Source organism: Erinaceus europaeus, chromosome 4 (assembly GCF_950295315.1).
Source record: "Erinaceus europaeus chromosome 4, mEriEur2.1, whole genome shotgun sequence".
Taxonomy (NCBI): Eukaryota; Metazoa; Chordata; class Mammalia; order Eulipotyphla; family Erinaceidae; genus Erinaceus; species Erinaceus europaeus.
The window spans coordinates 134,307,031-134,595,388 of NC_080165.1; the positions used below are offsets into that span (position 1 = coordinate 134,307,031).

Consider the following 288,358-nt stretch of genomic DNA (forward strand, 5'->3'; position numbering starts at 1 on the left):
CAACAATGACAACATCAATAACAACAACGATAAAAATCAACAGGGCAACAAAAGGGAAAATAAATATTTTAAAAAATGTTTTTAAAAGAAGGACTCTGATAGTTTTGCAACATTTATGCTGTGTAGTCATAATCTGTCCCATAACTGATTCTTTGGGCCTCAGTTTCATTGAGGACTTTACTACCTAAATTCCTTGGCTGTCACGAAGACAAAAGAAAATATGAAATATTCTAGTAAGAGAGAATAAATGGTGGTTAAGTGCACATGGTGCGAAGCGGCGTAAGGATTCGGGTTCGGCTCCCCACCTGCAGCGGGTTCCCTTCACAGGCAGTAAAGCAGGTCTACAAGTGTTTATCTTTCTCTCCCCTTCTCTGTCTTCCTCTCCTCTCTCCATTTCTCTCTGTCCTATCTAAAAAACAAAACAAAACAAAAAAGAGAGATAATAAATGGTAGGTTTGATATGAGTATATTGAGAGTACATTCTCACCCATGTAAATGGTGATCCATGCACACAAGACATAAGAAGATACTTTGATACATAGAATCACCTCCTAAATCTAACTTTGACTGTTTCTCCTTTCTGAGAAGGTGAGTTTGAGCAGCTACTGCTGGCCTCTAATAGGTTTTGTGAAGAAAGACAATGGGAGCATTGTTCATCAGTGAGGAATTCATAGGGTGAGGCAGGTGGGTTCCCAGGGGTGACCTTTTCCATTTTAGGTAATACCTTGGTAGGAATGGAGTAGTCTGCTCCACTACTCTGTGGACCCAGAGGTAGATCAGTCCAGAGAGTTAGGTTCGAGTAATGATCCTCTTTTTAGGCCACCCATTTTTTTCTTTTCATAGAAAAATATCTCTAGTTAAAGAAGCAATAGAGAAAAAGGTGGGAAAAAAATCTATAGATTAGCAATTACAGTTTTTCAGATACCTAAATAAATAACCCTAACTGAAGTGCAATGCTTTAATCACATAGACTTTCATTTTAAGCCCATGTTATCTGTTCTATTCTTGAGCAGATTCCATTTTGATTTTTAAAAACTATTTATTTATTTATTCCCTTTGCTGCCCTTTTGTTTTTTATTGTTGTTGTTATTGATGTCATTGTTGTTGGATAGGACAGAGAGAAATGGAGAGAGGAATGGAAGACAGAGAGGGGGAGAACAAGATAGACACCTGCAGACCTGCTTCACTGCCTGGGAAGTGACTCCCCTGCGTGTGGGGAGCTGGTGGCTCCAACCAGGATCCTTACTCTGGTCCTTGTGCTTTGCGCTACCTGCCATTTTGATTTTTTAACAAAGAATTTATATGCAAACTTATGTAAAGTTCTGCAGTCCCATTAAGAAAAATTATAAATTACTCCATCCATAACATCTCACATACTAAGATTAAAGAACTGCTTGCCATGTGGAAAATCTTTAGGGACAGTTATGTCACAAGACAATTTCATATTTAACCCCTTCCCCACTTACCATCTAGTCTCTCATTATTTTGCATATCTTACTGCAATTTATTGACTAGCTTTCCTGTAAAGATAGAGAATAGCTGGTGAGCATTTCTTGCTATATATATATTATGTGCTCATCTGGCTTAGATAAGAGAATCCAAACAGAACTGCAAGCCAAGTATGAGTGTTGGGCTATCAAGCATGAAGTGCTCAATTTAATCCCTGGCATGTGTCAGAGTGATACACTGGTTCTTGCTTCACCCACTCATCCCTTCCACTTTCTCATTAACAAATAATTCTTTACAGAAAAATAAAATAGGGTGATGATGAGAAACTTGATCAAATTTAAAGGCTAAGAAATTTCCTCTAGACTGACTTGGCAGGATTTTTTTTTTCTTACCAATGTTTTTTTTTTAATATTTATTTATTTATTCCCTTTTTTGCCCTTGTTGTAGTACCAATGTTTTTTTAATTATTATTATTTATATTACAGAATTACATGTCAACAGGGGTTTAAGTCCACACCATTCCCACCACCAGAGTTCTGAATCTTCAGTCTCTCCGCTGCAATCCACCACAGTTCCATGAAGGTTGTGGTCATGGGCCAATCATCATCTCTACAACTATCTGTCCACATTTATACATACTTGCTCTTTTTTTCCCTGATTCAATCCTCTCTTCCCCTCCAAGCCTTTCATGGCAACATAACTACCTCCATATGTCCCTCTCCTTTTCCTTCTCTCTCTCTGGGTGCTGATGGAGCTGGATTCAGAGCCTCTTATCTTCATTCTGTCATTTCTCCCTCACTGGGAGTATGGATCAAAGTTTTTTGGGGGGAGCAAAAGGTAGGAGTTCTGGCTTCTGTAGCTGCTTCTCCCCTGAGCATGGGCATTTACAGGTTGATCCATACCCCCAGCCTGTTCCTATCTTTCCCTAGTGGACCAGAGCTCTGGATTATGAGAGTCCAGGACACATTGGTAAGGTTGTCATTTGGCAGGATTTTTGCTAAAAAAAAAAAAAAATTACAGAGGATGAAGATAAGTTCCTTGAATAAGACCTAGTTAAAAAGAAGCTCAGAGAAGTCTGACTTCAATATAGTCAAGAAGTGATTTTTTGGGAGTCAGGCGATAGCGCAGCGGGTTAAGCACATGTGGCACAAAGTGTAGGGACCTGCTTAAGGATCCGGGATGGAGCCCCCAGGGCTCCCCACCTGCAGGGGAGTCACTTCACAGGTGGTGAAGCAGGTCTGAGGTGTCTTTCTCTGTTGTTAAAATTCGGAGTCTCTAGCTGGCCGGGCTAGCTTCACGGGCAGGTAACAGAGATGCAGAGACAACGGCGGGGCAGGGAAGCTGTATTTCTTTATTCAGGAACAACGATTCATAAACTAAACCAAACTAATCACCAAACAGAACTCTGCTGTCTCTTTGCGGCGGCGCAAGCACTCTATCTTACTCTGCAACTCTCCAACTCTGGAACTCTGGAGGGGTTCCTTGGGGGCGGGGCCAAGCAAGCCCGCGAAACTAACTGGACTGATCCAATTCTCTTGGTGGGGGAGAACTACCCAATGTAAAGCATACAACAATTCAAGAATTGAAAGCATACAAGAATTGTTGTATGCTTTACATTGGGTAGTTCTCCCCCACCAAGAGAATTGGATCAGTCCTGTTAATTTCGCGGGCCTGCTTGGCCCCGCCCCGAGGAACCCCGCCTGAGTTAGAGAGTTCCACAGTTGGAGAGTTCCAGAGTTCCAGAGTTCGAGAGTTCAGGAGTTAGAGGGTTCCTGAGTTCCAGAGTTCGGGAAAGTGCTTGCGCCGCCGCAAAGAGACAGCAAAGTTCTGTTTGGTGATTAGTTTGTCTTAGTTTATGAATCGTTGTTCCTGAATAAAGAATTACAGCTGCCCTGCACAGCCGTTGTCTCCGCGTCTCGCCGAATTTTAACAACAAATGGTGCCCACGTGGACCTGACCTGCGCATCTCTCAGATAAGTAAAGACAATTTGGCTACCTATGCACTATGGCCTTCTCTTCTGCTTGTGAAGAGATCTCCAAAGGCCTCTGCTCTTTCTTCATGAGACTGTTTTGCTGTTTCTGGAACATTTATCTCTGGACCACTCTGTGGTTTCCACCCGCTCGGGCGAACTCAGAACAGCCAGCGGGAATAGCCAGCGGGCGGGAGGCGAGGTGCGGAGCTGCTGTTTCCACCTGGTTAAACAGCCAGCCAGCCGGCTGCGCCCAGACAACCCCGCGCACTGCGCCCGCAGCCCCGCAGCCCCGCAGCCCGCAGGAGGCTGACGCCAGCACACAAGAGCCCAATGCCAGGACGCAGGAACCCGATGCCAGCACGCAGGAGCCCGATGCTAACACGCTGGAGCCTGATGCCAACATGCAAGAGCCCGAGGCCAGCCCACAGGAGCCGGCTCTCCACTGCATGGCGCAGGGCACTCTGTCATTTCACGAACATCTCATAAAAACTGCAGCAAAGATGGGCGCGAGGAATCACATCATTGCAAGACTGGCCAGCTCCTCATGGGGCGTGAGCGCTTCCACACTACGATCATCCTCTCTGGCATTATGCTATTCCACTGCAGAATACTGTGTCCCAGTATGGTTCCGTAGCCCCCATGTCCACTTGGTCGATTCCAAATTATACTCCTCCATGAGGATAATTTCTGGAACCATCCGTTCCACCCCGGTTCCATGGCTGCCAGTTCTTAGCAACATCGCCCCGCCAGATATTCGTCGGGATGTGGCATCATCTAAGTTCATCTCCCACGTCTGCGCTCCACTGGACCTGCCAATATACGCGGATATCTTTGCCCACCCTGTCCAACGCTTGACGTCTCGTCATCCAATCTGGTCCCCTACGCCTACACTGAACTTCTCTGTTCCAGTCTCTTGGAAACAGAGCTGGCAGTCAGCTGAGGTCAAGAACAAACACCTCATCACAGACCCCTGCAAGCGTCAACCAGGCTTTGACCTAGCACGTTATGATTGGGCCCTCCTCAATCGCTATCGAACAGGCCATGGCCGGTGCGCAGCTATGTTCCATCGCTGGGGAGCCAGAGACGACCCGAATTGCCCCTGCAGCTACAGACAGACTATGACCCACATAGTCAACGACTGCCACCTCTCCAGATTCAAAGGAGGTCTCGAAACTTTACATCAGGCTCAACCTGATGCTGTTGACTGGCTACGGAAGAAGGGCAAACAATAGAAGAAGAAGAAGAAGAAGAAGAAGAAGAAGAAGAAGAAGAAGAAGAAGAAGAAGAAGAAGAAAAGTAACTGTTTAGATAATGTACCATCTGAAATGGAACTGGGTAGTCCCATGTGTTAGGAAAGCTCTCACTAGTTTAGAGGAGTTGGGAGGTTGACATCTTAGGCTTGTCATCTCTGCCAACAATCCACAGTAACAAGTCAGTAGCAACATAGTGTGGCATGACAGCACTGGTAGCATTGATTTAGTTGAGGTTGACAGATATAGGATGAAGGTAAGGGATCAGAGAGGAGAAACATCAGGTAATATGGACAAAGTCCTAGAGGTTCCAGGATTAGGAGAAATAAAGATCTTTTTTTTTTTTCTTTTCTCCTCCAGGGTTATTGCTGGGCTCGGTGCCTGCACCATGAATCCACCGCTCCTGGAGGCCATTTTTTCCCCTTTTTGTTGCCCTAGTTGTTGTAGCCTCGTTGCGGTTATTATTTCCATTGTTGACGTTGCTTTGTTGTTGGATAGAACAGAGAGAAATGGAGAGAGGAGGGGAAGACAGAGAGGGGGAGAGAAAGATAGACACCTGCAGACCTGCTTCACCGCCTGTGAAGCGACTCCCCTGCAGGTGGGGAGCCGGGGGCTCGAACCGGGATTCTTACACCGGTCCCTACGCTTTGCGCCACATGAGGTTAACCCACTGCGCCACCGCCCAACCCCAGAAATAAAGATCTTAAAGAAAATGGGAAGAGTTCCTTGTAGTCTTAGAAAGACTTTAAAATAGCAATAGCTAATTATTATTATAACCAAGCTAGTTGGGGGGTTGTTTTTGTCGGGTTGCGTGTCGCGGGGGAGAGAGAAGAGACCAGGAACTCGTGGCAGAGCAGGAACACAAATCTTTATTTACGTGGACGCCCCAGAATTGGGTGTGAGCACAGCAGTTTAGGCCATGTTGAGCTGGCAAAATGGCTGCCTCCCACTGTGCCCACCAGCCCTTCTCCGGGTCGGCATGGAAGAGAAAAGAGAGAAAAGAGCAAAAGCAGAAACGGGAGAGGCTTTTATGGGAGAATTCCAGAAGTGGCAAGTTGGGACAGGATTGGCTAGGAAAGGGGGTGGAGAGAGGCAAAAGGCATGTTGGGAAGGTGGAAGCATCCTTAGCAACTGTTGCAATGGTTTTAACTGAATTAGCAGTACCCTAAGGGGATAACATGGTGGAGATCTGTAAATAATACTTGCATGGAAATATAGTGGTTTGTGGGCCCTGCCAGTGTTTAACCACATCTGCACAATTTCCCAACAGTTTTTCTCTGAAAATCCAATAGTTAGGGATTACCATAATATATTTGACACTACTATCCTTTGTGCCCTTTAGGGGTATCTACTAATCATTGTATCTTAAGCACTGATAGGGCCAAAATGGTTTTGATCTAGCTGGCCTAATGTTGTAGGTAACTTAGATATTTAATTTAAAAAACATATATACAAATATATTTTTAGAGCTCCTTGAACAATTTGAGCCCAGTGACAGATCTGGTTATCTAATAAATTTGAAGCATTAAGTACTTAGGCTAAATAAAATATGTACACTGGTTGAACGCCCAAGTTACAATGCATAAGAACCCGGTTTGAGTCCCCAGTCCCAGCCTGCAGAGGGAAAGCTTTGCGAGTGGTGAAGCAGAACAGCAGGTGTCTGTCTCTCTCCCCCCTCTCTATCTTCCCCTCCCCTCCCCTCTCTATTTATGGATATGTCTAGCCAATGAATAAAGATAATAATAAATAAAAGTTTTAAAAAAGAAAATATGTCTACTCATAGCTATGGTCTAGTCAGAGGACTTGAAATACTAATAGTGATTTATGAAATTATAAATCAATAGGATTATAATTTTATACTTTTCCTGCCATCAGAGATCTGTGTACCCCCTCACTCCACCCTCCTAGATAATCACTGTAGTTTTTTTTAAATGGGTTGACTTTTTGTTTATTTGTTTATTTTCAGGTTCCTGTGTTCAGTTCTCTAAATTCCACACAAGTGAAACCATCCTGTAGTTGTCCTTTACCTCCTTACTTCATTAAGCAGAATCCCCCAATTCCATCCATTTTTATCCCAAATGATACAATGTAATCTTTTTTTATTGCTGAGTAATATTACATTGAGTCTATGTCCCATAACTTTTTAATCTAGTCATCTGCTGAAGGGCATTTTGGTTGCTTCCCTATTTTTTGGCTATTGTGAATAATGCAGTTATGAACGTGAGGGTACATATATCCCTCTTAGATCCAGAAACTTTGGGCATTTTTATAGGGGATGACAGAGAAAGGGAAGGGCACTTGGAATCTCACTGATGTAGAGACTGAGTAGTTTAAGCCAGGCTCCTCATTTCTGGAAAATCCTTCCTGGAATTACTTGAACAAATCACTGAAAACTCCCAGATAAAAGAAAGAAAACCCTCTGAAGTAGAATGTGGGTCCCTTGCCTGCTACCATGGAAAGTCAAACTCAGTCACACCAGTTTTAGGAAGAAGGGCAATGTTCAATTGCAGTTGGAATGTAATGGAGGCTAGAACCTCTGCTCCAATCTACCTCTCTCCCATTCCTTTTGCTTTGGGGAATACTTATGCAGGTATAAGGGTAAAGACTGTAAAAACCAGGGGTGGATACCAGGGCAAGTAGAATGGTAACATGAAGCTATCGGGCCATCTGTATCCTGAAGCACAGTTCCTGTATCATGATGACTTTTCCATGAATTTCCCTCCTTAAAACCTGTAACAGATTGGAAGCTCTGCTGTTAACACTTAGGCTTCAGCAAGCAGGAAAGGGGTGTGGGCTGTGAGGTTTGGATCTTGTTCTTTTGTTTTCCAAGTTCAGTTTTAACATTAACCATTCCTTAAAACAAACAAACAAAAAACAGTTTTTACCAAGGCTGATAAGCTTACCTAGTAGAGCACACAAATGTACCTGTACCCAATGGGCTCAAGCCCTGAACCACCACATGAGAGGAGAGAGGGATACTTCATGAACAGTGGAAGTGTGTCTTCCTCCTCTACTTCCTTCTCCTGCTCTAGCTCTCTCTACCTCTTACCCTCTTTGTAGAAAGAAAGAAAAGAAGAGGAAGAAAGAGAGAGAGAGAGAGAGGGAAAATATGGTCAGTGAGAGCAGTGGAGTCGTGCAGGCACTAAGCCCCAACAGTAATTCTTTTTTTTTTCATTTTTGATTTAATAATGATCAACAAGATTGTAGGATAAGAGGGGGGTACAGTTCCACCAGAGTTCCATATACCATCACCTCCCTTGAAAGCTTTCCTATTTTTTATCTCTCTGGGAGCATGGACCCAGGATCATTATGGGGGTGCAGAAAGTGGAAAGTCTGCCTTCTGTAACTGCTTCTCCATTGGACATGGGCTTTGGCAGGTCAATCCATACTCCCAGTCTGTTTCTGTCTTTCCCTAATTGGCAGGGCTCTGGAGAGGTGGGCTTCCAGGACATCTGCCCAGGGAAGTCAGGTTGGCGTCATGATAGCATCTGGAACTTGGTGGCTGAAAAAGAGTTAAGATATAAAGTAGAACAAACTGTTTAATAATCAGGATCCTAAAGGCAAAAATAAAGCAGATGAGATTTGGGGTCTCCATTTTGGAAAAAGCTGGTAGGTCTATTTTTGGGTATATTCCAATGGGCCTGTGACTTTGCCAGTTTTTGCTTGAGCCAACAGCTAACATGCAGGTGGACCAAAGGTACTGTCTGGAGAGATGGTGTCCGAGTTGGAAAAAGGACTAGAAAGCTGGATCAGTGCCAGCTGGCTCCACGTGGTCTGAACCAAACCCCCCCCCATCCTATAATAAAGATTTGTGTACCCCTTTGCTCTGGACGTCCGCTCTCTTCTCCGCGGTGCAGCCCGACACCAGACCACCACAACAACATCTGGTGCCCATCATGTTCCGTACCCACACCACACCCGGCCTGAGTTCTCTGAAACTGCCCAGACACAGGTAAGTGGCATCCGCCCACTTCTGTGGCCCCGCGTTTCCCTCCACCATGGGAAATTTCTCGTTTTATGAGGAGGTGTCCCAGTCATTATCTCTTGACCTGGGACAGATTCGCGCTGTCATAAACGGTTTAATTTTCGCTACCCCTTGGATTTTTTTTAACTGTGGTCGCCACTTTCAAGATATGTAAATCGTGGTATGCCATAAGGATAAGTGACCTTGAGGCTGAGGTACCAGAGTTAAATCACATGTGCTTAAGACTTAGACGTCCTAAGCGATCAGCGGCTAAACCCAAGAATTCCGTTCCCACAGACATGCACACGTGTTCGGATGCTCCTCCTCTGACCCCTCCCCCTTCTGCCCCGGTTTCAGCTCCACCTGAGGTTTCTGCATCCCTGAACCCGCCCCCGGCCCCTGCCTCCCCGGTTTCAGCTCCGCCTGCAGCTTCCGTTTTCCTGACCCTGCCCCCGGCCCCTGCCGCCCTGATTTCAGCTCCGCCTGCAGCTTCTGCGTTCCGGACCCTGCCCCCTGTCCCTGCCGCCCTGGTTTCAGCTCCGCCTGCAGCTTCCGTTTTCCTGACCCTGCCCCCGGCCCCTGCCACCCTGATTTCAGCTCCGCCTGAGGCTTCCTTGTCCCTGACCCTGCCCCCTGCTGATACATCACCAGTAAGGGACCTAGTGGCTGAGATACGACAGCTAAAGGATATTTTTTCAGCATTTAAGGATTTTAAACCATGTGCAGTCCACCCCGGGAGCTCCGTCCCCGTAGATATGCGTTTAGTCTCCCCTGCAGCCACTACAGCAGTTTCTACGGCACTTTCCACTTCTGTAGCTCCCTCTCCCGCACCATCGGACCAAATCCACACATTCCCGGTAAACTTGGCCCCTTCTAAACAAAACCCTCAGCCGTGGCAGCCATATTCCTCTAAAGATTTTGGAACACTCAGACAAGCGGTCAGGGAGGACGGAATGCATTCTCCATGGACCAAGTCCATCTTGAGGAGTTTTTACCAGCATTTAAATACACCACAAGACTGGAAAGATCTGGCTCATGCTGCACTCCCAGACCCACTCTATCTTCAGTGGCAGGCATGCTTCCGTGATGAGTGCTCTAGGCAATCGCAGGAAAATAGTAACAAACAGGTAGAATGGAATTCTGATGCTTTGTTTGGAGCAGGAGCTTATGAATCTGGAGCTCAGCAGGCAGAAGCCAGGTTTCCAACTGGTTATTTTGAACAGGTACGCATCTGTTCAACACAAGCATGGGAAAGGGTGACCACACCCGATGTAGATCCGTCAGCTCCCATTAACTCTTTTCACCAAGGCTCTGATGATTCATTGGCGAGCTTCATCTCAAGGGTGAAGAGAAGCTTAGAGAGAAAGGTTTATAATCCTGACGTCCGCACACTACTCCTGCGCTCTATTGTCTGGGAAGGCATGACACCACAATTCCGTCAGGTATGCCTTAATCTTAAACACCTACACCCAGATAATTGGATTCTAGCAACACAGGAACTTACATCAGGCAACTATGGGGCACCCACTACGACGCAGGTCTATGCAGTTGCCCCACGTAAGCAAAACGGGGCCTGCTTTCAGTGCGGTCGCCAAGGACATTGGCATAACCAATGTCCTGATAAGTTGCGACCACGCCTCCAGTCAGGGAAACCACGCCTCCAGCCAGAGCAACCCCGCTTTCAGTCAGGGAGCCAGAGACCACGTACTGTTTGTCCAAAATGTCGTAAGGGGTTTCATTGGAAGAGAGATTGTTGGTCCCAATTTCATAAAGATGGTTCGCCCCTGAATGGTACAAATTTGGGGCCTGAGATTTTGTGGACCACTCCTGTTTTAGAATGGGGCCACCCTTCTATGACAGTAAAGATTGGCAATATTCCTTTTAAATTTTTGATTGACACGGGGGCAGTAAAGATGATTTTAAGGCAAGAAGAGGTTCCCCAAGATTGGGAACTTATCCCTGGACCCAGTTTACATGGAATAGGAGGGATGACCAGAGCATTTTGCACACGAGACTCGCTCATGTGGGAAGACCCAGAAGGTTCTACTGGACACTTCCGCCCTTTGGTAGCTAATATTAGCACCAACTTACTGGGCAGGGATCTTCTGGAATGTCTTGATGTTAGGATATCCACAGACGCCTCTGCAGAGCGTAAAACTCATTCCTGTGATACCAGGTCTATTCAGCACCCCCAATACTAAATGCCACTGTTCGTAGCCAAACACCCCGCTTAAGCTGGCTTTCTAATGAGCCTGTCTGGGTGGAACAGTGGCCTTTACCTAGGGATAAGCTAAAAATTTTAAAAGAGCTCGTCCGAGAGCAGTTGTCCTTGGGACACATTCGTCATTCTTGAAGCCCATGGAATACTCCTGTCTTTGTGATTAAAAAGCGCTTGGGAAAATGGCGCCTCCTTCAAGATCTCCGTGCAGTAAATAAAACCATGCAGGTCTGGGGCTCCCCCCAAAGGGGTTTGCCTCTTGCTTCTGCAATTCCCACAGGAATTCCAATTATAGCTATTGATATACAAGATTGTTTTTTCTCTATCCCCTTGCGAGATTGTAAACGTTTTGCCTTCTCTGTTCCATCTATTAATAATGCCAGCCCTGCTGATAGATTTGAATGGGTGGTGCTGCCCCAGGGTATGGCCAATAGTCCTACAATTTGTCAGGAGGCTGTTAAATCTGCCCTTGCCCCATATATTCATAAGGGCCTTAATATTTTTCATTATACAGATGATATTTTAATATGGGGAAAATCAGATACAGATCTCTATGCCTTACGTGGTTTTCTCATTCCGGCATTAAAGAAAAGCGGCCTTAATGTAACCCCTGAGAAGATACAGCTAATCCCTCCAATATCCTTCCTAGGTTCAGAGATTTCTCTTAACGCAAATTCATCCCTTAAAACCTAATGTTACCTTCCCTTCTAACCTTACTCTTGCTTCTTTACAAAGTTTTCTAGGAAATTTAAATTGGCTTAGGCAGTATCTCTATCTGCCCACAAGCTGCCTCCAACCACTGTTTGACCTGTTGAAAGGAAACAAACAGCCCTCTTCAAAACGTAAGTTAACTCCTGAGGCCTCCTTGGCACTGGAAAGGGTTAACCAGGCCCTCCAGGACATGCACCTTGTTCGATTCTCCCCCTCCTCTCTGGTAAACCTTCTAATCTTCAACTCCACCCCCACAGTAGTAGGGGCACTGTGGCAAGACCATGGGGTTCTCGAATGGCTTCACACGCCAGTAGGAGGAACTCCAAGACTCCTCACTGAGATAGACGCGTTAGCATTCATGGTTCGCCAAGGGAGAAATAGGTCTGTGCAGGTCTTAGGGAAGGAGCCGGATTTAATCATTCTGCCCTTTCCTCTCACAGATACAGAGTGGCTTATACGCCATCATTCCCGCTTTGCCATAAGCTTCGTGGGGTTTCCAGGACAAATAGATAACCATTTTCCTTCTAATAAATTGATAGCTTCTTTACCTCTTCTGCCTCTACTAGCACCTAAACTTTTCTCTCGGGATCCCAGTCCCTCTGCTCCTACAATCTTTACTGATGGTGGAAAAAGGGGAGCTGCTGCCCTTATATATTACCCAGACAAACAATCTCCTAAACCTCTCTTTGCTGAGCTTCCTGATAATTACCCTCAGTACAAAGAACTTTATGCTGTTTTTCTTGCACTAAAAGCTGTACCAGAATCCTTCAACCTTTTTTCTGACAGTCTGTATATTGTTAACTTACTTCCATGGCTTGCTCGTTCTTATGTGAAAATTGATGACAACCCACTTTCCCCTCTCTTGATTCAAATCGCCTCTATGCTCTGTTCTTGAACCCAACCACTGTATATTCAACACCTTCGTTCCCACAGCCCTCTTCCTGGTTCCCTGTCCGAAAGGAATGCCGCAGCTGACCACCTTGCCTCCACAGGAACTTTCCCAGTCTCTGTCTCTGATCCTGCTAATTTTCATTCTCTAACCCATGTTAATCTTAAAGGCCTTCGAGCTCGATTCCCTGATGTTCCTGTACCACAGTTAAAACATATCCTCGCTACATGCTCTTCTTGTGCAAGTCTCATAAAGACACCTGCTATCCAGACCCTTGGGGTTAACCCCCGAGGTTTAAAAGCTAATGTTATTTGGCAAATTGATGTCACCCACATACCAAACTTTGGCAAACAAAAATATGTGTTTGTCTCAATTGATACCTTTTCTAAATTTATGTGGGCTACAGCTCAGACAGGAGAAAGTGCTAAAAAGCTTGTAAGCCATATGCTCTCTTGTTTTGCCGTTATGGGGGTCCCATTATTTTTGAAAACAGACAATGCACCTATGTTTACAAGCAAACAATTTAAAGATTTTTGTTCCCTCTGGAATATTACTCATACCACGGGCATTCCCACAGGGACAAGGCATTGTCGAGAGGGCCCATCAAACTCTAAAGGCTCAACTAAATAAAGATAAAGGAGGAACATATCCCCCCAATATCCAGCTAGCAAAAGCCTTAACTACGTTAAATCTCTTTAATATTTACAATAACTCGGACTTACCCGCTATTATTCTTCACTGGCAAACACCATCTACCCTCCCATCTATTAAGGTCAAATGGAGAGACCCACTCGATAAAATTTGGAAAGGGCCTGACCCATTATTGACCATGGGAAGGGGTTTCGCATGCATTTTTCCTCAAAATTTCTCTAAACCTGTCTGGGTTCCTGCCCGCCATGTCCGACAATACCCGCAGGATGGCACTGTTATTCCTGAAGAACAAGAAATACTACAAGAGGACCAGATGCAGGATACATCCCAGGACCCATAATACGACATGGCAGAACCTACAAAATCTGGCTCACAGAGACCTCTCTCCTACCCTTTCCCTGTATGTCTTATGTTATAACTGGCCAGTTGTTTTTGTGAGTGAGTGTGTTGAATGACAAAAAAAAATTTTTTTTTTGCATGACTCATCTGCTTGGAGTACTCTAAAAGGTAATTGGCTTTATATAAAAATGCTGGATGCAGCCAAAGTTTCTGGAGACGTCCAGAAACATTCCAAAAAATTTTTTTTCTTTCTCCCTCTTTTGAATTTTATATATAGTTTTGGTATATATGTAAGTGTTTAGTCTTAAACTGTGTGACTAATGACAGATTTAAATTTGTTTTTAAATAATGTGTTTTTATAACAAAAGTTCTTTTTCCTCCAGTTTGTTATAACTAAATGTTTATGGGTATGTCTCAAGTTTGGTAACACTAACTTAACGGTCAAAAGTGTAACCCTACAGCTACACTTTTACCAGACAAGGTAAAAATTAATTTGTTAAGGTAACTTACTATTTAGGTAAAAGTCTAAATGTTCAACGTGACTATTCATTCCCAAAACTAAACTATATAAGTTTTATATACAGGACACCTTTGAAGGGCCCCCAAAGGTGCCCTGTAAACTATCTTGTGGAAATTAATCCACAACAGATCTGGCATCAATCTGGCACTGTAAACGTTAAAATCATTGTCACGAATATGCGTTAACTCTCTAAGCAATTTGAGTCTGTTTAAAATACATATTTTAGCTAAAATTGGTCTCAAGATCCTGTGGTAGAGGCTGCTACAGGAGGTCACATTAGATGACCTTTAAATAAAATCATAAAGAGATTCTAAACCAATTATAATCATCGAGGTATCAACTATAACAAACCTGTAACTTGTTACAAGTTCAAATTAACCACGAGAAGCAGATTGTTTGTGTTTCTTTCACAGGAATCCCGGAAAAACCATCTGAACCCCTGCACACCAAGACGTCACCCACTAGATGGCACGACTACCGTAGCACACCCCCCGAAACCCTAGATGTCACTCAACGCGATCTGAAGAACCTAATACACAGACTCCAAGGACAGAACTTACTTCATGCCTGGTTACCATTCCTGCTTCTGACTTGCTTGTCACGTGTTGGCAGTTCCAGCTGGCTATCTACAGAAAAGCAACATTCCAGCGGCTGACCTCCCTCATGCAGCATTGCATCCCCTGCCAATTCTTCCCCTAGCCATCTACTTCAGACTGAGACTTGTATCGGACTTTCTGACATACCCTATATACATTTTACACAATTTTGAAGCAGCTTATTTCCCTTCACGCTGCTGGTTTTTTATAGACTGATCCTGAGTAATTCATAGACTTTACAGACTGTTGCCTTGAGGACTATACAATGCCAAATAGCCCCTCTGTTTGGTGGGTCATGCCTCCCGCCTCCCCCTCATTATGTACCCTTGCCCCTTTCCCCACCCAAGCAGGGAATGTTCCTTTACACACCAATCCTTCCCTTCACACCACACTGGCTTTTACTACTCCCCTAATTGTCCCTTCCTATTTTGTTATATCATTTAGGCTTATGCCCAAAAGGTTTATGCCCCATGATAGTCTTTTACAGACTTTGTACATCTTATGCAATTACTAGATAGAAAGATAGAAAAGATGTAGAGATATTGTGAAGAGATGGTTGAGCAGGCTGCGCTTAAACCTATGAGATGAGTCTCTCCAGGTAAGTCTCTCTCTCTAAAGAGGGGTTGAGCACAGGAGGACGCATAAATCTCACAAGGTTTGCAGCCATTTAAGCCTTCCCTCCTCCACAGAAAGTCCTACATCTTCCCACCTGAGCATGGCATTCCTCTAAAACATTTAAGCCTGCTCCATTCCATTTTTCTTTACTGTGTCCATTTAGATATAAAGGGATAGGAGGAGATGTTGCTGAGGAGTTATTCTGATGCAGTCTCCGCCCCCAGGTTTTGCTACGCCCCGCAAAATCCTAGAGTGCCCCTTCAACCAATCCTGGCCCTACACGTCACCCCTGGTTGTCGCCCAATAAAAAGCCCCCTCACCCCCCCCTCTGGGCTCTCAGCTCTTCCTCTCTGAGGTCTCACTCCCTGCTCTCCCCCCGTGGTCAGGTAGTGGGGACGGCCATTGCCAGCTGGCTCCACGTGGTCTGAACCAACCCCCCCATCCTATAATAAAGATTTGTGTACCCCTTTGCTCTGGACGTCTGCTCTCTTCTCTGCGGTGCAGCCCGACACCAGACCACCACAACAACAGATCAGGGAAGAGAGTATCTCCCAAATATGGGGAAAATATATAAATACTCTTAACTGTAAACCCCATCATTTTGATCTGGAGCCCATATTCAGCACAGGAGCCTGTGTAACCTCTGCATCCCTGTAGGTCTGAGCTCGCATTCTGTGGACATAGCTAGGAACATTCTAGGCTGCACTCATTGCAGGACCCATTCTCCTTGAGTGGTAGAGTATGTTGACTCAACCTCCCTTTGGAGAATGGGGCAGTCCCTACCAATGTTTACCCATATTGAGGGCAAGGTCCTGTAGAGGCCCACAAGAGGGTCCACTATATTGTTCTTGATGGAGATGACCATCTGTGTTTGTGTTATGTGTGTGTTAGAGTTATGCATCTTGAGTATTCTGGATTTAATATTTCCTGAATCTGGTTATGTAAAAAAATAAATAAATAAAAAAGCTCAGGGCCAGGTGGTGACACATCTGATTGAGTGCACATGTTACAATGTGCAAGGACTCAGGTTCAAGCCTCCGGTCCCCACCTGCAGGGGAGAAAGCTTCACAAGTGGTGAAGCAGTGCTGCATGTGTCTCTGTCTCTATCCCTATTTCTATGCCCGCTTCCTCTTGATTTCTGGCTGGCACTATCAAATAAATAAAGATAATAAAATTTAAAAAAATAACTCTGCAAATAACTCAAACCCAGTCCAGCAATTAATGATTGAATCTTTTCTCTGGAATGTCATCCTGAGGGACACCTTCAGTTTAGCAGAAATGAATATTTGAAAGGTCTCAGATGCTGAGGTGGCATTTGCTATTATACAGGTGTGTCCTATGGTTCCCTTTAACATCTTTCTGGTATTTTTCTTTTCTTAAAATTCTTATTTATTTATTCATTTATTTATTTTTCCTTTTGTTGTCCTTGTTTTTCTATTGCTGTTGTTATTGATGTTGTTGATATTGGATAGGACAGAGAGAAATGGAAAGAGATGGGGAAGACAGAGAGGGGGAGAGAAAGATAGACACATGCAGACCTGCTTCACTGCCCGACTCCCGATTTTCTATTTTTTTCTTTTCTTTCTTTTATTTTTTTTGAGAGGTGTTAACCTCCAATTTCTTTTCTTTTTTTTAATATAATTTTTATTTATAAAAGGAAACACTGGGTGGGGATGTAGCATAATGGTATGCAAAGAGACTTTCATGCCTGAGGCTCTTAAGTCCCCCACATTGCCATAAGCCAGAGCTGAGCAGTGCTCTGGTAAAAAAAAAAGTGTATGTATATGAAACACTGACAAAAAAAAAAAAATAGGATAAGAGGGGTATAACTCCACACAATCCCAACCACCAGAACTCTGTATCCCATCCCCTCCCCTGATAGCTTTCCTATTCTTTATCCCTCTGGGAGCATGGACCAAGGGACATTATGGGGTGCAGAAGGTGGAAGGTCTGGCTTCTGTAATTGCTTCCTTGCTGAACATGGGTGTTGATAGGTGGATCCATACTCCCAGTCTGTCTCTCTCTTTCCCTGGTGGGGCGGGGTTTTGGGGAAGCGGGGCTCCAGGACACATTGGTGGGGTTGTCTGCCCAGGGAAGTTTGGTTGGCATCATGCTAGCATCTGGAACCTGGTGGCTGAAAGAAGAGTTAACATACAGCCAAACAAATTGTTGACTAATCATGAACCTAAAGGTTGGAATAGTGCAGATGAAGATTTGGGGGTCTCTGTTTTGTAGATAGTTAGTAGCCCTATTTTAGTTATATTCCAAAGGGCCCATAGTTATATTAGTGTTTTTTTTTTCTCTCTGAGCCTGACATCTGATATGCATGTGGGGAGATGATGTCATGGCTGGAAAAAGGACCAGAAAGCTGGAAAAAGGACCAGAAAGGGAAGAGAGTAGCTCCCAAATATGGGAAAGGTGTATAAATGTTGTTGACTGTAAACCTCATTGATTTGATGTGATCTGGGGCCCATATTCAGCTTAGGAGCCTATGTGACCTCTGCATCCCTATAGGTCTGATTTTCTATTTCTTAACAATGATGTAATCTTTCCCCTTTGTTCCCTCATCTATTCATCTCCAAAGGCCTCATTTTCTTTTAATTTTTCTAGTTTATCAGTTTCAGGCCATTTTGTCCCTTTAAGGTAATGTCATGTAGCCCTGCTTTTTTTGGGATTATGGTTTTAGTCTTCTTTTATTTATTTATAATTATGATAGGTGTTAGAGAGGTTCTGGAGAAACAGGGAGTCTGCTCCACTGTTGGTAGAAATCCAAACTGGTGCAGACCCTTTGGAAGACTGTATAGATTATTTGTAGATGCCAGGCTAATGTTGGGGTGCCTCTTCCCGGGTGCGTACTCTCTGGGTTGGAGACAATGCGACTGGAGCCAGCCTGGGCTGCTACTCACTCAGCGACTTGAGAGAGATGACTCAGGAACAGACTTGTGGTGTTGAGGCAATTCGATTCTTTATTGATCAGAGATCCAATGCTTTTAAAGGACAGACTCGGAAGTGGCAATTCAGAAATGGAAATGGCTAGGAAAGGGGTGGAGAAAGGAAAATGGGGGCTGGAAACGTAGGAACTTCCTTAGCAACTGTTGTGAGGGTTTTAACAGGTAGGATTAATAATACCCTGAAGGCAGGGAGGGTTTTGAGGGTAAAAAGAAGATAGATCAAAGGAATGGAATGGGTGGGTATCTTTTAGGCAAGACAATGATTATGTAGATAATAAGTCTGATAAGACGAGAGAATGGATGTCCCCTCAAGTCAAGCCCTGCCAAGCTCAACCACATCCTTACAATTTCCCAACATCTCCCCCTTTCTTTTTATTTAATGGCCATAGTATCAGGAATGTAGGGTGCTTTGTGAGGCTGGGAGTCTGATAAGATGGGGCAAACCTTTGGGGTTACTTGTCCCTTCTTGCTCAACCTCTCGGTAGAGAGAGAGACTGACAGGATAGACGCACTCCTCAGGTCAAGCCCTGTCAGGCTCTACCATATCCTCATAATTTCCCGACATGTAGACAAATAAAAACGGGGCCAAGTGGTGGAACACTTGGTTGAGAATAGATGTTACCATGTGCAAAGACCCAGGTTTAAGCCCACGGTTCCCACCTGCAAGGGAGGAAGCTTCACAAGTCTGTAGGTGTCTCTTTGTTTTTTTCTCCCTCTCTATTTTACCTTCTTCTTTCAATTCATGTATGTTCTGTCAAAGATAAGAAAAATAAAATAAAAATAAAGCAAAAAAAAATCACAAACAAGTAAACAACAACAAATAGAATGACCTTATAACCCACTAATGTCACTCTTACATATTTACCCAAGGAACATGCAAACATTAATTTGAAGGGACATATGCACCCCCATGTTCACAGCTGCATTATTCACAATAGCCAAAGAGTGAAAGCAGCCTAAATGCCCATCAACAGATAAATAGCTAAAGAAGTTATGGAATATAAATTCCATGGAATATTACTCTGTAATCAAAAAAGATAATATTGTATCCTCTGGGACAAAATGGATGGAACCAGAGGTGATTATATTTAGCAAAGTAAGAGTTAAAAGACAACTTGTGGATAGTTTCACTCATGTAGAATCTAGAGAACTGATCTGTATGACTTACAAAAAGGGAAAAAAACCAGAAGCAAGCAAACTGTTTCAAAGACTTGTGAGAACTGTGGTGGTTATCTTTGGGAGATGGAAGGGTGAGGACACACAGTTTTGGTGGTAGGTGTGATGTAGAACTATATACCCTGTAGTCTTACGATCTTGTAACCCACTATTAATCACATAGAAAATGGGGTTGTTAGTCTTCAATAAAGAAATAAAAAAGAAAGAGAGAAAGAAAGAAGGAAAGAAAAAAAGAGAAAGAAAGAAAGAAAGAAAGAGAGGGAAAGGAAATAGGGTGGGAAAATAGAAGTAATAGAAGGCTGGCTACACACAAAATGGAAAGTTAACCTGATGTAATTTAAGCATCAGCCTAGTGAACTTGGTAAAATATGAAACACTCATTAGACATGCAATCTCTGTTCTTCCCTTTTGTCCTGGGAGAATTCTGCATCTCAGAGGTTGCTCAGATCTAAGGCTGTCTAGAATTATCTGGGCAGACCTAGAATTATCTCTTGTTTAATCAGTAGATCTAACTGGTTCTCACATTTCCCGTTGAGGTTTATTGAGAATGGCTTCCATTTTTTATTTTATTTCCCAAATTACTCACAACTGGTTGGAGAAGAGGGATACTACTATGTTTAGAACATTCTCAGAAACTACAGGTGCCAGTGGCATGCAAAGAACCTTAACTGTGTTCTTATCATTTGGCAGTTTTCCTACTATCCTACCTACCTGGGTCAAGGTACAGCTTAGACATGGCAAAAAGCTATGACTCCAGTTGAGGCTTAAAGGTAATGTTACCATCTCCAGAAAGGAGTGAAATCGTCACTGGAGTTTCCTATCAGAATTTGTTGACTCAGGTTTGTGTGTAAAATCAAGTTTATGGATTAAATCAGCTTGCTTATCAGGCTTTTGTTGGCTACTTTCAATTATTACTGTGTTCTTAGGGTGTGGTGCTTTAGAAGAAAAAATGAAAAGGGGACTGCAGACATGCTGGGAACACTGGACGACAAAGAAAGTGGCAAGGAGATTAAATAGCATATGGAAAGCCTTGGTCACTCTGGAGCTCCTGGAGCAAGGAAGCTAAATAGCATATGGAAAGCCTTGGTCGCTCTGGAGCTCCTGGAGCAATCTCATAGCTGGTGTTGCTGAACCTCAGGAATAAGATAGTTTCTTCAGTTAGGTCAGAAAAGATCTAAGAAGTTATAGGCTGTCTTTAAAAAGAGACATTTGAAATAGTTAATCTCAAAAATCACTGATGTGCCTTACTTAATTCCCCAATCTTGTTTGACAAAATCTTGTTTTGAGTTGATATTGCTATTTAAAAACAGTGTTTTTACAGAGTCAACTCCAGTCTTCTAAAAACATCCAACTACTGTCTTTACATTTAAAACATACAACTTCCCCTCTTTTTAAAAAAATTTCCCCCTTTTTTTTTTGCCCTGTTGTTTATCATCATTGTTGTTGTTATTATTATTGCTGTCTTTGTTGTTGGGAAGAGCTTCCCCTCATCCCCCACAGTGAATCACCAGCTTCTGGGAAGGATAGGTTTTGAACACAACTTCCCCTCTTATCCTATGGTTTAGTCAATGTTTCCTTTTTATAAATAAAAATTAAAAATATATATAAAATAAAAAACCTACAACTTCTCTGCAGTTATCTAAATAAATCCAAAATTAGTATTATGGGCTCCAAGACCTTCTAAAGCCATTTAAATATATAAATGGCTGAAACAAAAGAATTTCTTGAATTTAAACTATTGCGTGCTAGTGGAATACACTCCGGGAAATCTAATTATACTAGATAGCGAGGGAGGAGACTGCGGGGAAGGAATAAACCTGGAAAGGTTACATTTAAAAAGTGTCTGAGACTCTGGGAGTGCAATTTGGAGTGGCGATGGGAGTTGGGGTGGGAAATAGAACAGAAACTATATGCAAAGTTGCCAAGAGAGAAAGAGTGACCTCAGTATGGTGAATAGGTGGATGCTTGACCACAAGTGGGAGCCAGGGTCCAGAACAGGGACTGGAGTGTGGCCGGTAAGGGAGACTCCAGAAAGGTTGTTCATCTTGATCCTTAGGGCAAGAGGAGTGACATGATCTTATTGTCTGGAATATGGAGAAAGGATTGAAAGAGGCCAGGTTGAAAGCCTGGAGAACTCATTACTATGTGGGAAGCTGGGGGCTTGAACCGCGATCCTTAAGCAGGCCCTCGCACTTCATGCCATCTCTCTCTCTCTTTACTAGAGCACTGCTCAACCCTGGCTTATGGTGGTTTGGGGGATTGAACCTGGAATCTTGCAGCCTCAGGCAGGAGAGTCTGTTTGCATAACCATTATGCTATCTACTGGAGAGAGGAGGGGAAGACAGAGAGGGGGAGAGAAAGACACACACCTGCAGACCTGCTTCACCGCTTATGAAGCGACCTGCAGGTGGGGAGCCAGGGGCTCCAATCCGGGATGGTTGCGTGGGTCCTTGCGCTTCTCATTATGTGCAGTTAACCCTGTGTGCTACTGCCTGGCCCTGACTTCATTTTTAAAGGTGGAGTAGTTTTCTATTCATTGTGTGTACATACTACAATTTCTTTTTTTACCACTCATCTGTTATTGGGCATCTGAGTTGCCTTCAAATTTAGACTATTACAAACAGAACAAAGGTATACATAGATTTCCTTGGATAAGTGTGTGTTTTTTTAAAAAATAGTTTATTGTTTTATTTATTTGATAGAGACAGCCAGAAATCAAAAGGAAAGTGGGTACAGAGAGGGAGAGAGAGAGAGACACCTGCCGCATTGCCTCACTGCTTTCCCCCTGCTGGTGGGAACTGAAGGCTTGAACCTGGGTCCTTGTGCATTGAAACATGTGAGCTTAAGCAGGTTGGCCACTGCCCAGCTCCCTGGATAAGTGTTTTTATTTCTTTGGATAATTTCCCAAAAGAGGAATCACTAAGCCATAGATTAGATCCATATCTAGTGTTCTAGACTGTTGTCTATAGATAGTCTTTGGACTAATTTGAATTTTCACCAGCAGTATAGGAGGGCTCCTGTCCCTCTTATCTTCAACATTTATTGTTTCTGTCTTTCCTTTTTTTATTTTAATAAAATACATCTTTATTTAAAACATAGCAAAGAACCTTAAATTTGATGCATTCACAGACCTGAGAGCTTGTTTGGAGTCTCTTTCTAGTAGTCATTCACAGACCTGAGAGCTTGTTTGGAGGTTCTTTCTAGTAGGGGAGCACAGCTACTCATATACCCTCTACTGAAGACCAGTCGTCTCTATTCGGGGAAGGGGGTCCTCTCTGACCAAGTACACAGCTTCCGGAGGGACGCACATGGAGCAGTGAGGGAGGAAGGAGACACCCACTCAGTCAGCCAGACCAGCCGAGTCAACCCTGGCGACCAATGGGGTGACGGATGTCACAGCCAGATCGACCTCACATCCTGCATTCACTGACTTGAACCCATTTCTGTCCTTCCTCATGCATGTCCTTCTCACAGGTGTTTTCTTGTCTTCATTTGCATTTCTCCAATAAACTGATTTTGACCAATTTTTTTTTCTTTCTCATTTCTGGTGGCTTTCTGGATCTGTTAGGTGAAGACTATTCTAGGGGCTGGGTGGTGGCACACCTGGTTGAGCGCAATGTTATAGTGCACAAGGACCTGGGTTTGAGCTCCCAGTCCCCACATTCAGGGGAAAAGCTTCACAAGTGGGGAAGCAGTGCTGCAGGTGTCTCTCTGTCTTCTTCTCTCTCTGTCTTCTTCTTCCTCTCAATTTCTGGCTGTCCCTATCAAATAAATAAAGATTAAAATTTTTTTTAAAGATTCTATTCTGTCTTCCCCTCATATTCTTATTTATTTTTAATTGCCATCAGGGTTATCTCTGGGTTCAGTGCCTGCATGATGAATTCACCACACCTGCAGCCATTTTTTCCCATGTTTTTTTATTTGATAGGACAGAGGAATTGAGAAGGGAAAGGGAGGTAGAGAGGAAGAGAGAGAGAGAGAGAGAGAGAGAGAGAGAGAGCTACAGCCCCACTTCACTGCTTGTGAAGCTCCCCTCAGACCCATAAGCTGAGGCCTGGGTAATATGTGCTACCACCCTGCCTTCTCATTGTTACTTTTTAAATGAACATTCTGAACTTTCATAAAGAACCTTGATTTTTAAATTTTTAAAAATATTTATTTATTTATTCCCTTTTGTTGCCCTTGTTGTTTTATTGTTGTTGTCATTGATGTCATTGTTGGATAGGACAGAGAGAAATGGAGAGAAATGGAGAGAGGAGGGGAAGACAGAGAGGGGGAGAGACAGATTCCTGCAGACCTGCTTCACCGATTGTGAAAAGACTTCCCTACAGGTGGGGAGCCGGTGGCTCGAACCAATATCCTTACTCTGGTCCTTGCTCTTTATGTCACCTGCTCTTAACCCACTGTGCTACTGCCGACTCCCCCACCATTTATTTATTTATTTATTTATTTATTTATTTATTTATTTATTTATTTATTTTACTAGAGCACTGCTCAACTCTGGCTTATGGTGGTGCAGGGGATTGAACCTGGGACTTCAGAGCCTCAGGCATGAGAGCCTGTTTGCATAAACCATTATGCTTTCTATCCCTGCCCAAGAACCTTGATTTTTGAACATTGTTATTGAAGCATAATTATTGTGGAGTGAGGAGAAAGCATAATGGATATGCAAAGAAGACTTTTACGTCTCAAGCACCAAAGACCCTGGGTTCTATCACCAGCACCACCATTAGCCACAGCTGAGCAATGCTCTAGTTAAAGGAAGAATGGGGTGAGGGGATTGCATAATGACTATGCCAAGAGCCTCTCAGGCTTGAGGCTCCAAAGTTTTATATTCAGTCCCCTGAGCAACTACAAGCCAAAGCTAAGCAGTACTTGGGGTGGGGGTGGGGGAGTGTAAATAAATAAAAAATAAAACAGAATATTCTTTGTATGCTGGTTATATTAATAGATAACATTTTAAAATGCAAGTGAAATTTGATTTACTATATGTAAAGTTATGACAGGGACTCTGAAGAATCATTTACAGTGTGAGTCCTATCTCATTTTAGATTACATTCCTCAGTAAAGCCATAGCTGGTTAGACCTGTTTCGAGTGCCACAATCTTTCACTGGCTCATTCCTGTTTTATCCCACATTGTAAGTAAGACACCCAGTAAAAATCTTGTCTCTTTATCTATTACTTTTAATCATTCTAGGGTGAATTTTCCCACTTCTTTGGCGGAGGGGGATATCAGCTTGTGTTGACTTTACCCATATGGCACCTGTTCTCTACCAATGATCCACCTCTCTGGCCACCCCAAACAAGATCATAAATTGACAACGAACACCCTAGACCAAAAGTTAGAAGCAACCTAAATTTTATACTGTGTGATTTTTCCTTCTTTCTTCCTTCCTTCCTTCCTTCCTTTCTTTCTTTTAACACTATAAAAGGTAAGGAACTAAATTCCATGTAATTTATTTTATTTTTTTTTAAATATCTTTTTATTTATTGGATAGAGACCGTCAAAAATCAAGAGGGAAGGGAGTGATTGAGAAGAAGAGAGAAAAAGAAACACCCACAACACTGCTTTCCCAGTGCAGGTGGGGACTGGGGGGCTCGAACCCAGGTCTTGCACATTGTAACATGTGTGCTCAACTAGGTGCGCCAACCAGCCAGTACCACCCCTCCAACCCCATGTAGTTTATAATAAACAAACACATTCCCAATGGCGGGGGCTAAGGCGAAGGCTCTCCACCTTTTCTTCAGGTAGACCCTATCATTCTGCCATGATGCCCCCTTAGGGCAGGGACAAATATGTTTTTCCCAGATAAGCACCTGGCCTTCTTTGTGAGAGGAGATTCCAGGCAGCTGTGCCATGTGGTAAAATTAACCCTGTTTGCAGGAACCACAGTGGGAACTGTTATGATCCCCATCTTCTGGAAGTTCTAGTTTGCCGTCAAGGTCTCTCTGAGAGCAACTTAAGATTCTGTAGCTATTCCAGGGGAAGTTGCTGGGGACAAACCTTAATGAACTTGATAGGCTGCTACTGCATTCCAGAGTAACCAACAAAGGGCAAGTTATCTGACTTGACCTTTGAAATAGAAGGTGAGTAACCATCTCTGAAGGAAACATCAAAGACTTAGCTTTCAAAAACATCATTCATTCCTATCAGAAGAGTGGTTTCCTGTCTATTCTGTAAAAGAAGAATTATTATGGAAGCTTCAGGGTACATTGTAAATGAGAAGTTCCTGACTTCTTATAGAAGGGAATTAGTAACTTAATAGTGAACTTAGTATATAGTAGGCAATATGATTTGGGAAGTATATTATTTACCCATAAAGTACACTAATTGTGTGTGTGAGTGCGCTTGCTTGTAGCTTCCAGAGTCCAGATTTTGTGCCTCAAAGAACCTCTTCATCTAGTAGATTCAGTCCTGGAGGAAACTTGTTAATATTTACAAATGTATTAAACACAAATAGTACTTTACTCAATAATAATTATTCAGTGGTTATGTTTAGAAGAATCTTAGAAGTGGACCTTTTGAATCTTAAAACAAAAAGTTCCAGGACAGAATATGGTAAAAATTTAAGCACAAGGTGGGGGGAGATAGCATAATGGTGATGCAAAAAAAACCACTTTCATGCCTGAGGTCCCGAAGTCCAAGATTTAGTCTCCCCCTCCCAACCACCCCCGCAGCCCCCAGCTTCCTGTCTGACCTGAGCAGTGCTTTGGTAAAAAAATAAAAGAAAATAAATAAATAAATAAATAAATAAATAAAAGGAAAGATAAGATACAAATTTAAGTCTATACTTTTATTCTCTCTTAAATTAGGTTTTTAAATTCATGTCTGAATTTCAGCAAAGCTATCACAAATGTCTGGGTCAGCATGGACAAACAGCTAGCAAGAGTTAAGATTAAGACCAAAGACTCCTAGAATAAAATAAGCTAAAATACAAAAAAACCCTTGGGGGAAGCATTGCTTTTTATTCCATAGTTATTGTGAGCTGACATAAAAACAAGGAAAACAATCTGAATATATGTCACTAAGTTCTTATGAAGCCTAGGGTTTATTTTTTCCTTGCTTAATTATTTTAGTTCTGAAGTCTATACTGACAGCCTATAATACTCCTTACCACTAACTCAATGATATAAACCCACAATAAGACATTTTCAAATTTCAAGCCTGTTTAATTTGCAGGAGATGTACACATTTTCTTTTTAGACTTTTTTTCTTTATTGTGGTGAGGTTGGTTTACAATATTGTATAGGCTTTGGGTACAGTTTCATCTCTTTTCAAACTGTGTTACTACATATCTTATTTTCTCTGTGAATAAAGAAATATTTATCATTTGTGAATATCAGGTCTGCAAACACTAGGTTTATACTAAGAAGTTCATGCTAATTGAAGGTTATTATATATGAAGAAGTTTCTAGGGCTAGGGAGATAGCATAATTATTATGCTAAAGACTTTCAGGTGCGGGTGGACAGGGGATGTAGCATAATGGATAATGGTTATGCAGAGACTTTCATGCCTGAGGATATCAAGTCGCAGGTTAAATCCCCTACATTGCCATAAACCAGAGATGAGTCAGTGCTCTGGTTAAAAAAAAAAAATAAAAAGATAAAATCTTATTTATTTTTTTTAAAGACTTTCAGACCTGAGGTTTTGAAGTCCCAGGTTCAATCCCCACCATCACTATAATCCAGAGCTGAGCAGTACTCTGGACTCTCTCTCTCTCTTTCTCCCTCTCTCACCCCAACCCTGCTGTCTGTATTAATCTCATTAAAATAAAACATTTAAAAAAGAATATTCTAGATGAAAATTCAGTATTCATTGAGAAATTCTATTGAAGTTGTTTTCTTAGCTTAAGAATTTAAATATCCGGGCATTAGCCGGTAGTGCAGCGGGTTAAGTGCACGTGGCACAAAGCGCAAGGACTGGTGTAAGGATCCTGGTGCGAGCCCCGGGCTCCTCACCTAAAGGGGAGTTGCTTCACAAGAGATGAAGCAGGTCTGCAGGTGTCTTATCTTTCTCTCCCCACCTCTCTGTCTTCCCCTCCTCTCTCCATTTCTCTCTGCTCTATCCAACAACAACATCAGTAACAACCACAATAATAACTACAGCAATAAAAACCAACAAGGGCAACAAAAGTGAATAAATAAATATAAATAAATATTAAAAAAAGAATTTTAATATCCATGTATACAGATTGGTTATAAAGCATTTAAAAATAACTTCTAAGATTGACTAAATGAGTAATTTAAAAACACAAAAGACTCTAGATTATGGTTATAATACCCCTGTCCGTCACCTGAATTGCAATAGCCTTTCTTACATGAAGGAAAGGAATCAAATTTCTTTCTATGAAAAATTTTTTTCTTTCTTTTTTTTTTAAATTTTTTTATTTATAAAAAGAAAACATTGACTAAACCATAGGATAAGAGGGGTACAACTCCATACAATTCCCACCACCAGAACTCCGTATCCTATCCCTTCCCCTGATAGCTTGCCTATACTTTTTTTTTTTTAATTTAAGAAAGGAGACATTAACAAAATCATAGGATGGGGCCAGGGTACAACTCCACAAAATTCCCACCACCCAATCTCCATATCCCCTCCCCTCCCCAATAGCTTTCCCATTCTCTATCCCTCTGGGAGCATGGACCCAGGGTCATTGTGGGTTGTAGAAGGTGGAAGGTCTGGCTTCTGTAATTGCTTCCCCGCTGAACATGGGCGTTGACTGGTCAGTCCATACTCCCAGTTTGCCTCTCTTTCCCTAGTAGGGTGGGGCTATGGGGAAGCAGAGCTCCAGGACACATTGGTGGAGTCTTCAGTCCAGGGAAGCCTGGCCGGCATCCTGATGGCATCAGGAACCTGGTGGCTGAAAAGAGGGTTAACATACAAAGCCAAACAAATTGTTGAACAATCATGGACCCAAAGGTTGGAATAGTGCAGATGAAGTGTTGGGGGGTACTCACTGCAAACTCTAGTGTACTACTGCTTTCAGGTATATATTTGTCCTAGTTTATGGATACATGTGAACATATGCTCTATCTCATGGGACCTGGTCTATATCTAGGTTTTGGGACTTTGTTAGGAAGTGAACCACCTGGAATGGCATTAGAGTGTACTATGAAAGGAAAGGTCTCACCCGAGTGATGAAGCTGAAGGGTTGTTGTTCCACACCTGAAGTCTCTGGACACAGTCTGAAGTGAAGCATGCTGGGGGTGGCACTCGTTGTGTTGATTAGGTTGCGATCAGCGGATGCAATATTATTTGATAAGAATTGGGAGAAGCATACGGGAAAGTGGGCCCTGCCCTAGTGTCCCAGGACTGGGGGAAATCTAGGCTCTATAGTAGAAATGTGAGGTTCCTGCTGTCTTAGGGTTCAAGAAGACAATGGATAGTTATTGTTATCATCACATTATTTGATAATTGGGTTAAATTTGAAAATTTAAGGCTATGTGGCTGGGTAGTGACTGAATGCACATGTTACAATGCACAAGGACCCAGGTTCGAGCCCTTGGTCCCCACCTGGGAAAGCTTTATAAGTGGTGAAGCAGGGCTGCAGGTGTCTCTCTGTCTTCCTCCCTTTCTGTCGCCCCTTCCCTTTCAATTTCGGGCGGTCTCTATCCAATAAATAAATAAAGACAGTAAAAAGTTTATTTAAAAAATTTAAGTTAACGTGCAGTGTCAGATAATATATTCTGTTTCCTTTTTGGTGAGAAAAATGATCAAAAACATTAGATTTTTTTTTTTTACTTCTAGGGTTCCTGAGATTTGATAAGTTTATCAGGAGGAAGAATTAAGTCTCAAAGGGCTTAAATCAATAAACTTTGAACTGTTTAATCAAGTTATCGTAAATGTATGGTTCAGCGACATCAATAATTAACTATATGTTGATATTCACTATATAACACAAAATAACTCATCTCACACGTTTTATAGGAAAAAGGTTTTGGCTCCTTTTTCCTATAAAACTACGTAGTTCGAATAAAAGTTAAGGTTTTGTTAATTTACTTTTTACCTCAATTGTTTGGGTTTGTGATGTGCTACACTGCCACCTGGTGGACACGAGACTTTTTAGCATCTAGGAGTTTTTTTTAATTTATTCTTTTAATTAAGAACTCCATCTTATGGAACTGCAGGTGATTATTCTTAGCGAGATAAGTAAAAAGACAAATTACAATTAACAGATAGTTTCATTCATATGTGGAATCTAGAGATCTGGTATACATGAACTTGGGGAAAAAAAAAACAGAAGCAAGGGAACTTTCTAGACTTGTGGGACCTGTGGTGGTTCTCTTTGGGAAGTGGGAGGATGGGGATACAGAATCTTGGTGATAGGTGTAGTGTGGAATTAAACGCTGTAATTTTACAATCTTGTAACCTACTATTAGTCACAAATAAAAGATGAAAAAAAAAACTTGATCCTAAAAAATGGTCAGACTATTAGTGTTTAAAAACACCTCTCTGGTGGAGGATTCTGATAATAGCGAGGCCATCTGGAAAACTTGTGTCATCTTCACATCTTTACTGTGTACCTAAAACCTCTCAGTAATAATAACCTTTAAATAACCACAGACAAATGAGGCAGAGAAAGTAGCTTTGGATCTACATGCCTGTATATATACATACACGCAAACAATAAATATGCATACGACAACTAAATATGTGTAAAATAAATTTAAAATGAGTACATATAAAAATTCAGGTATTGATGACTGTAGAAATTGAAAGTACAGTTGTTCAGCACTAAAACAAGTCTATATAAGATGACAATTTCTTTTTTTTAATAATAAGTTTTAAAAAATATTTATTTATTCCCTGGGGGTTGTATTGTTAAATGGGAAACTGGGGAATGTTATGCATGTACAAACTATTGTATTTACTGTTGAATGTAAAACATTAATTCCCCAATAAAGAAATAAATTATAAAAAAAGGAAAAAATTAGAAAAGAAAAAATATATATTTATTTATTCCCTTTTGCTTGTTGCCTTATTGTTGTAGTTATTATTGTTGTTGTTACTGATGTCATTGTTGTTGGACAGGACAGAGAGAAATGGAGAGAGGAGGGGAAGACAGAGGGGGAGAGATAGACCCTGCAGACCTGCTTCACTGCTTGTGAAATGACTCCTCTGAAGGTGGGGAGCCGGGGTCTGGAACCGGGATCCTTATGCCAGCCCTTGCGCTTAACCTGCTGCACTACCGTCTGACTCCCAAGGTGACAATTTCTTTTTCTTTCTTTCTTTCTTTCTTTCTTTCTTTCTTTCTTTCTTTCTTTCTTTCTTTCTTTTTTCCTTCCTTCCTTCCTTCCTTCCTACCTTCCTTTCTTCTTTCTTTCTTATTTTTTTTTTTCTCACCAGAGCACTGCTCAGCTCTAGTTTATAGTGGTGCTGGGGATTGAAACTGAGACTTTGGAGCCTCAGGTATGAGAGTCTCTTTGCATAACCATTATGCTATCTACCCCTGTCCAAGATGACAAATTAGCACAAAACAATTTTTGAAAATAGACGTTTACCTTCCCCAGAAATCACAAGATATAAACTGTTGGGGATGGACCTGTAAAATTGCTTAGGAATTAAGTCCTTATTTATATAACAGATTATTTTATACTTTTGAGTCAAATTCTTAATTGATCTTAATTCAAACTCTTTCATTTAAAGTCCTTAAGACAAACTACTTTGAGTTTTAATTTCTTCATTTATTAAAACAAAGATAGTATTTCTACCTTTGCAAAGTTTACATAGTTTATCTTTTATGTATAATATGCTAAGACTCTCCCGAGCATTTGTATTTTCATCTCTGAGAAAGATATCATTTCTGCATATAATTTTTATTCTCTCTCATGTATAAAGAGGCTAGAAGTAATCAGAGAGAATTGGCTGGGGGAACAACCAGTTCTCCCAGTTTGCATCAGACTAATGGCTTTCTCAAGGTACTAAGCTTTCAGTGCGGAAACTGTATACTTTTCAGGTAAACTGGGAATTATTGATCACCTATTTCTGTCTGGCACAAGACATTTAGGCTTCTTCATTTCTAGTCATTTGACTTGTCAGACCTCAAAGTAACTTATTTTTTAAAATACTTATTTAATTTATTTATTCCCTTTCATTGCCTTTGTTGCTTTATTGTTGTAGTTATTATTGTTGTCATCATTGTTGGATAGGACAGAGAGAAATGGAGAGAGGAGGGGGAAGACAGAGAGGAGGAGACAAAGATAGACACCTATAGACCTGCTTCCCACCTGTGAAGCGACTCCCCTGTAGGTGGGGAGCCAGGGCTCGAACCAGTATCCTTATGCTGGTCCTTGTGCTTTGCGCCACCTGCGCTTTTAACCCACTGCACTACAGCCCAACTCCTTCAAAGTAACTTCTTTAATGGAAGCAAAGAAACTGATGTAAATGAAGTCAATTTTATGAGCTGCATTACTTATGAAAGGTCCCAAGTAGGGTCAGCGAGTTAGCTCACCTGAGCAGTATGCAAGTTCTAACCTGACCCCCACTGCACTGGAGCAAGCATCTGTGCTGTGCTGCCTTTTGCTTTCTGTCTGCCTCTGTCTCTCTTTCTATCTGAAAAAGTAAGTCCAGAATGATGAAGCTCTGGCACCAACAATGAAATAAAATAAAACAAAGTTTCCAAAGTGGAAGCAGTTCAAAAAGTCCAGTAACTGGATAGTGAATAAATAAAACGGGATATATTCATTTAGTGGAATATTATTCAGCAACAAAATGAACCAAAATACTGATATATGCTATAATATATACACTGGAGACTTTCTTTCTTTCTTTTTAAAATATATTTTTAATTATTATAAAAGTAGGAGGGGAGAGAGAAAGAACCAGACATCATTCTGATACATGTACTGCTGGGGATCGAACCCAGGACCTCATGCTTGATAGTCCAATGCTTTAGCCACTGCACCACCCCCCAGACCACTACACTGAAGGTTTTCTTCCTTTCTTTCTTTCTTTCTTTCTTTCTTTCTTTCTTTCTTTCATTCTTTCTTTCTTTCACCCTTTCTTCCTTTCTTTTTTTATTTTATGATTTTATTTATTAATGAGAAAGATAGGAGAAGAGAGAGAATGAACCAGATAGCAATCTGGTACATGTGCTGAAGGGATTGAACTCGGGACCTCATGCTTGAGAATCCAATGCTTTATCCATTGTACCACCTCCCAGACCACAGGCTTTCTTTTTTAAAAAAGTTTTTTTTTAAGATTATCTTTATGTATTTATTGGATAGAGACAGGTCGAGAAGGGAGTGATAGAGAGGGAGAGAGACAGAGACACCTGCAGCCCTGCTTCACCACTTGGGAAGCTTTCCCCCTGCAGGTGGGGACTGGGGGCTCGAACCCAGGTCCTTGCGCATTGTAACATGTGTGCTCAACCAGGTGTTCCACCACCCGGCCCCCAGAACTTTTTATTTTATTTTATTTTTTTAACCAGAGCTCTGCTTTATAATGATGCTGGGAATTGAACCTGGAACTTCTGGTGCTTCAGGTATGAAAGTCCTTTGGCATAACCATCATGCTATCTCCTTAGCCCAGGACTTTGTTTTTGTTGGGGTGGTGACACATTATTGGATTGAATAGTGGTGATGATTATAAAATTCTGTAAATATTATTCAATCCTTTGAAAAGATCTTTATTATTTAAAAAATTATTTTTGCTCTTAACTATATTTTAAAAGAAGGCCCTGGGAGCCCACAGGTTCAAATATGCCCTTTGGCTTAGTCCACTTCCTGTGTCTGGGCTTGGGTATTCATTCGTTCACCAATATCAAGCCCCAAGACAGAAGATGTTACAAAGTAGGAACCCTGTCTTACTTCATAGTCTGAATTCTTTGCTCATTTTAGAGGCAGCAGTAGCAGTGTGGAAAACATACAGGACTTCTTTGAGGAAGTAGACTTTGATGAGATATGTTTGCATATCTTCTTTTCCTGACCCTTCACCTCCAGTTTCTGAAGAAAGTAGTTTTCTTTGAAGATATAAGTGGTCCAGGAGGTGGCACAGTGGATAAAGCACTGGACTCTCAAGCATGAGGGTCCTGAGTTCAATCCTCAGCGGCACGTGTACCAGAGTGATGTCTGGTTCTTTCTCTCTCTCCTCCTATCTTTCTCATGAATAAATAAATAAATTTTAAAAAAGATACAAGATAAGAGTTCTCAACTCCCCCAAACACATGCTTTCAGTGCATAGTGTTTTCAGATATTCTAGACTTAGCTCAGCTTATATCTTTTATATATCATACTTATATCTTTTATATATATGTTATATTTTTATATATAATATATTTTCCCTGTACATAGTACTTTATGTGGAAAACACTCTTTAAACTGGTGAGTTATATGGAATGTGAATTAGATCTCAATAAAGATGCTATAAAGAAAAGTAAATAGGTTCTTGGTGTCATGCTCCTCTGAAAGCAAAAATGATAAAGGGTATACGACTAGGAAGGTCATTCAGCTATAGAAAACAAGTCTTTTTTAAAAATTCTCTTATTACCTTTATTTATTTATTGGATAGACTGCCAAAAATCGAGAAGAATGGGGAAGACAGAGAGGGAGGATGGCAGAGAGATACCTGCAGCTCTGCTCCACCACTTGTGAGGATTTCTCCCCTGCAGGTGGGGGCAGGGGCTTGAACTTGGACTCCTGTGCATTGTAATGTGTATGCTCAACCAGGTGCGACACCACTTGGCCTCTAGAAAGCAAGTTTTAACATACATGAGGTCCTGGGTTTGATTTCTGACACTACAATACCATATCAAGGACCTTGACACACACACACACACACACACACACACACACACACACACACTCTCTCTCTCTCTCTCTCCCTCTCTCTCTCTCTCTCTCTCCTTCTCTTTCATTCTCTCTCTCTATGTCTCAGTAAATATTAAAAAGACAGATGACAATGAACCGGAAAAATATGTGAAAAACTAATTTATGTTTGAAAGGTTTAATAGTTAACTCTTCTAGGACTATCAACTGTAGGATCAATTAACTTAAAAATGATTTCAGACAGTTTGGAGGCCATCAATTTCAGATGCATCCTCTCCTGTATGGAGTCTTGGAGAGTGACACATATATTTGCCCAGGCTTTGGCATGCTATAAAAACAGTTGCATTAAGTGTAAGGCAAATGATAGTGTTATGAAGCATAAAGAAAACTAATATGTAGTGACTGGGCAGGAAAAAATGATGAAGAAAGTGCAAATGGTATAAGAATAAAGGAAGAGAAGCTTCAGAAATGAAGTAAAATGACTCAATCACTTTACTGTTCAAGATTCCGTTTTCTCCCCTATAAAGCTGGCTCAGTAATGCTATTCACTAGTTTGAATTGTTGTAAGGAATCAAAGAGTGAGGTCTGACATTGTCTGGTTGATTTCTTGAGGCAGGATTATCATGGTTGTCACTCATCCTATTTTTTCTAGCTTGTTGTCACCATGGGTACTGGGCATGTACTGAATGAGGAAAGAGGGAAAGTCCTTCTGGGATCACATGAGGCTTTTGTCCTTTGGAAGGTAGTTGCCCTTTGAATATGTTGACAAGTTCCTCAAAGCTGCCACTCACCAGAAATTCAAATGAGCAGACTGTCACTGGGAGAATGTTCCTTCGCTCTGTGGGAGATTCTGGGTTTCAGGATGTCTTGGACCTCCAGCAGCTTCTGAGGCTGGCTGGATGATGCTGAGGGTGTGATGTTCTCAAGGACCTTCTTCCTGAAGCTTCTTCCCCTTTATTTATTTTTTAAAGATTTTTTATTTATTTATGAGAAAAGTAAGAGGAGAAAGAACCAGACATCACTCTGGCACATGTTTTGTTGCCCATGTGTTTTATTGTTGTAGTTATTATTATTGTTGTTATTGATGTCGTCATTGTTGGATAGGACAGAGAGAGATGGAGAGAGGAGGGGAAGATAGAGAGGGGGAGAGAGGGACCCTTGCAGACCTGCTTCCTGGCTTGTGAAGCGACTCCCCTGTAGGTGGGGAGCCGGTGGCTCCAACCAGGATCTTAATGCTGGTCCTTGCGCTTTGCGCCACGTGAGCTTAACCCGCAGTTCTACTGGTAGCCACTCTCCTCTTTTCGTTTTTTTTTTTTTTTTGCCTCCAGGGTTATTGCTGGACTTGGTGCTTGCACCACGAATCCACTACTCCTGGAGACTCTTTTTTCTCTTTTTGTTGCCCTTGTTTAATCGTTATTGTTATTATTATTATTATTGATGTTGTTGTTGCTGGATAGGACAGAGTAAAATGAAGAGAGGAGGGGAAGACAGAGAGGGGGAGAGAAAGATAGACACCTGCAGACCTGCTTCACCATCTGTGAAGTGATGCCCCTTATAGGTGGGGAGCCGGGGGCTCAAACTGGGATCTTTATGTAGGCCCTTGTGCTTCCCGCCATGTGCGCTTAACCCGCTGCGCTACTGCCCGGTCCGCCCCCCCCCTTTTTCTTTTTTCAAACTAGAGCATTGCTCAGCTCTGGCTTATGGTGGTGCAGGGGACTGAACCTGGGGCTTGGAGCCTCAGTCATGAAAGTCTTTTTGCATAACCATTATGCTATCTACCCTCATTCCCTTCCTCCCTCCCTCCCTCCTTGTCTCCCTTCCTTCCTTCCCTCCTTCCTTCCTTCTTTCCTTCCTTCCTTCCTTCCCTCCTTCCTTCCTTCCTTCCTTCCTTCCCTCCTTCCTTCCTTTCTCTCTCTCTCTCTCTCTCTTCCCCCTCCCCCTTGCTCTATTAGACTTGGGCTTCCTGAGGAGGTAAACTAGTGTATTTAAGGCATTTACTCCAGGGTAGGCATATGGGATGTGCCTATTGAATGCTTGCTTGAAGCCAGTAAGCTATTTAATTTATAATTAGCCATATAATTTATAACTTCCCATTTGAGTGTGGAGAGAATTCTGAGTAGAATCTGTCATGTTCCCTTGTCCTGACTTTCTCCATTTATCATGAATGTTTTCTCTCTACAATATTTCCTTTGTTCAAAGTATCTGAGGGCTCTGTTCTGGCTCCTACACTATTTAATATTTACATCAGTGACCTCCCAGAAACTTCTTCAAGGAAGTTCATCTACGCCGATGACATCTGCTGTGCAACTCAGGCATCCAAGTTCGACATCCTCGAGGAAACACTCACGAAAGACATGTCTCTGATATCTGATTACTGTAAAAAATGGCGACTAATCCCTAGCACTGCAAAAACGGTATCATCTGTTTTCCATCTACACCATGCCTCGGCCTGGCGTGAGCTTAATGTGCAGCTTGGCGATACGAGAATCCGGCATGAAGCCCAGCCAGTCTATCTTGGCGTTACTCTCGATCGCACCCTGTCATTTCACGAACATCTCATAAAAACTGCAGCAAAGGTGGGCGCGAGGAATAACATCATTGCAAGACTGGCCAGCTCCTCATGGGGCGCGAGCGCTTCCACACTACGATCATCCTCTCTGGCATTATGCTATTCCACTGCAGAATACTGTGCCCCAGTATGGTTCCGTAGCCCCCATGTCCACTTGGTCGATTCCAAATTATATTCCTCCATGAGGATCATTTCTGGAACCATCCGTTCCACCCCGGTTCCATGGCTGCCAGTTCTTAGCAACATCGCCCCGCCAGATATTCGTCGGGATGCGGCATCATCTAAGTTCATTTCCCACGTCTACGCTCTACCGGACCTGCCAATATACGCGGATATCTTCGCCCACCCTGTCCAACGCTTGACGTCTCGTCACCCAATCTGGTCTCCTACGCCTACACTGAACTTCTCTGTTCCAGTCTCTTGGAAACAGAGTTGGCAGTCAGCTGAGGTAAAGAACAAACACCTCATCTCAGACCCTTGCAAGCGTCAACCCGGCTTTGACCTAGCACGTTATGATTGGGCCCTCCTCAATCGCTATCGAACAGGCCATGGCTGGTGCGCTGCTCTGTTCCATCGCTGGGGAGCCAGAGACGACCCGAACTGCCCCTGCGGCTACAGACAATGACCCACATAGTCAACGACTGCCGCCTCTCCAGATTCAAAGGAGGTCTCGAAACTTTACATCAGGCTCAACCTGACGCTGTTGACTGGCTACGGAAGAAGGACAAACGCTAGAAGAAGTATCTGAGGTGATGAATCTATAAGAGGAATGAAAGAGTATTTTAAAAATGCCTTAGGATAAAACAAGATCAGAAGAGAAAACACACGTAGAACCTGAACTGGAATTGGTGTATTGCACCAAAGTAAAAGACTATGGGGTGGGTGGGGATGGGGTGGAGAATACAGGTCCAAGAAGGATGACATAGGATCTAAAAGGGGTTGTATATGGAAAGCTGAGAAATGTTATGTATGTATAAACTATTGTATTTAATGTCGAATGTAAAATATTAATTCCCCAATAAGGAAATAAAAATAATGCCTTAGGATGAATTTAACTCAGACTTCACATCGTCGTACCACTATTTTTTTTTTTATGTGCTTGATCAGAGGTTTATGAACTATATATGTTAGGGTAGTTAGATGAAAGCAATGTAGGCAGGAACTCTTTTTTTCTTTTTCGCCTGCAGGATTATTGCTGGGGCTCGGTGCCTGCACTATGAATCCACTGCTCCAGAGAGAAATCGAGAGAGGAAGAGAGAAAGAGACACCTGCAGACCTGCTTCACCGCTTATGAAGCGGCCCCCCTGCAGGTGGGGAGCCGGGGGCTGGAATCGGAACTCTTCTTTTTTTTTTTTTAATATTTATTTTCTTTTTGTTGCCCTTTTTTAAATTGTTGTTGTCGTCGTTATTGGATAGGATAGAGAGAAATGGAGAGAGGAGGGGAAGACAGAGGGGGAGAGAAAGACACCTGTAGACCTGCTTCACTGCCTGCGAAGCGACTCTCCTACAGGTGGGGAGCCGAGGGCTCGAACCCCGATTCTTACGCTGGTCTTTGCGCTTTGTGCTACCTGCGCTTAACCCGCTGCGCTTAACCCGCTGTGCTACCGACCTCGGGGAATCGGAACTCTTAAGTTAAGACCCTGTAAGCTTAACCCACTGGCGCTACCGCCTGACCCCCGGCAGGAACTCTTGAGTGAGAGAATCAGTCATAGTCTGAAACAGTTTAGTCAATATTAATCAGGAAGAGCAGATGAGGAAGGACTTCTGATGACAACTGTCTGGCCTGATGCTCAGTGTGAATGTTTGAAATCTAGGTTTGGTCCTGTGTCTAGCTCCTGATGGTCAGAAGGAAATCATGCAGAAATCAGCTCCAGGGAATTGGAGAGATGATTTAAAAAAAATTATTATTTGTTGGTATGCATGAGACCCCTTCTGTTTCATTTGGTTTAAATCCCCCCTGCTTAACACTATTCTATTTACATAACCACTTCATTCTATTTATATAACCGCTGTTAACAAGCACCTCCCTCCAGGGCATTGGTTCAATCCCCACTGTTTCATGATATGTTTTTGCTCCACCCCCCCTCCTTGTCACACCCTGATCCTCTCCTTGTCACACTCTGATTGTCACCAGTCACTTTTCTCTCCACCCTCTCTATGTCACACCCTCTTTCCACCCTACTTGGGAAGTATATATAAAGACAGCATTGTGAGTTTTAGAGTACTGTACCTTGAATTTAGCTTAGCTCGTCTTAGATTGTGCTGCGTCCTGCATGAATAAAGAGATACTGCGTACAACCCAGACATGAGTCCCTGGTCATCTGTTACCCGCCCGTGAAGCCAGCCCGGTGAAAACAACCTAACCCATTGAAAACAACAATTATTTACATTTTTTTTTAATTTAAGAAAGGATTAATTAACAAAACCATAGGGTAGGAGGGGTACAACTCCACACAATTCCCACCACCCAATCTCCATAACCCACCCCCTCCCCTGATAGCTTTCCCATTCTCTATCCCTCTGGGAGCATGGACCCAGGGTCATTGAGGGTTGCAGAAGGTGGAAGGTCTGGCTTCTGTAATTGCTTCCCCGCTGAACATGGGCGTTGACTGGTCGGTCCATACTCCCAGTCTGCCGAGAGATGATTTTTTTTTGAGCTAAATTTCACAGTAGAATGAAGAAAAGTTAGGTGAATAAAAAATTAACCTAAGATCAAAGCTGCTGAGAGAACCTGCTGGACCTGTATTTCAAATAGGATCCTTTTTTTTTTTGCAATTTGTTATTGCCTTTAACTGAAAACCCTCTGTGAAACTCAATGAAAGAAAAAAACCAAACCAAACCAAACCAAACCAAACCAAACCAAACCAAACTAAACCATGGTGGGAGTTGGGCGGTAGCGCATAGCGCAGCAGGTTAATAGGACAAGGATCCTGGTTCCAGCCCCTGGCTCCCCACCTGCAGGGGAGTCGCTTCACAGGCAGTGAAGCAGGTCTGCAGGTATCTTTCTTTCTCCCCCTCTCTGTCTTCCCCTCCTCTCTCTATTTCTCTCTGTCGTATCCAACAATGACATCAATAACAACTACAACAACAATAAAAACAAAGGCAACTAAAAGGAAATAAATATTTTTAAAAAACATGGTGTGAGATTCTTTTAATAACAGCCCTCACTAATAACTGACAGTACACTCAGCCTAAAAGCACACCAATGGCTTTGTAGTACTTTAGTTTAATATCTATTTAATGAAAAGTTAATGGATTAAGTCATGAAATTAACATTTTTAAGGTTAAGACGTTTAAATTGCAGTTACTTCACATGGTGGAACTTGTTGGCTAAAGGTGTTAGTGGTGAAACTCTCAAGGGGTTTATAATCTGTTTGGATTACAAAAATCGTTATACATATTTATATAATATACATATATAATTTTATACTCTATAAATAATACATAAAAATAATTAACTTCCTATCACACAGATGATGAACTTGCCTATTTTCTTCATATTGTGACTCTTCACTGAGCTTTACTCCCTATGCTGTCTGCTATTAAGAGTCTGATTTCTGTGTTTTAGATTAATCTGCTTCTCAAAGCCTGGCTTTGATATAGTGATATGAAGATGACACTGTCTTATTTTAGAGGAATTTTCCATTGTAATTTTTTTAGTGAGGGCTACAATTGGGATCTTTGTGTGGATTATGTGTTGCAATATTTGTCAATGTAGGTCCGATAATTTAATAATGCAATGCAGATCTTTTGCTTAATTAGAAGTCATAGTTTCCTAGCTTTTCATACTTCAAGTTTAAACAGTATTTCTAGCATTATAATAACAACAAGAAGAAAACACCTTGTTCTTGCTAGTGATCTTTCTTTGGAAATAGCCAAAGTGTTCTCACTGCAAATATGTCAGAGATTGAGAAACTTTTAAGTTAAATACAGTAGCCAAAGCAACTATACAAATGTTTTAAACTTGTGAGTAGATAATCCTGTTATATTAGCGGAAAATATTGAGTAGTCCACTCGATTAAAGAAACTATTATATATATATATATTTCTTCATAAATAAAATTACATAGAGCCTACACAATGCTGTCAAAAACCTAACGGGCCAAAAATGGAGCCATATATTCAATATTAAGCAATATAAATCATGACTAACACAATTTCTGTTTCAAAATCTTTCAGAAATGTAACCTCTAACTTGACCAGCTAGAGTTTCCTGGTCAGCACCAGGGAGATGATCAGCCTAAAAGACCCATTTTGTTCCCCCACAGAAAAAGGACCCTGCCAGAAAGAGCCTACCCTTAGCAGGGTATCTTTCTGTTTTGGTAACAGTTCCTTTTGCTGTGCAGAAGTTTTTTAATTAGATGTAGTATCTTAGTTATTATTATTATTTTAAAGTTTTCCCCTTGATATTGTTATGCCCAGAAGTTCGAGTCCCAGTCTCACGCAAAGACCAGAATCACATGCAATAGCAAGAGCCTTTATTAGCAAGCTTAAGCTTGGGCTGCTGACACCCTTCCAAGCAAGGGGAAAGTCTGCGACCCCAATCATTTTTCATTACACCATTTTATAGTTATCACAGGGTGGGTACAGGTAGAAATATTTATGCAGAACAAGGAACAGTTGGTTTTGGGTTAACGGCTGTTCTCAGTATTTGGAACTTTTTTCTAACCTCACCATATTGGACTCAATGGAGTCTTTGAAGACTTTTACCAAGCAGACATCATGGAGTGGTATGCCAATGTTTTCTTCTATGAATCTGATGTTTTCTGGTCTAATATCCATGTCTTTGATTCATCTGGAGTCTACTCTTTCTATTCTCTCTCCGCTCTGTTGTTTTCTGTAGCTCAGCTATTTTGTTACCCTGTTCCAATACTGTATTAGCTTGTTCAACTAGTTGTGCTCTTAGCTCAGCTATTTCAGCTTTCAGCTCTCCAGTTACCTCCAGATAATGTTTTCTTTCTGAGTTTCATTTTCTGTTTCCCCATTTATGATGATATTACTTTCAAACTTTTTCCACACTCCTGTGACTAAGGCCTCAATTAGTGTTTGGATGTTGTCCTCAAACCCTTTGGGGAGGGGGTTTATCTGGACTTTTGTCCTGGTCTATTTCTCCAGTGTTTCTTCTTAGTTTCACCATCGTATATGGTGTGTTATGAGGTCCCTCTCACAATACCATTCAATCCACTAATCACATTTGCCTGGATTGACTTGTGTATGACTTGAGTAGAAAGATGCAGCTGCTGCTACTCTGTGCTGGTTATTGATGGCCAGGAGGTGGTGCTATTGTGATCTCTAGGTTTCTCTTCTTTGTATGATCTGCAGGTGGAATGGGATTTGGGGGGGGGGGTATTTGCTTTGGGCTGTTCTTGTGGTCACAAACGCTCTGTTTTATGTTGTGTCCTTGAATTAAATTCAGAAGGATAAATACTCCCTGATTCCAAGATTGAGATATTTTTCTTTTTTTAATTTTTTTATTTATAAAAAGGAAACATTGACTAAACCATAGGAAAAGAGGGATACAACTCCACACAATTCCCACCACCAGAACTCTGTATCCCATCCCTCCCCTGATAGCTTTCCTATTCTTTATCCCCCTGGGAGTATGGACCCAAGGTCACTGTGGGATGCAGAAGGTTTTAAGCCCCTATCTCTTTTCTTCCAGCACTAGGAACAAGCTTCATTGCTTGCTGCACTTAAAATGAAACAGCTCACTGCCAACCCACCTGATCTCGATGCTCCTCACCACACCCCCTTTTTCCCCAACCACACACAAGTGAACACCTTTCTGAGACTGTAGAACACTCAGCTGTAGATTATGACTTTAGTTGGGTCTCTTACTGTATTTATTTGATGTTTTGGAAGAGAGGTGATTCTATTCCTGTTATTGCATGGCCATGCCTCCTGGAATTCTATATTGTACGTCTTAAATACAACCCATAAAATAGAGAAAGCTATCTAGAAGTAGGACTTAAAGGTTTTATTTATTTACTAATGAGAAACACAGGAGGAGAGAAAAAGAGCCAGGCATCACTCTGGTACATGTGTTGCTGGAGATTGAACTCAGGATCTCATGCTTGAGAGTCTGAGACTTTATCCACTGCGCCACCTCCCAGACCACTAGAAGCAGGGCTTAAAAACAATACTCAGGGGTTAAGCATATGTGGCGTGATGCGCCAGGATCGGTGTAAGGATTCCTGTTCAAGCCCCCGGCTCCCCACCTGCAGGGGAATCACTTCACAAGTGGTGAAGCAGGTCTGCAGGTGTCTACCTTTCTCTCTCCCTCTCTGTCTCCCCATCTCTGTCCATTTCTCTCTGTTCTATCCAACAACAATGAAACCAATAACAATAATAATAACCACAATAAGGATTTAAAAAACCAAAAAACAAAAACAATAAGGGCAACGAAAGGAGAAAATAGCCTCAAGGAACAGTGAATTCGTGGTGCAGGCACTGAACCCCAGAGATAATCCTGGAGGCAAAAAACAAAAAAACAAACAAAAAACCAGTACTCAGGTGCTCCGGGAGATGGTGCAGTGGATAAAGCACTGGACACTAAAGCATGAGGTCCGGAGTTCAATCCCCTGCAGCACATGTACCAGAGGGATATCTGGTCCTTTCTCTCTGTCTATCATTCTTCCTGAATAAATAAAAATATTTTTAAAAAGAGAGAGAGAGAGAAAAGGTGTGAAGTACAAGGATCAGGCATAAGTATCCTGGTTAGATCCCCTAGCTCCCCATCTGCAGGGGAGTCACTTCAAAGGTGCTGAAGCAGGTCTGCAGGTGTCTTCTCTCCCCCTCTCTGTCTTCCCCTCCTCTCTCCATTTCTCTCTGTCCTAGCTAACAATGATGACAACAATAATAACTACAACAATAAAAAACAAGGGCAACAAAAGGGAAAATAAATAAATAAATATAAAAACATCTAAAAAAAGAAAAAGCAGTCATAAAAGTACTTTGTTTTATTTTCTGTAACTTTCTGCCTAGTTTTATTTTTATTATTTTTTTTAAAGATTTTATTTATTTATGAGAAAGATAGGAGGAGAAAGAAAGAATCAGACATCACTCTGGCACATGTGCTGCCAGGGATTGAACTCGGAACCTCATGCTTGAGAGTCCAAAGTCTTACCACTGCGCCACTTCCCGGATCACCGTTTTATCTTTATTATGTTAAAAAATTTTAATTTTTTATTTCCAGAGCACTGCTCAGCTCTGGTTATGATGGTGTGGGGGATTGAACCTGGGACCTTGGAGCCCTGGGTCTTTTTGCATAGTCGTTATGCTATTTCCCTACCTATTATTTTACAAAGTTGAGACCAATCTCAGAATAAATATACCATTCCATATATTTCTCTTTTCTTTCTTTCTTTCTTTCTTTCTTTCTTTCTCTCTTTCTTTCTTTCTTTCTTTTTTCTTTTTCTTTTTCTTTTTGAAACACCAGAGCACTGTTCAGCTCTGGCTTATGGTGGTGCAGGGGATTGAACCTGGGACTTAGGAGAGTCTGTTTGTATAACCATTATGCTATCTCCCCACCCCCATATATCTCTATTTGATAACATAGGATTAGTTCCTCAAGCATTTAAAAATACTCAATTAGACTGACTTCTAAGTACTGTTCAATAAACAGCTCATATAAAAAAAAGAATGGTCCTAACTCATTTTTAACAAGGGGACCTAAAACATTAAATGGAGAAAGGAGAATTTCTTCAGCAAGTGGTGTTGGAAAAACTGGGTTGAAATATGAGAATGAATAAAGTTGAACTACCACTTATCACTGTATATACAAAAGTCAACTCCAAGTGATCAAAGACATGGAGACTAGATCAGAAACTGTCAATACATAGAAGAAAATATTGGCAGAACAATACATGATCTGTGCTACAGAAATATCTTCAAAGACTCAAGTTGAACAGCAAAAAAAACCAAAACTACAAATAAAACAATGGGGCTACAGCAAATTGAAAAGTTTTTGGACAGCTACCATCACCTAAGCAGAAAGATACCCTACAGAATAGTGTCTATATACAACACACTTCAGATAAAGGACTGTTAACCAAAAATAAAGAAAGATCTCAGTAAACTCAGCAACAAGAAAGCAAACAACCCCACTATAAAATGTGGTAGGGAAACAGACAAGATACTTCACTGATGTGGAAGTGCAGAGGGCCAACAGACACATAAGAACATGCTCCAAGTCAGTGGTTACCAGAAAAAGGAAAATAAAGACAACAATGACTTGCCATTTTATATTTGTGAGAATGTCATACATCAGAAAGGACAGAAACAACAAATGCTGGAGAAAGGGGCACTTTTGTGCTGCTTATGGGAATGCAAGTTGGTCCAACCCTTGTAGAAAGTAATCTGGAGATTTTTCAGAATACCAGAAATGGACTTACCTTATGATACAGAAATTTCTCTACAGGGAATTTACTCAAAGAAAACAAAAGCACCTATTAGAAGAGACCTATGTACAGATATGTTCATAGTAGGACAACTTGTAGTAGCCAAAAGTTGTAAGCAACTATATATGTCACAACATATATAATGGAATACTGCTCCACTGTTAAAAATGATGAAGTTGTCTTTTTTTTTTTTTTATTGTTGTCATCATTGTTGGATAGGACAGAGAGAAATGGAGGGGGGGAAACAGAGGGGGGAGAGAAAGATAGACACCTGCAGACCTGCTTCACCGTTTGTAAAACGATCCCCCTGCAGGTGGGGACCTGGGGGCTAGAACCGGGTTCCTTATGCCAGTCCTTGTGCTTTGCGCCACGTGCGCTTAACCCGCTGCGCTACTGCTGGACTCCCGAAGTATCTCTTTAGCCTCATCTTAGATTAACCTTGAAGACATCATGTTAAGTGAAATAAAAAAGAGAGGGAGAGAAGGAGTGGGAGAGGGAGAAGGAGAGAGAAAAGGAGAAGGAGAGAGAGAGAGGACACAAATACTGAACGATCTCACTTAGGGGTGGAACTTCAGAAATAACAGAGAGGGAAAATACAAAATGAAACTTGGACTGGGTGTGGTGTATTGCACCAAAGCAAATACTCTGGGAAAGGAGAAAAAGGAAGTGGGTGGAGGGAACCTTGAGGTCCTGTTGCGTGATGAATGAGGAGATGACTAATTGTACCTATGATTCTACAACTACACTGTAAACCGGCAGCCTCCTAATTAAAAACATAAAGCTAAAAAAAAAAAGGGGGAGTCAGGCTGTAGCTCAGCGGGTTAAGTGCAGGTGGCACAAAGCAAAAGGACTGGCATAAGGATCCTGGTTCGAGCCCTGGCTCCCCACCTGCAGGGGAGTCGCTTCACAGGCAGTGAAGCAGGTCTGCAGGTGTCTATCTTTCTCTTCCCCTCTCTGTCTTCTCCTCCTCTCTCCATTTCTCTCTGTCCTATCCAACAACGATGACATCAATAACTACAACAATAAAACAACAAGGGCAACAAAAGGGAATAAATAAATAAAAATAAAATAAAATTAAAAAAAAAAAGAAAGAAAGAAAAGAAGAGAAAACAGGATAAAAAACAAGTATAGTCCCTTAAAAACCAGCCTCGTAGACCTTAAGACTTTTGAAAAAGCTCCACACTGTTGTCTGGGAGCTGGTGCAGTGGATAAAGCATTAAGTGTGAGGTACTGAGTTCAGTCCCTGGCAGCACATGTGCCTGAGTGATGTCTGGTTCTTTCTCTCTCCTATCTTTCTCATAAATAAATAAATTCTTTTTCTTCTTGTTGTTGTTATTAATGTCATCATTGTTAGATAGGACAGAGAAAAATGGAGAGAGGAGGAGATGACTGGGAAGGGGAGAGACACCTGCAGACCTGCTTCACTGCCTGTGAAGCGACTCCCCTGCAGGTAGGGAGCCGGGGGCTCGAACTGGGATCCTTATGCTGGTCCTTGTGCTTTGTGCCATGTACCCTTAACCCGTTGCGCTACTGCCCAACTCCCTAAATACATTCTTTTTTTTTTTTATTTAAGAAAGGATTAATTAACAAAACCATAAGGTAGGAGTAGGAGGGGTACAACTCCACACAATTCCCACCACCCAATCTCCATAACCCACCCCCTCCCCTGATAGCTTTCCCATTCTCTATCCCTCTGGGAGTATGGACCCAGGGTCATTGAGGGTTGCAGAAGGTAGAAGGTCTGGCTTCTGTAATTGCTTCCCAGCTGAACATGGGTGTTGACTGGTCGGTCCATACTCCCAGTCTGCCTCTCTCTTTCCCTAGTAGGGTGTGTCTCTGGGGAAGCTGAGCTCCACGACATTGGTGGGGTCTTCAGTCCAGGGAAGCCTGGCCAGCATCCTGGTGGCATCCGGAACCTGGTGATTGAAAAGAGAGTTAACATACAAGCCAAACAAATTGTTGAGCAATCATGGACCCAAAGCCTGGAATAGTGGAGAGGAAGTGTTAGGGGGGTACTCACTGCAAACTCTAGTGTACTTCTGCTTTCAGGTATAAATTTTGCAGTAGTTTATGGATATGTGTGAACATAAGCTCTCTCTCACAGAAACTGGTGTATATCTAGGTTATGGGACTTTGTTAGAAAGTGAACCACCTGAGATGAAATTAGAGTGTACTATGAAAGGAAAGGTCTCACCCGAGTAATGAAGCTGAAGGGTTGTCATTCCACACACGAAGTCTCTGGACACAGTCTGAGCTGAAGTATGTTGAGGTGGCAATCGTTGCGTTGGTTAGGTTGTGATCGGCAGATGCAATATTATTTGGTATGGATTGGGAGAGGCATACGGGAAAGTGGGCCCTATCCAAGGGTTCCAGGCATGGGGGAAGTAGGGGCTCTATAGTGGAGATGTGAGGTTCCTGCTGTCTTAGGGTTCAAAAAGACAATCGATAGTTAATGTTATCATCACATTATTTGGTAAATGGGTTAACTTTGAAAAGTCCTTTTGTTAGGGTTTGCTGTACAGTATCCAGTATCTTGTATATAGCTGTGCTATTGGAAGCTTCTAATCTACTTGGTCTAGGCTTTTGAGAGAGCCCGCATATCAAATACACAGCCTAAATATTAAAAAGATTCAGTTTGTGTTTTGAAAAACCTTGAGACATACAATTGATTTTCCCCCTCTCATATTAATCAACTACTGATTTATATGTCTACATTTTGCTAGGAGTGTACATAAACACCATCCCCCCTAAATACATTCTTAAAAAGAAAAGAAAAGAAAAGAAAAAGCTCCACACTTAAAAATTGCTAGAAAAATGTCTTTGAACAATAATTATAATAGTAACAGCAACAAAAACCCTAAGTAGGATTCCGTATTTTCTCTTTTATATTTTCAATTTCTTGATGTATATATTTCTAAGATCTTTTCATGTGAAGATTTTTTTAAAAGAACCGCCTCCTCTTCTTACAACATCTTCCTTCTAATTTAGTCTTCCTTCATTTATGTTGATGAATTTGCCTTCACATCTTCCTTCTCACTTACTCTTCCTTCATTTACGTTGATGAATTTGCCTTCATTTGGACTCCCCTGTGGTCACTGAGCTCCACCTAGTCATCTCTTCTACAAGGCTATTCACATTTGATTCAAATTTAGTTCTAATTTGATCACTTTGTTTCTTTACTACATTTCTATTTTAGGTGGCCAATTCCTCTCTGAGTTATCCATTCTTTCTCAATGTTGTTTTTTGTACAATCATGTAGATTTACCAACAGTAGAAATTAAAAATACAATGCGGCTGGATGGTGGCACACCTGGTTGAGTGCACATGTTATATAATGCTAAAGGACCCAGGTTCAACCCCCCCAGTCCCCACTTGCAGGGGGAAAGCTTTGTGAGTGGTGAAGCAGTGCTGCAGGTGTCTTTCTGTCTCTCTTCCTCGGTATCATCCCCTTTCCTCTTGATTTTTGGCTGTCTCTGTTCAATAAATTCATTTAAAAATGCAGAAAAGTTAAAAAATTCAGAATACAACTACACAATTTGCTACCTGTGTGAGACTTGAAAAACAAGTGTGCTATGGGAAAGCTAGTATCGCTAACAGACTGAGTCAAGCGGCATGCTTGAGGTCTGGGCACAGTATGTCGCTCTTACTGTATACCAGGGCGTGAAACGTAGCAGAGAAGTTTGCATTAACCACAGTTACTTTCTTTCCCTTTAAAAAATATTTATTTATTCCCTTTTGTTGGCCTTATTGTTTTATTGTTGTAGTTATTATTGTTGTTATTGATGTCATTGTTGTTGGATAGGACAGAGAGAAATGGAGAGAGGAGGGGAAGACACAGGGGGGAAGAGAAAGATAGACACCTGCAGACCTGCTTCACTGCTTGTGAAGCAACTCCCCTGCAGGTGGGGAGCTGGGGGATAGAACCGGGATCCTTAATGCCAGTCCTTGTGCTTTGCTCCACTTGCGCTTAGCCCTTTGCACTACTGCCCTACTCCCTACAACTACTTTCTCTTCTGATCTCTCTCTCTCCCTCCCTCCCTCCCTCTCTCTCTCTCTCTCTCTCTCTAAACCAGAGCACTGCTCAGCTCTGGCTTATGGTGGTGTAGGGGACTGAACCTGGGACTTTGAAGCCTCAGGCATGAGAGTCTCTATGCATAACCATTATGCTACCTACCCCTGCCTGGTAATATTAACTCTCATTAAATGCTTCTGATTTTATAAATATTTCTCTTAATTGCTGGAGTCATTCCAAGCAAATTTACATTTGGATTGCTACCATGTTAATTTAAATATTTCCTTTTGCTGCTGTACAGTGGTTATTGATTTATGGTTAATAATAAAATTGCTAAAAAACACACTGAAAAAAAAAGGAGGCCTATTTCCCTCCCCTTGGACCTGGATAGTTTTAGGACTCTTGTCACTGACAAAATGAAGCCAGATTAACTACAATTTTTTTATAACTTTTTACTATTATATTTATTTATTGGATAAAGACAGCCAGAAACCAAGAGGGTAGGGGGAGATAGAAAGGGAGACAGACAGACACCTGCAGCACTGTTTCACCACTTGCAAAGCTTTCCCCCTGAAGGTTTTAAACCCGGTTCATTGCGCATTATAACATGTAAGCTCAACCAGGTGTACCAACACCCAGCCACACTACATGATTTAAAAAAATTCCATTTTATTTTATTATTTTATTTTATTTTATTTGCCTCTAGGGTTATCACTAGGGTTCTGTGCCTGCACTATGAATCCAATACTCCTGGAGGCCATTTTTTCCATTTTGTTGTTATTATTGTATTTTGTTCTTATTGCTGTTGTTATTGATGGATAGGACAGAGAGAAATGGAGAGAGGAGGGGAAGACAGAGAGGGGGAGAGAAAGATAGACTCCTGCAGACCTTCTTCACTGCCTGTGAAGCCATCCCCCTGCAGGTGGAAAGCCAGGGCCTTCAACCAGGATTCTTTTACTGTCCTTGTGCTTCACACCGTGTGCACTACCACCCTGTAACCCACTACATGATTTTTTAAAAATTTTATTTATTGGGGGATTAATGTTTTACATTCAACAGTAAATGCAATAGTCTGCACATTCATAACATTTCTCAGTTTCCCATGTAACAATACAACCTCCACTAGGTCTTCTGTCATCCTTTTTGGACCTGTATTCTCCTCCCCCACCTCCCCCACCCCACCCAGAGTTTTTTACTTTGGTGCAATACACATGATTTTTTTAAAGTTTAATCATAAAAGATGAGGATGAGGCTTTTACTTTGAGAGTGAGAGCCAGATTTCTAAGTCTCTATGTGAGTAATCTAATTGTCCAAAGACCATCCTGCTGTAAAGAAGTCTAAACTGCCACACATGATGAGATCACGTGGAGATTTTGAGGTGCAGTGACATTTGATCTCACGGTGCACAAATGCACATCTGTTTGTTGCTGACATCCCCCCAAACCAAATCATCACAAAACCCCACCAATGAAGTTTGATCAAATTATGTAAAAGAATGTTCTTATGTCTCAAAGAAAGTATTTGTGGGTTTGTTATGGAAGCAAAGGTTACACATATTCTTTTATTTGGCAAAATGCACCTTTACAGCAAGAGACATTTTGTGCACAGACAAAACTCTGTTAAGCAAAGTAGATCATTCTCTGCTTTAAACATTTATTCTATAGAATGATGTTCTCTGATCAAGAGATCAGATAGCTGTACATTTTAAAATCTATAGTTGTATATTTTAAAATATTCTTTAAAATGCAGGAGAGCAGGGGGATACCACACACTTTTTTTAAAAAAAGAAAACAAACTTTAGGGGGGTCAGTCACAGAGTCAGTACCAATCATTTTTCTGTTGTACATGAGTTTTGTCAACATTCACTGAAAGATATTTAACTAAAAACAAAACTTCATGCTTGGAAACCTTACGCCACTCAAAGAACATTTAAATTACCTTGGCCATAATTTATTTCAGAAGATAAGATAATCTGCTTAACACTTTATATTGTGAAAAAGAACAGGGACCTCAAAAGATCTGGTTTGAAAGAACTAACCCATCAGCAATGTAAAAAGTAATTATCCACAATGACTTATTTCTGTACTTTGCAGAATTCAAATTCTCTGTTTTGGCTTAACTTTTATCTTGATGCTTGGCTAACTGAAATTTTGTACATTGTTTCCTTTCCAAGACACTTGTACATACCTTAGGTTTTCTATGGTGGTTGATTTCAGCTTTCTGTCTCAATAGACCTGATAAGGCAGCAATTTAGTTAATATGTCGTGGAGTTCTGAAAGCGTGCTAACGAACTTCCTTGTCTGGAACTCACCCTCAGAGTATTTGTCTTTTAATGTTGGTTTTGTTTGCTTTTTAATTTTTAAAATATGTATTTGGTTTCAAATGATTCTGTTTTTTCCCCCCTATCGGTGGTATCATTTGATGGAAACACTTCTATTCTCTCAATAATTCTTAAATATAATAGTGTTACTGTTTACAGATGCATCGATGATCAAAACCTGTTTTTATTCTTGTACAACTGAACCAAACTCAAAAAAAGTGAGGTGGTGGATGACCCACCACTTTCAGACTGCACATGTCACATGCCTGGCGAAACACACTTTGCTTTTTCTACCTTGTTTACTTTCCATGTGAAGCGCTCTCCTAAGACCTAACCTTTCGTCAATGGATGACTTCTCTTATGGGAGTATAAGGAAGCTAAGTTATGAAATAGCTATTGTATGACTGTTACAAGCTCTTCAAGTTTCAAAGGTCTAACCTAAAAGGTCTAAATATCGTCTTTAAGAGCAAAGATATTCTAATGTGTCAAAACAAAAGCAAAACATTGACCAGCCACTCTTTCAACTGAAGCAATGAAGCCCAAAGAATTCATATAGCAAGATGGAGAAAATTAAAACAATCATTTAATAATCCGCCATTGGAGAAGTGATGAAGAACATTTATCGGCTCTTTCTGAAACTTGTCATTTTTGTGACTCTTGGCTGTCTATGGATTTCTGTGCTACAGTGTACAGTTTTAAACAGCTGTCTAAAGTCATGTGTAACTAATCTGGTAAGTTGTATTGGTCTAATGTTTGTCTTTGCAGGAAATAGAACAGTAAGAGTCATCTTTTTTTAACTAGGTTATTATTATTTCATAAAATATATCTTCTCATGTAAAGTGATAGCAAGGCAAGAAAAGTTGTTTTTCCATGATGAGCTAGGGATATTTATTGTCGTAGAAGTTAGGGTAGTGCTATTTTTTAAAATTACCTGTTCACAATTTTTTTTTTGGGGGGGAAGGAGGGGGGCCAGGATTTGGATAAAAGAGGCTTTAATGAAATCAATTTTGCATGCTTTAAAAAACTTATTTAATCTCATTGGTTGCAAAATCATTGACATTAGTTTTAAAACTTGAAATAGATCTCATTACAGGGCAATGCTTTCTAGATGTAGACAGCAGTAGTCTTCATACTGTGCATGAGTGGCCGTGTAGGAAGGTGTAGAAGGCAAGTGCAGATGCCATACAGAATTCTTTTTGAATTGTTCGTAAGTCCTGTAATTTTTGTCTGGACTTTTGTAACTTTTTTCAGTAGTGAGTGTTTTTTTGTTTAAATATGAAAATCTATGTTTTCATTTTATTTCAGGTACCATCTTTTCTATTAACACAGTACCAAATATTTTCAGTTATTTTGCTTCAAGAGTCACTGAATTATCTTTAAAAAAAAGTAACATACTCTAGTCAGGGAAAGAAAGACTGACTTTTTTTTTTTTCTCAAGCGACAGGAAGCAACCAGATGATTTATGCTTGACATTACATATAATTGTACCTTTCAAAATAATGAAAATACCAATTATAATACTCATCATGCTAATGAATTAGAGATAGAAGTTTGTGATAGATTCAAAAGGAAATTGATCTCTGTGTAAATACTCCTTTAGTTCAATTCAAATTATAGTTTAAAACACTAGTCTTACTTAGGATGATAGTACTTCTAAAAATTTTTATTTTATAGCAATGTTTGCTTGAGACATTTTTGAGAGAATTGTATGTTTTAGGTTTCTACACTTGTAGTCCAAACTGAAAAATAAAAGAATGTGACTATTAAATGTTTTATTTATTAAACTTTCCCTTCTAGCTATATAAATAATATATATATATATATATATATATATATTCCTAGCAAAACATTTGTAAGAGATAAAATAGAGCCAAACAATGTGATAAAGCCTCTATATTTCTGTAACCATTCATTGCTGACTATATTTTTCCCCAAGTACCTTTTCTTAAAATTCTGTCTATACAACTTCACACACATTTGTGCACTCTACTTTTAATTTAACATTTTTCTGTGAGTTTTGTTCTGTACCTGGAGGGTTTTGGGAAACAGAATCAATAATATATTTAGAACATTCTAGTAGATTGTTAATTTCTCTACTATCAAAATGGGTATTCATTTCCATTCTTTCAGCCTCCATTTTACTGTGTTTTATTTTAGTTTTATCTTATCTTTTTTGTGTGTGGGATCCTTGATTCAGGTTTTGGCAGCTGGAGAAGACAGTTTGTTCCTTTGTTGCATTACCTTCCGTTTACCACCTACAGAGAAAGGCACAGCTGATGCGGTGGTGATGGCAAGATACTTGGTCTGCCAATCTGACTAGTGACTATAATAAATGTTCTCCAGCTGGGCCTCCCACACAGGGGCTGGCAGGACAAAAGCTAGGTGAACGAACAATGAATGTAGCAGTGGATAGGACAAAGAATATGTAAAATGCTTGAGTACATTCTACTTTTTTTTTTTTTGGAAATTTTTTTTTTTCTGTGCCAACATTTCTAGCTTAAGCATTCACTATGAAGGTCAAGCTTTGATTTTACTGGATAGTTCTTGATACTGAATCATCTTTTATTTTTAAAAAGAAGTATACACACACACACACACACACACACACACACACACACACACACACATACACACACCTTTGTATAAAGGGATGTTAGGATTGTTGTCCAGAGGTATACAAATCATTATTCTGTGCTTGATCCTGGGTATTTTACATTCGTTGAGAAATCGGTATTAGTTGGGTGAATTAACTGACATAATATTTTTAAGTTATATGTGTCAAGTGCTTCAGAAAACAAAAATAATAGTACATAATGTTTTTTTCAGAGCATTCGTATGAAATCTTTCATGAAAAAGAAAAGAGATTTATAATCAAATGCTTTCTGGAAAATACTTTTTGCTGTACTATTTGTCTAGATCTACATGAATTAATCATTTTTTCCTGTTACATAGGTGAAGATAACAAAGTAACATAATTGTCAAAGTTGAGATTAACTTTCTTTTTTTATTTTTCAATAGATATTTCTTTCGTTCTTTTTTTTTTTTTTTTATGAGAGCACTGTTCAACTTTGGCTTATGATGGTGCGGAGGGAATTGAACCTGGGACTCTGGAGCCTCAGGCATGAGAATCTCTTTGCATAATGATTATTCTATCTACCCCTGCCCAATTAACTGAAACTTTCATACAGTTTAGGACAGGATGTTACTTGGTAAATTTCTGGAAACAATGGGTTAATAAATTTCAAAATTGCAAGGAAACTCTACCTTTAACCCTGCATGTTAAGAAATTCATCTGAAACTGTTGGCTAACTAGCAAACGATATACATGATAAAGACTTTCTGGCAAGTTTGCACATAATATTAATAATGGATTTCAAATTCCTGATAGCACTGTAATAATTAACATGTTATTTGAGTCCTTACAGAAACTTATAAGCAAAAATTTTATTTTTACTTATGTCTCAGATGAGAATAATGACTTTAGACTGCACTGACAACTTAAAAAAAAGACATTTATTTATATTTATGAAAGAGAGTGAAAATAGTGTTGCTCAGCTCTGGCTTGTTGTAGTGCTGGGAATTAGACTGAACCTAGGCCCTCAAGCATAACAATTCTGTGCTCTGAAGCTCATGTAGGCTTAGAAAAAAAAAAAGCAGAAAATTCTGCTCTGTTTAATTTACCAGGATAGGAAGGAAAGAATAAAATTAATTCTGGCTGATGTGGGCAGGATACAAAAGCTTATGTCAGGAAGTTAGTGTTACATAAGAGGGTTTAAAATCTGGGATTGGGATTGAGAGTTCTAAGCAGATAGTTGAAACAGGTGTAGCTAAAGTAAACTAGTGTTGACCCTAACTCCAAAGGGACAAATGTGAATTCGGTGCAGGCGAAGATGAGGATGGAGGGAGACACCATGCTTTGCTTATGAGCACAGGATCTGATGGCCATTTAGGTGACCACTTTCCACCCTTCCCCCTTTAGATCCTAACTCTTGGGGGAAATTACCACCCCTCCCTGTATGTCTCTGCTGTGAAATAGTGTTAAAATTCCTGCTTCTAGACCATTGAAACGCTGAATGAGATTTCCAGTAAAGTATTGGCAGTAGTTCCTGGAACACAGGAATTACTCACTAAAATGCTAACTATGATGATGAGGAGGAAGAGGGTGGTAACTAGAGGTTAAGGAAGGATGTTGACAAAGTCTGCTTCTCTAGAACCTGGTAGATTTCTGAGACTGCCTTGCCCAAGACCATTTGTGGAAGAAACACTTCAATTTATAGCCTGTAAATTTAACTTTGACTCTCCCCAATAGAAGCTCTTAATATTGATACGTTATGGTAAGCAAGACACAACCCTGTTCTACTGTTTAAAAAGGAGTACTGAAACTATTCAGCAACTACTCTTTTGCCTTATGAGTTAGCATACATTTTTTTTTACGATTTAAAAAAATATTTATTTATTTATTCCCTTTTGTTGCCCTTGTTGTTTTATTGTTGTAGCTACTGTTGTTGTTGTTGTTACTGATGTCGTTGTTGTTGGATAGGACAGAGAGAAATGGAAAGAGGAGGGGAAGACAGAGGGGGGAGAGAAAGATAGACATCTGCAGACCTGCTTCACTGCCTGTGAAGCGACTCCCCTGCAGGTGGGGAGCTGGTGGCTGGAACTGGGATCCTTATGCCGGTCCTTGTGCTTTGTGCCACCTGCGCTTAACCCGCTGCACTACCATCAGACTCCCAGCACACATTTTAAAAGCATATGAAACGTTCAGTGGCAAATTTGTAGTCTTACACCTGATTTTATGTGATTGTGATCCCATGCTATTGGGTTGTTGGAAAAGTCATGACAAATTTTTTCTGTTTTCCAAAGCAAAAATGTGTCATGACTTTTCTGACAACCCAATATAAAGGAGAGTCAAAGGCACTTATTTTCTATGAACAAAGCCATATCAGGAACTTCTTCTTCCCTTAATAATACTAGTGGCTAGGAGATTGAGCCTGAAGTAATTTTGATTTACATATCAGATGAAAATAATACAAAAGTCAATATGTGTTATTTTACTCCTGTGCCTGATTATTTCTTAAATTTACCATCCATAGTGCCAGATCACTGGCTCATGTTCTCTAGGGACTGAACTTCTGGAATATTCCTAAACAGTAGATCCTTCTGTATTCATAGACTTATTCCTTTTTTTTTAAAAAAAAATTTATTAGTGATATAAAAGTGACTTACAAAATTATAAGATAATAGGGGTGTAATTCCACACCATTCCCACCACTAGAATTCAGTATCCCCATACCACTCTAGCAGAAACTGCAATAGTTCTCCCAAGGTCACAGATATGAGTTGACTATATATCTATTTTTTTCTTATTTTGATTTTATTAGTGACTTAATATTGATTCACAAAATTATAAGACAACAGGGGTAGAATTCTGCACCATTTCTACCACCAGATTTCTGTGTCCCCATTCTCCCCATTGGAAGCTATAGCAGTTCTCCCAAGGTTACAGAAATGGGTTAACTATTATTTCTACAACTATCTGTCTATATTTGTATACATTTGCCCATTTTTTCCATGGTCCCGTCTTCTCTTCCTTTCCAAGTTACAACTACACCTACTACTACTTCCAAATGTTCTTCCTTTTTTTCCTCTTCTCTCTCTGGTTCCTGATGGAGTTGGAATTCAGAGCCCTCTGGTCATCTTCCTCCTATAATTTCTCCCTAGCTAGAAGTATGGACCAAAATTCTTTTTTCTTTTTTAATATTTATTTATTTATTCCCTTTTGTTGTCCTTGTTGTTTCATTGTTGTAGTTGTTATTGATGTTGTTGTTGTTGGATAGGACAGGGGAATGGAAAGAGGAGGGGAAGACAGAGAGGGGGAGAGAAAGATAGACACCTGCAGACCTGCTTCACCACTGTGAAGCGACTCCCCTGCAGGTGGGGAGCCGGGGGCTTGAACTGGGAACCTTAAGCTGATCCTTGTGCTTTGCACCATGTGTGCTTAACCCTCTGTGTTACCACCTGACTCCTGATCAAAATTCTTTGTGTGGTGCAGAAAGTGAGAGATCTGGTTTCTGTAATTGCTTCTCTGCTGGACATGGATGTTGGCTGGTTGATCCATAGCCTCAGCCTGTCCATAGACTTAGTTCTTAAACATTCATTTGTTGGAGCCAGATGGTGGTGCACCTGGTTAAGTGCACACATTACAATGTGTAAGGTCCTAGGATCAAGCCTGAAGGGAGAAAACATCACTAGTGGTAAAGCAGATTGGTAGGTGTCTCTCTCCCTCTCTGTCTCCTCTTCCCGTCTCAATTTCTCTCTGTCTCTATCCAATACTAAATAAATAAATAAATAAATTTAAAAAACATTCAATTCTTGAACACTTATTATTCCTGAGACACTGTTCTAGGTGCTGGGAATTAAGTGAAGAAAAAAAAAATGGACAGTGCTTACCTGAAGGAAGAAGAAAAATGTTGGAAGAACTTAGTGAAAAGTATGGGCTATTCTAAAGGCCAAAATGGATGCATAAATCACCTCCCAAACTCTTTTTGTTTTTTTCTGTGTTCTTCTGAACATATCTTTTTTTTCAGTTATTGGGCCAGTTAAGTATAGACATCAGATGCTCCTTACTGGGTTACTTTGTGGTTAATTAATCCATCTCCAAATCAATGGTCTGATTTTAGCAACTTTTAGGGAAAGCTTTTGGTTAGCACTAATTAGGATAGAAACATTCATGTAGTTTTCTTCTTCCTGTAATTCTAAGTCAGTGGTGAAGATAGTTAACCATTAGATGATATTCAGAATACACTATTCCAGTACATAGCTCATTATCCTTGAACCATTTGCTCGCTCTTTCTTTTCCTTTGAAGGGAATATCATTTTTTATTTTTTAAAATTTAAAAAAAAATATTTATTTATTTTCCCTTTTTTGTTGCCCTTGTTTTATTGTTGTAGTTATTATTGTTGTTGTTGTTGTTGATATTGTCATTGTTGGAAAGGACAGAGAGAAATGGAGAGAGGAGGGGAAGACAGAGAGGAGGAGAGAAAGCGACTCCCCTGCAGGTGGGGACCCCGGGGGCTCGAACTGGAATCCTTATGCCGGCCCTTGAGCTTTGTGCCACCTGCGCTTAATTTGCTGCCCTACTGCCCGACACCCCAGGAACATCTTTTTTTTTTTTTCTTTTTTTGACAGAGAAATTGAGAGGGGCAGGAAGATAGGGAGGGAGAGAGACAGAGAGACACCTGCAGTATTTGCTTCACCATTTGTGAAACTTCCTCCTTGGAGGTGGCGAGTAGGGGCTCAAACCTGGGTCTTTGAACATAGTAACGTGTGCGCTCAACAAGATGCAATACAGCCCAGGCCCTAGTATTACTATTCTTTACATATATGTATATACTACTCAAATAGTTATTAGTGAAGGGTTGACTAATTTATATTTTGCCTTAGTACCTACTACTTTCCATTCCCAGCACAAAAAAAAAAACTTGTAAATTTTTGTGAGAAATAAATAGTAATTTACAGTTTTACTGTGTATAAATTTATACTTTATCTCTGCTTTTAATAAATTTGCTTTAAAAAGATTAAATATAGTCTCTGATTTCAAGATTCATTTGACTTGATTAGTTTACTCATATTACAAGTTTATTTTAATAAGTGAGTCATATTTCCACAGCCATTTTTAATTTAAAAATTAAAAAAAAATTTATTTATATTTATTTTTCCCTTTTTGTTGCCCTTGTTGTTTTCTGTTGTTGTCGTAGGTATTATTGTTGTTGATGTCGTTGTTAGATAGGACAGAGAGAAATGGAGAAAGGAGGGGAAGCTAGAGAGGAAGAGAGAAAGACAGACACCTGCAGACCTGCTTCACCACCTGTGAAGTGACTCCCCTGCAGGTGGGGAGCCGGGGCTGGAACCGGGATCCTTCCGCCTTACGCTTTTCTCCACTTGCGATAAAGCTGCTGCGCTACCACCGACTCCCTCCACAGCCATTTTTATATTTCTGCAGAATTCTCCCTCCCCCTTCCCCGCAAGGAACCTTGTGCTTGCACAGTGCCACTGTTTCTGGCCACATTTGTTATTCATTCAGGTAGAGAGGTGAGAGATAGAGAAAGAGACAGCTGGGTGAGGTGGTGGCACACCTGGCTAAATGCACATATTACAGTGCACAAGAACCCACGTTTGAGCCTGGGTCCCCATGTGCAGGGGGGAAATCTTCACAAGTGGTGAAGCAATGCCTCTCTCCCCCCCTCCGTATCCCCCTCCCCATTTAATTTCTCTCTGTCCTGTCAAAATAAATAAAAAACATTTTTTTAAAAGGTTTTAAAAAGAAAGCGATAGAGAAAGTGAGGGAGAGGGATGGGGTGGTGGCATACTTGGTTGAGTGCACATGGTATAATGGACCTAGGTTTGAGCCCTCAGTCCCCGTCTCTAAGGAGAAAGCTTTTCGAGTGGTGAAGCAGGGCTACGGGTGTCTCTCTGTCTCATTCCCTCTCTACTACCCACTTCCCTCCTGATTCTGGCTGTCTTTATCCAACAAATAAATAAATAAATAAATATAATAAAAGAGTTTTAACAGAGAGAGAGAGAGAGAGAGAGAGAGAGGAAAAGACATCACCCAGAACACCAAAACTTCCTCCACTGTTATGTAGTACCTCACATGTGGTCCTTGGGTGCAAAACTCAGGTGCCTTTCCAGTGAGCTATTAAAAGCATTACACATTATGGTTCTTGCTGTGTTTTGTCTTATTTCATGATATGAAAATATATTGTTACTTTGTAGTTAAAAAGATATCAGGGAGGTGGGCCTGGGTCATGGTGTACATGACTGAGTGCACATGTTACAATGTGCAAGGGCCTGGGTTTGAGCCCCCAGTCCTCACCTGCAGGGGGAAAGTTTTGCCAGTGGTGAAGCAGTGCTGCAGTTGTCTCTCCCTCTTTATCTTCCCCACCCTCTCAATTTATTGCTGTCTCTATCCAGTAAATACAGATAATAAAGAAATTTTAAAAAGAGAGAGAGAGGAAAAAAAAAAAGAAAAGAAAACATCAGGGAGGCAATATCCAAGAAGCTTGTTTTAAAAAGCTATGGTTGGAAAAAAAAAAAAGCCATGGTAGGGTGGTCTAGGAGGTGGCGCAGTGGATAAAGCATTGGACTCTCAAGCATGAGGTCCTGAGTTCAATTCCTAGCAGCACATGTACCAGAGTGATGTCTGGTTCTTTCTCTCTCTTCTATCTTTCTCATAAATAAATAAATAAATAAATAAATAAATAAATAAATAAAATCTTTAAAAAGAAAGCCATGGTAGAGACGTTAAACACTTATATTGCTGATGTTTATTGCCTCTTCTTTACAGGGCAGGCAACTAGACACAGGCACGCCCTATAATCTGAGCGAACTGGTGAGTAATTACTTCCACTGTAAGGAAATTTATTGGATTTACATTGATATAAAAGCAAACAACAGTCATATTTTATTTCAATAGGAGTTATTATTATTATTATTATTGCCTCCAGGGTTATCGCTGGGGCTTGGTGCCTGCACTATAAATCCACTACTCCCCTGGAGGCTATTCTTTCCCTTCTGTTGCCCTTGTTGTTTATTGTTATTATTATCATTGCCATTGTTGGATAAGACAGAGAGAAATCAAGAGAGGACGGGATGACAGAGAGAGGGAGAGAAAGATAAACACCTGCAGACCTGGCCTCACTGACCCCCCTGCAGGTGGGGAGCCAGGGCTTGAACAGGATCCTTATGCCGGTCCTTGCACTTTGCACCATGAGTGCTTAACCTGCTGTGCCATCTGGCCCCCTATAGTAGTAATTCTTCTTTTTTAAAATATTCTATTATCTTTATTTATTGGATAGAGACAGCCAGAAATCAAGAGAGAAGGGAGTAATAGAGAGAGACAGACACCTGCAGCGCTGCTTCACCACTTGTAAAGCTTTCCCCCTGCATGTGGGGACCAGGGGCTTGAACCCAGGTCCTTGTGCACTTAATACATGCACTTAACCAGATGCGCCACCATCCGGCCACCTGGAGTAATTCTTAAGTACAGTCTCATGCATTAGTCTCTGATGGAAGAAGGTAAAGAGAAAAGGGTGAGAAATGAAGACTGAAGAATATTTAAAAATGAAGGCAGGGACAGTATATTGAAGCAAAAAGAGCAAAGCTCATGATTTTAATCCTAGATGACTTTGGGTTTTGCGCATATCGGTTAAGATTTACATAGTCTCTAATGTTTCTTTTAACAGTTGCATTTATGATTTTGTTGTTTTTCTACACCTGTATCCACATATTCAAGTGTCGAGTTATGTGAAGTGTTAAGTGTAAGCCCTGCACTGTGCTAGGTACTAGAAACTTAAGAGTGGATCTAATAGGAACTCTGTTTTAGAGAGTTCTCAGTCTAGCAGGATAGACATAACACTGGGAAAGTCAGCCCAAGTTGTGGGTGAGAGTGTTCTGCTGAGACTTTTCAGGGCAAGATGAGTAATTGTACTCATGTGTCATAACCGCACTGCGGGATGTGAGGTCGATCTGACTGCAACATCTGTCACCCCATTGGTCACCAGGGTTGATTCGGCTGATCTGGCTGGCTAGGTGGGTGTCCCCTTCCTCCCTCACTGCCCCATGGGTGTCCCTCCCGAAGCTGTGTGCTTGGTTGGGGAGGATGGCCTTCCCCAAATAACTGCACTGTAAACCATTAACTTCCCAATAAAATGATATATATGTAAAAAAAGATACAAAAAGGGTATCCTGGCAGCATTGTGAGTGCCACAATAGTAGTGACTGTAAGGGACATAAAGAACACACTAGAGGGAAATCTCCTGAGCTTGACCGATGGTCTTTTCTTCTTCTTCTTTTTTTAATATTTCTTTTAATATATATTTTTATTTTTTATTATTGGATAGAGACAGTGAGGAATTGAGAGGAGAGGGAGAAAGACCAGGAGAGAGATACCTGCAGCCCTGCTCCACCACTTGTGAAGTTTCTCCCTCCTGCAGATGGGAACCACGGGTTTGAACCTGCAACCTTGCACACTGTAATATGTGTGCTTAACCAGGTGTGCCACTGCCTGGCTCCATGGTCTTTTCACTAAAACAAACAAGAGGATTTTTGTAGGAGGACTGGAGAAGAAAAGCTATAGCAGCTAGAAAGTTTCTTTTGTTGAGGAAAGCAAAAGTATTGCAGTTTGTTTGGTAAACAAACCGTGTATCTATCATACTTAGTAATCCAGTTTCAATTTCACAGTTTTAGGTTCAAAAAGATCTTGTTAGGTTTTATAATAAAAAAAGTTCAGTATAAATGTTGAAGGGAAAGAGACCTTTCGTGAGACTATTAGCAAGTGTTAGTGCACACAAGAAAAAGCAAGGGCAGTGAATGAGGACTCAGGTGGAATTCAGTTAAGGAAGAGATGATGCAATAGGACTTGGTGATGGTTGTTCAGGGTGGGTTGAGTGGGATAAGAGGAAGAGAAGACACCTGGGGGTCAGGTGGTGGTGCACCTGGTTATATACACATATGACAATGCACTTAGACCCAGGTTCAAGCCCCTGGTCCCCACCTGCAGGGGAAAAAACTTTCAGAAATGGTGAAGCAGGGCTGCAGGTGTCTCTCTGTCTCTTTCCTTCTATCTCCTCCTCCCTTCTCAATTTCTCTTTGTCTTTGTACAATAATAAATAAATATAAGGAGAGGGAGAGAGGGGGAGAAAGGGGGGGAGTGGGAGGGGGATGGAGAGGGAGAGAGAGAGAAGATACCTGGTCTCCCTGGATTGGGAGGCTCAGATGGTTTTCAGGTCATTATTGGAAAACACAGAAGAAAGAAAATCAAGGTAGAAATTGGAAAGTTTAATGCATCACATGCTGAATTAGATAGAGGCACTGGTGGGGACTTAAGTGGACAAGTCTAATGAGAAATTGCTATCAGGATCTGGAGTTCAGGAAAAAACCTCCACTAACGTTACACATTTGGGAGCTGTGAGATGGTTGAAACTAAATTAGTGGATGAGCTCTCTCATGAAGAACTTGAAGAATGAAAAAAAAAAAAGGAAAAAGCTGAGATTAGGACATAAACACAAAAGGAGTAGGAAGGAGAAGAAAAAGATGGCAGAAGAGAAGGGACTGAGGGAAAGGAGAAAGACATCCAGGTGTCCATCATGACCTATGAAAACAGTGGTCAACACCTGACAATCATCATCAGCACAGACAAATCAAGTAAGGCGAGGGAATGTCCTAGGGTTGGTCAGGGAAGACTGAAAGAAAGCTTTCAGTACAGCTGGGGTTTCCTGAAAGCTGGCTAGGTAACCAGAGAACTTCCAGTGTCACCTCACACTTTCATATGCCCCTGGCTTGGGTTGAGCTTGTCACATGAGACACAGCACAGATCCATTCTACACACAATGCATGCTATTCTAGTTTTCACCTCCTGCCAACTACCCTGTGAACCATATAACCTTGAAGGACAGGGTCCCTAGATTTTGGATCTGCCCACCTCGGACTGAATTCCACTCAACCCTGTTGTCCTATAGTGTGAATCATGCCAAGCCCTGCTCTATCTGTAGATATGTTTGTTTGTTTTACCAGAGCACTGCTCAGGTCTGGTTTATGGTGGTTCAAGGGACTGACCCTGGGACTTTTGAGCCTCAGTATGAGAGTCTCTTTATATAACCATTATGCTATCTATCCCTGCCATCTGTAGATATGATATCTCTTCTTGGAATCATTAAAGAGCCTCCTCCTCCTCCTGTAAATTAAGGTTTATTTGTAATTTACAAATATATTGGAGTTTCTTACAGCTTAATTTTTCTTTCTATTATTAATGCATATTTTGATAGCTTTAAAAATTTTCATTTATTTATTAATGAAAGAAAGAGTGGGGGAGAGACAGAGAACCAGAACACCACTCTGGTATATGCTATGCCAAGGATACATTTAGGACCTCATGCTTTAAAAAAATTATTTTTTGTAGGTTTGTGATTAGTTATTTTCAAAATTATAAGATAATAGGGATGTAATTCCACACTCTTGCTATCACCAGAGATCTGTCTGTCTGTCTATCTATCTATTTTTTTCCAGAGTACTGCTCAGCTTTGGTTTATGGTAGTGCAAGGGATTAAACCAGGGAACTGAAAGCCTCAGGCATGAGAGAGACTCTTTGCATAGTCATTATGTTCTCTAACTCTGTCCCCACCAGAGTTCTTTGTCCCATCCCCCTCCAGTGGAAACTGAAATAGTTCTCCCAAGGTCAATGATATGGGTTGACTTTCTATCTATGTCTATGTCTATGTCTATGTCTATGTCTATGTCTATGTCTATGTCTATGTCTATGTCTATGTCTATGTCTATGTCTATGTCTATGTCTATGTCTATGTCTATGTCTATGTCTATGTCTATATCTAATCTATATCTATATCTCTCTCTATATATATATATTTGCCATTTTTTTCTATGGCCCTGTTTTCACTTTTCTGAGTCACACTTAACACCTATTACTACTTCGGAGTGTCCTTCCTTTTTCCTTTTCTGTCTCATATTAGTGAAGCAGTGCCTGACTTCCTCTGGTGTTTTCCAGATTTGCATCCCTTTCAATGATGGTATAAAAACAAGATTCTTGGTGACAAATGTTTCAGGTCCCAGTGGGATTAGGGCTCAAAGTCCTCTTGTCAGCTTCCTCTATCTCTTCACTTCTCTGGGATTATAGACTAAAATTCTTTTGGGGATGCAGAAAGTGGCAGTTCTGGCTTCTCTGCTAGACATAGAGGTTGGTATGCTGATTCATACCCCCAGTCTGTTTCTGTCTTTCCCTAGTGGGGTAGAGTTCTGGAGAGGGAAGGTTTCAGGACACATTGTTGAGATCAACTTCCAGGGAAGTCAGGTTGTAACCACAGTAACATCTGCATCTCGGTGCCTGAAAAGCAGTAAGATACTAAGCAGGACAAAATGTTTAATACACAGAAACCAAAGAGCAGGAATAGAGCAATGAGAATAGGGACATAAAGCTGAAAAAATTTAGGATGTCTAATTTAGGTATGCTACTAGGGGTCCGTTACTTTGTTAATTTTTGGTTGAGCTTGATAGCTAACATGAAGCTGGACTAGAAATATTGTCTGGGAAAATCACATCAGAGTTAAGAATAGCGCTTGAAAGTCAGATTAGGGCAGAGAGTAGCTCCCAGACTTGGAAACAAATAACATATACATATACATATACATATACATATACATATACATCCTATTAACCACACTGATTTGACCCAAAGGCTCATGTCTGCTGATATTTAGCACAGGAGTCTGTGTAACCTCCAATTCCCTGTCACTCTGAGCTTGCAGTCTGTGGTCACAGCTGAGAGCATTCTAGCCTGCACTCATTACGAGTCTGTCAAGTGGCATAGTAGCATGATTCAGCCTCCCCTTCAGAGAGTTGGGCAGGCAAGGAGCAAATTTATGACCTCATGTTTTAGAGTCCACTGTTTTATCCACTGTGCTCCCTCCTAAACGACCTACTCTTTTTGAAGCCACAGATCTTGGAGGATCCCTATTTCAAGCACCTCTCCCATTTGTAACTATGTTGCAATTTCAGGTGACTGGAAAAAGTCACAGTTCTTCGGTTGCTGACGTCTCTTACTGTTTCTTGTAGTGCATTCAAGGATGCCATTTTTGGAGCTCTATAGATCAGGAAAACTGTGCTCTAAAGTGTGTAAGTACTAATTATGTTTCAGATTTCACATTCACGTTTCTCTCAAGAGTTAAATTGTGTAAGAAGATTCCACTTAAATTTTTGATGATTTAAGGGTGAGGGTAGATAGCATAATGGTTATGCAAAGCAACTCTCATGCCTGAGGCTCCGAAGTCCTAGGTTCAGTCCCCCGCACCACCAAAAGCCAGAGCTGAGCAGTGCTCTGGTAAAACAAACAAACAAACAAAAAAAAAACCCTGATGATTTTCAGTTAATTTCTTGGACTCTAAAGGAGAAATGTGAGTCTTACATAGGTAAGGGAAAAATGAGTCTTACATAGGTAAGGGAAAAATGTTGACACCAATGCTATTAATAAATGCAATTGGAGATCCAGGCAAGTTAATGCAAACTATGGGGCAGGGGATACTGAATTACTCCAAACTGTAAAGACCTTCAAGCAGAATGATAGGTAGTTGCTAAATTTCCTGCTCTTGTGTTTCTTAGATGTTAACATGTAATTGTTTGGGGGATCTTGTGAAGCTGCAGATTTTGATTTGTTGGGTCATGGACGGTGCGTCCTGAGGTCCTGCTCTGGTAACAAGCTCCCATATGCGATGCAGTGGGCGTTTAGATTGCTCCCATTTTCTGGCTACTGCGAATACAGCAGTCTGAACATGGGGGAGTTTACGTTCCTTCTAATTTGTGTTTTCATGTCTTTTGGATAAATGCCTAAGAGTGTGGTAACTGAGAGTTAAGCAGGAACACAAACCTCTCCTTACATACAATCTTATTTTTCATAGGCAGCCTAGGCAATGCCTAGACAACATGCTTGTAGATCTCCATTACTGAAGCTACTCATCATCTTTTTCACTTTTGTGAGTGGGCACCTCACAGAATTAATGTTACCAGAAGCTGCGGTCTGGATTTCAGAACACTTATACTCCCTATAAACAGTTTTGCTTTGTATTGCTTTTTAGAAATTGGCATTAGCATCATTATTTGTCTAGTTCGGTGTTTAATATGTTTTGCCCCTACTTATAAGACCACCAGGGTAGGATGTTTTCTTTTCTTTTTTTTTTTTTTTTAACTTTATGTTACCAGAGAACTAACTACTCAGCTCTGGTTTAGGGTGGTGCAGGGGATTGAACCTGAGACTTTGGAGTCTCAGGTGTGAAAGTCTCTGTCTAACTATTATGCTATCTCCCCTGCCCTCTGATGTTTTCTGTTTTGTTCTCACTGTGTCCCCTGCACTAAGTAGGGTGAGGAGCACACAGCAGAGCTCTGAGTGAAATGAGTGGGAAATGGTGTTTGCTGCCAGCAACAGTTCAGTTTTCTTTTACCCCCACTTTATTGGGAGGTCAATGGTTTATAGGACAGTTGTTGACACATAGGTACAACCTCTCATCTCCACATAATTGGTGGAAGACACTCTTTTCGCTAATCTAAGTTCTTTTCGACCATCATGCACCAGGACCCCAAAGCACCTCCACTCCATTCCTTTCCCTGCTTCCCCCAGAGTCCTTGGCTTTGATGCAATACACAATCCTCAGTCCAACTTCCACCTGGTTCTTCCTTATTAACCTTGCTTCCTAGGTTTCCCCTGGGAGTGAGATCATACAGTATTTGTCCTCTTCCCGGCTTTTCTGACTCAACACAATACCTGCAAGTTCTTCCCAGGATAGGATAAAGGAATGACTTCAACATTTTTAACAGCTGCATAGCATTGAATGTGTATATATGCCACAACTTTCTCAGCCATTCATTTCATCTGCTGTTGGGCATCTGAGTTGCTTCCAAGATTGGACTATTACAAATTGTGCTGCTATGAACATAGATGCACATAGGTCTCACTGGATAGGTGTCTTTGCATGTTTTAGATAAATCTCCAGGAGAGGAATGCCAGATCATAGGATAAACCCATTTTTAGTTTTCTCATGAATCTCCAGGCTGTTTTCCATGGAGGTTAGATCAGTTTACATTCCCACTAACAATGTGCAAAAGTTCCTTTTCTTCCAAGTCTCAACAGTTGGTGTGTCGCTTCTAATTCTCACAGGTGTAAAGTGCTATCTTATTATTGTTATTATTTGCAGTTCCCTGATCATCAGTATTCTGTTAGATACACACTCCTCCATTATTCCTGCGATGCATACATAAGGTTTACAGTTTTTCATGTAGTGAGTGGTCTGGACAGATGGAACAGCTCTGGACAACTCTGTTTTTGGTTGTTTATTGGTTGATAAAAACAACAGCAGCAACAACTAGATGTTTGGAGCAAGGAATTAATTTGAAAGAAACACATCAGTAAACGTCATTAAGTTATCATTGTAAGAATTTTAAGAAGTTTCACTTTCCTTTTTCTTTTTATGCAGAATGATACCTATACCACTGTTTGTGAGGTAAGTTGATGATCATTTACAAAAAAGATGCCATCAAAACCTCAGGTCTCTCTTTTTTTTACCTTGTTTTTATTAGTGATTTAATATAGATTTACAAAATTATAAGATAATAGTATAATTCCATACTATTCCTACCACCAGATCTCTGTGTCTCTGTGTACCATCTCTTCCACTGGTAGCAGTAGTTCTCCCAAGGTCACTGATACAGGCTGATTCCATAACTCTGTCTCTAGACACACACACACACACACACACACACACACACACACACACACACACACACACACGGGGAGATATATCAAGACAAGACAATAACTAAGAATGGGAAACTGGCCGAGAGAGGCTGCTTAGTGGCATTCCACATGTGTGAATACACATGGGTGATACCCTGAATTCACTTTCCAGTGCCACATGAGACAGCAAAAAAAAAAAAAAAAAAAAAGAAGAAAAGTTAGATGACATCACAGGCAGGTTATTTCTTTTTGGAATAATGAAAATGTTCCAAAATTAGATTCTTTTTTTTAAAATTTTTTTTATTATGATTTATTTTTTCCCTTTTGTTGCCCTTGTTGTTTTGTTGCTGTAGTTATTGTTGTTGATGTCGTCATTGTTGGATAGGACAGAGAGAAATAGAGAGAGGAGGGGAAGACAGAGAGGGGGAGAGAAAGACAGACACCTGCAGACTTGCTTCACCGCCTGTGAAGCCACTTCCTCTGAAGGTGGGGAGCCGGGGGCTTGAACCGGGATCCTTACGCTGGTCCCTGGGCTTTGCACCACGTGCGCTTAACCCGCTGAGCTACCACCGGACTCCAATTAGATTCTGTTGATGGTTTCACAATACTAAAAATCAATGACTAGTGTCTTTTATTGGGGTTTTTTTTTGCTTATTCATTTATAAATTTATTTTGCCACCAGGGCTGTTGTTGGGCTCAGTGCCTGCACAATGAATCCAGTATTCTTTGAGGCTGTCTCTTCTCAACCCCCCCATTAATTTTCTTTGATAGGATTAAGAGAAATTGAGAGGAGAGCAGGAGATAAAGAGGGAGAGAGATAAACACTTGCAGCACAGCTACACTGCTTGTGGACAGGGGGCTTGAACTCAGGTTCTTATACATGGTGATGTATGTGCTCAACTGGGTGTGCAACTGCTTAGCCCCTAAATAATGTGTTTAAATGGGCAGATTTTATGCCACATGAAATACAGTTCAATCAAATCATTGGGGAAAAAATAGGAATTGTTACAAGCATCTCTTTTTTAAACCAAACATGTTTGTGTAATGTAAGTCATTCTGTTTAATGTATTTCTTGCTATACAAAAACATATAAATGGTGCTATTCTAATTCCATTAACAAATGAGAACTTTAAGAATTACAGTTGGGGGCTGGGTGGTGGTGCAACTGGTTGAGCACACATATTACAGTGCACAAGGACCCAGGTTCGAGCCCCTAGTCCCCACCTGCAGGGTCAAGCTTCACAAGTGGTGAAGCAGTGCTGCAGGTGTCTCTCTGGCTCTCTCTCTCTCTCTCTCCCTTTTCTCTCTCCATTTCTGCTGTCTATCCAATAAATAAATAAAGGTAATAAAATATTAAAAAAAAAAGAAAAAATAGAATTACAGTTGGAGCTTGGTGATGGTGCACCTGGTTGGGCGCATGTGACATAATGTGTAAGGACCCAAATTCAAGCCTCCAGTCCCCACCTGCAGGGGGAAAGCTTTGTGAGTGGTGAAGCAGTACTGCAGGTGTCTCTCTGTATCTCTTCTTCTCTACTATCCCCTCCCCTCTTGATTTCTGGCTGTCTCTATCCAATAAATAAATAAAGATTAAAAAAAGAATTAAAGTTGATTCTTCATCATAAAGAATCATGGTCTAGGGAGTCAGGCAGTAGTGCAGTGGGTTAAGCACACGTGGCACAAAGTGCAAGGACTGACTTAAGGATCCCGGTTCCAGCCTCTGGTTCTCCACCTGCAGGGGAGTTGCTTCACAGGCTGTGAAGCAGGTGTGCAGGTGTCTATTTTTCTCTCCCCCTCTCTGTCTTCCTTTCCTCTCTCCATTTCTCTCTTCCTATCCAACAACAATAACATCAATAACAATAATAATAACCACAACAATAAAACACAACAAGAGCAACAAAAGGAAATAATAGAAATAATAGTCAACCCATATCTCTGACCTTGGAGGAACTGTTATGGCTTCCAGTGGAGGGAATTGGGACACAGAACTCTGGTGGTGAGAACGGTGTGGAACTATACCTCTGTCAGGCTAGTGTCACTGGAGAGAGAAGAGACCAGGAACTCGTGCTGGAGCGGGAACGCAAATCTTTATTCATGTGGACACCCCAGAGTTGGCTGTGAGCATAGCGGGTTTAGGCCATGTGGAACTAGCAAAATGGCCACCTCCCGCTATGCACACCAGCCCTTATCCAGGTCAGGACGTGGAAGAGAAAGAGAGAGAGTGAAACCAGGAACAGAAGTGGGTTTTATGGGATAAAAACCGGAAATGGCAAGTCGGGAATGGAAATGGCTAGGAAAGGGGGTAGAGAGAGGCAAAAGGCATGCTGGGAAGGTGGAAGCGTCCTTAGCAACTGTTGCTGGTGAGAATTAGCAATACCCTGAGGGGATAACATAGTGGGGATCTTTCAGGCAAAACAATGATTATGTAAATAGACCATAGTGTCAGCAATGGAGCATGGAGCAGAGTGGGGTGGGGCTGGTTTTAAGGCCCAACATACCTCTGTTATCTTATAATTTTTTAAATCACTAATAAAAAAAGAATTATAGTTGAGGGCTGGGGAGGCAGTGTAGTGGTTGTGCATGAGACTTGCATGAAAGAGGGTCCAGGTGTGATCCTGGCACCACCTGTAGCCAGAGCTGAGCTACGGAAATGATTAATACTCAGGCATCCTCACATACAAGGAATTTTGATTTCAAAGCTTAGTTGAAAACCAGCAAAAGCAATACTAAGACTGCTCTAACTAGAATGCTCTTTATCTCTCACAGAGAGAATCATGCGAGATTGGGTGCAGTAGTGCGGAAGGTGCATATGAAGAGGAGGTGCTGGGTAAGGAGGCTTTCTCTAGATACTCCACAAAGAACTTGTGCTCATGTAAAGATTACAAACTCTTTCACTGGGGCTGGTTGGTGGTGCAACTGGTTAAGTGCACACATTACAGTGGACAAGGACCTGGGTTCAAGCCCCAGTCCCCACTTGTACATGTGTGGGGCAAGCTCTGGATGGCCTGTCTTGACCACCCCATGTCCACCAGTCTATTGGCCACTAGAGAGGTGTTGTAGGGGAGGAGGAGAACAGGCCAATGTGGGGGTGAGCATGCAGTGACCACTCTGGACACTACAGCATGGGCTAGAGTGTTTATTACATTACACAGAGGTATTCTTTTTAAATATTTATTTATTTATTCCCTTTTGTTGCCCTTGTTGTTTTTTATTATTGTAGCTATTATTATTGTCATTTTTGTTGAATAGGACAGAGAGAAATGGAGAGAGGTGGGAAAGACAGGGAGGGGGAGAGAAAGAGAGACACCTGCAGACCTGCTTCACCACCTGTGAAGCGACCCCCCTGCAGATGGGGAGCTGGGGGCTTGAACTGGGATCCTTAAGCCGGTCCTTGCACTTCATGCCACCTGTGCTTAACCCACTGTGCTACTGCCCGACTCCTGCACAGAGGTATTCTTATACTCAAACAAGCAGGCAAAAAAAAAAAGAAGTATGGTCGGACCAATCATTGTGAAGGTCAATATCATGAAGTGGGAACAAGCTGAGAACAGGGAACTTGTGGTCTTATTAGGAACAGGCTGGGGCAAAGGCTGATGCATTCTCAAAGGTTAATCTATTGAGGAATTTCACATCCTTTTGTCTGCGGGAAATGGAAACTTAACTATAATCTGTGCAACAGTTTTTGGTAAACAGCTCCTGCCACTGGGCCAGGTGCAGAATCAAGGCCGGCTGAGGAGAAGGAGAAGGGGCAGGGAGACATTTTTGGGTGAGCTCCTACTGGTCTCAGAGAGATTATGAGGGTGTCAACCCTGCTCGACCTGCCATATCCCCATACAGGGGGAAAGCTTCACAAGTGGTGAAGCAGACCTGCAGGTGTCTCTCTTTCTCTCTCTTCCCCCTTCTCAATTTCTCTCTGTCCTATCCAATAAAATAAGTAAATAAAATGAAATAAAACTCCTTCATATAATGTCCAACCTACCAATCTGATAAAATACAAATACATGAAACAGTGAATAATTTTAAACATGGAGGCCATTCTGAAAGACAGAGGGCTGGCATTGGCATACCCAGTAGAGCACACAAATTGCCATGTGCAAGGATCCGGTTTAAGTTGCAGGCATCTACCTGTAGCGGGAAAGAGTAACCAGCAGTGAAGCAGGGCTGCAGGTGTCTTGATCTTTCTCTTTCTATATCCCCCTCCGTCTCAATTTCTCAGACTCTATCAACAAAAGAAAAAAGAGATAGATAGATAGTTAGATAGATAGATAGATAGATAGATAGATAGATAGATAGATAGAGAAATGACCACCAGGAGCAGTGGATTTGTTATGCAGGCACTGAGCTCTGGAGATAACCTTGGCGACAATTATGAAAAGAAAAAAAACGCCAGCTCAATTTTAACCCAGTTATCTAATGCCAAAATTAAGTGTAGTATATAATTCAGGTTAATTTTTTTTTTTATTTTCACGGAGTACAACTTTATTTAATTATGCAGTTAAATGTAAGAAATAATGAACAAAAGAGGGAGGAAAACAATATTGAAATTGAAGCAGGAATGAATCCAGGCAGTGGGTGGCACACCTAATTAAGTGTACACACTACAGTGCGCAAGGACCTGGGCTCAAATTCAGGTTAATTTTTAATTTGTTCCACTTATGCCTCAATATGTTAGAAGAAATGTCCTTTACATCTTTTTCTTTCATATACATCACCAAGGTTTTAAAATACACGCATGCTTTTCTGTGTCCTGAACGCCATTTCCTTCTACCTCTCCATCACTTCGTTTCTGTTGCCTCTTGGTTCTTCTTCTGTATGCTGTTGGCGCCCCTCATATTTGGACTCTTACTCCATGTATTCCATAGTTTATTTTTCTGCTATGAATCCTGTTACACTATGAAAGAAAGGAAAAGTAAAATTGTTCTATAGATGCGGTTATAGTAGCCAAAAGTGAATTACAAATGAAAAACACATAAAGGGCTGGCAAAATAGTTCACTTGGATAGAATACTTTTTTTTTTTTTCCACAGAGCACTGTTCAACTCTGGTTTATGATGGTGCAAAGGACTGAATCTGGGACTTTAAAGCCTCAAGCTTTAGAGTCTTTTTGCATAACCATTATGCTATCTACCCTTGCCTGGTAGAATACTTCTTTACCATGTGTGTGACCTAGCTTTCAAGCCCAGCTTTCAGTACATTGAAGAAGCTTCAGTGCTATGGTCTCTTTCATTCCTTGCCTCTCTGTCTCTATCTAAAAATCAAGAAACCAACCAACCAAACAAACAGAGTAGAGTTTCCCTATACTTATCTGTGAGTTAAACTCTCAGATAACATGCCTTTATTTTTTCTCTTGATCACAAATCATTTTAGTAATGAGGAATTTAATTAGTCCAAATTCAGTTTCTAGTGTGATTAGAATTATGTATCCTTTCACCAGAAGGAAGGAGGTCAGGGGAATTTTCAAGTAACCATTTTAAGTTTATTACATAATTTCACCATGTTTCATCAAGCAGAGTACTTTACATAGTGAAGCTTATTCTTTTATTTATTTATTTATTTATTTATTTATTTATCTCCAGGTCTATCACTGTGCTTGCTGCTGGCACTACAAATCTGCTGCTCCTGGTGGCCATTTTTTCCATTTTACTGGCTAGGACAGAGAGAAATTGAGAGGGGAGGGAGAGATGAAAATGGGGATTGAGAGAGAGAGAGAGAAAGAGAGAGAGAGAGACACCTGCAGACCTGCTTCACCATTTATGAAGTGTCCCCTCCTGCAGGTGAGGAGCCGGGGCTTGAACCTGGATCCTTGTGTGGGTCTTTGTGTCACTTCCCAGCTCCCATAAAGCTTATTCTCTAATATCATGAACACTTGTTATTGCCACTTTCATTCAACACAATAATGTTTAGAACAGTAAGGCAAGAAAAAAATATCCAAATTTGATGTTTCCAATAAAATATATCTAATTGATAAAATATCTTTATTTTTCTGGGTGGTGGCACACCTGGCTGAGTGCACATATTACAATGCACAAGGATCCAGGTTCAAGCTCTTGGTCCCCACCTGTGGGGGGAAAGCTTCACAGATGATGAAGCAGTGCTACAGGTGTCTCTCTATCTCTCCCTCTCTCTATCTCCCCCTTCCTGTCAACTTCTGGCTGTTTCTATCAAGTAAATAAATATATCTTTATTTTTGCAGATAGGATCGTACATGTGGTATCATAAAGATGCCACAAAATCTTCTAGAACTAAAACAAATTCAGCAAACTACCAGTAGCAAAATATAAACCCAGCAGTCAAAAAATCAATTTCATTTATATGTACTAATAACAAACCATCTGAAAAGGAGATCAATGATTTCATTTATCATAGCACCAAAAAGAAGAAAGTGCTCAGGAATTAACCAAAAAGATGGAAGAGTTGTAAAACTGGTTGAAAAATTTCTGAAACAAAATGAGAAGCATGTAGATAAGTGGAGAGATAACCAACACTCATGGATTTAAAGACTTAATATGGTTAAGATATCAATAGTGTAGTAGGGGAAATAACTAGAGGAGTAGAGTACAGAACTTGCAAGTGTGAGGGCCTGAGTTTGATCCTTGGCACCACATATGCCTGATTAGTTTAGTGCTCTCTCTTTCTCTCTCTCTCTTAGAAAAGGAATGGGGGATGGGGGACAGGCAGGCGGTAGCACAAGGGCTTAAGCTCAAATGGTGCAAAGCACAAGGACCCAAGTAAGGATCCCAGTTGGAGCCCCCGGCTCCCCACATGCAGGGGGGTCACTTCACAAGTGGTGAAGCAGGTCTGCAGGTGTTTATCTTTCTCTCCCCCTCTCTGTCTTCCCCTTCTCTCTCCATTTCTCTCTGTCCAACAATGACAGCAATAACAATAAAAATAATAACAAAACCAATAAGGGCAACAAAATGGAAAAAATAGCCTCCAGGAGCAGTGGATTCATAGTGTAGGCACTAAGCCCCAGTGATAACCCTGGAGGCAAAAGAAAAAAAAAAAGAAAAGAAAAGGAACGAATAAATCTTAAAAAAGGAGATGCCAATACTATCTTATGTGCTCTACAGATTTAAAACTGTCCCTATCAAAATCTCAGTGGTGTTTTTTTTTTTCCCCAAAGACAAAAATATCCACCCTAAGACTTCAGTATGATCTAAGATTAACAGGACCCTATATCCTGAGTAGTTAAGCATCTATTCTACCTATTGTCCTATCTTCTGGTCTCCCTCCCTCCACTGCCCCAATTAACCAGTTGAATATATACATGAGCTATCCATCAGGTGAATTATTGTGTGAATGTGTACTTGTCTCTTCACAGTGCTGAGGACACTAGATGAAGTAGGGACATGCTCTCTTGCTTTGGCAGATGGTGTCACAGTGAATGAATCTTGTCTTGTCCTTAGAAAATGAAGACCTCCCTACGGCACCCTTTGCTTCTTCCATTGGAAATCATAGTGTGACGTTAAGATGGAAACCCGCCAATATCTCTGGAGTGAAATATGTCATTCAGTGGAAGTACACACAACTTTCTGGAAGCTGGAATTACAGTGAGGTATTAAAAGCTACCTATGGGAGACAGGCGGTAGCGCTGCGGGTTAAGCGCACGAGGCACGAAGTGAAAAGCAAAGACTGGTGTAAGGATTCCGGTTCAACCCCCCGGCTCTGCACCTGCAGGGGAGTCGCTTCACAGGTGGTGAAGCAGGTCTGCAAGTGCCTGTCTTTCTCTCCCCCTCTCTGTCTTCCCCTCCTCTATTTCTCTCTGTCCAATCTAACAAAGCTGATATCAATAACAAAAAATAACTACAACAATAAAACAAGGGCAACAAAAGGGAAAATAAATAAATATAAAAAATTTTAAAAGCTACCTATATGCCTGAAGACAATTCCATCCATATTATTAAAAATGTCTGATGACTTCGTATCCTTTAAGCATTAAGACATTTTAGAGAAGGTCCAAGTATATGATGAATGGTTAGATTAGAAAAACTTTAATATCTGCTACTCTGTAACCTTTTAATATTAAACCCTTTACTTTATGAGAAAAATTATATTATTTTTTGTAGATACTATTCCCTTAGCACAGTATCACTAACCAACTAGTCATGTCTTAGGTCATTAGTTTCCCGTCTCTCTCAAAGGATTCCTACTCAGATGAACCAGAGAAGGCTATCACAGAGGGTCATTCTAAGTTAAAAGTGTTGTTTAGAGTGGTCATCCAGGACTCTTCCTCTTAGGGAAGCATGAGTTAAGTTTAGAGAGCAATTGTCTAACAATTGTTAGAGATATCAAGTGTAGGTCTGGGGAAATAGTACACAAAAGACTTCCAGGGGCCACGCCGTAGTGCACTGGGTTAAGTACACAGAGTGTGAAATGCAAGGACCTGCACAAGGATCTCGGTTCAAGATCCCCAGATGAGGGGGATCGCTTCGAAAGTGGTGGATCAGGTCTGCAGGTGTCTTTCTCTCCCCCTCTCTGTCTTCTCCTCATCTCTCAATCTCTCTCTGTCCTATCCAACAACAGTAACAACAGCAGCAGCAACAACAACAAAAATGGAAAAAAGATGGCTGCTTGGAGCAGTGGATTCATAGTACAGGCAATCAGTCCTGGTGATAATCCTGGAGGCAAAAAAAAAGAGAAAAATTTCACACCTGAGGCTCCAAGATCTCAGGTTCAAACCCCAGCACCAACATAAACCAGAGCTGAGCAGTGCTCTGGTCTTTCTCTCTGTGCCTATCTCTTTCATTAAAATAAAACAGAATATTTTTTAAAAAGAAGTATTGAGTACATCAACATAAAAATGTTGATCATTGAAGTAGACATGAAAGAACTGAATCATTCATTTTGTACTTTTGAAGAATTGCTATGGGATGTCTGCAGGCTGATGTCTGGATGACCCAGTTCTAAGCTCCAGTCCTGCCTTTCATCTCATATGATGGGACGTGGGCCATTCAGTTTATAAAAGGCCTTCTGCTTTCTGCAGAGTAGTCTGTGTTCTCCAGTCATGGTGTACAGTGGTGGTTATTTAAATGCTGATTGTGATCTTTTATTGATCTAGGCTGTGTCTGATCTCTCATATGTGGTGAAGTCTCTGCATCCCTTTACTGAATATGTTTTTCGAGTGGTTTGGATTTACACAGCCCAGCTGCAGCTGTATTCTCCTCCAAGTCCCAGCTACAGGACTCATCCTTATGGAGGTAAACCTTGCACATATTGCTTATGAAATAAGGTCATTATTTCAAAGACTTTTTTAGTTTAATTTTAGACACTAAAGTAAAATACTTTTTTTTTCATTAATTGGTCCCTTCAACAGCTTGCCACAGAACGATGTATCAAATAGTATACTACCTCTATGATCAAGAAGTTCATATTCTTAGGAGAAAAACCTTAAGTAGTACACATTCTAAGTAAGAGAAAAACATGTCATAAGTGGGTAGGTGCCATGCACGATGGTAAACGGAATATATTGCACTAATTTTGTTCTTTAGGGGGATAAGTGGGCCATCTGAGGGATGGAAAATCAGATTGTAGCAGTAAATAGGTGAACAGAATGAACCTCAAAGAACAATTAGGAGTTAAGGAAGGTTTTAAAGTAGATGACCAGCTTCTCCACATTCACTTTCAAAAGATAATTTTAACAACTGGATTGAGTTAATGAGAGATACTAGAAAAAAAAAGGGTAGAAATATCCTTTGGGAGGTTGCTGTAGTACTTAACATTTTATCAGACATGATTAAAAATTGTAGAGATATAGGAATATTTTCAGAGTTCTTCTTTTGAGCTCAGAATTTACACTCCAGGAAAAGGATTTAAGTTGAAAACATTTAAGGCAGTGGATGCCTGGGGGCAGACATGGGGGAAGGGAGATGTTTAGTGCCCTCATGTCGGGAAACTGTGAGAAGCCTCACAAAGCACCCTGCATTTTTTTTTACCTCTAGAAGCCTGGTATTCCTTAAAACATTAAGCCAGCTCCCCCTGCTCCACCCTGCATTCCTGATACTATGGCCTATCTACATAATCATTGTTTTGCCTGAAAGATCCCCACCCATTCCATTCGTTTGATCTATCTTCTTTCTACCCTCAAGACCCCCCCTGCCTACAGGGTATTATTAATCCTACCATTTAAAACCCTCACAACAGTTGCTAAGGAACTTCCTCGCTTTCCAGCCCCTTTTGCCTTTCTCCACCCCTTTCCTAGCCATTTCCGTTTCTGACTTGCCACTTCTGGGTCTGCCCTTTAAAAGCCTTGGCTCTCTGATCAATAAAAAATTGAATTGCCTCACAGCCACGTGTTTGGTTCCTGAGTCATCTCCCTTGTGTCACTGAGGTCGAGTTCTCTCCAACCCAGAGAATACGTGCCTGGGAAAAGGCACCCCCACACTAGTCTGGCACCCTCATGCTGAGTTAGTGAAGAGGCTCAGAAAGAATTTTTCTCAGGCCACATGTTATATTCCCTATCCCACAATTCTGGAGAGTCAGCTGTTTGTAGAGAACTTCAGATTGCTCTAGATTGTGGATCCAGGCAAACCTGAACAGCTGATTAATAGTGGATGAGGCATTTCCCTTTTCTTTGATTAATGCCCTCCCCTCACTGCTTCAACATTCAGGTATGTGTGACTACTTCTCCAGATAAGTCTCTGATCATCCTTAGAAATGCAGACAAGATACTGGCTAAACTTCATGTTTGAAGTTTTTCAGGCCAGAATAGAATAAACAGACCCTATTTTTGCTAAAAGTGATCACTCTGTACTCCAACATTAGTGGAATATTTCTCAGGAAAGGAAAAAATACAATATTTGAAGGTCAATCATTGATTAGTCAAGTTAAAATTATGAAGAAGGCCAACTTTGCTTTTTGTTTCTGGGCTTTTCTTCTGGAGGTAAGTCCATATGCCTTCTAGGTAACTCTAGTTGGTGTACTTTTTTTTTTTTTTTTTTTAAACCAGAGCACTGCTGAACTCTGGTTTATGGTGATATGGGATATTAAACCTGGGAACTTGGAGCCTCAGGCATGAGAGTCTCTTTGCATAACCAATATGCTATCTACCCCTTCCCTCTTCAACTATCTCTTAACTTTTAATTTCATCTAAATTTACAAAGTGATCTGTTTTTGTGTTCCACTGCCACATGACCATATCTTCATTTTAGTTATAAGCAATATTAGATTTTAATTTTGGCATTATTAATTTTTTAAAGTAATATGGAGATAATTACTTAACTGAGTGGGATGGTGATTAAGTAAGGAATAACTTTCCTAAGCTTACCAGACTTTCAGTGTATGTGTGTGAGGGGAGGGGGCAATAATCATAGCTTGCTATGTGGGTGGCATCCTGCTAGCTGGAAGTGGAGTAGATCATGTCTGGGCATTGATCACAATAAATTTAGGTGTTTTTTTTTTCTGTAAACATTCTTATTCTAATTAGTGGGAGATAATTTCTACATTGATGTTCACTAAGGTGATTGAGTGCAAATAGAAGAATTATGCAATGATGTTTATATTTGCCAAAGATGAGTGTGAGAAATAGGAAACAACTATAACAGAGAAATACTGAGAGATCAGTTAAGAGATCCTTTTCAGGCCCAGGCTATTCTTATTTCTCCCAACTCTAACAGGTTAGGGGTGATGTAGAACACTTGCCAGGAGTGTTCAGAGGGAGAAAAGTCTAATAAAAAGTTGGGTAATATCAAGTGTGTCTTACTTTAAATTTTTTAAATATTTTATTTATTTATTTTCCTTTTTGTTGCCCTTGTTGTTTTTTTATTGTTGTTGTAGTCATTATTGTTGTTGTTATTGATGTCATCGTTGTTAGATAGGACAGAGAGAAATGGAGAGAGGAGGGGAAGAAAGAGAGGGGGAGAGAAAGATAGACACCTGCAGACCTGCTTCACCACTTGTGAAGCGACTCCCCTGCAGGTGAGGAGCCAGGAGCTCGAACCAGGATGCCAGTCCTTATGCCAGTCCTTGCGCTTGGTGCCACGTGTGCTTCATCTGCTGTGCTACCACCCTACTCCTGAGTATGTCTTCCAATGAAAAGAGAAAATGAAAGGATATGATTTCAGAGGGTGAGAGATATGATAAGTAGGTGGAAACATGGATGAAAGACAGGCTGTTAGACCATTTATTTTCCTTTTTATTCTTTGTTACATAGGTAGTTTCTAAAGTCTGTAAGTGGATGCCTAGTTAATTAATTAACCCAACTGCAAGGAAAAGAATGCTGCTAACTCAAGAGTCAACCTGCATCCCAAAGGATCTTGGGAGCTGGGATAATGAAGGTATAGTCTGGGTCAGAGTGCTGATGCTGGCAAAAGTGAAGCAGATGGTTTTAATTCAGGCTTATCTGAACCCCTATCTTGAGCTGAAATTTGTCAGGTTACAGCACCTGAGTGAACAAAAAGGTCTTAGGACTCACTTCTTTCAACTCATGTTAATCATTGACTCCAGTTTTGTTACAGAATCTTTTCTCTAAACCTGGCTCAATCCTGTATTTCAACTAATTTAGCTCTTTGGAGATTATTGACAACTTTTATTTTCTTCCCTAGAATGTTTACCCATTGTATACTTTCACAGCTGTGAGGGGAACAACATTTGAAAGAGTTCCTTGGAAATGTAGTGTACTGTTACAGTGTGGGGATAAAGACTCAAACCTCATAGATGTCTTATCATCTCCTTTCTATCACTTATTCTGAATACTAATACAGTTATTTATGTTTCTTCCTCAAACAAACAAGGTGCAGTTTCTGTCTTATTTATAAACATAAGCCCCATATATATTTCTGCTCATTATGTCACCATTATCTTTTCCAGTTCCTGAAACAGCTCCTTTTATTAAAAATATCGAGAGCGCAAGTCCAGACACTGTGGAAGTCAGCTGGGCTCCACCCCAATTCCCAGGAGGACCTGTTTTGGGTTATAACTTAAGATTGGTCAGCAGAAATCAAAAATTAGATTCAGGGACACAGAGAACCAGTTTTCAGTTTTACTCTACTCTACCAAACACCACCTACAGGTAATAAACTGTTCCAAGGAAAATATTGCTAGCATAACTATAATAAAATTACTTAAGGAGGAAGGCTAAAAGTCAGGTTAAAATGCACTTTGAAAATTTCTATTGTCTGTGTGCTTTTGGGTTGAAGTTAGTGTGGTTTTCAAGTTTGTACACTTATTATATTACCTCATCTTTAGCAAAAACATTCCTTTTTTTTTTTTTTTTTATATTGCCACCAAGGTTATTGCTGGTGCTGCAGTATGAATCCACTGCTCCTGTGGCCATCTTTTCTTTCCTTTTCTTTTCTTTCCTTCCTTCCTTACTCCTTTCTGTCGTCCTCCCTCCCTCCCTTCCTTTTTTTTTCTTTTTCTTTTTCTTTTTTCTTTTTTACCAGAGCACTGCTCAGCTCTGGCTTATGGTGGTGCAGGGGATTGACCTGGGACTTTTGGAGCCTCAGGCATGGGAGTCTTTGCATAAACATTATGCTATCTATCCCTGCTTTTTTTTTTTTTTTCATTTGATAGGACAGAGAGAAATTGAAAAGGGAGGGGGAGATAGAGAGTAGACATGTATACAGACACCTGTAGACTTATTTCATAGCTTATGAAGCATCTCCCTGGGGAGTGGAGGTTCAAATCTGGTCCTTGTGCAGCTGCACTCTACCTGGGGTCCTACTGCCTTGTCTCCTGAAAAAAAACATTCTTAAGTATTTTTTTTTTTATGTTCGAAGGACCCTGATAACTATAGGTTAATAACTACCATAAACATAACTATTTAATTTCATCCAGCATTTAACACAGTGAGAACATGAAATTCTGTTAATGATATTTTAAATTAACAAATTAACCATTGGGGGAAGATTTTGTTATTGTTAGCTTTTCTAGCATTTACTATGATCGTTTTTAAAAATTAGGGTAGGAGAAAGGGCCATGTAGATAATAGAGTTCAGATTTTGACCTCTGTGCCCCCTGAACTGTTCAATGGGGAATGCAAACAAGGATGTGATTGATGACCATTTTAGTGCTGAGCCATGGCACCAAGTAATTAGATACATGTATTGCTACATTGTTTTTTAAATAGAAACATTATTGCTATTTCTATTTTCATATCATGTTCACACCATGCCATATGAAACATATCTCTCCAAATTATTTTTGGAATAGGTTTTCTATTGCAGCAGTAAATGAAGTTGGCGAAGGACCAGAGGCAGAATCTAGCATCACTACTTCATCCCCAGCAGGTATGGCCAAGTGGTTATTCATTCCGTTACATGGAAACTGAGGGGGTGGTAAGGATAGGCTCAGAGTTCAGAGGTCCTGGGTCAGCCAGTGGACTTCAAAATTCTGTTTCTTTTGTCCAAATAGACACTGCTTTTTTGCGACATTAGTAAGTTTTCAACTTTTTTTTTCCCCTCCAGGGTTATCACTGGGGCTCGGTGCCTGCACTATGAATCCACTGCTCCTGGAGGCCATTTTTTCCCTTGTGTTGCCCTTGTTGTTTTATAATTGTTGTTATTGCTGTTATTGTTGTTGGATAGCACAGAGAAATTGAGAGAGGAGGGGAAGGCAGAGAGAGGGACAGAAAACAGACACCTGTAGACCTGCTTCACTACCTGTGAAGCGACCCCCTTGCAGGTGGGGAGCCAGAGGCTTGAACCTGGATCCTTACTCTGGTCCTTGAGTTTTGCACCATGTGTGCTTAACCCGCTGCGCTACTGCTTGGCCCCCGTAAGTTTTCAACTTTAAGTGAAGACACTTAGAGTTGACAAATTTCTCTATTGACAGAGGGATATTGTTAGATCAAAACTTTCACAGAAGAATTTAAAATTTTGAACAAAAAATTAGGTATTTTTAAAAAACGTGCTGAGAAAACCCTTACTTTAAGTATAAAACACTATGATACACTTTTTTTCTACCAGAGAACAGCTCAGTTATGGCTTATGGTGGTGCAGGGTATTGAATCTGGGACTTTGGAACCTCGGGCATAAGAGTCCGTTTGCATAACCATTATTCCACCCCTATGATACATTTTTAAAAAACATTTTTATTTTTATTTATTTGATAGAGACAGCCATAAATCGAAAGGGATATATATATGGAGAGAGAGAGAGAGAGGCAGAGAGAGATACAGAGAGAAACCTGAAGCACAGCTTCATCACTTGTGAAGTTTTCCTCGTTGCAGGTAGGAACTGGGAGCTTGAACCCCAGTCCTTTCACATTGTAACATGTTTGTTGAATCAGGTGTGCCACCACCTGGCCCCCACTATGATACATATATATTTAAATTTTTAATCATATTTATTTATTTATTGAATAGAGGCAGTCAGAAATTTAGAGGGAATGGAGTGATAGAGAGGGAGAGAGACAGAGAGACACTTGCAGCCCTGCTTCACCACTCGTGAAGGTTTCCCCCTGCAGGTGGGGACCGGGGGCTTGAACCCGAGTCCTTGTGCACTGTAACATGTGCACCCAACCAGGTGCGCCACTGCCTGCCCCTGAGACACACACACACACACACACACACACACACATATATTTTAAAGATTTTATTTATTTATGTATTAATGAGAATGATAGGAGGAAGAGAGAGAAAGAACCAGACATCATACTAGTATATATGCTACCACGGACCGAACTTTGGACCTCATGCTTGAAAGGTCAATGCTTTATCTACTGCACCACTTACAGGACCACTATGATACATTTTTGCACTTAGAGCATACATGCAAAACTTTCAGCTTTGTTGTTGGTGGTGTTGTTGTCACTGGGGCTTCACCACTTTAGACTGACTTTTTCAGATAGAGACAGAAATACAAAGACAGAAAGACACCAGAGTTTTCTTCAGTTTGAAGGAGGCTGTACCTGAAGTTAATCATGAGCATGGCAAAGCAAGAGCAAGAATCAGTGAGCTCTCTTGCTAATTTCAAACCTTCAGCTTTAATTCCTGTCTTGTAGTATGTATCATCTTTTGCTATCTTCTTCTCCCAGCCTCCCTAGAATTTTATGTCTCTGTAATTCATAATTTGCCTGTTATTATTTGATTAGTCAGTCTATGAAATTAGCTTTTGCTAATATGTTATGAATTACCTTTTTTTTTGGATAGGGGGAGGCTTTGGTTTCTTAACAACTGCCTTGAAAGATTGAATACATGATATTCGTATGAACAAAATGATTAATACCTATGATTTCTAGGAAGTACCAGATATATTTTGAGGAGGGAGTAAAAATAGTTTTGAGTGACATCCAAAGATCAGAATTCTGGAACTCAATTTTCTATTTTCACTAGAATTCCTTTTACTGACTTTACTGCTCCTTATTTTAATATGCACGTGCCTATGCCAGTGGGTATCAGATATCACTATCATTATTCTAGGGTTTTTTTTTTTTTTGGTTATTACTAGATTCTCGGAAAGGAAAGGTATTTTTGTTATCAAGAATGATATCCAAAGGCTGAGTTAAATATAGAGCAGGCTTAAGTTTGTTATCAATGTGACTATTGTGTAACGTTTATTAATTGCCTTAAAAGTATTCAGTCATGGGGGCTGGGCGGTAGCTCAGCGGGTTAAGTGCACATGGCATGAAGCGCAACAGCCGGCATGAGGATCCTGACTCAAGCTCCTGGCTCCCCACCTGCAGGGGAGTCACTTCACAAGCGGTGAAGCAGGTCTGCAGGTGTCTTTCTCCCCCTCTCTGTCTTCCCCTCCTCTCTTGATTTCTCTCTGTCCTATCCAACAACAGCGACATCAATGACAACAATAATAATAGCAACAACAGTAGACAACAAGGGCAACAAAGGGAAAAAAATGGCCTCCAGGAGCAGTGGATTCATAGTGCAGGCACCGATCCCCAGTGATAACCCTGGAGGCAAAAAAAAATTAGTCACATATATTGCATTGATATCTTCTTGAATAGAACACCCAGCTAAATTCTGCAGTGTTTCAGATTTCATTCCTTGATAAGCCTTTCTCCTTACTCAAAAGGAGAGCTATGGCAGACAACGTGAAAAAAATCTCGTGCCTGTATGTGTGTGTGTGTGTGTTATGCTACAGTCTACTCTGACCTGAGTTAGACCACCTCTATTAAGCAGTCATATTCTCAGGGATGAAGATTATGAACTGAGATCCCATAGTGGCAAGACAGTTGAAAATGGTGGTGTGACATTTAATATTGTGGGCACATCATAAATCTTATTCGATTGCCATTGTACTCCCTGCCCCCAACTATAGATTGATGTGATTTGTATCATAGATAAAACAATGTCTTCGGAATAAACAATTGATTCATTTCTTTTAAGTGCTAATCCTCTTGCTTTGAAAGGTAGTATTGATCTTTATGCCAATATGGATATGATCTTTCTGTCTTAAATTATGTTGATATATATATTTTTTAAGTTCAAGAAGAGGAACAGTGGCTTTTTTTATCCAGAAAAACTTCTCTAAGAAAGAGATCACTAAAACATGTGGTAGATGAAGCACATTGCCTTCAGTCAGATGCTGTGCACAGTAATATTACAGGTTAGTATAACAGAAATGTTTTTTAATGTGTGTGTGAATTTAAAAAAATGCAAGTAGCCTTCTATTTTATCTCATTATTAAATATTGAAGGGAATTTCTTGTCTATGTAGACGTCTATTATATAATGCTGTTATATAATGACAAACGTGTAAATATATGTTTTTTTAAAGGGATATCAGTTAATATCCACCAGCACACAGTATATTTCTCGGAAGGAACTTTCATATGGATGAAGAAAGCTGTCAACATGTCTGATGTGTCTGATCTCAGTGCTTTTTACAGAGGTCCAGGATTAATTTCTTCCATCTCCATAGATTGGCTTTATCAGAAAATGTACTTCATCATGGATGAACTGGTTAGTCTGAGAATTTCAAGTGAATGAGTGTTACTGACATTCATATTCATGTTTGGTTATATTTACAAGTAAATATACTTGCAGAGAAAAAAGATACTCTCTTAGACTTGAAACTTTTAACATTAGCTTAGCAATCAATCACAGATTAGTCTATACGAGAGTTTAGACTTTACCTAGTTAGAGCTATGAGCTTATATTACTACTAATTTAGTTTCTTTTAAAAATTTTATTTATTTATTTATTATTGGGCAGAGACAGAGCAATTGAGAGGGGCAGATATATACTGAGAGAGAGAGAGAGAGAGAGAGAGGGAGAGAAGGAGAGAGAAAGGGAGAGAGGAAGAGATCCATAGCACTGCTTCACTACTCATGAAGCTTTCCCCCTGCAAGTGAGGATCAAGGACTTGAACCTGGGTCCGTGTGGATTATAATGTGTGTGCTTAACCAGGTGCACCACCACCTGGCCCCCTAATTTAGTTTCCATAAGATGGTGGTGGTACTTGTGCTATCACTAGATAAAACTGCCAATCATGATAAAAAAATCAGCTTCAAGCATTTTTAATTGGATAATAACCAGAGACAATGCTAATAATCCTCTGAAAACATAATATTACTTAAATATAATTAATTACATAATTATAAACATAATATGAAATGTTTGAGAAGACATAGTCTTGATGTATATCAAGTTCGAAAGGGACAGATTTACCACAACGACCAGTCTGTTTTTATGATGAAAAGCCCTTAAGCTTGACTATAGTGTAAATATTAAAAATAGTTTATTGCTTTTATTTTTTTATTTTATTTATTCCCTTTTGTTGCCCTTGTTTTATTGTTGTAGTTACTATTGTTGTTATTGATGTCGTCATTGTTGGATGGGACAGAGAGAAATGGTGAGAGGAGGGGAAGACAGAGAAGGGGAGAGAAAGCTAGACACCTGCAGACCTGCTTCACCTCCTGTGAAGCGACTCCCCTGCAGGTGGGGAGCAGGGGTCTCGAACCGGAATCCTTATGCGGCTCCTTGAGCTTTGCACCACGTGCGTTTAACCCGTTGCATTACCGCCGGACTCCCGTTGATTGCTTTTATAAGCCAGTAAAATAAGCACTTGCATTACTTTCATACCAAACAGGATACAGACTTATTAAGTACTGGCTATAAAACCAACTTAATTTTTTTATTAGGAGTTCCTGGTTTATAGTATAGTCTTTAATACATAGGCACCTCCTCTCATCTTTTCTTGCCTGAAGTCTAGGGGACACAGCAGGACCCCAGTGAGCCTTCATCCTGCTCCTTTCTCTCCTACCTCAGAGTCCTGTGCTTTGGTACAATTTGCCTCACTCAGGCACAGTTTCATCTTATGTTTTACCTTTCTGTTCTTTATTCCTTTTCTTATTACCTTTATTTATTTATTGGATAGAGACAATCAGAAATCAAGAGGGAAGGCGTATTAAAGAAGGAGAGAGAGAGAAGCCTGCAGCCCTGCTTCACCACTTGCAAAGCTTTCCCCCTGCAGGTGGACACCTGGGGCTAGAACCCAGGTCCTTTACATGGTAACATATACGCTCAATCAGGTGTACCACCACCTGCCTTCCTGCTCTTTATTCTTAATGTCCACATATAAGTGTAATCATTCATTATCGCTTTCTCTTTCTGGCTTGTCTCATTCAACATGAAGCCTTCAAATTCTTACCTTCTTCTCCTTGCAAAGGAGAGGACCTCATCATTTTTAGCAGTCACGTAGAACCCCATTGTGCAAATGTGCCACAGCTTCCTTAGCCATTTGTCTGTCGCTGGACATCTGGGGTGTTTCCAAGTTTTGGCTCTTCCAAACTGTGCTGCTATCAATGTTAGTGTGCAGGTGTTTTTTTTTTTTTTCCTGGATAAATGTAAGGAAGTCCCTTTTGCCCCACTGTTTGTTCGGCAACTGGTGTTTCTATCTTTTCTTTTCTTTTCTTTTCTTTTCTTTTCTTTTCTTTTCTTTTCTTTTCTTTTCTTTTCTTTTCTTTTCTTTTCTTTTCTTTTCTTTCTTTCTTTCTTTCTTTCTTTCTTTCTTTCTTTCTTTCTTTCTTTCTTTCTTTTTGATGCCTCCAGGGTTATTGCTGGGGCTCAGTGCCTGCACCATGAATCCACTGCTCCTGGAGGCCATTTTCCCCCCCTTTTGTTGCCATTGTTGTTGTAGCCTTGTTGTGGTTATTATTGTTGTTGTTGATGTCGTTCGTTGTTGGATAAGAAACAGAGAAATGGAGAGAGGAGGGGAAGACAGAGAGGGGGAAAGAAAGATAGATACCTGCAGACCTGCTTCACCGCCTGTGAAGTGACTCCCTTGCAGGTTGGGAGCCGCGGACTGGAACGGGTATTCTTATGCTGGTCCTTGCGCTTTGTGCCACGTGTACTTAACCTGCCCGACACCTTGTTTCTATCTTTTTTTTCATTCTGCTCATAACCTTCCCCCACTCACTTATTTACTATAGTATTATTAATTTAATATTATTTACTATTATTATTATTATTATTTATTTTACCAGAGCACTACTCAGCTGTAGCTTATGGTGGTGCAGGGGGAATTGAACCTGGGACACGTTAGAGCCTCAAACATGAGAGTCCCTTTGCATAACCATTATGCCTGTCACCTCCAATTTTTATTTTTTAAGTATTTATTTATTTATTATTGGATAGAGACAAAGGGAAATTGAAAGGGGAGGAGGAGGTAGAGAGGGAGAGAGACAGAGAGACACCTACAGCCCTGCTTTAGTAACACTTGTGAAGCTTTTCCCCTGCAGGTGGGAACCAGGGGCTTGAACCTGGGTCCTTGTTCACTGTAATATGTGCCAGGTGAGTCACCACCTGGCCACCCTCCACTTTTCAAAGGGGTTGTAAAACCAACTTTTAAGGCTTTTAAAAATGTTTGATAATCAGTGACCAGCATAATTCTAAGTACAGCATAAACGCTCAAGAAATACTCATTGACCTAATAGATTTACAGATAGTGAATCTACTGACACATTTTCAATCTCTAGGTTTATGTCTGTGATTTAGAGAGCTGCTCAAACGTTAAGGAAATTACTCCCTCCTCCATTATCGCACCTAAAAAAATTGTGGTCGACTCATATAATGGGTAAGTGTTAACCTTATAAATAAGAATTCTCTGACATTTACAAGAATTTTTGGGGAAAGTGCTTTTTTTTTTTTAAATGAAATATCATAGTACTGAATAAATTGACCTATGTATCCTATTTCAAATTTAATTAAATCCAGGCAATGGTTTCATTCTATAGAGCCAGCAAGATGTTTCTTTTAAGCTTTATCTATAACCTCTATAGTTAAGTAGTTTTTCCTCTTTCCTTCACAGTTAAATATTAATATATGGGTGGGTGGATGGAAAGGCCAGAGAGGACAGTGGGGACTCATGCATGATGCTGGAGGAACACTTCAGCTGGTGGTGGGAATGGTGTGCAGACAACATCTGTCTTGTAAATCATTCCTTAATAAAACAACAAAATATCCATAGAAAGGGGAGACCTCATGTCTGTGTAGCAGAAACCTGGGTTCCCATTTTTTGTATGTTTTGATCATGAAAGGATGTTGGATCTTATCAAGACTTTATCTGCATCTGTGGTGATTCTTTTTTAATTGATGGGGTGAATCACATTTATTGAGTTATGTATATTGAACCAGACTTGCATCCTTGTGATAAACCCCACTTGGTTGTGATGTACATTAAAAAAATATATACTGCTGTATCCAGTTGGCTAGAATTTTATTCAATGTATTAGCATCTATGTTCATCGCAGACATATTGGTCTGTAGTTTTCTTTTTTTGTTGTGTCTCTGCCTGCTTTTTGGCTTCATAGAATGAGGAAGGGAATATAAGATAATAGGGGTATAATTCCACACCATTCCCACCACCAGAGTTCCGTATCCCCACTCCTTCCATTGGAAACTACAGTAGTTCTCCCAAGGTTGCAGATATGGGTTAACTATTGTTTTTAATTTCTTTATTGGGGGATTAATGTTTTACATTCAGCAGTAAATACAATAGTTTGTACAGGCATAACATTTCTCAGTTTTCCATATAAAAATACAACCCCCACTAGGTCCTCTGTCATCCTTCTTGGACCTGTATTCTCCCCAACCCACCCACCCCAGTCTTTTACTCTGGTGCAATACACCAGTTCCAGTTCAGGTTCTACTTGTGTTTTCTCTTCTGATCTTGTTTTTCAACTTCTGCCTGAGAGTGAGATCATCCCATATTCATCCTTCTGTTTCTGACTTATTTCACATAACATGATTTCTTCAAGCTCCATCTAAGATCAGCTGAAAATGATGAAGTCACCATTTTTAATAGCTTGAGTAGTATTCCATTGTGTTATATATACCACAACTTGCTCAGCCACTCATCTGTTGTTGGACACCTGGGTTGTTTCCAGGTTTTGGCTATTACAAATTGTGCTGCCAAGAACATATGTGTACACAGATCTTTTTGGGTTCCTTAGGATATATCCCCAGGAGAGGAATTGCAGGATCATAGCCTTCTGAGATTTCTCCAGACTGCTCTCCACAGAGGTTGGATCAATTTACATTCCCACCAGCAGTGCAGGAGGGTTCCTTTGACCCCACAACCTCTCCAGCGTTTGCTGCTGTTACCTTTTCTGATGTTTGACATTCCCACAGGAGTGAAGTGGTATCTCATTGTTGTCTTTATTTGCACTTTTTCTGACAAAGACTTGGAGCATTTTTTCATGTGTTTCTCGGCCTTTTGGATCTCTTCTGTGGTGAATATTCTGTCCATATCCTCTCCCCATTTTTGGATGGAGTTATTTGTTTTTTTGTTGTTGAGTTTGGCACGTTCTTTATATATTTTGGTTATTAAACCAGATGTATAGCATGTAAAGATCTCCTATTCTGTGAGGGGTCTCTTTGTTTGGGTAGTGGTTTCTTATGTTGTGCAGAAGCTTTTTAATTTGATATAGTTCCATAGGTTTATACTTGCCTTAGTCTTCTTTGTAATTGGATTTGTTTCATTGAAGGTGTCTTTAAAGTTTATATGGAAAAGAGTTCTGACAGCATTTTCCTCTAAGTATCTGATAGTTTGTGGTCTAACATCCAAGTCCTTGATCCACTTGGAATTTACGTTTGTGTTTGGTTAAATATTGTGAGTGGATCAGTTTCATTCTTATGCATTTTTCAACCCATTTTTTTCCATATCATTTGTTGAAGAGACTCTGCTTTCCCCATTTAATAGTCCGGGCACTTTTGTCAAAGATTAGATGTCCATAGGTGTGGGGGCTTACTTCTGGGCTCTCAATTCTATTCACACTGGTGTGTCTATTCATGTTCCAGTACCAAGCAGTTTTGATGACAATGGCCCTATAATACAATTTGAGATCTGGAGTGTGATGCCTCCGGTTCTGTTCTTTCTTCTCAAGATTGTTTTGGCAATTCTAGGTCTTTTCTGGGTCCAGATAAACATTTGTAGCATTTGTTCTATTCTCCTAAAAAATGTGGTTGGGATCTTGATGAGAATAGCATTAAATTTGTTTATGGCTCTGGGTAGTATATTCATTTTAATGATGTTAATTCTACCAACCCATGAGCATGGAATATCTTTCCACTTCTTTGTGTCTTTTTCTATTTCATTGAGTAGTGACTCATAATTTTTAGTATACAAGTCTTTCACTTCTTTGCTTAGGTTTATTCCTAGATATTTTATTGTTGCTATAGTAAAAGGAATTGATTTCTGGATTTCATTTTCTTCTAACTTAGTGTTTGCGTAGAGGAATGCCACTGACTTTTGAATGTTAATTTTGTAGCCTGACACCTTACTGTCTTGCCTGATGATTTCCAAAAGCTTCTTACTGGATTTTTAGGTTTTTCTGTGTATACTATCATGTCATCTGCAAATAGGGAGAGTTTGACTTCTCCTCTTCCAATCTGTATCCCTTTAATTCTTTTATTTTTAATTTTTTTCTTTATTGGGGAATTAATGTTTTACATTCAACAGTAAATACAATAGTTTGTACATGCATAACATTCCCCAGTTTCCCATATAACAATACAACCCCCACTAGGTCCTCTGTCATCCTTCTTGGATGTATCCCTTTAATTCTTTGCTCCTGCCTGAGTGCTATGGCAAGAACTTCTAACACTATGTTGAATGATAATAGTGATAGTGGGCTGCACTGTCTAGTACCTGATCTGAGGGGAAATGCTTCCAGTTTTTCACTATTGAGTATGATGTTGGCTGTAGGTTTTCTATATATAGACTCCACTATCTTGAGGAATTTTCCATCTATTCCCATTTTTTTGTAGTGTTTGACCATGAGGAGATGTTGTATTTTGTCAAAGGCTTTCTCTGCATCTATTGATATGCTCATGTGGTTTTTGGTCTTGCTTTTATTGATGTGGTGGATCACGTTGATTGATTTACATATATTAAACCAACCTTGCATCCCTAGGATAAACCCCACCTGGTCATGATGAACAATCTTTTGAATATACTGCTGTATCTGGTTAGCTAGAATTTTGTTTAATATTTTAGAATCTATGTTTATCAGAGATACTGGTATGTAGTTTTCTTTTTTGGTTGTGTCCCTGTCTGCTTTTGGTATCAGAGTGATGATGGCTTCATAGAAGCTGGAAGGGTGTATTCCTGTGTCTTCAATCTTCTGAAAGACTTTTAAAAGTAGAATTAGTAGTTCTTCTTTGAAGGTTTTGTAGAATTCATTTGTAAAACCATCTGGTCCAGGACTTTTATTCTTGAGATGGTTTTTGATAACTGTTTCAATTTCATTAACTGTGATGGGCCTGTTCATATTATCTAGTTTTTCTTTATTTAATTTTGGAAGTTCATAGGTATCTAGGAACTTGTTCATTTCTTCCAGGTTCTCTAGCTTGGTGGCATACTGTTGTTCATAGAAGCCTTACATGATATGTTGAATTTCTGCAGTGTCTGTTGTGATTATCTCCTATTTCATTTACAATCTGATTTATTTGGGTCTTCTCCCTTTTTTGTTTTGTGAGTCTGGCTAAAGGTTTGTCGATTTTGTTCACTCTTTCGAAGAACATTTACTTTCCTTGATCTTTTGTATGGTTTTCTTATTTTCACTGTTATTGATTTCTGCCCTAACTTTAATCATTTCTGTCCTTCTGGTTGCTTTAGGGTTCCTTTGTTCTTCTTCTTCTAGGTCTTTAAGGTGTGCAATCAGGTTGTTTATTTGTGTTTTTTTCTTTTTTCCTAATGTGTGCTTGTATGGCTATGAACTTCCCTCTCAGTACTGCCTTAGCTGTGTCCCAAATATTTTGATAGCTTGTGTCTTCATTTTCATTGAACTTTCGAAACATTTTGATTTCTTCCTTTATTTCCTCTTTGACCCAGTGGTTGTTAAGTAGTGTACTGTTGAACTTCCATATTTTGAGACTATTACTAATCTTTTGTTTATTGTTGTGTTGGTTTAATTCTGCTGTGGTCTGAGAAGATGCTTTCAGTGCTCTTGAATTTGCTGATGCTGTCTTTGTGGCCTAACATATAGACTGTCCTTGAGAATGGCCCATGTGGACTTGAGTAAAATGTGTGTTCCTGTTTCTTGGGGTGAATTACTCTGAAAATGTCCAATAATTCTAGTTTATCTATTTCCTTTAGCTCCCTCATTTCTTTATTGATTTTCTGCCTGGATGATCCGTCAAGTTGAGAGAGTGGGGTGTTGAGGTCCCCTACTATGATTGTGTTGCTGTTAATATATTGCGGTAGCTCTTTCAGTAGATGCTCGATGTATTTAAATGTCTTCTCATTGGGTGCATAGATGTTAATAATTAAGTCCTTTTGATTGACTGATCCTCTGAGCATTAAGTAATGTCCTTCCCTATCTTTTTAACTTTTATTTATTTTAAAGTCTATCGTGACAGATATGAGCATAGTTGTTCCTGCCCTTTTTTGTGGACCATTGGCTTGTATGATTGTTTTCCATTCTTTCACTTTGAGTCTTTGTCTTGTTGAGTTAGGTGGGTTTCCTGTAGACAGCATATTGTTGGGTGGTGTTTTCTGATCCATCTTCCTACTCTGTGCCTTTTAATAGGTGAATTTACATCACTGACATTTATTGATATCATAGATTGAAGATATTTTCACGCCATTCTTGTAGATTTTTAGAGTGTTCTGATATATGTCATATTCATGGTGGTTTGACTGTTTATAGGAGACCTTTCAGAACTTCTTTCAGCGCAGGCTTGGCGATAGTTGATTTTTTTTCAACTGTTGCCTGTCTGAGAAGGTTTTTATGCCTCCATCTAGTCTGAATGACAGTCTAGCAAGATACAGTATTCTTGATTGAAAGCCTTTCTCATTGAGCACTTGATAGATATCTTGCTATTCTCTTCTGGCTATTATGTCCTGAAAAATGCTTTTTTCCCCGTCCTCTCTTCCTCTTGTAAGCCAATAATGTGTATATTATTTCTTTTGAAGTCATCCCAGAGGTCTCTGTTGTTGTTTTCAGTATATTTTGATCTCTTTTTGAGATCTCTTACTTCTCTTTAGTTGTCTCTAATTCATCCTCAATCTTGCTAATTCTGTCTTCAGCCTCATTTATTCTATTCTCTCTCCTCTCTACTGTTTTCTGAAGTTCATCTATTTTGTTACCCTGTTCTGATACTTCTTTAGCTTGTTCAGCTAGTTTTGTTCTTAGCTTAGCTATTTCAGCTTTCAGTTCTCTAATAACCTTGAGATAATTAGTGTTTTTTTCCAGAGTCTCATTTGTTGTTTCTGCATTTCTGATGACAATTCTTTCAAACTCTTTACTCACTCCTGGGACTATTTCCTTAACAAGCATTTGTATGTTGACCTCACTATTTTGTGGTTCAACTTTTGGGGGGCTTTTAGCTGGACTCTTGTCCTGGCTCATTTCTCTAATATTTCTTCTTGCTGGTTTAACCATTCTATATAGTATGTTATGAGGTCCCTCTCTCAGTACTTTTCAAATTACTGATCACTCTTGTCTAGATTGACTTGTGTCTAAGTATGGTACTTAAAGAGTTCACAGTTGTGGAAATTAACAGTTGTTTCAATATTATTTCAATCCCTGAGTTGAAATACAGAGGCTATTTTGTTCTTTTTCTTCCCAGTATGCTATGGGAGCTTCAGGGCTTTTAAATTATAAATCGGCTTCTTAGCTTAATCATTGACTCCTGACTAAGACATAAAGCAGAGTGGGAGAGAGATAGCATAGTGGTTATGCAAAGAGACTTTCACACCCATGGATCCAAAGCTCCGTGCTCAATTCAGCTGCTCTGCCAAGCAGAGCAGCATTGCTGGGTTCTGTGAGTTTCTAAACAAGTCTTGTTTATAGTCTTTAGGTTCTGAGGCAATTATTTACCATGTTCTCATCACGAGAACAATGTGGAAATGCTCCCACTATATAGCCCCACTGCTAGGCCACTGAGCTGTAGCTCTTCTTGTGAGTTTCCTGGTCAGTTCTCTGTTCCCCAATGTCAGCACAGGGCCTCCCCCCTGCTTCTCCAGATCTCTGAGGGTAGTAGCAATGGAGATTTACTGTTGCATTTGGTGAGTCTTTGGAGAGTCCTCTCCTCCCTTCAGCAGTCTTTTTGTTGGTAAAACAGACTGGAGGTGATGCCTCAACTGGTAAACTGCTGGACTGTTACCAGCCGCTCAATCTCTCCTTAGGCTCCCCCTTGTCCACAAGCTACACATGTTTGCACTCACTGGTGGTTTGGTGGGTTCTTGAAGTCATTCTAGTTCTGCCTTGTTGTGGTCCCAGGTGGTCTCATTTGGTATTCCTAGTTGACCCGGGAGAGGAGAGGAGAGAAACACAGCTGCTGCTGCTCCATAGCCCCGCCTCTGGAAGTCCTCTATTATTTTTATGACTATCTGTCTATATTGAATTATATCTGCCCATTTTTTTATGGCTTTGCCTTCTCTTCCTTTCTAAGTCACACCTATACTTACTACTACTTCTGAATGTCCTTCCTCTTTTCCTTTTCTTTCTCTGGATCTTGATGGAATTAGAGTTCAGAGCCATCTGGTCATCTTGCCTTATCATTTCTCCCTTGCTGGGAGTATGGATCAAAATTATTTTGGGGGCACAGAAGGTGGGATTTCTGGCTTCTGTAATTGCTTCTTTGATGGACAGGAGCATTGGCAGGTCTATCCATATCTCCAGCCTGTTTCTATCTTTCCCTGGTGGGATAGGGCTCTGGAGAGGTGAGGTTCTGAGACATGTAGGTGAGGTTGTATTCCCAGGGAAGTCAGTATGGAATCATAATAGCACCTGAAACTTGGTGGCTGAAAGTTGGCAAGATATAAAGCAGGACAAAATGATTAATGAGCAGGAACCAAAAACTAGAAATAAAATAAGATGAAAATAGGGATCTTTGGGAGCCAAGTGGTGGCACACCTGGTTGAGTGCTCTTGTTGCAGTGTGCAAGGGCCCAGGTTTAAGCCCCCAGACCCCACTTGAAGGAGGAAAGCTTCACAAGTGGTGAAGCAGGGTTGCAGGTATCTCTCTGTCTCTCTCCCTTGCTGCCTTCCTCTACCCTCTCAATTTCTGGCTGTCTCCATCCAATAAATAAAGATAATTAAAAAAAACTTAAATAAAGAAAATAGGGATCTTTGCATGGAATCTAGGAAGTCTATTTTATGTATATTTGTAAGGTCCTATGACTTTCATAGTTTTTGCTTGAGTTTGATAACTAACATGGAGTTGGACAAAAATATTGTCTGGGAAGATCATGTCAGAATTGAGAATAGGGCTGGAAAGTTGGATTAGGGCAGAGAGTAACTCCTAAATTTGAAGAAAATCTATGAATAAAAGTAACTGTCTCCCCCATCCACCTGACCCAGGGCCCAAATGTATGTTCATATTTAGCACAGCTGCCTGTTTAACCTCAGAGTCCCTGTTGGTCTGAACTCGCAGTTCATGTTCACAACTGGGAATATTCTAGGCTGCATGGATTTCAGGACTAGTCTTCCTCAAGTGGCAGGTAGGAAGAACCAGCCTCCCTTCAGAGAGCAGGAGCAGTTTGGGTGACTTCTAATCCTTGAACTTTCAGTTCTTTGATCTTTAAAGGCATCTACTTTCTTGCAGGTGTTCTCTGCTTTTTCTTTTTCTTTTCTTTTCTTGTCTTTGTTGTTTTCACTCATTTTCTCTGAGTGCTATTATGAATTTATTAATAAATTTCTTCTTTATTTCTCTGAGATTGTTGAGGGTCTGTACACTTCCCCTTCCCAGAGTCCTTTACTTTGGTGCAATACACCACAGTCATATAATTAATTAATTAGATAGAGACAGAGAAATTGAGATGGGAGGGGGAGACAGGGAGGAAAAGAGACAGAGAAACACCTTCAGCCCTACTTCATCATTTCTGAAGCTTTTCCCCTGCAGGTGGTGACCAGGTACTTGAACTCAGGTCTTTGCACACTGTAATATGTGTACTTAACCAGGTACACCACCGCCTGGCCCCCACAGTCATATAATTTTTATGCAAAGTATTACAAGAATAATTTATATAAAAATCCTTTCTATTATCAAATTATTTTTTTAAGTTTTTAAAAAAATTTAAATTATTTTTATTTTTATTTATTGGATAGAGACAGCCAGAAATCTAGAGGGAAGGGGGTGATAAAGAGGGACAGACAGAGGACACCTGCAACTTTGCTTCATCACTTCCAAAGCTTTCCTCCTACAGGTGGAGACTGGGGGCTCGAACCCAGGTCCTTAAGCATTGTCATATGTGCGTTCAACCAGGTGCACCACCACCTGGTCCCTCAAATTCTTGAATTAAAAAAGGTCACATGTAGTTAATTACGAGGCAAACATTATCACTGAGGCTGAAACTTTACAGTTTTTCAACTTCTAACTTAAGTAACTTAAATGGAATGTATCTTCAGTAGAATCCCTTCCTCTCCCGCTCACTGGGAAATCCTGTCCTTAGTGAAGCCAGAACTATATGGTTCTGTTTATGCAATGGGAGAAAGCAGTGAGCCAAGGCAGATACTCAGCCACCCTTGCGCTCCTATCTGACCTCTTTTGTTCCCATGCAGGTATGTCTTTTATCTCCTGAGAGATGGCATTTATAGAGTAGACCTCCCCGTGTCACCGGGTCAGGACTCTGAAGCTGTGCGTGTTGTGGAAAGTTGCACACTAAAGGACTTTGCAGTAAAACCACAGGCCAAGAGAATCATTTTCTTCAACAACACTGCCCAAGGCTTCATGTCCACATTTCTGGATGGTTCTGCTTCCTATTTTGTCCTACCTCAAGTCCTCTTTGCTGATGTGAAGAGCTTTGCTTGTGAAAACAATGACTTCCTTGTCACCGATGGAAAGGCTGTTTTCCACCAGGACTCCCTGTCTTTTTATCAGTTCATTGTGGGGTGTGATCTGAGCCACATCGAAGAATTTGGGTTTGGTAACTTGGTCATCTTTGGTTCGTCCACCCAGCCGCATCCCTTGCCTGGCCGCCCACAGCAACTCTCAGTGCTTTTTGGCTCACACCAGGCCCTGGTTCAGTGGAAGTCACCTGACCTCGCCATAGGAGCTAGTGAGTATCCTGTCCACAGCATGGCTGTTGTCTTTGCTTGAAGGAGAAAACTTCAGCTGCTTGACATTTTGATTCAGTTTTGAGTTTCTACATGTAATTTTCCAGTCATCATCCATAAATGATAACTTAGCTAGAAAATGATCTCTACACTTGTGACGCATCTATAAGATTCGCATAAAGAACATCTCTATATTTTCCTTGTTGACCTCAAGAGAATGGTTTTAGCATTTATAGAGTACTTCTAAGTACTGGCATTAGTATTCTGCATGAATGAATAAATTAGCTAGGGGACTCAGGTGATCAGGTTGATATTTGGTGTTTACAGAGATCCTGTATGAATTTGAGCAAATTCATAAAAATCTCTTCACAGTTGGACTCTGGAGCCAACTTGTACGGATTCAAATACTGATATTGCCACTAATTAACAGAATGGATAAGTTACTTAATTTTACCATGCATCCATTTCCACCACCAGAGAATTGTGGTGTTATATTTTTCTAGGTTGTTCTCACACAGGTTGAATTAAGATATGTAAATAAAGCATTTAGGACAACATCTAGAACAAAAGTTGGCAAACATTGAGGACAATGAAAGGAACAGACAGTGTCTTCAGCTCTGTGGATCATTTGATTTCTGTCATAGTTACTCACCTCAGCCATTGTAGTGTGTAAACAGCCATAAATAACATGTTAATGAATAACATTAACTGTGTTCAGTACTACTTATTTACAAAAACAGGCGGTGGTCCAGATGTGTCCTAGGTACTGATGTTTGTCCACCACTGGTCCCCTAGAGTATTTGGTAAATATTGGCTGTTTTCTACTTGAAGACAAAGCTAACTATGCCTTGTTTGCTGAACATTTGTTGACTGAAAATTTATAGGCAATTTTATTTGGTATTGTTTGTGCTTCTAGTTGTTACACAAACACTGAGGGTTATATTAGAAATTGATCAGTAAGCATTTCCTTCTTACCTAGTGGTGTAGATAATTTTACCTAGTGGTGTAGATAATTTCTTTGGCGTTCCATGCTGTCAGGCATACAATTTGTACTCATCAACAGTGTCCTTGATTTGCTGAGAGTGATGTCTCAGAGGGGCAGAGTAAATAGCATAGGAAGAATAAGTTGTTTTTTTTTTGAGAGGAAAAAATTTAGTTTTATTTAATTTTTAAAATTTCTTTATTAGGGGATTAATGTTTTACAGTTGATAGTAAGTACATGTATAACATTTCTAAGTTTTCCACACGTCAATACGGCTCCCACTAGGTCCCTGCCATCCTGTTCCAGGACCTGAACTCTCTCTCCCTCACCCACCTCAGAGTCTTTTACTTTGGTGCAATAGGAAGAATGAATTTTGTGCCAATCAAGTTAACCCTGATAATTTTTGGGTGTAACATGGACTACAGCCCAATTACCTTTCAGTTGAAGATGAGATTGTGGATGAATATGCTAAGAATCTTTTTTGTTTTATTTTTCTGATGTCATCCTGGTTAGTAATGTTGTTTAACTCTTCTGATTAGGCCCTGCTGCCTGGCAGAACTGGACATATGAAGTGAAAGTATCAAATCAAGACTTTCCTGAAATCACTCACGTTTTCTCTAACATTAGTGGGTCCATGCTTAATGTCCCAGAGCTGCAGAGTGCTACAAAATACAGTGTTTCTGTAAGAGCAAGTTCTCCCAAAGGGCCAGGCCCTTGGTCAGAACCCTCAGTGGGTACTACCCTGATGCCAGGTGAGAAAATTATCTTGATTCAGGAAGTGGTTCTGAGAAAAAAATACTTACTCCCTATGTCCTCAGAAATTTCTCATTTGAGGGCTGGGCAGTGGTGCACCTGGTTAAGTGCACGTGTTACCATTAAGGACCGGTGTTCAAGCCCTGTTCACAACCCGTGGAGGGTGTGTTTGGGGGCCTAGGGTGGGGAGGGGGAACTTTCATGAACAGTGAAGCAAATGTTACAGGTGTCTCTTTGCTCTATTCCTGTCTCCTCACCCTCAATTTCTCTCTGTCCTATCAAATAAAAGGCGGGAGTGGGGGGGGGGACAAAATGCCTGCCAGGAGTGATGGACTTATATTGTGCAGGCAGTCCCAGAAATAACCTTAGTAGCAAAAAAAGAAATCTCATTCCAATGTCGTAAAGAAATTAGAATGAAAGTGAATTGACTTCTTGGTTATGTAAGTAAGCATTATGATATACTTAATTTACATTTATAAAGGCAGGACCATAGAATAAATGGGCAAGATTGTAAATATAGATAGTTACAGAAATAATAGTCGGGGTCAGGTGGTGGTACACCTGGTTGAGTGCACATGTTACAATTTGCAAGGACCTGGGTTCAAGCCCCCAGTCTCCACTTGCAGGGGGGAAAGCTTTGCAAGTGTTGAAGCAGGGCTGCAGGTGTGACTCTGTCTCTATCCCTGTTTATATCCCCTTTCCTCTCAGTTTTTGGCTGTTTCTAGCCAATAAATGAAATAAAAATAATTAATTTTTTTTTCAAATCGCTTAAAAATAAATAATAGTCAACCCATATCTGTGACCTTGGGAGAAATACTGTGGTTTCCAATGCAGGGAATGGGGACACCGAGCTCTGGTGGTGGCAGTGCTGTGGAATTATATCCCTGTTGTCTCATAATTTTGTAAAGCAATGTTGAGTTACTAGTAAAAATAAAATAAAACAATAGTTGACATGGGAATGACATCAGCCACAACAGTTTTGTTCATTTCAAATTCTGAGAAGCTTGTCTATTAGCCTCTGATAAAAATATTATGAAGTAGTATGCATTGGTAGTATTTCATTACAGAGAGAAAAGAGGGCATTCTAGTATAGGCTACAATTTATGTTCTCCATTGCTGTAACTTGCTAATATTATCTTTTTGGAATAAGGCAGTCTTGTTATTAAAAAAAACTTTTCAAAATATTTTTCTAGGGGACAATATAATTTTCCTTTGTGGTTTTACCTTTGGACATGATTGATTGAGTAATAGCATTCTTTGAACTCTAAAGGCCATGGTGAAAGGAGTTGCAGGGCCATAAATTATGCTGGATTCTATCCTTTTAGTTTAAGAAAAATGGAAAGATAACTATTATTTACACTACTGTTATCAGTGTTATTTCTAGGTGCATTGATTGGCACTATGGCAACCAATTTTCAAAGCAGAGAATTAAAAAAAAAAAGAATTCCACCATGCCATGCCATTGCTATAGAAGCAAGATAACTGCACATTTATTTTCATATTAAATTTCAAATATATATATGAACAAAGTCAGAAAATATTTAATGTGATAGCTAATTCTCTCTCTCTCTCTTTTTTTAACCAGAGCACTGCTCAGCTCTGGTTTATAGTGGTGCAGGGGATTGAACCTGGGACTTCGGAACCTCAGGCATGAAAGTGTGTTTGCATAACCATTAGGCTATCTACCCTTGCCCAGATAGCTAATTCTATTAAGTATATATAATGCTTCTCCTTCTATAGTGTATTTCAAAATGTTGATATTTGTTTGCTTTTTAAATATATGTATATATTAATTACCATAAAAGTATACTTTCTGTAATATTTTATTCTTTCTTTCTCTCACCAAACAGCCACAGAGCCACCATTTATAATGGCTGTGAAAGAAGATGGGCTCTGGAGTAAACAGTTGAATAGTTTTGGCCCTGGAGAATTCTTATCCTCTGATATAGGAAATGTGTCAGGTAAACACTGAACCCCCTTGTTTACTTGGATGACAGATTTCCATTTATAAGGCATTCTAAGCCGATCAGTAAGTCAAAGTAACTCAGCGTTCTGGTCTGAGGTCATAATTATAGGAAAATATTGACTGAAATATACTTACAGTGGTACTATTAATGAAATATCCTGGATGGAGCTTGAAGGTATATTAAATCAGATAAGACAGAAAGAGAAGAATGAATATGAGATGATCTCACTCATGGGTAGAAGTTGAGAAATAGGAAGAGAAAGGGGAAAATACAAAGTAGAACTTGGACTAGGCTTGGTGGATTGCATCAAAGTAAAGGTCTTTGGAGGGCTGGGGGACTTTCGTGTCCTGGTGCAAGATGGTGGAGGAGGACCTAGACTGGAGATGAGTGTTTTGCAGAAAACAGATATCTTACACATGTATCAATAACTGTATTTACTGTAAAGCATTAATTATCCCAATAAGGGGATAGATAGCATAATGGTTATGCAAAGGGTTTTTCTTTCCTAAGCCTCCAAAGTCCCAGGTTCAATCCCCCACCACCATAAGCCAGAGCTGAGTAGTGCTCTAGTAAAAAAAAAAAATCCCCTAATAAAAATCTTAAAAAAAATAGAGAAAGAAAATTTCAGATTATAGGTAGAAATACTGCTAGCTATTTCAAAGTACAGTGTTATTTATACTTATGTTTATTTTGACATACTTTACATGTATTTTAATCTAACAGTACTGCTGAATAATAAAAACTTATCTTGCCCCATTAAGACACATAATGAAGTAACTTGTTATGAATTTTCTGTAAGATTGGAGCAAGGAATGACTTCATGAAGTTATAAGTAAAAGAAAAAAATTCCATGATGAAGTGGATTATTAAATAATAATCAGGTAGCTTTTCCTAGAAAACATTATAGTCTTCATTCTGAGAATGCACAATAGTGTTCTTGCTTTGTTTTTTTTAACACATTTAAAAAATATTTGTTTTCCCTTTTGTTGCCCTTGTTGTTTTATTGTTGTAGTTATTATTGTTGTTATTGATGTCGTTATAGTTGGATAGGACAGAGGGAAATGGAGAGAGGAGGGAAAGACAGAGAGGGGAAGAGAAAGATAGACACCTGCAGACCTGCTTCACCGCTTGTGAAGCAACTCCCCTGCAGGTGAGGAATTGGGGGCTCGAACCAGGATCCTTACGCCCCTTGCACTTTGTGCCATGTGTGCTTAACCCTCTGCGCTACTGCCGGACTCCTGCTTTGTTTTTAAAATCATTATTGATGAATGTGTATGATTTGTTGACTCATTTGCTTGTGTTAGCATACATGAAAAATAATTGTTGCCAATTCACTTTGTTTTGAGACATGGATTGGTATAACAACAGCCTCTACTACAGTGATGCAAAAGGTGATGTTTATGTATGGCTACTGAATGGCACGGAGATCTCAGAGAACCACCACATACCCAATATTGCAGGAGCAGGGGCATTAGCTTTTGAATGGCTGGGTCACTTTCTCTACTGGGCTGGAAAGACATATGTGGTAAGTTAAAATCCAGCATTTTGGATGCTTGAGGACAATGCCCATCCATCTCATTGATTTGGATATCATTTTCATGACTTTTTTTTTCCATACTTGTGTATGATCTATGCTATTACTTACTATCTACAAACCTTCCTACTTTTAAAAATTAGAATGCATTTACATGTGACGAAAAATGATCACCACTTAATATAGTACATATATATATATATATATATATATATATATATATATATATATATATATTCAGTAGTATCTTAAAACATCAGAACGTTGACTTGTGGGTCAGTTCCCTGGAGAAAGATAACGACTTCCACAGTCATGATTAAGAGAAATTAAGTACAGTGACTGTTTTCAAGGTTCACAAAGGATGGTGAAGTATGCCCTGAGCTAACAAGCATGGGAAGATATTACTACCATCAGGAACAAAAGGGTAAGAGGAGGCTAGAAGTGGACTTACCCTATGATCCTGCAATTCCTCTCCTGGGGATGTATCCTAAGGAACCCAACACACCCATCCAAAAAGATCTGTGTATACTTATGTTTATAGCAGCACAATTTATAATAGCCAAAGCCTGGAAGCAGTCCAGGTGTCCAACAACAGATGGGTGGCTGAGCAAGTTGTGGTCTATATACACAGTGGAATACTACTCAGCTATTAAATATGGTAAATTCACCTTCTTACCCTATCTTGGATGGAACTTGCAGAAATCGTGTTAAGTGACATAAGTCAGATACAGAAGGATGAATATGGGCTGATAATACTCATAGACAGAAGTTGAAAAACAAGATCAGAAGGGAAAATATTAAGCAGACCTTGGACTGGAGTTGGTGTATTGCACCAAAGTAAAAGACTCTGGGGTGGGGGGAGAGGTTCAGGCCCTGGAACATGATGGCAGAGGAGAAGCAAATAGGGGTTGTATTGCTGTGTGGAAATCTTAAAAAAATATTTATTTATTCCCTTTTGTTGCCCTGGTTGTTTTACTGTAGTTATTATTCTTGTTGTTATTATGTCTTTGTTGTTGAATTTGACAGAGAGAAATGGATAGAGGGGGAGAGAAAGATAGACACCTGCAGACCTGCTCCACCACCTGTGAAGGGAGCCCCCCCCACGGGTGGGGAGCCTGGGGCTTGAACAGGAATACTTATGCAGGTTCTTGCGCTTTGTGCCACGTGTGCTTAACCCACTGCGCTATAGCCCGATTCCCCACTTTGTGGAAATATTACATATGTACAAACTATTGTATTTCACTGTCAACTGTAAACCATTAATCCTGCAATAAAGACAATTTTTTAAAAAGTGTAGAAGGAAGAAAGACAAAAACAAAGTGAAGGGGTAAGAGAGCATAATGGTTATGCAAGGAGACTTTCATACCTGAGACTCCAAAGACCCAGGTTCAATCCCCTGCACCACCATAAACCAGAGCTGAGCAATGTTATGGAAGAAAAAAAAAAGAAAAAAAAGAATTAGGTGAACATTGCAATTGTAAGAGTAGCTGGTGGCATGGTCATCTATGAAAAAACAAACAAACAAACAACAACAACAACAAAAGAGTTGCTGGCATAAAACCCAACCACAGCTGACATGTATAGTCTGGTAGGAGTGATCTAGGAAAATCAGCAGCCCATGTTCTTTTTCCTTCTGTTTTGCTGGTTCTGCCAATGGTAAAAGTTCACCAGAAGTCAGACGACAAAGATGTTCAGTTGGTACAGTTCATGAATGTCAGCTTCTTAGGGGACATAGCATAGGATGAAGAAGGGATCTGAAGGCAAAATAAAGTTTCTTGCACATCTGTGGAATGCAAATGGTACACTTTTTGTTTTAAAAAATATTTATTCTCTTGTTACTCTTATAGTTATTATTGTTGTTATTGATGTCATCGTTGTTAGGACAGAGAGCAATGGAAAGAGGAGGGGAAGACAGAGAGGGGGAGAGAAAGACACCTGCAGGCCTGCTTCACCGCCTGTGAAGCGACTCCCCTATGGATGGAGAGCCGGGACTCTGTTACGTTAGTCCTTGCACTTTGCGCCATGTGCACTTAACCCGCTGCGCTACCACCCAACTCCTGCGAATGGTACACTTTTAAGGGAAGAATGGTTAATGATGAAAACTGGTCTGAGAGTCAAGAAATATGGTACTGAGATCTTTTTCTAGCTAGGGAAGAGCTTGCTGTCCTTTAAAAAAAAAACCTTACTTACTTATTTATGATTAGATAGAGACATAGAGACAGAGAGAAATTGAGAGGGAAGAGGGAGATAGAGAGGAAGAGAGACAGAGAGACTCCTGCAGCACTGCTGAAGTTTTCTCCCTGCCAGTGGGGATCAGGTGCTTGAATCTGGGTCCTTCTGCACTGTGATGTGTGCGCTCAACCAGTTGTGCCACCTCCTGGCCCCTTTTTGTCCTTTTAATAATTAATGATCATCTGTTTATTATCAACATTTTGAAAGCCTTGTAACAGCTATAGTTGAGTACATAGTATAAATAGTAGGTTATTTATTTATTTATTTATTATGCCTCCAAGGTCGTTGGTGGGGCTCGGTGCCTGCACTACAAATCCACTGCTCCTGGAGGCCATCCCCCCTTTTGTTGTCCTTGTTGTTTATCATTGCTGTTGGACAGGACAGAGAGAAATCGAGAGAGGAGGGGAGGAAAGAGAGGGGAAGAGAAAGACAGACACCTGCAGACCTTCTTCACCACTTTTGAAGCAACCCCCCTTATGCAGTGACTTTTTGTTTGTTCAGTATTAAACAACCATTACCACTTGTCTCTGCTTTTTTGGACAAATACATATAAAATCATACAAGGGGTTGGGGAAATAGCACAGTTGTTTACATACAAACTTTCAAGCCTGATGTATCAGAGGGCCCAGCTTTAATCTCTAGCACCACTGTAAACCAGAACTGAGCAATGGTCTGCTTAAAAAAAATAACAGAAATATGTAAAGCAATATAAACATAAAGGGAAAGCAATGTTGTGTAAATATGTTTCAGTGATATGCAGTTAGAATGGAGTTGAGTGGGATTAATTAGAGAACACTTCCTGAAACAGGTTAGTATAAAAATATTTATTGGGATGTTGGAAAAGTCATGATGTATTTGTCTGTTTTCTTTTTTAAAGCCTTTATTTATTTATTTATTAGATAAACAGAGAGAACTTGAGAGGGGAGGGGGAGATAGTAAAGGAAATTGACAAAGTGACACCTTCAGGCCTCCTCCACCACTTGTGAAGCTTTCCCTCTGTAGGTGGGGACTAGAGGCTTGAACCTGGGTCCTTGTGCACTGTAATATGTGTGATTGACCAGGTGTACTGCCGCCTGGCCTCGTCTAAGTTTTTCTATGCAAAAGTATATCATGACTTTTCTGATAAACCAATAGTTCTGAAGGAGAAAGTAGAAAAGTGTATATAAATACTGGTTTCAGATATTTTTGTTTAGTAGATATCTTTTATCTCTATCCATCTGTCTGTCTCTGTCTGTCTATACTGTAACTATCATCCTACCTGAGTGAGACACCAAACCTTGAATTTGTGTGCTTTACTGTTGTGCAAGCTCCCTGACACTTATTTTTAATTTATGCAAAAGAGGGAGTGAGAGAGAGAGAGAGAGAGAGAGAGAGAGACAAAGAAAGTAATCGAAGTACTACTCTGCCATTCATGGAATTCCACTTGTCATTTTGTCTTTGTCACTGCCATGTGGTACTAGAGATTGAACCCAGAACCTCAGCTCTGGAAGGCATACACTCTGCTGCTGAGTCACCTTTTTAAAAAAAACATAGTTATTTATTTATTTTCCCTTTTATTGCCCTTGTTTTTCATTGTTGTTGTAGTTATTGTTGTTCTTGATGTCGTCGTCGTTGGATAGGACAGAGAGAAATGGAGAGAGGAGGGGAAGACAGAGAGGGGGAGAGAAAGATAGACACCTGCATACCTGCTTCACTGTTTGTGAAGCGACTCCCCCTGCAGGTGGGGAGCTGGGGGCTGGAACTGGGATTCTTATGCTGGTCCTTGTGCTTAGCGCCACGTGCGCTTAACCCGCTGTGCTACCCCCCCACTCCCCTGAGTCACCTTCTTATAGAAGAGCTAATTTTTTAATAGAGCTAATATTTTAAAGATTAAAGAGTATAGTGTGTGGCATATAATACAAACTTGGCAATACCAGTAATTAAATTTAGAGAAATATATGGATTGAACCAAGGAGAGGCATCAGTCACTGCCAGTATGTACATATCTTTGGGAATCCAATGTATATATATATATGGAAGGGTTATTTATTGATTTTCTTTATTGGAGGGGTGAATGGCTTACAGTTGAGAGTAAAATACAGTAGTTTATACATGTGTAACATTTCTCAGTTTTCCACACAACAGTTTAACTCCACCCCCAGGTCCTCCTCTGCTGTCATATTCCAGGACCTAAATCCCCCCAACCTCAGAGCAATCGAGCATATTCTTATCAAGTAATGTTTCAGTTGTTTGAGTGTATTAAGGAGAACATGTATTTTAATGCCAAATAAAACTAGGCCCCTTGAAAGATTAGTTTCCAAGGATTAGGACACTACCCAGAATATCAAAGGCCAATAAATATTTGCAGTTGAGTGAGAGAATGAACGTGGTGAATTACTAAAGATCACAACAAACTCTTTAGAAATCATAATGTTATTAAACAATTGACAGACGCTGCTATACATCTTATGTTTTATAGATACAAAGGCAATCTTTGCTGACAGGGCATGCAGACATTGTGACTCATGTGAAGTTACTGGTGAATGACATGGTTGTGGATTCAGTTGGAGGATATCTCTATTGGACTACACTGTACTCAGTTGAAAGCACCCGACTAAATGGGGAAAGTCCTCTGGTACTACAATCACAGCCGTGGTTTTCTGGGAAAAAGGTGACAAATTGAAAATGTGATCTGATCAGCTAGTGAGGTATACCGCTGGGTCTAGAATAAAAACAAACAAGTAAACAATGAGAACCATCAGTGCTAAGTATATAGAAGTGAGTAACAGGTCCCTTTAGGAATTTTGGGAGACGAGTATGTAACACACAAGTTGCATGACAATGGGCAGTCTTAAATATAATTATTCTTATATTCAGTGAAAGATAAAAAAAATCATTGAGTTTCTAAGCCAAAATGAGTAGCAAAGGGACATCTAGAATTTAAGTATAATATGCTCACAAAGGTATGTTTCAGACATGTATCTGACTCATTTTCCTGTCTTAATTTCTATTTAGGTAATTGCTCTAACTTTAGACCTCAGTGATGAGCTTCTGTATTGGTTGGTTCAAGACAGTCAATGCATTCATCTATACACTGCTGTTCTGCGGGGCCAAAGGTAAGTAACAGCTTTAGAAGACGATTGGCTGAGAACAGGAGGATGATTTGCCACTCAGCTATAAATGATTATGTATGAAACTCCATTTATTCTTTCAGTACATATTACTTAACTAATGTGTTACAGACATCATACTGATGGGAAAGATAGTTTTTTTAAACAATTAATTGCAGGAGAATATATTAAATGCTGTGATGGAGAATAAAGAAATTTCAGTGGACATCTAGGAGCGTGCCCCATCGTGCCAGTTCTCCTCTCTCTCTCTCTCTGTCTGTCTCTCTCTCTCTCTCTCTCTGTCTGTCTCTCTCTCTCTCTCACTTACCAGAGTACTGCTCAGCTCTGACTTATGGTGGTACAGGGGATTGAACCTGGGTCTTTGGAGTCTCAGACATGAGAGTCTCTTTGCTATCTACCCTCACCCTCCACATCTTCTATTTTAGCATTGCTAAGTACTTTTACTGTTTTTAAAATTAATATTATTTAATTTTGAGGTATTTTGGAATTATTTGATTTCTTTCTTTGTAGAGGCAGAAAGGCAAGGAGGGAGGGAGGGGGAGAGAGAGAGAGAGAGAGAGAGAGAGAGAGAGAGAGAAAGAGGAAAACACCAAATCTTCTTTTAGTGCAGTGAGTGTTGGGATTGAAACCTGGTCACATACATGACAAAGTAGCACAGTATACAAATGAGGTATTTCACGAGTCTTAATATCTACTATAATACCACTGTGACCAAAGGATGTACTCAGTATAATTTCAGTGTTTTGCCACTTATTTTTTTATTATTGCTGTAGTTATTATTATTGTTGCTATTGATGTCATTGTTGTTAGGACAGAGAGAAATGGAGAGAGGAGCGGAAGACAGAGATGGGGAGAGAAAGACACCTACAGACCTGCTTCAATGCCTGTGAAGCGACTCCCCTACAGGTGGGGAGCTGGGGACTTTAACTAGGATCCTTAAGCTGATCTTTGTGCTTTGCATCACATGCTCTTATGGGGGCACTACCGCCCGGCTCCCATAAGCTCCACTTCTAAGTAAGATTATTAGTATTCAACGTCCCCTTTTTGCCTTATCTCACTATATATAAAAAAGAATTTTTCGAGTCATACTTTTATTTTTCTTAAAGATCTATTTATTTATTGAGAGAGGTAGAGAGAACAGAGCACTGCTCCAGCAAACTGGGACCTCAGGCAGGTAAGTCCAGTGACCCACTGCTGAGATACCTCCTAACTATTCATATCTTGAGAAAACTGTGATGAAATTAGCTAAGTTGTTGGTATTGTTATAGTGACATCATAGAGAACTAAAGAAGGGGTTAAATTATTTACCTAATGGATCGACCTGCCAATGTCCATGTCCAGCGGAGAAGCAATTATAGAAGCCAGACCTTTTACCATCTGCACCCCAAAAAGAATTTTGGTCCATACTTCCAGAGAGATAAAGAATAGGGAAGTTTTCACACGAAGTGCTAGGACCCCCATAAGGATCCTGGTTTGAGCCTCCCAACCACTCCTGGCAGGGGGGGGGGGGAGGGTTTGGGGGGGGGTGGTGTTGCTTCACAGGAAGTGAGGCAGATCTACAGGTGAGTATCTTTCTTCTCTTTCTGTCCTCTCTCGATTTCTCTCTGTCCTATCCAACAGCAACAATAATAACAACAACAATGATAAACAACAAGGGCAACAAAAGGGGAAAAAATAGCCTCCAGGAGCAGTGGATTTATAACTCAGGCACCACTAAGCACTAGTAATAACCCTGGAGGCAAAAAAAAAAAAGAGAAAGTTTCCAATGGAGGAGATAGACATGGAACTAGTGGCGGGAACTTTGTGAGATGGTACCCCTGTTATCTTACAATCTTGTTAATCATTATTAAACTACTATTAAAATTTAAAAAATATTTACCTAAAGTCACATATTTAAAAATTGATTAAGTTGGGATTTTTATTTAGTCTGCTTTGTTTTCTTTAGGTAGAGAAACAAAGAGAGGGAAAGCACTGGAATTTCATCCAGTGAGCTGAAGGCTGGGCTCTGACCTAGGTCACATGCACGGCAAAGCAGGCACACTTCCGAGTGAGCTGAAGGCTGGGCTCGGACCTAGGTCACATACACGGCAAAGCAGGCACACTTCCGAGTGAGCTATTTTGCCTGCCTAGGCATATTCTCTTTTCTTTCTTTCTTTCCTCTTTTTAAAGAACAAGAATAATTCTATAGCTATGCCTTCTCAGTATCAGCTGAATTAAGTCAGGTGGATGTTTGGTGAAGAGGGAGCTATGTGAAGGTTGTCAGAATGAAATGGGACTCTTCCAGACCAGTGTCTATTTATAACAACTGAAGATAACAGATATTATTCAGTCTTTAGGGGCTGGAATTTTTTTTATTATTATTCACTTTCTCTTTTGTTGCCCTTGGTGTTTTTTTTATTATTGTTGTAGTTATTATTGTAGTTGATGATGTCTTCATTGTTGGATAGGACAGAGAAAAATGGAGAGAGGAGGGGAAGACAGAGAAGGGGAGAGATAGACACCTGTAGACCTGTTTCAACACCTGTGAAGTGACTCCCCTGCAGGTGGGGAGCCGTGGGCTGGAACCAGGATCCTTACGCCGGTCCTTGCGCTTTGGACCATGTGCATTTAACCCGTTGCGCTACCACCCGACTCCCAGGGGCTGGAATTTTCTTTACTGCTACATTCAGTAATCATTGTCACTTATTAGTTGTGGATAAATGCTTGCAAATGTTTGTTCTTTGGGTGTCTCTTAGAAATAATGGACTTGCTCCCTGACCCACCTTTTTTCCCCCAGTTATAATTATACTTGAATCCTAGTGCTTGCTCTCTCTAGTATGGTTTTGTTTGGTCTCAAAGACCTTGTGCTTTATACTTATTCGACTACTTTTAAAATATGTGCACAGATGACAAGCTTATACTTTATTCATTAGCTTTTACTATTTTCATTTCTGGATGATAACATTATTAACAGATCTGGGGAATACCTAACATTCTATCTTTGTTATGCTAATGCAGTTATTGTAGGAGTTTACAGTACATGTCAAAAATTTAATCTCTGTACTAATGAAGTAATAAGAATTCAGGTTGTGTCTTTGATGTAATATACCAGCAAAAATCAGGTGTTTAAAAGCCTGTGAAACACGTTTGCAAATGTAACATCATATCAATAAGAAAAGTCCCTATAAAATAGCTGTTTTAGGCAGATTCTAAGAAGAATGTAAAAAAACCCCCAAACAAACACATCCCTTAATATGGAGCTAAAAATAGTAATTATAGTTAAACATGTACACAATTTCTCTGTAGGATTTTTTAATGTATTCTTTCTTTCTTTCTTTTAAACTTCTTTTTAAAATATTTATTTTAGTTATTTATTCCCTTTTGTTGCCCTTGTTTTATTGTTGTAGTTGTTGTTGTTGTTGTTATTGATGTCGTCGTTGTTGGATAGGACAGAGAGAAATGGAGAGAGGAGGGGAAGACAGAGGGGGGAGAAAGAAGACACCTGCAGACCTGTTTCACTGCTTGTGAAGCAACTCCCCTGCAGGTGGGGGTCCGGGGGCTAGATTCGGGATCCTTACACAGGTCCATTAACGCTTTGCTCCACGTGCGCTTAACCCGCTGCGCTACCGCCCGACTCCCTATTTATTTATTATTAATATTAACTAGTTAATGTAGTTCTTGCCCTACTCCAAATACACACACCAATTGGTATAATGTTTTTTTAGCAGCATTGGTGACACCGCCATCACAGAATTTGCAGCTTGGAGTACTTCAGAAATTTCCCAGAACACACTGATGTATTACAGTGGCCGACTATTCTGGATCAATGGCTTTAGGATTATCACAGCTCAAGAAATAAGTCAGAGAACTAGTGTCTCTGTTTTGGAACCAGCCAAATTTAATCAGTTCACAATTATCCAGACATCCCTCAAACCTCTACCAGGTATAATATATGTATATATATATATTAATTTTTATTATGTGCTCCACACCATTTTCTGCTCAATAAGTGTTTGAGTTTGGTTCTCCCTTAATTATGTTTTGAGACAAGAAGGATTTAGTCACTCCTGTTGAATTACATGTGGTCAGTTTAATGTTAGTTCAAATTTAGAGCCTGGAACAATTAGAAAAAAGTGATTTTAAGTATATATTATAGAAAAAGAAAATTTCCTGTTTAGGTACTTACAATTAGCAATTATATTGATTTCCCATGCTATGATTAATCATCCCAAATTCTTTTCCCCTCTGTTATCTACAGGGAACTTTTCCTTTACCCCTAAGGTTATTCCAGATTCTGTTCAGAAGTCTTCCTTTAGGATTCAAGGCGATGCTCCAAGTTTTCAAATCCTGTGGGATGCTCCCCCACCAGTAGATTGGGGTGTAATTTTCTACAGTGTGGAATTTAGTGCTTGTTCTAAGGTATGATATTGGCTCTCATAAATTCTATTTCTCAGACTGTACCATCAATACTAGCCATATTGATGTGTATTTTTAATTCACTTAATCAAGGCTTTGTTGTTCCAGTAGCATTTGGTGATTACTTTTTTTTTCCTGAGAGCTTTTCTGCCTGTCTCTGACTGTGGTCACCGCTAACAGTTGTTAATTAGATAGACTTTAACTGGTCTTTGTGATTTAATATGAAATTTACCAAAACTAGTATTTGCAAAATGTCCAATTTGAACTTTTGATATGAGTCAAAATTTGGAGATTTTTAATTAAGCATAAAAGATTTTATGATTCTGTTCCTAAGAAAATGTTTTTTTTGTGTGTGCTTCTATTTTAGTTTCTGGCTAGTGGACAACACCCTTTGCCTGCATTTACTGTGGAAGGGTTGGAACCCTACACCTTGTTTAATCTTTCTGTCACTCCCTATACCTACTGGGGGAAGGGTCCCAAAACATCTTTATCACTTCGGACACCTGAAACAGGTACAGGGATTACATCTATCTTTTAAAAAGTAGAATTTTTAAAAAGTAAATCTCCATAATTAGATGGGATAGTTAATACTATTCCACAGTAACTTTCAGTTTTGTAGATGTGCGTCAATGTCCTTTCAAGGACTTTCTGAAATAAGACTAGCGTCATTCGAATACATTTGCATAATTTATTGCAAAAGAATAATTTGAAGATTTCTTTAAGACTATTTCACTTGATTGTAATGAAATACACGATGCCAAATGTTTCAGCTATTTTGTGAAAAGCTTTATGAGGAAAATGAGCAACTAAGAGCAGATGTAGTTTCTTGGAAGAGACTTAGACTTATAGGGAGATATTTCACAGACAGAATCTTTGAATCCTCTGTAAATTCTGTAACTGATTACCTTATGTCTACTTTCAATACTTTCCTTTGGAATATATCTTAAAAGGATGCTAGTTATATCTTTACATATGTTTATCACTTTAAAGTACAAAGTACAAAGTACATTTATATGTACCTCTCCTTTATTAAACATCGATTACAATCTGTCATGTGTCAGAAATATCATTTCATTTGATTCTTAGTTCTGGGGTCAGTAGGACAGATGCTAGTGTTCCACTTATGCTAATGAGAACAACAACAATAACAAAAATCCCAATAGTTGCCTGCTGTAAAATAGTAAGTGGCAGGGCTAGAGCTTAATCCAGACCTTTTGCTACAGTTTCATTTTATTTATATTGTTTTTTTCCCCAATGGTGGCAGATGATAGCATCATTTTGACTTACATAAACTTGTTAAGATAGGACCTGGCAGGTGGTAAGAGCTCAATAAACATAGACACCCATTCACCATTGCATCTTTTTAACTGTTAAGATTTTTCAACAATATGTATCCATGAGTTTCACAACAGGAACATAGTGGAGCCTGGGCAGGTTCTGGAGCAGTTAGCATTTGGATCCAGGTATGCTATCTTTGAGATTGTCTTGGGATGTCAGCTTTCATTGAATTCTCCGATTCATCCATCAGTGAAGGCAGTAGAATCATCACCACCATGCTGGATGTTGTGGGTGTTAAAAAAAAAAAAAGTGATAGTACTTGGTCTTCGCCCTCTGGGAATTGGCAATACAGTTAGAAACAAATCATTCAAGTTTCTAAGTACTTACTAAGAGTAAGGAAACTTGATACTTCCTCTATGTCAGTCCTATACTAAGTTGAGTGGCGGGGCATATCAAGGAAAAATAAAAGCTACTTTCTCCCATGGAGTTCATAAAACAGTAAAAGCATAAACATGCACGATGCCAAAATGAAATAGAAGTGAGAGAGTGAGAACTGAGTAGCAAAGGTATAGAGTGAATAGACAAGACTATGAAAGCTTAGCACTATTACGAGAGGACAAGGCACACAGACTGGGGTAGCCATAGCCAGGGAGGGCCTTTGGGAAGCAAAAACTTTAGCTGGGCCCTCAAGGGATAAGCAAGAAGAATTTACCTTTGTGAGAGCAATGTAAGGTGTTTTGGAGACTTGATAATTATGTGATTTTTGAACATTTACACATAGTTTGATTAGAGTGAAGGGAGAAGGAAGAGGCCTTTTGGAAGAGTCTTGAGAATGAAGAGGGACATCTAAGATGGAGTGACATGGAAATAAATTCTAGGGGGCCAGGTAGTGGTGCACCTTATTAAGTGTACACACTACAGTGCTCAAGGATTGGGGTTCAAGCCCTGGGCCCCCACCTGTGCAGGGGGGAAGTTTCACAAGTGGTGAAGCAGTGCTGCAGGTGTCTCTTTGTCTATCTCTATCTCCCTCTCCCCTCTCAATTTCTTTCTATTTATGTCAAATAATAAATACAATTAAAAAAGAGAAATAAATTCTATAATTTCTTTTTAAAGAGTGAGATAAATGTGATTAAAAGCCTAGGAAAGACTAAATAGTTACCACAAATGGGTTCTAAAATAAATAAGTACTCTGAAACCATATTCTTCAAGGTACTTCCTTCCTCCTGGGGAATTCAAGGTAAAAGGATCAGGATTACTGACACACTATATTTTATACCCGGACCTGGCTAAAGCCTGGATAGAGTTACTGTCTTCCTCTCTTGTGATTGTCATTTCTACCTTCAGCTAAATAACTGTCACAATCAGAACAAATTGTAGACTTAAGGAAACTAGCCATCTTCCAACCATTGAAAGCATAAAGGAGAAACACATGCCTTAGGCAAGAAGAAGGATTTAGGACTGGGATAAGAAAAATTTGCTGAGATATCAGAATACACACCTAAAAAAGTCGATGGATCTTCTCTCCAGAATGTCTTTAAGAACAAAATAGAGCTCACATGGACAGTGTGCTGCTTTGACCAGGCGCCTCACCCAAGTTTGAGTTTGGCCCCACCAAAGTAAAGAAAGCTCTGGTGCTGTGATCTCCTTTACTTTCTTTTTCACTCTGCCTCTCCATCTCTATGTAAAGGGAGAGAGAGAGAGAGAGAGAGAGAAAGAGAAAGAAGGGGAGTTGGGCGGTAGTACAGTGGGTTAAGCACATGTGGCGCAAAGTGCAAGAACCGGCATAAAAATCCCGGTTCAAGCCCCCTGCTCCCCACCTTCAGGAAGCTCGCTTTACAGGCAGTGAAGCAGGTCTACAGGTGTCTAGCTTTCCTCCTCTCTGTCTTCCCCTCCTCTCTCCATTTCTCTCTGTCCTATCCAATGATGACATCAATAACAATAGCTACAACAATAAAAACAAGAGCAACAAAAAGGAAATAAATATTTTTAAAAAGAGAGAGAAAGAAGATAAAATAACTGAAAAGAAAAAGATTGATGTAATTCAAATATCTGGAATGAAAATATTTATTATTAAGTTGTTCCACACTCATATCCTGAGTGGTAAATATCAACGTTATATTCTTTTCTGCCTTATTTGTACCTCTGCTTTTCAGTTCCGTCAGCACCAGAGAATCCTAGAATATTTATATTGCCAAGTGGAAAATACAGCCATAAGAGTGAAACTGTCAAGGTGGAATTTAGATGGAATAAACCTAAGCATGAAAATGGTCTGCTAACAAGATTTGAAATTTTCTATCAAATATCCAATCAAAGCAACATAAACAAGACATATGAAGACTGGATTGCTGTCACTGTCACTCCTTCAGAGTTTTCTTTTCGACTTGAGGACTTAAATCCTAGGCACACTGTTGCCTTCAAGGTAGGAGAATGAAGACAGGAACACAAGGTTTCACTAGTCTAAACAGAAGTACTGCCCAGCGGGTTAAACACATGTGGAGCAAAGCGCACGGACCAGTGTAAGGATCCCAGTTCGAGACCCCAGCTCCCCACCTACAGGGTAGCCACTTCACAAGCAAGGAAGCAGGTCTGCAGGTGTCTATCTTTCTCTCCCCCTCTCTGTCTTCCCCTCCTCTCTCTATCCTTTCCAACAACAACAACATCATAATAACTACAACAATAAAACAACCAGGGCAACAAAAGAGAATAAATATTTTTTAAAAATTAAAAAAAAGCTAAACAGAAGATTTATACAGGACTAGGTTAAGACTGTTGTACTTTTATATTCAATATCTCATTTGATTTTGTTTGCCACAAAAAAATCCATATGAGGGCAGGGGTAGATAGCATAATGGTTATGGAAAGAGACTCTGCTGTCTGAGGCTCTGAAATCCCAGATTCAATCCCTGACACCACCAAAAGCCAGAGCTGATCAGTGCTCTGGTAAGGAAAAAAAAAAGCCATCTGAGTGGTTTTGTCAGTCAAATACTAAAGCTGAATGTTTGGAAGTGGCCTGTGATAGTTCATCTCTTCCTTCCTACAATATCACATGAGTGCTTTGAATCATCTGGAAGCTCTGACTTATAGCTACTATGGAAATAAAATTAATGTCTAGATACCTGATAACTTACAGTTATCACCTGGCTAATGACAGGAGAAAGTCAGAGAATAGCCATTAAGTAAAATAAAGCAGGAACCTAAGTGTACATCAGTACAGGAATGGATAAAGAGAAATGTACACATTGTATCAAAGCAAAAGAATCTGGGAAAGGACAGGATATGGGGGGGGATGAGGTTCTTTTTTAAAAATTTTATTATCTTTATCTATGTATTGATAGAGACAACCAGAAATTGAGAGGGAAGGGGGTGGTAGAGAAGGAGAGACAGAGAGACACCTGTAGCCATGCTTCACCAAACTTTCCCCCTGCAGGTAGGGACCAGGGGCTTGATTGAACCTGAGTCCTTGCACATTGTAACATGTGCACTCAATCAGGTGTGCCACCATCCAGCCCCCAGAGGGGTTGAAGTTCTAATGATGATAGTGAGGAAAGACCTAAGCTCAGGGTAAGAGTGTTTTGCCCACCTATCATAGGGAGGTGAGAAATTGTAACCATGTGTCAACAACTGTATTATAAATCATAACACCCCAATAAGGTGACATAAAAATAATTATTTTTTACTACATTAGGTCTGAACATCTTATGGAGACAGTTATACATAAAAGTTAACAGTTACATTTTTTTTTTTTTTTGCCAGAGCACTACACGATAACTTCTGAATCTCAGAATGTAATTTACTGTGATGAGGCCACTGTTATGAACCATTCTGGTATCATTTTTGTTCTTTAGGTTCGAGTCTTCACATCCAAAGGACCTGGACCATTTTCTGACATAGCAAAATCCCAAACATCAGGTATTTGCTATTTAAAATTTTTTTGCCACTAACAACTAGTATTTTTAAAAACCTTTGACCCTTAGTAGCTCACCATGCTAGACTTAGGGGCTGGGGTCCTGTCTTTGAGCTGAGTTAAAGTCAAATAAAATAACCAATCTTTATTATTATTCAACTTTCTTAAATAGACCTAATTTTTGAGTGCCTAGACAATTTTGATTGAGAATTGTATAAGGAATGAATCAGAAAGAGCCAGATGGTGGCACATCTGGTCAAGCACACATGTTATAGTGTGCAAGGACCCGGGTTGGGTTCAAGCCTCTGGTCCTCACCTGCAGGGGGAAAGCTTCATGAGTTGTGAGGCAGGTCTGCAGGTGTCTCTCTGTCTCTTTTCCTCTCTACCTTTTCCCCTCTCAATTTTTCACTGCCTCAGTACAATAGTAAATAAATAAAAGTATTTTTAAATGAATGAATCAGATGGAGACCTATTTATTTCAAAATATTCTAATAATGCATCTAGGAATTTTCCTGAAGTAATTTTTCTCATACACATGACCTACTTTGCATTTTCAGAAATCAACCCATTTCCATACCTCATGACTCTTTTTAGCAACAAGATCGTTTTGTTAGATATGGATCAGAATCAAGCCGTATGGACATTTTTGGCAGAAAGGGAAATCAGTGCTATGGGGTACACAGCTGATAATGCCATGGGATATTACACTCAAGGAGACTCACTCTTCATTCTGAACATGCGTGATAAGTCCAGCTCTGAGGTATTTCACTCTCTATTCTCTTTGAAGGGAAAGAAGGAGAATATTTGCATCTCACACCATCATGTACTTAGAAGGACTGACCTGTAGAAGTTGAGCTGGTAAGCCCAGGGAGATAGCTTAGTGTTAGAGCACAGGGTTTTTGCATGCCTGAGGTCTTCGGTTCAATCTCTAGTACGTCTGTAAGCCAGGTGTTTCGTGCAGTGTTATATCTTTCTCTTTCGCTCATAAAATAACTAAACAAATATTAGGGAGATTAGAATGGCTGAAAAAGAACAGATGCATAAAGATTTAGTCTCAACTGAATTCAGATTAAGTTTCAGGCAAATATTACTAGGATTAATTTAGCAGAAATTCACTGAGTTTAAGACAGTGGGTTAACTTTATGGGTAGAGATAAAGTCTGATATTAATATAACACTAGAAAAACACTATTGCAAAAAAAAGAAAAAAGAAAAGAAAAAGAAAAACACTATTGCATAGTGATTAGAAGAATGAGGTTTGAAATCCGACAACCCCAAGATTTAATCCTAACTCAGCTACTGGATATATGACTATTGGGAAACTAATGCACTGCCATGGTTGTTCAGTAACTCATTATAGCATTCCTGTAAAGATTGCCTCCTTTTTAACTTTAATTTTTAAAGTTTACTTATTTATTTATTTTTAATTGTTTATTTATAATAAGGAAGCACTGACAAAACCATAGGATAAGAGGGGTACAACTCCACACAATTCCCACCACCAGAACTCCATCTCCCATCCCCTCCCCTGATAGCTTTCCTATTCTTTAACCCTCTGGGAGTATGGACCCAAGGTCATTGTGGGATGCAGAAGGTGCAGAACATTGCTTAGCTCTGGCTTAAGTTGGTGTGGAAGATTGAATCGAGGATGCCAAAGCATCAGACATGGAAGTCTCTGGTTTTTATTAAACTTATGTTTTTCAAGTCATTTTTAAATTTGTGATTGATTAATAGTAGTTGATAAGATTATAAGATCACAGCATTTCATTCCACCTTACCCACCTCCAAAGTTTTGTGCCCTGACACTTCCAATGATAATAGCCATACTTTTCATAAAGTTTTAGAGATTGTTTGTTGGCGTTTCAGTCTTTCTCTCTATTCCTTTCTTCTCTCTCTCTCTCTCTCTTTCTTCTTCTTGCAAGTTCATGTGATTCATTTCTCTTTTTTAAGTTTTATTTGTTATTAGTAGTTTGTTAAAAGATTGTAACATTACAGTGTATAGTCCACACCACACCCACCACGGAAGTTCTGTATCCTCCCCTCCCCCTCCCAAAGATAACCACCCAAGTTCTTAGAAGTCTTACAGTTTGCTTGCTTTTATTTTGCTTGGATTTTTTTCTGGTTTTGGTAAGTTCATGTATCAGGTCTCTAGATTCCACATATGAGTGAAACTATCTGGTGGTTATCTTTCTTCTCTTTATTTATTTCTCTAAGCATAACCACCTCCACTTTCATCCATTTTGTCCCCAAAGGACACAATATCAACTCTTTCGACTGCAAAGTATTATTCCATGGAATATATATCCCATAACTTCTTTAGCCAGTCATATAATAATGGGCATGTAGGCTGCTTCCACTCTTTGGTTATTGTGAATAATTCAGCTATGGACATAGGAGTGCTTGTATCCCTTTAAATTAATGTTTTCATGTTCTTTGGCTTTTTTTTTTTTTTTTTAATGGTGGTGCTGGGGATTGAACCTGGGACTTTTAGTGCCTTGGGCATGAAAGACATTTTACAGAATCATGAAGCTATCTATCTTCGTAATCTGGCATAAAAGTCTTTTGAATAACCATTATGCTATTGCCCCTACCCACCTGCCAAGATTAAATGAGAAAATCTATGTAAGGAATTTAGCAAAACATCTGGCACGTGATATTTGTTGAATGTTGTAACTTTTGTTGAGTGTTTACTAGGAGAGAAGACAGACAGAAGAGAGAATATGTGGAGTCACAGAGAATAGATACTTGAAGTAGTGATGGTGGTAGAATGGAAATACAATCTGGGTACAATGAAGATGAGTCAGGTAAAGGTGGAGAAAAAAGTTAAGGGCCAGAAGCAAGAAAAACAGAAAGCCAGAGTATGAGCAGGGAACTATAAATAAAGAGAGATTGGAATGGATAGAGCAGCGAGGGCAGAGAGAAAAACAAAGCTGGAGATGCAAACAGCAGGGTGAGTATATGAAACTACTTTGTTGTGCTGCAAATATCAATCTAGAAGCTAACAGCAAGCCGCTAGATAAATGTAGTGGGTCATAATTTGATCATGTTGTCTTTTAGAAACACCTCGCTGTTCCCACTTTGAAGGTTAAGTTGAGACATATCATAAAAACCCAGACAGAAAATGTTAAGACAGTCTATGAGAGGCAGTGAGGAGACAAAGAGGAAAATCAGGGAGATATTTTCAATGAGGCTTATTCACATTGGGTGGTAAGGGGAAAAAGAAATCACGAATGAACCACAGAGCTGGCAAGGCAATTCACCCGGGAGGAAGGTTCTTGCTTTGTCATATGCATGACGCAGGCTTGAGCCTGGCCCCTACTGAATTGGGAGAAATTTTGGTGCTATAGTGTCTTTTTCTGTCCCTACTCTGTCTGAAAAAGTTATTTTGGAGTGAGGAAACGTTGGTGGTTGGAAAATAAATTAAAAAGAAACTATGAAAAAGAAGGAGCCAGATTTATCAGGACTGTTCCTTAGGCAACTGCTGGAAATCTATGTTAGTAAAATTAAGAAGGTTTTGGTAGTTAGGTGATAAATTCAGTTTTCTGCAATTATTCGCTTAGAGATAATTCAGAAGTCATTTTGCCATGTGAATCAATAACTCAGTGAGGTGTCTTATGTGTAGATGTGCATCTTAGCACTGGCCTATGGATTGTAGTTTAAGCCACATTAGCCAAAATTAACCAGGGAAATATACAATGTGAGAAAGGAATCAATGTTATAGTATATATAAGCCAGAGGGGTGTGTGTGTGTGTGTGTGTGTGTGTGTGTGTTTTGTCAGAGCACAGATCATCTCTGGTTTATAGTGGTGGTTGGGGATGGGGGTGGGGAGTGAATTTGGAGCCTCAGGCATGAATGTCTCTTTGCATAACCATTATCTACCCCCACCCAAGCCATAGGGCTTTTTTTTTTTTTTGCCTCCAGGGTTATTGCTGGGGCTTGGTGCCTGCACTATGAATCTGCTGCTCCTGGAGGCCTTTTTTTCCCCCCATTTTGTTGCCCTTGTTGTTATCTTTCTGGTTGTTGTCATTATTATTATTGTTGTTATTGCTGCTGTTGGATAGGACAACGAAATCGAGAGAGGAGAGGAGACAGAGGGGGGAGAGAAAGTGCAGTAAGTAAATAATATGACTAATTATGTAAATGTCCTAAATTTTTATAATAATAATAACCAGATTATGTTCTTCTTGTACGTGCTTTCTGTATGTTATTAAGATTTTCCGAAATGCGCTAATTCATGATAGTGTCAGTATTGCAATTGACTGGATTTCAAGGCACTTATACTTTATGCTGAAAGAATCACAGAATGGGATGCAAGTACTTGACGTTGATCTTGAACTCAAGGTGAAATACCCCAGGATGCTGAAACTTTGTAGCAGAAATTCAACAATAATTTCCTTTTCTGTATATCCCTTTTTAAGGTAAGTTGAAGTGTTTTAGCTTAATTAATTTCTTATACTAGAAGAACTTATTCTCAGATTGCTAAGATAATTTTATTTTTGCTACAAACCTGATTCTAACCTATTTTGAAAACTAGATGGTTACGTAGTATTCAGAATCAGAAACAAACTAGAGAAAGTGAATAGAGATAGATATAGATGCAGATAGAAAGTTTATTGCTAAATTTCATATTTAATCTCATTAATGAATTGAATTCAGGCTATGAGGTCTTTTGACCCAAGCCTTTGGTAGTAAATGCATTTATTGAGAATTTAATGGACAATGCTACCAACTTGACATTTTAACTGCCTTCATGTTAGAAGGTCTTTACATATTTGGACATGTTCTTATCCATGACTGCATTTGCCCATCTGATCAGAAAGTAATACTTAATCATGATATATTTAACTCATTAAACTGAGTGAGTCTTTCCCTCTATGTAGTCGCCTGTATTGGACAGAAGTTTCCAATTTTGGCTGCCAGATGTCTTACTACAGTATCAGCAATCAGACTCTGCATCACATTCTGCCACCCGTCACCCCACACCATGCAACTGGAGAGAACCTACGTTCATGTAATGTGAGTGAGTTTGAGTTAAGCGGAGAAATGACTCTTGATACTTCTGATATAAAGAAACCACGGATTTACTTTGTGAAAGGGAAAGAAATCTGGATCACGGACCTGGAAGGATATCAGTGTTGGCAGGTTGTCGTGGAGCCTACTTTGCTTGGTAAGTTAACCATGTGTGTAAAGAGATCGTCCTTTTTTTATTTTTAGTGGGGGCCACTCCTTTTCTGTGTAAAAAGGCTTACAGTTCACATCAACTGCAATGATCTTATACTTGGTGCTGTCTCTGGATTATGTCTTTTAATCTGATGAAATTCAAATCAAGTTGTTGCTTGACAAATTGTATGTAGCATTCATATAGTTGACTAAATCTATGATATATATATATATATATATATTTAAAATTTTTTATTATCTTTATTTTTGGGGTAGACACAGCCAGAAACTGAGAGAGTAGGGGGAGATAGAGAGGGAGAGAAAATGGAGAACAACTGCATCTGTGCTTCACCACTTGCAAAGCTTTCCCCCTGCAGGTGGAGAACAGGGGCTTGAACCTGGGTCCTTGATAACTTTGTGGAACCAGTTCCAACATATTCTCTGTAGTTTAGAGTAGAGATAAGAAAATTATTTGTCTCTGTGGATTCTAGGGCAAAGACTTTTCCTTGATCAAATTTAAGGTAGGCTTCTCTGAGCTTCCTCCTCAACTAGATTTCACCTTAGATTTTAGTGTCCATCTTTTTATTTTTCCTAGAGACAGAGAAATTGAAAGGGGCAGTAGAGAAAGGGAGAAAGGGAAAGGGAGAAAGAGAGATACCTGGTGCAGCACCGCTATATTTCATTACTTGTGAAGACCCGTCTCCCCCAGAGGTGGGGACCAAGGGCTTGAACTCAGGTTCCTGCATGTAGTAATGCGTGTGCTTTATTCACTGTGCCACCACCCAACCCCTTCAGTATCCATTTTTACTGAATCCAGTTTTAGCAGGAATTCTGCTGAATCAATTTGGAGACAAATCTATATCCTAGATAGAGGAGAAAATTCTTTACCCCTTCTTCCTCTACTGTTTTTGGTTTGCTTTTAGCAAGAATCTGATTAGGCCTGTTTAATAGGAGTACTTCTTTTATTAATTTATTTTTATTTATTTAAAAAAGGAGACATTAACAAAACCATAGGATAAGAGGTGTACAACTCCACACAATTCCCACCACCAGATCTCCATATCCCATCCCCTCCCCTGATAGCTTTCCTATTCTTTATCCCTCTGGGAGTATGGACCCAAGGTCATTGTGGGATGTAGAAGGTGGAAGGTCTGGCTTCTGTAATTGCTTCCCTGATGAACATGGGCGTTGACTGGTTGATCCATACTCCCAGCCTGCCTCTCTCTTTCCCTAGTAGGGTGGGGCTCTGGGGAAGCGGAGTTCCAGGACACATTGGTGGGGTTGTCTGTCCAGGGAAGTCTGGTCAGCATCATGTTAGCATCAGGAACCTGGTGGCTGAAAAGATAGTTAACACACAAAACCAAACAAATTGTTGAGCAATCATGCACCTAAAGCTTGGTATAGTGCAGATGAAGTGTTGGGGGGTACGCACTGCAGACTATTGTGTACTTTTGCTTTCAGGTATATATTTTGCCCTAGTTTATGGTTACATGTGAACATATGCTGTATCTCATGGGACCTGGTCTATATCTAGTTTTGGGACTTTGTTAGGAAGTGAACCACCTGGAATGGAATTAGAGAATCCTCTGAAAGGAAAGGTCTCACCTGAGTAATGAGACTGAAGGTTTGTCATTTCACACCTGAAGTCTCTGGACACAGTCTGAAGTGAAGCATGCTGGGGTAGCACTAGTTGCGTTGATTAGGTTGGGAATAGGAGTACTTCTACCCTTCATGCTGTTGATTAGTGACTTCCTCTCTTGCCCTAGTTCCAGTGGTTTCAAGTCAGTAGCTTTCAATTCTCCTTTCTCTCTTTCTTTTTCTTTAGTTTTTATTATATAGGACAGAGAGAAACTGAGGGGAGGGGAAGACAGAAAGGTGAGAGAAAGATAGACACCTGCAGCCCTGCTTCACTGCTCATGAAGTGTCCCCCCTGCAAGTGGGGTGTGGGGGCTCTAACCTGGGTCTTTGCACATGGTAACAAGAGCATTAATCAGGTGAGTCTCTACCTGGGCCCTCCTCTCTTTTTCTTTCTTTTTTTTTCTACTTTTTTCCCCTTTTGTTGCCTTGTTTTATCATTGTTGTGGTTGTTATTATTATTATTGTTATTGATGTCATTGTCGTTGGACAGGACAGAGAGGAATGGAGAAAGGAGGGGAAGACAGAGAAGGGGAGAGAAAGACAGATACCTGCAAACCTGCTTCACCACCCGTGAAGCGACCCCTCCCCCTGCAGGTGGGGAGACGGGGACTCGAACCGGGATCCTTAGGCCAGTCCTTGCGCTTCATGCCATGCGCACTTAACCCGCTGCACTACCGCCCTACCCCCTTCTTCTTTTTCTTCTTTTTAAACAGTACCATTTTCTTTAAAAAAATACTGATTTATATTTATTTGATAGAACAGAGAGAAATAGAGTGGGGAAGGGGAAATAGAGGGAGAGAGAAAGAGAGACATGTATAGCAGCACTGCTCCACCGCATATGAAGCGCCCCCACTGCACATGGGGACTATGAGTTTGAACCCGGCTCCTTTCACATGGTAACCTGTTCACTCACTGGGTGTGTCACCACCCAGTCTCCCACTTCATAGTTTCTTTAATGTTCCAACCCTTCTCTTAATGAATTACTGTACTCTTTTTGTTGTCTGGTTGGTGCAACAGGTCAGAGCGACACAGATCTTTGGACTGTACTTGAAAATCTATTGTCTTTTTTTGTTAACTCTTAAAATTTTTGTTGTTTATTATCTATTTAATTTGTCATAGACAACCAGAAATCGAGAGGAAGTGGGATATGGGGGAGCAGGGTACAGAGAGGCACCTGCAGCCCTGCTTCACCACTCGTGAAGCTTTCCCCCTGTAGGTGGGGACTGGGGACTTGAACCCTTTTTGTTAACTCTTATTAAGACAAATTTACTTCTTAATTTGTAGATCTGATCTTTAACTTGAATTTAGCATGTCACATTTGTTTTGGTAAAGATTCAATCCATTTCCTGATTCTGTTGTGTTATTTTTAAGTTTTATATCTGTAACTGCATGTGCCAATGACAGTGAGAATCATACATCATTTGCAAATTTGATAAATATATTTACTTACTATGTATCACTCCAATTTATTGACACATATATTGAACAAGACACTCATTCCTTACCTTCAAATACCTCATTTCAAATCTGCATTAATTGACTTGGAGTTACCCAGGTAAGCTATAAATTCTGGCCTTGTCCTTTGCTAAATCTGTCACCATTAGGACACATTTTAAGTCCTCTAACATCTCAATTTTCACTTCACAGATAAGACTGATAGTAAAAGTATTGACTGGTTTGACATGGTGATAAAATGAGAAAATTTTTGTAAAATTCTTTGCTTAATGATATAAAATGTTTTATATTGAAATGATAGAAATATAAAAAATGTAGCAGTTATGATATCAAAAGAGGATTTCATTTATTATTTAGAGACAAAACAATAAGATATATATTTTTTCTTTGTATTTTTCATCATCAGGAAGAACACTTACGAGCTTAACTGTAGATGGGGTATTTTTATACTGGATTGCCACAGCACAGGACAGCGCACAGATTTATCAAGCAAGGAAAAGCAGTGGAACCATCCTCTCCCAAGTGAAAGCCTTACAGAGTAAGCAGATCTTGGCTTACAGTTCAGTTCTGCAGTCTTTTCCAGGTAATGTAAGATTTGTTGTTCCATGGTGTGATTGCTGCAGTGGTATATATATACATATCATAGGGACAGAGGGAAATTGAAAGGGGAGGGGAGATAAAGAGAGAGCAAGAAACACCTGCAACACTGTGTCACCACTCACTAAGCTTCAAGGCTGCAGGAAGAGCCCAGGGGCTTGAACCTGGTTCCTTGTGCACTGTAATGTGTGCCAGCTACCAAATGTGCCACCACCTTGCCCCCTGGGTTACAGTTTATCACAACATAAACTGTGAGGGTTTGGTAGGCGACTATGGGCATGTGAAACCCTTGTCCTGGCATTTTCTTTGTCCCATTTCTTTCCTTGGTCCCACAGTTCACCCCACCCCTTTATGTCTCTTTGATCATATTTTAGACTTCCTCATGGCTTCAAAAGCACTGGAAAAATCCATTTTTCTTTTTCTAAATGTTTATTAGAGATTTAATAATGATTAACAAGATTGTAAGGTAACAAGGATACAATTCCATACAGTTCCCCCACTACAGCTCTGTGTCGTGTCCTGATTCCCTCCACTGGAAACTTCAGTAGTTCTTCCAAGGTTACTTTTATAGGTTAACTATTATTTATATGTTATTAATTATTAACTATTATTTATATGTTATTATATGTTGTTTTTTTCTTTTTTTTCCCCTCTATGGTCCTGTCTTCTCTTCCTTTCTAGGTCATACCTAACAACTTGTTACTATTTCTGAATGTTGTTGGTATATTATTATTATTATTTTTAAAAAATAATTTATTTCTTTATTGGGGAATTAATGTTTTACATTCAATAGTAAATACAATAGTTTGTACATGCATAACATTCCCCAGATTCCCATTTAACAATACAACCCCCACTATGTCATTCATCATCTTTCATGGACCTGTATTCTCCCCATCCACCCACCCACCCCAGAGTCTTTTACTTTGGTGTAATACTCCAATTCCATTTCAGGTTCGACTTGTGTTTTCTTTTCTAATCTTGTTTTTCAACTTCCGGCCTGAGAGTGAGATCATCCCATATTCATCCTTCAGTTTCTGACTGGTATATTATTAAGAATACTTTAGCTCCATCTGTTGGAAATTTTAAGCAACTACTAGTTATTTTGCTCCTTTATTTAGAGACATTTAGATAGGGCCTGGAAAATAAATGATCCTATAGAATGCACACTTTTATCATGTACAAGGTCCCCGGTTTGAGCTTGGAAACCACATAGGGTCTAGTGACGCCTCCTCTCTGCTCATCTTTCTTATTCCTTCTCTCTTAGTCTGTTGTTCTCTGGTTCTCTCTCTCTCTCTCTCTCTCTCTCCCCTTTACTCTATCTCTCCTCTCTAGGCTTTCTGTTTGAAGTAACAGGAAAAGCCAGTCCAACTGCAGTAGAACCATGCATACATGAAGCTCTGTCTCCGTAAGAAACAAAAAGATGAATTCCTAAAATATGCCACTCTGTCCTGAATAACATTTTCAACATATCAGTGTTAGAACATATGAGTGAAATGAAAGGTGATACTGTCTCTGATGTTAAAGAAAGCTGCTGTTGATCTCCTGTACATATATGTGTATATGTTTAATTCTTTTCTGATTTTAGAGAAAGCATTTTTGTCGGTAGCTCTGGACATTGCAGAGCCAGCTATACTCAACAGCACAAACACCAGTCTAACAATAAAATTACCACCTGCTAGGACAAACCTTACATGGCATGGCATCACCAGTCCTACACCAACGTATCTGGTCTATTACAAAGAAATTAATGATGGGAAAAACAGCTCTGGTCTGAAATACAGAATGCTGGTAAGATTGCAGCTCAAGTTTTTTGTTTGTTTTTTGTCTTTTCACTTTTCTTTTTAAAAATATTTTATTTATTAGTGAGAAAGATAGAAGAGAGAGGAAGAAGCAGAGGGGCCAGGTTAAGTGCACACACATTATAGTGCATAAGGACCCAGGTTCAAGCTCCTGGTCCCCACCTGCACGGGGAAACCTTCATGAACAGTGAAGCAGGGCTGCAGGTGTCTCTCTGTCCCTCTCGTTCTCTGTCTCCTCTCCCCTCTCAATTTCTCTCTGTGTCTATCCAATAATAAACAAAATAATTAAATTTTAAATCTCTCTCTCTCTCTCTTTGCCTCCAGGGATATCCAGGGGCTCGGTGCCTGTGCTATGAATCCACTCCTGGAGGCCATTTTTCCCATTTGGTTGCCCTTGTTGTGGTTGTTGTTGTTGCTATAGCTGTTGGATAGGACAGAAATTGAGAGAGGAGGGGAAGAAATTGAGAAATTGAGAGAGGAGGGGAAGACAGAGAGGAGGAGAGAAAGACATTGCAGACCTGCTTCACTGATTGTGAAGCGACCTCCCTGCAGGTGGGGAGCTGGGGGCTCGAACCCAGATCCTTACGCTGGTTCTTGCACTTTGTGCAATGTGTGCTTAATTCGCTGTGCTACCACCCAGCCCCCATTTCACTGCTTCTTAAGCTTCTATGCTGCAGGTGGGGACTGGAGGCTTAAACCCAGGTCTTTTCAAACTGTAATATGTGCGCTCTGCCATGTGCACTACTGACTGGTCCCTTTACTGAAAGTTTTTATTATTATTGTTATTTTTATTTATAAAAAGGAAACACTGACAAAACCATAGGATAAGAGGGGTACAACTCCACACAATTCCCACCACCAGAACTCCATATCCCATCCCCTCCCCTGATAGCTTTCCCATTCTTTATCCCTCTGGAAGTATGGACCCAGGGTCGTTATGGGATGCAGAAGGTGGAAGGTCTGGCTTCTGTAATTGCTTCCCTGCTGAACATGGGTGTTGACAGGTGGATCAATACTCCCAGCCTGTCTCTCTCTTTCCCTAGTGGGGCAGGGGTCTGGCAAAACGAGGCTCCAGGACATATTGGTGGGGTTGTCTGCCCAGGGGAATCAGGCTGGCATCATGCTAGCATCTGGAACCTGGAGGCTGAAAAAAGAGTTAACATATAAAGCCAAACAAATTGTTGAGCAATCATGAACCTAAAGGCTGGAACAGTGCAGATGAAGATTTGAGGGGTCTCTGTATTGTAGATAGTTAGTAGGCCTATTTTAGTTGTATTTCCAAAAGGCCTAGTTCTTTTACTAGTTTTTTTTTTTTTTAAATTCATTAGTGAAGCCATTTGAACTTGGGCTTTTGATCTAGGGTGACTTTTTTTTTTTTTTTTTTTATTACTGATTTAGTTCTGCTCTTGGGATTAGCTTCTCCAGGTTATTTCTTCCTGGTCCAGTCTCAGAAAGCTGTGTTACTTTAAGTAGTCCATTCCTTTTTGAAGTTTGTTTGTGTATAAATGGTTGTGATGGTCTTAAGATTTTTAAAAAAATTTCCTCAGTTCTAATTTTGTCTTCTTCTTTCCTTTCTTTTTCACCAGCATACTGCTCAGCTCTGGTTTATGGTGGTAGAGGGATTGAACCTGGGACCCTGGAGTCTCAGGCATCAGTCTTTAGCATAAATGTTACGATGTCTATCTGGCTGCCTTTTTTTTTTTTTTTTTTTTTTAAATCACGGGTTTCTCACCTTTTTTTCCCCTAGTAAGTCTAGTGAGGCGTTCATCTGTTTTATGCATTTACTCAAAGAACTAGCTCTGGGTTTCATGAATCTTTTTATACTGATATTTTGGTTTCTATTTACACTTTGTGTTTTATTATTTCACTCCACCGGCTGCCCTTTGGATCTGTTCACTGTTCTTTTTTCTAATTCTTTCACATGTAATGTTAACTTGTTTACTTGAGATTTTTCTTTTTAAATGTGTTAGTGTGGACTCTGTTTCTATGGTCTTTCCTGTTAATACCACATTTGCTGTATGTACCCAGTAGGATCTAATTGCTTATCTCTCTGTTTTCATAGTTCTCCAGGTAATTTTTTTTCTTTCTTTTGTTTTCTTCATTTACCCATGTAGTGGTGTTCAGAAGCTTGTTGTTTAGTCAACATGTTTGAAAACTCTCTCAGTTTGGTTGTTGATTTCTTGTTCAAATCTTCTTTTGATTTCAATCTTGGCATATTCATTAAGACTTTTTTGTGTTCTGGAATATATCCAAAACTTAGGGGAATGTTCCAGGTACATTTGAGAGAAATATGTGTTAGGTTATTTTTGATGGTTTCTCTTTCTTTCTTTCTTTCTTTCTTTCTTTCTTTCTTTCTTTCTTTCTTTTTTTCTTTCTTTCCTTCTTTTAAACCAAAGCACTGTTCATTTCTAGCTTATGGTACTGCAGGGGACTGAACTTTGACGCTTCAGGCATGAGAGTTTCTTTGCATAACCATAATGCTATTTACCCCCTTCCTCATCTTTTATTTTAAAACGACCATTCTTTGTTTTATTCCAGTAGATCTTTATTAGTGATTACAAAACAAGGGTACAGTTACACACCTTTCCCAGCACCAGAGCTCTGTGTCCCCATGTTCTCCACTGGCAATTGGAGTGGTTTTCCAAGGTCACAGATATGGTTGACTGTTATTTCTCTAACTATCTGTCTGTCTACCTCTGGATATTTTTGCCCATTTAAAATTTTTTTTTATATTTATTCCCTTTTGTTGCCCTCGTTGTTTTGTTGTTGTAGTTATTATTGTTGTTATTGATGTTGTTGTTGGATTGGACAGAGAGAAATCAAGAGAGGAAGGGAAGACAGAGAGGGAGAGAGAAAGATAGACATCAGCAGACCTGCTTCACCTCTTGTGAAGCGACCCCCCTGTGGGTGGGGAGCCAGGGGCTCGAACTGGGATCCTTATGATGGTCCTTAAGCTTTGCGCCATGTGCGCTTAACCTACTGCGCTACTGCCCGACTCTCTGTTTTTGCCCATTTTTTATATGGTCCTGCTTTCTTTTCCTATTTAAATCACACTTACATTATATACCTCCCTTCTATAGTATTTGTCTAATCTAAAGTTGAACAATGTGCATTTTCTGTTATTTTCTATATGTTGTAAAATGTGCTAAAATGCAGGGACTATCCTATTTCTAGTCATCTTTGTAATTCTTTTATTTATTTATTTTCACTTTTGTTGCCCCTTTTTCTTTTTATTGTTGTTGTAGTTATAATTGTTGTTGATGTCGCTGTTGGATAGGACAGAGAGAAATGGAGAGAGAAGGGGGAAGACAGAGAGGGGAAGAGAAAGACAGACACTTGCAGACCTGCTTCACCACCTGTGAAGTGACTCTACAGGTGGGCAGCCAGGGGCTTGAACCAGGATCCTTACACCGGTCCTTGTGCTTTGTGCCATGTGCACTTAACCCTCTGTGCTGCCGCCCGACCCCCTCATCTTCGTAATTCTATCACCATCACATGACTTGGGATTCACTAGAGATTTCTGAATGACTGAATGAATTACAACAACTCATTCGATCATTGGTATTAGTGTTACAGTTGTCCTTGTGATGGAATACCTGTGTCCAGTAGTTTGCTTTGTGCTTATTATTTAACCAAGTCAAATGTAAAATCAACTACTATTTATTGAGAATTAAGCTTGATATATTGATACTACACCAGAAAATCCATTCAGTTCTTGCTGTTTCTTTTTAAAAATTATTATTATTTATTTATATTTTTGCCCCCAGGGTTATCACTGGGGCTTGGTCCCTGTGCTACTGAGCCACTGCTCCTGGTGGCCATTTCTCCTATTTTATTTTTTATTTTATTGGATAGGACAGAGAGAAATTGAGAAAGGAGGGGGAGACAGAGAAGGGTAGAGAAAGATGGTCGCTGGCAGACCTGCTTCACCGCTTGTGAAGCGACCTCCCAGCAGGTGGGGGCTCGAACCTGGTTCCTTGCACTGGACCTTGTGCTTCACACTACGTGGCTTATTAACCTGGTGTGCTACCGCCTGCCCCCCACCTCCTTTATTTGATATATTTACACCTTTCTTTACATATTTTAAAAAGAAGTTGTTTCAGAGACCCAATCAGATCATTTGACTAACCAAAAGGTGTCTTGCTGTGTATAATGTTTCTCTTCTTAAAGCTAAGCTACCTCTTGCCTTTGCGTTGATTAATAGGAACAAAAGGCAGTGTGGTTCTCAGTTTTGTTTCACTGGTGCATTTAAAATGTCTGGGTCCAGCCAAGGGAGGTGGAATAGTGGTTAGAATGTTATACTTAAAACCTTTGCTTTCTCATTTCACGTCTGGCCAATTTTATTAGAATATTTGGAAGCCAGGCATCAGTATTGTCTTTAAATTTTTCCATGTGATTTCTGATATGGTAGTGCAAATAATAATTTATTTTTTCTCTATCTAGTAGAATATCATGATAAGATCATGTAAATATCTATGAGCCATGAACGAAAAACTAGTAAACGGATTTTTCTTGTTTTTTTTTTAATTCTCCCACTTGATTCCAAAGTACAGAGTTGAGAACTATTTGTCTAAAGAAAATCTTTTAATTTTCTTTTTTTAATATTTAATGAATTTATTTATTCCCTTTTGTTGCCTTTGTTGCCCTTATTGTTTTATTGTTGTAGTTATTATTGATGTCGTTGTTGTTGGATAGGACAGAGAGAAATGGAGAGAGGAGGGGAAGACAGAGGGGGAGAGAAAGATAGACACTTGCAGACCTGCTTCACCGATTGTGAAGTGACTCCTCTGCAGGTGGGGAGGCAGGAGCTCGAACCAGGATGCTTACACTGGTCTTTGAGCTTTGTGCCACCTGCGTTTAACCCACTGTGCTACCACCAGACTCCCTTAATTTTCTTAAACTTTATTTATAAGAATGTTTAGGCAATACAGCTTAATCTTTTATTGTATTCACAGTCTTTACTATCCTTAAAATACCATCTTGCTGAATTTCTAATATGTACACCTTAGTATTCACATCTGGAGATTTAGTTTCCTATGTGAAATGAATATGTCACAGAGTTGACTGAAGGATGCCAATATTTTATCATTTTTTTCTTGGAGATATTAGACCACTCAGGTCCAGAAGATTAGAGTATGATGTATCTCATAATTCAAAATTAAAAATAAGTAGAAATTTTGGAATATTTTTTCTTTGAATAATTTCTTCTCATTTATGCAAGAAATAAGAACTAGATATCAATTTTTAAAATTACAGGAATTTCAGGAGAGTATAGCCCTTGTGGAAGGCTTACAACCATTTTCAACATATATAATACAGATAGCTGTAAAGAATTATTATTCAGATCCTATGGAACAATTGCCTCTGGGAAAAGAGATCTGGGGAAAAACTAAAAACGGAGGTAAGTCATTATTTGATGTGAGTATCTACAATAGAATTTTGTGGCGTGTGTGACGTATGTCTGTAGTTGTTTTTATCTGAGTGTCAAATACTTGTGTGAATTTTTTAAAGTTTAATAGGTAAAGATAGGGTTAAAAAGATGAGCTGCTTTTTATTTTTATCTATTCGCTGGGTCACAGAGAAATCAAGAAGGGAGGGGGAGGTTGTGTGGAAGAGAGACACTTATAGCACTGCTTCACCATTTATGAACCTTATCCCCTGCAAGTGGGGACCAAGGGTTTGAACCTGGGCCCTTGTGCATCATAACATGTGTTGCACCACTGCCCAGCCCCACAGAAAAAAAAAATTTTTTTTTTTAGAAAATATTCTGATAGCTTGATCCTTACACCAGGAGCTGAACACTATTCCATCAAATGAATTGCAACCATAAGGCAAGATATCAAAATCAATATTATTCAGTCAAGAAACACCATCTTTGGTCTACCACACAGTGTCACCCTCTTCCCACATATTTTTAGTTCTCCCTACATGTGGTTAGACAAAGGGAAGTCAGTCATATAATGTCATTACCTTGAGAAATCAGATCAAGGATCTAAACATGTGTTAAGTGTTGCTATCTATGAGGGGACGCTATTTCTTTCAGGTGTTTCTGTTTACATCCACAAGTCTAACCCAAATTGGGTTGCTCTGTGCCCTGAGCTAGAGTCAGAGTGATTTAGTCATTACGCAAAAGTTATTAAGAACCTTTCAGGCAGCCTGTTAATTTACAGTTACATAAGTATTTAGTTTTACTTCAGAATATCAATCATTCCAGTCACATGATAGGATCACTTTTTTAAATCTTCATTTATTTATTGGGTAGAGACAGCCAGAAATTGAGAGGAATAGGGGAGATAGAGAGGGAGAGAGACAGAGAGACACCTGTTGATCTGCTTCACCACTCGCAAAGCTTTCCCTTTGTAGGTGGGGACCGGGGGCTTGAACCCGGGTCCTTGTGCACTGTAACGTGCGCTCAACCAGGTGTGCCACCAACCAGGCCCAATAGGATCAGTTCTTAACTAGGACCCCATTACTTCTTTCTATCATCTTCTGAGGTTGAATCTTTTTTTAAATCTCTCTTTTTAAAATTTCTTTATTGGGGGATTAATGTTTTACAGTCAATAGAAAATATAATAGCTTGTACATGCATAACATTTCTCTGTTTTCCACATAACAATACAACCCCCCCCTTTTTAATCTCTTGTTATTTATTTCAGTACCAGAGGCTGTTTGTCTCATTAACACAACTGTGCAGTCAGATACCAGCCTCGTTATATCCTGGAGAGAATCTCCTAAGCCAAATGGACCTAAAGAATCAATCCGCTATCAGGTAGCAGTCTCACATCTGACTCTAATTCCTGAGACTCCTCTGAGACAAAGTGAATATCCAAATGGAAGACTCACTCTTCTTATTAAAGGACTGTCTGGTGGAAAATTATATATGTTAAAGGTACAGCAAACACAGCAAACAGTTTTATTGTTCTCAAGAGCAAGACTCTTAAAAGATTAATCACATGCTTTTTATAAACAGGTTCTGGCTTGTCACTCTGAAGAACTGTGGTGTGCTGAGAGTCAGCCTGTCACTGTCGAAACATTTGACACACCAGAGAAACCTTATGCCTTGGTTCCAGAGAACACTAGTTTGCAACTAGGTTGGAAGGCTCCATCTAATGTCAACCTCATCAGATACTGGTTTGAACTCCAGAAGGTAGATAACACTGTATACTTTCAATACCAAACTTTCTTTCATGAAGTAGAATAAATGAGAACTTCTTTTGTTTTTAAATTTTTTATTATCTTTGTTGGATAGAGACAGCCAGAAATCAAGAGGAAAGGGGAGATAGAGAAAGAGACAGAGAAACACCTGCAGCCCTACTTCACTTCTTACAAAGCTTTTCCCCTGCAGGTGGGGACTTGAACCCAGATCCATGTGGACTGTAATGTGAGCACTTAACCAGGTGTGCCACCACCTGGCCTCCATCTTTTTTTTTCTTTTTTAAATATATGCAGTCCAGTGTTTTGTATAAATCAGCAATATATTTGAAAACATTATTAAACCAGGTTGAGGCAAAAACAATTTCTGGTGGGAAGAATTTCCAGATAGATGAACTGGTTCTTTAAAAAAAAATTTTTTTTCAGTGTTTATTTCATTTGACAGGACAAAAGGAATTTGGGAGAGGGAGGGGAGATAAAGAGGGAGTGAGAGGTGTGGTGCCTGCAGCATTGCTTTACCACTTGTGAAGCTTTTCCCTCACCCCAAAAGGTAGCACTGGGGGCTTGAACCAGGGTCCCTGTGCATGGTAACGTATGTTTTTTTAAATATTTATTTTATTTATTTATTCCCTTTTGTTGCCCTTGTTGTTTTATTGTTGTAGCTATTGTTGTTGTTGTCGTTGTTGGATAGGACAGAGAGAAATGGAGAGAGGAGGGGAAGACAGAGACGGGGAGAGAAAGATAGACACCTGCAGACCTGCTTCACTGCCTGTGAAGCGACTCCCCTGCAGGTGGGGAGCCGGGGTTCAAACCGGGATCCTTATGCCAGTCCTTGTGCTTTGCGCCACCTGCACTTAACCCGCTGCGCTACAGCCCGACTCCTGCAACATGTGTTTTTAAAGATGCACAGCTCTGTGAGTAAATTTGCTCTTAAGATGCTCTTTATAAAAGAATGTAAATTATAGTTCGCTAACTTACTTTAGGTGTGATTAATGGTTCTCTGTCCATAACAATTCAGTGGTTTCTCAGAAAAAAAAAAAAGAACAGAAAGTAGGAAAAAAAAAAACCCAAACTATAGTGGTCCAGGAGGTGGCACAATGGATAAAGCATCAGACTCTTGAGCACGAGGTCCTGAATTTAATCCCCGGCAGCACATGTACCAGAGTGATGTCTGGTTCTTTCTCTCTCTCCTCCTGTCTTTTTCATAAATAAATAAATTCTTTAAAAAAAAAAACTCAAACTATGTTGAGAATGTTCTTTCAATTATTTGAGGGCTGTTTAATAGGAGATGAGTAAATGTAAACATTTAAAAAAATTTCTTTATTGGGGAATTAATGTTTTACATTCAACAGTAAATACAATAGTTTGTACATGCATAACATTTCCCAGTTTTCAATACAACCCCCACTAGGTCCTCTGTCATCCTTCTTGGAACTATATTCCCCACTGCAGAGTCTTTTACTTTGGTGCAATATGCCAATTCCAGTTCAGGTTCTACTTGTATTTTCTCTTCTGATCTTGTTTTTCAACTTCTGCCTGAGAGTGAGATCATCCCATATTCATCCTTCTGTTTCTGACTTATTTCACTTAACATGATTTTTTTCAAGGTCCATCCAAGATTGGCTGAAAACACTGAAGTCACCATTTTTTATAGTTGACTAGTATTCCATTGTGTATGTATGTATACCACAACTTGCTCAGCCACTCATCTGTTGTTGGACACCTGGGTTGCTTCCAGGTTTTGGCTATTACAAATTGTGCTTCTATGAACATAGGTATACACAAATAGTTTTGGATGGGTGTGTCTGATTCCTTAGGATATATCCCCAGGAGAGGAATTGCAGGATCATAGGGTAGGTCCATTTCTAGCCTTCTGAGAATTCTCCAGACTGCTCTCCACAGGGGTTTGACCAATTGACATTCCCACCAGCAGTGCAGGAGGGTTCCTTTGACCCCACAACCTCTCCAGAATTTGCTGCTGTTACCTTTTCTGATGTTTGACATTCCCACAGGAGTGAAGAGGTATCTCATTGTTGTCTTTATTTGCATCTCTCTGACAGTCAAAGACTTGGAGCATTTAGAAACATTTTAATTCAAACTGCTATCATTTTGGCCTTAAACTTTATATGCTTCCTCATCCAAAAACTTCATGCTTTGACCAATTATTAGAAAACAGTGAATTTTATTTATTTTGTTATTTACTTATTATTAGTGATTTAGAAGATGATGGGGTATACACTACTTCTACCACCAGTTTTGTGCTTTCTCCCCTGCTCCAAGGAGAGCCGCCATAGTTCTCCCAACTGCCTTTGCGACAGTTGGTTCCTACTTCCCCCTTTCATGTTTATATGTTTTCGTTCTCTGTGTTCCACGTAATAGTGAAACCACCTGGCAGTTGTCTTTCCTTGCTTACTTCACTAAACATAGTCACCTGCAGTTCTATCCAGTTTGACCTGAAGAATACAGTATCACTTTTTTAATTGCTGAGTAGTACTCCATTGAGTATGTGTGTCATAACTACTACTACTTCTCCTTTTTTTTCTACCACCCCCTTCTTCTTCTCCTCCTCCTTCTCCTTCCTCTGCTGCACCACCACCTCCTCCTCTTTTCCCTTCTTCCTCCTTCTTCTTATATGAGCATAGGGGCTCACATGCCCCTTTGAAGTAGCGTTTTCATATAAGTATTATTGGATCCTAAGTTATTTCCTTTTTTATTTGTTTAATGATTCTCCATAATGGTGCACTAGTTTGCATTTCCACCAACAGTATAAAGGAGTTCCTCTCCTCCACATCCTACCAGCATTTATTACTTTCTGTTCCGTTGATGCAGGCTATATCCAGTGACGTGAGGTAAAATATCAGTGTCATCCAGCGAATGTTAAATCCTTAACTGATCTGATTAATTTATTGCAAAGAAAAGTCTGCATTCATTTTTATATTGATACAATTAGAATAGATCCTTATCTTTTAATAATTAATATATTTCATTTCAACTATTATATATGATTGTACACATTTGTCAAGATTGGTTAGGGATGTTTTGTTCAGTGATGATGTAAAAACAAATCCATGTAGTCATGGGTTCACCTATTTCTCCTTTCCTTCTCTCTCTCTTTCTTTCTTTCTTTCTTTCTTTCTTTTCTTTTCTTTCTCTTTTTCTCTCTCCCTTCCTTTGTTTCCCTTTCTTTCTTTCTTTCTTTCTTTCTTTCTTTCTTTCTTTCTTTCTTTCTTTCTTTCTTTCTTTTCAACTGTTATCATCATTGAGGCATTACCACTCTGGGCAACTTTTTTTCACATGGAAAGAGAGACAGGGCAGGAGGAGAGACACACCTCACTGAGCTTTCTCCAGCATGGTGGGGGCCAGGCTCCATTTAAGTCACAGGTGTGGCAAAGCAGGTTCCCTCCCAGGTAAACTCTCTTGCTGGCCCCTCACTTTTCTTTAAAAAATGAAATTGTTCCCCATATGTGTAAAAATTTTCTTTCTTTATTTAGTGTTTTCTTATTTGCTTTTATTTATAAAAAGGAAACACTGACAAAACCATAGGATAAGAGGGGTACAACTCCACACAATTCTCACCATCAGAACTCCGTATCCCATCCCCTCCCCTGATAGCTTTCCTATTCTTTATCCCTCTGGAAGTATGGACCCAAGGTCAATATGGGGTGCAGAAAGTGGAATGTCTGGCTTCTGTAACTGTTTCCCCACTGAACATGGGCATTGACAGGTGGATCCATACTCCCAGCCTGTCTCTCTCTTTCCCTAGTGGGGCGGGGTTCTGGGGAAGCAGAGCTCCAGGACACATTGGTGGGGTTGTCTGTCCAGGAAAGTCTGGTTGGCATCATGCTAGCATGTGTAAACATTTGAACATATAAGATATCTTTTTATTATTTTCTACTTTTTAGAAAAAAATCTATACAAATTTGAAACATGGAAGTTTGAGTTGGTAAAACCAAAAGCTATAGTTTAACTGGACTTTTTTTGTATCAAACAGGTTTATTGTAATTTGAAATCTGTTTTAATAATGGTCATCTTATTCAAATGGATTTAAATTGGAGCATCCTCTTTTTTCAACATCTTTATTTAAGATTTAATTAATTAAGTAATTAATTAATTGGGTAGAAACAGAAGTTGAAAAGAAAGGGGGAGAGAGACAGAGAGAGACACCTGTAGTCATGCTTTACCACTCGTGAAGTTTTCTCTTTGCAGGTGGGGATCTGGGGCTTGAACCCAGGTACTTGTGCATTGTCATGTGTGTGCTTAACTAGTTGCATCACTGCCTGGTCCCCTCTAGATGTCTTTAAGTAAGCTTGCTATAAGTCAGGTTGGAATCAAGGATAGGCAAATGCAATGCTTATTTCTTAGACTAAAGTAATAGAGTGAAAAACAATCTCTGGGGGTCGGGTGGTAGTGCAGCGGGTTAAGCACACACGACACAAAGTGAAAGGACCAGCGTAAGGACCCTGGTTCGAGGCCTCGGCTCCCCACCTGGAGGGGAGTCGCTTTATAGGCAGTGAAGCATGTCTGCAGATGTCCGTCTTTCTTTCCCCCTCTCTGTCTTCCCCTCCTCTCTCCATTTCTCTCAGTCCTATCCAACAACGACGACATCAACAACAACATTAATAAGGGCAACAAAAGGGAAAATAAATAAATAAAAATAAAAAAAGAAAAGAAAACAGTCTCCATGATGATGACCCTTGTCTCATTAACTGAAGAAAATTCAGAGGCCCAGACAGACATCCCAGTGAGTCAGCTTCACTGGACAGACTGAGTAACACCCAGGGGACTGACTCATCTCTATAGTGATTCCACTGAGGTGCTATCCATAGAAGAAATATGAGTCATTAAGTCAGTCACCCCACTTCTCAAAGCTTAGGAGAAAGGGAGCAGGTTAGGACTTCTGATTGAATTTATAACTTTCCTACAATAACTTTTCTCTTAATACTCCTATTTTCACACTGACCACAAGTTCCAGATAGACTATTAAAAAGAGAAAATTATGAAGGTGAGAATGTGAGGTACAGTAATGTGTACCTGGGTGATTATCTTGAAATACCAGTACCGTCTGTGATACCCAACAGAAGGCTGTGTTCTGAAAGAATTGGTGGGTGGTGACATCAAGCCAGGTAGTTCTCTCTTTTGAGATCTTACTCATAATGTATCACAGTGTTATACATCCATGGCTCATGAGAGTGAGTACATGCTTTCTAACTGAAAAATTTCCTTTAAATTATCTCCATTTGCCTAATTGGGGGAATATAATGATTTATAATACAGTTGTCACATGTGTACAGTTCCTTCTCTTCCTGTGAGAGGTGTCTGTACTTCGCACTCACCACTCAACTTCCTCACCCTTAGTGCTCGGAATCTCCAACACCTGTTTTGAATTTCACAGATTCTTCCTCACAACCAAGTATAGAAGAACATTCAATTTAAGACCAAAGAGAAATAAGTCGTTAAGCTCTGGTAGTTTTTTCATGGAAGGCCACTAAAATTTCAGGTTTCTACAATCACTGATGACTAAGAAACCATGTAACAAAGCATTTCTGGGGGGATACACTGAGCTTTTTCTCAGTCACACAGGGACATCTCTATCAAAATAAATATTTCTGAAGTCCCAGTCTCTGAGGCACCATAGCCTGCACCTTTCCTCCATCCAGCCTACTCCAGTCCTGACCGGATACACAATGGTCATGACATGTCTCCAAGCTGAACATTCATTACTGTGGTGAAGCCAGCGCTTAATAAGCTGTCCTCTTGGCTAAACATTTCTTTGACAGTTCTTTTTTTTTTCTTTTATATTTTGTCTAACTGGTTTAGTAAGGGTTTATGAGACTAGAGGGGGACAGTTCCTTGCACATGGTAATATGTGCGCTCAACTAGGTGCAGCACTACCACCCCCCAAAGGGTATAGTTCCACTTCACACACACCACCAAAATTCTGTATCCCTCTCCAATATAACTCTACAAAGAGAGACTTTGACTTTGTCTATTCCATTTTTCAAATTCATACATTTCAATGATCCATGTTCCACAAATGAGTGAAACTCTCTGATAATTGTCTTTTATCTTCTTACTTCACTAAGCATAATATTTGGATGGTGTGGGGGTGTTATAGAACATTCTAGACTGTTCTTTAAAAAAAATTTTATGTATTTCCTTTTGTTGCCCTTGCTGTTTTATTGTTGTTGTTATTGGTATCATCGTTGTCATATAGGACAGAGAGAAATGGAAAGAGGAGGGGAAGACAGAGGGGGAGAGAAAGATAGACACCTGCAGACCTGCTTCACCACTTGTGAAGTGATTGCCCTGCAGGCGGGGAGTCGGGGGCTCGAACCGGTATCCTTACATAGGTCCTTGCACTTTGCACCACGCACGTGCGCTTAACCCGCTGCACTACCACCCGACTCCCTAGACTGTTCTTTTAAAGTACTGTCTATACTAGATCATTTAGGGAGACAGGAACAAAAACAGAACAAACAAACACACACAAAAAACCTCTCCTTTCTTTCTCTGTCTTTTCCCCCCAAGATTCTAAGCAAAGGTTGTGGATCCAATGTATCTATGTTATTTTATATATCTCATTGGGATTACTATGTAATATATACCTCTAATAGGCAATGCCCTTGACATCAGTATTTCTATATGATTTTTTGTTAATGAGTTTTAGATCTCTTTATTGGGGGGAAGCGTTAGGGTTCAAGGCTATTATCACAGGTATCATAGGTGTCTATATGTAACACTCCCCATCAACTTTCTGTTTTTCCTCCAGTATAAGTCATAGAGTTCTCATCCTACTTTAAACCTCGTCCTGCCACCATTCCCCTTTAGATTCCTTATATTACTGCAATAGATCATGACTAGTTAAGAGTTTTACTGTATTTTCTCTTTGTATTTTGAACCTGTGAGTGAAGTCATCATCATTCCTATATTTAAAAAATTATTTTGCGTCCTCCCCCCTGCCTCTTTTATTTAACAAGGTGGCCCATTTTCTGAAGGTGCTGTAGAGAACCCTTTTAACTCAATGGGAAACTAAGATTAAACATTCATTCATTTAAGTGTCATGACCTCGTGAGTGCTAAATGAAAAGGGAGATGTAAAGTAAGGTTTATTTTTGGAAACTGACCTTCTTAGGAAACTCCACTGGGGAAAATACACAAAGAATTCTTGACAAAATGCCACACCCTCTACATTTTACTATTTACACAATAAAAGTCATTTTGAGATAGTGATATTAAGCTTTGAGATACATAGATATTTTTTGAGGAAAGTAGAAAGTAGTTTAAGAGCTATAATAAGAGATCTAGTTCTTAAAAGTGGGATGCAAATATGATTTCTTAGATTCAACTTCTAACCTTTCTAGTTAGTGATTGAATAATGGTGGGCAACATTTTCCTTTGTGTAAAAATAAGGAATTATGATTCAATGACTAAAGAAAGTTTTGGGACTAAAACTGAAATGTTTTACTTTACAAGTCACTGTGGACTTCTTAAAAGAAATATATAAATATATTAATATTTTGAAATTGACAAATCATTGGAATTGAAAGAATCATTGCTATGAGCTATCACGACCCCTCAACTGTGAATTTGTTTTCTCTGCCATAATGATTTAATGTAGGTGCCTACTAGGAGGAATGATGAGAAGTCAAGTTTTGACTTTTGCCTGATGGTATAGAGTCAGAGCCTTACGTTCTGTCTTGAACTATCCTAAGAACCATCATTTAAATAAAATATAGCTTATAAAAATAAAAGATGAAATGACTGTTACAGTTAGGGATGATGTTTGACTTCAAACATTCACAAAAAAGTTCTTGATTTTAAGTAGAGTGTTATATTTACTAAAGGTTTAATTCTTACCATAAGCTTATGAATTTCTCCTTAAAGATTTTAAATTTTATTTTTCTTGTATTTGGTAGGACAGAGAGAAATTGAGAGGAGAGGGGCAGATAGAGAGGGAAAGAGACAGATACCTGCGACAGGCTTCAACTCTTGTGAAGCCCCATCCCCAACCCCTGCAGGTAGGGACCAGGGGCTTGAACTTAGGTCTTTGTGCATAATAATCTGTGCACTCAACCAAATGCACCACTGCCTGGCCTCAAGCTTATGACTTTCTATGGAAATATTTATTTAAAAAAATTTTATTTATAAAAAGGAAACATTGACAAAACCATAGGATAAGAGGGGTACAACTTCACACAATTTCCACCACCAGAACTCTGTATCCCCTCCCCTCCCCTGATAGCTTTCCTATTCTTTAACTGTCTGGGAGTATGGACCCATGGAAATATTTATTTTTTAAAGAGACAAGAATATTAATTGAGACTTATTTTTTTCCAGGGGAGGTACAACGAGTTTTGCCATGTTAAAGCTTCATGCAGCCAAGGCCCTATTTCTGTCTGTACTATCACAGAACTACAGCCTTCTACTTCCTATGGTGTTCGAGTGGTGGTGGTTTATAGGACAGGAGAGAATAGCACCTCACTTCCAGAAAGTTTTAAGACGAAAGGTGAGTATGAGTATACTAAAAATTTAGATTCTTAAATTAAAATTCTTAATTATTTCCCATCACTTGTCCTCCTCCTCCTCCTTCTTCATCTTCTTCCACTCTTCCTCTTCCTCCTCCTCCTCTTCATCTTCCTCCTCCATTTTCTTCTTTTTCTTCTTCTTCTTAAACCAATCTTATAGGTTGAAATTCTCCTTGAAAGAGTAAATTGCTTTTTCTAGAACTTAGGTAAAGAAAATTAAAAGACTCAGGAATCCACATAGAGAGTAATGAAATAATATTGAAATAATGAAATAATATTGAAACTGGTCTTGCAAAATTCTTTACACTTTTAAGTATCCTGATTTCTTGTCTAGCCATATTTCATAGTGAGAACCAAATTAATATAACATAAATAAGCATCAAAATACATTCTTAATGGCGACTATGTGGTTGTGCACCCGATTAAGTGCACATTGTATTATGAACAAGGAGCCGGTTCAAGCCCCAGATCTCCAACTGCACCTTGGACACTTCATGAGCAGTGAAGCAGGTCTGCAGGTGTCTCTCTTTCTCTCTTCCCCTCTATTGCTCCCTTTTCTCTCAGTTTCTCTCTATCCTATCCAATAAAATAGGGGAAAAAAATAACCACGGGAGTGGTGGATTCGTAGTACCAGCACTGAGCCCCAGCAATAACCCTGGAGGCAATAAAATAAATAAATATTTACTTACTATTATTACCCCAAATGACAAAACAACTCTGCTGAACTATACAAGCAACTGTACTAAATTAACATATATTCTTAAAACTTTTCCATTAAAAAAGTCTTCCATAATTCCAAATTTATTTTCTAAGAATCAAAAGAAAGTGAAGTATTTGTAGCTTTCTTTATTTGCATTAATGTTTTTGCATAAAGCTAAGACATTGTTAATGCCACAAACAATCTTCTAAATATGCCACTAATAAAGCTTCAGATGTTCTTTTAAAAATTAATGCTAGGAGCCCAGGAGGTGGCATACCTGACTAAGTCACACATTATAGTCCGGAAGGACCCTGGTTCAAGCCTGTGGTTCCTACCTTTAGGGGGGAAGCTTTACAAGCAGTGAATCAGGGCTGCAGGTGTCTCTTTGTCTCTTTCTTTATCTTCCCCTCCCATCTCAATTTCTCTCTTGTCTCTATCCAATAATAAATAAATAAATAAATAATTTTAAAAATACATGCTTATAGGAATATGAGTATCTTTAATGAATCTGACTTCTGTCTTAGTGAATATGTTCTATAGTCCTATATACTCTTGAGTTATCAGTTAATATTTACCTTTTGCTTCTAAAGCTGGAGTCCCAAGTAAACCAGGCATTCCAAAATTATTAGTAGGGAATAAGAATTCAATACAGTGGGAAAGAGCTGAAGATAATGGAAGCCCACTTCTGTACTACATCCTTGAGTTCAGGTAGGTATATTTGCAAAAGGACTTTGTAAACTACAGAGTGCTGGGCAGTGAACTGCATTATGAAATTAATATTAGGAAGATTTATGGAAGTGTATTTATAAGTAAACATCACTGGTTTAAGGAGTGTGTGTGTGTGTGTGTGTGTGTGTGTGTGTGTGTGTGTAATTCCTAGAGGTTAACGCTGGCACTGTTAAGTCTGAGTCAGATCATTCTTCTCAGAAACTGCAAATACTTATGAAAATTTTATGGAAAGCACTCCTTCACTGGCACATGCAACTAATATTTATTTAATATCTGCTCTGTTCAAGAAACAGAGCTGACATTTAATATTAGATGTTGGTATGTATATAGCTTTCTTTCTTTCTTTCTTTTTTTTGTATATAGCTTTCTGATCATCAGCCAGATGAATCATGTTAGAGAAAACTGACCATTAGTTAGGTATTTTTCATAATGTTAAAATCAGGTATGGTCTGAAAAGGTCTGAAAGGTCTAGGTCACCCAAGATTCCGTATGTGTTAGGAAGGTTATACTTTGTGGTATGTTTCCAGGGGAATGGAAATATGTCTTCAATGAAAACATGCAGCTCGTAAACACAAGCAACCTCAGACCCAGCCAGGATGGAGAGATCTGTGAATAATTGGCTCACATGAGCTGATTTCATGCCAGCTTGATGGGAGAAGTCCAAATTCCAAAGACACTCCCCTCAAATAGATGGCTATGAAGCCATCTTTTAAGAAGCTCCAATGACCAAAGTCACTTCCATAATTATACTCCTGGAAATTTGAGCTTTAGAGCTATTTTTGCTTCATCTCACTCTGGCATTCCTACAACCTTAAAAATGTTTTCGCCTAACATTTGAGAATAATACCAGCTACATTTCAAACTAAGGCCTTGAAATTCCTGTTATTGTTTTTGATGAAAAGTGATTGACTGACTTGCAGAACTGTTTTGGTGGTCTATTAACTATGTTCACCAGCTGGGCCACACCACAATTCTTATTTATTTATTTATTTATTTATTCATTTATTCCCTTTTGTTGCCCTTGTTTTATTGTTGTAGTTAATATTGTTGTCGTCAGTGTTGGATAGGACAGAGAGGACAGTGTTGGATAGATGGAGAGGAGGGGAAGACAGAGAGGGGGAGAGAAAGACACCTGCAGACCTGCTTCACTGCCTATGAGGTGACTCCCCAGCAAGGGGCTCAAACCGGGATCCTTACATCAGTCCTTGCACTTCATGCCACGTGCACTTAACCCGCTGCACTACCGCCCAACTCTCCACACCACAATTCTTATGAGGATTAGTATGGACAGTGGGAATATAGAATAAGTGAGACACCTCAGTATCTCAAAGTAACTTCTTTAGTCAGAACAATCTAGTTTATAGTTGTGGTTGTAGTGCAAAGTGGCATGAACTTTAGAGTTGACTGACTGTTTGCTAATCTGGTGTAACAAAATGCGACCACTTGGAAAATTTAAAATATTAGACATTTATCTTCTCACATTTATGGAAACTAGAAGTTTGAGATCAATGTTTTAGCAGAACTGTGCTTCTTCTGGAAGTTCTAGGGAAGAACCTTTTATTGTGTCTTCTGTTGACTGTTAATCCTTGATAGTAATTGACTTGTGGATGCAACACTCTAGTCCCCAGTTCATGTCATTATTATATACTGTTTTCCTGAGTTAGACTGTATTCTCTCTGTGCACATGTGTCAACATTTCTCTCTTCTTACAAGGATATTGACAATTGGACTTCACCATACCCTAGTTTAGTAAAATATCACTTTAACATAATTTCATCTACAAAGAATTTATTTCCTACCAAGACTAAATTCATGTGATCTAGTGGATATGGCTTAGTGGACACTACTCAGTCCATGTATAAATCCTTGCTTTATTATTATTTTTTTGAAATTAAATTTTCTCATCTACAAGATGAAATGATATCTTCCTCTTCAGGTTATATTGTGTCAATCAAGTGAAACAGTGTATGAAAAACAGCAGCACAGTGTGTTGTAAATAGAAGATACTCAACCATTGTTAGGAATTTTTCTTCTCTTCGTCAATGATTCCAAACTGTGAAGAGTCATATACATTTTTGTAAAGATGTATTTGTTTCATATGGGAGAGAGAGGGGGAGAGGGAGAGAGGGAGAGAGGGAGAGAGGGAGAGGGAGAGGGAGAGGGAGAGGGAGAGAGAGAGAGAGAGAGAGAGAGAGAGAGAGAGAGAACTGAGTATAGAGAGAGAACTGACATAGACCTGGGTTCTCAGGTAGTTCCTGAACCCCCATTTAGACATATTGGTGGTCTATTTTCAATCAGAGATGTTTGTACAAAATTAAAATTGCCAAAGCCTAACATAAGATATCAGAAATGTACAAAAGAACATGCCACAAAATTGTACTCAAGACAGTCATTCCGACATTTAGCTTCCTTCCGGTAACATTTGTGACCAAGTCTGCTGTCCCTTTCATCAGCTATTCTTACTCATCTCTTGTTTGTCAGAGACTTAGCCCTCCCTATCATGTTTGCTCTTTCAGGACTGTCACTCCACTGGAGCAGAACTAGATTCCATTACATATCCCTACAATTAATATGACTTGGTAACATGCTAAAACTGTTGCAGTTTGGAGAACTACAGACTTGTGAAATTTTTCATTTTCAGAAGAGAGAAAACTGCAAGGCGTTGAGCTTGCCACTAGTCTATGAGACTAGTAAAAGCCTTTCTGGTTATAATTTTAGAACCTAATTCTTGTGGGTTTTTTTTTTTATGTCTCATATGAAGGATAACTAAAATTAACTTTGAAGTAGAAGAAAGTTGCAGAAAACAGAAATTTTACACATGTATTAAGAACTATATTTACTTATAAACCATTAATCCTCCCAACTAAAAAAAATGTGAAAGAAACCATGACTTAAAACCCAGAAACATTTCATTAAAAAAAAGCTAGTAATACCTAATTTTTGAATTAATTTCTAACATTTACTTGTTTTGAAAAAAATTATGGAATCCATAATTATATGTTTGGGATTCCGAAGAAAATTTACTTATATTTTCTTAATTTATTTTTATTTGTGATTTACAGAATTTTAATAGGGATTCCATATGGTTCCCACCCCCAGAGTTCTATGTCCCTATCACTTCCATTGGGAATTGCGGTAGTTCTTCCAAGGTCACAGATACGGGACGATTCTATAACTGTCTATCTGTATCTATGTCTATATTTCCCCCCCATTTTTAAATGGTTCTGCCTTCACTTCCTTTCTAAATCACCTTTACATCTACTAGTACTTCTGGTGTCTTTCCTTTTTTCCTCTTCTCTCTCAGATAAGAGAAATAGTACCTGGCTTTCTCTGGTGTTTTCCAGGTTTACTTCCATTTACAGTGATGGTATAAAAACAAGATTCTTGGGGGTGGGGTGGTAGTGCAGTGGGTTAAGCGCACATGGCACAAAACGCAAGGACCAGAGGAAGGATCATGGTTAGAGCCCCCGGCTTCCCACCTATAGGGGAGTCTCTTCACAGGCGGTGAAGCAGGTCTACAGGTGTCTATCTTTCTCTCCCCCTCTCTGTCTTCCCCTCCTCTCTCCACTTCTCTCTGTCCTATCCAACAACAGTGACATCAATAACAACAAAAATAATAACCACAACAATGATAGAACAACCAGGGTAACAAAAGGGAAAAAAATGGCCTCCAAGAGTAGTGGACTCATGGTGCAGGCACTGAGCCCCTGCAATAACCCTGGAGGCAAAAAAAAAAAAAAAAACAACCCAAAAAACAAACAAAAAAAAGATTCCTGGTGGCAAACTGACAAATGCTTCTGGTCCTGGTGGAACTGGGTAAAGAGCTCTCTGGTGTATTTCCCCTATCATTTATCCCTCTGGGAGTATGGACCAAAATTCTTTTTGGGGTACAGAGGTGGGAGTTCTGGCTTCTGTAATGCTTCTCTGGTGGAAATGGGCATTGGAAGGTTGATCCATATCCCCAGAAGAAAGTTTATCTATCTTAATAGTAGGAAAAAGTTCTCCAGTATTCTCTTGACCATTGACCACTGATGATTTTCCTGTGGTCTGCATTGATTTTCTCCATGCATTTTTATATGATTTTGTAAGATTTTGCTATGTCTTATAACCAAGTTATATACAAGGGGAGTGAGATCAAGGGCAAAGTGTGCAACTGGAAACATTACAGAGTACAGTTATTCAAATGGTATATTTGCATCTAGAAGTAAAAATCTATTATCTCATATATGCTTTGTATTGACAATTCCACGTTTTTCTTTTACAGAAAGGCTACTTCAAATGAATCACAGAACCACAATGTAATATGGAAGATAGCATTTAATGGGAGCTGCAGTAGCATTTGCACATGGAAGTCAACCAGCATGAAAGGAACATTTCAGTTTAGAGTGGTTGCTACTAATAGTCTGGGATTTGGTGAATATAGTGAAATCAGTGAGAATATTACACTAGATGGAGGTATATTGTTATCTGTTTGCAAACTAGTTTATTACACTGAGGTTCAGAGAAGAATTTAGGAATTTCTTAGCATTACAGAATATAATTCCAACTGTCTTTTTAAAAAATATTTATTTAGGGGGTCGGGCGGTAGCGCCTCGGGTTAAGTGCGCGTGGCACAAACTGCAAGGACCAGTGTAAGGATCCCGGTTCCAGCCCCTGGCTCCCCACCTGCAGGGGAGTTAATTCATAGGCAGTGCAGCAAGTCTGCAGGTGTCTATCTTTCTCTTCCCCTCTCTGTCTTTCCCTCCTATCTCTATTTCTGTCTGTCCTATCCAACAACAAATGTCAACAACAACAATAACAAGGCTACAAAAACAAGGGCAACAAAAGGGGGAAAAAAAAGGCCTTCAGGAGCAGTGGATTCATAGTGTAGGCACTGAGCCCCAGCAATAACCCTGTAGGCACAAAAATATATATATATATTCCCCTTTGTTGCCCTTGTTTTTTGTTGTTGTTGTAGTTGTTGATGTTGTCCTTGTTGGATAGGGCAGATAGAAATGGAGAGGGGAGGGGAAGACAGAGATGGAGAGAGAAAGATTGACACATGCACACCTGCTTCACCGCCTGTGAAGTGATCCCCCTGCAGGTGGGGAGCTGGGGATCCTTAGCAGTTCCTTGTGCTTTGCACCACGTGCGCTTAACCCACTGTGCTACTGTCCCACTCACTCCAACTATTTCTTTAACCTGATGTGATCTTCTTAACACTTGAATTTCGTCACATTATTCTTCTCCTCTGTAATATTAGCTATTTCTAGTGCCCACCACATGAAGATCATGCTTCTGGGTAGACTAGTTATTATCTGGGGAAATGATGTCATGACTGGAAAAAGGACCAGAAAGCTAGATCTGGGAAGAGAGTAGCTCCCTAGTATGGGAAAGGTGTATAAATATTGTTGACTGTAAACCCCATCAATTTGATGTGATCTGGGACCCATATTCAGCTTAGGAGCCTATGTGACCTCTGCTTCCCTGTAGATCCGACCTCAATAATTCTTAGCCCATGAATGATCCAAAATCAGATTTCAGTCAGATCTGGCCCAGATGCTGTACTTTGACAGTCTTTTGTTTAAATGTTTATCTTCTCTATTTAACTGAGCATACTAGGAGAATATCATATATATATTTCTTTATTCCAGAGCACTGCTTAGCTCTGGTTTATGGTGGTCTGGGGGATTGAACCTGGGATGTTGGAGCCTCAGGCATGAGAGTCTCTTGCATAGACATTATGCTATCTACTCTTGCCTGAAGATGCTATATTTTTACACCCATAAGTCTAAACCTATATGAAGATGGTGTTGAAAAATCATAAACCTGAATATTTGGTATTTGAAGAATGAATGAGACTTCTTTGTTCCAGTTAACTGAAAGAGTTATAATGTTTTCTCAGTCAATTGAAAGTAGAAGTTTTGGTGTAGATATTTCAGTGGTGTGTTAGCAAATCAGGCCTTGAAGAAAAAAGAGAAAAACTGTTTTGATTTCGCTTTGTGTGAATACATTCACTGTAGATGATATTGAGCTATGTGATTTAACAGCTGACTTGCAAGTATCAAGTCAGGGTCTGGCATAGCATAGGAACTAACTTTATTCTCTAAATAAATTCCTTTTTCTCACTTATTTCATTAGATGGATTTTGGATACCACAAACAAGCTTTATGCTTACTATTTTAATTGGAGTATCTTTGGTTGTTATGATCCCATTGATTGTTGGTAAGTATAATATGGTTTACAATAGATAGATCATATACTGTTTCCTTGATCATTCTAATTGACTTATATCTTAGTGTATCTAATTTCTGAATGAAATAAATTTTAAAAATTCAAAGATAATTTTTGGCAATACTATCATGACAGCTAAGTTCTGTGAATTGTTTTCTCATCTAAGGGTAATTACTTTATGGAAAATATATCTGTATATTTCATTGTATACTCTTGCTAGAACTACCTGAAAGGGCAACCACTTTCATTCCTTTTGAAGTACTATTTGCTTCTGAGTGACTAATGTAATAAGGGTTTTGTGGCTTATATTTTGAAATGAATACAGGAAAAATAACTTTGGGGATTAAAAAAATGAAGGTCTGGGGCTGGGTAGTGGCGCACTTGGTTAAGCACATGTAGCAACATGTTCACGGACCTTTTTTTAAAATTTATTTCCTTTTATTGTCCTTGTTGTTTTATTGTTGTAGTTATTGTTGTCGTCATTGTTGGATAGGACAGAGAGAAATGGAGAGAGAAGGGGAAGACAGAAGGGGAGAGAAAGACACCTGCAGACCTGCGACTCCCCTGCAGGTGGGGAGCCAGGGGCTCGAACTCGGATCCTTCTGCTGGTCCTTGTGCTTTGCGCCACGTGCGCTTAACCTGCTGCCCTACTGTCCGACTCCCTCATTTGTTTTTTTAAACAAAGAGTGAAAGAAACCATAGCAGCAGAGCTTCCTTCAGCGGTGGCAGTTGTGCACGTGCACTGTCCAAGTGACTTTAGTGTCACCAAGGTCAGACATCACGTGGAACTTTCCCTACGATATTTGGAAGAAACACAAGCACCCCCTGAACTCCTCTGCAGGGTGAGAAAATGGGGGTCAAGGTTGGGCAAGGAGAGGAGGGGTGCAGCCTGCGCAAGTGGATGGAAACCGCACCCCCAAACCCAAGAGCCCAGGACCTGGGTTTGAACCCTTTCTCCCCACCTGCAGTGGAGACCCTTCAGTAGTGGTAAAACAGGTCTGCAGGTGTCTGTCTGTCTGTCTGTCTATCTATCTATCTATCTATCTATCTATCTATCTATCTCCTACCTCAATTTCTCTGTCATTTCAAATTAAAATAGAAAGAAAAAAACCAAAAAAAGGGAAAGAATGGATGCCAGGAGCAATGGATTCATAGTGCAGGCACTGAGCCCCAACAATAACTCTTGTGGCAAAAATAAAAACGAAAGCAACCAACCAAACAAACAAAAAGAAGGTTTAATGAGGCACCAGTGGCAATCCTTGCTTAGTCAGAATAGTTTGAATCTGTAGGCAGACAGTCTGGTTTGGATTGAGCAGGACCTCTTTTGGACAAGATCCACTTAGACTTGTAGAATCCACTCTTGTTTTCAGAGATCTGTTCTGTGTATTTCAAGTCCCTGCTCATTTGCAAATGACTAAGGAAATAGAAAAATTAGGTTAGGCAGAGAGAATGCCAATTATTTCCCACGTCTCATTTTATACTAATGTGGTAAATTTTAAAATCTTTAAAAAAATTTTTAGTTTTATGATGACAAAGTACACAGATGATACCAGAAAGGATGATCAAATATTGGACTTAAGATATCAAGATGAACACGTAGTTATGTTCATTCCTGTTGCTTCCATATAAATATTATTAGTGTATAGTTTAGATCTCAACAGATATAAGGTCACATTTTCATTTGCTGCTACTGAGTCATAACATGGCAAAGTAATACAATAAGGGAATGATACTTATAAAAAAGAACACTCGGGAGTTGGGCGGTAGCGCAGCGGGTTAAGCGCATGTGGTGACAAGCACAAGAACCGGCGTAAGGATTCTGGTTTGAGCCCCCAGCTCCCCACCTGCAGGGGAGTCACTTCACAAGCGGTGAAACAGGGTTGTAGGTGTATATCTTTCTCTCCCCCTCTCTGTGTTCCCCTCCTCTCTCCATTTCTCTCTGTCCTATCCAACAATGACAACATCAACAACAACAACAATAATAACCACAACAATAAAACAAGGGCAACAAAAAAGGGAATAAATAAATATATATTAAAAAGAAAAAGAACACTCAGGGTCCGGGAGGTGGCACAGTGGATAAAGCATTGGACTCTCAAATATGAGGTCCTGAGTTCAACCACTGGTAGCACATGTACCAGAGTGATGTCTGTTTTCTCTCTCTCTCTCTCTCTCTCTCTCTCTCTCTCCTATCTTTTTCATTATAAATAAATCAGTTCTTTAAAAAGAAAAGAAAAAAGAACACTTAACTGTGGGGAGAGATGCCTTGCAGACAGCTACTATGGAGAGATGGGAGGTTGTACCTATATGTCAGCACTATACTGTAACTACAACCTGTAAAGTAGAAAAGAGAGAGAGAGAGAGAGAGACAGAGAGAGAGAGAGAGAGGAAGAGAAAAGAACACTCAAAGAAATGTTAAAGAATTAAAGACTTTCTCTTATAAACAAGAGGTTATTTAAGGGAAAGTTATAAAGCTGAACTCTCTCCAGAAAACAAAAGTGAGTATTTTACTATGTCTTCTAAATCTGTGTCGTATCCCCAAACTGGTGGAAATCGCAGGCAGTTCATGAACACATTAAAGCATGAGCTGAGATTTCTTTTCATAGATTTCACCTTGGTCATATAGGAGACTCCTTTGTCTAGCTTGGAAAAATAAAAATTTCAGCTGCCCCTGACAGGATTTTAACCTGAGGTTCCAGGGAGTCTCAGTATCGCACAGCTGATGTTTGTGCCGCTAAGCCAGCCTCTCCAGAATTACACATAGGACTGTAGTATATTTGGCAGTTGGCATATAGGCTTGACTGCTTGTCTGCTGTCGTATTGGGAATAAATATTACATGAAGAAACCTTCATCTACCTTTTGCTTTCTCTTATATCTACGTCATCATTGTCTAAACTCATAACTACTGGATGAATATTAGGTAACCTACTAAGCTTTCAAGACATCCCATGGATATCTGACTTGCTCTGGACTTAAAGGTCTTAATTTTATTTAGAACTCTATTTTTTATTATCGCTAAGCAAAGTTTTTTTTTTTTTTTTGCATGCTGTTTTACTAACTGTGACTATGGAGAGGTGTGAGTGCTTGAGAAAAGACTGAATTATGAAAATGGCAGTTATTTTTAAATGTGTATTGTATGGAGGACTCAATCATATGTAGAAATATAAAATCGAAATAAGGGTTTAAAGATAAGTGCCAGTAGCCTTTGCTTTGGTGAGTGGTCATATCTCATGGGCAACAATTACTAGTCATATTCTGAGAGAAGAGGACAATTTAAAGCCAGAAAAATACAGTTGCTGACTTCAGGAACTTGCCAGTGAATGAGAGGGGTAAGATAAACCTGTGTGCAAAGAGAAGTAGCAAGAATTGTGTTCAACAACAATAAAAGGCAGCAGTATGTGAAGTCTATAAGACAGCAACATGGAAGTTCCAAATAAGCGTCAAAATCAGTCTTTTAAGTTCTTAAAATAAGGGGAGAGCTGAGGGTGCAAGGGTCACAGAAGGCATCACTAGGGCCTTAAGTGAGTCTTAAACTGGGCCATGAAAGCTGAAGAGAGTCAGGGAGAGTGTTTTATTACTGAAGGTATTTAAAACCCTTTTCCTCTATGGTTCTTTGGATGGAACTTATCTTAACTAAAACTCTAACCTGTGGGGACAGAAGCTACCATTGGGGTTTGCAATAAAATCCAAACTTCAATAATCATCTTACAAAGTATACTGTTCTTTTCAATGGCTAAACAAAAATTATAAAGAGTGATGTTATTGACATATGTGTATTTTTGTATTGAACATATCAATATTTGGGGATTATAAAAACAATTTTTCTCAGTGTGTGAAAAAGATTACAGAAATCATTCATAATTCTATACCTACAGAGGGACATTGCTAACACTTGGTGGAATTCATTTCTTTAATTTTCTGTGTGTGTGTGTACTTTTAAGCATGTGTATATGAAAAGCAATGTATATATATATTTTTTCCAGTTTGCGGGAAGCATTTTAATACTTTCAAAAGTATCTCTGTGGGAGTCAGGCAGTAGCGCAGCAGGCTAAGAGCATGTGGCTCAAAGCGCAAGGACTGGCATGAGGATCACCGAGTCTCAGGCTCCCCGCCTGCAGGGGTGTCACTTCACAAGCAGTGAAGCAGGTCTGCAGGTGTCTATCTTTCTCTCCCCCTTTCTGTCTTCCCCTCCTTTCTCCATTTCTCTCTGTCCTATCTAACAATGACAACAGTAATAACTACAACAATAAAACAACAAGGGCAACAAAAGGGAATAAATAAATAAATTTTTTTTAAAGTGTTCCTGTTACAGCAGTGGGAAAGTCCTTTTGGCAGTACAGCACTTAGTGTTTTTGTATGAATAATGGGACAGAAAAAGTGTGTCCATGCTCACAGGGAGCCTGGACATTTTGAAAACATTTGGCTCTGCTGCATTTCATTTCACGCAAGGAGAATTTTCTGGGAACCTACTTGCCAAAGCCAGTCTCATTGTGTATGACATAATGGAAAAGAAATGTGAATAATAACATCTTTTAAAAAATCATCATTATTATTTTTTATTTATTGCATAGAAACAGAAATCGAGAGGGAAGGGGGTGATAGAGAGGGAGAGAGACAGAGAGACACCTGCAGTCCTGCTTCAACACTTGCAAAGCTTTCCCACTGCAGGTGGCGACCGGGGACTTGAACTCTGGTCCTTGTGCATTGTAACATGTGCTCAACCAGGTGTGCCACCACCTGGCCCTGAATAATAACATGTTATTATACATGTCTAGGGATTTATATTGTACAGAGAATTTTCACCTCAACAGAATCCTTTCAGGTAGACAAGTTAATGTTATGACTACTTCAGCATTACAAAAATTCTTCAATGACCATTTAAGAATGAGAATAGCAAACATATTATTTGTGTCGGCACTTCTCTGCTTCTGTGTGTACTGTGAATATACTAATCAATTCAGGCGATCTTCACTGATGAGCTGACTGTGATCTCAGAATCCTGCTCTTTTAAAATGTTTTAAAGATCAAGGCATAATTTATACATAACATGCACAGAACTTAAATGTCCAGCTTAGTGAAATTTGACAGTTATATACACCTTTTTAACCACTGCACAGGACAAGATGGAGAACATTTTATTATTAGTCCACAAAGTTGCCCTATGCCATTTTCTTTTAAAATTTTCTTGCATTATTTCAAGTGTATCTTTTACTTATGTTTTTAAATTTTTTCTTTATTTTCTTTATTTGGGGGGTTAATGGTTTACAGTAGACAGTGAAATACAGTAGTTTGTACATGTGTAACATTTCTCAGTTTTCCACATAACAATATAACCCTCTCTAGGTCCTCCTCTGCCATCATGCTCTAGGATTTGAATGCCCTCCCCAACCCAGAATCTTTTACTTTGGTGCAGTACACCAACTCCAGTCCAACTTCTGCTTTGTGTTTTCCCTTCTGTTCTGACTTTTCAGCTTCTGTTTATGAGTGGGATCATCTCATTTTCATCTTTATCTTTCTGACAGGTATACCTTCTTATGTCTGGCAGATTTTAAAAAATATTTATTTATTAATTCCCTTTTGTTGTCCTTGTTATTTTATTGTTATAGTTATTATTGTTGTTCTTGATGTCATCATTGTTGGATAGGACAGAGAGAAATGGAGAGAGGAGGGGAAGACAGAGAGGAGGAGAGAAAGACAGACACTTGCAGACCTGCTTCACCATTTGTGAAGCGGCTCCCCAGTAGGTGGTGAGGCAGGGGGCTCGAACCAGGATCCTTACTCCGGTTCTTGCGCCATGTGCGCTTAACCTGCTGCGCTACCACCCGACTCCCGTCCTGCAGATTTTTAAAAGCATACCACTAAATTGAAAACATTCTTAAGTCTACTGCAGAGTGTAACATGAACATATTTAAACTAAGAATGAGTTTGTTTCACTTATAATTATAATCATTATTATTTGCCACCAGGCTTATTGTTGGAGCTCAGTACTGGGGCTGCAAATCCACTGCTCCCAGAAGTCATTTTTTCATTTTTTTCTTTTTGTTTTATTTGATAGGATAGAGAGAAATTTAGAGGGGACAGGAAAAAGAGAGAGAGAGGGAGCGAGAGACCTGCAGACCTGCTACACAACTCGTAAAGCGTCCCTCCCTGTAGGGGGTGCTCATCCTGGCTGCTTGTGCACGGTGATAGGTGTGCTTATACACCACCACTCGAACCTTCTTCATAATTACTATAAAATTTTGGATTTGGTTTATTTTGACTATAGTTTCTGAATGGATTTTGATAAATAAAGTCTGACATTCAGATACTTCAACTTATTTAAAAATAATAATATATTCAAATTCACTCTGTACAGTGAGTTGAAAAGGAATGTCATATAAATCATATATATTTCTTCTATGCCCTTATGCCTGGATTTAAAAGGATTTTCTATGATGGGCACACTTTTCAATAAAACTCTGTTATTCTGCCAACGGTGTTCTTACATAGAGTTAACACTTCCTAAATGAAAAGGGGCAGCAGTGTCTAATATATAAATTACATCCCCCTTTTCTCATAGTCTGGCACAGAAGAATAAAGAAAAAAACAGCTCCAAAAGAAGGACTGACAGTTTTCATAAACGAAGACAAGGAGTTGAATGAACTACGAGGCCGGGCAGCTGGAGTAGGACTGGCTAATGCCTGCTATGCAGTACAGTACGTTATCTGGGCTGTCAGTTATGGGCATCTGCATGAGGGCTGGGTGATGACAGAGAGGGTACCCATGAACTCTGTTTCCCGGATTATTTTGATGTACTTTTTTAATATATACATTTATCTATTTTCCTTTTTGTTGCCCTTGTTTTATTTTTCTTTTTTGTTGTTGTGGTTATTATTGTTGTTACTGATGTCACTGTTGTTGGATAGAACAGAGAGAAATGGAGAGAGGAGGGGAAGACAGAGATGGGGAGAGAAAGACAGATACCTGCAGACCTGCTTCACTGCTTGAGAAGTGACTCTCCTGCAGGTGGGGAGCCCGGGGCTCAAACCCAGATCCTTAGGGGGTCCTTGCATTTCGCATCACATGCGCTTAACCCACTGTGCGACCACTCGACCCCCCTCATGTACTCTTCTTAAAAATTTTTATTTATTTATTTATTATTCCCTTTTGTAGCCCTTACTGTAGTTATTATTGTTGTTGTTATTGATGTCGACATTGTTGGATAGGACAGAGAGAAATGGAGAGAGGAGGGGAAGACAGAGAGGGGGAGAGAAAGACACCTGCAGACCTGCTTCACCTTTGTGAAGCGACTCCCCTGTAGGTGGGGAGCAGGGGGCTCGGACAGAATCCTTACGCTGGCCCTTGGGCTTTGTGCCACGTGAGCTTAGCCCGCTGAGCTACTGCCTGACTCCCCCCACCATGTACTCTTATTACTTTGGTATAATTTTTTTAACACTCCCTTTCACTGTCAAATGTGATGGGGGGAGGCAGATTTTCCTAAAATAACAATAATAATAATCAAAGATTAGTTGTTATATCACATAGTTCAAAGATAAAATGGGATATATATCATGAATAAATGCTACGTTGAAGTGTATAGCTAATAGCAAGGTTGATTCAACTGGAAATAAGTATGGGAAAGGAATGGCAAGAGCCATTTGCTTATGCTATTAAGACAATCTTTTCCATGTCATAAATTGTATGGTGATTGACTATAGAAATCTCATAGAGTTATCTGAGTTTGGAATTTATGTTATCATCATATTTAAAGGAAATATTTAACTATACCTTTTCCAAGATTTTATATTATGATCCATGACCAAAAAAAGTATAGCCATAAGCCATGTTTCTTGAAATTTATAATTTAAGACATAAAATCAAGAGATGAGAGTTAGGGCTGGGTAATGGTGCATCTGGTAGACAGCACATGTTACCATGCTCAAGGACAAAGGTTCAAGTCCCCAACCTCTTGCCTGTAGATGGGGAGCTTCATGAATGGTCTGTCTTCTCTATCCTCCGTCCCTTTCCATTTCTGTCTCTTTAAAAATAAATGAATAAAAGTAAAGAGATTTGAAATAACTAAAGAAGTGACCTAAATCAACTATTCAGAGGTGATTTCCTTTGAAGAGTACTTAACATATCTGCTATGCAGAATTCTGTCTTTCAAAACTCAAAGCACTATAAATGCTAACGCATTTTTCTCGTTAATACTCCAAGCAAAAAGCTTGGCTTTCTTAAAGTTAACTGGATGGAAGTGAGGTTGACTGTTGTGATCAGAAACATTTTGCTTACATGAAAGATTAGGTATTGAAACATTTAAGATGAAAACTTTCAGCTCATAATCCAGGTATATTTTTCTTACTAATTTGAAACAATTTTTTAAATAACTTTAATAACCTGAAGAAATGAACAACTAGTGGTCTGGGAGATGGTGTAGTGGATGGATAAAACATTCGATTCTCAAGCAAGAGATTCTGAGTTCAATCCCCGGCAGCACATGTATCAGAGTGATGTCTGGTTCTTTCTCTCTCTTTAAAAATCTTTTTTAAAAATGAACAACTAAAACAAGATTCACTATGGGAGAAATCTCAAGGTACTGTACTCGCACACATGTTTCCATAAAAATTATGTGTAGAAGTGACATATTCTGTGACTAGAGTTGAGAAGGAATATTCTGGAGACCGAATCCATGTCACTGTAGTGTGCAGTGCATTACAGTATTGTAAAGTCAATGAACATCTCTTTCTCATTCTATTATCTGGCTCTCTCAAACAGTAACACTAAATACCAGCCCACCATGTAAATCATATGTGCGTTAGGGGACCAAAATATTGTTATATTGCAGTACTCTTCCAACCCAAGAGGAGATTGAAAGCCTTCCTGTCTTCCCTCGTGAAAAACTGACTCTACGTCTGTTGTTGGGAAGTGGAGCCTTTGGAGAAGTGTATGAAGGAACAGCAATAGACATCTTAGGAGTGGGGAGTGGAGAAACCAAAGTAGCAGTGAAGGTAATGTCAGTCGTTTAACTCCTGGGCATGCAATAACATGTAACATGGATACAACTATCACTAAAGAAGAATGACCTTAACTGAAAAGAATTGGAAGAAGTTAAAAGCCTCTATAGTTACAGAAATGAGTGTATTCACCCCCCTCCTTTTTTATATGATTCTGTAGTTAGTAGTTACCTCTACTATTGACTACTAGTCAAGATGTGACAGGAAGTTTTCCCTTTCAGATTTAATTTAATATAAAAGCATTGTGATACGGCATATTCTCAGGGTATTAGGCACTATGACAGATAACAAGTATTTTAAGATTGCTGGGGAGACAGCATAAGGGTTTCACAAAGAGACTTTCACGCTTGAGGCTCTGAGGTCACAGATTAAATATCCAGCACCATGATAAGCCGGAAATAAATAGTACTGTGCTTAAAAAAAAAAAAAAAAGTTTGCTGGCTATTGTTAGTTGTAAAATTTCTGCCATTAAAAATGAAAACAGTCATAGCCAATATGTAAATGAATGTAGTTGTGTCCCAACCAAACTTCATTTATGAAGACTGAAATATGAATCCCATGTTATTTCCATGCTATCCAATATCTTTGTGCTTTTTTCAAACATTAAAAGTGTAACATGTCCATTTTTCAAACATTAAAAATGTAAAATAATAACGCTGGAAAAAGATAACATCTATTTCAGATCACAAATTGTACAAAAGAAAATAACAAACTGGATTTGATCTACCCCTCTTCTGCACAATTATTCATTCTAATATACTTAATACAGTTTTGCACTCTCATATTTGCACTCTCATATTTTTGTAAAACTTTTGTTTTATTATGAGATATGGAATCTCATATAATTGAAGAATATCCTGATGACTTCTCTGAGGGCGGAGTACATAACCCTGAAAAATTGATAAAAATTCTCTGTTTCCCTAAATATGGTGTAAAAGTTCTTTAGTATACTCCACCCTCAGTTAGTTTAAACATAGTTTTATTCTGCTCACATAATATGATGACTTTGGGCTTTCATGGGGTGCTGAATCAGGTTATTTTCTTGACTTTGTGTATATTGCTTCCTGGTCCCAAGATGGTCACCATGAGTCAGGCATCATATCTCCATTAAGTACAAGAAGTGGGGAAAGGATGATGACCAATGTCAATGTGCGAGAGTGTTAAAAATAAAAATTCCCGGGAGTCAGGTGGCAGCGCAGCGAGTTAAGTGCATGTGGCACGAAGCGCAAGAACCAGCATAAGGATCCCGGTTTGAGTCCCTGGCTCCCCACCTGCAGGGGCGTCACTTCACAGGCGGTGAAGCAGGTCTGCAGGTGTCTGTCTTTCTCTCCCCCTCTCTGTCTCCCCTCCTCTCTCCATTTCTCTCTGTCCTATCCAACAATGATGACATCAATAACAACAACAACTACAACAACAGTAAAAAATAATAATAACAAGAGCAACAAAAGGGAAAATAAATATATAAAAAATTAAAATAAACGAATAAAAATTTCCCATGGAGGCTAAGCATACGTCACCATGTACAAGAACCTGGGTTTGAGCTCCTGCTTCACACTTGCAGAGGGAAAGATTCAGAAGCAGTGAAGCAAGTATGCAGGTATCTCACTTTTTCTCTCCCTCTCTATCTTCTCCAGTTATCTTTTGAATAGGGCTATAGAATACACATACTGGCATTATCCTTTACCTATTTCCAAATTTCAGGGTGGATATTTCAAAATAAAACAAAAATTATCTCCATTACCCCCACTGAATTCACAGAAATGTCTGCTACATTGATTCCTGGTTTGTCTTTATATTGCACAGACTCTGAAGAAGGGCTCCACGGACCAGGAGAAAATTGAATTCTTGAAGGAGGCACATTTGATGAGGTATTCGAGATGCTTAGGCGAAATATTCTGGAGGCTGGGAAGTTGTGCATCAGGCAGAGCTTACCCAGCACCATGTGCAAGGACCTGAGCTCAGGCCCTCAACCTCAAACAGCAGGGCAGAAGCTTTAAGTGCAGCAGCACAATGCTGCAGGTGTTTCTGTCTCTCTGTCTCCTCTCTACTGCATTTCCCTCTAATTTTCACTCTGTATCTATTAAAAAAAAGTTTTAAAAAAAGAAGAAAAATGGGGAGTCGGGCGGTAGCGCAGCGGGTTAAGCACACGTGGCGCAAAGCGCAAGGATGGGTTAGATCCCGGTTTAAGCCTCCAGTTCCCCCACCTACAGGGGAGTTGCTTCACAAGCGGTGAAGCAGGTCTGCAGGTGTCTCTCTGTCTCTCTTCCTCTCTATCTCCCCCTTCTCTCTCTCAATTTCTCTCTGTCTCCATCCAATAACAAATAAATTTAAAAAAAAAAGAAAAATTATTCTCTTAGCAGGGGTCGGAACCTTTGAGATTTAATAATGGATTTTAAACATATAAAGTAAAAGATAAGGCCCCATTGTCATTTAGATGGAAACACACCTGTAGTAACAAGTCAGTCTGCTGGTCATGAAAACTGCTGGAGGACATATTAAAGGAAAACCTGGGACAGTGGGAACCTGAGGGGGCCCCCGAGCTGTTGATTCTTATTAGCTTATTTGCTTTGATATCTTGACAAGCAGTGTATCCAGTGGGTGTGAATGAGCTGTGTCTCTAAAAGAGAAATAATACTATTTCAGGCTTGTGACCATAATATTAATGTTTCCACTTGTTTTCTGGAGAAGGATACTGGTCAGAACTAATTTCTTTTCCCAAACATAAACTGCTTAGTATACATGTTATTTCTTTTCAAAGTCATCCTTTCCTACAATAGTGCAGTGGCCACTAGAGGTTGCAATATTACCTCTTTAAGAACAGCACACAGACCAGTACCTGAAAAAGACTGTGTTCTTATATATGAAGAACAAAGCAAAAAAGCAAAGCAAAACAAAACATCCTAGAGGTTTTTTTTTTTTTTAGCTGAACTTTGGATAAAGTTCTGCCCTGTTCCATAAAGTCTTCTGCTTATATGTTTTACCACCCTCCTGTCATCTCATCTGTATTTTTCCACTTCTTAGCAAGTTTAATCATCCTAACATTCTGAAGCAGCTTGGAGTTTGTCTGCTGAATGAACCCCAGTACATTATCTTGGAACTGATGGAAGGAGGAGATCTTCTTACCTACTTGCGAAAAGCCCGGATGACAAAGGTAGGAAATGGGCCTGCAGTTTAATTGTAATTCAAGTACTCTGCTATTTCCTGCTAACACTCTTTAAATCCAATAGGCTATATTTTGGGAACAGAACAGAAAATGATCAAGCAATTCAAGTAATGCAAATGCATAGCCAGTTATATAATTTATCGTTTCTTTTGCTGAGTGCTTGTTATATGACAGTGAAAGGTGTAGTTCTAGCTTACTAGGATTCTTGTCACATGGAATACAGGTAAATCACTTATAATCAACCACTTAGGCTAACCTATTCGAGTGGAGTAGAGAAATCCAGTTGAGGCATAAAGAAGAGACAGATGTCATTTCCAGTTGAGAAGACTTGGCATGCCTTCATAGAAGTGACCTTCCATGTGGGATATAACCAAGGAGAGGTAGAACAGTCTCTGAACTTGTACCTTCCCATATGAGTCCTGAAAGGCATTGGCCACAGATAGACTCTGGGTTTCTTCCCTTTTTCATTAGTTAATTAGTTAACTTTCTAGAGGCAGAGAGGAATCGAGAGGAAAGGGAGACATAGAGAGGAAGAGAAGCAGAGAGATACCTGCAGCACTGTTTCACTGCTCTTGAAGCCTCCCCCGCCCAGAGCCCTGCTGGTGGGCACTGAGGGCTTTAACCTGAGTCCTTGCACATGGTGACATGTGCACTCATCTGGAATGAGCCTCTAGTCTTGATTAACCAGGTGTGCCACCACCTGGCCCCAAGTGCCTGTTCTATGCCAGCCAGATTACCTATTTTATCTTCAATTCTACAGTTAGTTTTACTATTCTCATTGTATGAACAGAAGACTGCTTAATAAACCGAGTTACCTGAGTAAGTTCACACATCTAGCAAGTAATTGAACTAGATTTCAAGCCTTCGTCTGTCTGATTTGACGTCTGAAATCTTTTCATTAAAAATCCCATATTGTTTCTGCTCACGTATTAGTCTTATTCAGGTGCATTTTGATAGAAAGCATATAAGTTTAGTCCTTTTTCTCTTTCATTAGAAATTTGTAACTGTAGCTGGAAGGTTTTTTTTTACCTTCAATTTTTTAAATATTCATTTTATTTATTTATTTTGGATAGAGGGAAAGAAATCGAAAGGGAAGGGGGAGATAGATAGATGGATGGATAGAGAGAGGGGGGGAGAGAGATCTTCAGCTTCACTGCTTGTGGAGCTTTCCCTATGCAAGTTGATACTAGGGGCTTGGACTGGGTCCTTGAGAAGTGAATTGTGTGTCTTCAAGCAGTTGCACCATCACCTGACCACTAGAAGTTTCTTTCTAAGACATGGTTTTGTGCATATGTGTATGTATATAGTATATTTGATTTATGTACTAGTAAACTTACTTGTATATATATATATTTTTTTTTTTGCAAACTTGAACCATATCTGTAATTTTTCTTTTATTTCTTATAGTTTCATGGTCCTTTACTTACCTTGACTGACCTTGTAGACCTGTGTGTAGACATTTCAAAAGGCTGTGTCTACTTGGAGCAGTTGCACTTCATTCACAGGTACAGTGATATTCTAGACATAAAGATCTTACAGATACTGTACAGTAAACAACTCTGATTTGGATAAAACATGAAGGATAGCTAAACATTTTTCACTCCTTCAAAATGACAATAATTTATGTAAGATGTCCCCTCACCCCAATCTCTTTCCCTTTCTCCCTTCCTTCCTTCTCTCCTTCCTTTCTCTCTCTTTCTCTTCCTTTCCTTCTCCCTCTCTCCCTCTCTTTCTCTCCCTTTCCTTTTTTTTTTTCTTTCCTTCTCTCTCCCTCTTTCCTTCTCTTTCTTACTGACTTACTGGTGTTCCTTGTCTGATTTCTGGAACTCTTCTTCTTATTCCTAAATATAACTTCTGTTATAGGGATCTGGCAGCTCGGAATTGTCTTGTCTCTGTGAAAGATTATAGCAGTCCATCACGGATAGTGAAGATTGGAGATTTTGGACTTGCAAGGGACGTCTACAAAAATGATTATTATAGGAAGAGAGGGGAGGGCCTACTCCCTGTCCGGTGGATGGCTCCAGAAAGTTTGGTGGATGGGATCTTCACTACTCAGTCTGATGTTTGGTGAGTTCAGCAGGGTACAGAGGTATACATGAAGGACCAGTCAATAGCAAAACAGTCTGAGGTCTCATAAGTGCATTCTCCTCCTCCTCCTTTCTCTCCCTCCTTCTTCTCCTCTCCCTGCTCCTCCTCCACTTCCTCCTCCTCCTCCTCCTCCTTTTCTGTGAAAAGCTTAAGATTAGAAAGGACAAGCCAAAGCTGGTAGCCAAAATGGTACTATACCTGGGTCTCACCAGCTTGTACCACTCCCTTCTTTATATTGTTAGTAAATATTAAAAAGGCCCATTTACTTCAAGTATAGTGGTATTCTCCCAAATTGTTGAAGCTATAATTAATAGGAATTGACTTGTGAGTTAATGTACAAGTATATGTCCAAATGCTTATTAAATGGATATGCTTAGTCACTAGTTTATAGGTAAATCTTACATCAGAAATCTCAAGGGGTTGGACTTCTTGTAACTGTGTAAATGGGAATTTTCATTTTTTGTTTGTTTATCCTGATTTTTTTATTATAGCTGCTCAAATTGTACAGATTTGCTCAATAACTTTTTAGCTGGGCTGACCTAGGTCAAAATTGGAGCATGAGATAAGATGGATCCTCAGCGATTCTAGGTTTTATACATGCCATACCTTCCCTTTACATTGACTAGTATTCAAAGTGAAAGAGAGAAGTGTGCAATGCTTTCTTGTCTATTTCTAAATGTATGTACATGTTGATGCTATGCTGTGGATTAGATAATAGAGCTCTGCAAAGCAGTTCCAGTCAGGGAGGAGGAGGAGAGGGGTGTGTGTGTGCGTGTGTTTGTGTGTGCTCTTGCCTCCATGATCTCTTCCTTTCACCTCTGAAGTTAACAGGTAGGTTCTAGTCCTACTTTTATCATGAGATAAATTTGCTTTTAAGTTGCCTATTTCCCTTTTATGGAACCAGTGATACCAATCATAAACTAAACTTTATAACTCCCAGGGATAATTATGTTAAAGAACCACTGTAAACATCATATTTGTAATAAGTATAATTAAAGCAAAGTTTTTAATATCCCTAGGTCTTTTGGAATTCTGACTTGGGAGATTTTAACGCTTGGGCATCAGCCTTATCCAGCTCATTCCAACCTTGATGTATTAAATTATGTGCAAACAGGAGGGAGATTAGAGCCACCAAGAAATTGTCCTGATGACCTGTAAGTTAATTTGTTCACATAAGCACCCCCAAACAAAAACATGTGCACATGCAGTCTTATACTTCACTGGTATAATATTTTAAAACTAACACAGCAGAGGGCTGAGTGATGACACGCTGTTGAACACACGTTACCCTGGTACAAACCCAGGTTTCCACCTGCAGTGGGAAATTTTCATGTGTGGTGAAGCAGTACTGCAGGTCTCTCTCTCTCTCCCTCTCTCTTTCCCCCTCCCTTCTCCATTTCTCCCTGTCTCTATCCAATAAATGAATGATAAATATAAACATTAACACAGGTACTTATGTATTTGTGTAGTTTACATAAAATGTGAATTGATTATGGCACTTATTTTACTAAATGCACAATCATTTCCTTTTATAATTAAGATACTTTGTTTGAAAAACATAATTAGAAGAGCACAATATACTTAAATCTTGGTTATGTGGATTCTAAGAAACAAATAGAAGTCATAAGTGTATTCATACTTACTAATTTATTTTGGAAAATTTGATTTGGCTAATATCCTAATGTATATTAAAGAATTCTGGTATTTGGGTGGTAGCTCAGTGGATTAAGAGCACGTGGCACAAAGCGCAAGGACCGGCGTAAGGATCCTAGTTCGAGCCCCCAACTCCCCACCTGCAGGGGAGTCCCTTCACAGGCTGTAAAGCAAATCTGCAGGTGTCTTTCTCTCTCCCTCTCTGTCTTCCTCTCCTCTCTCCATTTCTCTCTGTCCTATCTAAGAAAAACAACAATAATAACTACAACAATAAAACAACAAGGGCAGCAAAAGGGGAAGTAAATAAAAATTTTAAAAAAGAATTCTACCAAATAGGAATGTATTTAAAAAAATTACTAGTCACTTAATATATATATATATAAATTTTTAAAGGATTTTATTTATTTATGAGAAAGATGGGAGGAGAGAGAAAGCACCAGACATCACTCTGGCACATGTGCTGCTGCCAGGGATCAAACTCGGGACCTCATGCTTGAGAGTCCAAAGGTTTATCACTGCACCACCTCCCAGACTACTTTTAAAAAATTTTTATTACCTTTATTTATTGGATAGAGACAGTCAGAAATTTAGAGGGTAGGGGAGATAGAGAGGGAGAGAGAGAGACACCTGCAGCCCTGCTTCACCACTTGCAAAGCTTTCCTTCTGCAGGTGGGGACCGGGGGGCTTAAACCCGGGTCCTTATGCACTATAACATGTGCACTCAACCAGGTGCATCACCACCCGGTCCCTTTTTTTTTTTTTTTTTTTTTTTTTACCAGCATAATGATCAGCTCTGGTTTATAGTGGTGCAGAGGATTGAACTTGGGACATTGGAGCCTCAGGCATAAGAGTCACTTTGCATAACCATTATGCTGTCTACCCCCACACTAGTGATTGAATATTGATTTACAAATTATAACAGGGGTATAATTCCACATTGTTCCCACTACCAGAGTTTTTTATCCCCATTCCTTCTTCCAAGGTGGCAGATATAGGGTTGACTATTATTTCTGTCTATATTTATATATTTTTTCCTATTTTTCCCCCTATACTCTTGCCTTCTCATCCTTTCTAAGTCACACCTATGACTAGTTCCAAATGTCCTTCCTTTATTCCTCTTCTCTCTCTGGGTCCTGATGGAGTACAGAGCTCTCTGGTCATATTCCCCTATCATTTTTCCCTCTGTGGGAGTATGGACAAAAATTATTTTTAGGGTGCATAGGGTAGGAGTTCTGGCTTCTGTAACTGCTTCTATGCTGGAAATGGGCATTGGCAGGTTCTTCTATACCCCCAAGCCTATTTATATTTTACCCTATTCAGGTAGGGCTCTGGAGAAGTAAGGCTCTAGGACATTTTGGTGAGGTTGTCTGCCCAAGGAAGCCAGGATGAATCATTATAGCATCTGCAACACAGTGGCTGAAAGTCTGTTAGATTTAAGCAGGACAAAATGATTAATGAACTGGAACCAAAAAGTAGGAATAGAGCAGATGAGAATGAGCATATTAGGGTAGAAATAAACTGGGAAGTATGTCTGAAGTATGTTCCATGAGGCCCATGACTTTTATAGTTTTTGCTTGAGTTTGATAGCTAATATGGTGTTGGACAAAAATATTGTCTGGGAAGATGGTGTCAGAGTTGTGAATAGGGCTAGAAAGTTGGATTAGGGCAGAGAGTAGTTCCCAAACTTGAAGAAAATCTATAAATAACTGTTTACCCCATCAATCTGACTCAGGGCCCATATGTATATTCATATTTAGCATAGGAGCCTTAGTAACCTGAGTTCCTGTTGGTCTGAGCAAGCAATTCATGTTCACACCTAGGAACATTCTAGGCTTCACTGATTTCAGGACAAGTCTTCCTCAAGTGACAGTATAGGATGACCCAGCCTCCCTTTAGAGAGTGGGGTAGTTTGTACCATTGCTACTTATAAGGGGGGACAAGTTCCTAGAGTGGCACACAAGAGGGCTTATGATGACATTCCTATGGAAGTAACCAGTGATGGTGGAGAGAGGGATCTATTAGATGTCTAGGCCCATCATATCTATGTGGGAATTTAAGGAATCCTAACTAGGGCCTCAGATGATGGGGTGGTATGGTATTGACCAAAAAGGCCATCATGAAGTGAACCATTCTCTTGCCCTTATCCAGTTTTTGTTGTCCTTGCATTATCTGCCAAGCTTAGATTTCTCCCAGTGTTAAAATATTGAGTGTCATTTGTTATATCTAAACTGGTACTAGATTTATGGGGTCTGTCTTCTTTGGGTCTTTCTACTAGGACCCTAAGCTTATTAGGTCTAAGTCTAATAACAGAGGGCTATTAAGAACTTTTACTATGAGTTATATAATTGTCCCTTGCTTATGAATACATGCACACCTATATCCAGTGCCCTAGGCCCTATCCTGTATCTAGTACCTGTAACTGTTTTGGATAACATGCCATCTAAAATGAAACTACAGATCTCACCAGATCAGAGGAGTTGGGAGGTTGACATCTCAGGCTTGGCATCTCTGGAGACAATCCACAGTAACAAGTCAGTAACAGCATAGTGTGGCCTGACAGCACTGGCAGCGTTGATTTAGTTGAGGTTGACAGAGGCAGTATGACTGTAAGGAACCAGAGAGAAGAAAAATCAAGTGATAGTGGGCATATGCCTAGAGGTTCCAGGACTAGGAGAAATAAAAATCTTAAAGATATTGGGAGCAGTTCTTTGTAGTCTTAGAAAGAACTGCCCCTGCGGCTACAGACAGACTATGACCCACATAGTCAATGACTGCCATCTCTCCAGATTCAAAGGAGGTCTCGAAACTTTACATCAGGCTCAACCTGACGTTGTTGACTGGCTACGGAAGAAGGGCAAATGCTAGAAGAAGAAGAAGAATTTAAAATATCAATAGTTAATGAGTATTACATCCAAGTTAGGTGGGAGTTTGTTTTTTCTTTTCTTTTTAATTTATTTATAAAATGGAAATATTAGCAAGACCATAGGATAAGAGGGGTACAATTACACACAATTCCCACCACCAAAACTCCATATCCTATCCTCTCCCCTGAAAGCTTTCCTATTATTTATCCCTCTGGGAGTATGGATCCAGGGTCACTATGGGATGCAGAAGGTGGAAGGTCTGGCTTCTGTAATTGCTTCTCCACTGAACATAGATGTTGGCAGGTTGATCCATACTCCCAGCCTATCTCTCTCTTTCCCTAGTAAGGCAGGGCTCTGGGGAGGTGGGGCTCTAAGACACACTGGTGAGGTCATCTGCCCAGGAAAGTCAGGTTGGCATCATGGTAGTATTTGGAATCTGGTGGCTGAAAAAGCATTAAGATATAAAGCAGGAGCTTGTTTTTCTTTGAAAATTCAATGGTTAGGTATTACTGTAATATACTTGACCTCACTATACTTTGTTCGCTTTAGGGGTATCTACTAATTATTATATCTTAGATACCAAGAGGGTTTGATCTGTCTGGTCTAAGGTTGTAGGTAATTTAGATATTTAAAAAACTATATATGCAAATTTTTAGGGAATGTATTGTTTACAATTGGATTTACAGTTGAATTGCCTTTGTTGATAAAGCTGATACTGGTATGTAGTTCTACTAAAAATTATGCAGATGATTTATTTATGAATAACACAAGGTGACTAAGCGTTAACAATTCTATTAAATTGATAATAACTTTATAAACCTTAGAAAAACAGGTGATTTTTATCTGAATGTAAAAAACAAGCCAAAATATTTCACTTAGTACTAGCCTACCATTTTGTGAATAACTGTAGCAGACGTTTCAAGTTTGAAACTTAGAGGAGTTTTATCCAAGAAGTTTCTAAATAACTAACAAGTATAAATTCTGTTATGTGCATAGTACTGTGACAAGGACTGTGTGGAATACAGGTGTGTTTAAACCAGGGTGGTGACTTTTTAGCATCTTGTAATGCATTTTTGAAAGAAAGGACATGCACATGAAGCAGCTGGATACCAAGCCAGCCTGTAATAAAGTGCTAAACTGTGTGGTAGAATCAAGTGCAGAAGGAATTAACAGTATGCGGATACACACCATGGTTGTACTGCTTCAACTATGGGGTTATTTAAAGATTTATTCAGACCGGAGCCAAAGCATGATTAAGAACTGGGCACCTTAGTTGGATGTTCTACTGATGAATGTTTTTGTATTATTTAAAACTTCCAGCTAGAAGAAGGAGATTCAAACCACTGCTTGTCTCAGATTGTGCTTTGGTAGCTGTTGGGATACTCATAGAAAAATTAGATACATAGCTACACAAACAGATTTGATGATAGTGTCTAAAAACTGATTCATTCTCTTTATAGGGCAGTTGGAAATATTATATAAACAAATGGTAAGAAATTCTGTAACCTTTGATCTAAAATTTGAGGAACAACTCTAGTACACTTAACAATAAAATTCATTTCACCTTAGTAATTGTCAAATGTCACTGTGTCATATCTGCTATAATTCTACCAGAATATCCAACCAGAAATTTCCCACAGAATTGTCGTTTTGTTGCTAGAGTTTTATTTGCCTTATTTTTCTTCCTAGGACGTAAGATACTTCATCACAATTGTGCAAATGGTTGTTTGTTTGTTTTTTTGTTTGTTTAATAGGCATTGTAAGAATCAATCACTGAGTTATACATTTTAATTGCTGTGTTTATTTTACTTTGGGCAATTAGTTGACAATTAGTCATCCTATTGTCGAACCAAAAAATATAGGAATGTTGAGCTTCACTCTATCCAAAGATGTGAAAAAAATACAATTAGAAAGTACATGGGAGGAGGCTAGGAGGTGGTGTACCTTGTTGAATGCACATGTTACAATGTGCAAAGACCTGGGTTAGAGTCCCTGGTTCTTACCTGCAGGGGGAAAGCTTTGCGAGTATGGTGTTTTAGCTCTGTCTCTCTTCCTCTCTGTCTCTCCCTTCCCTCTCAATTTCTGGCTGTCCTTATCCAATTAATAAATAAAGATAATTTTTTAAAAGTTTAAACAGAAAGGAGATGGGAGAAGAGTGCTAAAAAGTGCATTAAAAATATTCCTGATTATATGCAAAAAAGGGACAATATCCCATACAATTTATTTTGAATAATCCCTTAGTTCTGTAGATGTTGCCCTAAATTTATAAAAGTATGGTTTACTTGAAACATAAATTTCTTGTTTGTGGTTTTGATGTTCATCTGAGCTTCAGCAATTAGAATGTAAACAGTGCTCCTAGCATACTCTCTGAACACTAGGAAGGGTTAAGGATCCTTGGCCAACCAGGAAAACAAGTTTGCTAGGCGATGGAGTGCTCAGTGATGCCATTCAATCTGGCCATGGCCTTAAGTTGTCATGATAAAGATTAACTACTCTTCTTAGAGTACAGAGGGAGCTGATTTTTATTTCAAGCAGGTTTCTGAGATCACAGGCGCAGCTTAGAGGGTTGAAAGTCTGCATGAGCCATGTTGCACGTTCTATTCACTGCCTAAATGCCCAGCACCTGGATGCACTCTGGGTCAGGTGAGCCGTAGATGGCTATCCTGCACTCAGCTATTAATGGAATGTGGGAGTTCAGAGCATTCCTGCCTTTCTTTCCATAGCCTGAGATGTATGCCGAAAGCCCAGTCCTTATTTTTCTCAGCAGCTTTTAGTTTGCACAACAGCCACACCACGCCTGAGAAGAAGTGGGATCAAAGGGCAATTTACTTCCAGTGAGAGCTCTTTGGGGTTCTCTGACAGATGTATCACAATGGCAACTAGAATTACTTGAGAGTCTCAAAAGCAAGAGGCAACAATGTTAGAACTTGGGAGGTTCCATCTTCATTTTACCACCAAAAACGATGGACACTTAGATGTTAATTGAATCTCCCCAGCTTTGGGTAAAATGAACGAGGGTGAGCTTATAACTCTGCGTTTTTGGTGCTTTGTTTGACTACCTATAGAAATTCATTCCCTTAATACTAAGTGATTCCAGGGAGTTTTCATCTGCTGAATTTCAATTGTTTCATTCATCCAAGGACTTTAAAACATTGATGGTGACTAAACATTGACATGGTTACTGAATCTTACCCTGTTTTGAAGAAATGTGAGGCAAAGAGGAGTAAAAGTTTGGCAGAAATCAATGGAGAATTTTTTTTTTCATTTTCTTGGGGGATTATGGTTTATAGTACAGTTGTTGACACCTGGGTCATCAGTACTCCAAGGCCTGTTCTCTCTCTCTCTCTCTCTCTCTATATATATATATATATATATAATATATATATATATATTATATATATATATATATATTGCATAGAAACAGAGAGAAATTGAGAGTGGAAGGAGAGGTAGAGAGGGAGAAAGTCAGAAAGATATCTGCAGCTCTACTTCACCACTCGTGAAGCTTTCCCCTGCAGGTGGGGACCAGGGTCTTGAACCTGGGTCCTTGTGCACTGTAATGTGAGCACTTAACCAGATGTGCCACCGCCTGCCCTGCTCCAAGGCCTTTTTCTCACTCCCAGTTCTTTCCTCCTATTATGCCTTGCCCAGTCCAGGTTTTGCTGTTTTCCTTTTCTGGTCTTGTGTCTTAGTTTTTTTTTTTTTTTTTTTTTTAATTGAGGAAATATAGTTTTACAAGACTATTAAGGGGCTGGGTGGTGGTGCACCTGACTGAATGCACGTTACAATGTGCAAGGACCCAGGTTCGATCCCCCAGACCCCCACTGCAGGGGGAAAACTTTGCAAGTGGTGAAGCAGGGCTATAGGTATCTCTCTTTCTCTCTCTCCACCCTCTCAATTTCTGGCTTTCTCTATCCAATAAAGATAATAATAATATACATGTATTCTATCAATGTTTTAAGGGTATGATCTCACACTATCTCAGATGCCAATCAAAATGCCAACTCCCTCCACCATAGGACATTGAGTCCCCTCTCCACTTTCAGTCCCTGCCAGTCCTCCCTTAGTAACCACCACAGATCTATAAAGGTGGACAGAGGTTTACTTAAATATCATGGCAGTGTCTTTGTCTTCTTTCTTATATCCCACATTTAAATGAGCTAATATTTATTGTTAGCATTTATTTTTCTCCTGACGTATTTCACTTGGCCTGATCCCCTCTAGTTCCACCCACATTTCAGTGAAAGACAAAATTTGATGTTTTCTTATAGCTGAGTCATATTCCACAGTGGATATAAACCACAATTTATTTATCCACTTGTCTGTTGAACAGTTGAGTAGTTTTAAAATCTTGGCTGTTTTAAGTAGTTCTGCAGTGAGTGAAAGTGTGCACATATCTTTCTGAACAAGTCTTTAGTGATTTGTGGGTGGATACCTAGGAGTGAAATTGCTGGTTCATACAGAAAATCTATTTTAATTTTTTTTTTTAGAAATCTCCATTCCATTTTCTATAGATGATGGATCAGTTCTTATTTTTCCACAAGTAGAAGGTTTCCCTTTTCTCTACATTCTCACCAGCATTTGTTGTTTATGGTCTCTTAAAAATTAAAAAAAAAAAAAAAGATTATCTGACTGGAGAGATAGCATAGCATAATACAAACAAAACAAAATTAAATTAAAAAGAAAAACTTTTTTGCCTGAAATCCCAAGTTCAATCCCCAGCACCACCATAAATCAGAGGTGAACAGTGTTTTGGTAGAAAACAAGACAAGGGACCAGGTGGTAGCACACCTAGTTAAGTACATGTATTACCAAGCACAAGTACCCAAGTTCAAGGCCCTGGTCCTCACCTGCAGGGGGAAAGCTTCCCGAGTGGTGAAGCAGGGCTGCAGGTGTCCCTCTGTTTCTTTCCCTTTCTACCTACCTTCCCTCTCAAGTCCTCACTGTTCTGTCAAATAAATTAAAGACAAAACAAATAAAAACTATTTATTTGGTTAGTTTATGAAGATGAATAGGATGATAAGAACACAGCACTGTTCATCTTTACATACATAGTGCTATGGATAGAAGCTGGGGCTTCAGGTGTGCTGGTCTTGTTCTGACTGACCACTGGGTGACTTTTATGGTTCGTTGTTGTTAAAATTTCGGATGGCTCCGGCTGGGCGGGTCTAGCTTCACGGTGGTGAACAGAGACGCGGAGACAACGGCTGGGCAGGGAAGCTGTATTTCTTTATTCAGGAACAACGATTCATAAACTAAGACAAACTAATCACCAAACAGAACTCTGCTGTCTCTTTGCGGCGGCGCAAGCACTCTCTCTCTTACTCTGGAACTCAGGAACCCAGGAACTCTGTCTCTCTGGCACTCTCTCTTACTCTGTAACCCTGAAACTCTCGAACTCAGGAACTCTCGAACTCTCTCACTCTAGAACTCTCGGACTCAGGAACCCTCTGAAACTCTGGCACACTGGAACTCTCTCTTACCCTGTAACCCTGAAACTCTCGAACTCAGGAACTCAGGAACTCTGGCACTCTCGAACTCAGGAACACTCTCCCGGGGTTCCTTGGGGCGGGGCCAAGCAGGCACGCAAAATTAATAGGACTGATCCAATTCTCTTGGCGGGGGAGGGCTAGAAAAAACCAATGTAAAGCATACGACGACAGTTCGTGTCTGGCCTTTTTGCTATAAACTATTCTCATAGGTCTGAGATGATATCTTCATACTATCTTGATTTGCATTTCTCTGCTAAAAAGTGATGACAAATATTTTTTTCACGTGACTATTAACCATCTGTGTGTCCTCTTTGGGTATATATCTATTCTGCTCTTCTCAGTTTTTTGATGAGGTTATGAATTTTGTTTGTGATTGAGATTTGTAACTTTTCGTGTCTTTAAAAGGCCTCTATCAGATGTATCTTGTATAAATGGTTTCTCATTTCTAGGTTTTCCTTTTTTTCCTTTTTCTGCCTTCTGGTTATTGCTGGGGCTGGTGCCTGCACCATGAATCCACTGCTCCTAGAGGCCATTTTTTTTCCGTTTTTGTTGCCCTTGTCTTTATTGACCTTGTTGTTGTTATTGTTGTTATTGCTGTTGTTGGATAGGACAGAGAGAAATTGAGAGAGAAGGGGAAGACAGAGAAGAGAGAGAAAGACAGACACTTGCAGACTTGCTTCACAACTTGTGAGGTGACCCCCCTGCAGGTGGGGAGCGCGGGGCTTGAACCAGGATCCTTACGCCAGTCTGTGTGCTTTGCCATGTGTGCTTAACCCGGCCCCCTTTAGGTTTTTTTTTTTTTAATATTTATTTTATTTATTTATTCCCTTTTGTTGCCCTTATTGTTTTATTGTTGTAGTTATTATTGTTGTTGTCGTTGTTGGATAGGACAGAGAGAAATGGAGGGAGGAGGGGAAGACAGAGAGGAGGAGAGAAAGATAGACACCTGCAGACCTGCTTCACCACCTGTGAAGCGACTCCCCTGCAGGTGGGGAGCTGGGGTTCGAACCAGGATCCTTATGCCAGTCCTTGTGCTTTGTGCCACCTGCGCTTAACCCGCTGCGCTACAGCCCGACTCCCTAGGTTTTCTTTTTATCTTGAGATAGTTTCTTTCACTGTGCCAAAGCTTTTTGTTTGATTTAATTTACTTATTTTTCATTAGAGTTACCTTTGGATTTGAGGTTCTGAATATTTCTTTCAAACCACCAGATGCTACTATGATGCCAACTGGACTTCCCTGGACAGATGACCCCACCAATGTGTCCTGGAGCTCCATTCCCTCAGAGCCCTACCCCACTAGGGAAAGAGAGAGACAGGCTGGGAGTATGGATCGACCTGTCAACGCCCATGTTCAGCAGGGAAGCAACTACAGAAGCCAGACCTTCCACCTTCTGTACCCCATAATGACCCTGGGTCCATACTCTCTGATGGTTAAAGAATAGGAAAGCTATCAGGGGAGGGGATAAGATATCTTTCCCATAAATGAATAAATAAATTACTAAATAAATAAATAAAAAGAAATTTAAAAATATATTGTTTATTTTTTTCATTGCTTTACTTTCTAGTTTCAGCTCTAGTAGCCCAGTCGTTGGTCCATTTTTAAGTTAATTTTAGGCCATGCATGGTGTGAGACAGTGATCCAGGGACATACTTTTGCATGTGGCTGTCCAGTTTTCTCAGTTCCAGTTACTGAAGAGAATTTCTTTTATTCATTTTATGCTCTTAACTCATTTGTCATAGATTAACTGCCCAGCTATATGAGCTTTTATTTCTGAACTCTCATTTCCATTTCAGTGATCTATGTGTCTACTCTTTTTACAATAGCATACTGTTTTGATTAGTATAATTTGATAGTACAGCTTGAAGTTAGTAAATATTATTTCATTCATAATTCATTTTTTTCTCATGATTTCCCTGGATATTTGAGGTATGGTGTGGTTCCAAACAAATTTCAGTAATGTTTTATTCTATTTCCTTAAACAATGTCATTGAAATTGTTGTACTGATTGCATTGAATATGTATAATGCTTTGGGTAGGACAGTCATTTTAATTATGTTAGCCCTACCAAACCACAAACATGGGATACCTTTCCATTTCTTTGTGTCTTCTACTTCTCTGTTACAGTGATTTATGTTTGGTGCACAGGTCTTTCACTTCCTTTCTTAAATGTATTTCTAGTTGTGTAATTCTTTTAGCTACAATTGCAAATGGGATTGTCTTCCTGATTTTCTTCTCTTTTAGTTGCCTATAGGAATGCCTCAGATTTTTTTATGTTGAATTTTTTATTTAGTCTTTCACTCTACTGCAACAATTTATCATTTATAAAAAGAATTGAGTGAAATCCTTTGGATAAGCCATGCATACTATTATGTTAGCTGAAGGAACAGAAGTGGAGGCCTTTGATCTTTTTTTCTTCACTAATTGCTATGACTAGGATTTCTAATACTATGCTAATAATAATAGTGAAATTGGACATCCTTGTCTTGTTCTTGATCTTAGAGGAAAAGTTGTTAGTTTTCCACCATTGTGTTTGAATGGAGGGATTGGAACTTGAACACTTATCTCAATGAGATAATGATACTGAGTGAGTATACCCATCTCACTCTAATAATAATTTCTGTTTTTAGAAGACTGTATTTTTTGTGGGCATGTGTTTGCTTGTGAAATGGTTGGTCGGATTTCTTCTCCTTAGGTTCTTGGGTTAATGGGAAAAACTACAAGATTCTTCACAGTCAAATTTTTTTTTACAAACATAAATTTTATAGGGTCATCATAGCTGACCTCTTAATCTTTTCTTTTATGCCTCAAATTTGTTAATTTTCTTCCAGGGAAGTTAATCTTATATATATATTTTTAAGATAGAGTGAGATAATTTCTTTCTTTCTTTATTTTCCTTTTTGTTGCCCTTGTCATTTTTTTTATTGTTGTTGTAGCTATTATTGTTATTGATGTCATCATTGTTAGATAGGACAGAGAGAAATGGAGAGAAGAGGGGAAGACAGAGAGGGGGAGAGAAAGACAGACACCTGCAGACCTGCTTCACTGCTTGTGAAGCGACTCCCCTGCAGGTGGGGAGCCAGGGGCTCGAACCAGGATCCTAACACCTGTCCTTGAGCTTTGCGCCACGTGTGCTTAACTCCCTGCACTACCACTGACTCCCTATCTTATATTTTCTTATACATATAAATATAAAATATTTTTAATTTCAACTTCTTCAATACATTTTTTTTTTAATCAGAGCACTCCAACTCTGGCATATGGTGGTGTCGGGGATTGAACGTGGGATTTTAGAGCCTCAGGCATGACAGACTCTTAGCATAGCCATTATGCTATCTCCCCCATCCTTCAGTACATTTTATATCTATTAGTTCTATATATTAAATGTTTATAGTTATCTTTATACACTTAATAGGATTAATGACTTAAAACAATGTCAACTTTACTAAAGAATGTTGCTATCTAATAAAAATAGTAGTATTGTAAGCTATTGTTAAAGGAAAAAACAAAACTTGAGTTCTGGTTTACTTATATTAATTAGCGAACACTAGGAATACTCGAAATTTTCCTCCTAAAATGACCTGGCTTGAGTTATCTGCAACATTTACTGAAAGATATCTAATAACCATTTACTTTCATGTCTTTACTGGCAAACTTAGGTGGAATTTAATGACCCATTGCTGGGCTCAAGAACCTGACCAAAGGCCGACTTTCCATAGAATTCAAGACCAGCTTCAGCTATTCAGAAATGTTTCCTTAAATAGCCTGTCTCAAAGCAGACAAGAAGAAAGTATCACTGGAGTGATAAATGAAGGCTTTGAAGGTAAGTTTGATTCTTCTTCAGAATTTTCTGTTTTTCTATCCACTATGAACTGAAAAAATTTAAATGAGAAAGACACAGAGATATTTTATATTCACTTTTTTAAAATTCTGTTAGTGACTTAATATTGATTTACAAAATTATAAAATAACAGCTATAATTTCCCACCATTTCCACCATCAGAGTGACACAGAAGATAGTTTATAGTGAATTAGAAGAAGTATCTGGCACCACAGAATCATGATGAGTATTCATAGTACTGTTGAAATTAGCTTGTATTACACACTAAATATTGAAAAAATAATGATATGACTCCATTTATGACTCTACTTATATTTAAAAACTGTTTTATTGGTGATTTAGCAGTAACTTACAAGTTTATACAATAACAGGGGTATAATTCCACACTACTTCCGCTGCCAAAGGTCTGTGTCTCCCCCTTCAAAATGGTAACCACCATAGCTTTCCCAAGACCAAAGTTATGAGTTGACTTTATATATTTTTCATTTTTTTCTAGTTCTTGTGTTTCATTTCTCTATATTCCACTTATGAGTGAAATTGTCCCGTAATTATCCTTCCCTTCCTCCTTTAGCCCCTCCCTCTTTTCTTTCCTCCCTTCCTTCCCTCCCTCCCTAATCATAATCACTGTCACTCCCATCCGCTTAGTCACAAAGGACACATTACACTTGCACATACCACCTACATTCATAGTCTAAGGTAATAGGGAAAGAATGAACATGTTATAGTATATTTTAAGGAAGTCTGTTCTCTTCCATCCTACACACCAGCTTGGACCTCAAATGTAGAGCTGAGTTATAGACTCTCGGTTTAGGGAACACTATTAACATTGGTTTGTATAGAACTTCTTTTCCATTTTTCTCGAGTTTTGTCTAATTACCTTGATATTTGTATTTTTCTCATGATATACTTCCTCTCTCTTCTGCCAGGCAACCATATTTTCTTTCATATTCTTTCTTCTTATTGTTATTTTTTAAAAAAAATTACTTGTTATTAATAATATGTTACAAGATTGTAAGGTTTCAGTGTACAGCTCTATACCACACCTACCACCAAAGTTTTGTATTCTCACCTTCTCAGCTCCCAAAGATCATCACCATAGTTCTCACAAGCCTTAGAAAGAAGGTTGCTTCTTTTTTTTTCAAGTTCATGTGTATCTGATCTCAAGATTCCACCTATGAGTGGAATCATCCAGTAGTTGTCTTTCATCTCTTTCCTCATTTCACTAACTAAAATAATCTCCAGTTCCAACCACTTTGTCCCAAAGGACACAATATCACCTGTTTTGATTGTAGAGTAGTATTCCATGAAAAATATATTCTATAACTTCTTTTTTTTATATTTTATTTTATTTATTTATTCCCTTCTGTTGCCCTTGTTGTTTTATTGTTGTAGTTATTATTGTTGTTGTTGTCGTTGTTGGATAGGACAGAGAGAAATGGAGAGAGGAGGGGAAGACAGAGAGGAGGAGAGAAAGATAGACACCTGCAGACCTGCTTCACCGCCTGTGAAGCGACTCCCCTGCAGGTAGGGAGCCGGGGTTCGAACCGGGATCCTTATGCCGGTCCTTGTGCTTTGCGCCACCTGCGCTTAACCTGCTGTGCTACAGCCCGACTCCCTTCTATAACTTCTTTATCCTGTCATCTGTCGATGAGCATTTAAGCTGCTTCCACTCCTTGGCTATTGTGAATAATGGAGCTATGAACATAGAGGTGCATATAATCCCTTCAAATTAGTGTTTGAGTATCTGTTAGATAAGTGCCTAAGAGTGGTATTGCTGCGTTATAAGGTAATTGCATTTTTATTTGTTTTAAGATTGTCCATACAGTTTCCCAAAGGAACTGTGACAGCTTGCATTTCCACAGTATAGCAGAGTTCCTTTTTCTCCACAACCTCTCCAACATCTGTCATTTCCTGGTTTGTTGATGTAAGCCATTTTCTTGGGTGTGAGATTGTATCTCAGTGTAGTGGTTTTTTGTTTGTTTGGCATTTAAAAATTTTTTATTTATAACATGGAAATATTGGCAAGACTATAAGATAGGATGGGTACAATTCCACCACGAGAACTCTGTATCCAATCCCCTCCCTTGATAGCTTCTCTATTTATCCCTCTGGGAGTATGGACCCAGAATCATTATGGGGTGCAGAAGGTGGAAGGTCTGACTTCTGTAATTGCTTTTCTGCTGGACATGGGCGTTGACTAGGAACATTCTAGGCTACACTAATTTCAGGATCTATCTTCCTCAGGTGGTAGGTAAAGTATGTTATCCAACCTCCCTTTGGAGAATGGAACATTTCCTACCACTGTGGATTCACACTGAGGGCAAGGTCCTATAGAGGCCCACAGAGGGGTCCATCATGTTGTTCCTGATGGAGATGACCAGTCAGAGTGGTGAGAGGGATCTGTTAGAGGTGTAGGCCTATGTCTGTGTGGGAATCCCAGGACTCCCTGAGTAGGACCCCAGGTGATGGGGTGGCCTGGTAGTAACTAGAGTCATAATTAAAGTATGCCGATTTCTTGCCCTTATTCAGCTTTTGTAGTCCTTACTTTGTCTGACAAGGTTAGTTTTGGAGTGAATGAGGGACTTGTAATAGGAGGTAGGTGAGGAGGGTCTAAGTAGAAACTGTTTCATTAGGTACTTTAAGATGTCTTTTTAGGTCTTTCTACTTGCTTGCTTCATTTATTGACTCACTGCAAACTATCGTGCCCTTTTGCATTAAGGTATATATGTTTTCCCCTAACTTATGGGTACATGTGTACATATGCCCTATCTCATGAACCCTGGTCTATATTTAGGTTTTGAGGTTTTGTTAAGAAGTGTGCCACCCGAAATGGAATTAAGGAGTCCTATGATCTAGGAATGGCCTCACCAGACTAATGAAGCTGAAGGGTTGACATTCCACGCCTGATGTCTCTGGACACAGTCCAAAGTGTAACATGCTGAATTGGTACTGGTTGCATTGCTTAGGTTGGGATCAGCAGATGCAATATCAATTGATATGAATTGAAAGAAGCATGCAGGAAAGTGTGTCCTTTTTCCAACTATGACACCATCTCCCCAGACTATAGACTATATATCTGGGTCCACCTACCTATTAGCTGTCAGTCTCAGGAAAACACTAGTAAAGTCACGGGCCCCTTGGAATATACCTAAAATAGACCTACTAGCCTTTTCCAAAATGGAGACCCCAATTTTTCATCTGTAATATTCTTGCCTTTAGGTTCATGATTAGTCAACAATTTGTTCTGCTTTATATCTTAACTCTTTTTCAGCCACCAGGTTCCAGATGCTACCATGATAACAACCTGATTTCCCTGGGCAGACAACCCCACCAATGTGTCCTGGAGCCCCACCTCCTCAGATCTTACCCCACTAGGGAAAGAGAGAGACAGGCTGGGAGTATGGATTGACCTGCCATTGCCCATGTCCAGCAGAGAAGCAATTACAGAAGTTAGACCTTCCACCTTCTGCACCCCATAATGACCCTGGGTCCACACTCCCAGAGGGGTAAAGAATAGGAAAGCTATCCAGGGAGTGGATAGGATACGGAATTGTGTGGAATTGTGTGGAGTTGTACCTCTCCTATCTTATAGTTTTGTCAATATTTCTGTTTTATAAATAAAAAAAAAGAAATGAAAAGAGACATTGACATCTTTAAAATTTTTGATAATTGATGTGATGGAAGAAAAAGGGCAAAGAAGAAAAGAAAAATAGAATGAAGGGCAGAGTTTGAATATTTCCAAAGGTCAGAAATCGTGGAATAGTCGGGGGTTGCGCAAAAAATCATGGAATAATCCCCTTCAAGGAAAACTTAAACTTTACATTTCAAATAAAAGTGAATGTGTTTAATAATAATTTGTTCATTTGCAGACTGGTGGGCACATTTAATAAAGCTGTAAAATATCTGTTTTCTTTACTATTGCTAGAGATATGTAATAAGATTTAAAAAAAATCATTGTATGGATTTTTGGGGAGGAAAAATATAAAGAGCATCAGGATTTAGGAAGCAGTGATACCATGCATATTTTATGGTCCTACTAACCTAATGAAGTAGAGACAGGATAGAAAGATTAGTAACGTATCTGGGCACCTAGTAAAAATAGCCCAGTGACTTCATCAAACATTTGTGTAAACAATCACCTCATCAGTCCCAGAGAGTTCTACAGGAAACAAATCTAAATGTTCCTCTGCTGTTCTAAACATAGTCAGTCAACCAGTCTGCGTCTCATCTGCAAATACTCTGTGTTACTTGAAGTCTTTACTTATTAAAAAAAAAAAAATTCTTCTTTTAAAGGGAGGATTGCTGAGTTCATGCTGGCTGTGTTCAGAATCTCTGTTTTATAGTTTCACTTATAGTCCTTTTATTCAGTTTTCAAGCATAAATAAACTAGACACTTCCTCTGTTATCTCTCATATGTTCTTCATCCAATAATATGTGCTAATTAATGAGAGCTTGTCAGGATCAAGTTACAAAATATTGCTTCAAGTATTATGAACTGATGAAGGAGTTGAGTTAATTTTTCCTTGATATATCAAAGCACCAGAATTGGTTAAAAAAAAGATCTATAGGTACAAAGTTTTTTTTTTTTCAACATTTGAATCTCAAATAATTGAACAACTAGAAAAGATAAAACCACATTTTGTTGGAAATGTAATTGATAAAAGGCGTAAAAGTCAGCTAGGCTTATATTATAGCTTTACATATTTGTTAAAACTTTATTTATTTATTTATTTATTTCAGAGCACTGCTCAGTTCTGGCTATTGGTGATGATGTGGGTTGAACATGGGATTTTTGGAGTCTCAGGCATGAAAGTCTTTTGGTATAACTACTACACTATATCCCCAGCCCAGTTTAGTTTTTTGTTTTTTTTTTTAAGCCCTTCAGGGATAGTTTTAATTATATGGATCACAGGACTGTATAAACTTAAAAATATTATTTCTTCCTAGCACTTTATGATCCTTTCACTACTTTTGTTATGACTAGTGAACTATTCTTATGAGTTTCTTTTTTATATATATTTACTTATTTTCCCTTTTATTGCTTTTGTTTTTTAATTGTGGTTGTAGTTATTATTGTTGTTGTTATTGATGTTGTCGTTGTTGGATAGGAGAGAGAGAAATGGAGAGAGGAGGGGAAAACAGAGAGGGGCAGAGGAAAATAGACACCTGCAGACCTGCTTCACCTCCTGTGAAGTGGCTCCCCTGCAGATGGGGAACTGGGGCTCAAACTAGGATTATTATGTTGGTCCTTGGGCTTCATGCCATGTGTGCTTAACCCACTGCACTACCACCTGACTCCCTCTTACGAGTGTCTTATGGCCACTAAGTATGTATATATTAACAATGATTTTAAGAGTAGGACCCTTCCTAGGAATTCAGAAATTAGGCGCCGATCTACCTTGGTATTTAATACAATTATTTCTGTGGAGGGAGGTAATTTATAACACTGTCTATTTGTGTGGTTTATAATTTACTGTGATGATATCTGACCAATGGTGGTGAAGAAGAGATGGAGTCAAAGGGCCTTGTAACCCCAAGCTCTGCCATTTTTCTCTTCAGCAGTTGGAAAGGGTCTCAAATATAAATGTTACTTTAGTAAGAGAGACAGAAGAGTGATTTGTAATGAACTCTATGTAAATCAACTAAATTCCATCAGGAAAAAAAGTTCAGTACTTCCTTCATATTTAAATTTAAATTCATTCCAAATAATCCCAACCTGGGGATTAGGTACAGAGGGTTGATAGCCCAATCAGTAGCAGCTCTTGTTTGGATGTTCTAATGCTGGAAGGATGATGTGGAGAAAAGAATCCTCATCTATCATTTGAAATCTCTCTCTCTCTCTATCTCTCTCTGTCATCTAGGTTTTTACTAGGGCTTTGTATGTATTATAGATGGTTCTACTACTCTCAGCAAACTATTTTTTTAAATTTATTTTTATTTTTTATATTTATTTTCCCTTTTGTTGCCCTTGTTGTTTTTCATTGTTGTTGTAGTTATTATTGTTGTTGTTGATGTCGTCGTTGTTAGATAGGACAGAGAGAAATGGAGAGGGGAGGGGAAGACAGAGAGGAGGAGAGAGAGATAGACACCTGCAGACCTGGTTCACCGCCTGTGAAGCGACGCCCCTGCAGGTGGGGAGCTGGGGGCTAGAACCGGGATATTTACCCCAGTCCTTGCGCTTTGCACCACGTGCACTTAACCCGGTGCACTACCACCCGACTCCCTAAACTATTTTTTTTTAAGAGTAAGAGACAGAAAGGTAGAAACAGAGAGAGATGGAGAGATACCGTAGTACCACTCCACTGTTTGTGAAGCTCACCCTTTGCGTGGGAAGCCCATGTGGAGGCTGGGGATTTGAACCTGGTTCCTTACCCATGGTGAAGTTTGCGCTCTGTCTGATGAACTATCTTCTGCCCCTGAAATGTTTCTGGTTTGGAAAATACGATGCTTTGTGATAAGACAGTATTATTTTTTGATCGTAAGTTTTTTCTTCCAGGAAATACTCAGAAATCAGAAAATATTTATGAAAAGCACTTCCCACAATATGCATCTATATCTGTATCTTTATGTTGTTCATTTACCTTTTGCTAGAACTTTGCAGAATGTTCTAGAAACTCTGTTCTTAAGTTTCAACAAGATTTTTTTCCCCGTTTCTTTTCCTTTTTTTTTTTTTTTAATCAGAGCACTGCTCAGCTTTGGTTTATGGTGGTGCAGGGGGATTGAACTTGGGACTCTGGAGCCTCAGGCATGAGAGTCTCTTTGCATAACCATTCTGCTATCTACTCCTGCCCTTTCTCTGTAATTATTAACAACAATAGTGTTACATTTTTTAAAAGTTATTTCTTTTTATGAGGGAGTGAGAGACCAGAGCACTCCTCAACTCTGGCTTATAGTGGTACCAATATTCAGCCAGGTATGCAAATCCTATTCTTTCACCAGTTATCTTCCAAATCTTGTGGTTATTTTTTGTTAATTCTTCTCCTATCTCATTTTTTTCTAGGTCTGTGTCCATTCCTTACCAGTCTTTTGAGATAAGCCATTCTCTCCCTCTCTCTCTCTCTCTATCTTTCCCTAGTGATTTAATATTGATTTACAAGTTACTAGGTAACAAGGGTACAATGCTGCACTGTTCCCACCACCAGAGTTCTGTACCTCCATTCCCTCTGTTGGAAGCTACAGTAGTTCTTCTAAGGTTGCGGACATCAGATAACCATCATCTCTACAATTGTCTATATTTGTATATATTTACCCTTCCCCCCCCCCATGGTCCCAGCTTCTCTTCCTTTATAAGTCACATCTACACTTATTACTACTTCCTAATATTCTTCCTTTTTCACTTTTCTCTCTCTGGGACCTTATGGAGTCCAGAGCTCTCTGGTTATCTCTCATCTCTCCCCTATCATTTCTTCCTTCACTGGGAATATGGGTCAAAATTCTTTTTGGGGGTGCAGAAGGTGGGAGATCTGGCTTCTGTAATTACTTCCCCGCTGGACATGGGCATTGGCAAGTCGACCCATACCCCCAGCCTGTTTCAGATAATCCATTCTCCATCAGTCTTCAGAGGTCATAAGCATGCCAGTTTTAATTATTTACTCATTACAGTTAGTGGTTTCAAATTCTACTTTTGCCAGGGCATCAGCTGAGGAAGGACAGTCACGCTGACTACCGCTTTCTCAACCCATACCTAAAATGCTCCTGCATTGGGACCCTCAGTTCTGCTGTTTCCCCCCCTTGAATTTTTTTCTCTTTTATTTTTATTATTTATTTTTTTCCTCCAGGGTTATTGCTGGGGCTCAGTGCCTGCACTATAAATCCACTGCTCCTGAAGGCCACTTTTTTTCCCTTTTTGTTGCCCTTGTTGTCCATCATTGCTGTTGCTATTATTATTGTTGTTGCTATTGCTGTCATTGTTGTTGGATAAGACAGAGAGAAATGGAAAGAGGAGGGAAAGGCAGAGGGGGAGAGAAAGATAGACACCTGCAGACCTGCTTCACTGCTTGTGAATCGACCCCCCCCCCTTGCAAGTTGGGAGCCAGAGGCTCGAACCGGGATCCTTAAGCAGGTCTTTGCGCTTGGCGCCATGTATGCTTAACCCGATGCACTACCATCTGGCCTCTGAATTTTTTTTTTTATCCTCTGCTCTTGGCTACTATTTTATCCATTTTTTTGGATAGGACAGAGAGAAATTGAGAGGGGAGGGGGAGATTGAGAGGGGGAAGAAAGATACCTACAGACCTGCTTCTCTGTTTGTGAGGCATTTCCTGCCAGGGGCTCGAGCCTGGATCCTTATGCAGGTCCTTACACTCAGTACTATGTGTACTTAAATGGGTGCACCATCGCCTGCCCTCCACCCCCTTGAATATTCTTCCTGTGATACCCACATGATGAATTCTCTCTGGTCCTTACTGAAATTGATTGACACAGTCTCTTTTCATTACTACTATTATTCTCTCGCCCCACCCCCCTTTATGTCAAAAATCTCTTCATAGTGCTTATCACCATCTGTCACAGATTTACTTGTCTACTAGTTTATTGTCTGCCAATACCCCCCCCCAATTCCCACCCAGCTATTGGAATATAAAACTACAGAGAGCAACAGTTTTGTTTCATATATATATATATCACACTCTAGCATATAATGAACATGCAATAAATATTACTTTAAGAAGTGACAAGATTACTTGAAGGAACAGTTTTACTAAAAGGTATTTAACTGGTGTGTCAGGACGAAAGAGTGTGTTAGACCAAAAGGCTCAGCCTGTGGTGGCTTAATTCCTACCGTGAAGGTCAACACCTGATCTAGCAGTCATGGTAGAGTTCATCACATCTGTGCTCTCGTCACTTTCTCCTCCCTTCCCCCTGCATACCTCAACATCTTCTTCTTCTTCTCCTTCTCCTTCTCCTTCTCCTTCTCCTTCTCCTTCTTCTTCTTCTTCTTCTTCTTCTTCTTCTTTCTCCTCCTCCTTTTCTTCCTCTTCCTCCTCCTCTTCCTCCTTCTTTTTCCCCTTTATTGGGGGATTAATGTTTTACATTTGACAGTGAATGTACATGCATAACATTTCTCAGTTTTCCACATAACAATACAACCCCCACTAGGTCCTCTGTCATCCTTTTCCAGGACCTGTACTGTCCACTCCCCACCCACCCACCCACCCACCCACCCCAGAGTCTTTTACTTTGGTGCAATACACTGATTCCAGTTCAGGTTCTACTTGTGTTTTCTCTTCTGATCTTGCTTTTCAACTTCTGCCTGTGGGTGAGATCATCCCATATTCATTCTTCTGTTTCTGATTTTTTTCACTTAACATGATTTCTTCAAGCTCCATCCAAGATGGGCTGAAAATGACCTCATCTTCTTAGTAATAGTAATAGTAATAGTTTCCTAACTAGACTGAAGTACCTTATAGATAGGGAGAAAATGTTGTTTATCAACCTGCCAATGTCCATGCTGAGTAGAGAAGCAAATACAGATGCCAGACCTTCCATCTTCTGTACCCAATAGAGAATTTTGGTCCATACTCCCAGAGGGATTAAAAAAAAAGGGGGGCATGGGGGAGTTTCCAGTGGAGGGGATGTGTCACAGAACTCTGGTAGTGGGAACTGTATAAAATTGTACCTGTTATATTATAATCTTGTTAATCATTATTAAATCACTAATAAAAAATTTTAAATGTCATTTATCCTGCATTCCCTTGATGTTCCTCATAAATATATTTGAATTAATATATAATAGCTGGTGCTATTAAAATCTTCATGCAGTCTGTATATTATAAATAAAGATTATGAAATGGATGATAGAATAATCTATATGTATATATATTTTTCTACAGATGAAGATGGCAACATGACCTGCTTGAATTCAGATGGTGTTACATCAGTTGCTTTAATGGAAACAAAGAACCAAGAAGGGCTAAACTATATGGTACTTGTACCAGAATCCACTCACAGTGAAGAAAATCCCAGGGGTCCTAAAGATATTAAGGATTCTGAATCTTATGGCCTGGGGAAAGAAGGGAAAGAACTGCAGGCAGGCAAAGATTCCTTCCGCTCAAAAAAAATGGCTCACCGACCGCCTGGTGATTCTGAAGGCCTGAACTACGCCTGTCTCACTCACAGTGAATATGGAGATGGGTCTGATTAGTAACTCTGTTGGGAAATAGAGTTGAGGTAAACACTCCCTTGAAGTAGTTACGGAAAGAAAATTTTGTCAGAATGACATGCGATGGTCTATGATTATGATTTAACACTGAAAAGTGACTAAACCCCTGCTTCCAAAAGCTGTTCAGTTACAGTTGTGACAGTCCACACAACGACTCAGAGTAAAACCTTCATCAGAATTCTAAGGTGAACTTAAAAGAATTTGAAATCGCTAGGAAGATTCTCATCTAGAAGGGAAACTGCTTTTCTCCCACAGGGCCCCTCGGGCTATTGTCTGCCTTTCAGTCTGTTTGGCATAGAAACTTCTGGATTGGCTTATTAATGATAAAATAGCTAGGCTCAGAGACCTGATGGAAGGTTCTGGTGACTAAGCTATATAGGTTATCTGGAAAGAAGCATATAGACATGAATTGGAATGTATATGAAGGTATATGTATATGGAAATGACTAAATAGCTCTATATAAATAGAAGCCAGCTTCTATTTCACATGAGAAGTATCTAGAAGATTATTTCTCTATAAATATTGTCTTTAATGACTACTCTAAAATATTTTATATTTTGAGTCTTACAACAGTAGCATTAGTCACAATGAAAATGGGATCCTGTCTAGTGAAATAAGCCAGAAGGAGAAATATGCATCTTGGATAGTCTCACTTATAAATGATACTGAAGAAACAAAGAAGGAAATACAGGGTGAAACTCTAAGTAGTTATGATCTTTGCAGCAGGCCCAAGAACTCTAACAGGAGAAGGCAGGATGGGGGTTGAAAAGATGCGGGTTCATAGTGTCCTGTGATGGAGAAAGATGACAAGTTGGTGAAGGGTGAGGTGTGCAGACAGCTATGATGGGGAGATAAGAAACAGTATATATGTGATAATAAAATCTTGTAAATCAACATTCCCTCAATAAAGTGATCTAATAAAAAAAAAGGACCATATGAAAATCTCTAAGTCCAAAAGTTTAGCATTCTATATTTAGGTGGTATAAAAATTACTCTGTAACTTGTACACTGGTAGAAGTCAGCTAGTATAAACATTATTTTGATTTGCTATGTTTATTTTATATATCATTAAGATTTTTTAGTATCAAATTATTTTGAATTAAATCTAAATAGCCATGCAATGTTAATCAAACATTGTCTTTTTTATCAGCAGCATGAAATAATACTTTTGTGAGCACTATTAAAAAGAAACCTATAGAGAAACATTTTAATTTAAAATTTTGATTTAAAGCCAATCATTTTCTTTGCAGTTACCCACTGAAATCTGAGAATCTCGAGTTATTTAGCAGTAGTACTAACGAAGACATTGGTATTCAGTTTCAGTAAGATGTGTGCTAGAAATAGAGAATATTCAATTATACTGTATGCTATGGGACGCGTGGTGGTGCACCTGGTTGAGTGTACATATTATCATGGGCAAGGAGTGGGCTTCAAGTCCCAGATCCCTGTCTGCAGGGGGGAAGCTTCACTAGCTGTGAAGGAGTTGTGCAAGTGTCTATCTTTTCTCTTCCTCTGTCCCTCCCTCTCTCCTCTCAATTTCTCTCTGTCCTAGCAAATGAAACAGAAAGAACAAAAAAAGGGTGTGTGGGCGTGGGGGGGTGGGTGGCCAGGAGTGGTGGATTTGTAGTGCTAATACCAAGCCCTAGCTATTACCCTGGTGGTAAAACAGGGGTCTGGCAGTAGTGCAGTGGGCTAAGCACACATGGTGCCAAGTGCAAGGACCGCGCAAGGATCTGGGTTCTAGCCTACAGCTCCCCATCTGCAGGGGGTTCGCTTCAGAAGTGGAAGCAGGTCTGCAAGTGTCTTTCTCTCCCCCTCTGTCTTCCCCCTCCTCTCTCGATTTCTCTCTGTCTTGCCCAACAGCAATAACAACAAGGGCAACAAAATGGGAAAAATGGCCTGCAGGAGCAGTGGATTCGTAATGCAGGCACCGACCGAGCCCCAGCGATAATCCTGGAGGCAAGAAAACAAAACAAAACAAACAGAAACACCAAACAAACAATGACTGTGGATAGATCACTTATACACTTCCATTTTGGGTAGATTAAGTGATATGTCCAGCTTTTCTGTTAATTGTCTGAGAATCTGCACAGATGATTGATGGTATAATTATCATGCTGAATTAACATGCTAGCTTTGTGGTGAGCGGCCCAGGTTTTATGGCCAGCATTTGCTAGACTATTGAGCAGGGTAGGATACTTTCGTCCTGACCTTATGATTTCATAATGGGCATTTGTCTTTTTTTTTTTTTTTGATAGCCCACCTAGCAAATGATTCTCCTTTCTGTGTTAGAAAACTCCTCTTACCTTTATCTTCTGGGGAGATCTACATTCTATTTGTTCCAGTAGGTTCTATAGCAGCCAGACAGGCATGTGATCTGATCTCCAACATTTAGATGTACCCTGGCAAGGCTTCTAATTAGAAGCAAAGGAAGTGAAGAAATGAGGTTCCTGTGAGTCTTTCCTGATGACAATTGCAACTGCTATGGATTCTGGCATGCAGTGTCCAAGCCATGAACATCAGCAGACAGACCTGAAGCCTAATGCCTCTACTGGTCACGGTATCCAGAGAGGACTAATTCTGCCATCAGCTCTTGCCTGTGGAGCTCCAGGTCTTATTTTCAAACCCTCTCGGGGATTCTGTGAGTTGTTCCCATATCCTTTTAATAAATGTCTTTCTTTGATTCCAGCTAGAGTGGGTTTCTCTTGCTTGTAACCAGGATTTCTACTCTACTAGTACTGTGGACCTTTATTACAGAATACACAAATGGATCAGAATTGTATGGAAGTGTTCACTATTTATTACAATATTGCACATTAAAGATTTAACAACAGAGAAATTTACAGAATATCTGAAGAGGATTTCCCCTAAAACATGATGGTTCAGGCCAGCAAAGTAGCTCACCCGGGTGGTATGTTGCTTTGTGTTGTTGATTGAAGGAAACTTCAGTGACAATGTCTCTTCCATGCTCTGTTTGCCTCTCATTCTATATCTAAGAGAAAGAGCAGAAAGTTTCAGGTAAGATATATGTGAAAATTATAGTCTTTTATCACTAATGATAGACAATATTGGTAGAAACAGTTCATGCAAATCAAATTGTAATGCTAAAATTTCATAGATAAAACTTATTATCAGTAAGTGTAAATGAGTGGTAATAATGACAGCTAAGTGAATTTTGGAAAAAATTATGTTTGCTATCAACAACAACAAAAAAATGGCACCTGCTAAAAATCACACTTATTCAGGGAGTCGGGAGGTAGCATAGCGGGTTAAGTGCACATGACGCAAAGCGCAAGGACCGGCTTAAGGATCCCGGCTCCCCACATGCAGGGGAGTCACTTCACAGGCGGTGAAGCAGGTCTGTAGTCCTCCCTGCCTCTCTCCATTTCTTTCCGTCCTGTCCAACAACGACGACAATAACAACAATAAAACAACAAGAACAGCAAAAAGGAATAAATAAATATTAAAAAATCACACATTCAAATACAGGATGACAAGCAGTGGCATACGTGGTAGAGCACACATTATAATATGCAAGATTCAGGTTCAAGCGCCGCCCCTACTACAGGGGAGAAGATATACAAGCAGTGAAGCAGTGCTGCAGCTATCTTTTTTTTCTTTCACGCACTATTACCCCTTTTCCCTCTCAGTTTCTTTTTGTGTCTATCTAATAAATAAATAAAGATTTGTTTAAAAAATAAAATGTATTTTTATAAAAAATACAGAAAGATAACATCTTATTGTTAGATCTCCCTCTGCAAAATATGATGACCAGGAAATATTAGATAAATAATGACTTTCCAATGATATATATATCATTGATATATATATATATATATATATATATTCATCAAATAGTCTTCATTTTGATTTACTGAAGAAAAAATTCACAAATTTAAGTTGAAAGTAAAAAATATTATTTAATGTTGCCAATTGAATACATATACACTGACATAAAATTAATATGTTGATTTAATTCTGATGTAAACGACCTTGCCAAAGTCTATTCCATGCTAGGTCATCTCTTTATTTTTTCCTGCTATGTTGTCTTTTTATACTGATTCGCTCTGATCGGTTAGAACCTCCTCCTTCACTCTTTTCTGCTTTTCCTGTCCAACTCATCCTTTGGGATCAGCTCATATCACAACATTTGCAATATCATGGGCCTAACTTCTTCTTCTCTCTTGTATCAGAATTACTGTTGTCTTTGCCTTTCACTTCGTAGTAGCCATATGCTTTTCCATTCTATTTATATATATATATATTTACCTACAATAAATTTCAACCTTTCTGAAGATAGGCTGGTATCTTTCATCCTTTTGTATCTTCTCTGAGTCAAAGTAGTTCAATGGATTAATTGACTGAATTTCTCTTCATTCTTTCCCAAAACATTTCACAAGTCTCCACCTTTAGCTTATAGAAGAGTTGCCAGAAAATTGGTTCAATGCCAAAGAAGTTTTAATAGGATTCTTTTGATGCCGAGTTATCTCTTGAGACCTAGACAAACATAGTACACGGGAGGAGGACCACTTTGAGCTTCATATCACATTTCATTATGATAGAGTAAAATTCTGAAAGTCACTGAAATGATGGGGAATGTATACTGTGTGGTGCAGAAATTGGTCATATTCAATTTGCCTCTGTTCCAAAACCACTTAAAATTTCTTATTATTATCTTTATTGTACAGAGACAGCCAGAAATCAAGAGGGTAGGGGAGATAGAGAGGGGAAGAGAAAGAGAGACACCTGCAGCCCTGCTTCATCACTTGCAAAGCTTTCCCTCTGCAGGTGGGGACCAGGGGCTCGAACCCGGGTCCTTGAGCACTGTAACATGTACGCTCAACCAGCTGTGCCACCACCCCATCCCCACTTTTTTTTTTAGCCCTCAGAATGATCTTTATGGATGTGAGATAAGTGTTAAGGTGCTCTTCACTTCTCCTTGACCTTTTCTCCTGTATAAAAGGAAGCTGGCTCATTGGTTTTCATATTAAGTTCACGGGATAGGTGAGTGAATCAGATGACTTAGTTCACTCAGGCTCCTTTATAATGTGAATAATCAAAGGGTCAAATCATATCATTCACACATTATTGTAAATATTGTAGGATATTTCCGTCTGCTTTTTGTTTCTTTCTGAATGTGAATGTATTTTTTTATGACCAGAGTAGTTGTACCTTTTCTGTTTTTTTTTTGAAAGTATTTCTTTATTCCCTTTTGTTGCCCTTGTTGTAGTTATTGTTGTTATTGCTGTTGTTGTTGTTGGATAGGATAGAGAAATGGAGAGAGGAGGGAAAGACAGAGAGAGGGAGACAAAGACACCTGCAGACCTGCTTCACTGCCTGTGAAGCAACTCCCCTGCAAGTGAGGAGCCGGGGGCTCGAACCTGGATCCTTATGTGGTACTAGAGCTTTGCGCCACGTGTGCTTAACCTGTTGTGCTAACGCCCGGCTCCCTCTGTGTTTTTTTTATCAACAATATTTTCATGTGTTTCCACACTTACATAAAAAGCTTATTCTATGGTTTTGTCAGTTTTTCATTTTTATATATAAAAAAAAAAAGCTTCCTTGTTAATGTTTCTAATAGTTGCATTATATTTCTTTGGGGTAAACTGTAATTTTACTTCCCCTTTGCATATTGATTGACTGTTTCATTCATTTCCATGCATCTGTAGGTACAGACCTTATCCTCAGACTTTGTAGGCTGTGTTGTGAGATTCCATGTATTTTTTGTTTGTTTGTTTGTTTGTTTTGTTTTTGTCTTTTTTTTCAGGCATGATCTTTTGGTTGGTTGCTTTTATTTACTCTTTGGACACACCTGAGGAAGAATGATGATTTCTTTTCTAGCATATGTGCGGCTAAAGCAAGCACAAGAAGATTTTCTCGTTGTTGCCTCCAGGGTTATCGCTGGGGCTCTGTGCCTGCACTACGAATCTACTGCTCCTGCAGCCATATATATATTTTTTTTTTCTGATTTTTTTGATAGGACAGTGAGCAATTGAGAGGGGAGGGGAAGATAGAGAGGGAAAGAGAAAGAACTGCAGACCTGCTTCACTGCTTGTGAAGTGACACCCCCTGCAGGTGGGGAGTGGGGACTGGAACCTGGATCCTTGGCTGGTCCTTGTGCTTGGTACTATGTGCCCTTAACCCAACCTGGTGCACCCATGCTGGCCCCCAACATTTCTTTCCTAAAGCACGATTCCATATAGATTTCCTTTGTTTAAACTTATACTCCAAACCTTAGATCAACCTATATATCTAATTGGGTTTTACATAATAAATTTTCCTGGTGTTTAAAATTTGTTTTATGGGGCTGGGTGGTGACACACCTGGTTGAGTGTACATGTTATAATGCACAAAGATCCAGGTTCGAGTCCCTGGTCCCCACCTGCAGGGGAAAGCTTCACGAGTGGTGAAATAGTGCTGCAGGTGTCCCTCTGTTTCTCTCCCTCTCTATCCCCTTCCTTCCCTCTTGATTTCTGGCTATCTCTAGCCAATAAATAAATAAAGATAATAAATAATTTCTTTTATTATTATTTTATTGCATGTTCATTCCTCTCTTCCTGACTCAACACTTTAAGATCCAACCAAGGTAGAGCAAAGACTGAGATTTTAGAGTTTCTAGTCTAGTAACTAGGTTTTAGTTGATCTTCACTCATCAACATTGGTCATACTGCTCTGTCCATTTTGCCTTTCCTTTTCCTGTGTATTTGCTTCTTTTGCTGCTGTTGCTTTTGTTCTAAATTCTATTCTACTACTGATCACCTCACTTAGAGTTGGAGTTCTTCTGCCTCGTTTCACATAGGACTCCTGTCAGTAATTCTTGCAGCACAAGATTGTTGGTGGTGAATTCCTTCAGTTTCTGTGTGTTTGGGAATATTTTGATTTTCCTTTCATAGCTGAAGGATAATTTGTCAGGATTGGGCATTCACTGCTGACAATTCTTTCCTTTTAAATTCTTTCCTTCATTCTATTTCCATCTTGCCTCTAGGAGTTGTTATGAGAAATATGATAGCATGATAGTTTTACCCCTGTATGTCAGATTCTTCCTTTCTCTAACCCTGCAATATTTTTTCCTTTGTCCATGATTTTGGAAAGTTTTACTATGATGTGCTGTGGTTGGGCCATTTTGGAATCAGGAACTAGGTAGGTCCACTCAGCTTTCTGCATGTCTATGTGTTGAATGTTTCCCAGATGTGGAAAATTTTCTGCTATGATTTCTTTGAATATATTCTCTGTTCCTCTCTCCTTCTCTTCATCCTTAGATATCCTAATAACTTTCACATTATTTATTTTGTTTTGTTTTTCTTTTTTTTTAAAGAAACTCTTTTTTTTTCTACCAGATCACTGCTATACTCTAATTAATGGTGATGTAGGGACTGAACCTGGGATCTCAGAGCCTCAGGAATCTGCTTTTTGCAATCTCTCTGGTCTGGTAATTTAGAATTCTTACATACAGTAATTTTCTTTTTCCGCATTCCAATTGTATACATTTTCAATGTTAATTTCCCCTAAGGGAGAGATCTGATAAGCCTATACACTTTTAAAGATTATTTTATTTATAAAAAGGAAACACTGACAAAACCATAGGATAAGGGCCGGGGGGGGGGGGGTACAACTCCACACAATTCCCACTAACAGAACTCTGTATCCCATCCCCTCCCTTGATAGCTTTCCTATTCTTTATCCCTCTGGAAGTATGGACCTAAGGTCATTGTGGGATGCAGAAAGTGGAAGGTCTGGCTTCTGTCATTGCTTCCCCATGAACATGGGCATTGACAGGTCGATCTATACTCCCAGCCTGCCTCTCTCTTTCCCTAGTGGGCCAGGGTTCTGGGGAATTGGAGCTCCAGGACACATTGGTGGGGTTGTCTGGCCAGGGAAGTCTGGTTGGCATCACGCTAGCATCTGGAACCTGGCAGCTGAAAAGAAAGTTAACATATAGAGCCAAACAAGTTGTTGACTAATCATGAATCTAAAGGCTGGAGTAGTGCAGACGAAGGGTTGGGGGGGGTGGTCCTCCATTTTGTAGATAGCTAGTAGGCATATTTTAGTTATATTCCAAAGGGCCTGCAGCTATACTAACTTATTTTCTTTTTTTTTCTCCTGAGCCTGAAATCTGATATGCAGGTGGATCCAAGTTTTTTCCTTCTTAAAAAGGTATTTTTTAAGAAGTCTTTAAACAATGAAGAAATAACGACATAAGTTCTGTTCTTTGTACTTCTTTTCCAAATATCTGTCAGATTTCTGTCTTCTGTCAATTTCTGAATGTGGAGGAGAAATTACCTGAGGCAAAAATGGTATTTCAAATTCTCTTTTTAATATTTATTTATTCCCTTTTGTTGTCCTTATTGTTGTAGTTATTGTTGTTATTGATGTCATTGTTGTTAGAACAGAAATGGAGAGAGGAGAGGAAGACAGAGGGGGAGAGAAAGATAAGACACCTGCAGACCTGCTTCATCGTTTGTGAAGCGACTCCCCTGCAGGTGTAGAGTCAGGGGCTTGAACTGGGATCCTTATGCCAGTCCTTGCACTTTGCGCCACCTGCGCTTAACCTGCTGTGCTACCGCCGGATTCCCAGGATTTCAAATTCTACAAAGTGAGTGGACTAATACTAAGAATACCAAACCTTTAGGTGGTGCTTCTAGAGATATCAGAAAATGCCACAAAAAAAGGCAACACAGTGAAAAAAAAAGCTGTATGATATTGAAGAAAAATATGCCCACTTGTTTTCTTGGATGCATTACACATTAGATAAAGTGCTGTATAGAAAATGGCAATAAGAACATTTTTTCATCTTTTTTTTATGATACCAGTATTGGTACATAACGTAGTTGTTAAAAATAAGGGTAACAGGTACAGATCGACCTGCCAATGCCCATGTTCAGCGAGGAACAGAAGCCAGAACTTCCACCTTCTGCACCCCATAATGACCCCGGGCCCATACTCCCAGGAAGATAAAGAATAGGGAAGCTATCAGGGGAAGGGATGAGATACGGAGTTCTGGTGGAGGGAACTGTGTGGAGTTGTACCTCTCTTATCCTATGGATTTGTGTTTCCTTTTTATAAATAATCAAAAATATATATAAGGAGAAGGTTGTAGTGATGAGAATAAACCAGAAAAGAGAGTGAGCTCATGGCATACCTAACAATTGTCAGCAGTGTTTGGTGCTAGGCAGATTGGTGCTAAGAACTTTTACAAATTTGCTATATGCATCCTGAGTGAAAACTATTTTCATTAAAAGTGTTTTTATTTGAAACATTCTAAAGAAGTTCCTCCAAGGTAACTGGAATGTTCTACCATATGACACATAGTTTATAAAGTAGACATGATTTTCTAATTGGCAGCTAAATATTTAGTTGTGCAATTATTGATTAGGAATAGATTTTTTTAACTTTATTTTCCTAAGTTTAGCTTACCACTAACCTAAATTTTTAATTCATAATTATAATTACATAGTTATTTATTTGTGTACTACTGATAGGAAATGGGAATGAAAACAAAAGATAGTTTAAGCAAAAGCACTTGAGCCATTCTGAAACACTTGGAAGATAAGTAGAATTTTAATAGACAACAAGATTCCAAGGATAATAACAAAAATAATAGAAAGTATACTACTGTGTTCCGGGAGGTGGTGCAGTGGATAAAGCGTTGGATTCTCAACCATGAGGTCCTGAGTTCAGTCCCTGGCAGCACGTGTACCAGAGTGGTGTCTGGTTCTTTCTCTCTTTCCTCCTATCTTTCTCATGAATAAGTGACGGGCATTAAGCCAGACCCTCCTCACCCACCCACGCTGCTCTGCTACTTGCTCCATTGCTGACACTATGGCCTATTTACATAATCATTGTTTTGCCTGCATGACTCCCCACCCATTCCTTTGATCTATCTTCTTTCTAACTCGAGACCCACCCTGCCTGCAGGGTAAAATTAATCTCCCCAGTTAAAACCATTGCAACAGTTGCTAAGGAAGATCCCAACGTGCCTTTTTCTGTTCTCCACCCCCTTTTCCTAGCCATTTCTGTTTCTGATTTGCCACTTCCGGTTTTATCCTATAAAATCACTTCTGTTTCTGGTTTCTTCCCTTTTCCGTGTCCCGACCTGGAGGAGGGCAGGTATGCAGACAGGGAGGTGGACGCTGGCCATTGTGGTTTGGCGCCATGTGGCTTAACCCGCTGTGCTCACACCCGACTCTGGGGATCCTGCATGAATAAAGAATTGTATTACCACGCCGCCACGAGTTCCTGGTCTCTCTCCTACGATGCAAGCCCGGCAAATAAGTAAGTTCTTCAAAAAAGAAAGAAAGTATACTACTACTGTTTCTCTAGAGGAAATAGATGAATTAAGACAGAGGACATTCTGATATCTTACTTTGTTCTTGCCATGCTTTGTTCCATAAAAGGACATTAGATAACTCATAGGAATACTATAATTTGAAGTACGTATGACACCACAGATTTTTCTCTCATTGATTTTTTTTCTTCCCACTTACCTTTAAAAGTGAATATTTTCAAATTAAGGGTAGCATTATATCAAAGAAATAATTATTCCAGTAAGTTCATTATGTATTTCTTTAAATGTAAACTGTGAAGTCTGTAATAAAATATCTTCCTCCATCCCCTTAAAAAAAGGATTGTCTTCTTAAAGTGGGCTTGGATTAGCAGAACCACCTTCCCTTAGCTCTGCCAGTGGTCACTCTGCCTGAACATGATATTTTTGCTGGAGGGCAGGTCAATGCTGAACATAACTGGGAAGACTGTTCCTGAAGACTGCCTTGCCTTATTAAGTTATGAGGGTCTCTCTGTGTTTAGGATAACATAATTCATAGCTCCATTCCAACTCCAATTATCATCCTATAATTTATTAGCTTCTGCTTTCAGATTATGCGCTAACTTCACAAATATTTCCACTATGGAAACTGAAGCTATCAAGTGTCTCATTTCTGATCCAGCCCTTTGGGGCAGGAGTGAAATACAAGGAAAGAGCCATACAGTTGGTCTGTCAAGTGAAAACTAATCATTTGTGTCTGTGCCTGTCTGAAGGCATGGTATCTCTTATTTCACTTTAGTCCTGCAACAGTGTAGGGGCGTGTTATTTGCAGACAGATTTTTATTGTGCAGATACTATACTTATTATTAGTGTTTTGTTTATTTAAAAGAGGAGGAGAGTCCGTCAGAAGTGGGTTTATGTTTCTTTAAATCTGTTGTGTGTGTATAAATGTAAAATTCTCAATTTTTCATAAATAACAATTATAATAGTGATACTATAGTTAGGGTATTTATTCTTTTCCTCCAAATTTTAGTATATAGTGACTAAAAAAACAATAAATCTTAAAAATCTTGCAAGGAAAAATGGAATGTATAGGGCATAGATTTTGAAAGGTATAATCAAGATGTGGATTATATGCAGGCACACAAATATCAGTAAAATTTTATAAAGCAATCTTTTGTTTTTTATTTCATTTGTTTGTTCATGTTTTTCAAATCTTCCTATTTGCTTCTATGCTTTGACAGCTAGTGAATTACAAAGAAATGAAACTTATGAAAATAGCATTTTATGGAAATCAGGTGGTCTAAATTTTTTTTTCTAATTTTAACTAAACAATAAGTGATTAAAAAAGCTATGATTTTTGTCAATGTTTCCTTTTTATAAATAAAAATTAAAAAAAGAGACCTTCGTTTATTTTTGACAGATATATGGGTGTATTCACACAAATGCAGGGTTGTAAACTGGAGGTTAAAGTTTTCTTAAGAGTTGCTTTCCACTGAAACAAAGACAAAACAACAAACAAAAAAACGAAAAAAATGTCATATTTACCCAGAAAAAGTAGCAAGAGAAGCTTGTAGTTAAAGAATTGTGAGTCCCAGCCACTTCTACTTTTCTTTCTGATCAGGCCTAAATCAATCTTGAGTTATTGCTAGGATTTGTCACACATTGAAATAGAACTTCAAAGGGGGAAATGAGATAGGTTGGCAAGGCCTCCTAAACTAAAGGAATAGAACAGATAGAGTTCCCTGTCATTGGCTGACTGAGTTCTCAGCCAGAGGGCAATCGGCAGAAGGATTACTTGGTGGCGGAGTGCTGTCTCTCCCCTTTTCATCGCCTCTTCCTCAGCCTAGGCCAAGTGTAGAGGGAAAACTGTGGGTGAAGAGGACACTAGAGTCAATAAGGATGATTGGAGGAAAATACAATCATTTTTGTAGAGCCCCCTGGCCCATATCTAGTATATGACACATACATTATGGATATATTATTGATAAAATATGGCATTACTGTATGGTACAGTATATGCTCTATGCCATATACTTTATAAAATAGGACATAAAAATGTCACACTTATCTTTTCTCATGTCATACCTTGTTTCTTTGAATAGTTTACTTTTTACATTATTTATATTTTATTTTATTGGATATAGACATAGAGAAAGTGAGTGGGGGAGATAGGAGAGACAGAGAGACACCTGCAGCACCGCTTCACCATTCGTGAAGCTTTCCCTTGCAGGTGGGGACCAGGGGCTTGAACCTGGGTCCTTGTGCATGGTAACATGTGCACTCAACCAGGTACACCAACACCTGGCCCCACAATCAGTTTTCAATTACTCTAATCTGCACGGTTTCATTTCTTTGAATTGTCTTTATTGTTTTTTAACTACCCTAATCTGCATAAGCTCACTAATTTAGTAAGGTAGACATGGAAATTAGTATTTTCCATAATTTGGTGGGCCTAAACAATGTCAGTTAGCATTAATCCACCAAAGTCTCTTAGTGATGTTATACTTCCCTAAAATGAATATTTTAGTTCTAGGTCATCTTAGTATGATAAGAACTTACAACACGGGTGTCGGGCGGCAACGCAGTGGGTTAAGTGCACGTATTGCAAAGCACAAGGACCAAGCAGAAGGATCCAGGTACTAGTCCGGCGCTTCCCATCTGCTGGGGAGTCCCTTCATAGGCAGCGGTGAAGCAGGTCTGTAGGGGCTCTATCTTTCTCTCCCCCTCTCTGTCTTCCTCCTCTCTTCATTTCTCTCTGTCATATCTAACAACAACGACATCAATAACAACAATAAAAAAACAAGGGCAACAAAAGGGAAAATAAATAAATATAAAAAAATTAAAAAAAAAAAAAGAACTTATAACACTTAGGGAAATTTTCTCCTCTGTAGAGCCTATGTGCCAGATTGTCAGGGCTCATCCCAGAAGTCTGGATGGTCTGTTCAGGATTGCCTCAAAGGCCAGTTCCAGTGAATGAGTCTCCTTAATAGCAATTTGATATTCAGGTCAGATGCAACTCAGGAGAGATTGCAATTAATTAGAACCTTGTGGCTGGGAAAATGCTCCCATGGATCTTGTGAGTGTTAACACAGGTGGGACACAGGTATTGAGTCTCTTCCAGTGGGGAATACTCAGAGAAGCTACCTAGCAGAGAATGTGCTGTTCTGCTTTCTTCTTCAACTGCATTCTCAGTGGCAAATTCTGAAAAGGACCCTGGAAATGCTGTGCATTTTGTTTATGCATATATATGCCAGTGGACCATGCCAGTGGAACATGGATTAAAACAATCCACAGAGATGTCCAAAAGTAAATTTTAGTCATTGCTTCAATGTCTAAACCTTGGATTCTTACATGACTTTGTCAGGTTGGGTGTGAAGACCTTCAGCGCAATGAAAGCTGTTAAATACTGAACGAAATGACAAAAGCAGCAGAATCATTCTCTCCTGGAGACAAATGTAAATCAGCATCTAACCAAACGTCGTCCTGCTGGCTGTACATCTGATAAAGGAGTACCAACAATGCACTCTCTTAGTTCTTGAGACCGGGCATCCTGTAAGTACGATAAAACATCAAGTATTTTCTGCCTTGCTTCTTACCTCCCTTATTCATGTTCATCTATTTGATCGGAGAAAATAAGCCCCAAATTAAGCAAGGACAAATCAGAAGCGGACAGGTGGTTACTGCAGCAGATAAAAGTGCAGTCTACAGCTGGGCAGCTTGGATTTGCATTTGGCTTTGCAACTCATAAGCCATGTCACTAGTAATTTATTTTTTCACCGTGAACCTCAGTTTTCAACTAGGTGAAAAGAAAAACATTATCATAATAAGTATCACATAGAACTGTTATGAGTTTTAAGTGAAATAACCTATATGATACAGAAAGACTTTCGACCAGTAACTGATGCATGATAAACACATAACACTACTCTTATCATGATCACTTTAGGTGCCGCATAACCATAGAACATCTTTCATCTGAGCAAAAACAGTATGATGTTCTTGTCATCATCATAATCTATGTTAACAGCTACTAAAATTATAGAAAGAGAAGATGGGTAATTCTGCTAAACCATACTCTGAGTGAGGTCCCTTAACTGTTTCCTAGTGAGACTAGTATCCAAGATAAATCATACTTGCCTCTCATACTATAGTGAACATCATGATTTAAGTTAGTGGTTTTGTGCTTCAACATTCTACAGGGGTAATTTCAGCAAAATAAAACAATCTTTCTCATACAATAGGGGAAGAACACCAATGACTTTGATTTCCAGAAAATAAGGAGAAAGAAAGCAACTAATTTAAAGGGTTTTCTTTTTCCTTGTCTAGCTTTTGAATTGCCATCAGGGATATTACTGGGACTCAGTGCACAATGAATCCACCATTTCCTATGACCATGTCTCCCACCTTTTTTATTCTTTATTGTATAAGATGGAGAGAATTGAAGAGGGGAGGGAATATAGAGTGGAAGAGAAACAGAAATACCTGTGACATTTGCTTCACCACTTGTGAAGCTTCTCCTATACAAGTGGGGGGCAGGGGTTGGAACTAGGCTCCTTGTACATGGTAACATGTATGCTTAAATAGGTGCACCACCACTAGCCCCTTTCCCCACTCAGCTTTTTAAAATATAAAATAATTGGTATGGCAAAGTAGCCCACCTGGATAGTGTACCTGCTTTGTCATGTACACAACCCAGGTTCAAGCCCAGCTGTCACTGGACATAGTCTCTTTCATTCTCTCTCTGCCTCTGACTAAAACACACACTTTCTCTCTCCCCCCATATATATTTAATATTTCAAAAACACTTGATAACTGTCAGAACAGTTTAAAAAGTAACAATGGATCTTTTCTGGAAAAAATTATCTGTACATATACTGAATGTTGCACTGATTATCTCCTGGTGTTCTACTTTTTGTACCATCTCTGCTTCTAACTAGGTAAATGACATCAGGAACACCCTAGGATTCTGTTGATTACCTAACTTCCCATCTCCAGGGTTGATATGAGGTAGAAAAGGATTAATGGGTTTCATAACATAGCAAACACTTTGGGAAGCAATACATACAAATATTTATATGTTTTTATATATGTAATATTCCATACTGACATAAGCTCATACTATGAATTTTTTTCCTATGATATAGAAACTAAGACACTTTACGTCATCTTAATGAAACAACACAGTGACCTTGTAGTAAGCAGATATTTTTAATGTTCATTTCTTCTTCCTCATCACCCTCAGCTTTGCCCACATACAGAGCCCCTACCCTGTCCCAACATTAACATGACCAATTATAACCACAGAGACAGAGAAAAATATTAGAGGTATTGGTGTTTTCCATGGAGATTTCTTCCTGGTGTAGGGATTCCTAGCTCTTCATGGAAACAGTTGGGTTACATCCAGCCGAGAAAAGAGGGAGGGACAAATTGCAGAAGAGACAGACGGGTTTCTTCTTTCATTATAAAACGTTCCTTGTAAAAAATATGATATACACACATACATATCTAGTGCAATTGCTACTGTGCCAAACAGCGGGAAGTGCCACCTTGGTCAAAGTATTTCTGGAGTTTTAAACAGTTGTCCTGCAACAGCTGCATTTCAGTAAGATTTGGGCAGGTGGCTCCAGCTAAGCCATTTGCCACTCACTTTCAGGCTGAGACTTCCATGTTCATAGTCCAGAGGGAAAAAAGTGTGTCTTTGCATCTGCTGCAACAAGCAATCAAGTAGGAAGGGGGCTAGGAAAAAAAAAGGAGCTAGCTTCTTTTTATGCTTCACTACCACAGTCTTTGATGCAAGTACAAATACACGTTAAATCTGAGGATACTGAATTAGTAGTGCTATAAACACACCACTAACTGAAAAAATTCACATAAAGTCAGCATTAAAATATCCACAAAACTTTTTTTCCCCTCTTCCCAAGAAAAATGTACAATATACCACCCAACAGATCTCACCACAGCCATTTCCAGTGATTTGGTCAAAGGCCACAGGACCTTCTAGAGTCTCTGAGTCTACTCTTTCGTAGAACCAACTGCTTTTAGATGAGATTCCTGCAGATGTTTGATTTGGTTTTCCCAACACTGAGAAGTCTGAAGTGTCTGTCTCCCCCATGTCCTCATCCATGAAATGTTAGGCACAGATGTTGACCCTCCATGACTGGTCAGAAGGCAAAGGAAGGGAAAAACCTTGGGTCAGCACATCAGCTCAGGAAGGACGCGCCACAGAGGGAATAATGATGATGAGCTGCAAACCAAGATCAGAGGCTGTTACAAACTCACTTGATTTCAGCTCCCAGTGTCACCAATGTGCTATGCAGAGACCTGCAGGGAAGAAGATGCATGGCCTAAAACCAGAACAGGCCCTTGCTTTTGTCCTGAAGTTGCAAACCTAGATCAGAGTGAAGATAAGAGAGAAAAAAAGAGGGTGGGATGGGGAGGAAAGAAGAAAAGGGTTGGGGAGGAAAAATACAAGATGTTTGAGGAAAGAGAGAGAGAGAGAAAAAAAAACACACCACTGTTTTATCGTGAAAGTCATATTATAGAATTCATCTAAAGAGTATGAATGAAAGTCAATACAAACCCCACAGAAAGTCAAATCTTCACCAGAGGGAAGAGAGGAGTGGCCACAACTACAAGCCATTTATTGTATTTATTACATAACTATTTTTTCATTTGTTTTAAAAATAAAACAAGCAGATTATTGACATACCTTCCCAACTCAACTCTTAAAGCCAGAAACTTAATGCTATCATTGCAACCACATTCTTACTAAGTCCTAACCTAGGTCCTATTTAGTTTGGCAATTAAGTTGATATCAGGGACATATTTTTCATTCTTTATAACTATCACTAGATAGCAAGCCAACTCAAAACGTACAGGATTTTAAATTACACTCTTAGCAGGTACATTAGATCAGCGCTGTCCTATAGAAACACAATGGGAGGAGCAGGTATAGCTCTAAATTGTCTAGCAGCCACATGGAGAGGGGTAAAAAAAAGAAAAAACAAACAGATAAGGATAAACTTTAGTAATACATTTTATTTAACCCAATAGTCAGTTAAGCAATGTGCTGAAATCTTTCAACATGCAGTGATGTAAAAAATATTAATAAGATGAATTGTCTAGCTTTGTACAAAGTTTTGAAATCCATTGTGCATTGTACAGTTAACAGCACACCACAGTTGGCCGAGCTACATTTCAAGTGCTCAACAAGACACATGTGGCTAGTGGCTACAGAATTCAAGCTAGAACTTTCCCAACAAAGTTTACTTCAAAGATAGCCTCAGTCAAGTTAAGAGAAAGTCCTACTTCTCATTCCACCCACACCAGGGTTTTCTGTCTGTACTTCCCAGCCAAGCAGGCGTTCTGGCTACCTGGCCGCGAGGGTCTCCGAGAACTACCGGCGCCCAGGGCTCAGTCCAGGGTCGGCCACTCGGTAGGAAAGGTGCGGGGAAGTCAAACTCCCGCTCCTGCTTACCTGAGTCCACGCTGATGCCCAAACCTTGGGCTACATCCCCCGGGGGGCTGGAGAAGGGCCCCCCGGCCGCAGCCCACGCGGCGCCGGTGGCTTCGCCCTTGGCCGAGAGCTCGCAGGGCGGGCTGCTGGGCGCGGGCGCGGGCGCGGGAGCGAGGCGGGCGGGGCGCCCCGAGGCGGCGGGCATCAGGAGCGGCCCGTAGCGCGGGTCGAAGTGCGGCGCGTAGACCTCGTGCACCGACGCCGGTCGCGGGTAGGGGGCGGCTTGGGGACCCAGGGCGCCGCCCAGCGCATAGGGGTGGTGCGGGTGCGCGTGGTGCGGGTGCGGGTGAGCGTGGTGCCAGGCTTCGGCTGGGCCCTGGTGCAGGTGGCTGTGCAGCGCCGGAGAGTAGGGGTCGGCGGCGGCGAAGGGCAGCTCCGAGTGCGCGGCGGCCAGGGAGCTGCCCAGCGGAGTGGCCACCGGTGCCTGGTACGCGCTGTTCCAGAAGGAAGCGGGGAAGCTGCGCTGGCTCATGGGGAAGGAAGTGTCTGCAGGTCGGAGAGGCGGAGGGGGGAGAAAGGAAGAGGGGGAGCGGGTCACTACGCGGAGAAAGGGGGAGCCAGCCGGCCAGGCAGGGGCAGTAGAACCGCGAGAGCTCGCGGAAAGGGTCGGCGGTGGGGCGAGCAGAGCGCACCTGTAGGCCAGGCTAGGGCGCCGCCTTTCTAAGGGGCTGCGACCTGTGCACCTGAGCTCTGAGCCTTTGAAGAGCGCGCTCTTCCTCGAATTGGCAGGCGAGGAAGAGCCCAGAGACACACCCCACCTAGTACAGGGCTGTGGTAGCCTCTCCAGAATAGGGACCTGGGAGTCGCCTAGGCAGCCTCGGGCCGATTCAACCAGCTTTTAGCAGCCCGCAACCTTTCCTCTCTAGCTAAAGACACCATTCCCCACTTTTGGTCCGCTGCCTAGCAATCTCAATACTCGCTCTCGCGTTTCAGCCTCCCTTGCTCCAGAAAATGTGCTCCTCCAAGGCCTCTGATAGACTGGAATTCCACTGACATATTTCAAAGTCTTGCTATTATTAGCCTCCTTTCTAGAAACTTTTCAAATGATCCCCTCCCCGCAAGAACGTAACAGAATAGTGAACTAGACATATTACAAGGACAGTTGTATTATTTGCACAGAGGAACACGAAGTGTTTTTTTAAGTATTAAGTAAACTTTCTCCATCAAATTGTTGATGCCACGTATAATGGTAATTATCATTTTTTATTATTGTCAGTATCACTATGAATTCTTAGTACCTGGAAACATTATAAGAACACCACATTTAGTGTCTGTAGCAGGGAGATCGGGGAAGAAACTATTTATTTTTTTTCTTTTTATATTTATCTATTTATTTATTTTCCCTTTTGTTGCCCTTGTTGTTTAACATTGTTGTGGTTATTGATGTCGTTGTTGGATAGGACAGAGAGAAATGGAGAGAGGAGGGGAAGACAGAGAGGGGGAGAGAAAGATAGACACCTGCAGACCTGCTTCACCGCCTGTGAAGCGACTCCCCTGCAGGTGGGGAGCCGGGGGATCTTTATGCCGGTCCTTGCACTTTGCACCACGTGGCTTAACCCGCTGCGCCACCGCCTGACTCCCAGAAACTATTTAATTTAAGGAGCCTATAGTGAATACCTTCTTGGGAGAAGTCATTCACACTATGTATTAGAGAATTTAAAAATGCTTCAAGACATATTCGGAATAGAGAAAAATCTCTCTGTTAAAATATTAATGTACCTGGCTAATAAAAAGAATGCTTTGTATTAAAAACCTATGTTTGGGGATCTTGCCTAGGCAGGTTTGTAAAACTTGCCATATATATATTTTTTTTGGGGGGGGGGGAGGATGAAGGCTGCCACTTGCTTTAAAATGTAAAATTTGTTTTCATTTATCCCAGCAAAGTCCTCATTTTCTCATATTTGCACACATCAAAATCTAAATTTGGTGAGAAAGTTTGCCAAGTTGTTACTAACACCCTTTCCTTAGTAAAAAGGAAAGTTGGAAATTCAGAACAGAGGGGGATACAGTGGATGTGCCCAATAATTCATTGTCCCAGGATAGATAAAAGTGCTTTCTGGGAAGAGTAAAACAATAAAGAGGCAATGCATTTGGGAAAAGTCATTAGAGATGTTTGGGGTGTACTTAAATTTTACTTCTCATTCTTGTTTATCGAAAGATTTTTCTATTTCAAGCTTCCCCAGGTAACTGAAACCTGGCAAAAGGCACCTGTAGGTTTTAAGAGATGTTCTTTAGAAAAGTTTGTAATGGGATGGAAGCCTTTTCTCTTCTGGGTAAATTTTCAACAACTGGGTAAGGTACTTGTCAGTTGTTTATTCACCTCCACTCCCCTTGGGAGAGTGTTGGTTGGAATCATCTTGGTTTCACACCACATTTACATACATTTCCCCCCACCCCGTTTGTCTTATCAGCATCTCCAGGAATAGTTGAGATGGAAGACACTAGTCTAATTTTAGAGACCAGTGGTAGAATGACCATGAGGAGGTTAACAGACTTGTCCAAGGTCAAACTGCTAGAAAGTGGTGGAGACAACATCCTGGTTTCTCAGTTGCCAAGGCTAGTGTTTTTTTTTTTTTTTTTTTTTTTGTAGGTCACTGATCTGCTCACCACCTCAATGACAGATTTTTGGCCTGTCCCTTTTTCACCTTCCCTTTCTACCCCTCGCTCCTTTCACCTCTGTTATAACCTTTCGCCTGCATCTCCTTTAGCCCTTGTAGATAGATTCCATGCTGACAGGACTCTCTATCTGCTCTTTCTTGCAGGACCCATACTCACCCCGCCAGGGACCAGAGCTTCTTGGGGCTTTGCTGCTTGTACAACTTGGGGAATAACTGCTAGGTTGACTCAAGGCCCTGGTGAAGTGTTCATCCACCACGGAGCTGATGTCCCCTTGAAAATAGGTGAAGAGGACACAGCGGGAGTTGATGTACTCTGCCTCTGGTGGGCGCTCTTTCTCTGGGCTGCCTTCCTCCTCTTTTATGCTGGTCGGGGTTTGGCTGGAGAAGGATGAGCTGCTGCCTCTGTCGCTGCTGTTACTGGGGCTGGCATTGCACTCTTGTGCTTCCTGCATTTTGGAGTAGTAGGCTAGTTTCTGCTCAAAGAGAGGAAGAATGGAGAAATCAGTTTCAAATGAGATTGCAAACTTGATTCAAATTACCCTGCTTTATCTTGGATCCTTAAGGTATCCAGGGAGCTGCTACTGACATCTATTTAAACCTGGTGTTCTTAACAGAAGCATAATAACATGGATTGGACAGTCAGCAAGCATCCCTACCTGCAACCAAACAAGTTGATCATCCTTCTCAGTATCTACATCTCCCTAGAATTGTAAGGAAACACTCTCCGAAGATGTTACAGTGGAGGCCCCAGAAGATGCCTAAGCAACCCTGTTATAAACTGAGTTTAAAAATCAAACTCTACAGGTAAAAGTTACCCAAGTCCAGTTAGAACTTGGCTCCAGAACAGATACACAAGATGCAGAATTAAACAGCATCATGATGGACTATGAAAAGACCCAAATCCACTCCATGCAACCAAGAATATAAAGGAAGAACTGTTTCAGTAGATACAAAGTAATTCAGTTTAAGGGAGAATCTTTTAGGTATAACCATGTAGAATAACATTGTGATATACATCATCTTAATAATAAACCAAGTTGATACTTGGCCACTAATAAACTTTAAAAGTCTGTCTCAGTTTTTAAATAAACATTTATTTATTTATGCCCTCTTGTTGCCCTTGTTGTTTTATTGTTGTAGTTATTATTGTTGTTGTTCTTATTGATGTTGTATTGTAGGATAGGGCAGAGAGAAATGGAGAGAGAAGGGAAGACAGACGGGGAGAGAAAGATAAACACCTGCAGTACTGCTTTACCCTTTGTGAAGTGACCCCCCTGCAGGTGGGGAGCTGGGGGCTCAAACTGGGATCCTTGAGCTGGTCCTTGCACTTTGCCCTGTGTGCTACCGCCTGACTTCCCTGTCTCAGTTTTTAATGACATCTTGTGAGGAGAAATTAGTACCCTTAATATGTCTATGTCCATATAAAAAATGAACAGCAAAAGGAAGCAGCAGGAGACAGTTATGATTTTTTGCCTTGAGGTTGAGAAAAGGTTGACTATTTGATAGTGATTTTAAAAGCCTAGTAGAGGGAACTGAAAACATTTTCTTAGAATTGAGCCATGGTCTGAAAGCAGTGTTAAAGTAGAGATGGCCTGGGAAGCTATTCATTATAGAGAAATGAACGGATAGATCTTAATGCAATAAATTGCCCTAAGATCTAGAAGGCAAAAGGACCAAAGAGAAAACCAACCTACCTCTCCTCTTTGCCACAATAGTCCTAGGCAGAGAAGGAGCACATCTCCATCACCTAAGCCAAAAGACTGAGTTATTTAGATATATCACCACTTCTGCTACATTTCCACTGGACTTAAAATGAGGTACTACAGTGATTCCCAACTTCAACACCGAAGCCAAAACTTCAACTTGACAAGTTTTAAGAAAGGAAGTGATTTTGGGGAAAAAGCAAAAAAATCTATATATCTATCATTAATTCATCAGGAGATGTTCAAATAGGTATTTTGTATGTGAAATTAAAAATTGATAAAAGGTATGGAATCTCTGGGGTGTATTTTAATCTACTGCAAGCAGACACTCAATTTCAAACCCATGACAGACTCAAAGTCCTGTGCTTGTTCTTTTCCTTACTATTGTCCTCATCAGCTCTGGGAGTTGAAAGAAAGGTTTCTGGCTTGACACAGCCTGAACAAAACAAAAATTCGATCAGTTAAATGAACTTGATTTTGCAGAACCGAGGTTAAACGGTCATCTTAAAAAGTGGGCTTGTTGAAGGCAGGGCAGCCGGATTCAACTAGTGAAATTTCAGAAACGCAAAGCCTTATTATGGATGGAGTTCGCCTCTGCCGGTCTATTGTACCACAGTAATATTCTCCAGAATGCTACAAAGCAAAGACTATAAAACCAGTGCTTTTCCTGCGATTCTCTTTATAACAAAACCACTGGTTCTGGAATTATTTTGTTTGATGATTGCCGCGGAGAACTGAACCAGGGCGTGGGCTGGAGGGTGGGGAGGTGCAAGTCTGGTTGAGATAATCTTGCAGGGATGAGCTTGCATCTCATAAAGATAGAAACAGGTCTATCAGTTTACTTTTGTTGTCACTCACCTTTGGAACAAAAAAATTTTTTTTTCCTTTGGGTGAGCTTTTGGGTTTCATCTCTCTCACTACTCACCTATCTTGAAAGAATCTGGAGTCTAACACGCTCTCAGGAAACAGTCCTGTCCTTGCCATCCTCAACAGACTATTTCCAAAAAGTCATGGCACGCGTGAGCAGAGCCTAGCTGCCTTCCCGAGAGAGCAACCGCGTGGCAGTACTGACTTTCTTAGCATCTCAGTGGTGCCCACCGCTGGTCCGATGCCCAGGGATCGGGACCTAGCAGGGGCCCTCCGGACCTCTGGGTGCAGGTGGTCCTCCGAAAAGCAGGGACGCACCACCAGTCTCCAAACCTCTTGCCCTGGGGAGACACGTACCTGGTGGTAGGGGGTGTAGGTAGCTGCGAAGTAAGTCTGTGGAGGACCGTAGACTTGGTACATAACATCCAAACAGCTCATGGCTCCTCGCCGCGGAGAAGTTTAAGTGTCTTGTTATCCACTGTGGCTTGGCGGGGAGCAGGGATGCTGCATGGGCGGTGTTGGGACCCGGGCTCGGGAGGCATCGGAGCTCCGCAGCTCTGTCCCCTGCTCGCACGCTGCCCTCCCCGAGCCCCTGAAATTCCAGCCGGAACCGCGCTACCAGACAGAAGCGCCCGGGCTCCCGCTAGTGGGCATTTAAACCCGGGCTGGGCGGGCGTGCGCAGGCCACTCCCAGTCCGCTGGGCCCGGGAAGAGGGAGGACGGGGGCGGGGACCCAGGGCCCAATAGAAATCCAAGGACTGGAACCCCCGCAATTGCCGCGGCGAGTTCTCCGGATTCCCAGCGCCTCGTCGGTGATTCAGAGTAAGGGACCCGCGCTGCCCGACATGGGATAGCTTCACAAGCTTCACAAGGCCTGGTATAGGGAAGAGAGAGGGAGAGAAAGAAAGAATAAGAGAAGAAAAGAGGGAGAGAATGGAAGAGAGAGAGAGAGTAGTAAAGGAAAAGAAGAGAGAAGGAAAGAGGAAGACAGGGAGAGACAAAGAAGGAAAGGGGGAGAGAGGGTAAGATGGAGAGAAGGAAAGAAAGGGAGAGAAGAAAAGAGAAGAAGAGAGGGATAGCGAGGAGGAAAGAGGGAAAGAAAGAGGAAGAAGGATAGGGAGAAGGGGAGAGAGGGAGAGAAGGGAAAGAGGGAGAGAAGAAAAGAGAGAAGAGAGGGTTAGAGGGGGAGGAACGAGGGAAAGAAAGAGGGAGAGAAGGAAAGGGGGAAGGGAGAGAGAGAAGAAAAGAGAGAAGAGAGGGTTAGAGGGGGAGGAACGAGGGAAAGAAAGAGGGAGAGAAGGAAAGGGGGAAGGGAGAGAGAGAAAGGGAGAGAGAGAGAAGAAAAGAGAGAAGAGAGGGTTAGAGGGGGAGGAAAGAGGAAAGGAAAGAGGGAGAGAAGGGGGAAGGGAGAGAGAAAGGGAGAGAGGGAGAGAAGAAAAGAGAAAAGAGAGGGATAGAGGGGGAGGAAAGAGGGAGAGAAGGAAGGGGAAGGGAGAGAGAGAAGGGGAGAGAGGGAGAGAAGGGAAAGAGCGAAGTAGGGGAGAAGAGGAAAATTGAAGCTTTCACTATTGATAGGAAAACTGGACGTTGATGCGTGTTGGGGAAAGGTATGTAGGCGAGGGCAGCGCTCAAACTGGACAGTTGAGTGTGTGTGCCTGGGGGCGGGAGGGGGCGGGTTTTCTGTTGTAGGCTCCTTAGATAAGCCGGGAGGGAAGGGAGGCTCTATACCTAGGAAACCCCTAGGGCAACCCAGTCATTGGAGACCAGAAGTCGAAGGAATCTGGAGACTCCTTGGGAACTCCCTGTGTGTGCTGAAAATGTTTTTTTTTTTTTTTTTTTTTTTTTAGCACTTGTTATCTTTGCCGGGTCCTACATCCCTCGAGTGCTTCCAACCGCTTCTACCACGTTTTTGTCTCTCCAGCGAGTCCATTCTGCCCTTCTCTCCGATTTCCCCCTCCCTCTTTGAAATCCCTTACCCCAACTCCTTAGTTATGGTCAGTTGCCCAGGCTGGACCTCATGTAGTTACCAGTGAGACTTGCTTTGGAAGAGTCTGAGAAGCCTTATGCTGATCCCTTTCGCCCCAGGTCTCTTCTGCCAGTAATCATTAACAATTCAGTGACCTTTCTCGGAGCCTGGAGAGTTCAAGCGGGAGAGCTAGAGAGGGTTACCTCTTTAACTTGTAATACAGCAGCTGTGATGTTCCATTTCAGGGTATGCACATCAATTGTGAAACACCTATGGTCCTTCTCTTTCAGGCCTAGAGTGTTCTGCAGGCTGACTGGGATCTCCTTCTTTCAATCCTCTCCAACCAAGAAGAAACCCGCCAGCTAGGACTCCCCCCCCCCCCACCTCCACCCCTAGGAAAAAACAAGAGTCCTCCCATTCCACAAGTGTAGGAAATTAATTGAGACAATGTGGCTGGGTCTGGTCACAGAAAGAGTGTATTATCCAAAAGGTATGGACTAAGTTAGGGCAGAGTTGGGGTTAAGTGTAGAGTCTATGTACATGTTTAGAGAACTCAGATTCAAGAAAGAAGAAATGTGGTTTACTTACAGAAACTCAGGGTAGTATTCCAACAAACTCTGACATTGATTTTCTTCGGTCTGTAAAGCTGCCAACAAATAAACCCTTAGCGATATATTTAAGGCATTAAATCATATTCGCATCTTTACATTTTAAGCCAACTTGTTTCAGAGATGAAATTTGGGTTTTGCCTGCTTTATACATAAGTTTGTGGTTCCATTCTCCTCTTTTGGTTAATAAATGAGACAGCCTGAAGGTTGGAGAGGAAAAATAAACTAACAAAAAAGCTGAAAGAAAACATAGGATGGGGGAGCCAAAAGATAATATGTGTATTTGAACGTATTTTAATGAAAATAAGAATAAAACAACACATTCTTCTAGTCTTGTTGTATAGGAGCCTCCTTGTGGCAGGCAGAGCTTCTCTGACTTAAACTGTGGATGATCTAGACGCACAGGTGAAGCTGAATATCTCACTGTACCCATTCCACCCCCACCCCCACCTCCAAACCCCACCCCTGTCTCAGCAGTTTCAGAGGGCAACAGCTGCACTCTTTATTTCCTCTGGGAGTAAGAAAGGGAATTGTCACCCTGAGAGCCTCTGAGTGTTTGCCTGGATGCAGAGGGAGCAGGAGGGAGTGAGGGTCATAATTTGGCATCGAAACTGCTGTGGGTCACCCTCTCTCTTTTTCATAAGTTCAGCTGTCCACCCTTAGACACTGAAGTTCGTTTGACACTCCTGTCCATTTCAGGATATCTGGGGTCTACCTGCATTATCATTCTCTTCAGCAAGCTACTTCCCACCACAGGTCAGCTTCCTCACTGTGTCAGAAAACTCCAAATATTGTGCAGGGAATAGAAGCATGAGTGCAGGTTTTACCAGTGCTGTGGAAACCTGCTTTCACACCCTCTTTCACTATTTCAGTAGCCACCTCTCTCCCCTGTACACGTTCACACTGACATTTTAATTTTACAGCAACCATGGGATTGAAATAACTGAGTTTCACCCACCAATTCAGGCACGAGGAAATAATGACAACCACTGAGAATCCAGCAAAATCTTATTTAAAAAAAAAAAAAAGAAATACAAGAGCTATCATTCCCACATTTCTGAACGAAGAGCATGGAGAGAAATCTAATGGCGTCCTAGGGCTGCTTTTGGCTCATGTGACCCAACCTCATTTGCTCAAAAAAATTAAAAGAAAACATAACAAACAAACAACCCCCCCAGAGGTAAAATAAATCATTTTTGCCTATGGGGGGTGGTTCAAAGGTACACAAGGAATTGGGTCCCTAAGCATTGATTTTGAATTTAAATAGGAAAACATACCCTCTCCTCCAATTCAAAATGAAGGAAGAAAAATAGTTCATAATTCAAAGTATTCCTAAGTATTGGAGCATGTATACAGCCTTTTCTGTATAGCTAAAAAGACAAAATTTAAAAAAAGGTATTTCTCATGAGGTGCAGTTTCTCGGTCAGATGAGACTATCTCTTGCATCTGTGCAGAAGCAGGAAGTAAAACACAACCCAATTTAACCCCCATCCATTTAAACTCCAAGGCATTAACATACAAAGAAACCAGACTTAACCTTAGAGCCTTGGAAAAAGGTAAAAGGAGAAACCCGAGGATGGAGCTGGGGGTGGGGGTGGGAAGGGTTTCTCTCAATGACTTCCGCCACCCCCCAGATACTTTCCAGGAGTTCAATGTCTCTCAAACCTGGGAACAACATCCTAAGAAGGACCAACTCTTACCAATCGAATCTAATTTCAGTGCCTCATTGGTCAGAGGGACTATCAAATCTTCCTTCAGAAACAAATCTCATTTGATGATGGCATCCTGGCAATTTGGTGACCTTCTAGAAGGGAGTTTGCCATATGAAAATAAAGTGAATTCCACCAAAATTTCCTTTCAGTACTTGAACTCTAGTATGCCATTCTAATCATAGTAAAAACTGCAAAAATAGAGATGTTCTGCTCTCAAAAGTCACAAAGACAATTAAGTTGCATCTGAATAAATACTTTCTTTTTAAATATTTATTTATTTATTCTCTTTTGTTGCCCTTGTTGTTGTAGTTATTATTTATGTTGTCGTTGGATAGGACAGAGAGAAATGGAGAGAGGAGGGGAAGACAGAGAGGATGAGAGAAAGACAGACACCTGCAGACCTGCTTCACTGCCCTGCAGGTAGGGGAGCCAGGGGCTTGAACCAGGATCCTTACACCAGCCCTTGCACTTCGCGCCATGTGAGCTTAACCCGCTGCACTACTGCCCGACTCCTGAATAAATACTTTCTAAGGTAGCATCACAACAACCCTTTTTTTTTCCCCTCTTCTGGAGGACTGGCTTATTTTCTAAGCTGACTTCAATATATTCTGAATTTTTCTGCCCACCTGTTTCATCTTATTTGGCAAAGCGCAAAGCATCCACTGAAGGAAGGATGCCTGAATAGAAATATAACCGGGAGAATGAGTGAAGCCTGCACATACCCACACTTATCTATGTTTATTTGGATAACTGAACACTGATGCTTTGTGTATACCAACCAAAGTGGATAAACACCATGGCACTCTCATAATTTGAACCCTTAGATCCATCTTTGTTTTTTTTGTTTGTTTGTTTGTTTTTTACAGATCAGAGATGTGTTTAGAATTTGAAGAGTAGTTGACAAAGTTTTTTGGATTCAGATGGGGCCTGGAAATAAGTCACCCAATAGAGCTAGTGTCTTTTATTTAATTTTTTTATCTTTATTTATTGAATGGAGACAGCCAGAAATTGAGAGGGTAGGGGAGACAGAGAGGGAGAGAGACAGAAAGACACCTGCAGCCCTGCTTCTCCACTTGCAAAGCTTTCCCTCTGCAGGTGGAGATGAGAGGCTCAAACCTGGGTTCTTGAGCATTGTAACATGTATGATCAACCAGGTGCACCACCACCTGGTCCCTAAAGCTAGTGTCTTACCAAGTCTGAAGTCCTGCCTGGGTTTGAGCCCCAGCTCCACAGAGGACCACCAAGGACAGCACTAAGGGAACTCCATAGGTGATGGAGAAGTTCTGCACACAGTGTCTCTTCCTTTTTCTCTTACTCCATCCTTGTGTCTGAAACAAAGAATGGAAACCATGCCACTTAGTGATGGTTGCTCCCATTTGAGAGGCTCTGGGTCTGTTCCATGATACCCACTTCTTGATATTGTAGATTCAAATTATTTTTTATTTTTAATGATTTAATTTTTAAAATGTTTTATTTAAGAAAGGAGACATTAACAAAACCATAGGATAGGAGGGGTATAACCCCACACAATTCCCACCACCCAATCTCCATATCCCATCCCCTTCCCAATAGCTTTCCCATTCTCTATCCCTCTGGGAGTATGGACTCAGGGTCATTGTGGGTTGCAGAAGGTGGAAGGTCTGGCTTCTGTAATTGCTTCCCTGATGAACATGGACGTTGACTGGCTGGTCCATACTCCCAGTCTGCATCTCTCTTTCCCTAGTATGGTGGGTCTCTGGAGAAGTGGAGCTCCAGGACACATTGGTGGGGTCTTCAGTCCAGGGAAGCCTGGCCAGCATCCTGATGGCATGTGGAACCTGGTTCATATTATTAATATGTTAGTTGCAAAAGTCAGGCACAATATTTTCCTTTGCAATGGCATTTTAGTAACTAATGGAGAATCTGAAAGGCAATCTTTAAAAAAGAAAAAAAATCAAAGACCTTGCAAAAAACGAAATGGAAGAATTCCAATTTGACTTCTGTGAAATAAAAAAATAGAGTGTTTGATTATTTTCAACCAAATTAGTTCTTGAACCAATTTTCAAGTAAAGTATTTCCTGATCTAATGAGTAGGAAGAGCAACTTTCTAACTATTGGCATACATTTGGTTAGTACAAGAATGGTAAACGGTTCCACTTTCATGTTTTAAAGACTATTGCATGTCATGTATAGGAGCCAACATTAGCTTAGGTGGTGCAGTAATCACATTTCTGAATTTCTTGAATTTGTGTTTACGCTGACACTGAATTCTATGATTGTGTGATTGTGAATTTTATATAACACTACACTAGTTATTCAGAAATGAGCTCTTTTTAATAAGTTTCTATGGATGAAGTAGCATAAAGGTATTACATGAATTCAATTTACATGACCCAAATCTCCTGAAAATGTTGACATAGAGGGGCTGGGTAGTAGTACTCCCAGCATAGTGCACATATTACTATGCATAAGGACTCAGGCTTCAAACTCCAGATCTCCAGCCTGCAGGGTGATAATCAAATACATTATATTCTGATGTTTGGAAGTATAGAGTGTCATTATGTTCTTCAAAGAACAAGTGTTATTTGGTAAACTATTGCATGATTGGAGCCCATGGTTGTTAAGTTGGGTCACAATACCAATTATTCCAATGGATTATGATGTCAACCAATTTGAAATACATTTCTTATACATATTTTACTGTAAAGACCCAACTTTTGAACAAGTTTCAGAATAATATGTTACTCGCTGTAGTCTCTGTTCCTGACGTTATTCAGTTTCATAACAAGAAATTTCTCAAAACATTTTACTTAACAATTCCATTCCTTTCTTTCTTCTTCTTTTTTAATACTTCTGTTTCTATACAACAAGAGTGACTCCAAGTGTGACTTCTTTCTCACTAGGGTAAATTTGAGTCGTAATTTCATTTTAGAATTTAAATGGACTTGCTTTCAAGTCAAGCTGGTGAGGTTGTTGACATGGGCTACAGCAAGTACTTAGACTTACTCATGACTGCCAACTTGTGGGCAGTTGAATGGGATTCTATGTGTATTTGAATTTATCCAAGTTTGTTTATAGGTGAGCACTGAAAATCTCCTTTAAAGGTTTAGAGTAAAAATTCTTTACATAATAAAAATGCTAAAGCTATAAGCTTACTTTTTTGGTAGACTTTGTTAACGTTGTTTCTAGCAATGGTCTATACCAGTGACTGTTACTGCTACAACTTTAAATTTAGCATCATTTCCTGCCAGTGTCTTTGATTTGCTCTCTGAGAACCTTCTATGATTTGTTCTGACTTAGCTAACTCGGTGATTATCATATCTACTTGCTTTAACCAAATTTCTATCATGTGTGTCTGCATGTGATCCCAAGTCATATTTGCCATATATATATATCGCTGGGGCTCAGTGCGTACACTAAGAATCCACTGCTACTGGAGGCTATTTTTTCTCCTTTGTTGCCCTTGTTGTTTATTGACAGTGTTGTTATTATTATTGTTGTTGCAGTTATTGTTGGATAGGACAGGGAGAAATCGAGAAGGGAGGAGAAGACAGAGAGGGGAGAGAAAAATAGACACCTGCAGACCTGCTTCACCGATTTCGAAGTGACCCCCCTCCAGGTGGGGAGACAGGGGCTCAAACCGGGATCCTTAGGACCATCCTTGTGCACTTAACCCACTGAGCTACTTCCCGACCCCCATATTTGATATATTTTATCAAGATCTATTATTAGTGTTATTTGTCAATGAGCTATCTTTGGATAGATTCAGAATCTAGTGTATGTAATTCTTAAATGATCTCTCTCAGATCATAACTATTGCTCGGTCATGGTGCGTGCACAATGAATCTACTGCTCCTGGTGGCCATTTTTTCCTCATCTTAAATTAAATTTGTTCTTTTTCTTTTTTTCTTCCTTTCTTCCTTTTTTTTTTTTTTTTCACTAGAATGCTGCTCAGCTTTGGCTTATGGTGGTATGGGGGAATTGAACCTTGGAATTCTCAGAGCCCCAGGAATGAGTTAATGTTTACATAATCATTATGCTATCTCCTATCTTTCTTCCCCCTTCATTTTAATAAGACAGAGAGAATTTGAAAGGGGAGGAGGAGATAAAGGGAGAAAGAGACAGAGAAACACTTGCGGTACTTGCTTCACTGCTCCTGAAGCTTACTTGCAGGTGGGGAGCAGAGGCTCAAACCCCAGTCTTTCTGCAAGGTAATGTGCACTTAACCAAGTGCACCACAGCTCGGTCCCTAATATTCTTGCTTTTTTCTCTAACAGCATTTAATCATAAGATGATTGATATTTTTAAACATGACTTTTAGCTTTGATGATACTGCATACTTGCGTTTTCAAATCGTGTTTATGCTAATTTCCTTTCACTTTTACTATTCATCAAGTAAATACTCTCACTTGGAACTTTCCACATGAAAGAGTGCTAATTTGCTTTATTATTATTTTCTATCTTTTAAAAAATTATCTAATTTATTTATTTATTTTGTCTCCAGGGTTATTGCTGGGGCTCGGTGCCTGCACTACGAATCCACTGCTCTTGGAGGCCATTTTTTTCCCATTTTGTTACCCTTGTTGTTGCCCTTATTGCTGTTGTTGCCATTGATGTTGTTGTTGGATAGGACAGAGAGAAATGGAGAAAGGAGGGGAAGATAGAGAGGGGGAGAGAAAGAAAGACACCTGCAGACCTGCTTCACTGCTTGTGAAGTGACTCCCTGGCAGGTGGGAAGGCTCAAACCGGGGTCCTTACGCCGGGTCCTTGTGCTTTTCATTAGGTACACTTAACCCGCTGCGCTACTGCCCGACCCCTATTATTTTCTATCTTAAATATTTGGTCATTCTTGCAATTTTGAAATTTTTTCTTTTAAATCTACAAAATTTCCACCTCCATCTCCTCTTTATATATGTTCCTCTAGGTGAGAACATAGGTATTTCCTGTCAAAAATAGCTTTATTGGTCAAAACTAATATTGAAGATTGTAAAACATATAACAGCAGCAAGAAACCTCTATTTCTTTGAACTTGGTTACTTCTGCCTAGCCTGATCCTATAATCTTCCTTATAAATTTTAGCCTTCATTTAATTCAATTCGCTGCACAAATGGCGTTTTGAAGAGACTGTTACTTTAACATCAGGTATAAGAGCATCCCCTCTTCATGACCATAATGACTTTGTTCCATTTCCTTTTTCTTTGTAGTATTAGAGCCAGGGAGATAACATAATGGTTATGCAAAAAGCCTTTCATGCCCAAGGCACCAAAGGTCCCAAATTCAGTTTCCAACACAGCCATAAGCCAGAGCTGAGCAGTGTTTCAGTAAAAAAAAAAAGAAAATCCTCTTTGCAGTATTTTTTTTAAAATAATTTATTTCTTTATTGGGGAATTAATGCTTTACATTCAACAGTAAATACAATAGTTTGTACATGCATAATATTCCCCAGATTCCCATTTAACAATACAACCCCCACTATGTCATTCATCATCTTTCATGGACCTGTATTCTCCCCACCCACCCACCCACCCCAGAGTCTTTTACTTTGGTGCAATACGCCATTCACTCATTCTCTTTGTAGTATTTATCACTACTGAGTACCACGAAGTCTTTCACAGGAGAATGTGCCTGCTATGAGGACAGTAGTTACCTTCCTGTGTGAGCCTAGAACTTGCATTGGCCTGTGGTGGGCATTTTTGTTAAATGAATTTTTTTTTCTCTTCTGAAATGTATTTCTCAGCTCATTCATTTCTCAACCAAAATGAATTTCCTTGGGCCAAAGCTCATAGCCTTTTACAATTTTTTAAAATTCATTATTTTATTTATTAGATAAGAGAGAGACATAGAGATGGGAAAGGGAGATAGTGAGGTAATGAGACAGAGAGACACCTGCAGCCCTAACCCACCACTTGTGAATCTTTTCCCCTACAGGTGGGGACCAGAGGCTTGAACCTGCATCCTTGAGCACTGCGATGTGTGTGCTTAATCAGGCGCACCACTGCCTGGCCTCCCTTTTAGAATTTTATTGTTATAGCTATTATTGACATTGTTGTTGTTGTATAGGACAGAAATGGAGAAAGGAGGGAGAGACAGAGAGGGGGAGAGAAAGACAGACACCTGCAAACCTGCTTCACTGCCTGTGAATCGACTCCCCTGTAGGTGGGGAGCCTGGGGGCTCGAACCAGGATTCTTACACCAGTCCTTGTGCTTTGTGCCACCTGCGCTTAACTTGCTGCGCTAACGCCCGACTTCCCCTTTTAGAATTTTCTACAACTACAATTTCTTGGTAATTGTGACTCACAAAGAGTGAGCCTTAGACCAGCAAATCAGCATCAGCTGGGAACTTACAGAAAATGTAAATTCTTAGTCTTGGATCTGGAAGTTCTAACAAATCAGAAGCTGGGAGAGATGCCCAGCAATCTGTTTTCATAAGTTCTCTAGGTGATTATGATACAAGGTAAAGTTTGAAAATCACTACTCTAAGGATTGGAGTTGTGAATTACTTTGTAAAGTTTACAGTCCTACTGTGATATCTACTAAAGGTATATTGACTGATAAAATTTTTATTTCTTTTTCTCTTTGTTTTTTAAGTAGGTAAATTTGGATAATAATAATCACATATTATCTCAGTACTCCTACTTAATCCTATTTAAATATTAATTACAAAGACAATCTTTGCTTATGTTTAAAGGACACATGACCTTGCTCTTAAAGAGTGGGTCCCTAGTTAGTGTATTCAGTTCAGTACATTTAACAGTTTATTTTAGCTAACCAGAGATAATGATCCATTTCAGTACCTCCTTTTCTTTTTTCACTTTTTCCTTCTTTTCTCCATTCTGTAATTTTTCATTTGTTTCTACAAAATGGATTTAAGTGTATGAAAAAGGTCTGTCTTAAGATCAAGTTAGGTGAAGATTAGAACTTCCACTGATCTTCTCGTAGAAAGAATAATTAGGATTTTCATAAAATTTCCACTTTCATACATTCCTAATGGTTTCATATCATATCCTTAAATCTGATGATTTTTTTTTCTATTTAAAAAAAGTCAAAGGGGCAGGAAATAGCATAATGATCATGCAGAATGACTCTCAAGCATGAGGCCCCAATGCCCTAACTTACAGCCTCTACTCCACCATAAGCCAGAACTGAGCAGGGGTCTGGTTAAAAAAATAAATAAATATGGGGCCAGGTGGTGGTGCACCTGGTTGAGCGCATATGTTGCAACGCACAAGGACCCAGGTTCGAGCCTCTAGTCCCCACCTGCAGGGGGAAAGCTTTGCTAGTGGTGAAGTGGGGTTGCAGGTATCTTTCTGTCTCTTTCCCTGTTTCCCCCTTCCTCTTGATTTCTGACTTTCTCTATCCAATAAATAAATAAAGATAATAATAAATAAATAAATAAATAAATAAAAATCAAGAACTGTTATCATTCCTTCCTGATGTGAATTCCTGGTATTTTAACGCACTTTAAGGTATATGAAATACAATAAGCTTCTTAACAGTTAGTTTGCGGGTCTATGAAAGTCTACCCAAGCTTCATTCTCTTGTCCAAATATCTTAATAGATGTGGTAAACTGAGCAGCAAAAAGACTGCCCTCAAAGTAACGGGATGGCAGCTGGGTATGCTGCTTAACTATGTGGGTTAAGCAAGTAATAGAATTTTTTCTTGAATATTCTTGAAGGGTATAGGGGAAAGATTTTATTGTCATGTACTTTGTTTTTTTCATAAAAAGAAATGGACAGAGCAAAGGACACTTAAAAGCCTGGACTCTAAGAAACCTAGCCATGTTACGTATTGTAAGTTGACGATGATTTGAGGATTGCTAAATTTACGCTCTTTGAGTACTTTACATAATATAAACGTTTTCTTACATGGACTAGTAAAGTGATTCGCTGCTTTTTAAAACAAACACATGTCACACTTCCACATGCCTTCAGCACTCTGCTTTTCAGATTTCAGCAAATAGCAATTGTCTAACTTTGTTCCATTTTTAATTCCTAAGAATTTGAGGAAATAACACTAAATCTCAAATAAGAATGTTTTTCATAAACACTGAGATTACTCAACAAATACATTTCAGTAGTCATTGACCTGTGAGTGGAAATGAACACACACACACACACACACACACACACACGGCATGGATGTGACTTCTCTCATGGAAATGACATCACAGCAGAAAACATAGCCTCGACAAGTTTTCCAGGTGCTATATATTTCACCCTACTCCTGATTCAAGATCACAGCTGACTGATCTTACTTGAGTTGTGGACAGGACTGATGTAATGTGAGTCACAAGTGTGGAAAGAGTCTTGGACTTAGAAACCTTACATCTAAGCTCAAGTTCCATCTTGGCCTCATATTTGATCTTCTACTTGAGGTTACTCACATCTTTTTTGACCTTTTTTTTTTTAAGCTTTCACATGGGTGGGCAAGGTTCCACATGTATTTTATGATTTTTAAGGGTTTCAGATGAAATTATGAATGTAAAAAATATTTATAAATGCTGTAATGTTTTAGAAGAGAGTATTATGAAGCTTGAATTTGTCATTGATGAACATAACATTTTGAGATATCCGACATGAAAACAGTGATAGGAACGGCTGGGCAGTGAAGCACCAGGTTTAGAGAACACGTGACCATCCACAAAGACCAGGATTGGCGCCCTGGTCCTCACCTGCAGGGGGGATGCTTCACAAGTGATGAAACAGTGCTGCAGGTATCTCTCTTCTTATCTCCTCCTCTTTCAATAACTCTATATCTTATTTAACAGAAGGAAAAAAAAGGAAAGAGAAAAAATGGTTACTGATAGCAGTGGATTAATGGTGCAGTCATGGGAGCCCCAGCAATAGCACCAAAGGCAAAATAATAATAACAATAATTTAAAAAATAAAGAAAAAAGAAAATGGTGATAAAGAGAACTGGTGGTGCAACCAGATAAGCACATGTAGTAGGAAGGAACCAGGTTTGAGCCTCCAACCCCCCCCCCCCACCTTCAGGAGGGATGTTTCACAAATGATGAAGCAGGTCTGCAAGTGTCTATCTTTCTCTCTCCCTCTTTCTTCCCCCCTTCAAGTTTTCTCTATCCTATCCAATAAAATGAAAAAAAAAAAAATAGCTGCCAGGACCAGTGGATTTGTAGCACTGGCATATATAACCTCATAGATAACCCTGGGGGCAGAGAGAGAGAGAGAGAGAGAGAGAGAGAAGAAAGAGAGGGAGAGAGAGAAACTGAAAGGCAGATACATTCTGAGCACAGAAAGAATTGTTGTCATATTGATACCATTTGATGATGTATTGACTTACTGCTTTGTCTGATAGTCTCTTTCTCTAAATAATACTGATGGGTCTTAGGGACCCGAGTCTCTAGCGAAGGAGTCTCAAGAAAACGAGGAAACTTAAACTTTCCTCTAAGGATGTCTTTCAGGACATCCTTACTTCTCTCCCAAATACTGCATTTTGCAAGGATGTTGACATCTTGAACTGCTCCTGTGAAGGGATGGGGAAAGTGGCTGCATGCTGAAAAATGTCAGACATGTGGAAAGGTGCCCAGAGACTGTAATGTGCTCCAGTGACCAACTGACGGACTGTATCCTGTTCTCTCATTCTTTGATTCCCTCCAGACAGCCTTGCTTTCTTTTCCAGTCCTGTGTAGTAATGACTTCTTCATCTGGCTCACCCACTGGAGGAGAGTGAGGGCCTTCCCAGACAACATGGACCCTGCTTTGTTTCTATTGGCTAGAAGCGATGATAGATGTGCGGCAGATGCTGCTCTCATCCCAGCTCCCTGACTTAGTCCCCCGGGGCGATTATTGATACTCTCTAGAGGCTAGTCAGCTGTTCAGTGGTGGAGTCCCGGGGTCAATATGGGCCTCAAATCTACAAGTTTTTAGTGCTCTCAGTAGCTGAAGAAATCCTTAGTTTTACAAACCTCAACACTTGAGATTAATTCTACCCACCAAACCTGTACTCTCGAAAATATAAAAGCATTCATCTCTCCATTCCATGGCCCATAAGAAGTCCTAGCACCAATGAATGTCATGTGGTCTCTTGTGTTCCTTTTCATCAGACTATATTTTCAGATATAGAAAAGGCAGAGATCCTAAGACATACATAGCAAGTGTTACAGACACCTCGTTGTGAAGTTCTCTTCTAGATTAATGCTAACCTGGATGCAAAATGTTTGGCCAAATCCTTTTCATTCTATTTATTAAATAAAGCATTTTTCTTGTTGTTGTTGTTGGTGTTGATGGTGTTGTTGCAGTAACATATTTTACATCATTGGAAGTCTTTCAGAAGTGCTTTTTTTTTTTTTACAGCTTATTTTCCTTAATTTTTGAAAGCTTGTGAAAGTTTTGCCCAGATCCACTAACTGCCAATTTGCAATTTGCCAATCCCTGAAATGCTTCAAACACTTGAGCTCTGTGTTTGTAGGCTGGAGAGGAACTGGCCTGGACCCTCAATGCTGTTTGTGAGTCATACATCCCAGATTTAGTTCATATCTACACGTACAAGATACTTGGTCCTATAAGTAGACTTTATTTTTTTTGAACAGCTGAGTGGTCACCTATGCTCTTCAGTCAAAGATCTCTGCAGACTGAAGATGGAGCTGGAGTTGACCTAGACAGCAGCTGGTGCTGTCAATCATCCTCTCGCCAGCCAATAGGAAGAGCACAGTGTCTGTGGCAGGGTAGACATATGACTGGCGAATGAAGAAATCATTACCCTCAGGCTTGTGAAGGAAATCCGACAATATCACAGTGGAAAGTATAAATGTGGCAGTGTTTCTCTGTTAGGTTAAGTACTTTTCAGATTCAGAGAGAGAGAGATCTGTTCACAATGTGTCCTTGCATAGTAAGTCCTCAGTATCTGATTGTACGGTTTTGGTTTAGGGTCTGTCAGTGTGTTATTTTGGGAAAAATGAGCTCATAGGGCTGCCTAAATATATCCTTCGTGTTGTGAATTTCAAATAGGGAAGCAGAAATTACTACACATTATACTTGAGTTGTGAAAACAGGACAAAATTAATTTACCCTTCTGTGGATTAAGAATAGACTAAGAAGGGAATATTTTTAAATGTCACAGTAGTAAAACATTTAATTTTTTTCTTTCTGTCAATGACTACCCTAGAATGCAAAAGTGAATAGAGAGAAGGAATGCTATGTGTTTCTTCTCTACCTAGACATTATTTAGGTTCAAGAACCAAGAGCTCGTAATATATGAACAAAACTGATGCAAATAAAATGGAATATATTCTCTTAATGGTGGCAACAAAAGGGTCAAAGAAATGGTTCACTGAGAAGGATGCATGTCTTTGCATGCACACAGTTCCTGTTTGTGGCCTGGCACCACACATGACAGAAGTTTCATGATAGCCTGGGAGTGGTGGTGGTGGGGAACTCTGGTGGTTTGGTGCTTCTCCCCCACCGCTATCTCTATCTGAATGAAAATGTTAGCCTGAGAGTGGTCAGATCAGGCAGCCACAATACCGCAGCCACACACACACACACACACACACACACACACACACACACACTGCAGACAAAGAAAATGGCAAAAAAATGTAAAAGAAATGAATACCTTATATTTTCAAGAGTGTGGCAACACTTTAAAAAATTAACTTGAAGAGAGTCGGGCGGTAGCACAATGGGTTAAGCGCACATGGCACAAAGCACAAGGACCGCATAAGGAATCTGGTTCGAGCCCCCGCTCCCCACCTGCAGGGGAGGTACTTCACAGGTGGTGAAGCAGGACTGCAGCTATCTATCTCTCTCTCCCCCTCTCTGACTTCCCCTTCTTTCTCCATTTCTCTCTGTCCTATCTAACAACGACGACATTAATAACAACAACAATAAAACAACAAGGGCAACAAAAGGGAATAAAAAAAAGTTAACTTGAGGGAGTCGGGTGTTAGCTCAGAAGGTTAAGCGCATGTGGCGCAAAGCGCGAGGACTGGCCTGGGGCTTCCCAGTTCGAGCCCCTGGCTCCCCACCTGCAGTGAAGCAGGTCTGCAGGTGTCTATCTTTCTCTCCCCCTCTCTGTCTTCCCCTCCTCTCTCCATTTCTCTTTGTCCTATCCAACAATGACAACATCAAGAACGACAACAATGAAAACTACAACAATAGAACAGCAAGGGCAACAAAAGGGAATCAATAAATATTAAAAAAAGAAGTTGACTTGATTTTGGAATTAGTGGTGTGCAGCATAGTCTTTGACACACAAGCACAACCCCTCATCTTCCCTTGATTGGTGTTTAGCCGACACACAGGATCCCAGTGTCTTTTCCTCTTTCACCAGAGTCCTTTGCTTTGATGCAATACACAGACCCAGTCCAAGTTTTCCCTTGTGTTTTCTCTTACTGTTTCTTTAGTTCCATCTATACGTGAGATCATTCAGTACCGTTCTTTCTCAACATTGGTCTCATTCAACAGTATGCTTTCAGGTTCTGACTACAATATTGCAAAGGAGATGACCGCATTCATTTTTAAGGGCTACATAGTACTCCGTTGTGTACGTATACCAAACTTCTTTTTAAAAATATTTTATTTATTTATTATTGGATAGAAACAGAGAAATTGAGAAGTGGGGATGATACAGACACCTTCGGTCCTGTTTCACCACTTGTGAAGCTTCCCCCATGCAGGTGGGGACCAGGAACTTGAACCTGGGTCCTCGTGCACTATAATGTGGATTCTTAGCCAGGTGCCTGACCCCTGTACCACAACTTCTTTTGCCATTCATCTGTCCTTGGGCATCTGGGTTGCTTCCAAGTTTGGGCTATCACTGTGTTGCTATGAACATTGGTGTACTTAGGTCTTTTTGGATAGGCGTTTTTATTTTCTTTGGGTAAATTCCTAAGAAAGGGATTGCACAGTCCTAAGGCAGTTCCATTTCTACGGTTCTGATGAATCTGCAGACTGTTTTCCACACAGGCAGGACTAACTTACAAACCCGCGAACAACGTAGGAGAGTCCCTTTTCCCCCACAGCCTCTCTGACAGTCAGTGTTTGTTTTTCCTAATGTGATATTCTTACAGGTGTAAAGTGGTAACTCATTATTGTTTTTTTAAAATATTTTATTTATTTATTATTGGATAGAGACAGAAATTGAGAGGGGAAGGGGAGGTACAGAGGGAGAGAGACAGAGAGACCCCTGCAGCCTTGCTTCACCACTCACAAAGCTTTCCCTCTGCAGGTGGGGAGCAGGGCCTAGAACCCAGATCCTTGGGCACTGTCATGTGAGCACTTAAGCAGGTGTGCCACCATTTGGCCCCACTCATTATTGTTTTTATTTGCACTTCTCAGAACATCAATGACTTTGAGCATTTTTTTCTTGTCTGTTGACCCATTGTATCTCTTCTTTGGAGAAGATTGTGCCCATATCTCTCCCCTCTCCCCCCCATTTTTCAATGGGGGTTGCTTTTCTTTTATTGTTAAATTTGGTGAGTTGATTGTGTATTTTGTTATCAGTCTTCTGTCTGATGTATGACACATAAAGATTTTCTCCTATTCTGTGTGTGTGTGTAAAGGGAGGGTGTTCTCTTTGTTATGATGGTAATTGTCTTTACTATGCAGCTTTTCAATGTGATTTAGTCCCATTGGTCTATTTTTTTCCCCCTGCAATTGGATATGAATTGGTGTTGCAAAAGATGTTGTAAAAACTTCTACAAAAGGGAATTCTACAGATGTGTTTTCCTCTATTTGATTGTTTCTAGTATAACTTCTAAATCTTTGATTGATTTAGAGTTTACTTTTGCATATGATGAAATATGGTGGTCCAGTTTCATTCTTCTGCAAGTTTCAATCCAATTTTCCCACCACCATTTGTTGAATAGGCTTTTCTTTTTCCATTTGATGCTTTGGGTTCCATTGTCAAAAATACTTGACCATAACTGTAGTGGCTTATTTCTGTGCTCTCAATGCTATTTCACTGGTGTGTGTGTCTAGTTTGGTTCCAATACCATGCCATTTTGATTATGGTGGTTCTGTAGTATGTTTTGAAATCAGGAAATAAAGTATAATGCTTCCACTCCTGCTCTTTTTTCTTAGGATTGCTTTGGCTATCCTGGCTATTTTCTATCTCTAGATAAATCTTCTCTCTTGAAGAAATTTGGTAGGCACTTGATATGGATTGCATTAAGTTTGTATATGGATCTGGATAAAAATAGTCATTTTGATGATGTTAATTCTTCTAATCTATCACCATGGAATATCTTTCAGTTTCTTTGTATCTTTTTCCATCTCCTTGAGAACTGTCTCAGAGTTTTCAGCATAAAGGACTAAACAACTTTCTTGCCTGTATTTATTGATATCACTTCTCCTGATCCCTTACCTTGTTAGCTATGCTGGTTTTAATTCAATCAACGGTAATGGTGCCACCATGCCAAGTTAGGCTGCTATTGCCTTTATGCTGTGGACTGTTCCAAAGATGCCAAGCCTGAGATGTCACCCTCCTAGATCCTTTAATGTGTGGAATCTTTGCTAGCATATGGTCTACCTAACTACATTTCAGATGGCACATTTCCTAACAAAGTTATAGGTGCTAGATATAGGCTAGAGCCTAGGGTACTGGGCACATGTGTGCATGTATCCATAAGTAAGGGGTAGTTATGTACTTCAAATAAAAAGTGCTTAGTTGTCCTCTATGACTAGACTTAGACCTAATAATCCTGATATTCTAGTAGACTGGCCTAAAGAAGGCATCATAAAGTCTCTAATCTTATATTTATTAGGCCTAGAGATACTCCTCTCCTATCCCCACTTTACTTCCTTCAATCACTCTATCTACTCAATTAACTACCAAAGAAAGTAAGATATATTCTTCCGTTTTTCAATCTTTTCTGACAGAGCATCAGCATTATTGTTATCACTTGATAAGCTTCCTAAGAAACACTATACATTTGGCCGAGAAATATACTGGCCGAAATGAGTAGTACCTCAGCATGCTTCACTTCAGATGTCAGGCATGGAATGTCAGCCCTTCAGCCTCATTACTCGGGTGAGATCTTTCCTTTCATAGGTTCTCTAATTCCATTCCAGGTGGTTTACTTCCTAACAAAGTCCCAAAACCTAGATATAGACCAGGTCCCATGAGATAGGGTGTATATTCATTCACATGTATCTATAAATCAGGGCAAAATATATACCTGAAAGCAAAAGTACACAGTAGTCTGTAGTGAGTCAGTATGAAGTTCATAATGAAATAGTGTCTACTTAGACTTAGAATCTCTTCACCTACTTCAAGGACTGCAAAAGCTGAATAAGGCCAAGAGACTGGCATACTTTAATGATGACTCTTTAGTCAGCCCTATTTGGGGAGTGCTGAGATTCCCACACAGACATGATGGGCCTAGACCTCAAATAAATCCCTCTCTCCATTGCTACCGGTCATCTCTATCAGGAACAACACAATAGACCCCTTTGTGGGCCCACACAGGACCTTGCCCTCAACTTGGATCAACAACGGTAGAGAATGTTCCATCCTCTGAAGGAGGCTGCACAACATTTTCTATGCTACACCTGAGGAAGATGGGTCCTGATATTGGGGCAGCTTGGAATGTTCCTACTCATGAGCACAGAATGTGAGCTCAGATCTACAGGGATGCAGAGGTCACATAGGCTCCTAAGCTGAATATGGGCCACAGATCACATCAAATTGATGGGGTTTACAGTCAACAGTATTTATATACCTTTTCCATATTGGGGAGTTACTCTTTTTCTTGATACAGCTTTTTGGTCCTTTTTCCAGCCATGACATCATCTAGATAATAACTAGGATCCACCTGCATATCATATTTCAGGCTCAGGGGAAAAAAAAACTAGTATAGCCACAGGCCCTTTGGAATATAACTAAAATATGCCTTCTAGCTATCTACAAAATGGAGGAAACCCCCCCCCCCCCCAACTCTTGATCTGCGCTACTCCAGCCTTCAGGTTAATGATTAGTCAACAACTTGTTCGGCTCTATATGTTAACTCTCTTTTCAGCCACCAGGTTCCAGATGCTAGCATGATGCCAACCAGACTTCCCTGGACAGACAACCCCAACCAATGTGTCCTGGAGCTCTAATTCCCCAGAGCTGTGCCCCACTAGGGAAAGAGAGAGTCAGGCTGGGAGTATAGATTGACCTGTCAACACCCATGTTGAGCAGGGAAGCAATTACAGAAGCCAGACCTTCCAACTTCTGCATCTCACAATGATCTTTGGTCCATACTTCCAGAGGGTTAAAGAATAGGAAAGTTGGGGGTTGGGCGGTGGCGCAGTGGGTTAAGGGCATGTGGCGCAAAGCGCAAGGACCGGCGTAAGGATCCCAGTTCGAGCCCCGGCTCCCCACCTGCAGGGGAGTCGCTTCACAGGCAGTGAAGCAGGTCTGCAGGTGTCTGTCTTTCTCTCCCCCTCTCTGTCTTTCCCTCCTCTCTCCATTTCTCTCTGTCCTATCCAACAACGAACAACATCAACAATGGCAATAATAATAACCACAACGAGGCTACAACAACAAGGGCAACAAAAGGGGGAAAAATGGCCTTCAGGAGCGGTGGCTTCATGGTGCAGGCACTGAGCCGAGCAATAACCCTGGAGGCAAAAAAAAAAAAGAATAGGAAAGTTATTGGGGGAGGGGATGGGATACAGAGTTTTGATGGTGGGAATTGTGTAGAGTTGTACCCCTCTTATTCTATGGTTTTGTCAGTGTTTCCTTTCTATAAATAAAAAAATAATAATTTAAGTTCAGGGATAAATGTTGGAGGCAAGGAAATAACAAAGGCAAATAGAAAATGCTAATTACACCATCTGATGTTGTCAATGATATTTTATTATTTGAAAATAAAAGATTATTTAATTAAAAAAAGAAATATACTGGCAAAAACTATATATAAAGTAAAGGACAATTAACCTCCCTATGACAACCTCTATTAGAATCATCCAACAAGTAAATGCAAAAAAAAACCCCCAACAAACAAACAAACAACAACAACCAAACAAACTTGAGGTTGACTTAGACTTCATTAAAATCCTAGGCCTATTTCCTCTCCAATTTGAGGTCAGATCCCATAAACCTAATACCAGTTTGGATAAAACAAATAACACTTGATGGTTTAACAAATGGGAGAAAGTCTAAGCTCATCGGATAAGAAAAAAATGACTAAAAAGACTGGAAAAGGTAAGAGACCGGTTCACTTAATGATGGCCATCTTATCCAGTGCCAGGTCACCTTACCACCTGGTATTCTGATCACCTGGTATCCTTGGATTCCCCATAGATAATATGAACCTAGACCTCTAACAGATCTCTCTCTCTTTCTTCCATCACTAGTCACATCCATCAGGAATGTCGTCATAAGCCCTTTTGTGGGCCTCTCCAGGACTCCAGGACTTCATCCTCACTGTGAACTAGCAATTATAAGGACTGCCCTATGCTCTAAAGGGAGGCTGGGTCAGCCTACTCTGCAATTCAAGGAAGACTAGTTCTGAAATGAGCAACCTAGAGTACTCCTAGCTGTGACCATAGACTGTGAGCTCAGTTTGACAGGGACTCAGAGGTTACATATGCTCCTGTACTAAATAGGAATAGCTATAGGCCCTGGGTCAGATTAATGTGGAAAAGTTAATTGCATTCATATATTTTCTTCAAGTTTGTGAGCTACTCTCTACCCTAATCAGGATTTCTAGTTCTATTCTCTACTTTGACACCATCTTCCTGGACAATATGTCTAGTCCACCTGCATGTTAACTATCCAGCTCAAGCAAAATTGCAAAAATTTCCAAAGTCATGGTCTCTAGGAACATATCTAAAATAGACTTTCTAGCTTCTTTCTACCATCAGGTTCCTATCTCATATCCTCTATTTCTACTTTTTGCTTCCTGTTTATTAAACTTTTTTTATTTGTTCTTATTTCTTTGTTGGGGGATTAATGTTTTATAGTCAACAGTAAATACAATAGTTTGTACATGCATAACATTTCCCAGTTTTCCACATAACAACACAACCCCCACTAGGTCCTCCTCTGCCATCCTGTTCCAGGACCTGATCTCCCCCCACCCAGAGTCTTTTACTTTGGTGCAATACATCAGAAAAGATACTTCTTTATGTAAGATGTTAACTAGAAAAAGTGAATAAATTAATCCTATTCACAATAGCTTCAAAAGTATTAGGTATCAGTATGAATTTGACAAAGGGAGTAAAAATTATAAGTCATTAATAAAAGAACTGAAAGAAGATATAAGGAAATGGGAAGCTATTCCATGCTTATTGATTGAAAAATTAAGATAATTAAATGGCCATCCTACTCAAACAATATATAGACTCTATCCATCCCCCAAAGTCCCACTAAATTATTATTATCTTTTAAATTTTTATTTATAAAATGGAAACACTGACAAGACCATAGGATAGGGGTACAATTCCCACCAGCAGAACTCTGTATCCCATCCCCTTCCCTGATAGCTTTCCTATTCTTTATCCCTCTGGGAGTATGGACCCAGGGTCATTATGGGATGCAGAAGGTCTGGCTTCTTTAATTGCTTCTCTGCTGAGTGTGGGCATTGACAGGTCTATCCATACTCTGAGCCTGTCTCTCTCTTTCCCTAGTGAGGGAGGGCTGTGGGGAGGTGGGGCTCCAGGACACATTGGTGGAGTCCTCTGCCTAGGGAATATATTTTTTAATTTTGTTGCCACTAGTGTTACTATTGGGCTCATTGCCAAGACTATGAATCTACCAATCCACATAAATATATATTTTTTAATTTTATAGGACAGAGAGAAACTGAGAGGGGAGGAGGAGATGGAGGGAGAATGACCTGCTTCTCTGTTCATGAAACATTCCCTGCAGGTGGGAAGCAGGGGCTTGACTCCAGGTCCCTGTACACTGTGTTATGTGTTTAACTGTGTTATGTGTGTTATGTGTGCCACTGCCTGTCCCCCACACTTAAAGATCTTAAACTGCCTAGATTGTAATATTGAGTATAACTTGTTTAGTCTAATGCTTAATATTTCACATTTGTAAGCTGATTGAGTTCTGACACTGGGCTAAAATTGTTTAAAAGGGTTTATTAAAAAAAAACAAAAAACTTTTTTTTTTAAACAAGTTACCAACAACCTCGGGCCTGATAGACCAAAATCATTTGGTCCTATTTATGTTAAAACATCTTTTTTGGGGGTCGGGCAGTAGCACAGCGGGTTAATAGCACATGGTGTGAAGCGCAGGTCTGGTGTAACGATCCCGGTTTGAGGCCCTGGCTCCCCACCTGCAGGGAGGTCGCTTCACAAGTGGTGAAGCAGGTCTTCCTGTCCCCCTCTCTGTCTTCCCTTCCTCTCTCCATTTCTCTCTGTCCTATCCAACAACAATCACATCAATAACAATAATAATTATAACCACAACAACGACAAAAAGGGCAACAAAAGGGGGGAAAAGAGACATTGTTATTAATAGATACTGTAAAATAGCATAAACTTGCTAAAGCCACGCATGACATGGTTGATTCTGACCGTTGAGTTATAAAAGCTAAAGAAGTTCCTGAATTACTTGGATATAATAATAACTAACAGTTGTCATTTTAAGTTCCTTATAAGACTATACAGAACATTTACCCTTATTTTTAAAATGCATATTTTTCCTTGTCTTGGAACCTCTGGGAGTTTGCTTGCTCCCTTGATGTCTCTTCTCTTGACCCTTTACTTTATCTCATTATACTGCTTCTGTTGGTCTTAACTGAATGGACTCTATCTGTGCCATCATCATATCAGGCCATGCTGCTACTGCCTTTTGGCTGGAGATAGTCTCTCAAGATGCCAACTTTCCAACCTTTTTTCCCCGGTGAGATCTTTGTGAACACAAAGGTCACTATCTTAATCTAGTTCAACTTGTTCTTTTTCCAACAAAGTTGCAGTTTCTAGATTTAGGTTAGAGCCTATGATACTGTGTATATGTGTTCATGTCTCCATAAATTAGGGGAAATTGTTTCCTTTAAAGTAAAAGTGTGGACTAATCCTCTGTGATGAGACTTAGACAAAATAAGCTTGCCAGTTTAGCAGGATGGTGGAAAGAAGGTACCATAAATTCAAGTAGTTGGTAGGTATCTAGGAAATCATCCATTTCTTCCAGGTTCTCTAGCTTGGTGGCATATAGTTGTTCATAGAAGCCTCACGTGATATGTTGAATTTCTGCAGTGTCTGTTGTGATATCTCCTCTTTAATTTACTATCTGATTTATTTGGGTCTTCTCCCTTTTTTGTTTTGCGAGTCTGGCTAAAGGTTTGTCGATTTTGTTCACTCTTTTGAAGAACCAACATTTACTCTCGTTGATCTTTTCTATGGTTTTCTATTCTCAATGTTATTGATTTCTGCCCTAACTTTAGTGCTTTCTGGCCTTCTGGTTGCTTTAGGGTTCCTTTGTTCTTCTACTTCTAGGTCTTTAAGATGTGCAACCAGGCTGTTTATTTGTGCTTTTTCTTGTTTCCTAATGTGTGCTTGTATAGCTATGAACTTCCCTCTCAGTACTGCCTTAGCTGTGTCCCAAATATTTCGATAGCCTGTGTCTTCATTTTCATTGAAGTCTCGAAACATTTCGATTTCTTCCTTGATTTCCTCTTTGACCCAGAGGTTGTTAAGAAGTGTACTGTTGAGCTTCCACATTTTGGGACTATTACTAATCTTTTGTTGATTGTTAAGTGTTAGTTTAATTCCATTGTGGTCTGAGAAGATGCTTGGGATGATTTCAGTGCTCTTGAATTTGCTGATGCTGTCTTTGTGGCCTAACATATGGTCTATCCTTGAGAATGACTCATGTGGATTTGAATAAAATATGTATTCTAGTTTCTTGGGATGAATGACTCTGAAAATGTCCAATAGTTCTAGTTTATCTATTTCTTCATTTAGCTCCCTTATGTCTTTATTGATTTTCTGCCTGGATGATCCGTCAAGTTGAGAGAGTGGAGTGTTGAAGTCCCCTACTATGACTGTGTTGTTGTTAATATATTGCTGTAGTTCTTTCAGTAGACGTTTGATGTATTTCTATGGCTTCTCATTGGGTGCATAGGTGTTAATAATTGTTAAGTCCTCTTGATTGACTGATCCTCTGAGCATTAAGTAGTGTCCATTCCTATCTTTTTTAATCTTATCTATTTTAAAGTCTATCATGTCAGATATGAGAATAGCTGTTCCTGGCCCTTTTTTGTGGGCCTTTGGCTTGTATGATAGTTTTGCATCCTTTCACTTTAAGTCTGTGTTTGTCCTGTTGAGTTAGGTGGGTTTCCTGTAGACAGCATATTGTTGGGTTGTATTTTCTGGTCCATCTTCCTACTCTGTGTCTTTTAATAGGTGAATTCAGGCCATTGACATTTATTGATATCAAAGATTGAAGATATTTTAACGCCATTGATCCTTTCTTTATCCTTATTCCTTTCCATTCTAAATATGATGTGTCTTGGTGTCTTTAAGTCTGGGTTAATTCTGTTTGGGACCCTCTGGGCTTCTTGAATTTTAATGTCTTTGATGTTGTCTAGACTAGAGAAGTTTTCAGCTATTATGGACTGAAGAATGCTTTCTTCCTCTCCCTCTCTTTCGTCCTCTGGTAAGCCAATAATTCGTATATTGTTTCTTTTGAAGTCATCCCATAGGTCTCTGCTGTTGTTTTCAGCATCTCTTAATCTCTTTTTGAGGTCTCTTACTTCTTTTTTAGTTGTCTCTAATTCATCCTTGATCTTGCTAATTCTGTCTTCAGCCTCATTGATTCTATTCTCTCTGCCCTCTACTGTTTTCTGGAGTTCATCTGTTTTGTTTCCCTGTTCTGTTACTGTTTTAGCTTGTTCAGCCAGTTGTGTTCTTATCTCAGCTATTTCAGCTTTCAGCTCTCTAATAACCTTGAGATAGTTAGTGTTTTTTTCCAGAGTCTCATTTGTTGTTCCTGTACTTCCAAAACTAAGTAAAGAGGAAGTGGATAACATGAACAGGCCCATCACAGCTAATGAAATTGAAACAGTTATCAAAAATCTCCCCAAAAATAAAAGACCTGTACCAGATGGTTTTACAAATGAATTCTACAAAACCTTCAAAGAAGAACTAAGACCTCTACTTTTAAAAGTCTTCCAGAAGATTGAAGACACTGGAATACTCCCTGCCATCTTCTATGAAGCCAACATCACTCTGATACCAAAAGCAGACAGGGACACAACCAAAAAAGAAAACTATAGACTAATACCTCTGATGAACATAGATGCCAAAATACTGAACAAAATTCTAGCCAACTGGATACAGCAGTATATTAAAAAGATTGTTCATCTTGACCAAGTGGGGTTTATCCCAGGCATGCAAGGTTGGTTTAATATATGTAAATCAATCAATGTGATCCACCACATCAACAAAAGCAAGACCAAAAACCACATGGTCATATCAATAGATGCAGAGAAAGCCTTTGACAAAATCCAAAATCCCTTTATGATCAAAAGACTACAAAAATGGGAATAGATGGAAAATTCCTGAAGATAGTGGAGTCTATATATAGCAAACCTACAGAAATCATCATACTCAATGGTGAAAAACTGAAGCATTTCCACTCAGATCATGTACTAGACAGGGCTGCCCACTATCACCATTCCTATTCAACATAGTGTTGGAAGTTCTTGCCATAGCAATCAGGCAGGAGCAAGGAATTAAAGGGATACAGATTGGAAGAGAAGAAGTCAAGCTCTCCCTATTTGCAGATGACATGATAGTATACACAGAAAAACCTAAGGAATCCAGCAAGAAGCTTTTGGAAATCATCGGGCAATACAGTAAGGTGTCAGGCTACAAAATTAACATTCAAAAGTCAGTGGCATTCCTCTATGCAAACACTAAGCTAGTAGAAATTGAAATCAATTCCTTTTACTATAGTAACAAAAACAATAAAATATCTAGGAGTAAACCTAACCAAAGAAGTGAAAGACTTGTATACTGAAACTTATGAGTCACTACACAAGGAAATTGAAAAAGACACAAAGAAGTGGAAAGATATTCCATGTTCATGGGTTGGTAGAATTAACATCATAAAAATGAATATACTACCCAGAGCCATCTACAAATTTAATGCTATCCCCATCAAGATCCCAACCACATTTTTTAAGAGAATAGAACAAATGCTACAAATGTTTATCTGGACCCAGAAAAGACCTAGAATTGCCAAAACAATCTTGAGAAGAAAAGAACAGTACTGGAGGCATCACACTCCCAGATCTCAAACTGTATTATAGGGCCATTGTCATCAAAACTGCTTGGTACTGGAACATGAATAGACATACTGACCAGTGGAATAGAATTGAGAGCCCAGAAGTGAGCATACACCTATGGACATCTAATCGTTGACAAAGGGGCTCAGACTGTTAAATGGAGAAAGCGGAGTCTCTTCAACAAATGGTGTTGGAAACAATTGGTTGAAACATGCAGAAGAATGAAACTGAACCACTGTATTTCACCAAATACAAAAGTAAATTCGAAGTGGATCAAGGACTTGGATGTTAGAGCACAAACTATCAGATACTTAGAAGAAAATATTGGCAGAACTCTTTTCAGCATAAATTTTAAAGACATCTTCAATGAAACGAATCCAATTACAAAGAAGACTAAGGCAAGTATAAACCTATGGGACTATATCAAATTAAAAAGCTTCTTCACAGCAAAAGAAACCACTACCCAAACCAAGAGACCCCTCACAGAATAGGAGAAGATCTTTACATGCCATACATCAGACAAGAATTTAACAGCCAACATATATAAAGAGCTTGCCAAACTCAACAACAAGACAACAAATAACCCCATCCAAAAATGCGGGGGAGGACATGGACAGAATATTCACCACAGAAGAGATCCAAAAGGGTGAGAAGCACATGAAAAAATGCTCCAAGTCTCTGATTGTCAGATAAATGCAAATAAAGACAACAATGAGATACCACTTCACTCCTGTGTGAATGTCATACATCAGAAAAGGTAACAGCAGCAAATGCTGGAGAGGGTGTGGGGTCAAAGGAACTGTCCTGCACTGCTGGTGGGAATGTAAATTGGTCCAGCCTCTGTGGAGAACTGTCTGGAGAACTCTCAGAAGGGTAGACATGGACCTACCCTATCCTGCAATTGCTCTCATGGGGATATATCCTAAGGAACTCAACACATCCATCCAAAAAGATCTGTGTACACATATGTTCTTGGCAGCACAATCTGTAATAGCCAAAACCTGGAAGCAACCCAGGTGTCCAACAACAGATGAGTGGCTGAGCAAGTTGTGCTATATATACACAATGGAATACTACTCAGCTGTAAAAAATGGTGACTTTACCGTTTTCAGCTGATCTTGGATGGACCTTGAAAAAATCATGTTGAGTGAAATAAGTCTGAAACAGAAGGATGAATATGGGATGATCTCACTCTCAGGCAGAAGTTGAAAAACAAGATTAGAAAAGAAAACAAAAGTAGAACCTGAAATGGAATTGGCCTATTGCACCAAAGTAAAAGACTCTGGGGTTTGTGGGTGGGGAGAATACAGGTCCAGGAAGGATTCAGAGGACCTAGTGGGGGTTGTATTGTTATATGGGAAACTGGGGAATGTTATGCATGTACAAACTATTGTACTTACTGTTGAATATAAAACATTAATTCCCCAATTAAAAAAATAAAACAATAAAAAAGGGAAAATAAATAAATATAAAAAGTTAAAAAAAATTCTTCAAGTAAGCATTTATCATGAAGGCCTAGATATCTTCTTCATTTACCCTTACTTCATGACTATCATATGCATTAGATATTCAACTAACTAGACAAGAGATAGTAAATAGCACTCTTCCATTTTTTAAAAAAAATATTTGATGTATTTATTCATGAGAAAGATAGGAGGAGAGCAAGAAAGAACCAGATATCACTCTAGTACATGTTCTGCCAGGGATTGAACTCAGGACCTCGCTCTTGAGAGTCTAATGCTTTATCCACTGTGCCACCTCCCAGACCACCAACTTTTTAATCACATTTGGTAGGGCATCAACATTATTGTTATCATTTGCCAATCTTTAGAAGAAACATTATACAATTGGCCAAGACATATTCTGACAATATATATCAAGTAAAGTACAATTGTTGTACCTAAGACAACCTTTAGTATAATAATCAAACAAGGATGCTTGAGGCAGCTTTGAAGTCTCAGGTTCAATCCCCAGTCCCACCAAAAGTCAAAGCTAAGTAGTCTCCCCTTTTCACTCACCCTTTCTTTCTTTCTTTCTTTCTTTCTTTCTTTCTTTCTTTCTTTCTTAAATTTTTTATATTTATTTATTTTCCTTGTTGCCCTTGTTGTTTTTATTATTGTTGTTGTTAGATAGGATAGAGAAAAATGGAGAGAGGAAGGGAAGACAGAGAGGGGGAGAGAAAGATAGACACCTGCAGACCTGCTTCACCACCTGTGAAGTGACTCCCCTGCAGGTGGGAGAGCCAGGGGCTTGAACCGGGATCCTTAAGCCAGTCCTTGTGCTTTGTGCCATGTGCACTTAACCCGCTGTGCTACCGCCTGACTTCCTCTTTCTTTCTTTCTTCCTTCCTTCCTTCCTCTCTCTCTCTCTCTCTCTCTCTCTCTCTCTCTCTCTCTCTCTTTTTCCTTCTTTTCTCTCATTAAAAATAAAAAATATGGGGGTGTTAGGAGGTGGTGCACTGGGTTAAGTGCACATAGTACTAAGTGCAAGGACTGGAGCAAGGATCCAGTTTCAAGCTCCCAGCTCCCCCTACGGGGGGGGGGGTCACTTCTTTTGAGTAGCATATAGGTTAGTAGAATTAATTAAGATTTAATGAGATTTGAGACTTAATATGTGTGGAAACGAATGTGTTTCCATAAGGTGTTTAAGAAGCAAAGAATTAGGATTAACAAATAGAGAGTAAGGCTCTGGAGTTGTAGTTTTGGGGGTTGGAACATATGCTTATAACCTCCTATCCTTTGAAAACATCAGTCAGGTATCCTTTGGCTCTACTTCCTCCTTCAGATTCCTCTGTGGCTCACCTCTTTTCCTTACACAGGACACACACTTGTCTTTCAGCGCTGCTCTCTCTTTTCAACCCATGCTTGCCAGCCTTCCTTTAATCTCCTGCTTTCCAGCACCCTGCACACCCTGCACTCCACACATTCCTCAGGGTCAGCACACAGTTCCTAGGGCTCTTTCATCATTGGAAGACCAAACGGTTGTTGCTAAGCAGAGTATGCAGGGCACAACTGTAGCCAACTGTCTAACTCAAGCTAATTCATGGTATTTCTCAGTTTGCCTGGATTATCAGCAGGGGAAGTAATGATTTCCCAGTTTGACACAAAGTTGATGTACCCTGAGGGTTGGTAATGAAAATTATAGTTTTGTTCTGTTACTGATTTTCATCAATTCCCAAAGAGCAATTCTTCATTCAGTTTGTTTATTTACTGTACAGTGATGAAGTCTGCAGGGGAAACATAAATTACTAAAGAAACAGTGGTTCATTCTGGGGAAGCTTGGGTAGAAAGAGGGAATGGATGTTAGTGACTATGGGATTACCTTGGGGGAGGATAAAAATGCTCTCAAGTGGATCATGGTGGTAAAGGCTTTTATGAAAAACCATTTGGTTGCACAATTTCAGTTGGTGAAATTTCATATCTTCACAAAGCTGTTATAAGAAAAGGAAGAAATATAACCTTTAGTCTAGCTTAGCTAGTCAGGTCACATTTTTGAAAAGATTGATACTTGTGTGTAGCTTTTTTTTTAAAAAATTCTATTTAATCAAGTGACTTTGAGAATATTGTATCTGTATAAGTTGAAAAATAAGAACAGAAGGGGAAACACAGAGCAGAACTTGGACTGGATTTGGTGTATGGCACCAAAGTCAAGGATTCTGGGGTCAGGGGGTTGAGTGTTCAGGTGCTGCCATATGATGGCGGAGGAGGACCTAGGTGAGGACTTAGAGTGTTATGTGGAAAACTGAGAAATATTACACATGTACCAACTACTGTATTTTACTATCGACTGTAAGCCATTAAGCCCCTCCAATAAAGGAAAAAGAAAAGAGAAAAAAAAGTTGTGTCTGTATATGCAACTGCTCACTTCTGAGGCACGAAGATCACTAGACTTAAGAGAGAAACTGAGTCAGTCCCAGCGTCCACTTTGCATCACTGGTCCTTTTGTTTTGTTTCACTTCTCTAAATCTCAATTCCTTCATCTGTAAATGAAGGCAAATGTTCTAATGCAAACGAGGGCACTGTATGCAAAGGGACTTGTCTGAGTTTGCTGCAAGGTCATCACTTAGCAGATGTAAGTGACCCTCCCCCACCAATCACTATTCAGCTCATGGACTGAACATCTCATGGGCGGAGCTTGTTTGAATCCGGTAAAATGGCTAAACTGGACTGAACTTCATACTTTCCCATCCAGAACCTTAGTCACTGTATCACCTCCTGGATCCTTTATATTTCCTTTTTTGAAGTAATAGCTTAATAATTCAGTTCCTATACAATTTTTAAAATGTTTTCTTTATTTATTGGGTAGAGACAGGGAGAAATTTAGAGGGGTGGGGGAGATAGAGAGGGAAAGAGACAGAAAGAGAAACCTGAAGGCCTGCTTCACCACTTAAGAAACTTTTCCCCTGCATGTGGAGACCAGGGTCTTAAACCCATGTTCTTGTGCACTGTAATGGGTGCACTTAGCCAGTGTGCCACAGCCTGGCCCCCAGTTACTATACAATTCACTGGATAATGCTACGGGGATTGGTGCAGTGTGAAACGGAATGATGGTTTGGAACTTTCTGTTTTGAAATAATTTCTGACTTACTCAAAATGATAGTCATGAAAGGTTATTGGTTGTGGAGAGCTGGCAATAACTCAATGGGTTTCATTGACTTTTATAGATATGCCCATTTTAACATTGTCAATTTCCAAGATTAGAAAGGTTGGATTTTAACAGGTAAGGAATAGCGTCTTATGCCAACACAACTTTCCTGGGCAGATGCCCTCACTAATGCACTCTGGAACCCCACCTCTCCAAAGCCCTGTCCCACTGGGGAAAGATAGAAACAGGTGGGGGGGGGGGTATGGATCGACCTGACAATGCCCATGTCCAGCGGAGAAGCAATCACAGAAGCCAGACTTCACACCTTCTACACCCCATAATGATTCTGGGTCCATGATCCCAGAGGGGTAGGGAATCAGAAAGCTTTCAATGGAGGGGATGGGATGTGGAACTCTGGTGGTAGGTCTTGTCGATCATTTTTTTATTAAATCAATAAAAAAAATTTAAAAAAAGGAATGGGGTCTTAGTTATATTAGGCAGACAAATTTGTGTGCACTGATGATTACATAGTGAATTTCATGCTATATCCTTGTGTGCAGTCTGAGGATGTTGGTGTGGAAGGGCTCTCCCTTGTTCCCATGGTAGGTAACAGAAGAGCTCTATAAGAATCCTCTTGTGGCTGAAGGGCTGTTGACATTTTACTAGATGCTGCCTGCCTGGGTGCTAATCACCTCACTCATTTACATCCTTATCTCTTTCATTTCTCTAAACTATGCCTCCCAGTGGTCTATTCTTGAACAAAAAGAGGACAGTGTCCTGCAGCTAGGAAATAAACACATCCTCTATGGCCTTTTGTGCAAATTTATAATTATTGCAAGTTTGGAGGAATAAAAGAAGGAAAAGAAAATCAAACCAGTTTTAATCACACTCGAGGACCTTGAGACTATGATTGGAAAAGTAGTAAGAAAAAGAAAGGAGTGGGGGCCGGGCAGTAAGCAGCGGGTTAAGTGCACATAGTGCAAAGTGCAAGGACCAGAGCAAGGATCCTAGTCTGTGCTCCCGGTTCCCACCTGCAGGGGGGTCGTTTCACAAGTGGTGAAGCAGGTCTGCGGGTGTCTTTCTTTCCCCTTCTTTATCTTCCCCTCCTCTCTTGATTTCTCTCTGTCCTATCCAACAACAATGACAGCAATAACAACAACAATAACAACGATAAACAAGAAGGGCAACTAAAGGGAAAAAATGGCCTCCAGGAGCAGTGGATTTGTAGTGCAGGCACCGAGCCCCAGCAATAACCTTAGAGGTAAAAAAAAAAAAAAAATCACAACTATGTGTCGCCTACATTGCAGTCTGATCTTGAAAGTGTTTCCTAGTGTTTAGGAGGTGGCAGAGTGGATAAAGCATTAGACTCTCAAGCATGAGGTCCTGAGTTCAATCACTGGCAGCACGTGTACCAGAGTGATGTCTGGCTCTTTTTTTCTCCCTTCCTATTTTTCTCATCAACTAATAAAAAAAGTCTTTAAAAACAAAAAAGTGTTTCCCACAGTGGCTACCATTTAAACATCAGTCCAATTTATTTTATACTATCTTTTGAAATACACATGAAATAAATTTGTTACCACATTACTGAGAATGGCTAGTATTCGAGAGCTCATCAATGGTGTTGGTGAAGACGTGGAGACTAGTGCACCTTTGTGTAGTACCGAGAATGCAAAGAGGTGCAACCACTGGGGATGGCAGTGTGGAGATTCCTTTAAAAAATTTAAAAACAGAGGGGCCAGGCTGTGACACACCCAGTAGTGTTCGTGCATTACCGTATGTGAATATCGGGGTTCAAGCTCCCAGTTCCCACCTGTGGTTGGGGAGGGGGTGAGGGTGGTAGTGGGGGGCCGTATAGTTTCTCTGCTGGGGAATTATACACGACACTCCTGGCTGCTGCCCTATAAAAGGCCCTCCTACTTCCGCACCCTCCCTCTCTCCCCAGGTTTTTTACCTCTGTGATGGAAAGGTGGTGCAAATAGCGGAATGGCAATTTTTTGGCTAGCTCCACATGGCCCTAACCACTGCACCTGAGCGGCCCACGAATAAAGGATTGTGTTCTGCGGGAATAAAGGATTGTGTTCCCTCTCCGTTTGGATTCTCTCTCCTCTACGTCCTGCCACCACAAAGCTACATTCTCTCTCTTTCTGTCTCTTTCTCTCCTGACTTTCCTTTTCTGCCTATTTCTCTCTGTCTCTAGCAATACAACAAAGAGAAAAACCAAAATGGTTTCCAGGAATAGTGTAGTTATCATGTAGGCACTGAACTCCAGTGATCAACCTGGTGGCAAAGAGAAAAAATTAATATAGAAATTTCTTATGATTCAGTTATTCCATTTTGAAGTATTTCCCTTCCCAAATGCAAAACCACACATTTAAGAGTTATATGCACCTCTTTGTTTATTGAAGCATTATTTACAAAAGTCAAGAGTGGAAACAACCTAGCTTCCCATTGGCTGATGATTGGATAAAGAAGACATGATATACAAACACAATGGAATATGACTCAGCTATGAAAATGAAATTCTTCCATTAACAACAGCATGCATAGACCTAGAGACTACTGTTTAACAATTAAGATCCTAGGGCTGGGAGAAAGGGATCAGCCAGTCTTTCTGGATATGAGTTGCTGGACTTAAGTCCTCCTACCATCTGGGAACATCATGGACTACATGAAGGGAGTTCTTTGGATAGTGGAATGGTGTTGTGGTGTCTCTCCCCTTGAAAGACACAGGGAACTAAGAGCTGAATTAGATAGGCTCATCAGTGGTGACGTGCATATGTCAGACCCTTGGTTCATCTTCTGGCAGTTGAATTAAAAGGAGTAAGGGGGCAGGGAGAGATTGCTGACCAGTTAGAGTGCCTGCAATGTCATGTATATGGTCTCCATTGAAGCCTGGCTCCACATGGGAGGAGCTATAGCAATGGAGGAGACTTTGGTGCAGTGGTGTCTCCCCCATCCTTGTTTCTCAAGCTGAATGAAAAAAGTGATCTGTGGGTTCTGGGAGATGGTACAGTGGGTAAAGCACTGGATTCTTAAGCATGAGGTCTTGAGTTCAGTCCCCGGCAACACATATAACAGAGTGCTGTCTGGTTCTTTTTCTCTCTCTACTTCTATCTTCATAAATAAATAAAATTAAATTTAAAAAAAGGGGCCGGGTGGTGGCGCACTTTGCTGAGCGCAAATGTTACAGTGCGCAAGGACCTGGGTTCGAGCCCCTGGCCCCACCTGCAGGGGTAAAGCTTCACAAGTAGTGGAGCAGTGCTGCAGGTGTCTCTCTATCTCTCTATCACCCCCTTCCCTCTCGATTTCTGGCTGTCTCTATCCAAATAAATAAAGATAGTTACAAAAAATTACCTGGATTGGGGAAATCAAGCTTGAGTGAGGATGGTTTCACAAAAGTAAATAAATGAAATGTTGAAAGTATACATTTTTTTTCTCATGAATTTGTAGAAAAGCTCTGCAGCAAAATTATAAGCTTATTTATAACTCATTATACAACATAAAATTATGAGATCCAAAGTGCAGGTTTTTTGGCAGTTTGTTAACATACATTTTTTTTTTTTGTCAGAGGTAACCATAACTTCATTAATTTCTTAAAGGGAAAATTTGCATTCTAGTACCTTCAGCTGAATTTTTTTTTTCTCTACATATGTGACCCGAGGGTCTCACATTTTCATTTTGTATACAGCTCCACAAAATACACAGCCGATGCTCATCTTCTCCATCATGGTTCAGCCTAAGAGTCAGCTCTCACACAGGACTTTTTTATTTATAATTTCTTTACTGAGGAATTAATGGTTTACAGTCGACAGTAAAATACATAACATTGCCACATAACAATACAGCCCCCACTAGGGGGGCTCTGCCTTCATGTTCCAGCACCGGAACACCCCCTGACCCCATCCCCCCCAGAGTCTTTTATTTTGGTGCAATACCACAGGTATTTTATTTTATTTTATTTATAAAAAGGAAACACTGACAAAAACCATAGGATAAGAGGAGTACAAATCCACACAATTCCCACCACTAGAACTCTGTATCCCATCCTTTTCCCCGATAGCTTTCCTATTCTTTATCCCTCTGGGAGTATGGACCCAAGGTCATTGTGGGATGCAGAAGGCAGAAGGTCTGGCTTCTTGCAGGTCCTTTTTACTTCACTCCATGTGCACTTAACCTGCTGTGCTAATGTCATCTCCCCCCCCTTTAAAAAAAAATATTTGAATTCACAGTGTTCTTCCAGTTTGGCATGTTTAGTTATGTTGCTTCTCCTACTTAGAATCCCTTTCCTGTACTCTCACCTATACAAAATTCCAGTACTCATCTCATATTTAACTCCATCTATAAAAACACTGTATTCCTATAACACTTTGTACAGACATTGAGTGTAATTATTACTATTACTATTTTAATAACAGGAGTATAATTCTCTAGAGTTTCCAACACCAGAGTTCCACGTCCCATCTCCTCCACTGGAATCCTTTCTTTATTCTTCTGGGAATATGGATCAAAGGACTTTATAGGCTGTAGAAGGAGGAGGGATGGCTTCTGTAATTGTTTCTCCACTGGACAAGGACATACCCCTAGTCTGTTCCTATCTTTCCCTACTGGGATAGGGTTCTGGAGAGATAAGGCTCCAGGAAGTATTGATGAGGTCATCTACCCAAGGAATTTAGGATGGAATCATAGTAGCATCTACAGTTTGGTGGCTGAAAGGTGGTAAACTATAAAGCAGAACAAATTGTTTAATAAATAGGCACTAAAATATAGGAACAGAGCAGACGAAATTAGGTGTCTTCAGGTGGGCAGAAGATAGGGGGTGTATTTTAGGTATGTTCCAAGGGGCCTGTGACTTCAGTAATTTTTGCCTGAGCCTAGTAGCTAACATGCAAGTGGACAAAAAAAATATTGTCTGGGAAGATGGTGTCAGATTTGAGAAACTTCTAAGTTAATATATGATGTTACTGATTTTGTTAGTTGGCTCATGGAATTATAGAGATTTATTTCTGGATATGGAGCAGGCTGGGGTGATTTTGGCCTGCAATTAGATATGATATTCCTATCCTGAGTGCCATCTTACAATGGGAAAAAGGCATGAAAGAAGGATTATGGCAAATTTATTTCTACTCCAAACAGGAAAACTAACCAAAACAAAAGCATCTTCTTGCATATAAATGGAGACCTGAACTTTGATACCTAGGGTTCAGAGGCAGAGCCAAATATCTCCCTGGGTGGGACACATTTATCATGGCCTAAAGAGTTTCTTTTGAGTAAAAGGCTTTATTAGAGTTTATAACTTTAATTTCGTCTCCAAATATTCTAGTTGCTTGTAATGTATATTATTTTTTGATTTTAATAATTATGTCTAAACAAGTAGAAAAATATGCTAAAACAACTTAATAATTATATACTCTATGAGATTGTAGTTCTTTTCTTTTCTGATTCTTGAAATTATTTTGCTCTTATATGTTTTTATTTTCTTGTTATCTTTATTTATTTATTGAATAGAGGAATTGAGAGGAGAGGGAGACAGAGAGGGAGAGAGACAGAGACACACCTGCAGCCCTGCTTCACCACTTATGAAGCCTTCCCCCTGAGGTGGGAACTGGGAGCCTGAGCCAGGGTCCTTGCTCATTGTAATATGTGTGCCACCACCCAGCCCCCTTGTATGTTTTTTTTAATTTTTAAAAATATTTACTTATTTTCCCTTTTGTTGCCCTTGTTTTATTGTTGTAGTTATTATTGTTGTTATTGATGTCATTGTAGTTGGTTAGGACAGAGAGAAGTGGAGAGAAAAGGGGAAGACAGAGAGGGGGAGAGAAAGATAAACACCTGCAGACCTGCTTCACCGCCTGTGAAGCGACTCCCCTGCAGGTGGGGAGCCGAGGGCTCGAACCGGGATTCTTAGGCTGGTCCTCGAGGTTTGTGCCACGTGCGCTTAACCCGCTGCGCTACCACCTGACTCCCCGCCTTGTATGTTTTTTATTAAGCCTTCTAGACACCCAGTCCTAGAACAAAAGGACAAATTTATAAATATGCTATCTCTCTTGTTTACTAGATGGTTTAACACGTCAGTTTCTGTGAAAGGGAAACCTCGTAGTCCTGTAATATGAGGGCTGCACAGCTGCACAACCATATTTACGTCTCTGTAAATACAAGTTATGTCTCTAAGCTTATAATTTTATTAGCAAGATGCTTCAACTACTGATATTACCAAAAACAGTGGAGAAATATGAAAGTTTATAGTTTATATACAAAAAGAAAAAAATAGAAATAAATACAAGCGGGAGAGTGAAGAAAAGGGCAGAGGAAGGATTTTACTTCCTGCTGTCAGAATGTTCTACTCTGCGTTGTATACTGTGGACATCAAAAGACTTTAAAGGTGGACCCTGTGAAATCTTAGAAGTTATTGATGAAATAGTATACGAAGGTGAACTCTATTAAAATACCTTTCCAACCATTCTAGAAATCATGGTCCAAGTTGGCATGTCAAGGCGTTTAGGTCACATACTTTTGACTGTAGCTCAGATTTCTGGGAGACACATCTTCCTTGTTAGTTTCAGGTGACAGTTTAGCTCACTGTACAGGAGAGATCTGTTTGTAGAGAAAAAGAGGAGTAGGAGAGAAAGATTTAGCACTGCATTTTCACAGGGCAAGGAATTCTATCCTAGCTCCAATGTGTGTTGGCCTGTTGCCTGGGATCATACTAACCACACGATCATCACTCTCCTGCCTATTTCTGGCCTGGATTTGGAGCTTGGTGGTTGAGCAAACCCTATGTGAAACTAAAATTAGGAATCTGAAGTGTGACAATGCATACTTGGCTTTAATAAAGGAGAAATATCTATTTATGAATAGTAGGGGGGGGTTGAGAGCTAGCTCACCCATCAGGGCACACACCTTACCGTGCATCTGACTCGGGTTGAGCCCCGGTACCATGAGGGAGTACCAGAACACCAGGATAAACTCTGTGCTGTGTTGTCTCTCTCTTTAAAATTAAAAGAAAAAGCTAGTTGTGAATGGTGAAATAATGCATGTGGGAGCGTCTGACCATGGGTTTTTTTTTTTTTTTCTTTTTAAAAGGGAAAGAAACAAGAAGAAAAATTGGTCACCAAGTTGCGGATGCTACTATGATTCCATCCTGACTTCCTTGTGCAGATGACTTCACCAGTGTGTTCTGGAACCTAACTTCTCCAGAGCCTGACCCCAATAGGGAAAGATAAAAATAAACTGGGAGTATGGATTGACCTGCCAGCACCTATGTCCAGAGGAGAAGCAATTACAGAAGCCAGAGCTCCTACCTTCTGCAGGCCCCCTAATTTTTTTTCTTCATATTCTCAGAGGGGGAAAAGTGATAAGAGAAGACCAGAGGGCTCTGAACTCCAACTCCTTCAGGACTGGAGAGAGAAGAAGGAAGAAGGAAGAACACTTGGAAGTAGTAATAAAGGAGAGGGAGAGGGAGAGGGAGAGGGAGAGGGAGAGGGAGAGGGAGAGGGAGAGGGAGAGGGAAAGGGAGAGATCCAGAACCAGAGCATTGCAATGATGTCTGTAGTGCTAGGGATCAAATTTCAATCTGGCAAATGTAAATTCTATACTTTACCACGGAGTCACAGCCCTCACCATTAGTTGATATAATGTAAATGCTCAAGAATAGGGAATTCAGTGTCCTTCATGCTGACACATATTTCGGGAGGGAATGTAAAACTGTACTCCTGAGACAACTGTCTTGTATATTTGCTCAATAAAAAAATTTTAAAAGTGCAGAGTAATAGCTCACATGGTAGAGCACACATTTCAGTGGATGAGGACCCAGGTTCAAGCTCTCAGAGCCACCTGGGAACACAGTGCATGCTACCATTGGAAGGTTCATCAGTGCTGGAGTGGTTCTGTGATACATTCTCTCTCTTAACTCACTTTTCTCTTTTTCTCTGTCTAAGATTAAAAGGAAAAAAAGAATCAGCCAGGAATGGTAACCAAAACTTCTGTGCCAAACAATAAAATAGATGATCAAAAAAAAATTTTTTTAAAGAAAGTTAGTGAAATCTTATAATTACATAAGATCCACTTACCAAGCTTGGATATCTCAGAAATAGTTATTTTCACTCTTTTAAAAATTAATTAATTTATTCATTTATTGTGTAGAGACAGAGAGAAATTGAGATAGAAGAGGGAGAAAGACAGAGAGAGAAAGAGAGAGAGAGAAACCTGCAGCACTGTTTGTGAAGCCTCCCCCCTTTCCACTGCAAGTGGGGACTGGGGTCTTGAACCTGGGTCATGTTGTGCATGGTAACATGTGAGCTCAACCAAGTGTACCACCACCCTGATCATAGTAATTTTCTCTCTGATTGCTCATACATCTCCAAACAGGAAGATGACTCATAGTTAAAGTACTTTCAGACTGCAGTAAAAGACATACAGGGGTACTAAGAAGTCAAGCATTTCTCAACTTCCTTATAAAGAAACTTTATAGAACTTATCAATCAGATTTGGTAATGAGAGAGAATCGTGTAACTACACTGACAATTTTGTCTTTGAACTGTGCCCTAGGAGAATCATCTAGGTAGGCATGGACTTCTTAGCTGGATGAAAGGCTTACTAACTAGACAAGATTATTTTGAATGTAATTTTTCTAAATTCTTACATATGAATGAAAAACCCTCTATTCTTTTATGGAGTTTAGTCAGAGTCTTTGGAGGTGATCATGTGAAAGTTAAAAACTCCCTGCCTGGTTCCCGGAAGATGGTGGACTGAGAAGCTGCTAGTGGCTTGAGCTCTGACCACATCTTCTGGATTTTCTGCCTTTAGTAGGCCAGTCAATAAGGGGTCCTACTGGTGACACCAAGGAGGTGACTATAACTTAATTTGGGTTAAGAAATAGAGTAAAAAAAAGGGGGAAATTTTTTTTTCCTTTTAATTATTAAGCACACTGCCTTTTTGAACCCTAAGACAGCAGGAACCTCACATCTCCACTATAAAGCCTCTACTTCCCCCAGTCCTGGAACCCTTGGATAGGGCCCACTTTCCTGTATGCCTCTCCCAATCCATATCAAATAATATTTCATCTGCCGATCACAACCTAAACAACACAACGATTGCCACCTCAACATGCTTCACTTCAGACTGTGTCCAGAGACTTCACGTGTGGAATGACAACCCTTCAGCTTCATTACTCGGGTGAGACCTTTCCTTTCATAGTATACTCTAATTCCATCCCAGGTGGTTCACTTTCTAACAAAGTCCCAAAACCTAGATATACACCAGTTTCTGTGAGAGAGAGCATAAGTTCACATGTATCCGTAAACTACTGCAAAATATATACCTGAAAGCAGAAGTACACTAGAGTTTGCAGTGAGTATCCCCCCTAACACTTTCTCTCCACTATTCCAAGCTTTGGGTCCATGATTGCTCAACAACTTTTTTGGCTTTGTATGTTAACTCTCTTTTCAGTCACCAGGTGCCAGATGTCACCAGGATGCTGGCCAGGCTTCCCTAGACTGAAGACCCCACCAATGTGTCCTGGAGCTTTGCTTCCCCAGAGACCCACCCTACTAGGGAAAGAGAGAGGCAGACTGGGAGTATGAACTGACCAGTCAACGCCCATGTTCAGCGGGGAAGCAATTACAGAAGTCAGACCTTCCACCTTCTGCAACCCACAATGACCCTGGGTCCTTGCTCCCAGAGGGATAGAGAATGGGAAAGCTATCAGGGGAGGGGGTGGGATATGGAGAGTGGGTGGTGGGAATTGTGTGGAATTGTACCCCTCCTACCCTATGGTTTTGTTAATTAATCCTTTCTTAAATAAAAAATAACAATAATAAAAAAAGAACTCCCTGCCTACAAAAGTTTCCCAAAGTGCATAAAAGCAGCAATGGGTTAATTTAGAAAACAGAACAGAGCAAAACAAACAAATAAGATCTAAATGAACAACAACAACAAAAAGCACCAGGAAAGACTAAAGAGAAAACCAAGGTAGTTAATTCTTGTACAAATTCACAGGAATGTTGAGGATTCTTTGGATAAAATGCAGACATTAGCAATAGGGAGAAAAGGAATGTCAGAGACTAGTGGAAAACTCAAAGAGAGATACGTGTCAATTTTCCTGATAAGGATACATACTGGCCTATCATAAAGGGACTTGAATAAGGGTAAGTGTCTCTCTTGCATAGCTCAGTTTGGGCATCATCTTGATACTTGAGAAATCAAACCGTTCTTCTTTTCTGAAACCGGCTGTAAACATCAGAAGTGTTCTGACCAAGGGGAAATGAGATGTAAATTAGGCCACAAAGATGGAGGAAGAGGAAAGCATTATTTGGAACATCTTGTGTCTTTATTTTACTTTTTTTTTTTTCATGGGCTGGCAGTCCAATGGGAAAAATAAGAGATATTTGATTAACTTCAGACCTCTGATGAAAGTGCAAAATTATGACTCATCCAATTGTTCTAGTGTGGCTGATTTTTTTTGATAATGACCTTCTCTTCCCCTCTTCATTGCATTAAATTAATTATGTATTGGTATTAGTTGGATGTAACTTTAGGACACTAAGTATCCGTAGCTGATTTTTGTAGAATTTGTTAAAGAATTTAAATCCAGTGATTTATAGCTGGATGAAGACCATTATTATCTGGACTTTATATAAAAAAAGACATTCTACTATTGTTCTTTTAAAAACTTACTGGAAGAAGGCTCCTTTTTAGTTTGGGCTCTTAAGAAATTTCTGACATGTGCTCCTGGAATGATTAGCAAGTTGAACATATAAAAATATTATGTTCTATAGAAAATAAAATGACCTTCTTTCCAGCCAATGAAGGACAGCTGCTGACAGGGGATTAACAAAGAAGCAAGTGTATGAAAAGCAGTGGTATTTGCCCAGATTCTGAGTTTCTTTCAGCCTCTGAGGCTGTTGGTGGTGACACAACCATCTGTCCTATCATTTTGCCCTCTGTAGTCAGTCATTAATTTTCCACAAGGGCTCTCAGTGACAGCTCCCTCATAGTGACCATACTTGAACACAGGGTACGTGACACATTTTAGGAGAGTAACTTCAAGGATTCAATGCTTCTGAGTCTTAGTCTGTAGAGAAAACAAACAAATAAAAAACACCAGAAAAATTTAGAGACAAGCCAAAGGAAGACGATTAGCCAGCAACGTTGACTTATTTGAGGAAAATACCATACATGATTGTCTTATATTTTGCCTTGAAATTCTGTGCTTTGGATCTGCAGATGTTGGGATGCTCTAGACAGTGGAACAACTGTCTAAATAAATACTATAAGATATGAGAAGTTGTTCCTGAGAACCAGAAAAAAGACAAAAACAAACTCTTTCTTTGAGACTTATCTTTTTCTTTCTCTCTCTTTTTGAACAAGGACCATAAGATCTCTTAATTCTCCTTTCCTCATATTCAATCTCTCTCTCTCTCTCTCTCTCTCTCTCTCTCTCCCTCTCTCTTTTGCCTGCAGCTGTTCTAACCTCATCAGGAATAATATGCATAAAATGAGTATTCTACAAATATGCTTCCAAATCGTCATGCTATGTTCTTCCAGCATGTGTTAGTACTTCAGAGGGTACAAGCTTGGTTTTTAGATCTTTACATTTCATGAAGTAAGATTTCAAGACTACATTTAGAACAACACCCTCAAAATGCTATGCTGACAAAATAACATGGTGTCATTATGGAATATATATATATATTTAATAATATTTGACTTTTTAAAAAAAAGATTTTATTTATTTATGTGAAAGATAGGAGGTGAGAGAAAGAACCAGACATCACTCTGGCACCTGTGCTGCCAGAGATCGAACTTGGTACCTTATGCTTGAGAGTCCAAAGCTTTACCACTGCACCACCTCCCAGACCACATTGTGGAATATTCTTATAAGACTAATATATATTTTTTATTTAAAAATTTTTTTTAAATATTTATTTTATTTATTTATTCCCTTTTGTTGCCCTTGTTGTTTTATTGTTGTAGTTATTATTGTTGTTGTTGTTGTTGTTGGATAGGACAGAGAGAAATGGAGAGAGGGAGGGGAAGACAGAGAGCAGGAGAGAAAGATAGACACCTGCAGACCTGCTTCACCACCTGTGAAGCGACTCCCCTGCAGGTGGGGAGCCTGGGTTGGAACCGGGATCCTTATGCCGGTCCTTGTGCTTTGCGCCACCTGCACTTAGCCCGCTGCACTACAGCCCGACTCCCATAAAACTCATATTTATTTCACTTTAGAATCAAATAGTTACTTGCAATTGTTTTTGGCTGTTCTGAAATTTTATCGTATACATGATACTCATGGTCAGTGAGCTGCTTTATCTTGGAAAATAGTATCATATACATAATTTGGGTGTAGTGTAATACAGAAATTTGTGCCAGGAATTCCAATTCTATTTTTCTTTGTGTAGTGTGTGTACTATAGAAAGTAAAACTGTGAGTAAAACCACTTGTGAATCTTTCCTCCTGCAGGTGGGAACCAGGGGGCTTAAACCTGGATCTGAGATAATTTATGATTTCCCCCCCTAAAGATTAAATATTAGCTTAAACTTCATTTTGGGTTTACTAACTGTTACATTCAATTTTTGTTGGTGAAAATGATCTGTGAAAGGGTTTTTAGACGATTGTTTAATATAATACCAACAAATCTGAGAGGCTATAAAAGAAAAGATTGAGGGATACATAAAAATATTTCACAGACAAAAATCACACTAGTACCACATACTTATAAGAGAACAAAAATAGGGAGTCGGGCGGTGACGCAGCGGGTTAAGCGCACGTGGCGCAAATCGCCAGGACCTGGGTAAGGATCCCAGTTCGAGCCCCCGGCTCCTCACCTGCAGGGGAGTCGCTTCACAAGCGGTGAAGCAGGTCTGCAGGTGTCTATCTTTCTTCCCCTCCTCTCTCCATTTCTCTCTGTTCTATCTGACAATGACGACATCAGTAACAACAACAATAATAACTATAACAACAATAAAAAAACAACAAGGGCAACAAAAGGGAAAATAAACATAAAAAAAAAGAGAACAAAAATACAGGAAAATAAGGAACTCTTAGGAAAAAAATCAGATAATGAAAATGAGTAAAGTTCATCAGGAAATTCATGAAAGGATAAATAAAAAATGAGTGTATGAAAATATGATTAATTTTTAGGAATTAAGGAAATTCCAACAAAAAGAGATTTTTTTTTTTTTTTTACCATTGTTTGGAAAGCATTAAGCATATATGCAATGTTAGGCAGGGTGTGGAAAAAATAAGATGTAAGAACTCACTTTGCTCTGATGTAAAGACATGCCAACAGCAGAAGAAAATCTTTGAGTAATTTGGGGACATTTTAAATATGGATTGGCTACTAGTCATTAGAATATTATGTATATATGTTTATATTATATATAGCTAAGCTATAGAAGTTAATGTGATCATATATAAGTAAAATATAGTTAAGCAGATACAATACTTGACTGTAGGACTTCTCAGACATCTCACTAAATTAAAATTCACTATAAATATCCTAGTAGAGGCAGTATGCCAAAATTTTCAAATTTATTTCACCAACCAAAAAATATTTCCTCCACCAAAAAAAAAATCTTGTTTACTGATATTCTATGGTGTATCCTTTGTTTTGATTTTTTTTTTACACTTTGAGAATTGCTCTTTTATTATTTGTTATTTGCATTTGTGATTATTAGGTTACAAGATGTAAGACTATAGAGGGTATAGTTTTTACACCACATTAAATACCAAGGTTTTGTGTCCCAACCCTGTAAAAGATAACAAAGTTCTCACTAAGTCTTAGGAGAAAGTCTTCTTCTTCTTCTTTTTTTAATTTTTTTTTGTTTATTATCTTTGTTTATTTGATAGAGACAGCCTGAAACTGAGAGGAAGGGGGAGATAGAGAGGGAGAGAGACAAGAGAGACACCTACAGCCCCGCTTCACCACTCGTGAAGCTTTCCCCCTGCAGGTGGGGACTGGGGACTTGAGCCTGGGTCCTTGTACACTGTAATATGTGTGCTCAACCACATGTGCCACGTGATTCTTCATCTTCTTCTTGTTGTTCTTCTCCTCTTCCTCCACCTTCTCCTTCTACTTTACTTCTCCTCCTCCTCTTTTTTTTTTTTTGTAAATTCATGAGTATAAGTTCTCTAGATTCCACGAGTAAATCCTTACAGTGTTTGTCTTTTACCTCTTTACTTAGTTTGCTAAGCATAATGACTTTCATTTCCATCTATTTTGTCCCAAAGGACACAATATAATAATTTTGATTGCAGAATAGTATTATTCCATAGAGTATATACCTCATAACTTTTTTCCTTCCAGTCATCCGTCTGTGGGTATTCGGCTGCTTCCACTCTTTGGTTACTATGAATAATGCAGCTATGAACATAGGGGTGCACATGTCCCTGCCAATTAGTTTGCATTTGTTGTTTGGATAAATGTCAAGAGTGGTATCAGTGGATTGTAAGGTAATTCCATTTTGATTTGTCTAAGATCTCTCCAAGATGGCTGCATCAATTTGCATTCCCACCAGCAGTGCAACAGACTCCCTTCACAGCCTTGCCAGCACCTGTAATTTTCTGTTTTATTGATTTAGGTCATTCTCTTAAGAATAAGAAAGGATTTCTGTGCAGTTTTAATTTGCATTTCTCTAGAGCCAAAAAAATGGAACATTTGTTCATATATCTCTGTGCCATGTGTATCTCTTCTTTAGAACACAATCTATTTAGTTCTTTGGTTTACTTTTCTAGTGGGTTATATTTTTTTCTTTTGTTGTGCTCTATCAGTTCTTTATTGATGTTTGATATCAGTCATCTTTCAGATGAGTGATGTGCCCATATCTTCTTTTTTTCTTTTTAAAAATATTTATTTATTTATTGGATAGAGACAGAGAGAAATGGAGAGGGAAGGGGGAGATAGAGAGGGAGAGAGACAGAGAGACACCTGCAACCCTGCTTCACCATTTGTGAAGCTTTCCCCCTGCAGGTGGGGTTCAGGGGCTTGAACCTGGGTCCTTGTGCACTGTAACAAAAGTGCTTAACCAGGTGCGCCACTGCCTGGTTCCTTACCAGTATCTTCTTCCCATTACTGGGTTGCCTAGTTCTCCTGGTGTAGTTTGCTTTTTATATATAGCAACATTTCAGTTTGATGTAGTCCTATTTATTTACTCCAGTTTTCATTTCCTATGCCTACGAGTTTGAGTCTTCAAATACACCGATGATGTGAAGATCCTGCAATATTTCACACTTTCTTCTATCTACCAATATTTCAGATCTTTTGGTGTGATATTCAGGTTTTTAATCCCTGATTTTGGTGTGTGGCATTAATTGATGATCTAGTTCCACTTTTCTACATGTGGCTGTCCAGTTTTCGCAACACCATTTGTTGAAATGAGTTTCTTTACCTCATTGAAATGTTTTCACCCCTTTGTGCTATACCAGGTGTCTATAAATGTATAGATTTATTTCTGGGTTCTCGAGTCTGTTCCACTGATCCAGGTGTTCATTTTTATTCCAGTACCACATTGTTATAATTTCTAATACTTTGTGGTATAAACTGAAGTTGGGGATCATCATGCCACCATTTATTATCCTTAAAAATTGATTTTTGTTTTGTTTTGTTTTCTGTCTTTGCAGTATGCTTTGTGTTTTCAGATACTCAAGTAGTAAAATGTATGGAGAATGTATCTAGTAAATTCTCTTTAGTTTGTTTCTGTAAATATTCTATTTTCCACTCTATTAAGTAAACACTGCATAATATTAACATATGGAATTTAGTGCGGACATTGTTATAAAGCTAATATAACTAATTAGTAACAATGCTTGCCCTTTTTTGCTGTGGCCACATGAGGGAGCTAAAAAGAGTTCAAGAATTTCTTTTATAAAAATTTCTTTAATAGATCATTTTATCCATTTAAAAATACCTATTATGTAGAATATACATGTGTGCACATGTGTACTTTACATATGTATGTAGAATAAATCAGCTTGTGGAGAGATTAGCAGGGCCAAAAGACAAAAACCACCACACTCTTCTAGTATAAAGCTATTGAAAAGGAAAGGTTTGTGAAAAATGAAGCAATTCTCTGTGAAATAGCAGACTCTATCAGAAGAAAAAAAATTTGAAGATTATTGGGGTGACTGAGGATGAAGAGAAGACAAGAAGAGGTGAGAACAATGCAAAGAAATTATTGCAGAAAAATTTCAAATATATATATATTGAGAAAGCTGATTGAAAACCAAAAATCTTGAGCCCCAAACAGTCCAAGACAAGATACATAATAGTAACACTGTTGAAAAGTAAGGACAAGAAATATTTCAACCTTTAAGAGAAAGGAGGACATTGACATGTAGAAGTAGAATCATTAGGCTTTCACCAAATTTCTCAACACAAGCCCAAGAAGCAAGAATGGGGTGAATTGACTTTTTTTTTTTTTTACGATATTAAGTGATACGAATTACCAGGCATGAATATACTCTATCCTACCAAACTATCCTTCAAGTATTAATGAGAAATTAAGATCTTCCCTAACATACAGAAACAGAAGGAATTCATGATCACTAATTCTGCCTTGCAAGGATTATGGAAAGGAGTCCTACAGGGAAAAAAATAATAAAGGGACTCTAACTCTAAATCAGATAATCTGCGGGAACTCAAACAATAGCAATAATAGGAGTAAACATATTAGAAAAAGGAAGGACAGAATGATATGACCAATGCTGGTGAACCAAGGCTGACTATCAAAAGAACTAAACATCAGAATAGAAACTCTAAAATTGCAACTTTTGCCTCACCTATGCTGGAACCTGAAGGAAAAGTGTTTGGTGGATGAATGAGAAGGAGAGGAATGATTTCATTTAAAAATTTATTATTATCTTTTTTTACTAGATAGAGACAGCCAGAAATCAAGAGGGTAAGGGAGATAGAGAAGGAGAGAGAAAGTTATTTACAGCATTGTTTTACTACTTGGAATGCTTCCCCCTGTAGGTGGTGACTGGAGGCTTGAACCTGGGTCCTTGCTCTTTGTAACCTGTACACTCAACTAGGTGCACCACCATCCACCCAATTCCATAGTAGATGACTTTTGTAGGTGAAATTTGGGAGACAAGAGACAGAAAGGGGGAATATAGGGTGAAACTTGGATTGTGGGTTTACACCAAAGTAAGGGACTCTGGGGAGAGAAAGGAATAGGGGAGTTGGAGGGAGAGGGTGTTTGGGGGGCAAGGTTAGTTATGAGACATCTATTATACAGAATAGGGAAACCATACACATGTATAGACAAATGTGCTGTGAGTCATTAACCTCCCCCAATAAAAAATACTGGTTAATATGGGTAATTTAATTGAAGTTGTCATATTATTATTTTTTATCTATAAACTTAAAAAAATTATTTATAAAAAGGAAACATTGACTAAACCATAGGACAAGAGGGGTATAACTCCACACAATTCCCACTACCAGAACTCTGTATCCCATCCCCTCCCCTGATAGCTTTCCTATTCTTTAACTCTCTGGAGTATGGACCCAAGGTCATTGTGGGGTGCAGACGATTGAAGGTCTGGCTTCTGTAATTGCTTCCCCACTGAACATGGACATTGACAGGTCAATCTATACTCCCAGCCTGTCTCTCTTTCCCTAGAGGGGAAGAGCTCTGGGGAAGCAGAGCTCCAGGACACATTGGTGGGGTTGTCTGTCCAGGGAACTCTGGTTGGCATCATGCTAGCATCTGGAACCTGGTGGTAGGTAAGAAAGTTAACATACAAAGCCAAACAAATTGTTGACCAATCTTGGACCTAAAGGTTGGAATAGTGCAGATGAAGAGTTGGGGGGTCCTCCATTTTGCAGATAGCTAGAAGGCATATTTTAGTTATATTCCAAAGGGCCTGTGGCTATACTAGGTTTTTTTTTCCTTTTTCTTTTTGCCCCTGAGCCTGAAATCTGATATGCAGGTGGATCCAAATTATTGTCTGGGCAGATGATGTCATGGCTGGGAAAAGGACCAGAAAGCTGGATCAGGGATGAGATTAGCTCCCTGTTGTTGTGGTGGTCTGGTGTCCGGCTGCACCGCGGAGAAGAGAGCGGACGTCCAGAGCAAAGGGGTACACAAATCTTTATTATAGGATGGGGGAGGGGTTTGGTTCAGACCACGTGGAGCCAGCCGGCAATGGCCGTCCCCACTACCTGACCACGGGGGGAGAGCAGGGAGCGAGACCTCAGAGAGAGAGCTGAGAGCCCAGAGAGAGGGGGGGGGTAAGGGGGCTTTTTATTGGCGACAACCAGGGGTGACTTGTAGGGCCAGGATTGGTTGAAGGGGGCAATGCTAGGGTTTCGCACGTAGTAAAACCTGGGGGTGGAGACTGCATCAGAATAACTCCTCAGCAACAGCTCCCTAATATGGGAAAGATGTATAAATATTGTTGACTGTAAACCCCATCAATTTGATGTGATCTGTGGCCCATATTCAGCTTAGAAGCCTATGTAACCTCTGCATCCCTCTAGATCTGAGCTCACATTCTGTGGTCATGAGTAGGAACATTCCATGCTGCCCTAATTTCAACTCATCTTCCTCAGGTGTCGCACAGAGTATGTTGTCCAGCCTCCCTTAGGAGGATGCAACGTTCTCTACCATTGTTGATCCAAGTTCAGGACAGGGTCTTATGGAAGCCCACAAAGGGGTCTATTTTGTTGTTCCTGTTAGAGATGACCAGTGACAATGGAGAGAGGGATTTAATTTGAGGTCTAGGCCCATCATGTCTGTTTGGAAATCTCAGAACTACCCCATTAGGGGCCCATGATGACTGCTCTTGCAGTCCTTGCTTTGATAAGGTTAGCTTTGGAGTGAGTGAGAGAACTGTAATAGGAAATAGGTGAGGAGGGTATCTAAGTCTAAGTAGACATTATTTCATTATGAACTTGATACTGACTCACTAAGGACTATTGTGTATTTTTGCTTTCAGGTATATATTTTGCCCTAATTTATGGATACATGTGAACGTATGCTCTATCTTATGGGACCTGGTCTATGTCTAGGTTTTGGGACTTTGTTAGGAAGTGAACCTCATGGAATGGAATTAGAGAATCCTGTGAAAGGAAAGGTCTCACCCTAGTAATGAGGGTGAAGGGTTGACACTCCATGCCTCACATCTTTGGACACAGTCTGAAGTGAAGCATGCTGAGGTGGTACTCATTGCATTGATTAGGTTGGGATTGGCAGATGCAATATCATTTGGTATGAATTGAGAGAAGCATGCAGTAAAGTGCACCCCACTCCAGAGGTGCCAGGACTGGGGAAATATAGGCTCTATAGAGGAAGCGGGAGGTTCCTGCTGTATTAGGGTTTAAGAAGGCAATAGATAGTTATTGCTATAATCACATTATTTGGCAATTGGGTTAACTTTGAAATATCCCTTTGTTAGGATTTGCTGTATCATACACAACATCACTATAATTTATGTCCTTTGACATTATTTGTATATAGCTGTGCCACCAGTTGCTTCTGTTCTCCCTGGTCTAAGCTTTTAAGAGAGTCAACATATCAAAGACTCAGCCTATGTATTAAAAAGACTCAGTCTGTGCTTTAAAAATGTTTAGTCAATCAATTTTTCGCATCTCATATTAATTAAATTGTGATTTATATGACTACAAATTAATAGGAGTGTACATAAACATCATTCCCACCACCAAAAGACTGCGTCCCATCCCATCCTCCCACCCCCGCCCCTTGAAGCCTAACATCCACCCTCAACCCAGGGTTTTCACTTTGGTGCCCTACTATTTATTGTTATTATTTTTTTAACCAGAGCACTGCTCAGCTCTGGCTTATGGTGGTGCAGGGGATTGAACCTGGGACCTTATAACCTCAAGCATGAGATTCTGTTTGCATAACCATTATACAACCTACCCCTGCCCTGAAGTTGTTATTTTCTTTTTATGTTGATTTCTTTTCATTTTTTGGTATTATTATTTATTGGATAGAGACATCCAGAAATTGAGAGGGAAGGCAGTGATAAAGATAGGGAGAGACAGAGACACACCTGCAACCCTGCTTCACCACTTGTGAAACTTTTCCCCTGCAGATGGGGAGTAGGGACTTGAACCTAGGTCCTTGCACATTGTAACATGTGTGCTTAACCTGGTGCACCACCACCTTGAAATTGTTATTTTCTAAGTTCGTTTTCGAAGTTTCTGTTTTCTAGAGATCACTTTATTTAGAAAAAGGGTTATCATCCAAATTATTGTCATAGGGACATAGTTCCACATCATCCTGAGATAGGTGTCTGTATGCCTCATCTTCAACCAAATTCATAATATGTACTAATAATAATGCCCAACAGAGAAAAAAAATCATTACCAGAGCATTAACTGTATACCGCCATAAAAATTCAGATAATTGTGGTTGAGTTTTATTTTTTTAATTTAAATCATTTTATGGGGGGCATTATCTCTCATTCTTTTCTTTTCTTTTTGCCTCCAGGGTTATTGCTGGGGCTCGGTGCCTGCACAATGAATCCACTGCTCCTGGAGGCCTTTTTTTCCCCCTCCCTTTTTGTTGACCTTGTTGTGGTTATTATTGTTGTTAATGTTGTTTGTTGTTGGATAAGACAAAGAGAAATAAAGAGAGGAGGGGAAGACAGAGAGGGGGAGAGAAAGATAGACACCTGCAGACCTGCTTCACTGCCTGTGAAGCAACTCCCCTGCAGGTGGGGAGCTGGGGGCTTAAACTGGGATCCTTACTGTGGTCCTTGTGCTTTGTGCCATGTGCACTTAACTCACTATGCTACTGCCCACCCTCCTTTCATTCTTTGCTATCCATTTATTAAGTTGTAGGAAGTTATGAAAAAACTAATATAAATATTTGTGTAAGATCTTTGGAATATATAAAATCCCAAAGACTTGGAAAGTATTCAGGAGTGTAATTGCTTGGTTTTATAGTAAGGCAATGTTTTACTTTATAAGAAACTACTTCTGTCTATCATATTTTGCATTCTCTACAGCAATGTATGATTGTTTCTGTTGGATCACATCCTTGTGAACATTTGTTATTGTCAGTATTTTTGCTATGGAAGCTATTTTAGTATATATAGTGGCATCTTATCATTGTCCTAAAAGAGTTTTAAAATGATGAGACAAGTCAAATAGCTCTGTATAGTAGTCGATCAATTGTTTTGGTTTAGCTGACATGACAGATTAGCATTTGATTTGTTTATTAATTAGTTTATAAAATAAAATATATTGATAAGAAAGTATGATAAGAGGGGTACAATTTCACACAATTCCCACCACCAGAACTCCATATCCCACCCCCTCCCTTGAAAACTTTCCTATTGTTTATCCCTCTAGAAGCATGGACCCAGAATCATTATGGGGTACAGAAGGTGGAAAGTCTGGCTTCTGTAATTGCTTCTCTGCTGAACATGGGCGTTAGCAAGTGCATCCATACTCCCAGCATGCCTCTCTCTTTCCCTAGTGGGGTGGGGCTCTGGAGAGGCAGGGGTCTGGGGTATATTGGTGAGGTCCTCTGCCCAGGGAAGTCAGATTGGCATCATGGTAGCATCTGCAACTTGGTGGCTGAAAAAGCATTAAGATATAAAGCAGATCAAATCATTTACTAGTCATGAACCTGAAGGCAAGAATAGAGCAGATAAGTTTTGTGGTCTCCATTTTGGCAAAAGCTAGTAGGTCTATTTTAGGTATATTCCCAGGGGCTAATGACTTTACTAATTTTTGCTTGAGCACAACAGCTAACAGCAAACAAATAGAAAGACCTAAACAAACAAAGAAAAAAATGCCATAAAATGATACTTATATAGTTTTTCCATATTTGGTAGCTACTCTTTGCCCTAATCCAGATTTCTAGTCCTATTTCCAACTCTGCTGCTGTCTCAGTCAATACCTTTGGTCCACTAGCATTTGATGGTTTCAAAAATAACCTCATTTAGAGTTGGGGGAGGGGCAGGGGAACAGCTTAATGGTTATGCAAATGACTTTCATGCCTGAGGCTCTGAGTTCCTTGGCTCAATCTAGCTCCCATAAACCAGAGCTGAGCAGTGCACTGGTAATAATAATAATAATAATATACAAAAATAATTAAATAAAGTATCATTCACAGTAAAATAAATAAAAAAATACCATAACTAAATTAAGAAAATTTCATATATATATATATATATATATATATATATATATAAATTTCTTTATTGGGGAATTCATGTTTTACATTCGACAGTAAATACAGTAGCTTGTACATGCATAGCATTTCTCAGTTTTCCATATAACAATACACCTCCCCTCTAGGTTCTCTGTCAATTAAGAAAATTTCTACTTAGTTCATTTTGAAACTCACACATGAATTCTACATGCTTATTGAAATACAAAAACTCCTGGTGACAGCATAATAGGGAAATAAATATAATTCTTTTATCTAAATATATTTAGAAAATTCGCCTTGTAAAATTCAAATAAAATGTAAATATTTTTGTTGATTTTTTGTTTTTCTTACATGCCTCTTTTAATAGTCTGATTTATTTGAGAGGAGCTCATATCATCATTTTATATTAAAAATTAGATTGTTTTTTCAAAGATAAAATTCATGGGGAAGGAAGTCAAGTTATTTTGTACATTCTACTCACCCCAAAGGCAAACCATGTAGAGTGAAATTTTATAGTAGTCAAAGCACAGGGAATGCATAAAAATGAAAACAACCTCTCTACTACATGGATGATACCCAATGTTTGCTGAGTGACTAGTGATCTAATTCCTTCATCAGCATACATTGTGAGCCGTTTCTGATCAGTTAGACTACTGGGGACTCAACAGTAATTGAAAACAGACAAGATCACTGCTTTCAGGGAATTTCTATGCCTGTGGTTAAAGTTGAACTATGAATGAATGAGTAGATACTCCACAGCATTCCATTATGCTCTTGTCATAAACTCTTGGCAGTCTTAATTTATTTGGATGAAATATTTTAAATTCTATTTCACCAGATGCCACATGTGCTTTTAACTGCTTCATTTTTGGGGGTGGGGTGGGTGAGTCCCTTACAGGATTGATTTTGCTCAGGAAGTCCTCGTGCTTCATCGTATGTGTGGCTGTTATCTGCACAGTAACATCCAGACAGCTCATTATAGGCATACACCGGGGGCATGGGAAATATGTTTCTGGGCAGAGGGAATGATTTTTCACTCCTGTCAGAGAGATCAAATTATCAACAGGTCACTAATCTGTCTATCTGTAAAAAATAGCTGGATATATGCACAAATGTAAACATAAAAGGGGACTTTCGTTATTTGCATAGCTCTCATGTTTGCCTGTCAGTCACCCTAAACAGCTCGGAAGCTGTTAGGCTGGGCACAACTGTGCCATTACTTCGACAATAGTCATTTTTATCTTCCAAAGAGATACTTTATTGTCTCCATTAATTGGCTAGACACTTTCAACACTCTGTAAGTAAATCAGTCACACCATCAGTTTCTACCTTGGGCTTCTGTTGATGGTCTGAGTGTGCCAAACATCCAGACTAAATGAAAATATACCCTCCAGGAACCATGCACGGCATCTCTTATAACAAGCTGCGGCACCTCCCTGGAGCATGGCTGCTATGTCCTGGGGAATCCAGGGAATCTTTAGCTTAACTCGCTGTCCCTTGGAGTCTCTAGGAAGAATGAAAAGCAAGTGGTATGGGAGGAATTGTGTGTGTGTGTGTGTGTGTGTGTGTGTGTGTGTGTGTGTGTGTGTGTGTGTATGTGTGAGTGTGTGATTGTCGTACTTTCATCTCTCATTTTGAGGAAGAAGGAACAGTGGTTCAAGGAACAGATTAGATATCCTTGGGATAGCTGGGGCTTCCAGTCTGATCTTTACGACTACCCCAGCATTGAGCTTCTGTTTGTGGATCAAGGGAGAGTATGGGATGCCCAGTTGCCTTACCTACTTTGCCTTTGCATCAATTCCAAATAAAATGTGGAGGCCAGACCATGGCTTACCTGATTGAGTGCACATATTACCAAGTGCTCAGACCCAGGTTTGAGGCCCTGCTCTCCACTTGCAGGGAGGACACTTCACAAGCAGTGAAGCAGGTCTGCAGGTGTTTCCCTCTGTATCTCCCCCGCCTCTCACAATTTCTCTGTCCTAACTAATAAAAATAGAGGAAAAAAAAAAGGAAAAAATGATTGCCAGGAGTGGTGGGTTCATAGTGCCCCAGTATGAGCCCCAGTAGTAACCCTGGTGGAGGAAATAAGTAAACAAATAAATAAATATTATTTTAAAATCTAAATAAAAAGAGAAATAACTTTTTCTCTCTTTATTTTCAGAACAAGCCTTGAATTCAAAGAAGGCTGGTAGGAGAGGGGTGGGTACTGGGCTTGAGTAAGAGGGAGCTTAACTAAGTAGAAAGTGTTGAGATGATTCAAAGAACTCTTTCTCACTGACAGAGGAGGGGTGACTTGACCTTCTGTGGGGGCTACATAGGCAGCCTCCTACTGGTAGTTATTTTGGGTGCTGGAAGGCCTGGCTGTCCTGAAATATCTCTTTGTGCTCTCTGCCAGTTTGTGTAATTCCCACCACGAAAGTCATCCTCTAGTTAAAGACATTGTGTCTGTAGGAGGTAGAGTCATCTATAGGCAGAGACACAAACATTGAACCTGTGATTGTCCTTAGTCTGAAACCTGGCTGCAGAGGAGGGCGACCAGCTGCTGGTAACCTGACACTGTCTTACTAAGAGAAGCTTCTTGACAGCCTCTTCACATAAGTGGGAGAAATGGGTGTTACAAAGCTCTGTCTCAGGAGTGTTATGATCGCGTCTCTCTCTACTCTGTCTTCCAAAGGCATGGGAAGGGTGGACACTGAATACTAAAAGGGATGTAGAAATGCAAACTACATCAAGAAATACACTTAAGTTCAAGGGTAATATATCCTATGTGGAATCAGAGAAGGCTTGGGTTGTGCACTTGACCAAGGCTTATCTTTAAGTGAATAAGGCCATTTATCTTATCACTGGTTACTAAAGTTGTATGAAGGCTTGGGACAGGGAATACAACTTAGTGATTATGCAAAAAAGACTTTCATGTTTAAAGCTTCAAGATTCCAGGTTCAAACCCTGGCACCGTCCTAAACCAGAGCTGAGCGTCTCCCCCACCCCTATCTGACCCCTCTCTCTCAACTCTCTATCTTTTCATCTCATTCAAAGAAACAAAATTATTTACTGGAAATAGATGTATGAGGGTTTCATTACAATTATTTCTTTGGGTATAGGAATCACCTGTTATAAAGAAGACACGTTCTCAACGAGGGAGAACAGGCAATTTTCAGAATAAACATTTGTGAGAATTGCAACATATCATATAATAGACTGAAGGAGAACTTAGACGCTTGGTATGCTGCAGTTGTATTCGAGGAAACATTCCTCACAAAGTACTGGAATGATTGTGCATACCCAACAGTCTTGGGGAGTGAGCCAACTTCCTACTAAGTGTGGTGAGAGGGTCACATGCTGTGTTCATAAAACTAGATTCTTAGGATAGTATTTGGGGTTGCCTTTTGCTTTTTTCTCTAGTTTTTATATTGGTTTCTCATCTGTCAGTCTCTGTAGGGTTTGGGAGTTTTGTCTACTTATTAGCTCTTTTCTCCTTACTTTCTTTTGGGGATTTGGCTTGGCAGTCACAGAAAAGCACCCTCATGGGTTCAAGTACCTTCCTTTGCTGAGAACATGCTTCTTAAAGACCACTAACCTGTGTTTCACAGGAAGCCCGCTGACAGTGTGGTCATTTACACTGAAGGCAACAACTATGGATTACCAAGAGATAAAGGACAGAGAACAAGCTTTCCTGTGGGCAAGCTGGAGCCTGCATCTGGGGAATAGGGACTCTAAAATAAGGAATATTAGGAAATGCTGATGAGAGAGCAAATAGAACTAGGTAGGGGAAGTAGAATCCCATTCAAAATTAACAACTGTGTCACCTTGAAATTATTTACTGTTTTTGAGTCTTTATTTTAATTGTAATTGATATGTTAACTATATTAACTTCTAGCGTGTAATTAAAAAAATGAGATGCAGATACAAAGCAGTGCCCTGCTCTCTATCTCTGTCTCTCTGTTGCATTAAAATATATAAATAATAAAATAAATATTAAATTTTTGTTTTCTGAAACTCAGTTTCCTCATTTCTGAACACGGTGATAAGATTGTGTACAGTATAGTTCATGTCAACTTGAAATAAGAATTGTAAGTCAAATTATACTTTATTGAGCAAATATTGAACAACCAATGAAAGCTGCTTTCTCTCTCTCTCTGTCTGTCTCTCTCTCTCTCTCTGCAGTTGGGGACTGAGGGCTTGATTAAATTTTGGTCCTTGAACATGTGTGTGCTTTACTGGGTATGGCATTGCACCTGGAAATGGCTTATGAAATTGTTGCACAGCCTAAATCTGTAGGATAATTCAGTAAACTAGAAGCTTATGGGAGATGTAATCATGCAGTTCAAAGGAGGTCTCGAAACTTTACATCAGGCTCAACCTGACGCTGTTGACTGGCTACGGAAGAAGGGCAAACGCTAGAAGAAGAAGAAGAAGACTGCTGAGAATTCCTTTTTCTTCAAGGGGAATTCAGTTTTTTAAAAAATATTTTCAGTGACTGAACAAGGCTGCTTTACTCAAAGTCTACCGCTTTAAATGTAAATCTTACACAAACAACACCTTTACAAAAGGGTCAGAGATAACTCACTGGGTAGTGTATGTACCTTCGGTTGCATGTGTCCTGGATCAGAGGCCTGGTACCACATGTGAGTATCACAGCACTAGAAATTGCTCTGGTACTGTGGTTTCTCTCTCTCTCTCTCTCTTTCGCTGTGTGTGTGTCCCTCTCTCTCTGTCTCTCTCCACTAAAAATAAAAAGAACACAAACTTGGCTTGGAAGCAGTGAAATTGAGTATGCACCCCCCCCCCAGTTCTATAAGAACAAATCCAACCCCTCAAATCTCACAGAAACATCTAGAGTAATGTCTAAATAAATATTAACAGAGTGTACTAGACACATTAACATCAAATGAGCTATCACACCAGGTAACCTCATCAATAGGTATTTAGCACTAACCCTTGGTAACAAAGAAGAAATAAATGATGGCTTTCTGTGTGAGCATAGAAATCTTTTCTAACACATCTTAAGGTGGATTGATTACTTATTTATTTATTTACTTATTTATGTGGAGGGTGAGAAAGAACCAGACCACAACTCTGGCACATGTCATGCTAGAACTTCATGCTTGTAAGTCTAGTGTCCTGTTCTATCTTACCATCTCCCAGGTCACTACAACTTTTGTTTTGCTTCAAAACCTCTAATGACTGACACTTTGACTGTCTCTACTGAGCACACTCATCTCTTGAGCCCTTTGCTTGTTTATAAAAATTGAACATTCAGCCTTGCTGATTTCATGAATCTATGCAATACATATTTTTTCACTTGTGCCACCTTTTATTGATTAAAGCAACAATGGATCATTTGTAGTTCTGTACAATATGTATTTTTGATCATTTATATAGATTCTGCCACTGGGGTTTTCACTGAGGCTGGGTGCCTGCACAACAAATCCACTGCCTCTGGCAGCCATTCCCCCCCCTTTCTTTATTTGCTTTTCTCAGTTGATAGGACAGAAAGAAATTCAGAGTGGATGGGGAAATAAAGAAGAAAAGAGACAGGGAGACACTTGCAATACTTGCTTTATGGCTAGTGAAGCTCCCTCTTTGTAAATAGGTACCTGGGGCTTGAACTTGGGTCTTTCAGCCTGGTGATGTGTGTAGTCAGCTAGTTGTACCACCACTTAATCCATATATTTTTAAAATTTTTTCTATTTATTTATTTTCCCTTTTGTTGTCCCTTTCTTTTATTGTTGTAGTTATTATTATTGATGTTGTCATTGTTAGGACAGAGAGAAATGGGGAGAGGAGGGGAAAGACAGAGAGGAGGAGAGAAAGACAGATACCTGCAGACCTGCTTCACCACCTATGAAGCGACTCCCCTGCAGGTGGGGAGCTGGGGCCTCAAACCAGGATCCTTACGCGGGTCCTTGTGCTTTGTGCCATGTGCACTTAACCCGCTATGCTACCACCAGACTGCCCAACCTGGGATTTTCTTCTCTTGGTCTGAGTTTTTTTTTTTTTTTAATTAGTAGGGAGAACTCGTTGGGCTGGGTCCCTGATAAAAAGCAGGGACTTGAAGATAAAAAGTTTTATTCTTGTGATCTGTCCATTAAACCGGTACATTTCTGCCTACCTCTGTAGTTGTGATAGTGTTGTTGTAGCTTGAACCCAATTTGATTTATCAGTGAAATTGAATTCTATACTTCCACCATGATGTCAGTACTTCCTGGGTCTTAAAAAAATAACAACCAAGCAGCAACTGCAAGCTTAGCTGGTTAATCCATAAGTTGTCCAGGCCAGTTGCTCTGTGGATGTCAGGAGAGGGCTCGACTCTCTCCTTTTCTCTAGTAACTGTAAACAGAACACTCCTTAAAATTTCCAGTGCAATTAGATCATTCAAATAAAATAATATGCTTTCAAAATACTTTCAGGAAATATTGTAATTTGCATTTCTGAATGTCTTTCAATTACAGCTTTGTTTTTAAGGTGGATTTTCTTTACAAGATGTAGTAAGAGTTTTGTAAGCAAGGAGATACTTATGTGAAGCACAATATCATTATTAGCGATAGTAAGTCAGGAAATTTGATTGATCTGTTTAACAATATGAAGACTACAGTATGTTAATCCTAAGATTTACAAATTAATCTCAGCATTTCTATTTTCTGTAATATCATTTCTATCATTCTCACTTTCAGAGTTAGGAAAATCAAGCTGTGGGAAAGTTATCACACAGTTATAAAAGCATAATTGATATAATCACACATTCAAACTCAACATATTGTCTTGGGGGGAGGGTCTATCTTAGTGGATGACAAAACTTACTTGCCTGGTATAGAAAAAATGGGGCAATATGATTGTGAAAACTGGGTTTCCAGTATTCCATCAGATTTGAACTTTCAGTCATGAATGTAAAATGAAAGTTAAAATATGCAAACCTCCATGTAAATACACTGTATTTTTTATGTACACATCATGCATAATACTTAGCGCTAGTCTCATTTTTCTTTCATATGTAATTAAAAAAAATTTTTTAACTTTATTTGTTATTGGTTAGAGACAGAGAGAAATTGAGAAAGCAGGGGGAGATAGAGAGGAAGAGAGACAGAGAGACACCTGCAGACTTGCTTCACCAGCTGTGAAGCGACTCCCCTGCAGGTGGGGAGCCGGGGTCTTGAACCAGGATCCTGACTGGACCTTGCGCTTTGTGCCACATACACTTAACCCGCTGCGCTACCTCTCGACTCTCTCTTTCTTATGTTCTTTCTTTTTTTTTTTTTTTTAAGTGAACAACCTGCTTAGGAGAATGCTAGGAGTGTGGAGTAAAATGATTTAAACCTAGAATAGATAATGTTTTAAAGATATGTGATCTTGATAACTTAAAATGATATTATACAAAGTATGGGGTTGTGACTTGGAAGAGATTTTTCTGACCATTGACATGAATAAAAATGAAGAAATCCAATTAATGGGGCCAGCTAGTGGCACACATAGTGAAGTGCACCAGGTTAAGCACACATGTTACAGTGCCCAAGGACCTGGGTTCACTAGTCTTTACCTGCATGGGGAAAACTTCATGGATGGTGAAAGCAGGGATGCAGGTTTCTCTCTGTCTTTTTCCCTCTATCTCTCCCTCCCCTATCAATTTCTCTTTGTCTCTGTCCAATAAATAAATAAATATTTTAAATTTAAAATTCTATTTTATTTATAAAAAGTAAACACTGACAAAACCATAGTATAAGGGTGTAGGGGGGTACAACTCCACACAATTCCCACCACCAGAATTCCGTATCCCATCCCCTCCCCCGATAGCTCTCCTGTTCTTTATCTCGCTGGGAGCACGGGCCAAGGGACATTATGGGGTGCATTCCCCGCTGAACATAGGTGTTGACAGGTTGATCCATACTCCCAGACTGCCTCTTTCCCTAGTGGGGTGGGGTTTTGGGGAATTGGAGCTCCAGGACACATTGGTGGGGTTGTCTGTCCAGGGAAGTCTGATTGGCATCATGGTAGCATCTGGAACCTGGTGGCTGAAAAGAGAGTTAATATATAAAGCCAAACAAATTGTTGACTAATCATGAACCTAGAGGATGGAGTAGTGCAGACGAAGAGTGGGGTGTTTGTGTATGTCTCTGTTTTGTAGATAGCTAGCAGGCATATTTTAGTTATATTCCAAAGGGCCTGTGGCTATACTAGGTTTTTTTTTTTAATTTTTTATTTAAGAAAGGATTAGTGAACAAAAGCATAAGGTAGGAGGGGTACAACTCCACACAATTCCCACCACCCAATCCCCATAACCCACCCCCTCCCATGGTAGCTTTCCCATTCTCTATCCCTCTGGAGCATGGACCCAGGGTCGTTGAGGGTTGCAGAAGGTAGAAGGTCTGGCTTCTGTAATTGCTTCCCCGCTGAACATGGGCGTTGACTGGTCGGTCCATACCCCCAGTCTGCCTCTCTCTTTCCCTAGTAGGGTGTGTCTCTGGGGAAGCTGAGCTCCAGGACACATTGGTGGGGTCTTCAATCCAGGGAAGCCTAGCCAGCATCCTGGTGGCATCTGGAACCTGGTGATTGAAAAGAGAGTTAACATATGAAGCCAAACAATTTGTTGAGCAATCATGGATCCCAAGCTTGGAATAGTGGAGAGGAAGTGTTAGGGAGGTACTCACTGCAAACTCTAGTGTACTTCTGCTTTCAGGTATATATTTTGCAGTAGTTTATGGATACGTGTGCATATAAGCTCTCTCTCACAGAAACTGGTGTATATCTAGGTTATGGGACTTTGTTAGAAAGTGAACTACCTGAGATGAAATTAGAGTGTACTATTAAAGGAAAGGTCTCACCCGAGTAATGAAGCTGAAGGGTTGTCATTCCACACGTGAAGTCTCTGGATACAGTCTGAGGTGAAGCATGTTGAGATGGCAATCGTTGCTTTGGTTAGGTTGTGATCGGCGGATGCAATATTATTTGGTTTGGATTGGGAGATGCATACGGGAAAGTGGGCCCTATCCAAGGGTTCTAGGACTGGGGGAAGTAGGGGCTCTATAGTGAAGATGTGAGGTTCCTGCTGTCTTAGGGTTCAAAAAGACAATCAATAGTTAATATTATCATCACATTATTTGTTAATTGGGTTAACTTTGAAAGTCCCTTTGTTATGGTTTGCTGTACAGTACCCAGTATCTTGTATATAGCTGTGCTATTGGAAGCTTCTAATCTACTTGGTCTAGGCTTTTGAGAGAGTCCGCATATCAAATACGTAGCCTATATATTAAAAAGATTCAGTTTGTCTTTTGAGAAACTTTGAGACATACAATTGATTTCCCCCTCTCATATTAATTAACTACTGATTTATATGTCTACATTTTGCTAGGAGTGTACATAAACACCATTCCCACCACCAAAGGACTGTGACCCATCCCTCCCACCCACTCCCACCCCCCACTGGCCCAGGAAGCTACATGTCTACCCCTCACCACTGGGTTTTTACTTTGGTGCCCTACTTACAATTTGATCAGGTCCTGCTTTTAGTTTCCCTTTCAGATATTCTTAGTCAGCTTCTGTTGATGAGTGGGATCATCATTTTTTTTCCTTTTTCTTTTTGCCCCTGAGCCTGAAATCTGATATGCAGGTGCATCCAAGTTATTGTCTGGGCAGATGATGTCATGGTTGGAAAAAGGACCAGAAAGCTGAATCAGGGAAGAGAGTAGCTCCCTAATATGGGAAAAGGGTATAGATATTGTGACTGCAAACCCAATCAATTTGATGTGATCTGTGGCCCATATTCAGCTTAGAAGCCTATGCGACCTCTGCATCCCTGTAGATCTGAGCTCACATTCTGTGGTCATAAGTAGGAACATTCCAAGCTGCCCCAGTATCAGGACCCATCTTCCTCAGGTGTAGCATAGAGTATCTTGTCCAGCCTCTCTTTAGAGAATGGAACATTTTCTACCATTGTTGATTCAAGTTGAAGGCAAGGTCCTATGGGGGTCCACAAAGGACTCTGTTAGGATTTGCTGTATCATACATAACATCCTTCTCAATCAATCAACATCCCTCTCTCCCCTCTCAATTTCTCGTTGTATCTGTCCAATAAATAAATAAATAAAAATATTTTTTAAAAGAAATTCAATTCATGATGGATAGGTATTAGCAGCTCCTTCTTGAATATTTTATAGAATTTTTTTTGTAAAAGCATCTGGATCTGAACTTTTGCAGTTGGGGAGGTTTATGATTATTGTTTTAATTTGGGGGGAAGGCCTTAATTGGTCTATTCATATTTCCCAGTTTCTCCTGGTTTAATCTTGGGAAGGTATATACTTATAAAAATGTATCCACCTCTTCCTGGTTGTCTAGTTTGGTGACATGTAGTCATTCACAGAATCTTCATGTGGTACTTTGAATTTCTGTAGTCTTTGTTGTGATCCCTCTCCTTAGACTTAAAATACAATATTTGGGCCTTCTCCCCCCCACACCTTTCTTGTGAGTCTTTCAGAGAACCAGTGCTTAGCTTTGTTAGTCTTTTGTACAGCTCTTCTTTTTTTTTGTTTTCAGTGTTGCTGATTTTCTGCTTTAGTTTTTGTAATTTCTTTTTTTTTTAATTTTTAGTATTTATTTATTTTCCCTTTTGTTGCCCTTTTTATTGTTGTTGTAGTTATTATTATTGTTGTTATTATTGTTGTCATTGTTGTTGGATAGGACAGAGAGAAATGAAGAGAGGAGGGGAAGACAGAGAGAGGGAGAGAAATAGACATACCTGTAGATCTGCTTCACTGCTTGTGGAGCGACTCCCCTGCAGGTGAGGAACCAGGGACTGGAACAGGGGTCCTTACACACATGTCCTTGTGCTTCGTGCCATGTGCGCTTAGCCCACTGCTCTACCTCCTGACTCCCAGTTTTTGTAATTTCACTCCTTCTGCTTGCTTTGGATTTCCTTTGTTCTTTTTCTATATTTGTCTGTCAGATGTGAAGTCAGGTTTCTTATTTGAATTTTTTTCATATTACCTGATGCATGCCTGTATAACTATGAATTTCCCTCTTAGCACTGCTTTAGCTATGTCTCAAATATTCTGATAGATTGTGTCTTCATTATCATTTGTTCCCAGGAATAATTGAATTTTCTGTTTAAACTAATAATTATTAAGTAATATACTATTAAGTATCTATATTTTGGGATTTCTTCTCTAGTATTATGTTTTCTGCGGAGTGTGAGTTTAATTCCACTGTGACTGAGAAGATACTTGAGATGATTTTAATGCTCCTGAGTTTACTGGTGCTGCCTTTGTGGTCTAATGTGATTTATCTCTGAGAATGTTCCATGTGGATTTGAAATGAATGTATATTCTAGTTTCTTGGGATGAAGAGCTCTGAAGATACCTCGTAGATCTAATCTATCCAAATCTTCATTTAATTCTCTTGTGTTCTTATTGATTTTCTTCCTGGTTGTTTCTTGAGAGAGTGGGGAATTAAAACTCCCTGGCATTATTGTGTTGTTATCAATGTATTTTCTTAGATGTCTCAGTAATTGTTCACATATTTTGCTGCCCCTTCACCTGGAGCATAAATGTTGATTTTTGTGAGCTCCTCTTGGTTGGCCAATTTCCTGAGTATAATGTAATGTCCATCCTTTTATTGATTTATTTGTTTTGAAGTTTTTTTGTGTGTGTTGGATAGGGGTATGGCTACCTCTGCTTTCTTTTTGAGGTCCACTAGTTTATATGATGATTTTTCTATCCTTTTGCTTAGAGCCTATTTTTGTCCTGTGGGTCAAGTGGGTCACTTGCAGAAAGCATATGATGAGGTTATGTTTCTTGATCCACATTCCTGCTGTGATTTTTGATGGGTGAGTTCTAACTGTCAATATTTAGTGCAATTACAGATTTGAGATATTTCAATGCCATTGTTTTATGTGGATTGTGTGTGTGTGTGTGTGTGTGTGTGTATGAGCACTTTTATGAGTCTGTCCTCTAACCTCCAATCTGAATGTTCACCTCTAAGACTCCCTGTAGAATCAGCTGAGACCTTCATTGGGTTAGTATTGCAGTACATATCCACTTTCTCTGTGTCCTAGTCTGTTTTCCCCCTTTACTTTTACAAGATTTTGGCTGCAGGTATTCTTCACTGAGCATCGTGAATGTGATCCTAATCAACATTTCAAAATATGCAGCTTAAGGAATCTACCTGAGACAGCAAATGATAAACTTTATGTTAGCAATAAAAGGGGGAGTGTTCATTTAAAAAGATAACCTTTATGTTTTCAGATTTGAATTACAAGCTTTATGTTTTAAAAAGATGGACTATATATTTGGAAGAAGATAATAGAGGTTATAATAGAGGTTATAATAGAGGTTGTTATAATAGAGGTTATAGCACTAGCTTAGGTGTTCAGATGTGGCAGCATGAAGGAGGGATTTGAACAAAGATGGAGGTCTACACAGAGTTATCCAAAGAGATTTTTGGAGAGCACAACATTCCAGGAAAAGAGAACAGTTAGATCAAAGACAATAGGGCAGGATCATCCTTGACATACTTAAGGCATGCTAGAAAACATCAGGAAAGCCAGTGCCAATAAAGTTAAGGAGCTGAAAGCTAATGAGTGGTCAAGAGGTCACGTGGGGTATCAGAGACCGTGGTAAGGTTTTTGCATTTTACAGTGTGGTATAAACATAAATTGCTCATTGTGAGCAGAGTACCAAAATCAGATTTATATTTTAAGTAGATATCTCCAGGTTTCTGTGTGGGGATCAGACTGTATGAGAACACAAGATCTATAGTATGAGTTGCAACAGCAGGGTACTAAATCTGCATGGCTTCTAAATAGCACATTTATTTCTCATAGTTTGAATGTCTATCTAGTAGATGTTCAGCTCTATCATACAAGACCTCACCAAATACATACAGTTGTATCGTATAATGTAATGCCACCTGTTGCTTCTGTTCTCCCTGGTCTAAGCTTTTATGAAATTTAATATTTCAAAGAACAAGTCATTATTAGAAATGTATGAACAATTTAAGCCCACTGTTAACATTCAATCTGATTATCAATTAATTTGAAGTTTTAAGTGCTTAGATTGAAGGAGCATATATTCAGAACTACGGTCTGTGCATGAAAAAGTTTGAGACATTTGATCCATTTTCCCCCTCTCATATTAATTAAATAGTGGTTTATGAGACTATAAGTTAATAGAAGTGTATATTAACACCATTCCAACCTCCAAAGGTCTGCGTCCCCCCTTCCCACAGTGAAGCTATTCTCACCCTCCACCCAGAGATTTTTACTTTTGTGCATACACCAAACCAAACGCAGTCAGATTCTCCTTTGAGTTTCCCTTTCTGCTCTTTCTCAGTTTCTGTTTATGAGTGGGATCATCCCATACTTGTCTTGTCTTTCTAACTTATCTCACTTAACATAATTCCTTCTAGCTCCATCCAAGATGGGTCAGCGAAGGTGGCCTTAATAGCTGCGTATGTACCAACTTCTGATTACGTCACATTAAGGATTAGATTTTAACTTATTGTGTCTTTTGAAGAGTATGTGTTTTCAATATGATCAACTAAGATATCAACTTTTTGTGTGTTTTCTGACTCCTGGGGCCTTTCTAAGAAAACAGGGAAGTTCACTTTGGCTTCACGTAGATTTTTAGTTTGATGTCTATGTATTGACCTATACAATGACTTTTCATTTCAGTGCTGCAATACATTGCAGTAATTTAAGCAAAGTTTAGGCATTGTTAAGGAGACGTGTTTGAGTTAAATTCAAATAACTCAACAAAGGTGACAGTTAAATATAATCTGACTCATTAAGAAAGTCCATCACTGGTCCGCTGTGTTACATTCTCCTTGTGATGGATGGAACCTTGTAAGTCCTGTCACCATCCATTAATCTGCATCCGTTCATTGTTGATATGAACTGACACGACAGCACTAGCTTCTGCCTAGGAAAAAGAGAGGGAAGCAGAGACAAGGGTGGTGTGTAAGAAGCAGTATCAAATAGTGAAGGACTTTTTGACCAAACACAGACCTAGCAAGGTATAGTTGCAGTTTAAGTATAAGTTTATCTGCTTTGGCCAGGATAAAATACTTTCTATTTTATTTTTTATTAGTGATTTAATAATGATGAGCAAGATTGTAAGATACAGGGGTATAATTTCATAGAGTTCCCACCAGCAGAGTTCTGTATCCCTTCCTCTTCAATGGAAGCTCTCCTATTATTTATCCCTCTGGGAGTATGGACCAAAACTCTTTATGGGGTGCAAACGGTGTGAGGTCTGGCTTTTGTAACTGTTTTTCCACTGGACATGGTCATTAGCAAGTCGACCCATACCTCCAGCCTGTTTCTGTCTTTCCCTAGTGGGGTAGGGCTCTGGAGAGGTGAAGTCCTGATATACATTGGTGAGGTCGTCTGCCCAGGGAAGTCAGGATGGAATCATAGTAGTGCCTGCAGCTTGGTGACTGGAAAGAGGTAAGATATAAAGTAGGACAATTTGTTTAATAAATAGGAACTTATAGGTAGAAAAAGAAGAAATTAAATGAGGGGGCTTCGGAAGAGAAGCTAGGAAGTCTATTTTAGGTATGTTCTAAGTGGTCCATGACTTTAGTAAGAGAAACCCCTTTCAATTTAAAGAAACTTCCAGCTGCTACAGTTGCTAATTTAGAATGTTAAAAACTATGGGTAGGAGAGGCTTAACAAGCTGTTGATGTAGGGCTGGGCGGTAGCGCAGTGGGTTAAGTGCACAAGGCGTCAAGTGCAAAGACCTGTGTAAGAATCCTGGTTCAAGTCCCAGCCTCCGCACCTGTAGGGGGGCTGGGTTGCTTCACAAGCAGTGAATCAGGTCTGCAGGTATCTGTCTTTCTCCCTCTCTGTCTTTCTCTCCTCTCTCGATTTCTCTCTGTCCTATCCAACAACAGCAATAACAACAAATGCAACAAAAAAGAGGGAAAAATGGCCTCCAGGAGCAGTGGATTCGTAGTGTAGGCACTGTGCCCAAGTGATAACCCTGGAGGCAAAAAAAAAAAAACCCAAAAACAAAAACAAACAACAACAAAAAACTTTTGATGTAAGACTAAAAAACAAGTTTAATTTCAAATTACAGGAAAAAAGAAATTAAAATGCTATAAGCCTAAAGATATTTCTTAAATTGAATGTCCACTTGATGTATATCAGTTCTAATATCACAGTTAGATTCCAATAGAAACATTCTAGTTCTACATTGCAACAGGCCTATAGGAATGACATAAAAAAATCTAAAATGAACATAAAGTTAAATTGTGAATTTGAGACGTGTAAGAATTTGTTATATTGGTTCATAATTGGTTATTTGAGTATGTCACAAGCAAAAACACTAATTATTTACAACTCTGTTTTAATATTATGCAGCTATTTCCTCCTTTTTTTTTAAAAAAAAACTTTTTAGCAGTGCTCTGAAGTGAGTTGAAAGTTTGAGTGACAGAAGGAGAAGAGGTGTTAAAGAGCTCACATTGTGTAGCAAATGTGGCAGAGCTGGGAGTTAGGGAAATTGCTGCCTTGTGGAATTCCAGAAGGATTTAGTCAATTTGATTTTGTGTTTGGCTCCCAGTAATGGGAGACATTCCAAGCTCCACTGATTTTTGGGGATCAAATGTATTGTTTTTTTGGCCACCCAGCTGGGTGACTGAACTTGGTGATAGTGAGAAATTGTGTTCCAAAGAGCTCTGAGTGCCGGGAGGAGGGTTGAGTGCTCCCGCTGGAGTTTGAGCTCTAAAGGCATATGGCTGAGAAATGCCAGAAGAGAAGAAAGACACCTGCCCTGCCGGTCTCTCTATAAGAAAGTCATGCTCCAAGGAAGAGGACAGACACCTTATATGATTTAGGAGTTAAAGGATTCTAAGCAACTGAAATGGGAATCAAACTGAAAACAAAGAGTCAACTTGTGCCTTATTAGCACCATCACTCACAGCTTTCAAATAAAGCAGCTACAGCTAAGGACAAGTTTGCAGACACTTGATTGTTAATCTCTCATAGCAACTTTACTTTCCTCAAATTTCTGAACATTTACTAACCAACCATATGTTGCCTGAAAGTGAGATCCATACCCGAGCACTATCACAGGCAATAGGAGAACAGTTGCAAAACCTATAAAGTACCTTCACTTGAGGAAATAACACTCTGAGGTAGACTCAGATTATTAAAAAAAAATAATAATCGACAAACAAAAAAAGCTTCTGCCTAATAAATACAATGTAGAAAAATACAGGGTTACAAAGAGGATAATTGGAGGAAAGCATATTTTAGAATACAAAATAATTTCCCTTCTAATTAGGAAAAGTGTATGTTTTAGATATATATTAAGATCAGTGAATATCTTTTAAAAGTATTTATTTATTCCCTTTTGGTGCCCTTGTTGTTTTATTGTTGTAGTTATTATTGATGTCATCACTGTTGGACAGGACAGAGAGAAATGGAGAGAGGAGAGAGGGGGAGAGAAAGATAGACACCTGCAGACCTGCTTCACCGCCTGTGAACCGGGATCCTTGTGCCAGTCCTTGTACTTTGCGCCACTTGCGCTTAACCCACTGCGCTACCACCCAACTCCCCAGTGAATATCTTTATATACTCTGCTAAGTTCACCACTGATGTCCAACCTTATACTTCACCAACCAATTTGTCATTTCACTGAATTTACCCGTCTTCCTCCTATGCTCCTCTGGTAAACCAGTATTTTGATCCTATAGACAAAATGTTAGTATTTATTTAGTCTCCATTCATTAGTTTTATTTTATTTTTTAGATTTTATTTGATATTTCTTATATTTAATATAACAGAGAGAAATTGAGAGAGGAAGGGATGATAGAGAGGGACAGAGAAAGAAATCTACTGCTGGTGAAACATCCCCCCTCTGCAAATGGAGACTGGGGACTCGAACGTGGGTCCCTGCTATGGCATCCTGCACTCTCAACCAAGTGTACCACTGCTGGACCCCATTTGTTTCTACATATACTTTACATGAGTGAAATCCTGAGTTCATATTTCAGCATATGACTTACTTGATTAAACATAATTCTCTCTAGGCCCATTCATATTGCTGTGAGTAGCAAGATTTTATGTTTTTATAGCTAAATGGTATCCTATTGTGTATATATGTCATACTTTCCTTATATATATTATATATTATGTATTATATATTAATTATATATTATATATTATAATATATTATAACGTAAGATATATAAAGCTGTAATGAACACAGAAGATATACATTTCCTTGAATTACTGCTTTTTTAAAATTAATTAGGTAGGATGCCATGAAGTTAGAGAACTGAATCATAAGAAATTTCTTTTCTTTTTTAAAAAAATCTATTCATTTATTATTGGATAGAAACAGAGAGAAATTGAGAGTGGAAGGAGAGATAGAGGGGGAAAGAGACAAAAAGATACCTGCAGCGCTGCTTCACCACTTGTGAAGCTTACCCCCTGCAGGTGGGGACCAGGGGCTTGCCCTGCCCGGGTCCTTGCACACTGTAATGTGTGCACTTAACGAGGTGTGCCACTGCCTGGCCCCTCTTCTTTGTCTTTTCTTTTTCCCTTCTCTTTCTCCTCTCCTTCTCCTTCTCCTTCTCCTTCTCCTTCTCCTTCTCCTTCTCCTTCTTCTTCTCCTTTTCCTTCTTCTTTTGCCACCAGGATTACTGTTAAGGTCTAGTGCCTGCACTAGGAATCCACTGTTCCAAGTGGCCATTTTTTCCCCTCCCTCCCCTCTTTATTTGACAGGACAGAGACATATTGAGAGGGGAGGGTTAGGCAGGGGGAGAAAAAGACCTGCAGACCTGCTTCACCACTCATTAAGTGTTTCCCCTGAAGGTGCAAGGCGGAGCCTTGATCTCTGATTCCTGTGCATGGTGAAATGTGCACTTAACCAGGGGTACCACTGTTCAGCTCCTGGAATCTGCACTTTAGATTTTTTGAGGAATTGTGATACTACTCTCCATAATGACTGTACCAATTTACATTCCCACTAATAGTGTACAAGAGTTATTTCCTCTCTATATCCTCTCTAAGACTTGTTATCTCTTGTCTTCGGAATGCTAGCCATTCTCACAGATGCAATGCGATATCCTACTGTTGTTTTGATTTGCATTTTCCTATAATATAATATAATAAGAGATGATGAGTACCTTTGATGTGCCTATGGACTATCTGCATGTATTCTTTAGGTAAGTGTCACTTAGTCTGGAATACAATACTTTCTTTTTTATCCTTTTTTCTCAAGATGGTTTTTGCTATATGGGAGTCTTTTTTTATTGATAATTGATTTTTTTCTTACATCAGATCATCTGGGCAAGAATTTCTTGAGGTTGGGTTGACATGACAAGTAGTCACCATATAAAGGATGTGGTCACCACATATCCCTATCCGAGTGATGGGTTCCTGTTGCTGGGACTGCTGACTGCATCTTTGAACCTCCTTTAGGTAGATACATCTTTGGTACAGATTTTCATTTCTGAATTCAACAGTGGCAAATCTATGATTTTGGTTATGTACTTAACAGCAGATATGAGGTTGATGCACACCAGAAATATTAACCGTGGGGCAGTTGAGAGGTTGAGTAGCAGAGAACAGAGGAGCCACTGGGGATCAAGGGAAGTAGCCGGAGGGTGTAGAGGATCAGCAGGGCTGTGGGAGGCTCCAGAGCTCCCTAGTGCAGCTGGTGGACTGGAACTCGAGAAACTGTGATGAGACATTTTCTTTTTTTTTTTTTACATTATTAATATTGATTTGACACTGGTTTATAATACTATAAAATTTAGGCACACATTTATTTTTATTGATTCAATCATGACTGACAAGACTATAGGATAAGAGGGGTACAATTGGGGGAGGAGCCAAGATGGCAACTTGGAGACTACACCTGGTGTGAGCTCCACAAAGAAGCTGCTTTCGACCTAGGATTCTTGGATGAGGCCACCAGGTTCTAGATGCTACCATGATGCCAATCAGACTTCCCTGGACAGACAACCCACCAATGTGTCCTTGAGCCCCGCTTCCCCAGAGCCCTGGCCCCTAGGGAAAGAGAAAGACAGGCTGGGAATATGGATCGACCTATCAATGTCCATGTTCAATAGGGAAGCAATTACAGAAGCCAGACCTTCCACTGTCTGCACCCCATAATGACATCGGGTCCATACTCCCAGAGGGATAAAGAATAAGAAAGCTATCAGGGGAGGTGATGGGATTCAGAGTTCTGGTGGTGGGAATTGTGTGGAATCGTACCCATATTATCCTATGGTCTTGTCAGTGTTTCCTTTTAATACATAAAAATTAAAAAAGAGGGTACAATTCCACACAATTTCCAGTGAGCTCTGTATCCCATCCCCTCCACTGGAAGCTTTCCTGTTCTTTATCCCTCTGGGAGTATGCACACAGGATCATTATGGGGTGCAGAAGGTGGAAGGTCTGGCTTCTATAATTGCTTCTCTGCTGGCCATGGATGTTGACAGGTTGATCCATGCCCCCCAGCCTGTTTCTATCTTTCCCTATTGGGGCAGGGATCTGGAGAGGTGGGGTTCCAGGATGCATTCAAGAGTTCATCTGTCCAGTGAAGTCAGGCTGGTATCATGGTAGCATCTGGAACCTGGTGGCTAAAAAAGAGTTAAGATATAATGCAGAACAAATTTTTTAGTAATCAGGAATCTAGGGGTCTGGTGGTAGCACAGTGGGTTAAGTGCACATGGAGCAAAGCACAAGGACCAGCATAAGTATCCCCACCTGTAGGTGCAGGGGGTTGCTTCACAAGCAGTGAAGCAGGTCTGCAGGTGTCTGTTTTCTCTCCCCCTCTCTATCT

The 288,358-nt window shown here is 39.8% G+C and overlaps 2 protein-coding genes and 1 long non-coding RNA gene across 5 annotated transcripts; 2 read left to right on the plus strand and 1 right to left on the minus strand.

The window, feature by feature from the left end:
- Positions 1-51,870: 51,870 nt before the first annotated feature.
- ROS1 (ROS proto-oncogene 1, receptor tyrosine kinase) lies at positions 51,871-192,542 on the plus strand. Its single transcript, XM_060190561.1, has 44 exons — positions 51,871-52,104; positions 60,721-60,765; positions 66,000-66,059; positions 68,408-68,434; positions 71,431-71,491; positions 76,070-76,218; positions 77,722-77,860; positions 81,468-81,669; positions 82,812-82,888; positions 86,039-86,161; positions 86,332-86,516; positions 89,534-89,631; positions 98,566-99,062; positions 100,582-100,794; positions 102,646-102,756; positions 104,109-104,287; positions 108,987-109,178; positions 109,523-109,623; positions 113,343-113,560; positions 113,876-114,036; positions 114,401-114,545; positions 117,465-117,730; positions 119,157-119,220; positions 119,773-119,975; positions 123,428-123,633; positions 124,096-124,382; positions 127,875-128,051; positions 129,654-129,856; positions 135,124-135,268; positions 136,524-136,756; positions 136,838-137,014; positions 145,356-145,524; positions 146,834-146,951; positions 151,237-151,427; positions 153,093-153,176; positions 159,746-159,881; positions 162,011-162,173; positions 163,983-164,047; positions 165,201-165,330; positions 166,750-166,847; positions 167,206-167,409; positions 168,450-168,584; positions 181,097-181,260; positions 191,109-192,542. Exons 1-44 carry the CDS (start codon positions 51,982-51,984, stop codon positions 191,417-191,419), a joined length of 7,035 nt encoding a protein of 2,344 aa, XP_060046544.1. The 5' UTR covers positions 51,871-51,981; the 3' UTR covers positions 191,420-192,542.
- A 14,349-nt stretch (positions 192,543-206,891) lies between these two features.
- VGLL2 (vestigial like family member 2) lies at positions 206,892-215,291 on the minus strand. 3 transcript variants are annotated; one of them, XM_007521027.2, is made up of 4 exons: positions 214,764-215,227; positions 211,994-212,309; positions 209,180-209,704; positions 206,892-207,946 (listed from the first exon to the last, which is right to left on the minus strand). In XM_007521027.2, the coding sequence occupies exons 1-4, from the start codon at positions 214,842-214,844 to the stop codon at positions 207,903-207,905; spliced, it is 966 nt and encodes a 321-aa protein (XP_007521089.1). In that variant the 5' UTR covers positions 214,845-215,227; the 3' UTR covers positions 206,892-207,902. The 3 variants fall into 3 exon arrangements, with proteins under 3 accessions (XP_007521089.1, XP_060046547.1, XP_060046546.1); XM_060190564.1 differs by lacking the exon at positions 206,892-207,946 and adding an exon at positions 207,954-208,090 and having other exon boundaries at positions 214,764-215,230; XM_060190563.1 differs by lacking the exon at positions 206,892-207,946 and having other exon boundaries at positions 208,694-209,704; positions 214,764-215,291.
- LOC132538156 (uncharacterized) lies at positions 209,315-212,941 on the plus strand. Its single transcript, XR_009549611.1, has 2 exons — positions 209,315-209,429; positions 212,400-212,941. It is a non-coding gene; the product is annotated as an uncharacterized LOC132538156 (long non-coding RNA).
- Positions 215,292-288,358: the final 73,067 nt, after the last annotated feature.

What these genes read in the sequence shown, in the direction of transcription:
- VGLL2 (XM_060190563.1), bottom strand. Translation starts at nt 214,844, where the DNA reads ATGAGCTGTTTGGATGTTATGTACCAAGTCTACGGTCCTCCACAGACT. An exon ending in CCTACACCCCCTACCACCAG is followed by an intron (nt 212,310 to 214,763) that starts GTACGTGTCTCC and finishes CTCTTTGAGCAG; the next exon opens with AAACTAGCCTACTACTCCAA. An exon ending in AAGCTCTGGTCCCTGGCGGG is followed by an intron (nt 209,705 to 211,993) that starts GTGAGTATGGGT and finishes TCCGACCTGCAG; the next exon opens with ACACTTCCTTCCCCATGAGC.
- ROS1 (XM_060190561.1), top strand. Translation starts at nt 51,982, where the DNA reads ATGAAGAACATTTATCGGCTCTTTCTGAAACTTGTCATTTTTGTGACT. An exon ending in CAGTTGCACTTCATTCACAG is followed by an intron (nt 166,848 to 167,205) that starts GTACAGTGATAT and finishes CTTCTGTTATAG; the next exon opens with GGATCTGGCAGCTCGGAATT. An exon ending in ACTACTCAGTCTGATGTTTG is followed by an intron (nt 167,410 to 168,449) that starts GTGAGTTCAGCA and finishes TAATATCCCTAG; the next exon opens with GTCTTTTGGAATTCTGACTT.